The sequence below is a fragment of the Photinus pyralis genome, unplaced genomic scaffold (assembly GCF_008802855.1).
Source record: "Photinus pyralis isolate 1611_PpyrPB1 unplaced genomic scaffold, Ppyr1.3 Ppyr1.4_LG5, whole genome shotgun sequence".
In the NCBI taxonomy this organism is placed as follows: Eukaryota; Metazoa; Arthropoda; class Insecta; order Coleoptera; family Lampyridae; genus Photinus; species Photinus pyralis.
The window spans coordinates 4932905-5221262 of record NW_022170596.1 but is presented as its reverse complement, the minus strand read 5'-3'; the positions used below and the strand labels follow the sequence as shown (position 1 = coordinate 5221262).

The 288358-nt window shown below is 36.7% G+C and overlaps 19 protein-coding genes and 2 long non-coding RNA genes across 29 annotated transcripts in view; 12 read left to right on the top strand and 9 right to left on the bottom strand.

The window, feature by feature from the left end:
* Positions 1-412, top strand: part of LOC116171399 (reticulophagy regulator 3-like) — a 3872-nt gene extending 3460 nt beyond the window's left edge. Inside the window, exon 7 of the mRNA XM_031488209.1 lies at positions 1-412. This exon is cut by the window's left edge and continues 145 nt beyond it. Within this exon, the coding sequence (XP_031344069.1) occupies positions 1-295 (295 nt within the window). The 3' untranslated portion in view covers positions 296-412.
* A 7180-nt stretch (positions 413-7592) lies between these two features.
* LOC116172669 lies at positions 7593-11852 on the bottom strand. Of its 2 annotated transcripts, XM_031489917.1 has the most exons (3): positions 11628-11852; positions 11325-11532; positions 7593-8132 (listed from the first exon to the last, which is right to left on the bottom strand). In XM_031489917.1, the coding sequence occupies exons 1-3, from the start codon at positions 11644-11646 to the stop codon at positions 7946-7948; spliced, it is 414 nt and encodes a 137-aa protein (XP_031345777.1). In that variant the 5' UTR covers positions 11647-11852; the 3' UTR covers positions 7593-7945. The 2 variants fall into 2 exon arrangements, 1 of the variants encoding a protein (XP_031345777.1); XR_004145727.1 differs by lacking the exon at positions 7593-8132 and having other exon boundaries at positions 11007-11532; positions 11624-11852.
* Positions 11853-19315: 7463 nt separating this feature from the next.
* Positions 19316-20334, top strand: LOC116172780 (protein ABHD11-like). The gene is made up of 3 exons (XM_031490044.1): positions 19316-19726; positions 19772-20148; positions 20196-20334. Exons 1-3 carry the CDS (start codon positions 19325-19327, stop codon positions 20332-20334), a joined length of 918 nt encoding a protein of 305 aa, XP_031345904.1. The 5' UTR covers positions 19316-19324.
* A 6318-nt stretch (positions 20335-26652) lies between these two features.
* LOC116172203 lies at positions 26653-28065 on the top strand. The gene is made up of 5 exons (XM_031489361.1): positions 26653-26987; positions 27107-27277; positions 27325-27581; positions 27631-27826; positions 27875-28065. Exons 1-5 carry the CDS (start codon positions 26888-26890, stop codon positions 28006-28008), a joined length of 858 nt encoding a protein of 285 aa, XP_031345221.1. The 5' UTR covers positions 26653-26887; the 3' UTR covers positions 28009-28065.
* LOC116172201 (putative nuclease HARBI1) lies at positions 27954-29679 on the bottom strand. 2 transcript variants are annotated; one of them, XM_031489359.1, is made up of 4 exons: positions 29348-29679; positions 29018-29164; positions 28676-28964; positions 27954-28629 (listed from the first exon to the last, which is right to left on the bottom strand). In XM_031489359.1, exons 1-4 carry the CDS (start codon positions 29443-29445, stop codon positions 28084-28086), a joined length of 1080 nt encoding a protein of 359 aa, XP_031345219.1. In that variant the 5' UTR covers positions 29446-29679; the 3' UTR covers positions 27954-28083. The 2 variants fall into 2 exon arrangements, with proteins under 2 accessions (XP_031345219.1, XP_031345220.1); XM_031489360.1 differs by having other exon boundaries at positions 28697-28964.
* A 2538-nt stretch (positions 29680-32217) lies between these two features.
* On the bottom strand, positions 32218-34675 carry LOC116172308 (tyrosine aminotransferase). The gene is made up of 3 exons (XM_031489508.1): positions 34349-34675; positions 32719-33713; positions 32218-32540 (listed from the first exon to the last, which is right to left on the bottom strand). Exons 1-3 carry the CDS (start codon positions 34527-34529, stop codon positions 32382-32384), a joined length of 1335 nt encoding a protein of 444 aa, XP_031345368.1. The 5' UTR covers positions 34530-34675; the 3' UTR covers positions 32218-32381.
* A 6191-nt stretch (positions 34676-40866) lies between these two features.
* Positions 40867-42789, top strand: LOC116172209 (CBP80/20-dependent translation initiation factor-like). Its single transcript, XM_031489370.1, has one exon. It carries the CDS (start codon positions 41362-41364, stop codon positions 42646-42648), a length of 1287 nt encoding a protein of 428 aa, XP_031345230.1. The 5' UTR covers positions 40867-41361; the 3' UTR covers positions 42649-42789.
* Positions 42790-46650: 3861 nt separating this feature from the next.
* On the bottom strand, positions 46651-60991 carry LOC116172332 (Y+L amino acid transporter 2). The gene is made up of 4 exons (XM_031489530.1): positions 60589-60991; positions 48196-48685; positions 47823-48147; positions 46651-47582 (listed from the first exon to the last, which is right to left on the bottom strand). Exons 1-4 carry the CDS (start codon positions 60833-60835, stop codon positions 47187-47189), a joined length of 1458 nt encoding a protein of 485 aa, XP_031345390.1. The 5' UTR covers positions 60836-60991; the 3' UTR covers positions 46651-47186.
* A 4104-nt stretch (positions 60992-65095) lies between these two features.
* LOC116170467 lies at positions 65096-79673 on the top strand. Its single transcript, XM_031486894.1, has 9 exons — positions 65096-65472; positions 65530-65734; positions 65787-66011; positions 66064-66406; positions 70139-70449; positions 70500-70688; positions 75523-76178; positions 78371-78939; positions 78989-79673. The coding sequence occupies exons 1-9, from the start codon at positions 65345-65347 to the stop codon at positions 79627-79629; spliced, it is 3267 nt and encodes a 1088-aa protein (XP_031342754.1). The 5' UTR covers positions 65096-65344; the 3' UTR covers positions 79630-79673.
* A 2713-nt stretch (positions 79674-82386) lies between these two features.
* On the top strand, positions 82387-83565 carry LOC116171366 (NADH dehydrogenase (ubiquinone) complex I, assembly factor 6). Its single transcript, XM_031488158.1, has 4 exons — positions 82387-82557; positions 82605-82836; positions 82893-83125; positions 83176-83565. Exons 1-4 carry the CDS (start codon positions 82421-82423, stop codon positions 83522-83524), a joined length of 951 nt encoding a protein of 316 aa, XP_031344018.1. The 5' UTR covers positions 82387-82420; the 3' UTR covers positions 83525-83565.
* Positions 83566-87426: 3861 nt separating this feature from the next.
* Positions 87427-88430, top strand: LOC116170465. Its single transcript, XR_004145243.1, has 2 exons — positions 87427-87557; positions 87595-88430. It is a non-coding gene; the product is annotated as an uncharacterized LOC116170465 (long non-coding RNA).
* On the bottom strand, positions 87970-106512 carry LOC116170463 (cGMP-dependent 3',5'-cyclic phosphodiesterase-like). 2 transcript variants are annotated; one of them, XM_031486891.1, is made up of 11 exons: positions 106291-106512; positions 106043-106242; positions 105716-105989; positions 102942-103608; positions 102573-102895; positions 94154-94467; positions 91405-91582; positions 88895-89026; positions 88759-88845; positions 88496-88668; positions 87970-88450 (listed from the first exon to the last, which is right to left on the bottom strand). In XM_031486891.1, exons 3-11 carry the CDS (start codon positions 105926-105928, stop codon positions 88216-88218), a joined length of 2322 nt encoding a protein of 773 aa, XP_031342751.1. In that variant the 5' UTR covers positions 105929-105989; positions 106043-106242; positions 106291-106512; the 3' UTR covers positions 87970-88215. The 2 variants fall into 2 exon arrangements, with proteins under 2 accessions (XP_031342751.1, XP_031342752.1); XM_031486892.1 differs by having other exon boundaries at positions 106324-106512.
* A 4956-nt stretch (positions 106513-111468) lies between these two features.
* On the bottom strand, positions 111469-183079 carry LOC116170470 (junctophilin-1). The gene is made up of 7 exons (XM_031486899.1): positions 182558-183079; positions 161249-161460; positions 134632-134906; positions 124057-124221; positions 122648-124006; positions 122030-122230; positions 111469-112920 (listed from the first exon to the last, which is right to left on the bottom strand). Exons 1-7 carry the CDS (start codon positions 182836-182838, stop codon positions 112834-112836), a joined length of 2580 nt encoding a protein of 859 aa, XP_031342759.1. The 5' UTR covers positions 182839-183079; the 3' UTR covers positions 111469-112833.
* A 3974-nt stretch (positions 183080-187053) lies between these two features.
* Positions 187054-192488, top strand: LOC116171745 (hsp90 co-chaperone Cdc37). The gene is made up of 5 exons (XM_031488726.1): positions 187054-187216; positions 187293-187583; positions 191397-191675; positions 191726-191950; positions 191996-192488. The coding sequence occupies exons 1-5, from the start codon at positions 187184-187186 to the stop codon at positions 192257-192259; spliced, it is 1092 nt and encodes a 363-aa protein (XP_031344586.1). The 5' UTR covers positions 187054-187183; the 3' UTR covers positions 192260-192488.
* On the top strand, positions 190187-190748 carry LOC116171746. The gene is made up of 3 exons (XR_004145508.1): positions 190187-190389; positions 190442-190528; positions 190580-190748. It is a non-coding gene; the product is annotated as an uncharacterized LOC116171746 (long non-coding RNA).
* Positions 192489-196207: 3719 nt separating the features above from the next.
* On the bottom strand, positions 196208-196900 carry LOC116170275. The gene is made up of 3 exons (XM_031486552.1): positions 196722-196900; positions 196531-196662; positions 196208-196471 (listed from the first exon to the last, which is right to left on the bottom strand). The coding sequence occupies exons 1-3, from the start codon at positions 196771-196773 to the stop codon at positions 196335-196337; spliced, it is 321 nt and encodes a 106-aa protein (XP_031342412.1). The 5' UTR covers positions 196774-196900; the 3' UTR covers positions 196208-196334.
* Positions 196901-202329: 5429 nt separating this feature from the next.
* LOC116172366 (transmembrane protein 35A) lies at positions 202330-207243 on the top strand. Of its 2 annotated transcripts, XM_031489575.1 has the most exons (4): positions 202330-202493; positions 202558-202669; positions 202838-202976; positions 206992-207243. In XM_031489575.1, the coding sequence occupies exons 2-4, from the start codon at positions 202559-202561 to the stop codon at positions 207201-207203; spliced, it is 462 nt and encodes a 153-aa protein (XP_031345435.1). In that variant the 5' UTR covers positions 202330-202493; position 202558; the 3' UTR covers positions 207204-207243. The 2 variants fall into 2 exon arrangements, with proteins under 2 accessions (XP_031345435.1, XP_031345434.1); XM_031489574.1 differs by having other exon boundaries at positions 202330-202669.
* Positions 207244-222135: 14892 nt separating this feature from the next.
* Positions 222136-272897, top strand: LOC116172689 (zinc finger protein interacting with ribonucleoprotein K-like). Of its 5 annotated transcripts, XM_031489936.1 has the most exons (10): positions 222136-222292; positions 258935-259058; positions 259579-259661; positions 259712-259931; positions 260380-260518; positions 266713-267174; positions 271693-272102; positions 272159-272346; positions 272393-272560; positions 272616-272897. In XM_031489936.1, the coding sequence occupies exons 5-10, from the start codon at positions 260384-260386 to the stop codon at positions 272807-272809; spliced, it is 1557 nt and encodes a 518-aa protein (XP_031345796.1). In that variant the 5' UTR covers positions 222136-222292; positions 258935-259058; positions 259579-259661; positions 259712-259931; positions 260380-260383; the 3' UTR covers positions 272810-272897. The 5 variants fall into 5 exon arrangements, with proteins under 5 accessions (XP_031345796.1, XP_031345798.1, XP_031345795.1 ...); XM_031489937.1 differs by lacking the exons at positions 222136-222292; positions 258935-259058 and adding an exon at positions 259080-259316; XM_031489938.1 differs by lacking the exons at positions 259579-259661; positions 259712-259931.
* A 2499-nt stretch (positions 272898-275396) lies between these two features.
* On the top strand, positions 275397-278535 carry LOC116171517 (glutamyl-tRNA(Gln) amidotransferase subunit A, mitochondrial). The gene is made up of 7 exons (XM_031488393.1): positions 275397-275484; positions 275542-276026; positions 276074-276313; positions 276361-276508; positions 277322-277539; positions 277587-277789; positions 278343-278535. Exons 1-7 carry the CDS (start codon positions 275452-275454, stop codon positions 278498-278500), a joined length of 1485 nt encoding a protein of 494 aa, XP_031344253.1. The 5' UTR covers positions 275397-275451; the 3' UTR covers positions 278501-278535.
* Positions 278438-279310, bottom strand: LOC116171518 (trafficking protein particle complex subunit 3). The gene is made up of 3 exons (XM_031488394.1): positions 279159-279310; positions 278695-279105; positions 278438-278644 (listed from the first exon to the last, which is right to left on the bottom strand). The coding sequence occupies exons 1-3, from the start codon at positions 279195-279197 to the stop codon at positions 278558-278560; spliced, it is 537 nt and encodes a 178-aa protein (XP_031344254.1). The 5' UTR covers positions 279198-279310; the 3' UTR covers positions 278438-278557.
* A 2286-nt stretch (positions 279311-281596) lies between these two features.
* On the bottom strand, positions 281597-288183 carry LOC116171331 (sphingomyelin synthase-related 1). The gene is made up of 3 exons (XM_031488105.1): positions 287424-288183; positions 287080-287372; positions 281597-282838 (listed from the first exon to the last, which is right to left on the bottom strand). Exons 1-3 carry the CDS (start codon positions 288047-288049, stop codon positions 282423-282425), a joined length of 1335 nt encoding a protein of 444 aa, XP_031343965.1. The 5' UTR covers positions 288050-288183; the 3' UTR covers positions 281597-282422.
* Positions 288184-288358: the final 175 nt, after the last annotated feature.

Here is a 288358-nt window from a genome sequence, read left to right as displayed (position 1 = left end):
AGAAATTTCTAGTGATTCCGATTCCGACCACAAAGGTATGAGTTTCGAGTCTTCCCATTTCAACCGTGACAGTTCATCGGAGGATGAAAATCTATACTCGAAAGGACTGCGCTTCTCGGAAGCTCCCAAAAGTGATCCAGAACCGGGAACTTCCCAGCTGACGATTTTGAGCAATTTAACTGCTATAGGTAGCAGTTTAATAACGACCGTATTAAAATCAGGTGGCACTCCTAAACGAAAAGATAGTGATAGCGACTTTGAAATAATTTATGAGGATGAAATTAATCAATCGTAAAATAGGATATTTATAATGGTTTGTGATATTTTGTTTATCATATCATTACTTGAACTAGATAAGTATTTATTTTATAACTGATGATAATATGTGATTACCCTTACTTCATTAGTTTTATGAGTCATAACGTGATAATTCGAGATGAATACATATTGATATGTGTTGCATGCATATGAATAATTTTAATTTATCTAATTTCGGATACTTAAATGTGCACTTAGTTTAGCAGTAGAATAACAAGTTTTAGTTTGAAGTATTAATATTTTATATTTGAGACAGTTTTGAGTTTTCAGCATGTTTTAACTAACCCTAAGAAATGAGACATATAATCAATGTAGAAAAAACCAAGTTCAATTTAGGGATCTTATCTTATTTTTATACAATGTAATTTTACCATTATTGATCTAATCAAATTTGTACCTAATTATCTCACATTTTTTATTATAAGTACAAAATTTGTAGTGTAAAGTTTATAGTAGGTATATATTATACTACATTTTATAGTGATAGCGATTTTATGTTCCATGCAATGTTAATTCAGACTTGTGTTAGTTTTTTTTTAATGAATTTTGTTACATATATTAATAAAACACAATTGACAGGATAAACTGTTTATTCTTTGCAATGTATCTAAGTAGTTGGGGCAATCAAAACATTAAGTAAAGTTAACTACACATAAAAGGAACCCGATTTCAAACAAAAGGTTAACGGTATCAAACACATGAATCTACATTAAGGTTAAATCCAGTCAACTTCAAAATCAAAGATTGAAACTCACAGAAAATATACAATGCTGCATACAAAATGCAAATAAATTATGAAGAAATGCAAACATCTGCATTAAATAAGCGATGCTTTTGTGGCCGCCATTACAAACAAGATGCCAAACGTATAACCCGCGTTTGGTGATCTCCAGATGGCGCAGACAGCTTTCTGTAGAGATAGAGCGACTTTATCTCCTTCTAAAAAGTGCAGCTCTCGAAAATGTGTGCATCGTCGTAAGTTGTATATACAGGGTGGAACCTCTCAACCTGAATCAGTGCACTCCAAAGGCGCGACTTTGACTCGCAGAATCAATCCTCGCGTAGTGTAGACCTTGGACCAAAATCAATACGTTCTATCCAAGAGCTCTTTGGTTCTATTAATAGGTAGAAACCAAACATAGCGTGTATTATGATATACACGGGAAAAGGCGGACCGTAATAAAAATAACCTCAACCACCATCAACGGTGTGGCCGTTCGATTATTTTTTTTTAAATAGCTGCAACGATGGCAAATGCTCGAGGTAACAAGTGCCGTGTAGAGGCGCCATAAGCCTTAGAAAGAAATGCAGGGCTGAATCCTGTTCAACTATGCGTCTATATGGCGGCTGCTGGCAGAGAAGTCACGACGTACGGTTGCATCTAGGGGATCAAAAGTCGTATATTAGCGATGGGCGCCTCCCCCCCCCCAGAATTTCCACAGGTGTTGTGAACTTGCATTGCTTGATTAATCAAGAGACGTGATGACCTTAATTATAGCCTTCGTCGTGACTCCATGAATGAAACTGCACTAAATTCTAAAGTGATTCGCAACGCAAAGTTGGTATCCAGGATCAGCGTCGTTCTCATCAATTAATAAAGAATATCTTCTGTGGTCCTAACCAAACAGTTTGTACCTCAGAGTAAGAAATAAAGATAGAGATGCCTTGATGCTTATTATGCGTGCCATCCATAGAATTCTATGGTGCCATCATATTATGGTTTGTTTACTAACATTGCAGGAGGCTAAAGTTGTCACATTTCACGAGATAGTTTTTAAGGGAATATTAATAACATATGCATCTAGAGTAGTCTAAATGGATTTTTAAATGCTTATAAGAGTTCAATAACCCAAACAATTTTAACTTACAATTAAACGGCGTAACAAAAAAACTTATGGTGACTAGTGCATCACAACGGCAACGCTGTTAAAACGTGATTCCTTAATTTTTAAGCGTTTTTATAGTGTAGGACTTATTGATTGTGGTGTATTAATTTATGGGGGCCCTTTGAAATTGGGAAAAGCTGTAAGTGTTTTGAAGTCATAGACGTGCATACAGGAATTTTCTGATCTGGAATTTTCGCATTTTAATGTGTTTAAATTTTCTTCTAACTCGCCTTCTAAGTTCCCACTTCGAAGTATCAAATCATCATACCTTATCATACATCAATAGGGACCTTTTAAACACATACAGCTTTTGGTCATAAATATTTAGTAAATAGTATATTATATTATATTAAAAAAGTTATTACGTTTGCACATGGAAATAAAACATAAACTTTGTTGCCCACAAAAATAAATAAACCCTACGCCACTGACTAATGTTTACTTTCGTCCTCTCAACGGTAAAATTGACCGAGGTGTTGGATCAAAAGCACCAGGGAACCTGAATCAAAACGTGTTGACATTAAGATAGGCAACATTAGTTACTTAGTAGGATTGATGTACGTGCTGGAATGCGGCCAGCACTGGAGAGGATTAAATACTTTTTCAATCAAACATGGCGCAGTCGGTAGGATCCAACCGCTAAAAGAAACCCGAATTTAAGGCATTTGTGCGAGCGGATGACAGGATTTGTGGAAACAAGCGCTCCGGATAAATCGAGACGCCAAGCGAGCCACCAGCAATGGAGAAACTAGACCCCAGGTACTTTATTTGTAGGGCCACTCCCCCGACACTCGACGTCGACAACGTCGACTGGACCCAATGGAAGGAGGATTGGGAAACCTTCAAAGGCCACTCGGGAATCAATCGCCTTTTAGAGGCCGACTACACGAAACCACCCTCAGACGAAGTCACGACCGCAATGCGTGCAGCAAAGAGAACAATTACGGTAGACGCCTTAAAGACAACGTTTACACCGAGTACAGCCAAAGTGGTGCGCAACCTTCCCTTGACACAAGCAGAACGCCAAGACGCGACAACAATCATCTGCGGCCTCGAGGAATACTTGGAGGCCGGCACCAACAAACGCGTCTATCGAAAGGAGTTTCAGGCCCGCATACGCACCGAGGACGAGACCTGCGACGCATATATGATTGCACTCAAGGACATGGCGAGGAAGTGCAAGTTCACACAGGAGGCTGACCCCGAGTCAGAACGCATTCTCGACCAGGTAGTGGCAGGGATAAACGACAGGGAAATCACGGAGAAGTTGCTACAACTGCCTAACACAGCCACACTGGACGATGCCTTGAAACTAGCCCGAAACATCATGGCGTCAAGAAGAAATGCAGAAGCAATAATAGCTAGACCCACAACCGACACACCAATGGCCAGCAGACTCAGGCAAAACACACGTGTGCCACCCAAGGAACAGATTGACAAGAACAAAAGAGGTACTTGCGGCAAATGTGGCCACGGGAAAGACAAACCATGGCACCAAACCAAAGGATGCCCAGCAGCAAAAGCCACCTGCCGCCATTGCAACAAAAAGGGCCACTACGACAGGTGCTGCCCTACCTTCCCAGACGCAGGAGGCCGACCTCGGCCCACTGCCCAAACCAATGCCATAACAGACACCAGTGAGGACGAAGGCGCACTGAGTTCCATCGTGAGCGAGATCAACACTGCCACCCTCAAGAATCCACTGGACCCACTGGAGAAGCTCGGCACGGAGACGGTGACAATTGCCCACTGGAAGGGGATCAGCAGCAGACGGGTCTCATGCCTAGCGGACACAGGAAGCAATACAACATGCGTTCCCCTCCAGGACCTGAGTCGTCTGGGCCTGACAACGAGCGACTTAACTCACACCAAACCACCACCACAATCCCCGAGGCAAGCCGATGGGCAGCCAAACAACCTCCGCACAGTTGGCATCTTTAGGGCCAGGGTTTCATGGGCACCCAGCAACAGGGAAACAATCGCAGACGTATACGTCATCGACGGCCTCGCACAGCCGATGCTGTCACGCCAAGTGTGCCGGGAGCTACAGATTTTCGTTAGCCCCCACCGACCTACAATCAACAACACTCAATGACTAGTCGGGCATGGTTGTTCTGCAACAGCCGCAAGCCCGACCACATCCAAAGCACCAGGACATACGATTTCAGACGCTTCACGGAAGACAGCTTGGGACGCATTACGCCAAGAATTCCCAAGACCGCTGGCCGGAATCTGCAGACCCATGAAGGGCGGCCCAGTCGCCATAAAACTACGACGTGATGTGAGCCCAAAACAACAATATGGGACACGCCCCATCCCACTCAACCTCCAGGAGGCGGTCAACCGGGAGATCGACGAGCAGGTGGCCGCGGGCATCATAGAATTCGCTGACGACACCAACGACCCATCGGAATGGATTAACCCAATGGTGGCCACTCGTAAGAAAGACCCATCAAAGGCACGCATCACGGTGGACCTACGAGAACTAAACAAAGCGACAATACGTCCGATCTACCCATCCCAATCCCCCATTCACACAGTCTGCCACCTACCAAAGACGGCAGCGTACTTCACAGTCCTGGACGGCCTCAAAGGGTTCCATCAAATCGACCTAGAGGAAGGAAGTCGCAAACTCACAACGTTCATCACTCCCAGAGGGCGCATGAGGTACTGCCGAATGCCCATGGGGTGGCATGGGTCCAGTGATGTCTTTAACGAAAGGATGGCCAAAGCGCTAGAGGGCATCCCCCACATTGCCCGAATCGTAGAGGACATACTGATTTATTCAACGACATGGGAGGAACACATTCAGGATGTAAAGCGAGTACTACAAGCCTGCGACGCCCACGACATTTCAATTAACCCAAGTAAAGTACAATTTGGTATGAAAAGGGTCAAATTTGGGGGTTTCATCGTCAAACAGGGCCAATACCAAATCGACCCGGAATTAACCGAGGACCTGAGACAGTTCCCAGTCCCAGAGAACCGAACAGATCTTCGATCCTTTATGGGTCTTGCCCAGCAACTAGGAGGGTTCTCGACCGACCTCACTACGATCCTAGAACCGTTACGGAGCCTCCTCTCATACAAGGCCGACTGGGCATGGCAACCTTACCACCAACAAGCCTTCGAGGAAGCACGAATCGTCCTGTCGAACCCACCACACCTAACGTACTTCGATCCACGACGACAAACCCAGCTCCTTACAGACGCGTCTCGCCTACATGGGCTTGGGTTCCTCCTACGCCAAAAATGCGACGAGGGCACGTGGAGAACGGTCCAGTGCGGAAGCAGAACGCTTGCGAAGCACGAATCCAACTGGAGCGGCATGGCCGAACTAGAGGCGCTCGCGGTGGCATGGGCGGCAAAGAAATGCGCGTTTTTCCTAGATGGCCTGGATCACTTCGAGATCATCACCGACTCCAACCCATTGGTCTCCATTTTGAACAACAGGCGCTTGGACCAAATCCAAAACGACCGGCTCCTCAAACTGAAGACCACCTTGCTTCGCTACAACTTCACCGCACGATGGCAAGCTGGGAAACGCCACAAGATCGCAGACGCCCTCTCACGCAAACCAAGAAACGAGCCTAGAACAGCAGACCAAGTTCTCACGCAAGAGGAAGACGCAGATAGAGAATTTATTATTGCCACAGCCATATCCCAATTGGACTCGGCCATACCAAATCCATCACTAGACGCTCAACAGGAGCACATTCAAACCATTCGACGGGTGGGCCAACAGGACCCCACCTACAAAGCACTGCTGCAGCGCATACACCACGGCTGGCCCGACAGCAAACAGCAGCTCCTTTGCGAGGACGAGTTGCTAGCACCATACTACAAGGAGCGAGAATCTCTGTACGCGCAAGATGACATCATCCTCCACGGACCACGCCTACTCGTCCCAGGCCCCATGCGGCGTCAAATTTTGCACCACCTACATGCGGCACACCAGGGCATCTCCAAAACTCTGGAACGAGCAAGGATGACAGTATGGTGGCCAACAATTGCAACCGATGTCACAGACGTGATCCGCCACTGTCGACCCTGCCAAGAACATCTCCCATCGCAACCACACGAGCCCATGCAACGCGGCCCAGACGCAGAGCGCCCTTTCCAAAAACTCCACGCCGACCTATTCGAAGTAGCCGATACCCATTACTTGGTTTTGACTGATGAATTCTCCGGATGGCCCGACATCACAACGCTCGGCACTGACACATCTTCAAGGAGAATCATCGAAGCCCTCCGCAACGCATTCATGAACCACGCAAGACCGGTGATGCTAAAACCCGACAACGGGCGCCAATTCGTGTCCCACGAGGTGCAAGCATTCTTGAAGAAATGGGGCGTCGCCCTCGAAACGTCATCACCACACCTACCACGATCTAATGGGCGCGCCGAAGCCGCGGTCAAGGCGATGAAGAAAATCATCAGAGGAGCAACTCCGGAAGGCGCCAAAAGACCAGACCCGGACGAATTAACAGCTGGAATTATGGCTTTCAGGAACACTCCACGATACGGAGGAAGATCACCAGCCGAACTCATCTACGGGCGAACATGTGGGGAAATGCTACCTCGCCACCCAAATGCATACGACCCCAAATGGGAGAGGTCATTCCGGCAATTGGACGAAACAGCGGCAGAAAGGCGTGAGAAACTCGAAGCCCATTACGAGGCAACGGCGAAACCCCTACAGCCCTTTCCCGTGGGAACACCTGTGATGGTGCAGCACCACCAAACAAAGCGATGGACCATATCAGGCACTGTCACCGAAGTACTCCCAAAGCATGAATACCTCATACAACAGGACAATGGAGGCATCCTCCGAAGGAACCGCACACTCTTACGAAAGCGATACTTCAGGGCCCCACCCCAACCTCAACTTCAAGAAGAGGGACCGAGTCGAGAACCAAGGCGCACAGAAGCCATTCCAACAGCCGAACCTAGCCCAGCCGAGGTACCCCAGACACACCGACCGGAGCCAGATCAAAGCCGCACACCACCAACGCCCCCGAACCAGCCAGCAATAGACACCAGAAGGACAACGATGAGAACCGCAAAACCCAACCCCAGGTACACTGGAGAAGAGTGGACCACATAACCGGAGAAGAAAGAAAAGTGACACTGATAAGCGAAACCATATTATTATTATGTTGTATTATATACTTTATTTATATTGGAGCCTCCAACCCCTATGGAAGGAGGTATGTGTGACATTAAGATAGGCAACATTAGTTACTTGTAGGATTGATGTACGTGCTGGAATGCGGCCAGCACTGGGGATTATTAAATACTTTTCAATCAAACAAGAGAAAAAACCCAAATTATGTTAATCAGAAGTAAATTGAAGCAACAAACACTACCTAAGCAGAACACGGTCCTGGTTGCGGATGCTATGCCTCTAAAGTAGAAGGTTCGATGGCCCTAGGATCCCTTTTGTGCCTTAGCTCTAGAATACATTTCTATTCTAGCGCCCGAGCTCTTTCTCATGGGAAGATATTAATTACGTACAACAAGGCACACACATTCGTCAATGTTAGAAGTCACCCTAATCTAAATACACCAAGCATACTTCACTTAAGAGAAGTTTAATCACAACAATGCGTTTGTATGATCGTATAGAAAAGTGACAACACTGTAGAACGTGTAGATAAGTTCGGGTGGATGAACTTAAGATGGCGTCCATATCATTTGTGTAGTGTGATCTTCATGGTTTGTTTTAATAAAGAATTTCATTACTTTGCAAGTGTTCGAGGAGAAGTGAAATAACCAAAGGCGCTCTCTTGGGAAACGTCTTCTGCCGAATATCGATTCTTTTTGGTTAGTTCCTGAAGGACCTGTTCACCATTGTATCTGCTTCTGGTGTAATAATGTCGGCGATTGTAAAAGTTGAAATCAAGCAAGAAGAAGAAGTAATTGCATCTGTAGATGACAAAGTTATACTTAGCAATGACGTTCACGAACGAATCAAACATGAAGTAAATGAAAGTACGATTCATGCGGGCTATTATAATGTCGGGTGTAATTGGAAAGTTGAAAATAAGGATCAGCAAGAAAATGAATTAGCGATTAAACATAAAGATTTGCCACTAACAAATTTTAATTGTGCTCAGTGTGATTTTGCAAGCCATTATAAAGTTAATTTGAGAATACATTTACGAACACACAAGGATATCAAGTGTTTTCATTGTGACTATGCAACAAATAACAAATTCCATTTTGAAAGACACCTTTTAACGCACAAAACCGCCAAATGTGCACAGTGTGATTATGCAACCATTAATAAATCACACTTCAGAAGACATCTCTTAATACACAAAACTGCCAAGGACTTTAAATGTGCGGAGTGTGATTATGCCACCCATTACAAATTAAGTTTTAAAAATCATCTCTTAAGACACACGACTGACAAGAATTTAAAATGTGCGCAGTGTGATTATGCAACCAACATTAACTCGTACTTTAGAAAACATCTGTTAACACACCAACTTGCAAAGGATTTAAAATGTGCATACTGTGATTATGCAACGAATACCAAAACCAATATTAAGAGACATCTGTTAACACACAAGGCTTCTAAGGTTTTTAAATGTGCACAATGTATTTATGCAACTAATAACAAATGCAATTTTAAAACACATCTGTTAAGACACAGGACTATCAAGGATTTTAAATGTGCAAAGTGTGATTATGCGACCCATAACAAACTCAATTTTAAAAATCATCTAATAAAGCACAGGAGTGTCAAGGATTTCAAATGCGCACAGTGTGATTATGCAACCTATAACAAATGCAATTTTAAAAGTCATCTGTTATTACACAAGACTGTCAAGGATTTTAAATGTGCACAGTGTGATTATGCATCTCATTATAAATCACACTATAAAGAGCATTTGTTAACACACAAAACTGTTAAGGATTTAAAATGTGCACGGTGTAATTATGCAACCAATAACAGATCCGTTTTAAAAAACCATTTGTTAGCACATAGGACTGATAAGGATTTCAAATGCTCTCATTGCGATTATGCAACTAATAGGAAATTCGATTTTAAATTACATCTGTTAACCCACAAGTCTTCCAAAGAATTAAAATGTGCACACTGTGATTATGCAACTAATATGAAACGCAGCTTAAAAATGCATCTGTTGACACACAAGACGATCAAGGATTTCAAGTGCCGTATTTGTGATTATGCAACCAATCACAAATACAATTTTAAAGCACATCTGTTAATCCACAAGCCTTCCAAGGATTTAAAATGTGCACACTGCGATTATGCAACGAGTACCAAACCTAATTTTAAGAAACATCTCTTAACACACAGGACATCGAAGGATTTTAAATGTGCCCAGTGTGATTATGCAACCAACATTAAAACTCATCTTAACTTACATCTGTTAACACACAAGACAGTCAAGGATTTAAAATGCTCTCATTGTGTTTATGCAACGAATAACAAATTCTATTTAAAAAAACATTTGTTAACGCACAAGACTACTAAAGATTTATAATGTGGTCACTCTGATTATGCAACCAAACTTTAAAGCATATGTATTGAGGATCAGTTCATTAAAATTTGAATTTGTGATATGATTCCTGATCAAGAGCTCGGAGAGTTACTCTCTAATTGTCTTTATGACATATCTTTTTTACCCCCTTTGTAAATAAGTAATAACTGTCATCTCTATATATTAAATGAGCTCTCAATTACAGGACCCATCGCGTACTAAAATCTGTATTGCTAAAGAGCAATTGCGCGAAATCAACGCAGGTAACGCTAGCGCGCTTACTTTATTCGTCATATGAGACGGTCGCATCTCTCCAATCGGCCGGCCACATGACTTATCTTATCTCACACTCCGTGATAAAAATAACAGGATCTTAATCTTTTGATGGAATCAAATCCCTAGGAATTTGATCGCTACTGTCCTGCACGCGTCATTACAAAGTTAACTCTTTAAGAAGTTTGAAGTGATTCTTCGTCTGTAGAGATGTTTCACACCATATTTACGTCGAAAGGTAAACGTAAGTTACGGGGTTCGCATGTAGATGGCAACATGGTGGGATTCTAATTGAATTTAATACAGTACTAGGATGGCCAGATTGAAATAAGGCTTCACTCAGAGTGGTGGAGCACACGGGAAAAATGGGGGAGAGGGGGGATTTGAACAATTTTACAAACTTAGAGTTTTTGGTGTTCTCTAGGAGCTAAAAGTGGTTGATAAGGTATGCGAGTTTTTAAGCTTGGGTGAACATTTGAAAGTTTTGCAAACTGATTATTTTATCGTTCATGAATGATATTTGTAAATGTATAGTGCGATGGGTTGGTAAAGCACCACACCCACTCAAAAATAAATAAATAAACTATTTTTATTTTTGTAATTTGCATTTTGTGAAATTTACTTATTTGTAACGGAACAATTTTAAGTATCTATGAAATCATCTCCTATGATTTGAAGATGCGCCTAATGTGTCCCAAAAGTTGCAACTCAGGGCCAAATCTATTTTATCTCACACTCACAACACAATTACCACATTTAAAAACTTACTCTTTTATGTTTTAAAAGGTGCTGCTTGAAGTAGCATTTAACATTTGTTCCATAATCACAATCAGCACATTTGAAATCCTGAGACACTTTATGTGTTAAAAGATGTCGTTTGAAGAGCTGTGCATAATTTGTCTCATAACCACAAGTAACACACTTAAAATCCTTGGAAGCTTTAGTCCGATAATCACAATGAGCACATTTAAAATCCTTAGAAACTTCATGTATTAAAAGGTGTTGTCTAAGATCGGATTTATAATTTGTCCCATAATCACAATCGGCACATTTAAAATCCTTAGAATCTTTATGTATTAAAAGATGTAGTTTGAAGTGATATTTATTGTTTGTCACATAATCACAAGTAGCACATTTAAAGTCCTTAGAAACCTTATGTTTTAAAAGATGTTGTTTCAAGAGGTCTTTAAAATTTGTTCTATAATCACAAGTAGCACATTTAAGATCCCTCGAAACTTTATGTTTTAAAAGATGTCTATTGAAGCTACTTTTATAATTAGTCTCAAAATCACAAGCAGCACATTTAAAATCATTAGATACTGTTTCATACCGAGTTAAAAGGTGACATTGGAAGTCAGATTGTTGCTGTACATTTTCATCAGGAGATTTAGAACACTGTGTACTATTGGTAACTTCATCCTTTATCGTCACCAAAACTTCATTGCTCACTGAAATGTGTTCCTGAAGAAAGGAATGGATTTCTTCTTCTTGTTTTGGTTCGATTTTAACGAGTAGTGTGTCATCGTTTTCATCCATATCTAACAACAATATTGTTATAAAGAAATGTTAAAAATCTGTTTTGGCATTAAACAATACAGAACGAGAGCCTAGGGCAACTAGAAACATTACCTACTTAACCTGAGTAACAACATTTGTTGAATGAGTTACCCCCTTATCTTCTCACTTAACACTGGCAAAATACTTTATTAATACAAACCATGGAAAACACTACATATTATTATTGTTTATTCTAAATATATAAACAAAGATATGAATAAACAATTATATTACAAACGATGTCATAGATGCCATCAGAACTTGAAAATTACATGTCCCACTCAATAGACAAGACATGCCCGACTACATTTTAATTATATACAGTGTTGTCACTTTTCAATAAATTCATACATAAACGTTGTTGCCAACCACTTTCTCTTAAACTGAGCAATTCTTGAACACTGAACTAGACTGGAATGGCATCGCCCATAAACAAATGATGCAAGGACGCCGTGACAAGAGATATGGATAGAGGTATGTATATCGTGCTTCATTCATGTGGTGTTTATGCGTTTTACAAAACAATGCGCGAGACAAGGATGATTATACAAACAACGGGCCAAACAAGGATGAGGATACGTACCACAGACTACGTTGGGCGGCAAGCGATTTTGGTTATCGATGCCGTTCCAATTACAGTCAACGTTATTTCAAATTAAAAGTACATATGCTCATATGTCAAAATAGCGTTAACGCTAATAGCGTAATGGGCACGGCCAGCGGCAGTCAACGGGCAGCAGCGGCTAAGTTTATCGCCCAAGAAATCCGTTGAACGGCTACACATCAATCGTGATTTTTTCGGTAAGTTTGTCTGCGTGTACGATATTTAAAACGAGCCCCTTCACGCCACCGACACCGTTCACGACCTTGACCTCACCGTCTGTATGTTCTTTTACGTTTGTAATGATCCTAGGAGTCTCTCAAGCCGGCACTGAAAATGTTGACTTACCCTGTACTTACCGATGGCAAACAACGAGCAGAGCCACCTACCTTTTAAATCGAAACGATGGACAATTCCCGGCACTTTTGAATGTGTATATCAGTCGGCACGAATGAACTCTTACGTTGTGTAATCGGTTATTGTACGTGTTGGGACGTGAGACATAATCGGGAAGGGAATTAAATAAAAGACAGTATAGGCCAGTAAATGAACGTGCAATACGGCGATACTGTGTAATTTTCCGCGTCTCCACCGAATCGCATGAAAATTTGGATTTAGGTTCCTCTTACCCTCTACTTCAAAGGTGAACTTGAGCCCAGGGTTGCTTTTACTTGGGGGGTGAATGCCACCCCTTCTCGGGGGGGAAAAAAGATACGTTCAAAATAAGTCCGGAAATTGATAAATTGAGTAATTCTAAGCAACTTTTGTTCTATAGAGTTTTTTCACTAAGTCAATAGTATTCGAGTTAATTGCGAGTGAAAATGTTCATTTTTCAACAAAAAAAAGTACGTTTTCAGACGGTTTTTCGCAAATAACTCTAAAAGTAAGTATTGTATCGAAAAAAGTATTCTTAGCAAAAATATAGCTTATAAACAGACAAACAAAATGGTATGAAGTCTGTAGACCCAGTAGAAGCAAAGTTGTAGCTCATGAAAAGTAGGTTCATATTCGTCAAATTCCAAATCGAGTACTTCAACGTGAAATAACCAAAAAATGAAGCACTTTTCGGGGAAAAGTTATGAATACTTTTTTAAAGTGTTTGAAAAAACCTTTCTTTTTGTTTTAAGAAAAGTTCCTAGCATCAAAACTAAGTGAGTTACGCTCAAAATAAAGTTGGTCCTTTTTTTTTGGTAAAAATAATTGAGGAAATCACCCCCTAATTAGCACCCCAATTGTAATTAAGCGTTACCGCTTTACAGTTTACTTTATTTATGTATTGTTTATATGATCTGTAAGTTTGACCGGTGCAAAGTGCTTATTTTTGAAAAAATATAGTTTTGAAGTAAAAAAAAATTTTGAAATTTTGAAAAATTGTCATTTTTTTTCCAAATAACTATTAGTGTATTAGTTTAGTTAGTGAAAAATTGCCCACTGTAGTAAACTAAACTAATACACTAATAGTTATTTGGAAAAAAAAGACTTCAACATTTTTTTATCAATTTCCGGACTTATTTTGAACGTATCTTTTTTCCTCCCCGAGAAGGGGTGGCATTCACCCCCCAAGTAAAAGCAACCCTGGGCTCAAGTTCACCTTTGAAGTAGAGGGTAAGAGGAACCTAAATCCAAATTTTGAAGCAAATCCGTCGAGGCGCGAAAAATTACACGGCAAAACGGTCATTTACTGGCCTACAGAACTTTTATGCGTAAGAAATAACAAGAACGAATAAATCTATCACGCACACACAAGGCTGCACCAGGAAAACCTTCTAGAGGACAAAAACCGGCATAGCCCACACAAATACATGAAATAAATCACCTATAGCACATATAGAGAAAATACACATAAATGTAACATCTCAAATTGTATGATACAAATCAGGTAATCGAATCAAATGCAATTAAACAAATTCACAAAAACAAAACACACGACCCATCATAAATGCAAGTGGAAAACATGATAAATTAATGTAGTACAAAAACACATTAAAATACATGTACGATCAATTTAAATAAAACCACCCGTAAAATTATAAATTGCATGTACCGGGTGACCCAATAAGACTGTTCCTCGGCAATATCTCGAGAACCGTTCGTAATATGACTTAGGGGTAAAAAAAATTATTGGGTAAATCGGGAATGAAGAATCGCTTGAAATTATTTCCAAGTTCTATAAATGACCAACAGTGGGATCTTAAATTTTAAAATTGCATTTTCTTTCAATTTCGCATAATAAACAATAGTTATTTATATAACAAGAGCGCGTAGTTCAATTTCGCGCATTGAGACTGAAGGTATTTTGACGAGGCGAAATAACTTCGCGCTAGCGTTATATACAATATTTTTTCTACAACTGAACCGATTGTTAATTAAATTTGCTATTTAAGTTCAACTCTGTCACGTGCGCGAAATACTTTTTTTTACTGTTGACGATTTCACGCACGTTGTCAATAGCAACCTTACTTATTAATTAACCGTTTAAAAATCTAGTACTTCGCGTTTCGAAATCCGTCAGAAAATGACAGGTTTTTTTGACAGTTGTAGAAAAAGAAATTTTTTTCACATTTTTAAAGAGAACCAGTTTATCTATTAATTTCGTAAAAACAAAAACTCAGTTATTTCAAAAACAAAGATGGCGCGGGGCGTTCAATTGTTTTTGCAATAACCTGCTGTAACGTCTTAACCGTTTGACCGATTTTAACAAATTTGGTATCGTTGAAAAAAGCATTCCTTGGGCAATGAGAATAAAAATATAGTTAATTTAGTTGAATTCTTCTCCGCCAGGGGGCTAGTTTTGACACTATGACCCAAAATCCTAAAAAAAATCAAATGGAATGGTATGACTTTTTCCTAGTGATGTTAAATTACCTACACGTTTTTTTTAAAGTGCGTAATATTACGTGTAAAATTACCAATTGTTTATGTTTTTTATGTAATTTATGTAATTTATGTAACTTACCATTTTTTTTAAAAAAGCGTAATTTTACAGTGAAATTGCCAGTAATTTATGTTTTTTATGTAATTTACAAATATTTTTGTAAAATTACATGTCATTTATGTTTTTTATGTTTTTTTTTACTCTTCTATAAACCTTTTTGAATTTTGTGAGTGTTTGAAAATAAAAACACTTGTTAAATTATATATTTTGGTGAATTAAATAAAATACCCAAGCAGTAGGTATTTCGCCATCACGCGTCGTTTGGAGGAAGAAGTTCCAGATCGCGAATTAGAGGCTGTATCATCTTCATTAAACCTAACTAAATTCAACGGTGAATCGTTTACGTTGGTAGTACCGTTGATGGTCTGTGGTAGTACCGATCAAAATGTATCAAATAGGTATTACATTTATGTAACTTACAAAAATTACGGTTTTTTAAATAAAAAACGTAAGTTACGTAAGTTTCATAAAAGACATAAATTACATAAAAAAACCGACCTCTTGTAAGTTACGCGTAATATAACCGTTTTTTATGTAACTTACAAATCGTTATTTTACAATCCACATCACTACTTTTTTTCTTTCTTTTCCTTATGAAAAAGTAGCCAAATAACATCCAAAGAGGCCAGTGAACACCGTTTTTTGAATCTCGTACCTAACCTCAAATATTGGGAAAATAAGATTAAATAATTAATTAATAAAATTGCTTAAATTGTATCATAAATTTACTTTTTACGTGTTTGTGGTAAAATTAAACAAATGAAACACGATGCATTATAAAATAATAACAGCAGTAATTTGTAAATTACTCTGCTGTTTTTACATTCAGAAAGTGCAGTTTTTTGAATTTGTAATCTTTTCTAAAATGCCGATTTCTATCCAAGAAGCATTTAATATGCTGGCGATATATTTTGAGTATTTTCAAAATGCGACCATTGCTGACCACATCTTCTATTTGCCTTATCCGAATCGACCACGAACCATCGCCGTCAGCATATTAAATGCTTCTTGGTTAGAATTCGGCATTTTAGAAAAGATTACAAATTTAATTTTCCAAGGCCTACCTAAAAGTGTAGGGTGCTTTTCCAAACAATCTTTCGCGCCATCGACAAATATCGGAAATACCGTATATTTAAGCATTTTTATTAATTAATTTCATTTTCCCAATATTTGAGGTTAGGAACGAGATTTTGAAATAGTTATTTACATTATTAGTGCGGGAACAGTTATTTTGCAGATGAGCGCGAAGTTTGGCGGCGCGAGTGCGCAACGCGCACGAGCGACGCATGTCGCGCGAATCAAGCAAATACTGTTCACGCACGTAACATGTATTCTATTTTTTGCACGGATTAGTTAAATCGAATTTATATAAATTCAAATCCTTTTCGCGAGATTTTTGCGACATTATAATTCTTTTGAAAAAATCAAGTCCTCTATGCCGATAAAGTAGAAATCTAGAAATTTAAAATGTCAATTTATTGTTCAAAACTTCTGGTTTAAGCTTATTTTTGCCCCTGTACTACAGGGAATGATGTAAAGTGTATTTATTTTTTCTTTTTTACTCTTCCATCGTACTACTTCTTAGTTTATGATCGGCACTAAATAGATAATTTCGTCAATTAACGTCAATTGTAAAATTGACGTTCCCGACGTTCGTGTTTTATTGGGAAACCGCGATTTAGAACGAAGGAGTGCAAAAAACGGTTTTCACTTGCCTCTTTGGGTGTTATTTGGCTACTTTTACATAAAGAAAAAGTCATATCATTCCCTATGATTTTTTTAATTTTTTTAGGATTTTGGATCATAGTGTCCAAACTAACCCCCTGGCGGAGAAGGATTCAACTAAATTAACTATATTTTGGTCGATTCTTGTTTCCCAATGAATACTCTTTTCAACGATACCAAATTTGTTACAATCGGTATAACGTGAGGTTAGTTCGGCGCTGTAAAACTCAAACCCCGCCGCATAAACGGCCAGCTAGCTCAGATTCTTAATTAAAAGAAGGGCTCGAGATGAGAATCTTCCACAGCGGTTTGTTCGTTCGGGCATATAACATAAGTTTTTGATCTTTGGTAGTCACTAGAAATGATTAGTTGAGCGCCACCCAATTTTGCACAAATTCTGACCTCTCCTGTATAGAAATTGGGAAAACACAAGAGAGCCAAATAATAAATTCACTACGAGCAATTCTGATTTATTAATCCTGGCAAAACGGTGCAGGATCGGCAAATAAAATGTATCTTCAATACGACAATAACAAATACTTTAAATGACAAAAACAATCCCCAAATAAATTCATGAACACTTCCTTAATGATTACGTTACCAGACCCCTACAACAATGATCGAGCAAAAATGTAGTTAAGATTTCAATGGATTCAAAGATTGAATTAAGTTAACCCGAATAACAACTCATATAGGCAACACTGGGTACAAGTAAATTAAAAATCTTACCTTGAATAACACATACGCTGTCTTCTCCGAAAAAGAGCTCTCCTTCGAAGTTCCAGTTCTGTAACACAAAAACAAACCCCAAGCTACAACGCTCGGAACGATTATATGAGCCGGAAGGGCCAAAAATAGCTTACTCGTAGCCGGCTCGTTTACCCATACGTTAAATACAGGTGCGTTGCTCTTGAAGAGAGTCACGACCTCAAACACTTGATGCGAACAAAATACAAAGCTCCGATCATAAATCGTCGGAAGGTTACACTAGATTAATGGTATTGAAGCAAATAACAAAAAGGTTGTGTAAAAGATCGTATCTTCCGAAAATTCCACCATCAGCTGGTCGCTCCCGGTATCGTTTAGGTGTTAGCGCTTATCTACTCGGTGGTACGCCGGATAGCTGCCGGCAATCAACAGGTGTTCGTACTCCGGAATATTCGCAAGATGCAAATTCATTTACCTACAAGGATTCGTCTGTACAAGGATTGACCTACTACATGGATTGACCGGTACAAGAATTCGTCTACTACATGGACCCCCTAAAAGTAATGAAGATGTAACACTCCCTTAACGAGATTTTTAATAACATACCTGAAATCGTCAGGAGGGTAATGAAAAATACTTAAATCAATGAAATATGGAAATTATCCAAGAGGTTGTGAATCTGAAAGAATTTTAGATAACATAACGTAAAAGAAAGCCAACGCCATTTCACTTACATGTAGGTAGGGCGATGAACTTCCACCAGATATAGCCTCACAACGGAGAAAACGGCTTCTGAGTTACTCTACTCGACAACGCCAATAAACAGGTAAAATTGCCAGAGATTTTACGTGAATGATGGCAAATATTACCCACTGGTTTTAGAAGAATTCACAATGCCACGCTCTACAAGTACAACCTCGTTGGCTTTAAAACGGAAATGAAGTGAAAAAATTACGCGATTCTGCGCGAGGAAAGAAGCACGCGTACAAGTGACGCCATCTCACCTATATCCTGCCTAACGTAGCAAGCGGTAATTTTGAAATTTGAATATAAATAAACTAAACTGTTACATCGGTCAAACGGTTAAGAAGTTACAGCAGGTTATTGCAAAAACAATTGAACGCCCCACACCATCTTTGTTTTTAAAATAACTGAGTTTTTGTTTTTACGAAATTGATAGATAAAAACTGGTTCTCTTTAAAAATGTGAAAAAAGATGGTTTAGTGTATTATGCGAAATTTAAAGAAAATGCAATTTTAAAATTTAAGATGACAGTTACGCCCTCTGGTGATCATTTTTAGAACTTGAAAATATTTTCCAGCTATTCTTCATAACCGATTTACCTAATAAGTTTTTTACCCCTAAGTCATACGACGAACGGTTCCCGAGATATGGCCGAGGAACGGTCTTATTGGGTCACCCGGTCCATAGGAAACATCAAAATGGCGTGGCTCTACTCTAGCCTCCGTTAAAATAAATTAATTTAACACAAAAAGGTACATATGAGCATGCCAAATAGCAAGTATTCATGTGAAAGTCGATTATCCCTCAAGTAAAACATATTTTAAATAGAGGGAATGTTAATGAGAGGGCTCCCTAAATATCTCGTATTGCTAAGATGTCAAGAACTGCGCATGAGACGAGTAGGCAACAGATACAGCGAAAGATCGAACTGTATTAGGTGCCACCACCACCATTTCGTAATTAGTCCCAGGAAAAGCAGATTTAAAAAAAATGGCAACCGGGCGTTTTGCATGCCAAAATTGCAATTTTGACAATCACTATTTAAAAATGACATTTTGCAATGAAATTAAAAGCGACTTCGTGGATTATTAAATTATGGGTTTATAATTGCAGACACTTTACAACCAAAGTTGAACCGGTCAATGTAGCGTACAGAACGTTCGAGGCAACCCAACAAGTCTCGACACCACCTCCCCCCGTCATAATTTTACACGGTCTGTGCGGCACCAAGGATAATTGGAGGTACTTAGCCACAAAATTGGTAAAACGAACGATACCGCAACGTAAAATAATCACCACCGATATCCGAAACCATGGCGAAAGCCCCCATGTTATGGAGCACACCTATCTTCACCTAGTCGAAGATGTCAAGCATCTGATGAAACACCTTCACATTAAAAAGGTTGCGCTCATGGGCCATTCTATGGGAGGACGGGCCGCCATGTACTTCGCGTTACTAAACGTAACCATCGTCTCAGCTTATCCATTGCTGAAATTCCACTTCTAGCCACCTTTAGTCGAGAAATTGATAGTAGTCGACGTTTCGCCAGTTAATCACCCTCAGTTTCACGAATTCGACCTAATCGGTAACCTTCTAAAGGCGATGCGTAAGGTGACGTTCCCGTCGAGCGACCTCAACAAGGTCGATGTACGCCGATCCATAGATCGGCAACTGGCGGAGAAGGGAGTTAGGGGCAAGCATCTGCGAGCCTTCCTGATGACGAACATAATCAAGAAACCAGACGGAACGTACGGCTGGCGTATAAACCTCGCCGCGCTCGTGCCGAACTTCTTCGAGCACGTTCGTAAATTTCCGAACGTCGACGGTAAGTTGTTCGACAAACCCGCTCTGTTTATAGCCGGAGGGAACTCGGATTTTCTGCCGTGAGTGCTTGGGTCGCTCGGTCGTTGGTTACTTTGTATTTTTTTAGTAAGAGCGATCACGAGACTGTGCGGACGAGGTTTCCCAAGGCGCAGTTCGTTGAAGTGGCCGGCGCCGGTCATTGGGTCCATTCTGAGAAACCGAAGGAGATGGTGCTAACTTGCGCCGCCTTTTTAAATTCCAAATAAATAGTTAAACGCACGTTAAACGTTTTACTCGGGTCCTAGTTCCTTCTTCATTCTCCTAGCGTGTGAATTGTTGTGAATCATCAAAAAACTTTGAACTACTCCCAGAACTGTTGGCGGTTCGACGCTCTAACGGCTCTTGACGCGAATTTCCCCACGATTGACACCCATTCTGGGGCGCAAGACCTTTTCCACCAATAAAACGAGTTCAATCTACCTAATCAGATTGCTTGTCCTACATAACTCAACTTCGAGTGAAGTTCCCAAAGCACGCTACCCAGCAAGCTTGGTAATGACGAATGCAAAGTAAACAAACTCTTCCTGAATCTGAACTAAACGGGTTACATCCCACGACTTCTTGGCGCCTTAAGCTTTCACACGCATTTACAAAGTATACTCGCTCACAAACGAACAAACAAAATTAAGGAAATCGCGCCCAGTAATGAGACTCTTCTTGACATCTTGCATAACCAAATTTTTCAAAAATCGTTCAAGCCCAAAGAAATGCCGGCCTGTGTGCGGGGCAGTGGCGTGGAAGCTCGACTGCGGTACTAATGGTCTCTGGTTCGAATCCGCTTTCGGACATGGATAAATGCATAGTGGATTGGGGTTGGCAGAGCATCTTTGGCTGACTTAAGGACCAAAAATAAAATTTAAAATTTTTTTTTCCCAGACTTCCTGTTTGATTTAAGTTTGAGAGGTTCCACACTGTATATACGACTTACGATGATATATACATTTATTAGAGTTGGCAACCATACAATTTCTAGGTGGGAAAAAGCTACCTGCGCATCTAGAAAGCACAAACGGGGGTTACGTTTTGGTATCTTGTCTTGAATGGCGGTCGTGAACGCGTCGCTCCATAAATGTTTGTTGTTATTTTGTGTTTTTTTAATGCAGGTAGTAATCTTTGCATTTCTTTATATCGTATTTGTGTTTTGTATGCCACATTTTGTATTCTTTGTGTGTTTCAATCTTTGTTTTTGAAATTTACTTGGTTTAACCGCAATGCAGAATGACATGTTTAATACCGTTATTCTATTGTTTGTAATCGTTTACGTTTTTGGTGTAATGTTTGCTTAATTTATGTTTATTGATGTTGATTACTTGGTCTTGTCCCTGAAGTTACATTCATATAAGTTTTGATCATTTTATTTTAATATGTGGAAATTACCGATTCGTTTGATGTATGTACTGACTTGTTGTTTGTAACTAACAATTTTCTCCGTGAATGAAGCAGTCACGGGGGTGGTAAAAACTGTAGTCAAAATTGAGCTACGACACCTAATTCCGTGATTGTCTTCGACTTTCAACTGTAGGCTCGAAACCCGAAACCAGGGGCGGGTTACCTATCTTGCAGGAGCGGGATTACGCTAATCAAAGCTCTTCAGTTTAGAATCTATGTGCGATAAATGAGTGGCGATTCAATAATTTCCACATATCTTGTTTTTAGTTAAATTTGCCTACAAGGCCATGTAATTTTCCATCTTGCTTTTAACAAAAGGACTTTATTGCACCAAAGATGAGTCACATCCTGTGTATTTCACCCTTTCTTAGAATCTTGGTACTTGCTTACCTGACCCATAATTCCCAAAACTTGTTTTTAACGTCTATGTTACCTCTTGAAGTCTACATGCTACTTTTGTGATGTTATAATTTGATGTTACGCATTCACATCATTACAAACAATTAATTTTACAACACAATTTGATATTAATTTGACGGCTGGTTTTTTTATTGGTAAGTTCTTTTTTTCCCAGCCTATTTCTATTTTTATTCGGTGAACTACCATTTTCAAAGTTTATTTTTGCAATGTAATTTATTTTGAACTTAAATTTCCGAGCTTTTACAATCAATAATAATTGCGATCATTATTAAACAAACTTTTCACAATTTGAGTGTTTTATTTTACGTTCCTTCCCTACTGTGATTCAGGTCAAAGCGTTGCTTACAACTAACGTAAGGGGGCCTTGCCTTAAATGTTTTATCACGTGCCACTTTTCAAATTTAAGCGGGATCTTGTTTAGTTTTGGAGGGAAGGGAATAGTCATTCGGGTGGCCATTTTTAAACGTTGCCGGGTTGATTTTATTTCCGTGTTTTTTTAGTGTGAAGTTAGCATAGAAACTGGAGGTTAAGTACACTACAAGTTTAACCTGTTTACTATAGTGAACCGTGTGTAATTGAAGAAGAAAAAATGGCATTCACTCATGTTTGGAAAGAACAAAACTCTGACGGTGCAAACAAAAAGCTGCACCTACGGACGCTACTTCTCTAGATACCAAGGCAAGAAGTGAAAAAAGGAGCAGCAACCACCCGACCATACCCCGAAACCGACAATTAATCAATTATCTCATTGGAACAAGCCCCCGAATGATCGAATGACCTATAACTCACGTCCCCCGAAATCAATAATCATTAACTTTGACAAACCCTAGTTCAGAACTGCACTAGCTAAAATACGAACCAACGCAGCACAATTTCAAACCTAGCAGAGTTTCAAACTTTTCTAGGGACTTTTCACATCCAGTGACTTTTTGAGTTAGAATTTACAACATATTACGGGGTCCCTAGCAAACCTAAGTACTTTTCTAGTGATTTTTTTTCGCGTCTTAGTGACTTTGATTTAGAATTGGCCTATTTCACTACTGGTAGTGTTTGGTGTCGCTGGGGGCGCGCTGATTTGTCTAGATGATTGGGATGTGTCCCGGATTTTTGGGATGACAACTCAGCAATAAATAATTCAAGAAGATTTAATTTTTGAATCCGAGTGCGCCGGGCCGGCTGGGAAATCCGTCGGACCCTTCCACAAATTTCCGAATTCTATAAAAGATAATGCAAGCTAACATGTGGACGTGATTTTTTTTATAGATCGTGTGAACGCTGCCTTAAAATTAAATACATTGGCGATCGCTAGATGTCACTATCTAACAATAATAAAAAAATTGCGCGCACTTTCCGTTCTTATCACTAATCATTTTTGTGTATGAAAGAAAGATCCCCACTTCTTCCTGTCACTTGTTGAGCTAAGGACCTGATTTCCAGACCTGTTCACAACCTGAAAACAAAACCATTCATCGCTTTCCAGTTATTCATTTCATACCGGTTCCTGTTTATCGCTTTCATACCGTATCATGGGCTCCAAAATCACTGGTAATAATTTTATTATTTATTTAATATCCCTCTCTTTTTTGGCCTCAACAGACTTGCGCCCAATTTTAGAGTTGACCGCATATTATAATTATTTGTTCTGTGTTAGGCTGATTAGGGTATTAGTGCGAAATCCCACCACCCGCACGAACAACGCTCCTCCAACGTCCCTCACGATCTCCAGAAAAAATTCGGAATCGGATGCTAAGTCTCTTTCTTCGAGCTACGAATTTTTTTCCAAATTTTTTCGCTTCTTACGGTAGCTACCCGGACGGATGCCGCAGGAATCTTCTTAACCTTACCAAAAGTTGAGCCAACTATCCCCCTCTCCCACCCTGAACCCCAACGGTGACGCCCCTACCCGAACCGTATAGAAGTGGCGAATTTTTAACCGCCCGCGCACACCTCGACCGAGATGCTCCCCAGCCGTTCAGGGAATTTCCCAGGTGACATTTTCTCAAGATCGATGAGAAATCGCCTCAAAATCGTCAGATAAAAATTTCATCAAAATCGCTGCGTTTTTAACGAAATTAAAAATGAAAATCGAGTACCTAATACTCATTAGGTCTATTACATAGCTTGATTTTCATATCTTCTCTTATATATATGTTGATTTTACTATTTATCCAAGGATACCAACATAATTTTATTGATAATATTTTATATATAGGGTGTACAATATTATTGTAAAAATAAATTCAAGTTGAGTGGTTATAAATTTCACTTTCACTCCCCTGACATTGACATTGACATTGGTCTCATAACGACGGTTAACTGATGTGTCCCCGCTCATGGGCAAGGCGGTCCTCGGTTGTGGATGCTACGCCCCTAAAGTGGAAGGTTCGACTACCTACATAAAATATTGTACCCGCTATCAAAGTGGCTGAATATAACTTAAACACAAATACCAGAACAAAGCTAAAACTCTATGAATATAACTCAGAACGCAATATTTCCGCTAACAACAAGCTTTAATAAAAAACAAATGCCGCCAAGCCAAAGACACTAGCGAAAGTTACAACAAAAATCAACAGATTGTGATAATCCACCCTTATGGTTAGGCAACACACTTTTACATCTGAAACAAAAATATGATATGCTCTGTATATAACCAATCGACCGTTTTGCGCAGATGCCGAATACTAGGGGATTTTCGTAACGAAACTAGGGGAATGAAGAAGATGGCGATGAGGTCGACGGAAGGCACACGCGTTCCCGGTTCTTTTATTCTTGATTATTTTGGTGGTGGTGTTTTGAAGGTGTAATTACAGGTAGTAACCATTTTATTCTTTCTTGTACTAGCTATTTAATCATTGAATTTCTTGCCACAATTTGATATTATTTACATTTTGCTGATTTTGCGTAAACTACGATATCTGAATCATGGCGTACCTACTCCATGCCTTTGTTTTGAGTACTGTTAGATGAATAATATTTGTTTGATATACTGTACAGGTGATTATGCCATTGTTTTGTTTAATTAAGTATTTATTTCTGTATTCACGAGGAGTTGATTATCAGTGCGATGTTGCTCTGTCCGATTGATTCGTAACTATTCCGTGCGGGAAGTACCTAATGCAGTTTGATTGTTCGCTGTATCTGTTACTTTCTGATTCGTGGCGCGCTGCAGTTCTTGTGCGTTAGCTATACGAAGGGGGGTTCTTTTATTTGATGTTTCGATGTTTGTGTGTGCGAGTGGGTCATTCTGTCTCCGTGGAGTAGGTACCTAATACAGTTCGATCTTTCGCTGTATCTGTTGCCAACTCGTCTCGTGCGGATTGTAGTTCTTAACATCTTAGAAATACGAGTGGGGGCCCTCTCATTAACATTTCCTCTATTTAAAATATGTTCTGCTCGAGCGATAAATTGATTTTCACATGAATACTTGCTATTGACATTCTCACATGTACTTTTCGTGTTAAATTAAATTATGTTAACGGAAGGTTGGAGTAGAGCCACACCATTTACATGTTTCCTATGTACATGCAATTTATTACTTTACGAGTTGTGTTATCTCTATTGATTGTACAGGTATTTTGATGTGTTTTTCTACTGAATTGATTTATCATGTTTTCCACTGCATTTATGATGTCTTGTGTATTTTGTTTTTATGAACTTGTTTAATTGCATTTGATTTGATTATCTGTTTTTTATCATACAATTTGAGATCTTTTATTTATGTGTATTTTTTCTTGCATTTATTGTTGTAGGTGATTTATTTCATATATTTGTGTGGCCTATGCTAGGGTTTTAGTCCCGTAGAAGGTTTCCCTGGTATGGTCTTGTTGTGTGCGTTAATATATTTATTTGCTCTTGTCATTTCTTACGCACAAAAATTCTGTCTTTTATTTAATTCCCTTCCCGATTATGTCTCACGTCCCAACACATAAAAGAACCGATTACACAACGTAGGAGTCCATTCGTGCCACCCATATCGAGCCGACTGCCATCCAAATTCAAAAGTGCCGCGAAACGTCCATCGTTTCGACTTGAAAGGTAGGTGGCTCTGCTTGTAGTTTTTCCCCATAGATATATAAATACCTAGATACAGCCATCCTTAACAAACGTACCTCGGTTTTTAAAAAACATATCAAAGAAATTTGTACATCTCTCCATTACTTTCTAACCAAGAAGAAACATATTCTATATCTTGTTATTGCATTAACCACTATGTCGTACGCGAATCGGACGCTTAAAACAAACTTAGCGCGTCCCATAAGTCATGTGACAGTTGACACATTTCACGATCGCGCGAAATCAAATCTAACTAAAAATATTCGCCCTAAACATGATGGGCGGTTTTTTCACAAAATATTATGTAATTATTGCGTTATCAATTGAATACGAATAACATTAGTGCTTGCCATAATGATAGACGCGTCCATATTGTTATTCCTGAAATAGTTTTATTACATAGAGCTACGCCATTTAAATTTGGGACTATGTTTACCTTGTTTGGCATGATGTGCTGCAGTGAATTCATTGCGGGCTTGCAGAATATCAAAAAAACCGTAAGTAAGTAAAATGTATGTTCAACATTTTAATGTTAATTGCATGGTTTTAGGCGTAATGGTAACGGAGATTAAGTTACGACAGGAAGTGAATTCGTTTCTAATTATCATTTTGGCCTATATGATGTTGATGCAGTGCGTTTGTATCATGATCACAAAGGGTACGGTCGGAAATTTACTTCAAGTGCTACATTTACTAAAAATACACAAATCTGCGGTTATAAATTTACTGCTATATTACTGAAAATAACATCCTACTTGAATGCACGCATGCGCGAGATTTACTGCAGTTTACTCACTTTACTTCTGAAAAATACCTGGTGTAAACGAAGTAAATGTAAACACGTTTTGAGGTTATATTTTTGTGAAAGTAAAATAGTGTGAATTTTTCTGAAATATGGACATGGAGACGCGAGAATTAGTTTTAGTAGACGTCGAACACAAAAAACAATATAAACTAATGCTGAGTGTTGAAGATCATGCAAGGGCAACACAAGGTATGTTAGTATGTAAACCAAAAAAGATGCATAATTACCTACAATTGTTATGTATTCATATCAATTATATATACAATAATTATGTTACTTTGACTTACTAATATTTCTCTAACTTGTAGACATGGCATTTGCATCTACTTTATTGCAACATGCTGTAATTAATGGAATGCACAATAATGCCACGGAAGATCACACGGATTCAGCTGCTGATGTCGAGGCTGCTGTGCACGATAATCCCACTGAAGGTTACACAGAACCAACTTCGCCACAAAGCGGATACGATACTGATGGTAAGTACACTGATAAGTGAAATATTTATAACAAGATTTGTACTTAGATTTATGCCGTTGGTCCTTTGAAGGAGTAACTTTGTTGTTAAACCTGTATGGAGAAAAACAGGATGTATTAGTGAAGGGGAAGGTGAAACAAAAAGCTTTTTGGAATAGTATTGCCGAATTAATGGCTAAACATGGTTATACGTACACTGCCAGTCAGTGTAAGACAAAACTTGCAACTTTGAAAAGGCAATATAAAAAGGTCAAGGACCATAATAAAGTATCGGGAAATGATAGAAAAGATTGGCCGTATTTGGAAATAAGTATTTTGTATGGATACACATAAATATTTATGGTATTATAATTAGGCAATGGATGAAATATTTTCTTCTCAACCATGGTTAGTACCAGTTTCTTTAGCCAGTAGTAGTAGTGCGAGCGTAAATAGTGCTGCCAGTAGTAGCTCTACCAGTACATCAATTACACCTTCTACCTCAGCAACATGTGCAATAGCGAACAAAAATTCACCAAAAACGGAGGGGAAGAAAAAACAATCACCAAAAAGTATGAACTCATAAATTTAAATGTTTTATTTTTTATTTCGCTTTGTAGAGAATAGAAAATTGGTGGACATTTTAAACAAGTTGCGAGAAGATAAAGAAAAGCATCATAAAGAAAGAATGGAGAAAAGTACAGAAGCATTAAGTTTATTACGCACACTTGTTGATAACATTTCGAAAAAGTAATGATACTAATACCTAATTATTTTTATTAATGTATAATAAATTTATTTTCATTCGTATCCTCGTTATTTGTAAAAATCATGCACCAATTTGCATAGGTAATTCAGCAGCGATTACATCCCGTTTTCTTATGGCTACATCTCTTCCTCCACCATCCGGTTCTCGTGTTGCCAGTATTTCCACAGCACTTGCATTATTTGAAATAGCTACAGCTAATGGTTGAAATTGGTCTTGTTTTAAAAGGCAGATATTGTGAAGAATGCAACACGTTATGATGTACTTTGGTATAAGATCTTCTCGTGTCATTGGTAGAGTATCTAACAATCTCCGCATTCTGCCTTTGAGAAGTCCAAATGCCCTTTCGATTGCCATTCTTGTAGATGAGTGACACATGTTAAAATTTTTTTGTATGTCTGTTAAATGACCATTGTCTTTAAATGGTACCATAAGATGCTTATGCAACTTATATGCTGCGTCTCCCAAAATGTGTACATCATCTGGAAATTGTGTGTCATTTCTAAAAAATTCTGGTAAATCCGAGTTTTGGAATACTCGCAGATCATGGACAGCTCCCGGATATCCAGTGAAACAATGAATAAACATTCCATTTTCGTTACAGACGGCCTACAATAAAAGTAGTAAGCTAACAGCTAACTACACAAGCATGTACCTGCAGAAAATAACTACCTACCTGTAATTGCATTGAATGATACCCTTTTCGATTCACATAAGCTTCTGCATTATTCTTAGGAGCAGTTATGCTAATATGGGTGCCATCAATTGCACCTATAACATTTGGAAAGCCTTTTACAGCTCGAAATACTCTTATACTTGTTTCCATTTCATCTGCTATTGGCCATTTTATAAATGTATGTACATGATCATACAACGCTTTTACTACTCTTCTTACGGAGATAACGGCAGTTGCTTTTCCGACATTAAAACGATCCGATACAGATCTATTAAAAGGTCATTGAAAATAGGTAGATAAAAGTAGAAACTGTAGACCCACCTATAGGAATCAGGTGTTCCAAGAATCCACAACGTAAGCAGCAATTGTGTTTCTGGGGATACACTTGGTCGTCCAGGTTTTACCACGTTTTCACTAATTTTTGGTCCAATTAAAGACAAAATAAAGTCAAATGTTTTTCGTTGCATTCTACAAATATTACAATTAGTGACTTAATACTTTAATTGACCTTATTCTTATTGTATAGTAGGCTAACAACGACCCACTATACAAACACAGACAGCCGTGCTGTACCAGAGGCTTACTTGGGATTTGAAACCCCAGAACCCTTGTAACACACAGTTTGAACTAACTATATAACTCCATACCTACCTAAAATGTGATTGGAATTGATCATCTGAATATAAATGAACCACATTTTCCACATAATGTTCAATTCTCGTTAAACGAGTGGAATCACTCACATTCATCAAATGTGTTAATACTAGAAATTCATCATCATATAAGGCAATATACACAATAGAGAATAATTGAGGTTAAGTAGGTATCAGTTGTCAAAAGCATATAATTGCAAAACAAGCGGTCGAAAATTATTACAGCATCTTCAGTATTTTGAGTAAAATTTAATAAATAACCGCTTTACTGCGATTGCATTACTTTAATTACTGATACTTTTTGAAGTAAATTTCCGACCGTACCCAATTATTCGGTTCTTTGGCGGGAAGTTGTGGCGTACGTAACGTAATGTCATTGACATTGGTTGATAAGTGATAATTAATACTTAAAGGACTTTAAGGTAGGTGAAGACATAAGGTTACGTGCGTTCGATACAGGAGCCCCATTAAAAGTTTATGCGGAAGTATACAGGGTGTAGAATTGGTTACGCACCATAGGGATATCGGTGGTAATTCCTTTATATCGAAACATTTTTTCCCTAATTATTTTACACCGAAGTTGTAAATACCGTTTTTGTCGATTGTAAATTTCTGCGTCTATTGATGTGCCCATTTGCAATTTCTTATTGTGGTAAATCGGAGAAATTAAGGTAGTTATAAATTAAAACAAAAATTAGGTTTACAATTACAATTATTGTAATTGTAAACCTAATTTTTGTTTTAATGATTTCACGGCACGAGTGATGTTAGTGATAAATCTGATAAATCATTCGTCCATTGAAAGTATTGAAAACAAAAATTACATTTTTACGCATATACTAGTTCTCATTTATATATTTTTTCCGGTTTCCCGATTTTAAAAATAATAAATGAGCGCATGAGCAGACGCAGAATTTTTCAAGCGACAAGAAACCTTTTTACAACTTTGCTCTAAATTAATTAGGGGAGAAAATATTTCGATATAAATAAATAAATATGTATTTAAATCCCTTTGGATGCATAAACCTGTTCTACACTCTGTATAATGACAGCTTTAAAAAGTTTAATTTGGTTATGACCCATGTAAAGATTTATTTTTTAAATATAGCTTCGCCATAATGTTATAATATATCACCAATTCCAATGCAAATTTTAATCACAATTTTTGCAGTATTTTTTTGGAACAACGCCGAGAAGATCAGTTAGAATTTTGTCGATGCTAAAAAATCCCGTCCATCCGTAAGAGAGCTTCCAGGATGATCTTCAAGCCATCGAACCATGTCAAGGTAAATATTTCCGAATCCATTAGTGTCCTGAATTTTCCCTGGTTCTGGAATTTGTGAATTATTTCCTGAGATGCTGTTTTTGATAGTAAAACGTGCATAACTTAAAGGTATCATTCAAATAAATTGCTTTGTACATACTTGTAACTTCCCCGCGCGACTCTTTCGTTTTCGGTGGGGGGGGGGGGGGNATTTTCTGCGCTAACGCGTAATGACGTAACGGAATTGACGACACGGCGTGTCAGAGTCGGCGCTGGCGGTGGCTGGCGCTGAGACAAAACAATACTCAAATTTAAATAAACCCCTAATGAGCATCTAAAAAAGCGGCATAGCACCTCGGTGTGACCCTATGCGGACACGCGGTCATTGGATTTGACCCATTTTCAATTGGCTTGTTACATGTGGTATATATGTTAACTGTGAAAAGTTTGCACTGAATAGATTCAAGCGTTTGCCAGAGACCGAGAGGCGTGACCCTACGGGGTCATTGGATTTGACCCATTTTCAATAGGCTTGTTACACGTGGCATGCGGGTCAACTGTGCAAAGTTTGAACCGAATCGGTTCATTCGTTTGGCAGTTATCGTGTTCACGGACGGACAGACGGACACCATCGACTCCCCTATAAAGCTTACATCGCTTTGCTCTGCCCCTTAATAATTGTTTGTAATAAGGGTTTACCAAGTAAATGTGCTCGACACAATATAGTCAATGGAAAATAGAGATAGATAACTTATGATGAGGTAATAAAGCGCTCCTTTGTCGTTTGTCAGCAAAGTGTAGATTTCCCGAAAACATGAAACGTGTTTTTGCTAGGGTTTTTGTGCGACCCAGCGACCTGCTACCGCCGGCAGCCCGAGCCCGGCACTGCTCTTATAGGTGAAGAGACGAAGTTTTATTACCATGCTATTTCTGAAACTGAATCCCAAAAATATCTACATTTAGAATTAAAACGTGACGGGAGCGACGACGTACCGCCTCTCAAAATTTACCGCCGGGGGCTAATAGTCCCATAGCCCCCCCCCCCTAAATCCGGCACTGGTATAGTAGGTATACTTTACGACAAGCCGAAGTCGTGAATAAGTAGTACAGTACAGTAACAATAAACAATAAATAAGGCGCGCGTCGGCAAATCATAAAAAATCTAATTCTTCCGACGGATTGTGTAAATTGTGCAATTCCTTGAAATTTTGAAGAAAATGTAGGAGTCCACCCGCTACGCTAGCAAAAGAGCTCATATTTCAGTCGCATGCTCAGTGATTTCGTACACATACAATTGTTTATTTGTTTTTAAAATATAAGTCACGTGTAGGAATTATAATGTAGGTACATTTATCAATAATTAATTTCAAACATTAAATTAAACGAAACCTGTCATAACAAACAACGCATTTGTTACCTATGTGACGCTGATGGTTAAGCCATTTCCAATTTAGTTCAGTCCATATATATAATATATATGGTTCAGTCACGTAAAGAAGTGCAGCTATGTTCTATGTGCTCCACAGGAGCATTGCAACGAAATAGCGAAATAAAGGTAATATCATTGGTAATATGTAAGTAGGTATGACGAAAATCAAAACAAATTAACAGAAGCTAATATATTCTTTCCGTACAGAATCAAACTTGTTTTTATAAATATGTATTACATATACAAAAAAGTTTCCATCCTGAATATATAAAACCTGAATATATAAACTGGTTTTATATATAACGACGAAATTAAACTTAATCTATATAAACAAATACGTCACTGCGAAGTATCTATATACGCCTGCGATTCCAAATCATATGGGGTGTAATGTTGGTAGTGACGTATGCAAAATGCGCTCATTCTCTCACAGGCTTCTTTCAGCATATCGAAAGGTACTGTAAGGACGATACGCATGAATCCAGATATTCCAAAGCACTGAAAAGAATAAAAGTACAATTTTTTAATCAATTTTTTTTTAATTCTGCAAGGTCTAGACTTGATTGTACCTAATACATTCCTTACAATCGTAGTCGTGAAAGACCGATACCTAGGTATCTATGTATTGTACATACCTACTTATGACAGTAATAAGGAGTGCTAATAATTATCTTACCTCGCCAGGTAAACAAAATACGGACTCCTCTTCCATTAACCTCTGCATCAATTCTAATCCCGTTCGGAATTGTGGGAAGCATTGAATTTCAATCTTGATCATCATATACATGGTACCGGCAGGCATATAAGGAGTTAGTCCATCAATTTTAGCTAAAATGTCGTACGCCAATTTCGCGTGCTGGTAAAGAGTGTTATTTAAATCGTCATAGAAGCTTTGGGGCGTGAGTTCTAATATTTTAGGCAGTGCACCTTGTACAAGACTATTACTGCCAATTGTTTTCTGACTGAGGCAAGTCAATCCCTTCCTGACTTCTGAGTCGAATGCACCGATCGGATCATTAAACAAAATCCATCCCAATCTCCAACCAGGAACTAAAAACCGTTTGGCCAGGCCCCCACATACCAACACGGGAACGCGTGAGTTGACGGCGGCAATCGACACGAATCGCGTTTCTGAAAACACCAATCGCTCGTATATTTCGTCAGCGATTATGGGCACCTTGTACTTGTACGCAATATCTAAGATGTCTTTCAAGTGTTCTTCGGTAAATACGGATCCACATGGATTAGAAGGATTATTGACGACAATCGCAGCTGTGTTATTATCAATTTGGGCTTCAAGGTGAGCCAAGTCTATCATCCAGTCATATTCTGGTAGAAGATTATAGTTTCTCACTTCGACGCCAAAAGATTCAGCCAAAGTCTTGTATATAGTGAATCCCGGTTTTGGTATAACAATGTTATGGCCCCTTTTCGAATCCGCCAGGGCTGTAATGCAAAGATCCAAAGATGAGGAGCATCCACTGCATAGTATCACGTCTTTGAAGTCGTACTCGACTCCATCGAACGACAAGTATTTCGCCACAGCTTTTCGGGATTCATCGGTGCCAACAGTAGGTCCATAACCGTTATATTTTCCATCGGTAACGGCTTCAAGCACTGCCTGCACGACTTCATTTGGGGGTTCCAAATTTCCATAAACTGTTGGATCACCTATATAACAAGAACTAAATTAAATTCAAGATCAAGGAATTAATTAATGCAAATATTTTCTATAAAAATGCATAGATGTGTAAATATTCGATAACTTAGCGACCAACCTGTTTTACATGGTTAAGCAAATTTATTACGGAATTTTTGATTTTGATCGAGTCAGTTTACAGGTTTGTGACGTACATACATAACGCGTACCTATAACATAATCTGTTGCGCCCCTTGATTTGCATATTAATATGATTATGAACACTTAGGTAATATTCCGTCAATTGTAAAATGCAAAAGAGTGATCGACTTCTTCGTTTCCAGCTAGCATGGATATAAATAGTTATAAAAATTAGATTAATAATTAAGTAAGTACCCAAATTAATTTTTTGTACAAATAATTACGTTATGTGCAGATAGAGGTGTTTACACACTCCCACTTTTTAAAACCAATCATAGCGCTTAATTGAAAGGCTACCGTAAGGCTAAATATGGCAAGTAGCAACACGAGGCACTTTCTTGTTTGTTACCAAAATTCAAAAACTGCCTGTTTTTATTTGGTGTTACAAAATTTTTAATTGATGTTAATTTGTATGTCGCCAGCCTGAATATTTGAAGATAAAATTGATAAAAATATTAATAATTACCTATGGAAAGTGCAATCAGAGACTTTTCTGGATTTGGTTCTAGGACTAGATTGTCGACTATGTCTCGGATGTAGTTTTTACAATTCTTGGCAGCTTCAGAAGCTGTAACTTTCCACTCTTTGTCAGTGCAGCCGTTTGGAATCACCTTCTGAGTTTTGTCTTTCGGTACAGAATCTAACATGTTCACATACAAGATTTGATCTAAAACGGATTCACTTCTGTTCGAGAAGAGCGCAATCAAATGCGTTGATATCCACTAAGGTATTCACTTTAACTAACTGGCCTTCAAAGAGTCAACGAATTTAAATAAGTGCGGCAATATTTATACCTAAACCGCTCAGAATCAAACGTTCACTTTTATATTCTTAAGACGTACTTTGGCTTTTATGCCCTGCTATAAAGGTATCTGGAACTGGAAGTGTGCACCAATTGGCTTGAGGGAGTAGGTAAAGCAACTAAGCAAATGGTACATTGCTACCTTGTCTCAATTGGGTTTTTGATAGGTAGGTAGGTACTTATATGGATGAGATTGAGATATTAAATTCCCCAAACGTACCTATCCAATAAGAACTAAGTTTTTAATGATATTTTTCCTAATCTCCAGAAAAAGAATATAAGTATATTAAACAGTTGCATTGAATTAAGTATACAATCATATAGTTGTTACAGTTACCTACACCTGAAAAAATGTGAACGTGCAACTATATTTTCTCACAATAACAACAACAATTTTTTTTTATTAACTTATACACACGACGCATTTGCATGTTAAAATTTAAACGTGCGTATATATGTACCAAGAACCATAATTTGTCATAGTGTCTGCCCAGTAGCGTTCAAAATAGAAATCTTCTATGCGAATCTCAACGCTAAAGAACGTATTTCGACACAAAACGGTACAGTTGCCCATCAAGACCAATACGTGAATTGAGGGTTATTATTTTAGCAGTAGGTATATGTACGCATGGATGTGTAGTAGGTATCTTTGATTCTAAGTAGGTATATTCAAAGGTAGGTAGCATTGTAGGGATACAATGGTAGGATACGAATTCTTCGACTGGATCACAAAAAAAAACATACGGATTGAATAGATTAGTACTTCCCAAAAGGGCGCTAAGTTTTTCTTTACTAGAGGCATATATGGAAAATTTCAAAGAAATGTCTCCATAAATAAACAAGTACAAATTGTGCAGGTAAAGCGCATTTTTTTTAAACACCCCTACGAAATTTCTTCCATAAATAAGAAAGTTGAGACTGTACATCCCCCTTTGTAGGTACTTTCCTTTGACAATTCACTTTTAAGATATAAGGAATTATAACCGATCACGACAAGGGATCGAGGAGGAAGACTATGGTTAGTATAAATTAATTCCTTTCGTTGAGACCTTTCATTAGAGTACCATGTTCCACTCCCCCCCTCTGCCCGTACTTTGATAAGAGGACAAAAAGAAGGGCAGTAGTTTGTAGAAAACTGTTCCTTTCGTTGAGACCTTTAATTAGAATACAATGAGAGATAAAATTAATTTTTAACCCCCTCCCTCAGGCCCCGTCGCTCACTGATCTCGAAAATGAGAATCGCACGGGAAAGTTATAGTTTGTACAAACCAATTTATTTCGATGAGACCTTTCATTAGAATACCATGAAGGGTAGAACATGTGTTTACTCCATAGCCTGCCCATGCACACCTCTAATGTTTACAACACTAGATATGTTCGCCTTTAACAGAAGCACCTATGATTAAATTTCAAAAAGATATCCCTACGGCTAGGATTTTGATGTTTTCTTGGAGCCGTGCTTAAGTTAATTTTTCGGTCTTATTCAGTTTCATCAATAAATTTATTTATTATTTAAAATGTCATCTTTTTAAATTTTTATGTCAATTTTGCGAGATTTTTAAGTCACAATTGCATTTTTTATTTTTCATTTTCGCTGATCTTAAACGTAATTAAAATCCTAGCCCTAGCTCTCTATAAAAAAGACAATTGACATTGGGCATCGCACATTAAGCTGATGTTTACGATATGCGATAAGTTTGATTTTACTAAAAGCATCTTTGGGTAAAGTTTTAAATAAATATCTTCATAAATAAGAGAGTTGCCATTGCTCAGGCTGGGCATGCGCACATCTGATTTTTACTATATGTGATATGCTTACCTTGACTAGAAGTATCTGTCGTTAAAACTTCAACAAAATAAATTAATAAATAAATTAAACAAATATAGCAAACGAGCTCCTGGGTATAGCAAAACCAAATTTTAAACCTGATGTTAGTTTTGCTTTTATTTAAAGTGTATATATATGATATTTTATTTAATTGCTTCCATAAATAAGAAAGTTGGCACTGCACATCCTACACAAAACCAAATTTGGAAAATGGCGCTACATTTGCTTTTATTCCAAGTGGCTATGTATCAAATTTCATTTGAATGCCTCCATAAATAAGGAAGTTGGCACTGCGCATGCGCAAAACCAAATTTTGAAACTGGCGTTATATTTGCTTTTATTCCAATGCTTATGTATCAAATTTCGTTTTTCGTCGACCTCTCGATAACAATATAAATTACTCCTTAGTGACGAGTACAATGATGAAGCTTATTAATCGTTAGCAACCATTAATGGTTAGCAACCAACCATTATACGTTAGCAACCATTAACGTTAGCAACCATTAATCGTTAGCAACCACTTATACATAACAACCATTTTATTAAAGGGAAATGACAATTATATAACAATTCACTTTCGGCAACAGCTGAGAACTTCCATCCATCTAACCATTTTAATCTCGGTTTTAATGTAGTGAGATCAGCAGCCAGTATGGTCGCCAAACGATCTCAGCAAAGCATATCCTGATGTATGTATGTGTAGCTCCTCGGATAAGGTATTGTTAAGGTATTCAGTTACTTTACCTTCAACATTGAGTACGTCGACCACAGGGATGAACATTTCCATATCTTTCACTGTTAATACACGTACTTTAGTACAGTTGCAAAAGAATTAATTACATTCTAATTTCACATACCTTTTCAAGGTAAAATGTCAACGTGACATTTTCGGAAATATCTCCTTACAAATTCATTGGATTCCATCAATTGCCGAACTGATCGAAACCGTTCTAATAAGTTTCTTTTGATTTGAGTGGATATAATGAATCGTCTCCGCAGCAGAGCAAGCAACACAATCTTCCACTGCGATTACGAGGACTGACGGTACAGCATAAAACAACACATTACTATAGCAACGACAATAGCTGTAATTTAGTGAAAAATCGTCGGAGCTCATACATAATTTCGTTTGTAATTTCTTGTAGTAGTAATTATCTACCCCAGTGAAGTCGACGAAAAAACGTTGTATGCAATTCATGTATAAATCGGCGATTATTGGTTCGTTCGAATTTAGTCCACTCGCTGCGCTCGTGGACTAAACACTCACCAATAAAACGCCTCATTTATACACTCATTGCATAAATAACTATTAAATACCTTCATAAATAAAAAAGTTTGCAATTCGGTTTATAAATGGTCGAGATGCGAAAAGGGCACTGTGAATGTTGATCGATTAGGCTCAATTTTTGGAATTGCGTTTTCTATGGTTAAAGCTATAAGCATATTGAATTTCATGCAATTCGGTTCATAACTCAAAAGGGCCTACTTTATTGTGTGGTCTACATTGCCAATTCACGAACTCCGATCTACAATCTTGTGCTAACGGACGGACAGACACCGCAAAATTAAAAACTCGCTAGGAACTCGTAAATAAGAAAGTTGATAATTCGCAGCCTGCGCATACGAACAATAATCGTAGAGATTTTTCTTGGCTCAGGTGCCAGAGCTATAAGCTACCGAATTTAAAAAGAACGAACTAAATATATTGAAAACTGTAGAAGTCTAGCAACTCGAAATTTGGTAACGGCATAAAATCAAGCCCTGCCGTAATCCGTATACCTACCTACGTTCCACAAAAAGTGCACGCAAAGAAAGAAGAAACGCGCTCTTTTATACAAAACTTTATACAAAATTAAAAGTCAGATTTCGTTCGTAACAATTGTCTCTTGAATCGAGGCATTTACAGAACAACAACACGTAATAACTCCCCCCCCCCCCCCCCAATCGTCCTGAAACATTCATTTTCATGCTTACTTTCAGGAAATTTCAGACCAGACCATGTAATCAAAACATAAATAAAAATTTACCAAACATTACACCAAAAATGAGTGCGATTTCAAACAATAATACATGATTCTACATTGAAGTTAAATCAAGTCAATTGCAAAAAGAAAGATGAAAAATTGTAAAAAAAAAACATAAAACGTTGCATACAAAACACAAATCAATTATACTATGTATAAATAACAACATTTACGTAGCGATCCTTTAGTGACCGCCATTACTAATAAGATGCCAAACGTAACCAGCGTTTGGTGCTCTCCAGATGGCGCAGACAGCTTTTCCCTTCTAAAAAGTCGCGCGGTTGCCCGCTTTCAAACAATGTGTACATCATCGTAGGTTGTATATACAGGATGGGACCTCTCAGTGCGCACAGTTATTTATTTTTTATCAGTCATTTGTATCATGAACTTCCATTAAACATGCTACAATTTGCTTATGTAACAAGCGAACACTTTCTAGAAAAATTCCGGAACGTTATCGAAAATTCCCGAATGCCTGCGAAGTCGGCACATCGCATTTCCCGGAAAAAACGCGTCATATCCGCTTTCGTTCCTTATCGCCGGTGACTATATAATAATTTATGGTTCCCGATGGAGGGCCCGATGTTTGGAATACTCTTTACAATATCAACAATAATTTTCGTCATAGCAAATGAAATTAATTTTTCGGGGGTAAATACACAAGATCTTCATTTTTTATCGCGTAATTTTGTTTTTACCCGAAAGTTTTGTTGAGTTAGAAATTCGAGATCAAAAGCGTGATAAAAGATCGAGAGATCGAAAGTGAATTAAAAATAAAATTGTTTAAAATCAAGATCGAGTGTATTTTAGACAGATTAATACAAGACAGTAAATTTCACCAAACACTTTGCATTCCTGCGTGCATTTTTATCGCTGATCTTAATCGATATAAAAACCAATCACAACACTTGGCTCTAAATACCAATAGTTTAAGTTTAACCTCAGTTAACAAATAAATATGAAGATTAATTAAAAATCATAAAAGTGCTGCGTATTCTCTGTGGTCTATGGTATTATATAGAGGAAAGTTCAATTAAAATGTAAAATACTAAACCGACTAACCTGTAGTTCTAATCTAAGTAAATACGAAAGAGATTGTTTGGCTTATTTTATCTCTAAAAGTTCATATTGACGCAGGTCCGCAAACTCTGCGTTTCCGGTCTACAGTAGGGTGTTAATGTATCAGTATCAATTTTGCCTTTATTTTTGAGTGGGCGGGGTTTCAGCCAAGGCTGCTCTACAAACCCATATAATAGCTCCTCCACTTTTTGAGATATACAAGAAATACAAGTTACGCTGAAGAGCTTACATCATCGGTCATGTCACATGAGAATGATAATGAGAATCTATACAGGGTCAATTGTTTTTTCAGAGATAATTTTCTAATTTGTAAAGTGTACGGTGAAATCCCTGTAGATCAGTAACGACGAATCGTATGTTTATATGAACTTTTAGTCATACAATAAGCCAAAGAATTAGCCCCTTTCATATTTAAGAACAGCCTGTATATCGATTTCAAGGAGGACAAATCGAATTGAAGAATCGAACACTGAACTTTCGGGGCTTTGAAATAAAAATGACACAAATTGATAGAAAATGGAAACTTGCAATCAGGGCTTTCTGATATACCTATCGATGTGTTGAAGTGAACAAATATGGTAGTACCTAGGTATTGTCAGTAACAATGCGAAAAAAGACTGTTTGGACAAAAACGTAAAAGTATCTCTTCTCTTGTGGAGGCTTTTATTGGGGCCGTAGCCCCGCCTGTCCTCTCCCAAATGCGGCCATGTGTAAGCTAGTTTGTCTGATTCCAAATTTCTAACAATGCACATCTAATTTTCATAAACAAAATTATTTACTTAAGTACCTATGTCTAATTTTGTACCTTGTAGTAATTCAAGTAGGTAAGTATATGTACACCATTCGTTTAATCCTATACACCCCTTAAAAATAAATAAATACAAATAACTTGTTAATACTATAATATTACTTATAAGATGTGAACAAAAAATCTTGGGATCCGCGCAGACCCCGTTTGATGACGATTTGTGTGGGTATTTTCCCTCATTTGGGTAATTGTAATCTAAACAATCTTCGTTCCAAGTTTCCGAATGGTAGGGCGTTATTGTGCACATTGTCTGGACGATGACGATCACATCAGGAGTCAGGACAGGATTCAGGATCAGACGGAGGGAGACAAACGCAGTTTGCACCACAGTACACTGATAAACTGATATAGAACGCCAAAAAATAGTATATAAGTATAATAATTGAAGTAGGTGTTCTTATATTATGCGCATAGTAATAGATTACATCACCACATAATTATTTTGATTTAGGTATACCGTTTAGCGCAGTGCAATGCATGGCATATACATACATCCTTTAATTACAAGGTAGGTAGGAGAAGCGCAACTAATATACGTCAATAAAATATTAGAATTTAAAATTAATTTCCGGTTGCAACTATTTAAAGGACATCTATGAGCAAATTTTGACGTACCTACACATTATTATCACAACTATTAATAATCGCTGCGTACATACATTCGGAAGACACAAATATACGGTCTAAAAATAATGCAAGCTCCTCGTTACCTTCTCCTTAGTGAGTTTTAAAATTCCCAAGCGAGTCGGTGATTTATTTAACGATTATTAAATGTTATCTTGCATGAAACGTCGTGTGTTTAGATTCGTATTGACTTTGAATTGGGACGAAATAAACCTTCAATCGCCAAATTGGGTCATAGCGTGGTTGCTTATGATTAAACTTTAAAAGTATTCAGTTCTATCGTTTAGTCGTGTGTTTGTGTGAGTGATCAACAATGCAAGGAAATCAATTAAAACGTAGCCATAAAGCGGACTTTTCGTCTTCGGGGATTACGATATCAAGAGAAAGAAGTTTCGTTAAACCCAACCGAGATCCACAGAAACGCCGAAGTCAAGCGATAACAGCGGTAAAAGCAAAACCAACGATGGAAATTTATAGACCTCCTAATGTAAGAACAGATTTAATTCAAAATGCAGCAAAACTTAACGTGCATGCTAAAGAATTTACTATGGCACATGAATTGCAGAATTCAAAATCCTCACACAATCTGATGCACACATTCGAACCGATACCCCTTCAAAATTCTAAATCGACCGGAAACGTATTAAGACAAATGCCGAATCCTGTGCCAAATTTAATTTCCATTTTACCAGCACCCCTACCGTTTCCAATTTTGCATTCGGCTACCACTCACGCCATACTTAACCAATTACCTAGAGTCAACTTCCATATCACGAACGATATGATACCAACCCAGGTGTATCACAATCCTTCAGTCAACTTTGGAGGTTGGAATCAACCGACCGTGGGGACATTGAAAAAATCGAAAAGCCTAGGTGCGGCCGACGCGCAAGAACTAATTACGAAATTAAGACACTCGGTGAAGGAAGATACGGATATCGACATGTTTAATGACGAAGACAAGAAAATTATAGAGTCCGCAATTGAAGATCCCAATCATTTATCATCGCGCACCATCATGGATTTGGTGAAAACGATAATGGAAAAGGCAGTCGAGGGTATCCAGTATTCCGAAAACATCGCCAAGTTATGTATTTCTATAATAGAGAAGGAAAAGAATCAAACTTTCGTCGAGTCTCTTATCAATACCTGTCAGCAATGGTTCCAAGAACGAGACCGAAACTTGAGAGGCATTAAATCGGGGGATGGAACTCGTTTTACCGCGTTTATGTGGTTTCTGACTGAGATGTGCGGTCAATTCAAACGACACAAGCATCAATTTCAGTACCAGAACATTCAACCGGACGTGACTCTTCTGGCAATACTGGCAAAGTGCTGCCAGGCGTGCGTGCACTCACCCATAAAATGTTTACCCGAAACCGAGTGCCTGTTTTTCGTGCTGACCTCGATTGGTCGAGATTTGGAAAATGAACTGCCATTGCAATTGGAACAGCTCCTTGTTAGCGTTCGAGACGGGTTCTTGGCGACAAATGGATCACCAGCTGCCAGGCGAACACTTCTGCAGTTAATCGAACTGCACGCGTCAAATTGGCAGCTTCCGGCTTCATCTGTACTGTATTACTATCCTAGAGTGAAATAGTACATTGTGAGCTCTAAGTGAGACCTCGATGGAACTTAAATTGCGTTTATGCTTATTCTATTTATTAGTGATCGAAATTGATTTTTTGTAGTATTTTTTAATTTATTAAAATATTGTGTATAAATACTAGGTACAATGCAACTATTTATTTAAAGCGGTTACGGGATACATTCTGATTGTACCTATCAGCACATCGGTCATATTTGGTACCTACATATATTTGACAAAACGTGATTTGCGTTATGTTTCCAGTTATACACAGTTTCCGCGTTTAAGCCATTTTTAGATTTTAAATAACTTTAGAATGTAGGTACCTACCTACATCTTTCTTCAAAATTGAAATGGTAAGGACTCAGATTTTTCAAATAAAAAATTCTTAGATTTCTCAATTCATGCAACCATCGGAGACATTTCAAATGACAGCCGTATAATGCCATATATAAAACCCAAATAACTCGCAATCAATCGGATCACTTGCTCCACTCGCTCGTGTCGCAAACGTGACTCTTCTGAATAATAAGCCTAGTTTTCATAGACGCGATTCTCGTAACTTTTATCGTCATTTATTTCGCGTGAACGTTCATTTTGTAGTTGAAAATATGGAAACTTTTTGCAAATATTCGCATTTCGTACCAAACATGCAAAATTGTCATCTTTTAAAACTAGGCTATAAGCATCGTAACATCAAACATGCTCGTAATACTATCAAAGGAGAGAGTTTTAGATTGGAATTAACAAACAAATTGAGCACTACTCTATTCTTTACACTAAGGCACTACTAAGTATGTACCGTATCGAGAGTATCCGCGACTGTTCGTTCATGGTCGAGTACGGTACAATCGTCACTTGATGCGACACAGTTGTCTTCTCGCAACTTAAACGAATCTCATAACTTTGCACCCATCTACTAAAACACTTGTGAAAGCATCAACATTTCCAATGATAAAAAAACCTTCAGTATAATCACAGATTTACGTCCTTACGTATATCTGTGGTATAACCATTCTTGGTCTTGCACATCATGAATGAATGAACACAACTTTATTAGCATTGAAATGCTTACGTTTTGTATATGGGTATGAAGTTACCAGTTTCGTCCAAGCAAAAAAGACAGCGGTGTCGCATCAAGTGATGATTGTACCGTACTCGGCTGCAATCGGTAAGTTAAGGAAAAGTTGCGGATACTGTCGATATGGTAACGCAATTGTTCTGTTATTCCAATCTAAAATTCTCGCACATCTCCTTTAATAGAATTATGACTTATGAGCACGTTATGAGGCTCAGTATTCAGAAAGTCTACACGTACACTTATTCATTTTGGGTGAATAATAAGTGTTATTTGTGTTTTTACATATGGCGTTATACGGTTATCATTTCCAATGTCTCCGGTGGTTGCATGCATTACGAAATCTGTGAATTGTTTTTTAATAACAGCTTGTACTTTTCAGGACATTTTTATTGTGAATATCTCGTACTGGAGATTACATTTTGGGTTTGGTACAAAAAAAATTAGGTTCAACAAAATTGGGAGGGTAGTTGCCCAAAGCAAAAATCTTGGGAATACTGCGTGTACAGTGCGACAGTCGTCTATACTACTTATTATAATCAAAATATACATCATCAACATCAAAAGGTACTATGCGATCAAAAATGAGTTGCTGTCGAGTTACCTTTGGAATTTTTGTTTACATGAGAAATCGTATTTAACTTGAACTTCCAAAGGCGACTCGACAGCAACTCATTTTTGATCGCCCGTTACTTATTATAAGACCTTGTGAAAAATTACAATTCTTGTATGTTAAAAAATTTACTGATGGTGTGAGGTAACACATTTTTGATATCGTTTCAAACAGGGCCAGAAAAAAGTAAAAACGAATATGGTTTTTGGCGAATATCTTCGGAACTGATCGGAATTTCTGAATGTTTAAAAGACGTAACTTTTTTCTAATTTAACCGAATGTGTACCTACCTATCTCTGATGGTTTCCGATTTGCCCAACTGTTCATTCTTATCTTGGACACACTGTATAAATAACGATTTTGATATTTTTTAGACTTTTGATAGTGCCACATCTAACGCCTTATTTAACGAAGATATGGAATTTATATGACGTCAATACACTGTTAGAAAAGAATTGATTGATTACTTCTCGGAATTTTTTTGGAATTCCCACCCGAATATTGTTAGAATTCTTTTAGAACCTTTTTCAGAATCTGTATAGAATATTTTGAACTTCTAGAAGCTATATTACGAGTATAATGTTCAGAACGCTCACAATTTTTTAATCTTCTTGGGATCTTCTTAGAATCACCGTAACTGGAAATTTTGTGCAGTCTGTATAACTGCTGATAAAAAAAACAATGAAGACCTAACGTACACAAATTTTATTAATTAAACAATGCATAGGTACTACGGAAGAAAAAAAAATTGACTTTAAGATATGCATATGCAAGGTGCTGCATTTAAAGCTAGCAAGTGGGAAAGCATTCGGAAAGAAAAAGATACCCTCTACGCGCGACGACTGCCTTAAAACAACTTCACAAATTTTATTATTATACACAGGCCTTTACTTACTGCTAAGGATACATTAACTTTTTTGATTGATGGAATGGGTGGATGAGCCACGGTAAAAACACAAGGACAAACAATGTAGGTATACCTACTTCGGTTTAACAGGTGATGTAATAAGATCTTATGGATAATGAAATGACTCATAGGTAACAGTAAACAACAATGGCGGTATGTTATGTTACCACACTGTAGAAGTATTTTGGTGCAATAAAACCCCTTTTGTTGAAAGCAACATGGAAAATTACATGGCCTTGGAGGGTGAATCGCAACTTATGTCTCCCATACATTCAAACGGAGAGTTTTTTGTTAGCAGGTCCCACCTCTGGAACAGCGAACTGGCCCCTTGTTCAGGAAATGCCAGCGCAAAGATGAGATTCGAGATCAACTCCAGTCTTGCCTTAGGCATTGTAACTATTTTAGTTACAGTATTTCCGAGAGTATTTCCATTCCTGGAATTGTCTCTTCACGGCAAAAAGTGTTAGTTTACATATAACATGTAGGTACATAAAACATGAACCAATTCAAGAATTTCCACCAATTTTAACTAATGACCAAATATATAAATTCAACTTCGAGCCAAGACGATATGTATTCAAAGTAACCATACATTGAGCAAACATTTACACCAAAAATAATACCGGTTTCAAATAATTGTTAACGGCATTTTTCATACATATATCCAGCATTGAATAAAACTAAGAGTTTGGGCGGCTGAGGGAAGAGATAAGAAAAATGAAATTATTACGCACGAATAAAATCTGGCATAACACACAGATACAAGAAATAAATCAACTACAAAGTGCACAATAATTGAATCAATTGCAGTTAAACAAATTAATAAAACCAGATACAAGTGACAGTAGTGACAGCATAAATATACAAAAGGAAAGCAAGATAAATCAATTTAGTACAAAAACACATCTACCGTTCAATTTAAACAAAACAATTTAACACTAAAAGGTTCAGGTGAGGGTGCAAGCTGTATTCAAATCGATTATCACACAAACAGATGAAAAATTAGAGTCCTCCTTCTCGTATTGCCAAATCACAAGAGCTGCAACCCACAGGAGATGAGAAAGCAACAGATACTCGTACAGTGAAGAATCAAAACGGTACTTATGAGGTGCTTTCTCCACGGTCTAAACCGGAGTAATAACCCACGTTGTTCTGTGACAGAAACCGCCTTTATACCAAGCTTCATCTCCAAAAATCAGTTTCGTCCTTTGATTAGTATACCTAAAATCGTTGAGTGAATGTGTGTTGCCTAACCGTAGGGGTATGTCATTACAATGTTTGTTTGGAAGCAAAAGCGATTCGATTGCCGAAGACTTTGTTCCCCAATAAATTTTCCAATATCCAGCTTCCACGATCCATACATCAGTTCAATGGGATTTGGCTTAAAAAATAGCAGGTGCTTCAATTTATAAAAAAATGCTTCAATTTTATTTATGTAGTTCCAATAACAACGGCTTAAGCAATGTACGAAAATAAATTAAAATCAACCACTTACTTACATAAAACAACTAACAACAATATGTCTACAATAAATAATAAATACATACAAAAATTTGGCATTGTATTTTACTAGCGTGCTACGTATGGATCAAGTAAGTTTGATTTTTAGTGTGTGCGTTCCCTTCAGCATACAAATTCTTTAGTAATATTTTATTGTCTTAAATTAACACTAGGATTTCTACACACACTTGAAAATCACAAAAAAATTTAAATCTCAAATTCAAAGCAAAAAAAATTAGGTAGCCTTGTCTTGTTGCAGATCTTGAGTTTGAGCAGTGTAGATCAGTACATGCATTAGTTTAGTTATAGAGTATAAAAGATTTTTTAAAAGTGTTATTTACAATATTTAAGATACCGTAGAAAATTAGCTAAAATAATTGCGCTTGAAGGCACACATTTTAAAATAGCTAAGTGCACATACCGGAATGTAGAAATCAATTCCACTACACTTACTAAGACTCATGCTTTTCGTATTCTGGAACGCATACGAATAGTTTTGCGCATGACGTATTGAACAAATTAAATGCTTTATCTAACCATTCCGGTTTTGAGCGCCACGCTATCGTAACTAAATATACGGGTATGCCGCATATGACGAACGCTAGTCCTATGCTAACTTCCCACGGACTGACATAACAAGGGAATGTGACTAGGAAGGCACATATGCATAAGAATAAAATTGGCAGTACTAAGTTTACTTTGATAGGCCTCAGAAGGTGTGGTTTAGAATATCGCATCCACAGTAGACCGGTCACACTTATTGTAGTGAATAGAGCTTCCACAAATGAGACGTAGTTGATCAGAACGTAAACGTCTTCTATTATAACAAGAGCTAATGTTATAATGCACTGCAACAAAAAATAATAAGTACACCTGCCCTTAAGCTACCAGAATTACGCTGGCACTGTATGCCTGCAGTCTCAAATTTTCACTGAGAAGCACATCTTTTCAGTAGTTTTGGTAGGTGCTTTCTTTTCCATAATTTATTTTAAGTAATCTATTTTGGCTAACTGATAGTCTAACTCGAAATGGTTGATCATACATAATGTTTCATCAAAGCTCAATTACAATAATAATGTAATACATACCATAAAAATGAGTGAAGGAACAGGAGTAAGCCTCTTAACGTCAATTAAGGCAATAGCTCGAGGTAAATGTCCTTGGCGAGCCCCCACAAAAAATAAACGTGATGAGGCAAATATAGCTCCGTTCAGCGATCCGAATGTGGAACAAGCCACAAAAAATGGCATAGTATACGAAAATATTCCTAACATTTTTGTTCCAAAAGTCACAGCCACCGCGTGCGAAGACAAGATCTCGTCCCGATCCAGTACAACAAAATAGGCAATATTTGTTACGACATAGACCGCCGTAACCAAAGGCATTGATATGCATATCGCTTTTGGAAGATTCCTAAAAATAAAAATTACTAATGCATAATCAAGCAAATGAAACACTTACTTATATGGATCTTTTAGCTCTTCGGTAACGAAGTTCAGGTAATTCCAACCGGAATACGAGAATAGTCCAGAATAAAATGCTAATGCAATATAACCTGGCTCAGTTTGTGTGTCGGCCATTGGCTGTTCGAAATGCTTCGTGTTGCCAGCGCACAGATGCCAAATGCCTGCCAGCACTATAATGCCTAGAGCAAACATTTTTGTTGCGGTAAAAATGTCTTGCACCCTTGTAACCCACTTAACGTTGTAACAATTAATAACAGTTAATAGGCATGTCGTAACTGCCGCCAACAGTCTCACAGCTTCATATGGTGGGTCACATGTGGGCCACATGGGCTGAAGAATATATTGTGCGAATGTAATCGCCGTTATCGCGTTTCCTGTAGGAACCAATATAAAAAGCGCCACCCATAAATACAGGAACGCAGGTAGAGGACCAAATGCTTCCATTATATATGCGTAGTCCCCACCAGATTTTGGTATCATGGTTCCTGAAATGAGAAAAATAATTTCATTTAGAACATGAGACAAATACAATGCGATCAAATATGAGTTGCTGTCGAGTCACCTTTGGAATTTTTGTTTGCATGAGAATTCGTATTTAACTTGAACTTCCAAAGGCGACTCGACAGCAACTCATTTTTGATCGCCCGTTACAATTATGTATATTCAGAAATAAGGGTGTTTTATATCAAGTGTCAATAGTAAATGTGTGCTTTTCATTATCTATAGACAGTTATAGAGAGGGTGCTTTTCCGATTTTGAGCCTGAACATCTTTGAAATGTAGTAGGATCGCAGGGCGCTTCATTTCGGAACCTACTGAAGAATGACGTCGAGAAGAAGAACAACCAGAGATTAAGTATGGGTAAGAGCCTAAAGAGATCTTGTGATGTAGGTACCCGACTTTGCGGGACTGTGGTAGCAGTTGTAATTTCAAGCTCCTGGGTATATGAGAGGTCAACAGGAACTTCCTTATTTTTTTGCCTACGTAGCCAATTCACAAAGTATGATCTACAAATTTGATAAAGAATCCGCCTGCAAAATTTCATCCTAATCCATTCGGTTTCGAGATATCGTGCTAACAGACAGACGCACAAACGAAAAATAATGAACCCGCTAGGAGCTCGTAGAAAATGTTGTTTAAACAACGTCATGTAGACGTTATATGTAGGTCTAAACTCAAATGTGTATGAGAATACTTAAATTTATTAAGTAAATCTGTTCGTTTTATTTGAATTTGTATCTCAGTGTTGTTTTACCTTTAGAAATTTTGTAAATGCGTAAATGCGAAATTATACATATATTTTTAGTTCGTGTGTACCATACGTACAGGGACGTTCACAGTAATCGAACCGCGCATCTGCGCCCGATTTCTGTCAAGTGGTCGTCTCGTCCACTACCGTACACCAACCGCAAAACTCAACTGGACCGGGTTGAGCCGAAATTCATTTCTATTTCTACGATCGCAGCGAAAGGACGTAACAATGGACGATACGTTTTACACGGATACATTTATCGGCCTTAACTCCAAGTGCGGTTCATATGACCGCAAGTCGACCACAAAAATGTGGTTGGGACAACTCAAGCACTGTCGACCAACAAAATCGCGGTAGATAGAGTTTGCCTCGTCGTATTCCCTTCTGTCTCACCTGCAGTATCCGCGCTTTATAGCATTGTCACGCGCAATTCATCTTGATCATGTTTTCGTTATTTTCCGAAATGGAGCGCTTGACAACGGAATAACGAATTACAGTGATTAAAACGTTCTACAAAAACGGCGAGAGTTTCACTGCGGGCATTGCATGGTATGTGCGGTCGGTATGCCGAAGGCCGCGTTCTGCGTGCACTATAGAGAACACCGCTGTGCAAGTAGCACGATGGCTAGCCGCGGAAGATAGGTGCGTCGTCCGGCTCAACAGTCAACAGTTGCATTTGTCACTATCGGTAGTGCACAATATCCTTCCCGAGATCCTTACAAAAGATCTCAAAGTGCACACTTACAAAATTCAACTCACACAAGTGAATATTGTAACAATGGAACGCCAAGTTGAAGATGTGGACTTTCCCAAAAGAATAATTTTTTGGACGAAGCGCACTTTCATCTAAGCGGATTTGTTAATAAGTAGAATTGCGGAATTTGAGGCAGAGAAAATCCGCGCGAATTCATGGAACGTCCAGAAAGCATTATGATTAGCAAATACATTTGATTGTGATTATGTATGAGTGTGTTGACAGTTTATGTTAACTATATCCTGTTGCGGGCCCAGAACAAGAGAGGGACAATAAATAAATATCACATTTAATTTTTGGTTTACCGAGATGTCATGTTAGGTAATGTTAGAAAAAGCCCGACTTCGAGTACTTATAAATTGAGTAGAGATGGATGAATGAATATGTTCGGATCTCATTTTGTCAGAACACGAGTGCAAGTCCGGTCTTAGGTTAGGGGGACTGTTTAGAAAGTGAAAATCTGTCTGCGTCGTCTCGAGAGCACGAAAACTTCTTACGTTACAACAATCTTGGTTTGAGCTGTCGTCGAGGGAGCATCGTGTAGGTTAAGTTTGATGTTTTTTTTATGTTATTAAATCCGGTAGTACTCGTAGTCTTTGCATTCTTTTATAATTTATTTGTGTTCTATATACATCATTTTATTTTTTTATAATTTTCAATCAAAATTGAAATTGATATGCGGAATCACGTGCCGTTAACTTTTATTGTTCGAAATCACTTTCATTCTTGGTGTAATGTTTGATGAATTTATCGTTAGATTTTGGTCCGAACTTCGAAAAAAATTTATAGGTATATTTGGTCGTTCGTTGGTTCAAATATGTGGAAGTTATCGAATTGTCTGATGTTTGTATGGACTTGTATGTAAACTACCGAGCTGAATACTAACAAAAACTCTTCGGTTAAGAATCTATTTGCGATATCAGTTGCAATTCACTAATTTCCACACATTTTGTTGTTAACGTTGAATTTATACCTTCCAAAACCGTATATAATTGATTCCATGTTGCTTTTAACAAAATTGTTTCCATTGCCAATTACTTAAACAGTTGGAAAAGGAAAGTAAATGTTATTTATATGTACAAGAAAATAGTATATAGGTATGTAGTTCTATTTAAGAACTGGCTGTACTGAACAACGTGCCTAAGACCCAGTAAATTCAATGTATAAAATGTATGTTATAAAGTAATGCTATTTATCTATGGATAAACAACAAACTACAGAACTAATAGAAAATTAGTATCTCGATTAGTATCCATGTTATTTTTACATTAAATAAAATTTTCGTATGGAGAGTGGGCACCAGAGAACCCCCCCCCCCCCCAAATAATTAGGTGTGACCATGTGTCCGCCTATGCCCATCCTTTGGCTGGTGTCCAAACGATTCTAAATAGAATTTTCACATCCACGCGCATATTTTTGCCGCCAATTCAAAAGAGATACATTGCCCGTTATCATTGTATAATGGTGTTATTTACCTAGTCCATATGTATGTACATACTGAATTTAATCAGGTGCCAATGCCATATGGCTCTTTTAGAAATCCTCGTAGGTAATTAAACTTCCATATCGCTACTAACAATTGCTTGCATTCTATAATGTAACAAACCCATGCAAAGCTATAAAGAAGTAGGGCGAGCATGCGTTCTGTGCTGCCTGTCTCAGGGAGTTAACCACACTGACCTAAATAAAAGAGGTCAGTGGTTAATCCACGAAACAAGCCCTAAGGCGTAATTTCAGTATAGGAATTAAAAAAAAAATTTGCAAAATCGGAAAGAGCATACCCGAAAACCTATTCAACGACGTGCCACAAGTCTTTCTAACTCTTAATGGTAGCTGAGAAAAAAATTTGCAAATTTCACCACTTTTGTGGGGGTGGCCTCCAAACGAAACACGTTGGAGCCTCGATTTATTTAGATAAAGTGCTTGTTTTGATCCCCTCTATCACACCACCGAAACTTTTTTTTACATACTTATATGTAACACCCTGTATATACCCGCGCTACTAAACAATTGTTAAGTAATTTTTTTCCAATCAAATCAGGGAAAAAGAAAACGATTTTCAAACCTTTTGATAATTCAAACGCACGTGGTCGTTAACAATCCATAGAGCTTACCCTCTCGGAGATCAAGATACACAGATTCCACGGTTTTTAAGTGAAACGATGAAAACAATACGTAAACAACGATTTTGACCCCTTTTGGTCAAAACGTTTATAACGTGGTTATAAAAAATGCGTTAAATTCAATCGCGAGTTCAATCGAATCGAATTAATGCGTTTAGACATTTTTACAATTAAATCGGGTCAAATAAGGATTTTGACACGTCTTGGGCAAAATGCCTTTTGGTTATGGAGGTATCAAATCCGAAGCCAATATCTGGGAAATTGCTGTGTAATTAACTTTTTCTACTTTGTCATTGTCCATTGGGGTTGCGGTGAGGTGTAGAAGATTAAAATGTGGAGCTTCACACCTGACATTATAAGGTTTCGTTTGATACCTGTATGATACGGACACAGTGTGGACAATAGCACACTTTTCAAATTTGTTTAAAGCGCCATGTAAACGTAAAAAATCAGTTCCAATAACTGACACCAGGTACCTACCACTGTATATTATTAGGTATACCTATCAAAAGATAAAAGTCCAAAGGATATGTAATTAGAAGACCAAAATATCAGAATTATTAACACGAAGCTATTGTTTGAAGTGCTTAATATAGCACATTTGTAATAACAACAATTGTAAATATTATAGCCGGAAAATCTTCCAGCAAAAGAGAATTTAATTTAATATTAATATGTATTAAAGTTACAATGCGTGTAATTAAGTTAACAAAAACAAATTAAGTACCTACAATTTAACTGTGCTTATTTTCAAAAGAATGTAGTAATTAATACATTGTTTTTATCTAGAAATACCATCATAACCATGTATAATCTACCTACATTACATTTTACCATAATATAACACGGTACTATGATTTTACATATGGATAAAGTGGATATAAATTATACACATTCACATACAATGTGCAGAAAATCCGCAGAAGCGAGGTTATTTTCTAACACGGGCTATACCTATTGTCTGCGTCCCACGAAAATTGATCGTAAAATGGAAAATAAAATGGAAATAGAAAATAGAATTTGTCCGTTCATATCTCGGTTCATATGCATATTTTGCATATCTATAGCTCGTTGGTTAGTGATTTCACAGCTTGTTTCACACGGAGCGATCAGATTACGATATGATTAGCAAAAAATTCCAAAAATTTTACCCGTGCAGGAGCCGTGTGCGCCATTGCTCCATCCTGTTGGAACCAGTATTCAATCTCACTCCCATTTAACTGGCTTCAGTACAGTGTTTGGAAGATTTTTTTTCTAATCTAATAATCCTCAAAAAACAATAAAGTGACCAAGTCACGAACTTGTAAATTAAGATGGACTGCTAATGCTGAATTAACAAATGACACCTACATGGGGGCCGCCATGATGTGCACTCAGTTGGCGCGAAATTCAAATCAACTAATAAACAAGCATTAACTCGACATTAACCTCACGTTTCCTAAATAAATTACTGTGACACATGTCATTTTCCAAGGCTGCAATAGTCTCAAAACTTGAGCACTAGGAAAATTCCCCTAGAAAATAACTAAAATGTGCACATCATGGCGGCGCCCATGCTAGGTCCATTTCCACCTCTATGCAACTGTTTGATCAGCAGTCCATCTTATTTTATAAGTTCGTGGCCCAAGTACTTAAGCTATATTACTTTTCATTTCATTGCAAATTTCCCACTTCCACAATTACGAAAGCCGCGATCAAATGCTGTTTAAAATTAAGAGTGGAGTACTTAGTAGAATTTCAGAAACAAAAAAGACTCGCACGAGAGTCTAAGGGGGCGAGATCTACTCTCAGCAGCGAACAATGTATTATGAAGTGAAATAAATAGGTAATAAATTGCTTGTTGAAAACGTCTTGAGATTTTAAGAATAAGTTGAGTAGGTACCTATAATATCACAGATTTAAATATTTAAATCTGTGCTAATATGAATATTGAAAAGATTCCACTTTTTCAACCAAAATGTAATTTTCGGTTTTTTAGTTCAGTTCTCTGCGAGGTTCTCTGTTTTCTGTTGACGAACAGTGTATTTTTTATCTTTTTTATTTTTGCTTTTTTAGCCTTGTTCGTAGAGGGGTGAATCTACGGGCAAATCTTCCATAAAACAACTGGGTGATTTTTACGAAGGTTTTTAGTATTGGTTGGGAAATTACTTATTTCAACAATTTTGGAGAGATCCGTAAGTGTAACAATCTTGAGAAGATCGGTGATGTCAAAACATTCAGAGCCAATATCTGCTGACCGGAGTGTCGGACGAGGGCACTTTCAAAGGGCGTGGAACGTTAACGTTAGACATATTTACTGGCGATGTGAAAACCTTGGTGTGAATATTTCAAAGGTAAAATACGATATTGCGGACTTAAGGGCTTAATTCTTCTTGCATTATATAGCGTAGATTTTGAATGTGTGCCAGATGGCCTTTAAATGTTTATGTGCAATGAGCCCTCTTCCCACTAGTAATCTACCAAGAAGATAAACATCGGTAAATATAGCACGACCTCTCGCGCTACCTCTACATACTTATCTTATAACCCAATTATTTGCCAAGCTATTTCAGTTTAAAAAATGCACTTTATCGGCACAAGACTTGTGTACAATGTATACCTGTAATCTATCATGAATTCTATAATTTTACAAAATCGAGTATACCAAGATACGAAGTTGGAGGAGTCCCATTCAAAGTATTTGAATAACTCGAAATCCAAAAGCAAGAAAATTTGGGCGATACGGGCAAGATTGAGCACATAATCCAAAAGTTCGATATTTCGAGATCGATTCTCCAACTTTACGCACTGTAACAAAGCACCCGTTTTCCGCCCTGACATACCCGAAGTTATGACCACACCGCATATTTGTAAAGTCGACCAGCTTTGCTGAACACCCGGTATCAAAACGCGTTTTAAGTTGGGCGCCTCGTTACTAAGTAGTTTCTGAAGTTACTTATTTGCTCTACGAGACGAGCCGTGAGCTTTGTGTGTTTTCATGTTGTTTGTAAGTTAAGTAGTGTTGTTACAGCCGCTGAAAGCTCTCTTGGCAGGAAAGAAAAGGGAGAACTAATCTTATTAAGTTTTAGGTTAATTACCAATTAATCGATTTTAGTTTTCTAATGATATACGAAAATCCAGGATTGAAATCGGCAAGGTCGTGCAGTATAAGGAATATATCAGGTAGTTCGTCAGACCTAGCGCTACTGATATTAGAGCTAGCGCCACCCCCCGATAGGATGGGATCAATTTTTCTCTCATTTTTTTCTAGTATGAGTAGTTGTGTAAAATTTGGATGTTTTGTGTTCTGATGACACAGTGCTGAGTTTTTTAAGCATTAAGGCCTTTATGTACGACTGCTTGATAATGCGGTGATTACAGTCGCAATTAGTGGCCATAATTTGCAATATTATGGCCTAGTCCATAATGGTAACGTAAAACGGTCGCCTGTCAATGTGACAGTCGTACTTAGGTGTCAATCCAAGGTAAATTCAAGTATTTTAGAAATACTTGACAAATGCTTGACATCTGTTGTCAATGATATATAGATTTTATCGTTTATTGAATTCCATGAAATTTTCATTATTATGGGTTGTTGCAGTCGTACATATAGCTTTGTATATATCGCGTCCATAAATAGGCTTTATGGGGACTCGCCTTGTTTATTTGTGCCTCGCTCGCAAGCTCGCTCGGCTAAATAATCGGCTCGTCCATAAAGACCCAGTTTATATACTTGATATATAAATAGCTATTATGTGATTTCGTATTAAATCATTAAACAAGCGTATGGTTACTCAATACAATATTTTTTAAATGGGAACACCCTCTTAAGACTATATTTTCACGTATTTTGAAAGAAAATGAAATTTTATTAGAGCTATTACGAGAGCTATTAAGTAAGTTAAATAAACATCATGTTTACAGTTTCCTGTATTATAAGGGCCTTTGTATCGGTCGAGAGCAAAATGTAGGTCATAATTCTTTTGTGTATAAATTTAGCTAGCTTTCCTTTGTCACTGCAATTTTTTATTGCAATTACATTAATTTACATTGAATGTTTACTACTTTACAGCTCTGTTATGGGTTAAAAACTCCCCCCCCCCCCTCCCAGCTTTCAACGGTTTTAAAAGTTACTTCTTTCTATCATATTTCTATACTAAATTGTACTCTTAAAGTGCGAATAGTTCCCCACACAGTTCGCATATTACGGAAGCATTACAAGTGTTACTGGCAATAAAATGCTAAATACTGCCGAAACGACATTATTTTGCTTGGTGGATGACCCCTCGGATGGGGGCGAGGTTTGACGAACACACACAGCACTTGTGGCACTTGCTTATGGAAGTTAATCGAGCGTCAACATAGCACCCGAGGCGGCGAAAAGGGGAGCATGTCGGCATGTGTAAAGGGTGTTCCAAATTGCTTGTTTCCATGATACTACAACTTGTAGTATCATGCTTGTTTTCGATGTTTTTGGGGGGTATTTTGAGATACGAGTCTTTAGTATTTTAATCTCGATTTTAATAGAAGTTAGCTCGGAAGTTAGTCTCTGTAATCCATATAAATCGATCTAAAGTCGGATTTATATAGGATTTGAAATGAATAAGATAAATACTATTCTATGAAAATAGTGTTATTTTGAACATTTCCTGAAATATGAATTATATTCCACGGCCTACTTGTATTCAATCCACATTTCAAAAGTAATTAACGGTTTTCCCTATTTATCTCAATTTTTTTCTTCAAACATCCTGATAGCTATACACGAGGCTATACAGGGTGAGTTTTTTTTTCATTTCAAGCATTGGTATCTCGGAAACCAGACATACGGATTCGGTTAAATGAGGAAAGAGTTGTCGTTTTAAGAGATTATTTAAGATATGCTTTTGTATTTTGAAAAAAATCCACAGTTCACTAGATATGACCCAAAAACAGATTTAGTGATTTTGGTGCTGTATCTTAAAAACTTAGCAGACTATGGTAAATATAAAAATGCCTGCTGACCAAGAGACTATTTTTCCAAAACGTTAATTCTTTACATTATTGGAATAGAAAATGTTCCCTAACTATAGTAGTTTTAAATTAGTAAATCAATAGGATCCGCAGCTAAATCATATATCCAATAAAAACCATTGGTGTAATAGGTACATATTAGACACAAAACAGAAAACGAAATTAATAGCACTATATTACAAAATTTGCTATGGTTAGCACATATACCACCCGCACACCGGCGCATGCGTGTTCTACCTTCTCTTAGGTCTAACAATATGTGTACCAAATTTGGTTCATGCGCTATTCTCCCCGAAAGCTTTTCAGCTCTTCCTTTTATACCTAAGAATATGTGTACCAAATTTGGTTACAGTAACAGTACACTACAGACAGACCGACATCATCAAAATTTTGTTGGATTCGGAATCCTGTTGCTTCAAAACGTGTATTTCCGTAAAAAAAGTGGAGAGGGGGGTCATTTTTTACCCCAAGCAATACCTCCATTACTAACGTGCGGGTGATAAAAATTACAGTGCGTAGGGCAAATTCGAGGGCAAATTGTAACATTAAACTGTTTCTGCATAATTTTTCTACTCAAAACTATATAACAAATTACCAACCATAATGTTATTGATTACAATGTTTAATGTAGAGTAGGGTAAAACCTCGGGTAAAACAATGTAATTATTTCGAAAGAATAAAAATTCCTCTTACGTGATGGTTTTGTCTGCCTGTGCGTCTGTTCCTCGTCTAACTCAAGAACGAAAAGACACAGCGATGTCAAATCTTCGCCAATCGATTTCTACGAGTTCAAAAATCATTGCTATTGAATATGAGCTGGATGAAAAGTCTGGTTTCCCAATACGAGCTGGGTAACAAAAAATTCCCCTACTGAATCGTTTGCGATTCTTCGTATATTCATCACTTTATGTGCATCTATTCCATAACAAGTTAAAAACGTGGTCACTCGCGACCGACGAAAGCGCATTTTCCCCGCACAAAATCAGTGATAGCTCGGGAAGGAAGTGACTAATTCAAAAAGTCTTTTGTCGTTCTGGCCTCGAGGCTGTGCTACACCGTATAAGAAAGAAAGCACAACGAAAAAGCTTAAAGTGGACGACTAGTAATGGTAAATACGGACAAAGTGCGGACAATAGCGTTCGTTTTCCTTTTGGAAAATGCGCTAAAAAGCGCCTAACCGAAATATGTAAGTGACATAACAATATTGTCATGGATGTTTTTCCAAAATGAACAGCCATCCTGCGGTCTTCGGTTAATTTAATCTCTATAGTCTATACAATATGGCAACTTTATGGAAATTGAGGTAACTCAATAAGGTTATAAAACGTTTACCTACTTTTGCTTTGTCACTGAACAGCGATGGGACAGAAAAAGGTGGCTGTGTTTTGGTTTTATTGTGAGCTTTCAACATTTTCTAAAACGGATTAGGTGATTTCTCAAATCCCACGGAGGGGCCCGGGCCCCTCCTTGCCCTTTAGTAGCGGCGCCCATGCAATTGGGGTCAATTATTCGCAACAACACTGTTCTCTATTTACTGAGTATATAATATACAACTCTGTGGTACCTACCAAGCTATTAATTTGGTCGCGAATGGGACAAGTCACAAGAGGGGGGGGGGGATGTATGAGGGTTGAGGGTGAAATGTTGGGGGGCCGCCCCGAACGGAAACTACTCCGCCACTGCATAGCGAACCCCTAATTTTTTTTGTCAAATCTAGGATGGCGCTAGCTGAATTCAGAGTGGCGTTCGCTATACAGGGTGGTGCTTGCGTAACGCATCATAACATGCGATTATTGGCTCCCCAAATTATTTTAGAGCAAACATGTATTAAGGTTTTTTGTAGACACGTAAATCAAGCGTATTAGTTTTTAATTTTTTGCATAATAAAGCCGGAAAATTGGAAAAATAAAACCCCCATTTTTTTAATAATCTGTAATGCCATGGAATTTTATAATACAAAAACTACGCTCGAACTACGCCAATATCCGTCATGCCATGGAATGTCGGCTATAAAACAAATCAAATTCTATCAAAAAGTATTATATTTAGAACAGCGAATTCAACACAAAGAAAGACCAAATTACTAAAAACGGTTTCCTAATATATCTGCAATACAGTAACCAAGTCGATCATAAAATCCATTTCGAATTGCTACTAATTGACAACTGGATATCTTTTTGTTTTAGAAAATTCCATGGCATCGCAGATTATTGAAAAAGATGCGGGTTTTATTTTTCCAATTTTCCGTCTTTATTATGCAAAAAATTTAAAACTAATACGGTTGATTGGCGTAAAAAAAATTTTTCTACAAAAAACTTTAATACATTTTTGTTCTAAAATAATTTGGGGAGCCAATAATCGCATGTTATGAATTTTACATTGAAATCCCTATCCCTATCGCTTATCGCATCGCTCCAGTGGGAACCGCGCCTTACGCAAGTCACCACCCTGTACAGAGATGATTCATCTTACCAATAACCGAATTTTATTTTTAGCGGCCCTATTGCAAGGTGAGGTGCGTAGAACTAATACTATCCAGCTCTTTGTCACATTTCAAATACCAATTCCGACCAATTCCATAGATACCACGAAGAATTATTCATTTACTCTATCACATTTATTTAAACGTTTATTTATAATTTGTTAAATAAACTTCCTTTGGTGATTATCAAACTTAACGTAAAGTAATTCTTCTAGGAACTCGTATGTGATTTTGTGATATATGGTAATTAGGTATAGGTACATCATCATCAGTAACATGTGACTTTTGAGACAGTTTATTTATACTATTGAAGTCGCGAATTGACAAAATGATTATGTTCTAGGCGAAAAGAACATTAATTAAACATGACGAGCGACACAGGTTGTTTGCACAAGACGAGTAAATATCAGAATATACATTAATTAAAAGTTGTGTTGAATTACTTGTGTTAATTTGCTACAATTAAGAACTTCGCCAAAATAATTCGCAATAATGAAAGGAATTTTCTTTACAGGGTTCATACGTGAGGACATATCGCACCTGATTTGTAATATACAAATCTGTTGCGTCATTTCTGGAGAACCGCATGATATTATACGACAATCGATAAACCAGTTTGTACTTTTGGCTTACTTATTATAAATAGGAGCGCTAGCAAAAAGCGTACGAACTTTAAAATCTGAGAGCACGTGGCGCCCGTCCTTGAAGATTTTTACTACAAGCCGGTCGGCGTCTCTACGACCGGTGAAAAATCATGACGCAACAACACGCTGAATTTCTACTCACCTAATTCAGCATAGCAAAGAGCGCCAATCATTGATAGCAGTCCCGATAAGACCCATACGATCAACGCCTGTCCTACTGATCCAGAATATTTGAGTACTCCCTTTGGCGAGACAAATATTCCCGCTCCGATTATAATACCGACGATAATTGCGACCCCGTTAATGAGCGATAGTTCCTTCTTCATTTTAACACCGGGCCCCGAACTGGAAGAAATTGACTCAACACTGTCTGTCCTTTGTTTTGACATTTTAATTCACAAAAGTAACTTTCTAATTAAAAGAAGAAGGTTTGGCGCCAGGAAGCACGGGCTTACAACTGAACGGCGGCGGCCGGCTGGTCGGTTTTACGCTTACTGTAACGACGACGGTTTCTGCATAAATGCCCCCACTACACTTCCTGAAGTAGTTTTTAGTGAATGAAATCGAGCTAAGTACCTCAGGCTATCGTCAATTGCTCGTTTTAATTTACAATCAACCCCTCCACACAGCATCCTGTATAAAATTGCGATAGTAATTTGTTGAGGAGTTTTGTATATATAACAGGATGCCACTTGATATCGCTCCTTTTTAAGAATGAAAGGACGATAGAAATAGTGAGTTTAGGAAAACCTGCGCGTTTTTTAAAAAAAGTGGAAGTAGATTGCGATATCGCATATATTATTTATTTATTTATGGCAAATCTGACTACCTGCATTAATTTTCTATCACTTATTCCCTGCTATGAAAGTATGAATTTGAAGGATTAAATTTATTGGGCAATGTCAATGGCCTAGCGAAGTTGTCTTCTTCAAATTATTGTCACTTACTCCCACACGCCTTACCAGGAATATTGTTATACAATACGTGCAATGAAACGAATGAAGGATAGGTATGTTATATGTTAAATACCTGGATTCCGTCAACGGGGTATCGGAATATTATTGGCGGCTAGGCTTGTGGTTGTGGTGTTAGTTCCGTTAGGTAGTAAAGTAAATGTAGATAGTTACAGAATACGGCAAGAATTACACTGCCTTCCTAGCTTTTTACTCACCACATTTTAAAGTCTAAAATTTATTTAGTACAATACTACAATATGACTATAATTTTACTCTATCCCTAGCGGACCGTACGTAATTACTTGAAGAAAAAATGACAGCGTCTTGGAAAGAGCCCAACTCTGGACACTGCTAAAGTGCTAACAAAAAGCTATAAGTATACCTATGGTACCTAGTAGGTTATAGGTACTAGCTAGCTAAACCCGACTTGTTTTGCTGATATATCATTATTTCGTACTCATTTTGAATTGTTTTTAGTTTTGTTTGCCGAAGGTCACATGATATATGCGCTCTCATACATAGCGAAAAATCATGGAAGGCAGATACTGTACACTTTTGTGCTAAGTTTACAAAGTTACAAATTTGGAGTTGCTAACAGCAATGGGTGCAAGAAATTTCACAGTTCCGAGGATATAGAGGTTTGCTATGCTATAGTCACAATCCAAAGTAACCGAGCTGTTGATATTACATCATATTGTGCTAATTTTCCCCAACAGGGGAAGTAACCATTGTAGACACTTTGTCTGTTGTTTTAATATAACACGTTTTTTGAAACGATTTTTTTGTTTTAGGAAGAAGAGATGATTTTTTGTCACATATATTTATATTGTTTTCAACAACAATATAGGTCGACCTTCAATATTGTATTCCAGACTAACGGATCGTTCTCAGCGTAACGGAGTGTCCGCGTGCGCGTAAAGGAGCCTCAAGAAAATCTTCTCATTACGTCCTTTTGTAAAACAAGCGTTATCGCGATCTACTTCCACTTTTTTTAAAAAACGCGCAGGTTTTCCTAAACTCACTATTTCTATCGTACTATTAAAACACATGTCCTATCACGTAAACAAAATGTTTATTTTTTTTATAGAAATATATTTAATTAATAATTCCTAAAGATAAGGAATTGAACCTGCAATTTTATCATTTTTCAATGTCTTAATCAAATAAAATAAAAGCAATAATTTCGAATTATTATCTAATATAATGGCTCAATTTAATAACAAAGACCATAGCCTACTCAGTGTTTCTAATAAAACATAAAAAATTAATGAAAATCCTACATTCCTAGTTCCTTTGTTGGTGTGACTGAGATATAATTAAACTATTTCTAAAACATTTCATTTTAATTACCTATATCACTTTCCAGACAAAAGCTAGAGCACAGATGGCAAGGCGGATGGAAAGAGATATTCTGTCGAACCCATTGCTATAAGGAACCTTTCACCCAAATTTCACTAAAACCAAGAAGCAAGACATCGACGAAAGGACGGGCAAGCGGATAGAGATGTAATGTCGTATCGTATGATACCTATTATAACCTTATATATAAAGCACTGCAGTCTACCATAATTTCGCTGCTATATGGAAGCTTTTACCAAAAATTTGGAAAAAGGGAATTTCGAGATCACTGCAGGAAGTATAGCAACTTTATAGACACAGTCGGGATAACAGTGTCTAATTTTTGATTGGTTGTCGGCGGCCATGTTGCATGGGGAATATATTGCTATGTAATTTGTAAACCAGGGGGATATGCCCTTTAGGTCGAACTAATGCTAACATAGCTAACGCAGCGTATGAGAATAACAAGCGGCGTACCTTGTAATTAATTTTTTATTAAAAGTAATTACGAAATCTTGTGGAATTCATTGCAAATGGGCACATAATTGTTGAGTTTTATTTAATTTTAGTCGTAGTTGTATTTAGAATTTAGTAGGTTGTAATTGTTCTTTGTTGTAATTCAACACGTAGAAGAATGTATTGTGTCTTTACGAAAATCAGTTAACAGATGCTTGATAAGGAGACTTTTATCAAAGTAAAATTTAATTGAATGAGATAAGCGACGGCACAGGTGTGAGGTTTAGAGATAAACAAGTGCTTGTTTTTCGTCGGACTTATCGATCTAACGTGGCGGTTTCGGGTCATTTGACTTAGCGTACGTAACAGTCAGTTGCGTGTAAATTTTCAAAATATGATTTTTCTGGCGGTAGGCCGATGTTTTGAAATTTTTATCGGTTGTCAGTTAAAATTGAAGAAGAGTTGTTACAAGAGTTAGTGAGCGCGTGTGTAGTTACAATTTATAGAAGAGGAGTTTTTGTCAATGTTAAAGTTTGTACCCGAGCTGCCATTTTTAAATATGTCAATCAATATATGGAACCAGTGTTGGTGATATAGAAAAAGTAAGTAGAAAGTTTGTGTACGCGGTTGTGCTTTTTTTATGTTTGAGATGTCTTGGTGTAACACGCGTTACATTATGACGTTCATAAACGAACTTGTATTAACAACAACACGGCTGTGTAACAATGGCATCTTAAAGGTGGGGTACAGATATAATGAGTATGAAATTCTTCGAATTCGAATAGTACATAAAGGGAAATAGTGTTTTATAAGCAACCATAATTCAAATGAGCAACTGATAGGATGATGCACCGCTTGAATATCTTCTCAACATCCATTTTCTGGTCCATTCTTTTTTATTTTAAGAATGAGAATTGTGAAAATCGCATTATGAAGCATTGCTGCGCCGGACGATATTGCCCGATCGGCATAATTTTGAGCAACGGTACCGGTTGGCCTGGGCTAACAGTCCACGGATTGCCGGGGAACAGAACGTAACTCGTGAGTATCGAGTTTAAGGTCATGCTCTGGAAACGGCGTAGCCAGCTGCCCAGCTGTCCCCTTCTCCTAAATAGTCGGGAAGTTGCAAACTTTGCAAACTCTCAAAATGTGTGCATCATTGTAGGTTGTATATACAACGTGGAATTCATCATACAGTCATACTTCACATATATCCACCAACTCTCTTGGGTTAACTAAACTCTAAAAGTGTTTATTATATTATCTTCAATTGTAACAGTTTGCGATTCCATTGGGAATACAGGTGGCTAAGGAAAAAGTTTATTGCGAGTCTGGCTTATAATAATTATATAGCCAGAAAGAAACCCAATAAGCATTAGTGAGAGAGACAGCAGCAATTAAATGATTTATAGCTTAATCAAAAGCGCTTTTAATTTGTTGTGTACTCTATCCCTCTTCGGTCTTCATTCTTTATAATGCTTATTGGGTTTCTTTCTAGCTTATTATAAGCATTGTATATAAGTCAAACTCGCAATAATTCTGTTTATACCTGTATATAATATTTATATTTTTTGCTATTCGCACTTATGTGAGCTGTATTCTCTCCTTAGACTTCGTTTTAGACTAGAAAAGATTCTCTATACTTATTTTTATAGGTATATGAGATTCTCTCGCTACTGGAGTATATTAACCTTTGATTAGGACTGAAAATACAATGGTATTATGCATGATTGATCGTGTCCATAACCATTGAAATAAGTATAATTACTTATTCAATGTCATAAGCGAAAGAATTAGTCAATGGATTCGTGAATACAAAAGATTGTATTTAGAAAAATTTGAATTAACCGGAATCAAGATTTTTGGCAACAGCGATACAATTTGAATTTTACCCGTTTGACAGTGACAGTTGGTCACATTGCAGTGTTTTAGGAGAACAACAGTAGGCACATAAGGGAGGTCGTATTTTAAATAGTGATCCGTTAACTTATTTCGATGTATTAATCAATACAAGCACTGGAATTTAAAGAAAACCCAATAAACTTACGTGAAATGTTTCTAAACATCGTTATTTTATTCGTCCTCTGACATGCATCGACTTTAAAATCCAAACGAATCTCGGCATTTTGACAGCTGCAAACGTCAGTCATGGAATTCGATCTAAGCAAAGAAAATATTCAACCCCTTCGCGGTGGCCGTAATGCTAGCCGGTTAGGAGTCGCACTGCAAGCACAAGGCAATGAGGAATTTCAAAGAGAGCTTATATCACAAAAAGAGTAAATAACACCTTGATACTATTCTTGGCCAATCTTACTCTCTTTTAACCCTTGTAGGAAATTTGAAAACCTTATTAGAAACTATCAAGGCAATGACCCGCTGGAAAACTGGTACCAGTACATTTGTTGGATAGAACAAAGTTATCCCAAACATGGACACGAAGGCAACTTGGTACAAGTACTAGAGGATTGTTTGACAAAATTCGAAAACGAAAAATGTTACATGAACGATTTTCGATTATGTAAATTGTGGATAAAATACGTATGTTTTTAGCTATTTTGTAAGCTTTGGTTTTATGTATGTCTGTGTCTAGAACGATTTACAACCAAATCCAGTCGAGTTGTATCAAATGATGCATTCGAAAGGGTTGTGTAAGGGCTGTGCTGATCTATATCGAGCATGGGCATATTATTACGAAGCAGCTGGCGACTATCGCAGTGCCGATTCGATTTTCCAACTTGGCAGAAGTGAATACGCTCAACCCCAGCAAGAATTAATAATGGCACATCAAAACATGATCTTTGCTGCTGGCCAACAAGTATTGTTGTGTCGCTATTCGAAATGCCGATTTGTACTAATTTTGTGTGTAGGTCATATCTGGTGTAAACGAGCAACGACTATTAGAACAGCGGCACGCTTTAACTACCCTCTGTCCATATGCGCCTGGTAAAGTAGGCAGTGAGCGTTCTATAAGCAGTGCCGGACCTGGCATAGTACCCAGTACATCGTCGAGTTCAAGATCAAACATTGGATTAAGTGTGTACGAAGACAGAGAGAATAGCGTAAGGGAGGTGGCAGCACCGCCTTCGAGTATTCTGAGTGTAGCTAAACGTCAAATTGCACCTAAAGAAAATGCTATTAAAGCCGGAATGTGGACTGCACCTCATTTGAAAGGTGTAGCCGCGCATACCTCTAGAATCCCAAAATTTCAAGGTTTGTAATTTTTTTATTCATCATTTCTGCTTTTTTTTGTGCTCTGAATATATTTTCAAATGTGCTACTGGAATTCACATTCAGATGGCAGCATTTAATGTTTTCATATACGAGAGTACCTAACTACATTGTTGACTGGATCACATGCATTTGTGGCGTATCGAATTCAATATCACGTGTAGTAAAATTAAAAAAAGGTGTAGTGCTCGGTGTAGTGTTAAATTGCAAAGGCAAGCAGTTAGTGTTAAATGTTTTTATTTGCCCAACAGTAACTAATTACCAAAAGTTACAATGGCAGTAGGATTGGCAACACTGTTATCCTATACCCATGCACTGCCATCTGAATATGAATTACACTATACAGGGTGGTGACTTGCGTAACGCATCATAGGGATTTCAATGTAAAATTCGTAACATGCGATTATTGGCTCCCCAAATTATTTTAGAGCAAAAATCTATTAAGGTTTTTTGTAGAAAAAAAATTTTTACGTCAATCAACCGTATTAGTTTCCAATTTTTTGTATAATAAAGACGGAAAACTGGAAAAATAAAACCCGCATCTTTTTCAATAATCTGTGATGCCATGGAATTTTCTAAAACAAAAAGATATCCAGTTATAAATTAACAGCAGTTCGAAATGGATTTTATGATCGACTTGGTTACTGTCTTGCAGTGAATGGTGACTTATTGGAACAATAAATTGTAAATTGTTATAACAGGAAACCGTTTTTAGTAATTTGGTCTTTCTTTATGTTGAATTCGCTGTTCTAAATATAATACTATTTTAATAGAATTTGATTTGTTTTATAGCAGACATTCCATGGCATGACGGATATTGGTGTAGTTTTTGTTTTATAAAATTCCATGGCATCACAGATTATTGAAAAAGATGGGGGTTTTATTTTTCCAAGTTTCCGTCTTTATTATACAAAAAATTGGAAACTAATACAGTTGATTGACGTAAAAACTTTTTTTCTACAAAAAACCTTAATAGATTTTTGCTCTAAAATAATTTGGGGAGCCAATAATCGCATGTTACGAATTTTACATTGAAATCCCTATGATGCGTTACGCAAGTCACCACCCTGTATAGTTCGTTTCACCAATAATTTAACATTTCTCATTAGGTCGTTAAGTAGCGGGATTTCCCACTGTGACATTTAAAACAATAGGACAATAACCCCCATTTAACTAAAAGTCAGCGGTTCTCAATAAAATTTTAATGTTTCAAACGCCAAATTGTAGTGCTCGTATAAATCGTCCCATTTCCTTAATAATCGATATATTTAAAATGTAGTTCCTTAAGGAATGCGTCGATAGGACATTAACGACAATAATCGTGTTGATACCATATTAATGTATTAATTAAATAGGTGGACACATTCCAAGTAGTTTCCCCAATTCCAATTCGGCGTTTGAAACATTAAAATTTTATTGAGAACCGCTGACTTTTAGTTAAATGGGGGCTATTGTCCTATTGTTTTAAATGTCGCAGTGGGAATTCCCGCTAGTTAACGACCTAATGAGAAATGTTAAATTATTGGTGAAACGAACTATAGGTAGTTGTCATGATAAAACGGGAAATTTAAAATGGATTACCAATTATATGGTAATATTGTAAAAATAACTAATCAATTTGGGGATATATTGCGCTATGTGTGGCGACACTGTTAGAAAGAAACAAAACTAGGGTAGAACTTTCCTCTTTATCCTTTCAAGGTCAAACTTACGCCGAAACCGTCTATTTACCAATTTCAAATGTTTCAATTATTCTTCAGATGATAAAATTAGGCTTTAAAAACACATTATTTAAATATAGTGAATACTTAGTTGGTAAATACATAATAGTTTTAAACAGTGATACAGTAAATTAGCTATCAAATAGTACCTATCTTAATTTCTCCAAGAAGATATAAAAGTACAGTTCTTCTTGATGAAGTGCATTTATTTTTATTTTATTTATTTTTCATCTTATGCTATCTTTGGGTTTGTTTTTGGAGAAGCAATACTCTTAATAAGAGGGTACTTAAGTTGGCAACAATTATTAATCTTATTACACTTAAGATTTTAGATCATTACCTTAATCTGATAATTTTCTTGTTGGTAAAAATTAACAGCTTTTTATAGTGTGAACTTTTATTTGAGCGAATGCAACATTCGCTATTTCTTGATGTGGATAAGACAACTTTGTGTGAAGGGTGTCTTTGTACAGTCTTTGGAGAAGAATTCCGAATTCGGATAAATTGGGGCTCATCCAAATCAGAACTCCCGTAACCTCAATCTTCTCAAGTATTTTTCTTATGACAATAGTAATGCATTTGTTTAAAATATTGTTTCTACCGTCAGCCATTTTTATTGATTGGTATCAGTTGCCTTAATTACCATGCATGCGGTTAAACAAATCAAAATCTCCATGAATCCACGGCCTACTGTAAATCGAGCTGTAAATAGTAAAAAAATGTTTTCATGGCCATGATTTAAAAAAAAAATACGTTGTGATACATCAATATAATCAGGAAAAAAAATGAAAACCAATTGACGTTAAGATATACAGGGTATTGCATTTAAAAAATACCAACATTGGGTTAAATCTACGTCACTGGTTTCTTTATCAAATATCTAATCTATACAAATTCTAATCAATAAAAACCATTATTATTATTAAAATAGGGAGCTTTTACTTTTTTTCTGTCTTACATGGGTAGTAAAATAGGATAACATCCCAAAAAGTCAAACTTTACGTTTTCAGCACTCTGTATCTCAGAAACAAATGTAGCTAGTGGCAAAATTTAGATGATTTAAATACGGTTCGATTGCCAAAGTAAATTTACGGAAAAGTTCAAAATTACGGTACTTACGAAAATTTGCGAAGAACGCCGTTACCTTTTACAAAATTCCTACCATTTCATGGAGGGAACGACGGTTTTCCCAGCCTACACAGCGTATTCGATAGTTTTAGTTTACATCCAAAAATTAAAACTTGTACCCCTTCACAATTGCAATTAATACGACGCGCAGATAGTCGAAGCGGCTTAGGAAACCGCGCGTATTTTTTTAATTTTTGAGATGATGACAACTGTGCTTGTATAATTTTTCTTTTGCATTTTGTTTCAAATAAATGATGTTTAATAGTCGTCTGTGACTTACTAAATTCAAGCGACTTCTATAAACTTCGTTATTTAATTGTGCCGCCTGCGATAAACATAAAAATCTGTAATTGGTCTTCAAATTTATCTCAATTAAGCAATGAAACCACGCGACGACCGGTTCGGATGCGATTTACTGCAACTCATTTAATTGTTAATTACACTTACTTAATTTGCTGGATTAAAATTTCCAAATGCGGTAGCCCAGTAATGGCCATTGTTACTGGAATTTCGGGTCAATCTCAACAGGTCTGCAATATAATAAACTGCAAGACCTTGCAGCTCTAATGCTAATTTTAAATTAACTAAAATCATCTAATAATCACAAAAGATTGTTAGTCGTAATTCATTACTTTTTCATTCATCTCTTCTTTTTTTTTATTAACCTCAAAGAAATAATTATAGTGTTTTAAACAGTAACAATTAATGGCGCTTGAACAGTTCTTCCTGACAAGATTTCTTCTTATTTTAAAGACTTACACGAGTACCAAATAAGTAACTGTATCGTCTTATATGGTTCACGCTGATTGCAAATGTCTCACATTTTAGGCTAATTTCAAGAGATTAAAAATTTCTTTTCCATTAGTTCACGTTGACAGCGATGAAAAAAGAGGTCTTATACTGCCGGCGGAATTTTACCCTACGACCCACGAAGACTTCTCTTGTTGGAAACCTGTCTTGTGTTACGCCGAGCCGGACGATCCCCATAGATTTCCTATGTATCCCAAAGCCAAAGTGTACTGCAATCTGGAGACCGAATTCAGTATAGAAGAGATTAGGGCCGCACGGTACCTGCCACGTTCGAATGTTTCCTATGTCGAAACGGCGCAAGCTATTCAGTCCATATTGGGCGACGGCGTTAACACCAGCAAGCACAGGATGCACGATCTAACTCAGGTTTGTGTGGGAACTACGTTCCAAATTTCTTTATAAGTTGCTTGGTGTAGGAGGAACATTTATATGATCAAGGTGACGGAGACGGATTGCATCATATGTTTATGTCGGGCATGCAAGGGGATGTTGTCCAGCAGCCAATTTTACAAAATCATAATATTTACCAGCAGTTTGGATGTTTGCCAGAAATTCATCAAGAGGTGGTCAGTGAGCAATCTCTTCGTCACATGGAGGATAACAGAGTAAGTTTTTGTTGTCTGTTTACAGCACTTAAAGTGATAGGGCAATGTAAGGAACCTATAAATATTTTAGTTTTATTAATATCGATGGAGTTTTCTGTGAAAGAGGCAAGCCAAGGGATAGGTTTTACATTGGTATAACGATAATCTTAACCCCCTCCCCCTCCCCAAGTTTAAAATAGTGTTTAGGCACGGACCTCTTATAAAAAATGGGCTGCCAATCACACTATTATGATATCATAAAAATGTCCAACACATGTTAGACGCTATCGTGTGCTTTTTTAAGTTGGTCGTGACTGATTCTAATTAGTTTTATGTTGGTATAACTTGCGAAACTAACCTAGTTTATTTACTTAAAATTGTTGTTTATTAGAGAATATAGCATCTTCTGAATACTGACCAGTAGTATTACTGCTTTATCTTGTTTAATTACTGACAGTCACTATTTCATACAATTGAAAACAATTACGGAACATTCCCTATGCCTACTTCAGGCGTTATTTAATTACATAACCAAACTTTTTTAGCGGTAATTTATGTGTTTGTTTATCAATAGGGATCACCTCTAAAATTTAAAGGTTGTGACGTACCCAGGCCAGCCCCGAGAGACTGCGCAACTCAAGATTCAAAACTTTCCCTCCAAAACTAACTGAACCCCGTGGCACGTGATAGTCTAGACAAAGCTACCTAACCTGAATAACCGAATAATAGGACCATCTTACTACGTTGTGTTTTTAAAAATCGCTACAAGATATGTGTTGCCTGTCGGAGTGAGGATCAAGTAAGGAATACAAATAAAACAAGTACATGCTTTAAAAACGGAGATTTAATCCAAATACTTCGCATTGCATGATTAAATTTAGAAAATGGTAGTTCACAAATATAACAATAGGCTGGGAAAAAAAGAACTGACCAAGAAAAAACCCAGCCAACAAATTAATATTGAACTTTATAGGAAAATTAGTTGTCTGTAATGGCATGAATACATACATATTATGATTGTTGTTAAGTAAATTAAGATAATGTTGAATCACAGACTCCGCTGGAATTCCTAAGGAATCAATATTTCACACACATAACAAAAAACAATCGTTAAAACATTACAATAAATTCATATAATAGGTTTGGATATTGGATGGCCATTCCAAATCCCACACCGAGTAGTCTTTAGTTGCTCTGGTCATGACATGTCAACATTATATGAAATCGCTAGGAGTTGGTCTCTCAGAAGAGCATTTCACATAGGAAGGATACCTCAAATTGATAACAAAACAAAAGGTCACAACAAGAACACACCGCCCGCTTTTAGCGGATCTATGCGCAAGTGAGACCGGTCTTAGCCAGCAGCCTCATGTACAACTAAGCGGGACCACAACTCTTTCATTCACACGTCTCTAGGATCAGACCAACCCACTAGTTATAAAGTGCCGTGTTATAAATTACCGAACTCCAGGCTCTCTACCATGACTACTGACAGTAACCAATCAAAAGACAAATCATGACATAACAAAAATAACAGAGCAACACCATCGGCAAACTCGCACGCATACATAATCATAAATAAAATATACACAATTTATGTAGGCGTTGACAGTTGACATACCTATTTGCAGTGGCATAGCAAAGACTGACACAAAACCAATGTTCTGTCACTACATGTCAGGGATCAACTAATCGGATTGATTAGCAATATCGGCAAGATGGCTCTTTTCGAAGACACAAAAAAAAAACAATACATAAAATATATATCTCTGCGTATGTCAGTCCTAAACTTTAGCCAGCCTCTGCTACGTCAAATCGAGATTAAATATCGGTATCAAATATAGGACAGTAAATATTCGAAACAAGTCATCCTTGCCAAATATTAATAATCATAATCACCTGGTTCAAATAAATAGTAGGAGCATAACGTCAAGTATCACATTACAACAAAACAAAGGAACATGTCGTGGCAAACATTAGTATCAAGTAATTAATTCACAATGCCAAGTGCAATATGTAACAATCAACCACCTAACGTACGTCACTCGCCTCCAGATGAAGCACCCTGTAAATAAACAGTAGTATATTCGTGCAAACAAAAGCGAAATGTGCTGCAATAAATTCATTTATAAATTAAAATGTAGTTCTGCATGCTGTATTGAATATCATCCCTAAGGGAACATACTGTATCTAAATATAAATAAAAACACGTAAATCGGTCAGTAATTCATGTGGCCAGCGTTTGGAACAAAGGAGTACTGTAAATTGGAAAACAATATATTTATGTAGAATCTCTATGCATTTAATTTAAAGTATGAGTAGTACAACAAATTAAAAGTGCAATTTGTATTTAGAATGGGTTATAAATGGCAATAATCATGCTGAACTAGAATACCATTAAATTGGTAAATAATCTAACACGATCATATCATTGCTAGATGGATGCAATAGACGTAGAGATAAAAAAACGAGTTCATCACCTTTATAATTGTTGAAGCTGCAGTCACTATTCGCAACGTAAAAATTACTTCTGCCCTCAACAAAAGCACAAATACCTCTACCTAAATCTTCTTTTTAAGCAAATTCTAGACTAAAATTGTTAATATCGACCGCGCTCTGAGACGTCGATTCAATGTAGAGCAGGGAAGAAAAAAACACGTGTTCCACGGAAACGAAACAAAGCGCAATCTTGACTTTTTTCCGTCGCGCCAGGGTCGGTCTCGAGAATATTTAAATCGAATTTTAGCGGGCAAATTCGGTTCCATCACAGGGTCATAATTTTTTTACCTGTTAATTAATTTTAGGTTAATTTTGCAAGTTTGTCAATATAAAATTAATTATTATTTGTCACTACCAACTTAAGAAAACAGGCGATGGTGACTATCACGTATTAGTCCAATGTGGAATATATTGTATTGGCAGTTCGTTTTTTTAAGAGGTCCGTGTGTTTAGACATATACTGTATTCATTTTAAGAAGGTAGCGGTAGAAAGCATAGGGAAGCTTTGACCTTCAATGTGATTGGCTAAAACACGAGTCAGTATTACACTGAAACATAAAACGAGTGGCGAATTTTGTAAGCTGGTAGTTTATGTTGCCAACTAAACTGCCGAAGTGTCATTAGCTGTTAATGTCAAAGATTTATTTCTGTTCGCCGTACTGGATATTTCTTCTTTACAATAATTGGGTGCCGTTTTATATTTTTCCTGTGTGTGTTTACCTTCAAGCATAGCGCCATCTACTACCTTCTTATAATGAATGCAGTATAGTTACTCTATGGTTTAGATCAATTGCATGTTGGTTATTTGTGCAGTTTTCCTCTTTGTTCCTGCCTAAGTAATGGATAATAAAAGTGTGAACATTTCACTTTTTTTGCTATCTCTCTAGGAAATTTTGTTTGCACCCTAAAAAACAGAACATTTGGTGAAAAAGAGACACATTTAAAGTGGAACGTCGTTTCTATTTGCGTATCTTTTTAAAAATTCATTGAAATTGATCAATTCCATTTATTATAATTAATAAACGCGAGACTAAACGCCATCCAATTCCAAGAAACGTGGGCTTCACGTGATCGACAATTTCGTGAATTCCTATAGGTCGCGAAAAGTGAAAGCACAATCGCAATATCGCCGCTACTGTGCAAAGTGATCACGCGCCAGGCGGGTGGCGGTGTTTACGTTTAGTCATATTGGTGTTAATTAGACAGAGTTTAGATTCTCTTGCTTTCGTGCTGACACTTCTGATGAACCTTCTGCTTACCCTTTGTAACTTGTAGCTCATTTTAATAAATGGTAACTTGACGGGTGGCATTGGAGAGTTATTTCTAATCTGAAGTTTGGCGATTTTCCGACAGATGGTGGTTTCTCCCAAGCTATGTTTCCCTAGCTAGGCTATATTGATGTGATAGTTTCATGGTCTTTAAGAATATAAATCATTGTCGGGACTAATCTTAAGTCGTAATATCCTACAGATCTTTACATGACATGTATGGTGGGAAGAACGCCTTGTGTCATGTAGCAACATTTATTTTATCTATGGGAGTGTTCAGAACTAATTCTACCCATTTCCAAGCTGACGTTTTAAGGTAAGTAATCGTTTTACGCGTCTGTCATGTGTTTTACTGTTTGGCGCTCTACACATACTTATTATTGAACATGGTGTTCTAATTGGGATTGGTCTGGAATTTTTAGATTTTGCTAAGTATCTTAGATTACCATGAGATCTAGGTAAGTCATCAGAACAATAGTAGACCACCGCCAACCCACCTATATCGGATGCTGAATGTGAAAGAAAAATCTCATGTCGTCTAGTAGTTGTGTCTAAGTTGACTCTTTAGGGGAATCGTAACAGAAAGATGGAAAGTTTGTTTGGTCGTGCAGGACTCTTGCCTAGTGTGACCAGGGTAGTGAGCAGTTGGGGCATGCGAAACGCTTTAGGTCTTTGCTATCTACAAATAATTTAAATTTGCTTATTATAACCACACAGTTTTGTTAAATAGAAAAATAAATTGTTCATATTTATGACAGCAATACACAAAAAGAAGAAGCCGCCGTTGTTTGAACTTCTTTTGAAAAGTACCGAGATAGAAAAAGCTTCAGTCGATTTATTCCAAATTTTATTTTTTTTAAATATACAATGGTCCATTACTTTGTTCAACCATTGCATTTGCAAAAAACATAAACGTTGATACTTGCAAAGAGCAGAGGAAGCATAGTTGCAACATATGAGCGTGATTTTAAGATTTTTGTATAATTGAACAGAGATGCTTTTAATTTATATAGATATATATATAGTTTCTAAAAACTCTAGTTACTATGAGTGTGTAACTTTATTCTATGTTATTGTTTTTATTGTAGACTCGTAGACCAGAAGACAAAACAAGGATTTTTGGTCAAAACATGGAAGAGCCACTGATAACATTCCACACGTCAGCCCAAAACAAGATCGACCCTAATAACATCGATTTTGGCAATGAGATAAATGATCTTTGGGGATCAGCCATCAACGATACTTTAAGCGTGTCAGTTCACCCGCCTCAACATAAAAATGTATCAAAATTTTCTATCTACGAAGAATCGAAATATCAGGATCACTTGCAACCTAAAGGGAGCGCGATGAAGTCCGCTCCGTTTAAGGTGTTGAGCGACGAAGACTTGGCCGAGACCGGTTCGAGGGGAGGCCACGATATAGCGGCAGCTGCCCAACCTGGCGACGAGGCGAAAAGGATAGTTATTTTCGAAGATGAAAGCAGTTCGTCCATGACTGAGATGGCGGCACCACCGGTCTCGCGTTTTTCAGATTTAAACGCAACGTGCAACACGCAAGCTTTTAATTTTAATCTGAACGCCATGAAAGTTAGTACTCCACAAGCGAAACAAGTGCACATTTCTCCCACATCTTCTCTGGATGCTCCTCGCAAGCAATTATTTTCGGCGGAAATAGAGACGGGACCCGTCAAACTTGGTAATCGATGTTCTACTATTGTTGAGGAAACTTCTTCAAAAAGCTATGGGTATGTATACACACCTGTTAGCAATTACGAATTGTTAGTTATTGGGAACGAAAAGTCACAATTGTTTAAAAGATTAATGTAACTTAGACCTCGGATTAATGGTGGGTTTATTCAACGTATTTAATTTAATTTTTCATCCCTGAGTGTATAGGAACCACTCCAGTTTTTTGGCGCAGTTAGGCTTGGGAAAATTCCTATAAATTCAGATGGTAATTAACTAGATTTGATGCAGTTGTACAGCTAAATCCATGCAAAACGGTTCCTTGAAAATCAAACAAGAGGATTTGTTGGAATAAAAAAAAAATAATACACAGAGCATTAAGATTTGAACCAAACGGCAAAAGCCGGCGGAACGGTACGACAGTCTCGAGCGCTACCAGAGGTTGTTCCCTTGCCCCTGTAAGTCACCCAGATACCAACGATCGATCACTGGCGAAACCCTAAAAGAGAATTAAGGACACACGGGAAACTAACAATTTTTCAAGCGGGATCGGAAGCAAAACTATCGATATCTACTTCAGTGTTGAAAATATTAAAAGATCCCCTCTAATTGATTGACTACTCAGTACTTCATCCCCTCTAAATGATGTTCGTACCTTTTATAAAATTCCCCAAGTGCGGAAAGCGAAGGCTGGAAAATCCGTAACTAACTAGTCGCTCGAAAATTAAAACTTCTTTAATTAAGTGCTCATCTCCCTGACATCCTAAAAATCTTAAACATGTATAAAATATAAAGAAAATTCGCAGCTAAATTAAGTATAAATCACTTCCGCTGACGGACCGACTCGAGCGCCACCAAGAGATGCGGACTTGCCCCAGAACAAGGTTTCGGATTGGCTGCGAAACGGAAGCCACAGATAACGCGGAGCCCGGGCTCTAGGGATCTTGCAGGCAGCGGCGATTGGCTTCTGGCGAAACAACTGAAAGCAGAATTACAGCCCACAGACACAGTAGCGATTGCCCTAACGGAAACGCAAGCAACAAAGAACAAGTTAATTAGCGGTAGCTACGGGAAATCAAATGCAGGAAAGCGAAACAATATCCCCCCTAATAATTAATGGAACAGAATGTATCAAAAATTGATACGGTATTTACAAACGTCATTAGAAAAACACCAAAGGCAAAAAGACCAATGGTTTTAATACGGTACGGTTGCTAAAGTAAGTCTATGAAAAATTTCAAAATTTACGGTAGTTACGAAACGTTATTCGACATCAATCAAATAAGATGAAAGAAATATAGGCACTCAGAGCCAGAAAAACAGATACCAAGCAACACGCGAATTAACTATTAATAAAAGAAATCTTAATTACCTTAAAATGTTAGTAATCCTTACATCTGGCCAATTGCGATTGTTTTTACACAGACGCACTAACACAAATACCAAAATGATACTTCTGAGAACTGTACTTGACTGCACTTGAACCTCGATTTAGACGACAGTGCGTAGGTTGTAATTACTGTCGTAAAATGTAGCTATTTGATGATGGAAAATTCCCCTTAACAGGTACTGGGAAAGGCTTCATCAAAGCGATAAACGCACGCTAGTCCGACTACACTTCGTAAACGTAATACTTGACTGTCTGAAAATCGACTTTCTTTTATAACAAGAACTTTACGATTATAAAGACTGACTGTCTTTTTAAGTGGCAAGACGATTTGTCTTAAATAACAGCAAACTACCAACCACCAAAACAATAAGCAGCTACGTTCCAGCGTCCACCAAAACAAACAAGCCACAATTGACGTCCACCACCCAAAGCGCCACGATTAACGTTTGTCTTCTCTAGTTAAAACCATTACTCTTTTTTTAACTTTCTCCTTCATTTCCTTTACAAATTAAAGCGTCGTTGAACGATAAACGGCACCTGGATTTTCTTATCTTGAAACTAATTAGCTTACGCCGATAACTAAACTTCTTATCCACGAACGGAGATAAACTTTTACAAATCCTACGCAATTATTTTTAGATGTTTAAATCTAGTCTTGCATCATGTAATAAAATTATTGCACATCTTGTGTTCTCAGATGTGCCCCCGTGACTATATAACCCAAAATATAATTGTAGTATGCCCCATGGCACAATTGTCAAACTTGTGACTTTTCGTTGTTCATAAATCAGGAGTTGTTTGTTCCACACATAAAATATATTCCAAACCTTCTTCAATAAAATAAGAAATTATTATTTTCAGTTCGAGCAGTGGAGGTTCGATCAAATCAAATACATTCAACAACTCAAAAAGGGAAAACATGGCCATTAGAGCCGACGAAAGTAGCAGTTATCATTTCAATTTGGCGCAAAACTTACGAGCGAACGCTGCTTTACGAACCAGCGTTCTAGAAGTAATGGACTGCGAATCGGGACAGAACAGCCCTGTTACAGAGACTCCTATCGCCCCCTTAGAAACGGCACCATCCGATCCGTTCAAACCTGCTCTCCTAAAACAGCTGCTCAACCGAGTCGGATTCCCGGGACGTTACGACGGCAGTTATATTCAAATAAATTCGGTTCCTCGTATAACAGTGCGGAAAGAGGTAACCGTCATTGGTGAAGACAAATATCTGGTGAATACAAGACTGGGTGAAGGAACGTACGGCCAAGTTTACAAGGCACTAGATTTATGCACTAACCGAGCGGTCGCATTAAAATTACAAAAACCTCCAAATTGTTGGGAATACTATATTTGTAAGGAACTGCAAGTTCGTCTTGCAAAACATCCTCTGAAAGAATGCTTTATGGATATACAATTAGGTTACTTTAGTAAGTTTCTATAAACACCAAAGCCTTGTTTAATTGGACAAACTTTTAGGTGATCAAATATCAGTATTTGTCTCAGAATTCTGCCCAAGCGGATCACTACTCGATGTGGTCAATTCATTTAAAAGAAAGACAGGGTATACGATCAAACAATCGGTCTGCATGTACTTTTGTATCGAAATGCTTAAAATTGTCTCTGCCATGCATAAAGCCAAAATCATACATGCAGATATTAAGCCGGATAATTTTCTAGTCTACATCACGTCCGAATCGACTTTACAGCTTCAATTAATCGATTTCGGATGCAGCATAGATATGACGCTCTTTCCTCCAGGAACCAGTTTTCAACGTCGAATCACCACTAAAGACTTTATTTGCTGCGAAATGCAAGACGGTCGTCCGTGGAGCTACCATACTGATTTGTTTTGTGTTGCGGCAACCGTTCACGTATTGCTGTTCGATAAATACATGCAACTGCAGAAAAATGGTGCTCACTGGTCCATCACCCAACGGTTTTCCAGATACATGAGGCAGGATTTGTGGAACGAATTTTTCAGTAGGCTACTAAATCAACAAGATGGGCCGGCCAATCCGGATAAGCTAGTAGAAATTATGAACGACGGTATAAATAAAGGGAGAGACGAATTAAATATGGAGATGCGTAAATTAGTAAACATACTTAGCAATCGATAGTTACGTAAAATAATTTCTTTAAATAAATGTAACTTATATTTTGATCTGTTTCGCTTTAAACGAAAACAAACAATTTGGAGCATACAATGTAATCGACAACAAATTGAAATTTATTTGAATAATTGTAACGAACGTTACATTGCAGTTTTAATATAGCGTAGCAGTGACTTCATGATTAAAGTTATTTACTATCGGTAAATATTATATGTTTCGCTTTTTTACTTTCATTTAGATCGACAATGGTTTGTTTTAATAGAAGGTGAATTTGCATTTCACTGCAATGAACAGTAATTTTAAACAAATGCCGCTTCATAATTTTACTAAAATTGTTTTTTTTTCAAGTGTTAAAATAAATGAATTATTTGAAACTGAATAAATCCGATTTAAGAAGTTCGATGTTTGTTTTATTGCTGTCGTCTAGGCAAAGCTACCTAACCTGAACAACAAAATACTAGGACCACTACAAGTCATCGAGTAGAAGTAGAAATAGGATGGGGAAAAAAAGAACTCCCCAGGAAAAAACCATCCAACAAACATACATAACATAAACTAAATATATAGCTTCGGTAGGCTCAGACACAATTGCCTAGGCTTACTTAGCCAAATGCCTACATAAAAAATCAGATAAGTAATGATACATCTAAGGACTTATTTACCTAAGCGTTAAAGCCAAACGTGCCCCGGGTGAAATAGGCTCTCGAAAACTGTTTTTCACTATTGGCGGACCTATCCACGTTAGCAGCAAGTCAAACTGAGCGGTAGTAAGCCTTGTATAATTAAAAAATTGCTCGGGATCTTGAAATCGCATTTCTTGAATGAGATTGTGGTAATCCCCCTGATTTATGCGATTTTGGTTTATCGGTCTGACCCACCACCTTCTTGTTTTTCTTTTATTTAAATATAGGTATAGGAGACCTAATCCTAAAGTGGCAAGATACTTATTCCTGTTCGCCATATTCATTGTGTATGTAAACAAAATCACAACAAAAAATACATGGTTATGTTGGCTGTCATATAAAAGCACGCATGCGCACCTCTGTTCATTTCCGTAAAATTAAGCGGCAAAGTTTGCAGTTTGCAAACTTCTGCGTTAAGTATTAATTTCGACGATTAATTTTTTATATTGTGAATGTTGCCCTTAAAATACATAACTTTAAACATTTATGTTAATTTTCGATTGTTAATTGTGGGTATTAATTTTGAGGTTGTGAATGCTACTTAAATGTATTTTGATTTCTTAATAATACAAGTAGAACCTGGTCTCCTCATTATATGTATGTACCTACTTACATATAAATATATCTATGTGTATGTCAGGTGGGATATGCCACCTGTAATGTTAAGTCGAGATCAAAATCGATTATACCACACATTCAAAATATAAATACATATATGTATTCTTTTATGCAGTGCTTCATAGGATTGATATGCAACAAGAATCCGTTTGCGCTGCTTTAAAATTGCGTTTTAAAATCTCTTATAATACCTACCATCATGTAGTACGTATAGACAATTGGTACTTGGTAGCAATGTTATCTACCTTACCGGCAGTGTAGTATGACAATAATATGGGCTACAATGGTTGTGAATGTGAATCAATTATAATTTTTGAAATCCTCTTCTCGACCTAGACAGATCAAAGTGAAATATCTATTACCAGCTAAATATCGCAACGTTTATTAAACTAGTCGTTATTAATGGCGATATAAGCATAATTCTTAAGAAATCTTTCCGTATACCTCTTAATCCTTAATTTCAACATTTCTGTTGTTAGTAGCAATAGCAATGAATTTAGTGGCAATAGCTATGACTTGTTGCTTTATGAATTGCTACTAATAGCTGTATTCGTTTCAAGTGATTTAACTGTTAAATCAGTTTAAGTGATTGCACTTTGTTTTTTTCGTTTACAATCTTAGATCATATAGTACATGGCTATATGGTCTAAGATTGTAAACGAAAAAAATCACTGAAACTGATTTAACTCAGTTAAATCATTTGAAACGAATACAGCTAATAACAGCCAAAAGCTTAATAAAATATGTGAAAACAGTTTTGTATGCACCTTTTAATTCTGAACAACTTTAAACTCTACAGTTTTTTCTGTAAAATGTACAGGAGGGCAGGATATTGCATAAAACTAATTTTTCAGGTTAAATCCCTATGTTCCTACTTACCGTGCACCACCCGGTATAAAAGGCGCTTTCTTTCGGCTACTTAGCAATCATGATTTCAAAATCGTGATTCGTAAGATGACGTTTTACGAAAGAACGCGCGAATTTAAATCAAAGTGTGGTTAAGTTTACGGAGTACACATTTACATTCGAATTAGGTATTTTTTGTTTGGATTATGAAAATAATTTAAATACAAGTGGAAGTACTTGCACGCTTACGCTCCTCTTCAGTTACAAATATTGACTAACCTAACATTTAAGCAAAAATATCCTTGCATTTATAGGTTAGGAATTCGTGATCATAAAACTTTTATGTTCATTTTGTTCAGGATTTTAGCAACCATGATCATAAGATCACACTTCGAAAGAACGTGATTTGACAATCCAAACGCGTTTGGATCACCGAAAGAAAACGCCTAAAGATAACTGTTCAATGATGACAACTTAGCTGTCCAAGTGAGTTCAGTGACCCTGTATAAATTTTTTCGACTATCCTGTGTAGAAATTTGTTCTCTCCCTGTAACTTCACTTCCTTCGGTCATGATCGAAGGCTACGAGTAAAAAATAAATTTTTACTCGTAGATCGAAGGTAACTTCACAATCAAAATAAAAATTTGGTTATGTTTATCTATTTACGACCAACGTTTTCAAAAAAATTCACAAATGTATCTCGATTTAAGGCCATTACTATCAGTTCACGTAAATGTAGTGCAAGCAAAACAACCTCCACGTCTAGTTATTGCATGAATTCCGTAAAGTAATTGCTATCCTTCTAAAATTAGTTGTTCCTTCACTGGTTTACAGACAACATGACTATGAAAACTTTATATGCACTTTGTTACTCAAAGATGAAGCTAGATCGTGTGCATTTGCTGTACGCGCTTTCAATGTCGAAGTATCGAGAGTCTTAGACCAAGTATCGAAATCAGATATTGGTCTTATGAGAATGAAGTTTTGGGAGGATGCACTTTTGGCATGTTTCAGTAAAGATATAAGCAAAATACCTCAACATCCTGTAGCTTTGGAACTGTTTAAAGTGAGTACCATTTAGCGTTGTACTTGGCATTCATAACAACAGTAGGTACTTTTAAGGCTATAACACGATGCAATTTAACCAAACGATATTTTACCTCGTTAATTAAGAGTAGATATGATCTGTTGAAACACAACACGTTTGAAAATCTGGAAGCGATAGAAGCACACTCTGAAAAATCTATATCAAGTGTTTACTATTTGATATTGGAGGGATCTAAAGTTAGAAATGTAAATGCTGACCATGCCGCTTCCCATTTAGGTAAAGCGCAAGGACTTGTTCAACAACTAAGGTAGGTAAATTCATTAAATCCAGCTCATAATTTAACGTTTTCCTGTGTAGATGTGTTCATATGGCGAAAAACTTAAACGCAATACCTCTACCTCAAGATATTTTAGTAAAGCATCAAGTTAGTCATGAAGAAATTCTTCGTTGTAGACCAAGCAGTAGGTTAAGCGAATGTAGTTTCGAAGTTGCCAGTCGTGCTCATCAGCATCTCGTGAAGGCACGTGGTATTTTAAAAAACGTACCAGAGGAAGGAAGGCGTGCATTACTGCCGGCTGTGGCAGTTCACAACTACTTAGATAAATTACAGAAGTTAGATTACAATGTATTCGATCCACACTTACAAGTACGAAGTTGGTGGTGGATTCCTAGAGTGTGGTTCACAAATTTAAAAAAAAAATACTAGTTCTCTATCTCTGTAAAATTAATTAAATTATTTCATTTGATTTTTTGCATGTTATCCATAGCCTATAATAATTTACGGAATGGTTATGGAATGGATATGGTATGGAAACGTTATGTATAGTGAGAATCGGCCTTTATTTTGCAGATGAGGGAACTACAGGGAACGATGTAAAGTGTATTTATATTTTTTTTTTACTCTTCCATCATATATTACTTATTAGTTTATGATCTGCACTAAATAGATAATTTCGTTGAATTTTTAGGCACTAGTGCGCGAAAGTAGATAGTCAATGTTCCCGACGTTCGTATTTTATTGGGAAAACGCGATTTAGAACGAAGGAGTGCAAAAAAGCTTTTCAGCTCTTTTATGTCTGAGAATATGTGTAGAAAATTTGGTTCCAATTGGTTCAACCGTTTAGCCGAAAATCAGAGTACAGGCGGACGTCGAGATTTTGTTTGATTCAGATTCCTGTATTTGTATTCCAAAACGTGTATTTCCGTAAAAAAACTGTGGGGGGGGGCATTTTTTACCCCAATGCAATACCTTCCTTACTAACGTGCGGGTGGCAAGAATGGAAAATTTATACTTTTATAGTCAGGTGTACAATAGTGCCGTGATTTAACGAAACGCAAAAATTTGTGTGCTGTATGACAAATGGAATGGTATAAGAAATGAACGTGTAGAAGTCAGAGACTTGTTATACCCTTAGACTATGAAATTCTTTCCTTCTCTAAGGTTATACCCATATATATAAGAGAAGTATATGGATAACCGCCTATGATTGCAATGTGCAAATTGTTCGCCATAAAAGAGAGCTGCCCTATTCCTTAGTCCTGAACTCTGTATTTATGCGCAAACTCCCCAAGTAAATATTTACTTCTCTCCGCCTACTTTTAAGTAGCGCCAATTTCAAATTTCATAACCTATAACTCGAAAATAGGGTTAAAATTTTATTAAACCATTATTGTGTGCAATTACCATATGTAAAGACAACCACGCACCATTCGGAAACTTCACCCAGACTTCTATTCGCTTCATGCAAGTTCATATTCACCACATTGGCCCCATTCCACCTGCCGACTCCTATCACTATTGTCTGATCCTGTGATGTCTTTAGATAAGTATACTAGCTGGCCGAGGCCCACCCTCCCAAGACCAATCGCCGCCGAAACGTTTCTTACCTGTTGACTATATCGCTTCGATTCCCCTACTTGCATCTTCACGAGAGGGACGACGACAATTTGAATCTTCCCTTTTTTGTGCCCTCAACATTGTTTTCGGCACACAAGGATTCGGGACCTGCAGTCAATGGCCACTTGAATGATTTCACTGCCAACTCAAATCAGCGCTCACGTGCCCCCCAGTGCGTTCTGGTTCAAAGTACTCCGTATCGTTCTGCTTGGAAACTGTAGCATTTTCACGGAGAACTTTCGAGCTTCCTCAGCGGAGTTTGTTTACAGTTACACACTTCGAAGGCAAACTTTGTAACGATTTAGAAACTTAAATTGCAATTGAAATAATGAAATTGGATAAGTTCGAATCAGCTATAATATAAAGTGATACATTACCAATGTTCAAAGAAACACAATTAAATTAAAGACATTTACTGATTTTAAAATAAAATTAACATTGTCGAGTTGGAAATCTTTTAGGTGTTAAATGACCCCCATATAACTTCGTGCCCCCATCATGCTTGCGTGCATCCAAATCAATGCAGTCATAGCGGTTAAAATGACGAGAACACAACCTTGTTTTTACATCATCGAATTCCGATAGTTCACATGCTTGCAGTCACCGATTCTTGTTGCTTTTTTCACTTGGGAATCTAATAACAAGTATGGCATAAATTAATTGATTGCAGATAATTGCATTGTAACTTACTTGTGCCATGAAACCGAAGAATCCACTTTCCCACAAGTACCTGCATTTCTTTATTTCTAAGTAATGAACACACTAAAATTGCCAAACATTAGGTATTCCTTTACAATTAATGTGTATCACTTACGTATACTGATTTATATAACTACGAAAGGCTTCTTTACTATTAAAATTAAACAAAAGTTCAATAACTCATAAACAAAACAAACAATTTAACCTCAATCCGTTATGTCAAACTGGAGTAAATTCTTGGTAAATAACACTACATAATAACAGGCAAGCGCATTAGCGCCTAGTTCCCAACTAATGACAGAAGTATATTTCCATCCACTAACGTTGGCGATAGGCGTGTCCACTCGTTTATCCATATACTTCTCTTATATATATGACTTTACCCCATATATATTCATATATATGCTTTACCCCTCTTATATATATGGTTATACCCATATAAATAAGAGAAGTATATGGATAAACGAGTGGACACGCCTATCGCCAACGTTAGTGGATGGAAATATACTTCTGTCATTAGTTGGGAACTAGGCGCTAATGCGCTTGCCTGTTATTATGTAGTGTTATTTACCAAGCATTTACTCCAGTTTGACATAACGGATTGAGGTTAAATTGTTTGTTTTGTTTATGAGTTATTGAACTTTTGTTTAATTTTAATTTTAATAGTAAAGAAGCCTTTCGTAGTTATATAAATCAGTATACGTAAGTGATACACAATAATTGTAAAGGAATACCTAATGTTTGGCAATTTTAGTGTGTTCATTACTTAGAAATAAAGAAATGCAGGTACTTGTGGGAAAGTGGATTCTTCGGTTTCATGGCACAAGTAAGTTACAATGCAATTATCTGCAATCAATTCATTTATGCCATACTTGTTATTAGATTCCCAAGTGAAAAAAGCAACAAGAATCGGTGACTGCAAGCATGTGAACTATCGGAATTCGATGATGTAAAAACAAGGTTGTGTTCGCGTCATTTTAACCGCTATGACTGCATTGATTTGGATGCACGCAAGCATGATGGGGGCACGAAGTTATATGGGGGTCACTTAACACCTAAAAGATTTCCAACTCGACAATGTTAATTTTATTTTAAAATCAGTAAATGTCTTTAATTTAATTGTGTTTCTTTGAACATTGGTAATGTATCACTTTATATTATAGCTGATGCGAACTTATCCAATTTCATGTTATATTCAAGATATAATCCCTATAGGTATATCATTTCAATTGCAATTTAAGTTTCTAAATCGTTACAAAGTTGGCCTTCGAAGTTGAAGGGTGTAACCGTAAACAAACTCCGCTGAGGAAGCTCGAAAGTTCTCCGTGAAAATGCTACAGTTTCCAAGCAGAACGATACGGAGTACCTTGAACCAGAACGCACTGGGTGGCACGTGAGCGCTGATTTGAGTTGGCAGTGAAATCATTCAAGTAGGCCATTGACTGCAGGTCCCGAATCCTTGTGTGTCGAAAACAATGTTGAGGGCACAAAAAAGGGAAGATTCAAATTGTCGTCGCTGATCGGTGAAGATGCTAGTAGGGGAATCGAAGCGATATAGTCAACAGGTAAGAAACGCTTCGGCGGCGATTGGTCTTGGGAGGGTGGGCCTCGGCCAGCTAGTATACTTATCTAAAGACATCACAGGATCAGACAATAGTGATAGGAGTCGGCAGGTGGAATGGGGCCAATGTGGTGAATATGAACCTGCATGAAGCGAATAGAAGTCTGGGTGAAGTTTCCGAATGGTGCGTGGTTGTGTTTACATATGGTAATTGCACACAATAATGGTTTAATAAAATTTTAACCCTATTTTCGAGTTATAGGTTATGAAATTTGAAATTGGCGCTACTTAAAAGTAGGCGGAGAGAAGTAAATATTTACTTGGGGAGTTTGCGCATAAATACAGAGTTGAGGACTAAGGAATAGGGCAGCTCTCTTTTATGGCGAACAATTTGCACATTGCAATCATAGGCGGTTATCCATATACTTCTCTTATATATATGACCACCACGTTGACAACATTCAACTTGAGCTATGCGCGGTCTAGGTATAACAAGTCTCTGGTATAAGTGGTTATGATGCGAACGTTTGAATTTTTGACCCAGGGAAAAAAGTTGATTGATTTTGATTTTGCTCGAAAGTTGTAAGTAACACAAACTATACAATTGTAACCCCCGCAGGATCTCCACCCCTGAGCAATTTCAAGGGCAGATATGGACTTGGCGACTGCGAAAACCCCAGCAATTTCTTGGTACGGTTAATTTTTCACTCCATTGTATGCCTTCAATTGGCACCCCCGTAAAGCGAGCCTTGTGGATCCCTGGTCTATTTCGGGGGCAGATATGGATTCCGCGACCGCGAAAACTGCTACTTTATTTAGACATCTTATATAACCATAGGTTAAGTTACCTACGCAATAGGGTTCTATTTTTCTCCTGCTCAGCAGACAACTCGGAAAATGTATCACATCGGGAAGAACAGTTTCCTTTCCTCATTGTACTTTTTTACGAACATTCTGCAAATGGGGAATATTTATATACCACGACAACTACTAATGAAAATGTTTAAACATTTAATAGTCTTTAAAAATATGATATGTAACATTATCATTGTTATTTGACTAACTATAGCTACAGTTTAGAACCTATAGCATAATATTTAAACGAGGTAGACACACAAACAATATTATCACAACTAATAAATATAACGACAACTAATTTTATTAAGATTTCATTGCTGTAAATTACTAAATTATTGCATGCTAAAATGTACTTGGCACAAAAAGTTGATTTTCAGCTATTCTATTCCGTCTCTGTATCATAATCAAACTCTTCAATTATATTTGTGAATGATGGGCGCGATCTTAGGAACTTCTTAACTTCGTCATCCACTTGCGTGCTGTTAAGTATGTCGAGTGAAGTCATGCCCAATTTTGTTAATTTGGGATAAACTACTTTTGAGGCCTTCCAACAGAGTACGTTCCTATTAATATTATTCATCAGCGCCTCCGCTTTAGGGAATAAGCTTGCCAAAGTACTACAATACATGAAGTTAACTAGTGGTGAATAACAGTGAACGTACCTAAAAATTGGTGTACATATGTCGGTAGCGAACTGTATTTGTAAATCTGGAATGCACGCCTCGTCCCTGTTCATACCGGCAGCGGGAGTTTTACCCATAGACTTTTCTAAATCTCCTTGTTTAAAGAATTCGTTGTATAGTTGTAATGCTACGATTCTTATTGCTTCCCAAGGCTACAATATGGAAATATACACGTTTCAAGATCTCAATGTAGTTTAAACGTCTATACGTATGTATAAAAATAAAAAATAATGGCGCCCTACCTTTACTTGGTCAGACAAATCACAACATGTCATTAACAGACACATAAATGCGTACTTTTGATCTGGATTAGTTTTATCGAAACCATTCTGAAACCACTGAATGATAACAACATTTAAAGTTGGTAAACATACACACCTCCACCATGTCTTTGTGTATTTCAAACAAATTGAAATGGTGCGCTAAGTCGGTAGCTAAAATATATTTCTTGAATAAATCTAGAAAATGTAAGTAATCTTCGTGCGATAATCCTTCCACAAAGTTGCAATCCTAAAAATATAACCAGTAATGCACTGTTAAGGCTAAACCAAAATGAACTGTAACTCAAAAATGGCATGATATATAGACAATGCAAGATGTTAGTTCTAATTACACTACCTTTTGCGGAAGGAAGGTTTGTTTTTATTATTTATTACGAAAAATCATGAAAAAGTACCTTGACTTATTTGGCCGATTCCATGTAATCGCAGCATTTTATTTTCACCTGTAGATGTTGGTAGGTGTATAATTAGTGCTCAGGGATAACTTATAATATCGTTGTAGTATAGAGACAAAATAAATATTTTAAACATTTTATACATTAGGCCAGCAGGAATCAGCGCCATCTAGGAAAATTATGGGTAAATGTCTCATGAGCATTTGGTAAGGAGTGGTAGAGACAAACCCAAATAATGATCACCATCTGAATCGCAAGACGCATCTAGTTTTCCCAACGCCTTTCTTTATGATGTCAACTTTATTTTTTCTTATGGACACCATTTTGGATTTTCACATTTCACATTACGTTTTTTTTCTCTTTACAAGGATCTATGATACATGGTGGTTCAGTATTACATTTTTCCTATAAATACAATTTTTCATTTTTTGCAAAGAGTGCTATGAACAAACAGTCAGGATCACTTTCCAGTAAAAACTCCTTGCTCATGCAAAAAGCAATATGGCGGTTTTTAGACCAACCTGGCGTATTCTCTGTCTAAAATGCCCGATTCAAGGGTCTGGATCCACGTTTTTGGGGTCCAGGAACACGATAGAAGGGTCAAAAATGAGACCGGAAGTGAAATATTTGGGTCAAAATGGTGCTACTATTTTCCTCCTTTTTTCAGAATGCTCTGAATTTTAAGATTCTGGTATGCGGATATAGGATTTTGGGGCCAAGGAACACAATGGAATGGAAATTCCTCTACTATGCGACCTAGTTGTCCTACATTGATATTTGGTCGTATTTGCTCTTTTAACTTCTTTTCAGATACCTTCTGCTTTTATCTTTTCGCGCTGCGCAATTTCTTTTCAGTTACTCTGAGGTTTTGAACTTCAAGGCTTTCACGAAAATGATATCAACAGCAACTTATGTTACTACAAACCACACTGGTTAACGAAGTAACATTTAGTTTTATATTTTTGAGTTACAGTTCAGAAAGTATTTTAGAACTAAAGTAAAAAAGCGTTATAACAGTCGCACACCCATGCTCCCATTTTATTAACATGCAAACGAGTATACGAGTACAGAATACCTACTACATTATTCCAACACTAATAGGCATGTCTGGGGATGACTAAAAAAATACATATCCATATCTATATCAAATATAGTAGATCGATCAAGAAATCCTGAAGTGCGTCACTCAAAAATTAACATCATGTAACTTCCTCTTTAAGGGTTGTAATGTATAAGTACACGTCCTGGAGCCTCAATTTCCATTTTTTATCTAGAAGTCATCGATAGATGTACAATTTAATAATAACAGACCGCCTTTGACAAAGGTCGGGTCGGTCTGGAAGGTGTCAGTATTCTGCCAGGTAACTACCTTGGGTGGTATCGGTGCTAGTCACAGCAAATTTTTTTGCATACATAATTGCTACACTCTGTACACAATGGCCATTGGAAGAATTAATTACATTAATACAAGTGAATACAAAAATCTGAGGAACAATACATTAGACACACTCAGAAAATGAGTAGGAAGTTCATGCACTTTTACTTGAGACACGTATAAAAGCTTTGAGCTGGATCTCAATTTTTAGGTTTAGTGCATTTACCCACATTTTGAGCATCTTAACGAGAGAGAATGGATACGCAACAAGTCTAGAACTGAATCCCCAGGGGCAATCAACTACAGGGCCAAATTTGGTGCATTCAAAGGCTAGAGCCCTAGACATACCTAAATCCAGTGCTGGTCTTCCAAGTTGAGAAATGAGAAATTAGCTCACCTGTAACAAGCCTCTTTTGCCCTGTAACAAGCCTCTTTTGCAAACACATATGGTTTTGCAAAAATGCATATTCACATCTTTTAATTAATGCCATACAAACATTTAATAATCTAGCCATTTGGAAGAGAATAGTATGTTCCTCTTTTAAGCCATAATGAACTGTATATTGAAAATCAATCGGGTGCCACTTTTAGATAATTATGGAACACAATGCTTCTCATTTGTGTTGAGAAAATAATAAGACAACAACAACAACAACAAGAACCACACTAATTCGAATTTCAATGCTTTTGTTTCCCAAACTTTTAAGCAACCTGTACAGTTTGAATATTTAAATAAAAACATTGAAACTCTGAAACAAAAAACGGCGGTGCAAACAAGCGAAATAAATCATGTGCTCAATCCACTCTTAATGCGAGATAAATTCTGAGCACACTTACGTCTGTGTTTAAGATATGCAGCGATTGCGAAAGATGATGATGTTCCATGACGGATCCTTCACTGGAATATAAATTTGCAAGAACGCTACCAGATTCGCTTTGAAAGGAGTTTGTGGTTCCTCTGTGATCGATATCGTGACATGTACAAGAAACAAGAAATGCCATGGCTTCTAAAGGCCTGGAACAAACAAATCCTTTCTTGAAAGTGTGCCACTTGGTAACTATTTTGGAATCTTGAAACCACTAGAAATTTGAAGAAGTATTTGTTTTATCTCGACTTGCCACGGTTTAGGGCAAAAATGTCATCAATTATTCTCAAATTCAAAATTTGTTCTTTATTGCAAATAAATGTTACAAAGTATCTTTGGATATCAAAGACAGTGCAACAATAATTTTTTAAGACTGCTATTGATCACCGCCCTGCAAAATCGTATATTAAACATACTACTGCGATAGCACGCATAATTTTAGTTTTATGTAACGTAAAAATATTTAAAATAGGCAGTTTTTACCTTTTTTCTATCCCACATGGGTAGTAAGGATATGATAACATCGTAAAAAGTCAAACTTTTCGTTTTCATCCTATAAAAGTGGCACAGGGCCACGAAACCGCAACTCTTTCATCTTTAAATACAGCTAAGATACACTGCAGTCCCAACCAAAATAGGACACCCAGTACATCATATTTAGGAACACACATTAAAAAAGTCAGTGGTGTAGACGGTTATCTGAGCGATTCGGGAATTAAAATTTATACCGAAAGCCGTTACAAGGTCATCCAAGTTACTCAGTTTTGACAAGATAATATTTATCAATATTTAACCTAAAGACATTAATATAGATAAAAACTAGTAAAAATAAAATGTTAAAATCCGTTAATAAATGGCAGAAATATATTATTTAAGTTTACGTATTCAGTGCGCAACACAGTAGTGGTCTGTACAGGGTGGTTTAAATTCGTGTCTCACCATTGGAATCTCCGTAGCGATGAGAGATACAGTGTAGGTTAAATGGGGGCAAAGTTGCCCCTTTTTGTGACTAAAAAAAACATTTGGAATTTTTTAAAAACTGAAATATCACCAAAGCACTGAAAATGTCAAATTCCGTTTTCATTTTCCCTAGCTTAAACGGTCGGAAATGGACGGTTCCTGTTACCACCTTCTATGGGCACTTTATTTTGGAGAACGTGAATCTGTTATTAACAATTCCATAATACGCCAGGTGTAGAAGTTACAGGGTACTACTTTCTTATTTCTTATGGGCGCCATATTGGATTTTTACAGAATCAGATAGAGAACAAAAAAATTCATGAACTGTCACACTTTATACTTTTAAATAAATTTACAAGAAAAATTTCCAAATCAAATGTTTTATGTACATTCATTTCTCGACAAAACATCCACGCGTAACTAGATCTTGCCGAATCCACATGGCATGGCATTCCAATGAATTTCTTTTGTTTGTCCTCTATCTCATTCTGTAAAAATCTGATATGGCGTCTATAAGAAATAAGCAAGTAGTAGTCTGTAGCTTCTACATCTAACATGTTATGGATATTCTAATACCAAATTCAGGTTCTCCGAAACAAAGTGTACATAGAAGCTGGTAACGGGAACCGTCCATTTTCGACCATTTTAGCTAGGGAAAACGAAATGCGTTTTTTAGCCACAAAAAGGAGCAACTTCGCCTATTTATCCTACAGTATATCTCTCACTGTTACAGAGATTCCAATGGTGAGTCACGAATTTGAACCACCCTGTACTGCATGTGATGTAATTTGACCTGATTGAAAGCGACCGTTACGGTGGTAACGGCCGCGGCGCACCAATGACCAACCGTACACGTACTAAGCGAACGAATAGGCATCGTATGCGAATAGGTGAAGTGACGTCACACGCTGAAACGAAATTATTTGTATTGTAACTTTTTCATTTGTGGAGATATTTTAATTATTCTTTCGCATTTTTGTTTCAATTCAACAAAAAACTGGAAACTTCTTAATTGAAGTTGAAGAATAATGTTAGTTTGTTCGTGATTTCACTCGTGTTTTAATATTTGAAATTTGCAGTGAAGTTATGAACGTATTCAGCGAAAGAAGAACAAATGTTTTATATAATATGAAATAAGTGACATTGTTTTTCTACTTTCTTCAGTGTTATTTGATGAACATTAAATTTGGTTCAGACTTCAGGGTAGATTAAACTTAGTTGTAGGCAATTTTGGAGAAAGTTGGGGGGTTCAATTCATTATTCAGGTTTTTGCAATTGTGAAAAAAAATTTTGCTACATGTGTTTACGAACTCAGTGAATTTTGATTTTCATGTTTTCAGAGGATAACAGTTTCATTTATTTTGATAGTAACTGTGTGACATTTACACTTTTTTGTTACATAGTATCATAATTTTTACTAAGGTGGAGGAAAACTTACTGATATGCACAGGATATTTAGGGAAACGACAGTGCAAACAAGCGGTTCTTTTACAGTGTCCCTCGAATCACATTTAGATTAAAAACAATCTTACAATTTATTTCTTGCACTGTTCTCAATCTGAGACCTCAAGTTTCAAACTGAAAACTTCAAAACTCTCTCACGTTAAATTTGTCTTTACAAAGGCTTTTGAATTGAAATATTGAAATTAGTATCGAGAAAAATTTAGTGAAAAAAGCATGCATTTTATATATTTACACTATAATTAGAGAAAGAAATCATTGTTAATAATCAAAAATAAAATAGCCCAAAAATTACTTACGTCAAATACCCTTCTTCGATCAAGTTCAATTGCTTGATGAGAACGTATCCGAAATGTGTGACGGAAAAAGCGTGCATCCAATTGTGATAGGGCGGGTCTCGGTAGCCCTTCTTCACGTACAGCATAAATTTGACCAAGACATCTCTTTTGATGCGCAATGTATTGAAGAAATTCAAATCTTCAAACATTTTTATGATATGACACGGTGTTTCGGACACCCTGATTCGTTTTGGCATGAAGTTAAAGCTGTCGTAATTTAAATACGAATGCCGGTTTGTGCAGAGAAGAACTTTTGATACTTCCTCTTGCGGTACCTAAAGAATAATAAAATCAAAATTGAAACGCTTCTAAGTCGATTGATTATTAGTAACAGTACCTTAAATGCATGGGTATAATTATAATTTATCTTACTGCGTACAAGAAACTGAAGCTCCTGATTTTTTTATCGAAATGTCAGTGATGCATTCACGACGTGGGAGAGGGCGAGAGGTCGTATGGAAAACTAAGCACCAGCTGAGGAAATTCAAGCAGCAATATCAATTAAATATGTTTTCTTTTTGTTAAATTTAACGGGATTCCTGTATCCCTCGCGTCCCAATTAATTTAAATTTAATTTAATAGTATGTATGTGTAAATGATTTAAATTGTTAAAGCTGGTCAGGGGACAAGTGTGCCCTCAATGCGGCCCATCCCCTACCCCCACGTATGCATTTAAGCAGAATGTACAACAAATAAACCATTCGAGAAAAATAATCGGGGTACTAGAATTAACCTACTGAAATAGTACATTATATACCAAGGTAGAGAAGTCTAGTATTATAGCCTGAGCACCAAGATTACATTTCGAGGTGACTAATATTTATGTGGCGCCTCAATGGCGGCTGCTGGCGCCCCGATGTCTGGGACACTCGCTACAATACAAGTTCGATTAAATTACAATGACTTAAGGTTTTTTCTTACTATTCAACTGACCTGAATACAAAATACAACAAATATGATTTACAGGAATTAACGATAGCAACATCTATGGAATGTCAACTCAGGTACAGTCTGTTCTGCTAGTATTATCCCAAAAGGTTGACCACGAAAATCCTAGACCTCGTAACGGAATGTTGCAGCTATGCCTCCTATTGAATTTCTTTTAATACCGCCGCCTCGCCTCGCCCCGCCCTTTTATTATGGCAAAGTGATCAAAACTCAAAAGGTCATTTCCGAAGGGTAGTAAGGCGAGGCAAAAAGTCGGAGCTATGTCCCTTACTGTATTCCTTTTTAGCGCATTTCCACAAAAATAAAAAACAATGCGCTATTGTGGCCACTTTATTCGTCCGTCCGTCCGCTCGTTCGTTGAGACGCTACTACTATCTTAAGAGTTATTGTTTTACTTTTTTGCTATTTGGTTCGTTATGGTGTCGAGGCTTGCACCAAGGAAGGAATTTTTTCTGCGTTTATTGCTAAAAAAAGTTTTGTAAAAAACCAACAAACCGTTTTTTAAATGTTCCACAATTTTGCCGTTTATTAGCGGACCTAGAGATCGTTTATAATTTTGTATTGCTGTCTGCCGTCTATCTGTCCCTCTAACTGTCCGTGTGAACGATAACTTTGTTTAGAAATGCCCGATCGCTTTTACATCTCCGTTAGTTATGAACTGAATTGCATGAAATTCAAATAATAATAATATCCGTTTATTGAAAAAAACAGTGAACAAAAAAGCAGGTGCAGTAAAAAAGAAAGAAAAAAGACATAGAGGAAATGCTCACCGTTAAGTTCAAAAGGGCGAAGTTCAGATTGGTAGTTAAAAACTCTACCATCTGTTCTTCCACTTAACCCTTGCTTATTTAAACGAAGTTCCTAGTCAGCCAATGATCGATATCACTTATGTGTATGAGATTAAAACTAAAAAAAGAAAAGGGCTTAGAGAGACCTATGTTGTTTTTCTAGCAGTGACATCCGCATATATTTTTTAAAATTTTTCATTGTAGAGGATTTTATATGAGATGAGAGTGAGTTATATATCTTCGGGACGTAATAGCTAAAAGATCTTTTAAATAAAGTTGTTTTATAAATTGGGATTTAGATGAACATTCTACTTCTTGTATTTAAATTATGAATATTAGTTCTAAATTTGATTCTATCATGGAGATACCCAGGAGTTTTGTTACAAATGATTCTATGGATAAAACAAGCTGTATGATAATTTCTCAAATTAGACATATTTAACCATTTAATGTCATTTAGTTTGTGTGATATTCGGTGAAATTTTCTTATTCCAAATATAAGTTGTAGGCAAGAATTCTGCATACGCTGGATTCTTCCACTGTCTACCGCATCCAAACATGGGCCGTATATATTATCACAATAACTAAATTGTGATAGTACTAATGACTCACAAAGCATGATTTTGAAACTGCGATTTAATATTAGTCTATTGTTATACAGAGTTTTTAAATTTAAGTAGGCTTTGCGAAGAAGTTCCTAGACATGCTTCTTAAATCTTAAATCAGTGTCCAATATTAATCCCAGGTTTTTAGCGTTATCGACAAGCGGTAGGGGCGTATCTTTAATCTTTATTTTTATTTCAGGAATTATAAGTTTGCGAATTTTTGCTCTACGAAATAACTTCACGTAGAACATTTTTGTGCATTAATTTTCAGCCCATGTCTTTCTGATATTTCCACCAAGTCCTGCACATCTTCATTAATATTAGATACATCATTTTGAGTTTCATGTGGTAAGAATTCATGTAATAATTGGGTGTCATCTGCATATAAATGATATGTACAATATTTGATGGAGTTTATAATATCAAATGTGTAAATTATATATAGAAGGGGCCCTAAGACAGAACCTTGAGGTACACCAACTGTCACTGGTAGCGCGTGAGAAATTTCACGTTCAAGGGTAACGCATTGGAAGCGTGACGATATATAATTCCTAATTAAATTTGTAGCCATCGTACCAAAACCTATATGCTCAAGAATCGCCAGGAGTACATTGTGAGAAATTGTATCAAAGGCCTTTGAGTAGTCCGTAAGCACTAGAACGGCAAGTTTATTTTTATCTATGGCCGACATGATGGTATCCGTCACATGTGCAAGCGCCGTATTGCAACTGTAACCCGCTCTAAATCCCGATTGCATTTGTGGAAGTACACATTCGTGATCTACATAGTGTCTAATTTGAACAACCATGGTTTTCTCTAAAACTTTCGAGAGACAGGGCAAAATACTTATAGGCCTTAGGTCTTTCAATTCTTTCGGACTACTTACCTTAGCTAGTGGGGTAATTTTAGCAATTTTCCACACGCTTGGAAAGGTGCCTTCGCTAAGGCAATAATTTATTATGTGAGTAATAGGTAGTGCCAAGTACGGTAAACATAACTTCCACATATCTAGACTGATACCATCGTGCCCTAGTGAATTTGATTTTAAAGTCAGAAATGTTTTCAAAACGTCCGTTTCAGTGATTAAAGTAAACTTAAATTGAGTTGTAGGCGTTCTAGAACCACTATAGTGCGCAAAAAGTTTGCGTTCATCAAGCTTTACATTGTCGTCGGTGTTTGTGAAAAACTCATTAATTTTATTTACTTGACGAAGGTCTACAGGCACTTCGTTAGTTTTTAAAATACTGGTAATGCCTAATTTTTTCAATTTATATTCATATTCAATATGGGCATAGCTTTAGCCATATAATACGCAATGTCAAAAGTTGAGTCGAATCGATTCAAAATTCACAGTGCCTCTCGACCATTTATAAACCAAATTGCAAACTTTTTTATTTATGGAAGAATTTAAACGAAATTTGATACATAGGCACTTGGAATAAAGGAAAATCTAACGCCAGTTTCAAAATTTGGTTTTTTTAAACGAAATTTGATACATAGGCACTTGGAATAAAGGAAAATCTAACGCCAGTGTCAAAATTTGGTTTTGCGCATGCGCAGTGCCAACTTTCTTATTTATGGAAGCAAGACCTTATTTTTCTGTGTACAACCTATAAAAATTGTGCCAGGTTTGATTACAAAAAAAACTGAGAAAAAAATGTCAAAGCTAAAAAACTGAATTTTTTTTGTTGCAAAACTAAATTAATTTTAATTAGGAATTACAGTTATTAATGATATGTTGCCTTGTGTTGCGTCCCCAAACTAGAATAAAATATCCTTTCGTTTTTCCTTTAATGAAAATGCCTACGAGTAAAAAATAAGAGGAGAGATAACGGTGGTGGGAAATAGCATAACACGCGACGGAAGTCGTCATCAAATCACTTCCTTTGCGCTGGTCAGTTATGTTGACTTGACTTATCATAAAACAGAAGAGACGATGTCAGTTTTGTTTTATTACACCACTGCCAACAATGACGCGTTTCTCCCCACTCTTCTCGCACTTTTATAACTTCCTTTTTGTCCATTTCCGTCTCGTCCCCTTTTAATGCAAGGTTCTCTCCTTTTATTTACTCGTAGGAAAATACCCTGTACATAACCGTTTTTACTTGCCTGTATATATTCCTACTTGTTACGTGTGCGCGCATGAGCCGCAAAAGCGCAATATGTGTACTCGTCGCGCAGAATTCGTCACATTCTTCGACGAGAAGCCATCGACTCAACAACGTTGAGGATTCCCCGTTCATCAATGGCCGATTAGCTTTCGTCGTTCGCATATAGATCTTGATCGATCCACTACAAATCAAGATGTCGCCGTGCAGTTCGCAACATCGTTATTGTTAAGAAGCAAAACGTCAACAGCGCACATCATGAAGATTTCGTTGTAACAAAATCGTCATTGCAATATCGCATTCGTTGTTAATGGACATCGAAACAACACGTAAGTTCCTTTGTTTACATTATCCTTTCGTAACTTGCCATTTTCTAGTAGCGCGTCGTGCCTACGTCAACCATATTCAATAGAAATTCATTTACTTTGTATTTTTTATAATAAACACGTTTATTTTTGTGTCTATATTCTTTCATTCCCAGCATAAACAAGGCCGTGGAAGTAATTTATAATTACAGTCCACTTACAATTAAATTCTTTGTTATCGAAACCCCCTTGTACGGTACACCTTGTGACATGAAATAAAATAAAAAATCAATAGACAAACATCAGCAAAATGAAAAAAAAATATAATGCACGTGGTCACCCATCCAAGTACTAACCGCGCCCTACGTTGTTTAACTTCGGTGATCGGACAAGAACTGGTGTTTTCAACGTGCTATGGCTGTTGTATAGTATCTAATATTAGGCATACGGAAACGAAAATCAACGAGCCGGATTTTTAGCGCATTTTTGAAAAAATACGCTATTGTATTCGTTATGGCTGGCCGGCCGGCTGTCCGCGTGAGACCTCAACAATACAATAGCTAGAGAATTCAAATTTTCACTAAAAGCTTTCTGCTATAGTGTAGATGTGCAGGCACTAGTCTATTTTGAGTTAGATTACTTATGAGATCGATAATTGAAGAAAATAATTTCGATATGGGTTTCGGAGGTGCTATAATTTTACCGTTAGATAGCGCTACCAGTATAAAAACTTATTATTTACTTTGTGATTTGTTTTACAAAATAAAGACGTACCCTCAATTGAAATTAAATAAAATTAATTATTTAACACAGCCAAAATTACTCGTGAGATCGATAATTTTAAACTTCGCTAATAAAATACTGACCTGCATTACCAAAAATGCGCTTTAATCATGCATATGCTGATTTACAACTTGTTTCAAATAGTAACCCACTTATTAACGAGCCAAGTATTGGAGTGGTTACCCATTCAAATACGAGTTTTAACCGAGAGCATCGCTGCTTGACTGTATAAATGTAGACAATAAATGAATCATTAGTAATAAACATAAACAAAAGTAAAAAAAAAGCGCTAGAAGTCGTTAGACATAGACAACAACATGGAGTATCTAGCAAAGAATGTATCATTAAAATTACCTATTATCGCGATCTAATTAGAGGTAAAGGGGTAAACTTTGTTTTTTTCCAAGTATAACAATAGAATTCGAAATAAACAAAAATAAATACGGTTTACGGTGGTAACATATATACGATAGTTCTGATCAAAGCATTATTGCGAGACGAATTGGGGTGTAGCCGAGGGCGTATAGGGTCATTTCTTTGGGACTACCAGTTCCGCTAAAGTGTAGGGCAACTTAATTTTTTCAAATAGAAACTTGAATATTCTTATTCTACATCGGAAAATAATAAACTTTCGTGGGAAACGTTTTTGCCTAAACTTATTATTTTTTGAAGACACTCTTCTAAAAGCGTTATTTTCAGATTGAGCTAGGAAGCTGTTCTGAGAAAAATTTGGCAACTGGTTTTTACCTCAGTTTTTACTATAAAAACAATAAATTTTGACGAAGGGCCATCTTAGCTGGAGGTTACAGTGCAGACTTGAAAGTTGGAATAATGATAAATGATTATAACTGTATTCATTTTAAGAAGGTAGCGGTAGAAACCATAGGGAGGCTTTGACCTAGACTGTGATTGGTTAAAACACGAGTCAGTATTACAATGAAACATAAAACGAATAGTGAATTTTGTAAGGTGGTATTTTATATGGCCAACTAAACTGCCGAAGTGTCATTAGTTGTTATTGTCAAAGATTTATTTATGTTTGCAGTGCTGAGCATTTCTACTTTACAATAATTTGGTGCCGTTTTATATTTGACCTGTGTGTGTTTATCTTCAAACACAGCGCCATCTACTACCTTCTTATAATGAATGCAGTATAGTAACATGTATTACGCATAGGCGAAAACCAATCTAACATGGATATTTTATTCATATGGCTTATCTGTTGTACATTTTGCCTCTATGTCCCGGAATATAACACTGCTGTATACAATGGTATAAATGAGTAGCTTCAGTAGTCAACCAATTTTAAACCAGGATAGCCAGGTCAATGTAATTTAGTTCATCTCATATACGAAGTATGGCAATTTCTAACTATAAGAATCATGTTCCAGAAGTGGGGAGAAAAATTTTTCAGTTGAATGTGAAACATGAAATAAGACATCCATTTTTGTTCGTTACTTAATTGTCATACTCCGCAGGTGAATTAAAATGCTTTCCATTTTCAGCATTCTTGTGAACCAACCCGTAACTTAATTTTAAAGTAATGACAGTTTAATACGTTCGATTTCAAGGTCGTCCAATAACACTGAGTGCGCTTAAATTGTGGATAACCTGCCATCAATGTAGTTTTGTGAGAAAACTGTTAATACCACTTGGTTTCTGCCATTCTCGTTTATCACTGAGCGTCTGTCAAAGGCGACGGTGAAGGTGTGTCCTGATTTCTGAAAATTCAGTATCTACAATACGGCTTTTACATATGGTGAACTTTCTGTTCTGTTTCTACCGCTCCTTAATTTCCCGGTGTTTAATTTAAATTTTTACTCCCCGCACAGCTGTACTGCTCAACAACATGGGTAGACATGAACATCTGGTTACTATCTCTTCACTAAAACTGTCCTTATGCGACCCAATCACTGCTGCTATAATCAGCGTTTGCAATGGAGATTTCAACCATGATCCCAAGAATTGTATTTGACTTATTTTCATTACCGTTACCAGTGTTATGTTATTGTTTGACCGCAATTGCAGATTATGGAAATACACGACCATTTATTGCTTATCAGAACAAAAATGCCTAGGTATTCAAAATAATTCAGGGATAATGGAAATACCTATATGACATTTTCCAAATACAAGTTGGAAAGTAGGCCATTACCACTTCTAGTTCAGACTAAATGGATTGCTAAATAGATCGCTAGTTGCATGTGCTTAAGCAGATGGCGTGTAGTATACAATAGGGTTTTAATGATGGTAGTTTCAAACGCCCATAATTTAAAAGTATAATTTCATGTATTGATAGGGAGCCCATTAAAAATAAATATAAGTTTCCATTGTAACGTTTAGGTTAGTTTTCCTCTAGACGTTTTTAAATAACTTAAACCATTAAATATTTCCTATAGCTAATATATCCATTGTCAAAGAGGCTGTAATCTGTTCGATATTTCCCATGTCTTTTCTTTTATACTTACCCCATGGCACGAACCAACCCAATTTTACCATTTTTCGTTTCCAATGAAGATTATAATTTTTCGTTACAATTAATGGAATCTCACTTTATCTATTCGTTTGTAATTTCAGAACTGCTTTTTTTGATTTTATTGCATATTGATTATTATGCTGCCTTCTTCTCGCAGTTAACATTTGTTCCAACAGTGACTCTAGCTGAATCAAAGTCCATCCCGCATTAGCTATATTTTGTAATTTCAGTATTTTTTGTTAGTTCGTAAGGATCTGCATATGTACCGCTTTCTTTTGTTTTGCAGTTACGATGTAGATCCACATATTATAATCATTGTTTCATGATACCTTTTACAGTGAATGAATAATAAAAAACTCAATCTTACCTTCATGTGATATAACATCAGTTCATTGGATAATTTGCTACGATTCATTGCTTCTAACATTTTCTTGTACATTAAGCTTTGCATTATGGACAAACCGCAATAAATGCTAAAGGCGAGGGCAACTTCTTCATCGAAAAAGTCGAAGTCGCCGTCAATTTTGTTGCAAAGTTGAGCAACTCCAATTATACCCTTCTCATCTTTGATAGGAAAACATAAGATGTTCCGTGTTCGAAAACCCGTAGCCTCATCCATTCCTTTATAAAATAAGGGATGGCTATATGCGTCCTTGATATTTAGAAGCTTCCCAGTCAGCGCAACATGACCTGCCCAATGAAAGACATTAACCAAGCAAAAGTCAAAAATGCTTACCGGCAATGCCTTGATCCTTTGCTATTCTAACCTCGGTAGACACATGCTCGTGAATGACACCATCAAAAACTTTAGCAACCAGATGCAGATGTTCGGGATCTAGCAGAAACAAAGAACATCGTTCCGCATTCGTCAGCCTCCTTGCCTCCGCCATTATTTCCCTCAGAAGACCGTTCAAGTCGTCCAGATGCGAGTAGAATTTCCTAGACACGCGCAACAACGACTGACATTGCTTTTTAATTCTAGACTCCTCCTCCAATTTCGTGGTGTTATCGAGAATAGGCAAGCAAAATCTGTACGTCTCGCTAACAACCTTCGTTATGAATTCTTGCGTACATGGACTGTTAACGACGCAGATCAAGACGGAAACCGGATGCTCCCCTCCTCTCTTTAATTTCGACAGAATCGGAACGGTAACAACTTGTGCCGGATTTTGACTCGGTGCTAGTAAATCGACGAGGACCTGCTGCAACACGCTTTCGAATTCGTGAATCTCGTGGAGGGCGGAATGGCTTGTGTCCACAATTTGTTTCAGTATTCCACACGATATGGAATGGCAAAAGGGAGTATCAAGTACTTTCTCTCCGAGGACTTGTACAACTGCATCACGTGATAGGTAGTTTATGTTTATGATAAAAACCAATTCCGCCTTTGTCTCATTTTTAACCTAATAGAAATAAACAAATGGTTACGTCACAATAAAAAACTATACTTATGTTAGAAGAAATAAAAAATCCATCTAGTCCGGTCAAAATAGACAATTCAAATAATAAAAACTTCGACAGAGCTGAATTTTGGTAGAGACCTTGGGTAGACCAGTAGAAATAAAGTACTAAAAGTCCCCATAGATCCCATGTGTGCTAAAAGAAGTAATTCAGGGTCAAATGTAAAAATTTCCGGTTTCTTGGATTTTTCTCGACAACAGTAGGTTTTATTAAACATGTAGCTCAGACAAAAATTGAATGATCTACAAAAATGATCCTTATACTATTTTTTTTAAGAATCACCATTCCTAAGATATTGCCCTTTGAATGAGTTACATTCTACACATTTCCACACCGCCCGTGAGGTAGTATACTTGGCGCGTTTTTTAACGTGGTTTGCCCGGTAGGCTTACTCCACGATCTGTTATGTCGGATTTTTATGGGAAAATACTGTCTTTACGGCATGATGATTATTGATTTTGAAATTATTATATAGGTGATTTAAACTGTAGTTCTGATTCCTGTTAATATTTTAATTTGATTCGTACTCTTCAAATTCGACTTCAACAGTTATGTCTTCTTAGATTTCTTCTTCTCCTTCTTATTGATGAATGAAGCATCTTCATCCGCTTCATCGCCACAAAATAAGCTCTTTGGATACTTGCATCAATTAGAGTATTCATTCCATAACTAATAACTGTAAAGTCCCTGCCAGAGAGAGTGCGGTCTGCGATATTTGTATTCTGTATTGTACATGTACCTGTCAAACAGAGAGCGGTTCTACCTCTTCTTCGTAGGAAGAATTGATAGACATATTTTTTAATGTACTACACAAAAAACACCGTTACAAAATTTTAATTTAATAAGCTGGAGATATATTTTGAGTATTTTCAAAATGCGACCATCGCTGCCCACATCTTCTATTTGCGTTATGCGAATAGACCACGAACCATCGCCGCCAGCATATTAAATGCTTCTTGGTTAGAAATAGGCATTTTAGAAAAGATTACAAATTCAAAAAACTGCATTTTCTGACTGTAAACACAGCAGAATAATTTACAAATGATGGCTGTTATTATTTTATAATGCAGCGTGTTTCATTTGTTTAATTTCCCAAGGCCTACCTAAAAGTGTAGGGTCCTTTTCCAATCTTTCGCGCCATCGACAAATACCGGAAATACGTCAAATAAGATACAATTTAAGCATTTTTATTAATTCATTCATTCATCTCATTTTCCCAATATTTGAGGTTAGGAACGAGATTTTGAAAAACGGTTTTCTGGCCTCTTTGGGTGTTATTGGCTACTTTTTCATAAAGAAAAAGTCATCATTCCATTTGATTTTTTTAAGGATTTGGATCATAGTGTCAAAACTAGCTCTCTGGCGGAGAAGGATTCAACTAAATGAACTATATTTGGGTTGATTCTTGTTGCCCAAGGAATGCTCTTTTCAACGATACAAAATTTGTTACAATCGGTCAAACGGTTAAGAAGTTAAAGAAGGTTATTTCAAAAACAAATGAACGCCCCACACCATCTTTGTTTTTGAAATAACAGAGTTTTTGTTTTTACGAAAATGATGGATAAACTGGTTCTCTTTAAAAATGTGAAAAAAAATTTTTTAGTTTGTTATGCGAAATTTAAAGAAAATGCAATTTTAAAATTTAAGATGGCAGTTATGCCCTCTGGTCATTTTTTGAACTTGCAAATATTTTCCAGCGATTCTTCATGACCAATTTACCCAATAATTTCTTTACCCCTAAGTCATATGACGAACGGTTCTCGAGATATGGTCGAGGAACAGTCTTATTGGGTCACCTGGTACAAAATCAAAATACCTATCTCGCAAAACATAGCATTGTGGAGGGTGTAAGTATAATGTTGGACCTAAGGATTTCAGTTTATTTACTTAAACCAAGAAAATGTCATTTGCAGTTCATAAAATCACAAACCACCCTAACACTAATATATTCTTTGTGGTAACTTGTTAGGTGGTATATTCACCTCATAAAATGAGCAACAACACATCCAGTAGTAAAAATTTAAATATTTAAAAAGAGAAAATACTTACATAATTGTTGAGCTTTTTTTCCAACTCGATTGTACTAACATTAATGAGAGACTCCGTTAGTAGCAAAATTTTCCCTGGATCGCTAACTTCCAGTATGGGCTTATACTGCTTGTCCGAGTTTCCATTTTCAAATTTACGACAATAAGGCGGAACGGGCATTAGATTCGGCTTCGGCTTCCTCTCACGTTTGCAAGACGGCAACCCTTCATCCATTGCGATGAATTTTTCACGATTTAGTACTAGTAGTTGTTATAGTAAATTTTGAGAGCTTACACTAAAAGTTTCGCCAGATTAGATAAAACGATAAATAAATAAATATAACTTTACTTTGACTTTACACAGAAACCGCCAACTGTGATACTTATGGTCATGTTTGTTTTGCTCCTACTACTTCACTCATTTATTTTCCAATCTACTTCAGAAAGCAGGTTTATATTTTAAATGGTTTATCGTTTCACATTTCCTTTCGAAGTGATTACATTTTACTGCCCTACTTTATAATCCATGCACAATTCGCACCGCACCATCTACGATTAATTATTATGACATTTTTTTTCTTGTAATTAGGCATTTACTTTTTGAATATAAACTGTTTGATTATGACTTACCAACGTAATGTTTATTTATCGGTTTATCGTTTGTTACATAACCTTACAGGTAACAGTGAGTGCGAGTAAGATAAAAGATAGTAGATACCACAGAATCAATAGAATAGAGCCTGGGGCAGTAGAAAGGTTATTCCTTAGTGCCCCTTCACTCTAGGCGACTTTAGTATAGCGCTGTTAGTCGCCTGACGTCGAAACCTTTCACACTAGGCGGCTAATGGTCGTATGCACCGACAAAATTTAAGCGAGACTAAAAGCTTGAGCGTAACTTATAATCCATTCCATGGCAACGATTTTTGCGACAATGGTTGCTATGGATTTTAAACATACGGCCATCAGCAGCACAGAGTTGTATGTAGTAAATAGAGAGACAGTGTTTTTGCAAATAATTGACCACAATTGAATCTTGCGCAGGCCGTACGCGAGGGTGCACAATAACGGGATGGAATGGAGATATAGTGAGGAATCAACAGCGTACCTAAAGAAAACCACTAATTCGTCTTTCACGCACCGCGCATGTGTCACAACGGCTCGGCCGGGGAAACTTATATAGCGTTGAATCTAAGATCGCAACGGCAAGTTTCTAGTTGGCGTTCCAGTACGTTGGATAGGAAGGGAAACGCTTAGTAAGAGATATATATCATAAAAGTGACTACGATCTGTCTTATGGAGGTTGCACCTCTACCTGATTCCTTCACTTAACGCTATATAGGTATGTGGCCGCTGTATGAGGTTAATTTTCCAGGCGCAGGTAGGTACTTGTGATAATCCACCCTTATGGTTAGGCAACACACCTTTACATCTGAAACAAAAATATGATATGCTCTGTATATAACCAATCGACCGTTTTGCGCAGATGCCGAATACTAGGGGATTTTGGTAACGAAGCTAGGGGAGAATGAAGAAGATGGCGACGAGGTCGACGGAAGGCATCACGCGTTCCCGGTTTTTATTCTTGATTATTTTGGTGGTGGTGTTTTGAAGGTGTATTTACAGGTAGTAACCATTTTATTCTTTCTTGTACTAGCTATTTAATCATTGAATTTCTTGCCACAATTTGATATTATTTACATTTTGCTGATTTTGCATAAACTACGATATCTGAATCATGGCATACTCCATGCCTTTGTTTTGAGTACCGTTAGATGAATCATGTTTGTTTGTTATACTGTACAGATGATTATGCCATTATTTTGTTTAATTAAGTATTTATTTCTGTATTCACGAGGAGTTGATTATCAGTGCGATGTTGCTCTGTCCGATTGATCCGTAACTATTCCGTGAGGGAAGTACCTAATACAGTTTGATTGTTCGCTGTATCTGTTACTTTCTGATTCGTGGCGCGCTGCAGTTCTTGTGCGTTAGCTATATCTGTTGCCTATTCGTCTCGTGCGGATTGCAGTTCTTAGCATCTTAGCAATAAGAGTAGAGGCCCTCTCATTAACATTCCCACTATTTAAAATATGTTCTGCTTGAGTGATAATCCATTTTCACATGAATACTTGCTATTGGCGATTGGCATTCTCACATGTACTTTTCGTCTTAAATTAAATTATGTTAATGGAAGACTGGAGTAGAGCCACACCATTTACATGTTTTCTATGTACATGCAATTTATTTTTTTTACGAGTTGTGTTATCTCAATTGATCGTACAGGTATTTTGAAGTGTTTTTGTACTGAATTGATTTATCATGTTTTTCCACTGCATTGATGATGTCTTGTGTATTTTGTTTTTATTAACTTGTTTAATTGCATTTGATTTGATTATCTGATATTTATCATACAATGTGAGATGTTTTATTTATGTGTATTTTCTCTGTCATTTTATTGCTGTAGGTGATTTATTTCATGTATTTGTTTAGCCTATGTCAGGGTTTTAGTCCCGTAGAAGCTTTCCCTGGCATGGTCTTGTTGTGTGCGTTAATATATTCATTTGTTCTTGTCATTTCTTACGCACAAGAGTTCTGTCTTTTATTTAATTCCCTTCCCGATATGTCTCACGTCCCAACACATAAAAGAACCGATTACATAACGTAGGAGTTTATTCGTGCCATCCATGTCTAGCCGACTGCCATCCCAATTCAAAAGTGCCGCGAAACTACCATCGTTTCGACTTGAAAGGTAGGTGGCTCTGCTTGTAGTTTTTTTGCAAGAGTTGCCAACGGTAAGTATATACCCTATACTTACGTTTTCAGTGTCGGCTTGATAGACCCCTAGGAACATTACGGTACTAACAGCAACAATCCCAAAGACAAGTCGAATACAAATAATGTTTTTGTCAATAACAATACTTCAATATCGCCAAACAATAACATCTTTGTTGGTTGCAAACAAGATGATTTTTCTGAAGTAACTCCACTAAGATAATTTAATGTAAAATTAAACGTATACTCGTATGTTAAGAATGGGAATGCTGTTTTTCATCAACATTCCGACCTGTGTTTCAGCCCCGTCCGACATTCTGGAACACTATCATAGCAAATTCAATTCGACCAATCAAATTCGCGCTAGTACTGTATCCCATACCGGAATGTTTAAATGCAATCCGGCGACAGACAATATCGACTTCGGTCGTCCCGGTAATTTAAACTCTGCGATCGGGGGGATGGAAAACATTTTATTTGTTACTCAGTTGTAAACGTTGATTAACAAGACAAAACGCAAACGGGTAAACGTCATGTTTAAACGCTACTGACTTGTAAAACTGACAGCAGACTTGTAAAACTGACAGCAGACCTGTAAAAATTTTACAAGTTAGTAATCTAGTAGGTAATTTCATTGGCCAGAATTAATGCGAAGTCTCTGTTACATGGATAACATGATATTTTAGACATTTCTTCAAGATTAATTTAAGAACTAATTATTTACGTCTACAAATGAGTAACAAATAAAATATTGTACATTATACGCCAGGTAATAGTTTTTACTGGCTCTAGGAGATGACAAGCTCGCCTAACGGCTCGCCAGTCAACTTCTCCTATCGCCAGTAAAAACTCACTTACCTGGCTAATAATGTAAAATACTATTATTTGTTACTAAGTTGTAAACGTTGATTAACAAGACAAAACGCAAACGGTTAAACGTCATCTTTAAACGCTACTGACTTGTAAAACTGACAGCTGACCTGTAAAAATTTTACAAGTTAGTAATCTAGTAATTTCATTGGCCAGAATTAATGCGAAGTTTCTGTTACATGGATAATATGATATTTTAGACATTTCTTCGAGATCAATTTAAGAACTAATTATTTACGTTTACTATTGTTTACAAATGAGTAACAAATAAAATATTGTACATTATACGCCAGGTAATAGTTTTTACTGGCTCTAGGAGATGACAGGCTCGCCTAACGGCTCGCCAGTCAACTTCTCCTATCGCCAGTAAAAACTCACTTACCTGGCTAATAATGTAAAATACTATAAGACGCGGTAAACATATGAAGCAAATTCATGTCTATAATATTGAAACAATTCACCGGAATTAAGTTTTCTTATTTGTTATTTTGTAGAGCGTGATTTTTCTTTCTGATATAATCATTGAAAAAAGAGATTTTTTATTCAATGCCTGCGTAGATAAATGGTAAAACGCATTTTTCTAAAAATGGGTCCTTTGCACCGATGGCAATTGTGTAAACAAGACGGCTTATTTGAGCTTCCTTGCATATTTCGCGGTCTCCAATATTTCTAAGGATTAATTACAATGCGCCCAAGCACAATAACAGCCACTTTCGGTACCAAATTTGACAACCACTTCTATTCTTATTAAATATCGATACCAGTATTTTGTGAATTCAGTAACTAAAAAGTAAATTTAATTTGGCGTCCTTACGTTACCATCAACAACCGCAGCTGCAAACCAGCATTCCTTACGAACTATAAGTAGGTACTACCATAGAGGAAATAGGTACAATTTCCTCTGTGGTACTACCTACCTACAACAGTGCTATGGCTGTTCAAAAGAAGCAGAAGAATGGGGTTGGAAGAAAACCCAAACTGGCCACACCCCCAGTAGCCTCTTTTAAGGATTCCAAAGCACTACTTGCATTTTTATCATGTAAGTAGTGCAAGACCAATTGTGGTAGAGCGTGCGGATGCAGAAAAGCAGGATTAAAATGACCCATTATTTGCGGTAGGTACTTATATGCAATGGGAACACTTGCGAAAATATCAATCAATTGACACTGGACCAATCTGTTGAAGATGGCTTGGACTTGCCGCTCGATCGATACTACTGCATTTGCCGTCTGAGGAACGAGAATCCGACGAATTGAAAGAAACCGACGTTGATCCCAAAATAGAGATAAACAAACATATTCCCTGTTGAAAACATTGACATTAACGAACCGGTTCCGCCAGGCCTTTGCAGATAGAGAATGTAATTTGAGTTACTTAAAATGAATTGATCATAGATTACTTAATTGATTAGTCAATTTGATTAATTAATTAATTCATGAATGAATATTTCGATAAAATATACGCCACTGTTTATCAAAAATGTCTGCCCAAGGGTAATATGCTAACTACATTTTTTGAAGGAAATTTTCTTCTCATCAATTATATTTTTTCGAAATTCACAGTTTTGATGATATCTGCGAAAAGCTGTTGAGGCGGCCATCTTAGAAAGATGGCGGCGTAGGCGGGAAAGTTTCGAATTGTGTATTTTAGTTCTACGCACCCAAACCGAGAAACCTGCAAAATTTCAAAACTTAGTTATTTTCAGGTAAAAATCCGCAATGACTGGCCTAGATAAAAGTGACAATGTTATACGGTAAAGGAGTAGCTTCACGAAATCTTGAACAAGGAGACAATCGGAAATCTTCCTTACCTATAGGTAGGGAGACTAATAATTAAGTTCCAATTCTAACTACTGAAGATGATACAGAAAAACATAGGACGTAATAAATGACTTTTAAAATCAGACTTTAAGTTTGTCGACTCATAAATTTTAATGGATGGATCTGATTCTTCTAAGTGATGGAACGTGGTATTCCAAGAGCTCTTATCGCTCGTAAGTTAAGAAGTAATAGCGACAAATTTAGTAGCACTATGCAGCTTTTACCATTAACTACTTATACATGTTGAAAGCCGTTCTCATAAGCATAGGAAAAGGTTCTTGCTCAATAAAAAGCTCTCATAAAACTCATATCACTAAGGGAAAAAGTAATTGGCCCTTATTTATTAATTAAAAATATAAAGTGGTATAGACAGATTTACCTACGTTTTATACAGACCAAGAAGTTATCTTTTATAAATCTAGAAATATGTTTGTTTCATTTTTAATCCTGCACAAGTATAAAGAGTACCTAATATAGCGAATTACCTACAGGTTTTACAAGGCACCCAAAACAGTAAGTATAGAAAACTTTTATACAAATATAATATTTTCAGAACTATATGTGTATAATTTTACTAGAATTCAACTTAATATTTCTGCCATATACCCCCATCTTTCATTAACCTACCATGGAATTTCGCACTAAGTGCCGAATTCCTTAGTGAGGGAAACAGTATGTGTATAAACAGCGACATTTACATCAAAGGTAAGAAATTGCCGTTCTGTACAGGTATCTAGGTAGAATGCAACAAACAAATAAATAAATTCTGTATGAAAATAGGTATAAGAGCTATTTACATACATACCGTTTATAGTTTTATTTGTTGCGTTTAAAGCCTTTATGATGACTATTGGCAACAGAAACAGCGAAACTAAGCGAATCATTTGATATATGTTTGGCAAACATTGTACGTTTTATGAAAAGATTTGGCGAATTTCTTAATTTTTTTGGAAATTTCTTTTCGAATTTATTATTATAAGTTTATTATTCTATATTATAGGCAAATTGTATTAACCTAATAAATCTTTATTATAAAAGACATTTCCCTAAATCACGTCATATAACACTAATACTTTTTTCTTTAGGCGAACATATTTTCCCAGTAATAAAAACTCGATTCGATTTTATGGTCGTTATTTCATATCCTGCAGTAAGGGAATTACGAAATAAAATAAACTGTACCTAAGGGACGCTGCTGTGACGCCATAGTCTCTGTCGTACAGAAGCTCGATATCCTTCATATGAAGCCATATGTGATACAACTTCTGGCACGGACAAAAACTACATTGTAGCAAAAGAATAATTACTATATAAATTTAAGTAATATATTGATTGTTCAGCTTTTTAATAAAACGCGAAAATGCGTATACACAATATGCTTGCTATACACAATAAATACAATAGTATGCTACAACTACTTAAATACATTTAAAATTCAATAGAAAGTTTTTGATTACCGACAATTAAAAAGCTAAACAACCAACTTCTAATAATAAATACACTTTTACAATATTACATGGAAAATTTTTAATTATGAAGACTTTACATCAGTAAAAGTGGTCGGTGTTTGTCAAAATTACTTCTAATAATTGTCAAGAATTGGATGCCAAAAGTCAGCTCGCTTCCTCCATGTTAGCCTACGTTTATCGAAGTTGCGTCGAATGACGCCAAGCCTGTACTATGTCAGGAGTTTGAAGAACATGATGGCCAGCGAGATGTTGACGAATAATATGAGGATTACCAGCTGTTGGCGCGAGAACCAATCCTGTAACATACATAAAAAGCAGTCATTATTTTGGCAGATGACATTCGTCGTTAGTGTTTTTCTTAAAATTTACTTTCTGAAAATGAAAATCTACCTATCGTGTGATGCATCGGTACGTACTGTGCGGATTCTGAACATTGTACCATGTAACTATCTACATTTGAAGCTTCACACTAAATGGAAAAAGATTGATGATTGGTACCTACAGTCTATTAGTTCCAGAATTAATGCACATCCTTTGTACCACATAAACTTGCACCATGTTTGAGTACTTTTCGTAAAATTCTATTGAGCATTTGAGTTTTGAAGCTAGTATCAAAATTTACACATAGCTCTTGATTGTATATTTAGATGGTACTAACCTATTTGGTGGTTTATGACAGACTATGGATTCAAGATTAATTTCAATGGCGATCTTGATTAGGCAATTGCATTCACCTAACTTGAACACTACGTTCCAAAAAGTCAATGATGCATAGGAAATTATCTCGCAAATCGCATTATTTTGATTCCAAGGAGGAAGTGCAACGCAGTGTATTGTTTTAGTCGGTAATTGACATGATCTTAATATATCGTTGTCAATCATCATAAAATAAAGCTGCCGTAACTGGATTAGAAGCAGAGGCTCTCTGGTCATAACCGAGCATCTTACTCTGACCAATTGGGCCATAATAAAGATATACAGTGTTATTATACCTTCAAAATATTATGAATATCGGAACTTTTTCAACTTTTAAAAAATCCGAAAAATGTAACGGGAGCCCGGTGGCGTATTTTTGTCCGATTTTTTGATTTCGTTAGATTTTCTTATAAATATGGTGGTAGTCTCCTATGTATATATTTCTTCATGTAGGGGCGGGTAGTAGAATAACCCTACCGTAGAGGGCACTGCGTGTCGTACAAGGCGACTCAACGGCCAGTCAGACGCAATTCCAGTGCTGAAGTTTGTAAAGGGCGTTAGTGCTTTGACCGATTATATCTTCTTTCCCATCTTGCGACATTTTTAAATGAGTTACTTTCATAGTTTGAAGTACCAGGGGGCCGAACCCGGATGCTACTTTCAGTTATGGAACCTTGCTGCGAAGGGGATTTGAGTTTCGCAATATTTAAGATTTGGTTAAAAATGGTGATCCTGGCACCATAGGCGATGTAATGATAGCGATTAAATGCTTGGATGGTGCAGGATAGACGATTGATTTTATACGAGTTTCAAGTTCTCACTGTAAATCCTTCAGTCCACTCCGCTTTGCCGTAATCAGTACTACATTGGGGGTTGTTTCTGTCCCCCAGTGTCAAAGCCAGGCATTTGTTGGTTGGGTGCTTAAGAGAGATGGCGTCCCCATGTACAATTTTCGTTGTTGTAGTGTCAGAGATGGACTCTTTCTACAACACTGTATGCTATTGTTTCTGCTTCAAATTACATACGATCCGTATTCGTAAGGGAAACGACTTTATGGTGGTTTTTTCAAATTCGAGTTGAATATATAATTGGGAGTTGCGTGGTTTTTTGAATTGAGTATTATGGGATTCTTATACAAGATGGTCCCATTTTTCCTAAACTTAGCCATTTTAAATTCCTTTAAATTCATTAGATCCCTAATGACTACAACGCTACATATTTTTTAAGTCTTAAGTTTAACGGATGGGTCACTAGTTAATCGAATGGGAAAAGTTACTGGTGTCAGTCTGATGGGCGATAACACAATTTTAATGTCTTTTACGTGACCAAAACAGATGAATCAGAATTACTCATAGTGATGCCACGACGCGGCGTGAGAAACGCGAACTGAGCGATCTTGAAACTTGGTGGGTTTTGATTAATGGCTTCTATACGCGTGTAATTGGTTTATATAGTCGCAATGGCCGATGTAATTTATTAGCGCCATTTTGGGACGTGTGGATAATTAAAAAGAGTACGTTTAAAAGAAATTCTACGCTAAGTTAAGGAAACGCGAAGTTAGAAATACTCTAAACACTTGGTGTACAATTAAAACGTTTGAAATTCATTTGGATTACGCAAGATCGAGCATTCCTCGAATTTTACTCTCCCCAATGTAACGTCAGCAAATTTTGGTTTTATTCCCCAAATCCTAAATAGAAGGTGATCAAGTTTCCCAAGGTTGGGCGACTCAAGGGGAGCTTTAGACACCCTATAACAGTGTATTTTCTACCTGTAGGTATTCAATACGGACTACGACCTTCAAGAAATTTAACGAGTAGATTTTTTAAGTTTAAACCGTAAATAGACTATTCTTCTCTCTTCTTCTCGATCCAATCATGTTGTAACTGTGTGAAACGCTTAAAAGGTATTATCCACTATATCCAATATTTGTGTATGAGCTCGGTTAGAAGAAGGTACGTTCAATATTAAGCGGCGGAAGTCTTCTAACTGAGTTATTTTAAGTTTTTGATTTGTGTATAAAAAACAGATATTAAAATACTGTTTCAATGAACGTTTTTTAGAGGGTTGTTTTTATTTATTTTTATTTTATTTTTTATTTTTGTATTGATGCGCCATCAAACTGGTCGAAGGCGGAAGGGATTAGTTTTTTGAATTTTTAAGTGGGAAACAAATAAGTCCATTTCACTAAGCAAATGGTATCAAAGTTTATTTTATTTTGGGCAAAAACCTAACACTACACACTACACTACTACACCAGAGACTTGTTATAACTAGACCGCGCCGTTGAGTGAAATTTCACTCAACGACCGCGCGTAACGTAGATTTTACTATAAACGCCTGTTGTCAAGATAGGATAGGCAACCAACTGTTCATCGCGGGGCAGACGTACGTTCTGCAGCTTGCTTTAGCCATGTTTATTCTAAATTTTAGTAGCAAAAAAAGATAACATATAGCTGTTAACTGTTTTAATCGAATTTATTGGTATTTTATTTGAACTAAATTGGTATATAACTGCCTTACTCTAGTCCTAATTTGATTTATATGTGTATTTTGGTGGTGAACACGTATGGGAAAATATACTCTTAAAACTAAAGATGCAAGTAGTAAGATACGATTATTTAGCGGATTTTGATTCAATATATGCCTATCTAAAAACCCAAATGGGCTGTAACTGTTATTTATTTTTCTTAGACTGCTGATAACCATTTTGTTTACAACGCGATGTGGTGTGGATTGAATGAAAAACCTGAACACATTTTCCGCAATTTGGCAAATTTTTAATGCATCGCTTGATACGTGCAACAATCCTCCACGATTTTTTCTAGTTAAAAGCTTTGAATGACTCTCTGATGCGAATATCGCATCTGCACATATGGAACATTTAACAGACTTAGCTATTTTTCTTGTAACAAAACCTGAAATATACTTAGTACCAGTAAGTACTTAGTTACGTCTATACCTAATAGGCAAATAGGTATTGCCGTTGTCTTGCTGGTAAAGGATGTCGAATAATAGTTCTACGTTATTTTAAGTGAATGGGAAAGTCGAAAACGCTCGTTATTGCATTATTGTTTAACACCTTCGTAGGTACCTTTCTAAAATCGGCTTCATTCCCCGCAAATGCACTATGGTGGGAGTAAATTTTTCTCTTCGAATGGCTCTGATCCATTGGCCCTTTAAACTTTTATCCGTTGAAAATCAGCATATTATTTAAAAATGTATCGACAGAGTACATGTTGATAGGCACAAGTTAACCTAAGTTTATTGGTTTATTCTCAACAGAAATTTATCTGTTCACTAATTCGAGCTAATCACGAGAATGATTAATGAACGGAACATCTAAAATAACAGCTTATTTCATTATACTGCATATCATCTCAGCGATTTTTGCCCCGCGGTGCATTGTGTGTTGCATACTGTGTCGACAACACCTTAGATACGTTAAGCGCAGTCTAGTTATAGCAAGTCTCTGTACCTACTACACAGACGACGTTCTATTTGCATCGAATTTACGCGAGTAAATAATGACTACAAGAACATTATTCAATCACGTAGTAAAACAGTTAATGCTTTCATTAAAGTTCACATTCCAATTTGAGGTTTTTGTGTGAAGTTATCACTAACGGTCAACGGAAATAGGGCTCTATTTAACAAAATCGTTACGGCCAAACTATTGAGCTTGTATTTTTAGCGTGTTTTTCACACAATATTAGGTCGGCGCCAATTATATATAGTGTTATAAACTAATATCCGTCGTTAATGTCAAAAAGACGCCGACAACTATACTAAAATATGTATAATTAAGCTCTAAACTGTGAAAGGTCTTTAACGTTCCCATTTCAGATATCCCCTTGATAGAATACACTTTCCCTGAAAACTATAGTCTCAATAATTCAAGGAAAGAAAAGTGAAACAGTAGGGAGAATCACAAATTTTGCTTGCAATAGAGCCACTGTTCAGATAAAATATCGTTTTTTGCTATGATTCAAGTGAAGTGATATACCGCTAGGCGATCGATAACGCAAGATATGCGTCAGTTTCCGATTAATTGGATTCGTTTAAGAATCGGCCTAGGACGAAGTCCAATGGATTAAGTAAAGAGTAAAGATGGGGGTTGTAACCTATTAGCGCCATTTTATAAGGGACTTAAGGGGAGTTTAGAAAGTGACCTGGGTTGAAGTAGGAATTTTTCATCTGTTGCAGAGATGGGAATTTCCTTAGATCAGTTTAGAGCAGGGGTCGGCAATCTATTGAAACAGAAGAGCCAAAAATTACAACTTATAAAATCTCCCAGTTTTGAAAGAGCCACAAAAAAAATTTGATTTAATATTATAGTATTTGGCTATATACAGGGTCTTGCAACAATGCGTCGGTTTTTCCTACATAGCTGATACCTGGTAAAAAATATTGGTGGTTGCGGATCTACAGAAATTATTTTTGCATGTACAGGGTGTCCCATTTTTACGATGTCAATAAATAACTGATCTTTTTAAATAGAACATCCTGCATATTTTTACTTGTTTCAATGCCATTTGTTCAAACTGCTATAACTATTCTTTTTCAAATGGAACTACTACTGTTTTATTTCGCTATTCGATTGTCTTTTGCGTTCTCTTCAATGTTTATAAGGGGTGCCCTGTGCTTAAACCCCGCAGTTTTTATGTTATTCAATATTTTTCACAAAAGTACCTACTCATTAATTAATTACGTGTTTATACATCGGAGTAGGCTGCTATAATAAAAAAACAAAAGAATACAAGAAAGTAAAGGTAAACAGGTGTCACAAATTAGATAATTATTTGCTGCAAGTGTACTTTTGATTTGGTAAACAAATAAGATTAATTAAAAAGGCGAATTTCGAACAAATGAAGTAATTTCTTTAGATAAATACGGAGAGCCGCAACTTTATATCAAAAGAGCCGCACAAATAAAATTAATTAAAAAGGCGAATGTCGAACAAATGAAGTAATTTCCTTAGATAAATACGGAGAGCCGCAACTTTATATCAAAAGAGCCGCAGATTGCCGACCCCTGGTTTAGAGCATTCTGCTGGCTACTCCGAATTAGGTCTTCCTCTTTCTCCCTCTTCAAGAGGGAGAAGAAATAAATAAATCAATAAATAAACAGCGACAATGACTTCCACTTCTTCGTAGACGCAATTAAAATCTGCGATCTGATGCGATCCACGGAAGGGAGCGCGCTCCGAGCGATCACCATGTTACTACAGGGACTTGCAGGAACCTGGTGGCGGGGTGTTACAACTTTCGCCTAGGTAACCGCGCTTCTAAAAGAGAACTTCGTACCGGACCTCCCAACGCACCAAATCCTAAGAAAATTCTTTGCTTCGGACCAGGCGGAGAAAACAGCCATAGAAAGGTTTGTGGGTGAGAAACGCGCTCCATTCGCTAAGATTTCCCGAGATGCGCAATAAAATTAAGCTTCCCAGTTAAGCATATGATTTATGGGCTGTTGTGCTCTTGAGATCGTCCCGCGCAGCAACCACAGCTCACCCACCACGCCACCACACAATCCGCAAAACCACTACTTAATTGCTATGGTTGTGGAACTCCAGGAGTAATGAGCAGTAACTGTTCGACATGAAGACGGCCAAAAGGAGCGCACGAAACAACCATGTTTTGCACCGTCAACTTTGAGCTTACACCACTTTGGCAACCGACCATCAGACGTTAAAGTGGCTTATGGCCATAAAAACACCGACAGTACGCTTTTCAACCTCACCCTCCAGTACATACCAGCGAAGAGCAACGTGCACCATCTGCACGGTTACCGTAGATATACCCATGCGTCCCTGAAGTGAAATCTGACAATGACAGCTGGCTGATTCAGAACTGAAAGAGATCATAGAATGTTTTGCAGTACCCTCAGGCACCCCAGAAGAGTACTCCCGATGGGCTGAGGAGGATATCTTAAGAGGCAAGGACGCCCTATTAGTCGTTCCTGACGCCAAGCGAAAACAAGTGCACAAGAAATACCACGACTCAACGCCCCTACGTACTACGTATGTAACTGCGTTTTGCTATGAACTCTACCAAGAATCAACCTACGGGATACTCAGCCGCACGTCTCATCTTTAGTCGTGATTTCAGAACAACAGATGACGTCACCCGGGATCAGAGATAGCTTCCTCCTAGAGATAACTTTCCATCTGTATTTAATTGCTCACCGGGACCAGGAGACCAAGGAAACCCCAAAAAACAGAGCGAAGGAGTATGCAGACCAGAAACGTCGGGACGTCCCCACATTCGCCCCGGGAGACCTAGTCCTCGTCAATGTGCATACCCTCGCAACACAGCCAAAGGTATATCCGCGAAGCCAGACAAGACGACCCTTATCGCATTCTGCAACAAATCCCCCCAACAAGCTACAAAGCAGCTGACCCAGCGACTCCGCACCAGGCGATTGGTAATGTTGCTGCACAACCCTACCTCGGAACGAAAGCACAGCAACCTAATGGGCTTGGTATGGTGCAGAGGATTCCCTAGGAAGATGCAGTGGTCGTGGCTCCCTCGTCAGGACGTCTGAAGGAGCCAGAGGGGGAGAGTGTAACGTATCCTTAACCCCACCTTCCCTAAATTACACATAAGACTCCTATGCGCGTCTACTTATAGCAACGGAACGGTCAGGAAGGTAGGCTCAAGCTCGGTAAGTTTCAGCCAGACCGGACCCATACAGACGCCTCGGTGGCTTACGCGAATTCTAGTGCCACGGCAAGCAAATCCCGACCGCAATCAAACTTGTTTACGGTAGTTCCTATTGTGTTTTCGATTGTACATAAAAAAGTCGTGTTAAGGTGTAAATAATCGGAATGCATACTTATAAATGAATAGTCTTGTGCGTGGACATGTGGAGAATTTTTCCACTCACCCTTCCAGTAATACTATTTCTTTGTTGTCACATATGGCATATACCGGGTGATCCTAGATAACTGCAGACAGTTTAAATTTGGCGCGTAGTGTTTTTTTACTTAAGGCATTGGCAAACATGTTTAGAAAGTGGTATATTTATGCAGTAATCGCCATAAATTAGCGTCGTTTTTTATATGAAGTTTTATTTTCTTGTCTCTACGGCGATCGGTGCTTTTTAAAGCAAACAGTTCTCTCCAAAGGTTCTTTGCAAGTGCAACAAAGGTACATAGGTACATTAAGAGAAAATACTTTACAAGGAGCATGTAACCTTACTTTTTTAGCTTAAAGGGGATATTGATTTATTCATTTTTAACGCGTAGGTACTATCATTGTTTTTAATTAAATAATTGTGATTATTGTTTAGTGATCCATTAAATTGATCCACCACTGCTTTTAAATAAATGCTGTTTTTTTGTTAAAATAATCAAATTTTTCAATCCTACAAATTGTAATTTTGTATATGAAATTTTTCGAAAATGCGGCCCTGGATAGTAGTTTTGTTGTCACCCGTTATTTATCGTGTTCCTATATGGTTCAATAATTTTATTGCTATTTTTAATAAAGTAGATATACTGGATAACCATCCTCGTCAATGTTCTCTTCATCGACAATCGTCCTCTTTCTCTTCTACATTCGTCCTTTCCATTTCCCCTTTGTATGCAGTTCTTAACCGATGGTTTTCTGATTCGGTTTAGATAACGTCTTGAATAAGATAGGAGCACAACTTCCCATAACCGGTTTGCTGTACCTATCTATGATGTAACCTGGTCGGGTTACCCGGTTACGTTTTATCTATCATTGAAAATATGCAAATAAAACAATTCAAACTTAATACAGCGATGTATCATGACAATACAGGAACAGTTTGTTTCGCTGAAAACCTTTAGCAATTGCTAATTAATACCTGCGCATATTACCTACACTACAAAAAAACGCGTTTTTCTATGCTTAAACCTAAAATGTGCGATTGTAAACGTCCTATTATATTCAATCTACAAAACAGTACAGTGACCAAATGTATTTCTACGATTTATATATCACATCGAATATGGTGGCAAAGTCACAAAGACCACAACTGATTTGCTTTTCGCCAAAGCCTCTTGGCTCTTATGAGAATAGTGCAAAAATGAAGCTTAAAAATGTATGAATGAGTGAGTATTTGCTTTTTGCTAGAGCATTCATCAAAAAGAATCGTCATGCCCACCGTGCAGAACGCAGCGTGCATTTTTAAAAGCTTTGCGCCTTCAGCAAAAATTGTGACTTCGATAAAAAAAATAAATCAACCAAAATGTTTAGACTGAACCTAGGTAGTTAAATAAAGAAAGTATATGACGTGAGCGTTATTCAAACATTAACAGCCAATTTACAAAAACAAACATCTAAATGAATATATATATCTATAAAACTAACATACCTATCAGTTCTCTGTAAGACGGTAGCAAGGAAAACAAATACGAAAAAAGTCGTTTTAGAGTTTCGTGATAAACACAACTATGTACATGAGTCATCGTTACAAACATTTAACAACAAAATTAAACCTAGGTAAAGTCAAACTTAAAAAGTGCAAGGCAACAATAGAAATTAAATGTATGTATTGAGGTTCGCTGAGAAGTCAAGACTGGTATGCAGAGTTAGCGCAGATCTACTGATGTTTATTTTTAGCAAAATAAACACAATGTTTTTTTTTAATTTCGATATTGCGCCACTCCTTGCAGTTTACAGCGTAGCAGTATTTTGATATTAGAAAAGAGGAAAATAATGATAATAAAAATATAAATACCTTAACTTGTGGACTAACTAAATATAGTAGGGGATTTGCACGTAGTCGTTCTTTTTCGTCTGCCATTCGTCGAACTTCCTCCCGTCGCGCCGATCCTAACGCCGACACTTCCTCCCTGGACATTCCCTCCGAAGCTTTGGGCAAGACTTGTACGTCAGGAAGGGATTTCTTACGTTGCAAGGTAGTCTGCTCGACCAGGTTCTAGTAACACATCAAGAAACCTTTTCATTTTCACTAACTTACAGACGCACAATTTGCACATCATGCTACCTCCACGGGCGGAGTGTCAATCCAACTTTCGGATGCGCGACGAGCCATGAGAGCGGGGGAATATAGCAAATCCTCTTCCTCATCATCGTTTTGGTACCAAAACATTGCGTTTAAGTGTCACAACCTGCAGAGCCGGCCAGAAGCAGAACACACTGAATTAAGGAATACAATATAGGTTTTATATTTATCCGACCGGTTCTGCCAACGGGGACACATTTAGCTACTGAACGTCGGCGTCGCATCGTTCCCCTTGGCGTACTCCCAAAGCTCGAAGCAATCCGCTCGTGAATCGTAACAGTTATAAACGTTCAAATGCTATTAGTACATTTTTGGAACGAGGCCACTAACCTTGACGACGGGAGCAGCTCCTAGATTTATGTATAAACTTTCCGTACGTTTCGGTTGATTTAACGACGGAACAATGTCTTGTCCCAAACCTCGCTTCCTAATGATGACATCTTCGAACGGGGGCATTTGGAGGGAATTATTGGAAGGCATCGGAGATATATTCAATTTTATGGGATTTCCTGTTAAAACGTTACCATTCTTGGCGGGCATCGGTGTTGGTGTCGTTCCTCTCGCGACAGATGGCGCTCTCGACATTCGTTCCGGTGTATTCGTGGCGCCAGAATTGATTTCGACCGACGGTTGCCTGGAACCACTGGCACTAAGTCTTCCCGTAGCCCTCGTATACCTATCTACACTAGAGTCTCTACTTGGTGGTCGCTTGTAATGATCAAAGTAATCTATAGAAGTTTGATTGGGTACCCATCCGACGTTTGGTGGCCGATCTCCCGATACTCTTCGCGACATTCGCCTTATCGCAGATGCAGCTTGGTCGTCCTCTCGCGTTATGGATTTTCTTCCTCTGATATCCTTATCAATAGTGGGTTTTACGTCTACCAAGTTACTAATTATATTTGCGCCGTAACTCGCCGAATGCGTTGGATTTGGTTGCCCTTTTTCCGCGTACAAATTGTTTGATTGATACGCGTTTTGATTATATGTTGGAGCACCTATTTTATTTTGTTCTAAGACGGAAGTGTGATTAGGAATTTGACTTGAGTATTGATTTTTACTATCTGGAGATTGATTCATTATCTTATTTGGTATTTGGTTAGAAATTTGACTATTAATTTGACTAGGCAATTGATTATGTATTTCGTTAGCAATATTACTAGTTAAGGAAGAATCTTTTGGATTGTTATACGAGACGAATTTCTCGCGATGCCTCGCCTTTAGTCTTTCCAATCCTGGCTGCTTAAAGTCCGGCGCGTATTGTCTAGCTACGGCTTGAGCGACGTCGGAATCGCTTCTCGCGTGATCCGCCGCAATGTCCGCTTGTTCGGCTTTGCCTCTTGCTGTAGCTGTGCGAGATATAGCAATGTCGGCTTTTTGCAGGGCAATTTTTGAAGCTCTTTGAGCCGCGTTAACCGCCGCATCGATGCGTTCCCGAAATTTCGCCGAGCGCATCAGGAATAAATGTTTTTTCTTATTACTCGTTATGAGAACATTATTTTTATATTTTCCCTCTTCCTTTTCGCCATTGCTGAAAGTGGTGACCCCATATCCGTACTTCTTGTTCGCATACCACTCACCCTCATATTTTAACCCGTCGGAACGTTCACTTATACCGAATCCACTGCGTTTGTCATTTTTCCATTCCCCCATATACGTTTCCGTGACGTTTGCGTCCATGTGTTCGTCCTTAAAATAAATCAAAGATGATTACGCTTAACGTAATGCAGTATTTTTACCTCCACGACAAAGCTGGCATTTGAGTCGGTATGTAAGGAAGCATTTGTCATTGCTGATTGTGCCGAATCTGTACTCATCCACGATGCTGTCGAACCTGTTGATCGTATACTACCATTTCCTTTTTCTAAATCACCAGTGCTTCGTTGTTTTTTCAGTTTCAAACCCTGAAATTAAATATCTAACAATTAGTCACATACCTATAACAGAAATTATAAAATTAAGCACAAAGCTATTTTCCAACATTTGTTATTACGATTACAAAGCAAAAAGAACAGTCCATTCCCCCATTTTTCCAATAATCTCAACGTAGATATTGGTAGTGAAATAGTTTATCACCAGGAGTGGAAAAAATAGGGGAAAGCTGAATGTTTGCATGAAACTTCCTTTTGTGGTTCTAAATCCCAAATATCCCCGCCGATGGATGGACTGGGAAAACGCACCACTCAATTTGTAAGACTGTATTACCATTTTATTATAATATGCAATGAAATGGAGCGCTTTCAGATGAGACACGAGTGCTCAAGTAGATAAGAGTCGAAACGTCACAGTGTTGCCACGATCTCACAGACTTCAAAAGTTGCGGATAGCCGAGCACGTGATGCAAATACGGGATTTGTATTGGTTATAAAGGCACGCTTTCCGTAAAAGGCTGCGGTCAGGAAAAGGGGTCGTTGCGGATTTTTAGAACGGCAAGTACATAAGTGAAAATTGGGTTGGAGACAAGGATTCTTCATACTTTTAAAGCGAAACTATGTGATTCGAGCGCGTCAATTGTAGATCGCGTAATAATTGTTTTCAACGGAGAGCTTCGAGACGAGTTGGAGAAGGATTCCTTAAATCAGATTTTACGTGAAAACTGTGCCGAAAGTTCGACAAAATTATTGCTGGGTGTATTTTAAATTCGTTGCGAGTCGCTATTAAGTTAATTCATATAAAGTGGCGTATTTAAGGAGGAACTTTTTCGTGTAGTAGCGGTATCCATACGTGAACATTTTCATTTCGGTGCACTATTAGATTATTGTGATCGCGCTTAAATAAATTATTACCATGAAAGCGTTGGGGTCCAAGGAGCAAAACATTTCGTTGCGCTACATTTGGAGTGGACAGTTGCGTTAAAAAACCAAATTATTAGTCATTAATAATAAAACCATTCCAGTAAATAACACTAAATTGGAACTAATAAGTTGCGAGGAACGCACGGGCTTGTTCTAGCGATACAGAAAGTCCGAAAAAAAGACGTTCCACCATACAATTTTCCAACTTGCTATTACCTTTCCAAAGGAGAAAATCACCTGTCAATGGGAGAATATTTCAACTCATCGATAAATGTAAATCAAAATACATTGTACCAACATAGGAATCGACCGTTTTTGGGGATTTTGGATAAGGAATTTATACTTAAAAGACATTCTAACATTCCTGAAGAGGTCGATTTACGGGAATTCATCCCGTGATTGTGTATTTGTTATGAATGATAAGTGAACCCAACCCAAAGATATTGGTAAAGTTTTTCGCTGCGACGTTTCGTCTTTGAGAAACCATCATCAACTTCATATTTTTATATAAACCGGAAAAAAGTACATAATGTATTGAGTAGCATTTTTTATTACGGGTACAATTATGTATGGTACAATATGCCATTTAGAAGAACAAATTATTTTGACTTTTGTCAACGTCTACTAAACCAAAAATGTTAAAAATTTAGTAACAAGCCATTTTTCTGAGCTAAATAATAAATAATTTTTAACATTTTACAGTAGTAGCCGTTGACAAAATATCAAAATAATTCATTGATGGTTCCTTTAAATGATATAGGTGATACTGATAAAGAATCTTATTGTGCCATACATAGTTGTTGGTGGTTTCTCAAAGACGCCAATTGTACAGCTTAAAAAGTTCCTATGAGGAAATGGTATTTGTTTTTTGATATCTTTTCAAACAGGGCCGGCAAAAAATAAAACCGAATATGATTAATTTCGTTTTTTTTCGGAACAGATCGGAATTTACAAATTTTTAAAATATCATTTGACTTGCTTGTTTTTCCTTCTTATATTGGGCACACTGTATATATTACATTACCATAAGGAGGCAAAAGGGGGGAAGGGCAGAGATGAAGGTAATATCACTTTGTAACGACCCAGCTATTCACAGTCACAGTACGTACAGTTTAACAATCTGGAATAATATTTGTTTAAATAACCGGAATTTTTTTCCTAATACACTAATGTAAAAGAAATTTTTTCATGGCCAATTGCGCCTCCCCGGTAGCTGCGCCCTTGGCGAGCGCTCATCTCGCCACCGCCTAGATACAGCCCTGCATGAAGTACATCAAAATTGTAATTCACAAGCAATGTAAAGAAAACAATGTATCTAAACATTTATTTGAAAGTGGTCAAACCAGAGCATCAGGTTTTAATTTTCAGATGAGTGGGGATAAAAAACCCAACTTTCCGCAAAGTAAGAATCATCGATAATTTATTCATTACTGAGCTAACCGTGGCCTTTCATTACAAAAAATTAATTGTTACAATAAAGTTTTTACCAGTGCCGTAGAGAATAAAAGAAGGGTTTCTAACCCTTGAAAATGTAACTAAGCTAGTAAATCCGGTCGAATAATTAACGATAGGCGTACGTGAAGCGTGAAAAATTGTATTAGAAACAAAAGATGCTTTTTGTTTAAAGTAGACGTCAGACTCCAAAGTTCCGTTGGTTCTCTGATCTGTTTAATATAAATAGCTGAGCACAAGCGAGCCGAAGGAGTAGTGTCGCTTTTCATCCGCGCGTTACAATAGCGGAATTAATTAAAAGTGAATAATCTGCGGCCGATTTATTACAATTTGCATATATAAAAATTCGATTAGCGATTTCATTGTAACTTGTGTGTAAATTGTTGCTGACGTGTTTAGTTTTATGTGTTATGGTAGACTATTACCTAAATATTTTAATACCCGAGTATAAAGCGATTTAATGCAATTGAGAAGATTACATAAATCACAAGTGGTAAATATACGCGACGGAGAGTTGATCAGTTAGCAAATAGTTAATAGAGCGTACGTTTATAAAAAAAAGAAATAATCGTATAGTCGCGGCGATAACACAAATGTGATTTCGAGATGAAACACGGCGGAAGTTAGTGCCCGTGAAAGGTATACGCGAAATATTCGAAGTGCCTGCATTGCGTATTAAAAGTATCGATACCGAATTCCGATGGGGAAAAACAACTTAATCACTTGATTACCATAGCAACGATATAACAAAAACCTCGAGAATGATGAAATTGGTCGAACATTAGTAAAAGGCGCATTATTGAAGATAAGACTACATCTTTCAAAATTTAAAAGAAATCCTTAAATGAAATAATATATAGGATGTTCAATTTAAAATAAGCAAGTTCGTACTATCTTCGGGTATAGCCGGAAATTCCACCAGCTTGAAAATATTTTAGATGAATTTACCTTATTGACATTAGTGTACCATCAAATTTTAATATTCCAAGGTCTCCTGTTCGAGATATAGGTAACCAGCGTTCATCGTAGGACACCCTGTATACCGCTTTCTTAACAATGAACGTACAATTCAATTTATACCTATGTTCATTTATAAAATACACCAGATTACTTGGGAAGTGTTATACTTTTCCATCTTTGGGTACCATGTAATTTTTTTAGTTTGGGTTAATATTTTTCTAATTTACTGAATATATAGTTTCTAAGTATTAATGTAGCTTCAGGGAAAGAAAAATTTATCGGGTACTTTCATATTCATAACCCTTTTAATCTGAGCTAGCCTAGAAGTAAAGTACGAAAAGTAGGTTCACACGTACCTACTAACAACGAAGAAAATTGCAAGAAACATTTAATAAATGAAACCACCAACCTGAAATCTTTATCAATAATTGTGTTGCAATATTGAAGACCATGATGGTGATGAAAACTAATCAGTTTTGTAAATCGAATATATTATATACGCACCGCTTTTTATTCAAATTGCAACACTCAGAATTATTGTGTTATGTGTAGTATATAGTTCAGGTAAGTTTAATAGGGATAATCTCTGTAATAGTTTGTCGCTGTAGGCTTTTTCTGTTAAATTTACAAAATTGCCAGTGTAGAAAATGTGTGCCGCTTCATAATGAAAGAGCTAATATTCGAGAAATTAAAGCGCGTTCGGATAAGAAACGAGTGTGAGATAAGAGTAGAAACGTTACAGTGTTGCCGGTTCTAAAAACCGTCGCTACGGAGCATGAAAGGGGAATTTTTTGCTATACCTTCGCATGTAAAAAAACAATGTGAACGCTTGATTTGGTTTGGGGTCATTTCGTATTTGGGATTCGGGGTGTACTTAAGTCAAAATGGGGTGGGAGAACGGCGTTCAACCGAACCTTTAGGGCAAACGTAACGCAAGCGCGTATAGATCGTGTAAAAGGGGGGTTTTCAAGGCGAATGTTATGAGTGGGATATGCAATTTTTTGAGATTGTGTAAAATTTCATTCTTAATCAAAAGTTCAAACCGCAAGCCGTATAACCGCAGTGTATCAGAGAATCGTTAGCCGTCCCTGTAAGTTACAACCCTACAAATAAGTGGGTATTTGTACACTAAATCAAAATGTGCCAAGATCGAAATTTGTGCACCAAATTTAGCTGGTACAATGCGTTCGACAACCAGGAGGAAAGGCGACGTGCTTTGGAGATCATAAGGTTTCAGTGGTATAGAAGAAATATGTCACTTATCGTTTAATGTTCTAAAGAAAGTTTTTACACTCTCGGATTCGCAATGAATGTCACAGTTTTTTAAATAAGCATCAACGATGCCGAGGACCGTTCAGAATTCCGTTGCATCATTTTATTTATTATCAAAGTCATCAAATTCAATGTAAAAGCCGAACAAGAAATTAACTGTAAGCGTCCCTTTTTTGTAGAACGTAGGTAGGCACTTCCCAACAAAAGCACTCAAAATAATTTCTTTTTATGTTACCAAATGAACCACGAGAAAGTACAACACTCTGATGACAAGCACCATTTCTCTAACGCATTTATCTGACGATGACATTACACCATAATATAAGCGTTAAAATTGTGCTTCGATCCATGTCGTCAAGAGCTGTTAGCTATCAGGCTGTCAGTTTCAGCGTTTTCACCACAATTATTACTAGGTAAAGGAAACAAAGAACACAATTACCGCCTATCTGTACCCCAAATCGATATACTAAATAATGGGCAACGACGAAAGCTGAAAATAATAGCGGCGTAGTCCACGCGTTGTTGGAGAAAAATGATTATCGAATATCCAAGAGAATAGCGGCCAGATTCGATTACACGATTACGAAATAATGGATTGCTCCCGGTTCGTTCAAAATCCATTATTTTTGTAGCAAGACATGAAGTGTCCATTGTCGACTAAATGGAGCCCGACGAAATTATTGGTAAAACATCTGTTGGTAACACATCTAACAATGGAATTACGTCAGGTTTGCGTATAACTGTTCAAAGCTTCCATTTTCTACAGAAGTAGAAGCCCACCGGCTGTCGCTTTTTCGTCTATTTATCTGTTGGTGCATGTCGATGGTAAGTTCCCCAAATGTAATTCGAGTAAGTAATAATTATCTAAGCTTACGAGTTGAAAACGCGTCTACCTTATGGATGACCTAGATGTAAACTAATCCTATTTGAGAAAAAATTGTAATTAATGGTCTCATTTTATTCGTTATATGAAAGATATGAAAAATTGTTGAATCGAGAAAATAAGAAGAAACAGAAGAATTCGAAGTGACCAGTTCAAAAACACGGAAGAATCTGAAACTAAAGATTGGAAGACTCTACAAGACTCCAACAGATATTAAAGTTTAATGGATAAAATGTCTGAAAAATTTGGAATTCGATGTGAAAAAACGGAAGTATCCAAGAAAAGCACAAAAAAGAACGAACTACGTACGAAGAAGAATGGACCAAGAACGAAGGAGAACGAACCAACTTCGAACAAGAACGATCAAGCATGAAGAAGAACGAACCACGCGCGGAAAAGAACGAACCAACCACGAAGGCAAATAAACCAACCACGAAGAAGAATGAACCAAGGCTTAAGCATCTTAAGAACGTGACAAATTCAATTGTTAACCTGAGCAATAGAAAAATTTGTGGAGGAACAGTTACGAAGAAAAAGTTGAACTTGATATTTCAATTACCTACTAGCGTAAATCAGGAATGCGAAATATAATAATTTAGAATATAGAATAGTAATATAGAAATATAGAATTCTTGATGTCATACTTTCAGTTGTTGAAGGTATAAAAATTGTGATATACGAGTATAATAGAAGAATTCAAATAAATTGAAAAACCCGAATAATCTGAAGAATTCGGAGCATCCCAAGTATTTAAAGAGACCAAAGAATCTAATGAAGATAAAGAATAAAGAAGTCTTAAAAATCTGAAGAATTCCAAGAAACTTAAAGAAACTAAAAGATATTCAATAACCCGAACGGCATGAAGTATCCAACACATCTGGAGTATTAGAAGGGATTTAGAGGGGCTAAATGATCTCAAGAGTCTGAAGATTCCGATGAATCTGTGAAATAAATGACAGAATCCCTCGCAGAATACGCAGCATTTTGAAAATTTGATGGATATGAAAAATGTACAAAAAGAGGGACATTCCAAAAGATCTAATTGAGCTATACTCTGTTTTTTAACTAGGAAGACGGATTTAAAAGTTCCCGCAAAAAATCTAAGTTTCTATTGGCTCGCGCTGCGCCCGTTTTACACCCAGGTAAAATTGCTATTGACATGATTTAACTGTCAAATTTAATCGCGATTCTCGTCCTTTAACTGTTGTACTTATTTTTGAGTTTTTGTGTGTTCTGAGTCCATTTGCATAAATTTTAACAAAAAAAACAGTTCATTTAAGAACTAAAGTTCATATTTCGCGTCGTAAGTGTACTGGCATTAGTGATGGATTCAACTCCAAGTTCAAGTACCAGTAAAGCAAGCTTGTCTCCTTTGAAAAAACGTAGTCGCTTAAACTTGGGTCATTTTATTAGTCTCCGAGAAGCAGTTTATTATAAACAAATGTCTGATACTCCGGATATGAATTTTGGTACGCTTGTGTTGAAGATTGCATCTACCACAGGTAACGTAAATAATGATGTAGGTATATATTTGGTTATTAAAGTATGACACATATCATATTTACGAGTTGCACGATCTACAGTATACCAGATAATTAAAGAATATCGAAGTACTGGGATTGTTACCCCTTCGAAACGTTCCGGTGGTCATAACGCTGTTGCAAATGTGAGCTCTGACGATTGGTGGAATTGTGTGCAACACGTTATTAAGGAAGAAAATAGGGTGTGTAGATTGAATGGCCTAATGGGTACACTTATAGACCCATTAATTATTTCACTCCGATCGGAGGACAGTGACAGTTTTAGTGAACTTTCGGAAGACAGTGACCAAATCGCTTATACATAAAGCAGTGAACTGTTCTATATATATAATAATACGAGTATAATTCCATTATTTTGAATTTGTTCAATAACTTAACATTTGTTGTAAATTGTAAGGTGGATTGTGTAGTATTACAACTGATAAAACATTTAAAACTACAATTCAAAATAATGTTTCAAAGGCCAAAAAATGTATGCAGGATGATTACCTATTATCAATGTATTACCTATTTATTATAATTCGCTTTTAAAAGTATGATGTATGCATAATATAAAGACGTTCCTACCAAATAATAACCCAAAAGCATAAATAATGAAATCTATCCAAATGTGAAAGAAAATCTCATCACGCAACCCACAATACATGTCTGTATAAAATGAGTCTATTATTTTTGTTACTAGATTCTAGTGACATTTCCAGTGTAAATCAGGTTTTTAAATCCGTCTTCCTAGTTAAAAAACAGAGTATCAGAGTATAAACAATTTGCATAGTAAGAAATCGAGAAATGGAATAATTCAAAGAATTTGAAGAATATCTGATGAACCTGAAGAACACGAAAGTAAAAATTAAAAGAATTTAGTAATACGCGGAAATGGAAAAAGTTAAAGGATCTACAGGATACAAAGGATCCCAGGAATCTGACAAAATCCAAATAATCAAAAACATTTGGAAAATCTTACGAATAGGTGTTGTAGGTGAAGTTCATGTAATTTGTGAAATATCGAAAGAAGTGGACAAAGAATTCACACAGGGTGGATTTCATTTAAAAGATTGTAACGAAGCACCCGTTTTTCGTTTTAAAGTTGCATACCTGAAGTTATGACCACACCGTATATTTGAGGAGTTGACCAGTTCTGCTTAACACCCGGTATCTAAAAGCGTTTTAAGTTAGGTGCTTCGTTACGAAAAGGGTCGTACCGAAAGTATTTCTGATAGTTCTAGGAGTTGAAGATAGAAGCTCTTGTAAATGATTTAGTTTCTAGAGTTGTGTTTCAGCCGCCGCGACCTTTAGACCGACTCAAGAAGTTCCAATTAATAGTAGGTGTTAATTGGACGATCAATTTTAGAAATTTCAATCCGGCCAATTATGTAAGTGAAATTAATAGTAGCTAAATCATGTGTTGCAGTATACGTATTTCCACATAGTAGTGTGGGGTATCAAAAAAAGCTCTCTTAATTAATTTGAATTATAAGACAACTTACAGATTTTTAGGAAATCAGCAGGCTGCACGATTAATTAATTAAAGAAGTTGCAAATTTTGGACGTTCTTATCCGAATACCATGCGTCGCATCGTCTGAAAAAAACGTCGATCCCAGTTGTTTAGAGGGAATCTTTCTGTCTTTGGCATCTTCACAAAGTTAGCTTTTCCGTAAATTTACTTTGGCAACCATCGGATTTTACCTTTGGCTGTTGTAACCCAAAAGTAAGATCTTTTCTGCCTTTTGCATCTTCGCACGTTTGTAAGTACCGCAATTTTGTGTAAATTTATGTTGCACTCATACCGTTTAATTTTTGCTTTTACATTAAGTTTACCGCACCGTATCTATAGCTTTTGCTTTTTCTTGCACAATTTTTACCGCTCCGTTTAATTGCAAGGTAATATTTTTGTTACTTTCCCCTTTCATTCATAATTATAAGAGGAAGATATTGTTTTGCTTCCCTGTATTTGCTTTCCCGTAGATACCGCTACCGAATCCGATTATTTACTGTTCCCGCTTAGGGAAATCGCTGTACGCTTTAATTTTGTTCTAGCAGCCGCTCGCCGCTTGCGCCTTATAATAAGGATCAAGGCCGTACATTTGACGGTGCTCGAGTTCGTCCATCCGTCCGCCTGTCCGTCTGTTCCGCCGACGAAACACCCCGGTTGCCGCCGACTGCCACTACTTTCGTCCGCTCACATGATTTAGTGAATTTATTTATTTGTTATGTAAATTAAATTATAATCATTATTCTGCTAACGCTTATTTAATTTTTCATACCTTTTGCGCACGGACTCATTACCGAAGTTCGTCGCAAGATGAACCACAACGAGGTTCCTGACATTGTTAGTAAAATGATCAACTTTCTACAACAATATAATGCGATAAAAGTAAATGGTGTAACGGGAGCCCTTTAATTTAATTTTTGAAAAATCTTTTCGAGTATTTGTGGACTAAAGTTCGTAGATACAGTGCTATCGAATTATTTGAGTACGATGGATTAAGCAGTGACTAAGTCTTGCGATAAGCTGCAGTTCATGAGAAATAATATACGGTAAGATACAAGTGAATCAAATTTGGTCGTTCGTTTTGGAACCGTCGTAGAGCTCAGCTCGGGGCAACTCCCGTTTTGAGATCAAGTCAAAGATGTAATTAAAAGTGACGCAAAATCGACCGTCAGTTCAATAAATTCGAATAGCTGTAGTTGATCGATTTTAAAACTACGCGAAAATCGTTAGCACAGAATCGTCGTAACGCATTTTTTAAATAAAGCATTGAGAATATAAAACCGCCTCAGTGCGAGAAAGTTGATTTGACGTCGTGGAATACATATTCAGAAAGGGTTAAGTAACGCTATTGGCGAAGGCAGATTTTTGGTGAGAATCACGATTCGTGATAAACATCGTCGCGAAAAATTCAGTAAAAGTAAACTCTTTCGCTATACCCAGCGTGCGGTAGACTATGCATTTAGAACTATCAAAAATTATAAAGGTATGAGCACACTTTTCCGGCGAATAAATAAGAGTTAAAGTGACAAACATTCTAATTCGGAAGTGGAAGTTAACAGAAACAAATTAACACAGTTTAAACGTAATTGAAATAGAATTTATTTTGAGCTAGCCGTCGGTGTGGAAAAAAAATTCATCATTGCAGTAGAAAGTTAATTTAATTAATACGATCAAAGGTTGTTCACCCCTGTATCAGTTACAAAAAAGCCTATCGAGAGAAACGGGGGTCCAGTGGAAAGAGAAGGGACCAGGGTGAGAGGTCTACTTCACTTCCACAACAGACCAATCCGAACTGTAATCGAATATGTTCCCGCACCACACAGAAAGAAAAGTTTCGATACAACAAACAAGACAGCACACTCAAGACTAAAGTAAAGTTTCATAATCTGAATATGTCGGGCAATTGACAACGGATACATACCATGAGTAAACTTTTCTTAATTGACTTTTCGCCAAGAGATCTTCTTCTAGCGGGCTCGTCGGAATTCATCTTTAAGACGAATCCCCCTCGTGCATCGTCTACTCTTCGATCGCGCTTTTCAGTGGGATCCGCATTGGCACCTTCGTTGCTTCGTAACGATGTCAGGGAGGCTCTTAGGGTTTTATTTCGATATTTTGACGCTTTACCAAATGGAGCGCTGTTTCGGACTCCATACCCGTGACGCATTCCACGCAGCCATTGTCCTTGATACGTTCCTTTAAAAGAAAAGAAATATGTTAGTGTAAAGTTGCCAATAGTAAAAATCTCATAAATTTGGCTTGTTGTTCTGCAAGTACATGGAATATTTTCCATTTTGTCTGAAATTTGTGTATAAAAATGGTGTCAATACTAATAACGTGATAGAATGTCTAATATAACGTGATCTAATCATACAGGACTTTCATTTCAAAATGAAGCAACTATTGTACGAGTAATTTGTAATTTTGATAAAAAAAACACTTCCGTTTAGATATCTAGGGGGAAGGTTTATCTTACTTTTAGCATTCATTCGGCTACCCCCACTTTAATAAATGTGTTATTTGTTGTTCTGTCACCTCGTCTGTTACGGTTGCAGATCATCTTCTAAAAACACCTGGGAAAATGGCTGTCTTGTAACAAAATACGCTCAACTACGTAACTGTGATACACGAAAAGTCACGATTAACGTCTTCCTCTGCTATTTAAAACATTCTTCCCTCTCTCAGTTCCGTTCCCCCTTATCAAATTTAAAGCATCGACGAACGATAAAATGCGCACCTGTGTTTCCTTATCTTACGCAGCGATAACAAATTTCTTCTCGCTACGACCGGATATAAATGAGAACTTTAACGTTTCACGAAATTCTATCTAATCAATAAAATAAACAAATTAAAAGGCGATTATTTATATATAAATTTAATAAAAAAAATAATTGTATTAAATTATATATATAAATAAATAAACCTCTAAAGCGGATCGAAAAAAGAGGTAGACCACTTCGGTGTGATCCGGGGGGGTCATTGAATTTGACCGGCCTTTTTCAATAGGCTTGTTGCATGTGGTATAGGGATTTTGTTTGAGAACTATTAAGCTGCAGAGCAAAGCGATGCAATCGTTATAGAGGAGTCGATAGTGTCCGTCTGTTCGTGAACACGATTACTGCCAAACACTTGGACCGATTCGTTTCAAACTTTGCACATTTGACCTAGACAAATTCCAATAACATGATAGAAATTGTGTTAATTCTGAATTAACAACCACATCTACGCCCAATGAAAATTGAAATGCATACATAGAGGGTGGCCCATCATTATCATAGGTGGTGAACCCCAATAAAATGTCCACATGGCGTAGGTTACATAACAAAATTTGGGCCCAGAGCATTAGGAGTAATGACGTCATGATATTTTTTAAATTAAATAGCCGGTATTTTAAAGGTTATTTATATTCCTCCGAATAGTTACTGACTTGGTTCAGCTAAATAATTAACAAACATTCAGCTTCAAAACGTAGTAAGACACGATTGCACCATTAAAAGCGTAGCAGTCTCTTTTGTTTTAATTTACGTAGTTTAGAAGATGTCTAATGTTTGTTTATAGCCGCATTGCAATTTGTTTATTTTGTTTATTTAATAGTAAATTACGTGTTATAAGATAATGAATAGTATAATATTTAACAAGTTTATCTCATGTTTTTATCCGGTCGTAGATAAAAGTTGTGCTTATCGCCAAAAGATATTTAATTTTGTAAGCAGATGTGCTTTAGATAAGACATTTTGTTTATTGTAACTAAAAAATTAGAAAGTGGAATCGAAGATGGTGTAGCGGTTTGTCCTGTACTGAACCCTGTTATGGGCAAATACCAAGGTTGAGGACTGTTTAAATTTCTTCTCCACGGGGTAGCTCTAGTCGTAGATACGGAGTCCTTTTCATGAAATATAGTCCAAAAATGTATATACAATTTATTTACATGAGACAAATTATAATGATTGTACAAATTAAAAAAATTATAATTGAAAATATACAATTCAAATTCACAACACTATCGCCATCTAGCGGTAACGGTTAAAGAAGGCGGCAGTGGCTTAACAGTTGTTCAGAGAATGAAATATTTAATCAACCCCATCTCTGTTTTTGCGCCGTGAGTGTTTTCACACTTCCGGGCAACGGTACCTACTGCACAATACCGTGCGATATCTAAATGACGGTTATCGGTAGTGGTTTACACTCCTCCTCCTACACTCCTGGTTCGGACGGAAAGTTATGGTCGAGAGGACGAGTCGAAGGTTCCCAAAACTGTTCCTTATAAAGGCTCTATCTCGGTGGGGATATCTTCAACAGCTGAGAGTAGGGATCTCCACGCATTAATGTATAATAACGCCCTGTCATCTTTTGTTAAAGTTTGACAATTACAGGATTTTCTTAATAACATCTTTAAATAAAAAATTCGAATCTTCTCTTTATAATAGGACAAGAAAGAGAAATGATTTAATAGAAGAAAAAGTGTTAACGTGGTTTTTTGCCGTCGCAGTGTCTTTTGCCGTTCGCCTTTGGTCTTTTCACCTCCCCGCAGTACTTTGGGTGTTGAGTGGATTCGAGTCCATTTTGTCGGATGCAATAAAGACAGTCAGTTTGTGTAGTTATAAGTTTATTGAAGAACGTTAGTTAGTGTCACCTATTCGGAGAAAAGTTTAACGTGTTAAGAAGTACAGAAAATGGGTTCCCAAATTACGATCCCGGATTTAAGAGTTACATGTTAATTGTTTTTGTGAATGACTTTATTGCTATGCAGATGGACAGACGTTTCGTGGGTGAATTAGTGACCGCTTGCCATTGTTCACAGCTTTAATTTTTGGCGCCCAACGTGGGGCGAATTTGTTGTTACGAATTCAATAACAGAAAACATTCACTTTGCAAGAACGTATGATTTATTGGTCTGGTTCTTAAAAGAAACTAAACGCCAACTCAAGTGGTCAGTTACAATTAAATTAGTGGCGTACCTATTTACAGAGGGTAGTGAAAATGTGCAAGACTATTCATAGAAGTAGTTAGAAGAAGAAGGTAATTGATCAATTTAATCATAAATAATATATTCATGATAGGTAGGTACATTATCCAATCATTAATGTGCTTTCATTTATTTTTTGCCATGTACTTCGACCCTTGTCTTTCCTCAAATTTATTTGGCACTATGTGGGACGAAATAATAAATTTTATTACGTTAAATTACCTAACGTATTTATTTGTTTATTCATAAAAACATAAACAGAAGCACAAGCTCTTATTCAACTTAAGTAAGTATACAATGTTCGAAATCGAATAGCAAAAAGTTACAAAAATAGAAACGCGCGTCAATCCTACCACATATTAATGAAGATATGATTGCATCTATGTTTATGACGACTCGATCTTCATGTTGTAGGCATGCATACAGCATGTGTAAAAATAAAAAAAATATCGTGTGACGTTAACTCATTCACTAGCCTCGTTATAAATAGAGTCCACGTGTTGGAACATATAAATTTAGTTGTTTTCGATTATTTGCACTTTATCATTTTCGCGCACCCAGGAATTTAGCACAAACTTGAAATTTTTTATTTTTCAGTTGAACGCCGAATTATTGTTTCCTTCTGTAGGTACAGCTGTTGTCGAGTATTTTTGTTCGTTAAACGTACATCCAAGTCTTGGCACCATTATCTTACTAGTAGTTGGGCTGCGGAACTGTAGGTAGGTACAAATTTATAATTCCCTTTGTATTTAAAAATAATATATTCGTATCCTCTTGCATATACTTCACCGCCCCATCAGCGTTGCGACATGAGAGCGCCGCCATATATGTGTGAGTGTGCAACATTTATTAGAGTCACGGGTGAAACATATGTAGGTTTTCAGAAGGAATTCCAATAAAACTTCTCATTTCCTTGTGAGCTCACTATCGGACGTAGGAAGTATTTCTTTCTCGATACTAGGTACCCTGTACTCATAGCTCTAAATTTACTAACAAACGTTTAACTTTAATTTTTTCGGTGAAGGTTGTAGTGACAGTTATATTTCTGCGGCTGAAATGCCTAGTTCGTACGATTAAATTTCTGGCAAAAATTAGGTCGACGGCTAGCTCGAAATTACCAAATTTTAGCGCAAATTTCTCCCGAGAGGATGAACTGCTTCTTTCGCATCTGAAAATCTATAAATTGTCGGTTTTTCGACACCGCTTGATTCAGTATCAACGAAATAAAAAATCGAAAAGAAAAAGATCATCACTTACCAGCGTAGACCCAACAGAACTACTGCTACCTCCTTCTCCTCACGGGTGTACAAGGCGGTCTATACGAAAAAGGCGAGGGAAGATGCGAGAGCTGTCCCTTCCCCTTACGGGTGTACAAGATCGTTGATACGGAAAAACAAAATGGAACCCTCTCTACGACATTATTCTCTAAGCGCTTTCAAAAATGGTTTTATTAAAGTGTATCCATATGGAAGTGTCGCTTATGTTGTTAATAAGTTGAAGTAAACCCGAGAGTAAACGTAAAATTCTATTATTATACTGATTATACTACTTGTTAAACCCAGCCTCGAACCCAGCATACTTTAGTTTAGAAGTTAACATACCCCCTTACAAAAACTAGCTGTTATTTCTGAAACGGACCAGGTGTTTCAGTTTAGCCAACTTAAGACTAATAAACCATTACGAATGAGGAAATATGACAAGCACTTACAGATAGTAACTGCTTTCACGTTGAGAATGCGTTTTTTAAGTGCCCCTTCCAATCAAAATGATGAAATGTTAATTTAGTTCAGGCACCATTTAATGTGTGCCACAATGGTCTAGTGCAGTGGGTCCCAAACTTCTTCCCATGGCACCCACTTTCTGAAAACTAAAATTGTTCACGCCCTCCTTCCCGATTAAAAAATAAAAACCGCTTGTATTTCTGAAAAAAATTACATGTTATACACTATATATATTATATTATCATTGTTAATTATGGAGACTCGTAAACAGTACGAGATACAAAGCGGCTCAAATTAGCAAAGTTATGCAGAATTTTATCTGATTAATTTTCCCTTTTAAACTTTCTTATGGGTCTACAAATAGCGAAGTTATGACAAAACAAACCGAAAAATATGATTTTCGAGAATGAGCGGGCGTTCATTTATTTTCACAGATGTCAAAAAATAATTTGGCAACATTGTGAAACATCAGTGCTTTCATCACACTGAATTGCATAAAAACGCGAATTTGCCGAATTGTAGATACCTTGAAAACTATTTTAAAGTAAATATTTGCCTCAAACACTTCAGGGATTTCGCGCCGCTCAGTTTGAGAATCACTGGTCTAGTGGGTAGGACACCCGACTTGCACCTACGCGGCTCGGGTTCGACTCTTGGGTACGAAAAATGATTTTTTCACAAAAATGCGTACCCAATTCAGCGGAGTTGGACATTCGGTTATTTGTACGTTTAGACTTCTTTCAATTTAATTTGAACGCGATTAAATTGAAAGAACCAATCAGATGCGTAACCGTAAGAGAGAGCTTGCCCTCTTAGTTTTCCATTTTCTCTCACCTACAGTATCCGTGCTTGGCATTGGGGCGCGCGATCCATTTATTATATGTTGATGGTCATAACAATCGTATGACGTAATATAACCTAACATTTCGATTAAAGTAAGTGAATCTTCTATTAAGATTGTGGAAAATGTAGGGCTTCTACCGCAAATTTTTTTTGTTGAAAACGCCAAATTAAGATACCATTTTTATTCATTTCATGATTGTAGCTTGGGGTCGGTATAAAGTCATATACCTACCCACCACGGTACATCCATTCACACCTAACAATAGAATAGATAGAATTTATTACTGTTTAGGTTCTTTTAATTTACAATTGCCGCTCTCAATTGCTGTATAATCTGTATCATATGCGATTTTTTATCAGCGAGTCTGCAACTTTTGATTCTTTTATACGTGGCACGTCTAATTTTACGCTGCTCGATCTTATAGCCAAATGAGGGTCAATGTGTCCGTTTTCGCAACAATATTTTCAGGAATGTTCGTTCTTTACGAGCCCTCATTTGCGGCGCTTTTTTAACAATCTGTACCTTGCTCTATTTAAGAGCTTTGTGTTTTCGTTACTCTGCAGCTAAATTGAATGTTTTCCGAAAATCATTTTTATCTATTCGTCAAAACCCTCTTTTTGTTATCAATGTAACACCCGGTATGTCTAGGAATCGTTTGCGGCCTTTTTGGTTTCACGGATTGTCCTATACAGGGTGGTGACTTGCGTAACGCATCATAGGGATTTCAATGTAAAATTCATAACATGCGATTATTGGCTCCCCAAATTATTTTAGAATAAAAATGTATTAAGGTTTTTTGTAGGAAAAAATTTTTTACGTCAATCAACCCTATTAGTTTTCAATTTTTTGCATAATAAAGACGGAAAATTGGAAAATAAAACCCCCATCTTTTTCAATAATCTGTGATGCCATGGAATTTTATAATACAAAAACTACGCCAATATCCGTCATGCTATGGAATGTCCGCTATAAAACAAATCAAATTCTATCAAAAAGTATTATATTTAGAACAGCGAATTCAACATAAAGAAAGACCAAATTACTAAAAACGGTTTCCTAATATAACAATTTACAATAAATGTTCGAATAAGTCACCATTAACTTCAATACAGTAACCAAGTCGATCATAAAAGCCATTTCGAACTGCTGCTAATTTATAACTGGATATCTTTTTGTTTTAGAAAATTCCATGGCATCGCAGATTATTGAAAAAGATGCGGGTTTTATTTTCCAATTTTCCGTCTTTATTATGCAAAAAATTGAAAACTATTAGGGTTGATTGACGTAAAAAATTTTTTCCTACAAAAAACCTTAATACATTTTTACTCTAAAATAATTTGGGGAGCCAATAATCGCATATTATGAATTTTACATTGAAATCCCTATGATGCGTTACGCAAGTCACCACCCTGTATATGCTTACATCTAACATCTTGTTAGACGAATAATAGAATTTGCATAAAATATCCGTAAAGCGAACATTGACCCATGTTTAAAATAAATGTAGGTAAGGTTCGAGTGATTTACTGATTTGCGAGAAACGATCGAGGATTTTTCTTATTCTTTCGAGCATTTATTTATAGATTATGCTCTAAAATAAGCGGATTTGAGGGACAGATTTTATACAAATAGGAAAGAATTGAATGCCTTTTTCAATGCATCTCCTAATTGACAAATTTCATCTACGACTATTTTTATTAATGTAAAGGCGCAGTTACACCGACCGCCAACTGATCGTACGAACTACGCTGTTCGTCAAGCCAGATTCGCCGAACCACGCGCCGCGCGGTGTAACTGCGCCTTAAGGGTTCCATGATCTAGATACGTAGGTAACGGGCGATCAAAAAGGGATGGACGTCGAGTCGCCTCTGGAAGTTCAAGTTGAATATGATTTCCCATGAGTAAATAACAAAAATTCCAAAGGTGACTCGACTATTTTTTCATCGCATAGGATAATAAAACAATTACTAGTAGAATGTAGCAATTGTTACGGATAAGAGTTACATATACAGGGTGATATTTTTTCATTTGCACTATGTGGCTCTCGTAAACCGTTACAAAGTCGCTTAATGAGCAAAGTTATGCAAAATTTTATGGTGATTAATTTTCTCAAAGGTTCTCTACAACTATTACCAAAAAACCCAAAAATGCCATTTTTAGCGCATTTCCACAAAAATAAAAAAAAATGCGCTATTGTGGCCACTTTATCCGTCCGTCCGTCCGTCCGCTAACTTTGCGACGCTACTAGTTTTTTATCTTAAGAGCTATTGTTCTACTTTTTTCGCTATTTGGTTCGTTATGGTGTCGAATCTTGTACCAAGGAAGGAATTTTTTCTGTACCGCTTACAAAAAAAGTTATTGTAAAAAAAAACAAAAAACCGTTTTTCACATGTTCCATAATTTTTCACTTTTGCCGTTTATTAACGATCCTAGAGATCGTTTATAATTTTGCATTGCTATCTGTCGCCTACCGGTTGGTCTCTCCGTCTGTTCCTTTGTCTGTCTGTCCATCTATCTGTCCGTGTGAACCATAACTTTGTTTAGAAATGTTCGATCGCTTTTACATCTCCGTTAGTTATGAACTGAATTGCATGAAATTCAATATGGGCATAGATTTAGCCATATAATACGCAATGCCAAAAGCTGAATCGAATCGATTCAAAATTCACAGTGCCCTTTTCGCATATCGACCATTTATAAGCCGAATTGCAAACTTTTTTACTTATAAAAGTATTTGAATGAAATTTGATACATAGGCACTTGGAATAAAGGAAAATCAAACGCCAATTTAAAAATTTGGTTTTGCGCATGCGCAGTGCCAACTTTTTTATTTATGGAAGAATTTAAACGAAATTTGATACATAGGCACTTGGGATAAAGGTAAATCAAACGCCAATTTCAAAATTTGGTTTTGCGCATGCGCAGTGCCAACTTTTTTATTTATGGAAGAATTTAAACGAAATTTGATACATAGGCACTTGGAATAAAGGAAATTCAAACGCCAGTTTCAAAATTTGGTTTTGCGCATGCGCAGTGCCAACTTTTTTATTTATGGAAGAATTTAAACGAAATTTGATACATAGGCACTTTGGATAAAGGAAAATCAAACGCCAGTTTCAAAATTTGGCTTTGCGCATGCGCAGTGCCAACTTTTTTATTTATGGAAGAATTTAAATGAAATGTGATACATAGGCACTTGGAATAAAGGAAAATCTAGCGCTAGTTTCAATATTTTATTTTGCGAATGCGCAGTGCCAACTTTTTTTTATCTATGGAACTATTTAAGTGAAATTTGATACTTAGGCGCTTGGAACAAAGGAAAATCTAACATTAGTTTTAAAATTTAGGTATGCGCATGTGCAGTTCCAACTTTCTTATTTAGAAAAGCATTGAAATGAAATTCTTCGCATAAACTGAAATTGAAGTAGCACGTCAACAATGGATTGCCCATGTGCAACGCTATCTTTCATATTAGTGGGCGGATTTTTACGATTTTAACAGAAGTTGCATCTTACAAATGGGAAATGAATGCAAGTGGAAATGCGCTTTATGTAAATCGTTTACGATTACTTTTTAACTTGTTGATTTTTTCTCAGCTTTCTGATTATGCTAAAGTAAAATTGTCATGACCTGTCGGTTTCGAGTAAATCACATTGATTGTCGTATTTCTTATGGACGCCATATTGGATTTTAACTCGATAGAGAAAAAATTACAAAGCAGTTATACTAAACACATAGTTTTTCATTTGGGAATCAATCTCGAATGTTTGTCTTGAAGTTACCACTAAATTTCTTATCGCCATGGCCGGGGTGATAGTGACTATGCTATGCGAGACAATAAGCGAATGAATTTGGTTTCAATCACAAATAATTTCAAGCAAGCGTTTATTTCACATTGAGTGCTATCTATTTATTGAAGCATGGCGTTCTCGAAGCTTTGTTTTTAAGTACTGCCTACTGTTCTCTTCTATTTAGTATGTGGATTTTTAATATAAATGATACTGGAGTAGAGCATGCCTTTTTGATGATTTTTTTGTGTACATGCAACTAAATGCATTGCTCTTGTTTTCCCTTTGCGTTTATGTGTCTTGCGCTTGTTTTTATTAATTTGTTTAACTGCATTTGACTCAATACCTGATTTTTTATTTTGCCGATGCCAGATTCGCTCGTTATCAGTGTACTCATGTACTGCGTGTCATATGTTCCGATGAAGCGGTGAGTTGTGAGCCAACGTGGATTTGAGAAGACCTATCGATTTGGGTTTCTGGTTGAGAGTAAGTTAGCTGATTGGTGGAAGGTATTCAAATGATCGATGGGCGTAGTTTTAAAAAATGTGCTGTGGCTAGCACAGATACGACCCACACATCTGCGCATGCGCGATTCTGCCCTTTTATGTCTAAGAATATATGTACCAAATTTGGTTCTAATTGGTTCAGCCGTTTAGCTAGAAATGAGAGTACAGACGGACCGACATCACGAGATTTTGTTCGATTCGGATTTCTGCTGCTTCAAAACGTCAAAAAAGTTGAGGGTCCTTTTTAACCCCAATGCAATACCTCTTTCACTGACGTGCGGGTGGTAAAAATGAATGTGGTGGGAACTTAGTTGTTACAAAATCGTGGGGTAATTCATAAGTTGTGAGGTATTAAGCCTTCCTTACGAGTTACGAGAAATTGTAGTTCCGAACCTATGTATTTTTTCTTACTTTTCTTGAGTTGGAAATAGTAAGTAAAAGTAACGATTTAATTTGTTTTAGCCACCGATAAGGAAATCAAGACACTGTAACAAATTTTCAGTTAGAGTCATTAAATCCCAAAAAGACACAAAACTGGGATTTAACGACTCTAATATACACAACCCCATTTTGAGTTTCATCACACCATGGATATCTCCGATTCAAATTTTCAGTTTGTAGCCGTTCCCGTAGAGATATTTAAATTATCTTTGCAGCACCGGAAATCTCTCTTCGATTGGAAGAGAAGGGAAAATTTATACTGTATGATTTCAGTTCCGGTAATTAATGATTGGCCCATTTTGATTCCTCAATGGTAATTTAAAAGTGGGATAGAAACATGCAAGCTTTACACGTACGCTCGTAGAGCCGTAGGTACATATATGTATAAACCGGATGAAGTAACCTGTGGCTTGACTCCAAAATTCCGAGACGCGATCGGTGTTAACTGAACTACCGTATTTCGTAATTTCTGCCCGGCCATTTATATTAAGTGAGTATAATTGTCAGTAGTTAATTAATTGTGCTGCAGCAAACGCTATCAGAGTAGGTGGTATTTGGTATTGTTGGAAGCGCGCTTAAATAACCGATCCCAGATTTTTACAGGAGATCGAGTAATTAATTAAGTGTTAATGTTTGGACGTTGTCACCCAAATACGCCGACCGGCTGGACATTCCGATGTTCCCTTTCCGCATTTTAGGAATTCTACGTAAAGTAACAGTGTGATTTAGGAGAATTTGAGTTTTCGTGTCAATTTGGTTTAAATTTTGCATTACACCGTTGCCGTTTAATTTCAAGGTAAGCGCTCAATATTTTCATTCCGTTAATTTCCGTTGTTTTAGATTATTCGCCAGTGACCAACCGCCCATTCCCTGGTTTTTCGTTTTTTCCGTCTGATTACCCGTTGCTTCCGAAACCGACCCTTCTTGACCAGGAACAACGATCGACAATCCCCTGGTGGCGCTCGGGGTAAACTGTCCCGTTCCTCCGGAGCCCGCAGTCTCTAACGTTTGGTTTGGATATTAATTCTGTTTACCTTTCGTTTAATTACACTTTATTTTTGATTTCACTGATTGGCCCGTTTAATTTAAAGCAACCGATTTGCGCGGACTATTACACCACATGGCGCAATTATTTATAATTACTTGCAGTAGGCGATTTGTGCACAGATAACACCTTTTAATGATATTGTCGCTTAACCGGCGGATTGCATAATCTTGAGTAATCGCGTGGAAAATTCAAATTCTAATCAAAACCGTCTTCACTTACGAGCTACAGGAGATTTCCGTCGATTTTCTCATCAACTCTTCGAAATCAACACAGTAGAACAGCGAGTACTTCTAGCTGGCCGATTATTTTATTTTGTTGTAATCAAAATAAGACCGATTCTTTTAAGGGTATCGAAAGTTTAGATTCTTTTCAGTTACGTAGCAAGAAAAACCCTTAAAGACAACATGGAACGGTAATTTAACTCAAAGAATTGATTAAAGGGTCAAAACACAACCCTGTCAAATAAATTGACCGGTCATGTTAATTTGAACGAGTGGAAAAATGAGACACTAGCAATGGGAAAGTACGATTGATCGTAACAGAAAGGGTATCATTTCATAAATAGACGGACGAGCGTGTTAAGCACTACAATTTTACATTTTGATGGATAAGGATGTAAAAATAAAATGGCTGTTAGGACCATAATTTATTGTAATGTTTTCGTTTAAGTAGTCAATTTCGTCAGTCGTTCAATTTGCCACGGAATATTCATGAACGGTTAATCTTCATCCGCTAAATTTAGCTTTTGTTTTGGATTTTGATTTATGCGCGTTGTTTAGGTATGGATTAGTAATTGGATTTCACGCTTGGCGTTGATATAGTGACAATTAAATGTGACCTAAATATTTTTTCTTTTCGCCAGCTCACCATGAATTATAATTTATTACAAATTACTTCCCCATTAATTAAACGAAGGTGGGCGTGACACGTATGGCGAGAATTTCAAAAAAATTCTGAATACAATAATAAAACAGCTGTCCTGACGACCGAATCGAGAATGCTCTAGGACGGGTGTACGAAAATAATTTCGGATTACATATTCTTTTAGGATGCTATTTATACCGCAATTCCCAACTTCCTTACAACTGTAGTAATGTACTGCTCACGAAATTCTAGGTACCTATGTATCTACTCAAATTGTCATATTGTACTTTTTTTCATAGAACTTATTTATTAATACAGTTTATGAAAATAACGGCCAAATTAATTATTTTCCCGACTATGTCGAGCCAAGCGTTTCCGTAACGATTTTGAGGTAATAATAATATTGACCCAAAACCAACATTTATGTTGTGCTTGCAGCGTCCTGTAGGTATTGGTCTATTCTATGGTATTGGCGACGAGTTAAACTACATGTAAATGTAAGGTGCATGAACTGTGATTCACCTCTATAAATTTTGTTGCACTAATTACACGTAGTTGACGTACCTAGTTTACGTTATCTACCAATAAGCATGCAAGCCATTAGCCATGTAGGGGGTTCTAGTAGCGCGATAACACTCCTCATTCATTGCCAGAGTGTGATCTTCAAACAAAATGTAATAGGTACTTCAATGAATCTTTGTAATTATATATACGTACCTACGTTTTAACGGGAGTAGTTCAGGGGCTGCTGTTTTTCCAAATTTTAATAAAAGTGAGGATGGCGTTACATTGGCGTCAACATGGCAAATTGTAGAGTATACATCGATGCTTAAGCGCATTTTTTTCGTGGAACTAGCCGCGACAGCATGTTTTTTTCATACAGGGATGTTATTATATCAAAACGAATGACTTTTGAATGAGTTTTTATTCCTTAATTACTTTTCGCGTCAACTTTGGGGAGTATAACTCAAATTACATCCTTTTCGTATTGCGTCTCAGTTAAAGTGAACAATTTCCGAGTGACAGGCTAAAAATAAACGCATCGTCTTTGTGAAGGAATATTTTTCATTACTAAGAATTTAAGTGTACAGCGAAGAAACGAAAACTTTTCCTTTTCTATTAAAAAATCAGTAAGACTCAGTGTTATTCATTATTTAATAACATTAGTTAAAAATTAATGGTCTGTATGAACATTAAACCACCCCCCACCATTCGTTATCTTTAAAATTTTCCCCAGAGTCTTCAATTGTAAGGCGATTCTAAGATGCCAAACGTTCTCACCCCTCTATCCAGCCGAATTCTACAACAAAACCAAGTTCGTTAGGGTCCGACGGCCAACGTCTATTTCAAGAAATATTAACAAAACAAGATATTGTAACATTTGTTATACATCTGGTTATACATATACAGGGTGATACAGGGGATCAAAACAAACACTTTTTCCAGATAAACCGATGGTCCAACGTGTTTCGTTTGGGAGCCACCTCAAAGAAGTGATGGAATTTGGATTTTCTCGGCAACCATAAGAGTTAAAAAGATGGGTGGCACGTCTTTGTAGGTTTTCGGGTATGCCGTATCCGATTTTGACAAACATTTTTCAAAATTTCTACCCCGAAAGGGTGCACCACTACTTGGGGGTGCGAAAAAAATTCTGATTTCGACGAAATTTGGTATCTGGGGGTTGAAAATGACGAATCTGAAATTCGTTTTTGAAAATTCGAAAAAAAAGTTACACTGCAATTCTTGGCTAGACAACGTAAATGGAGAGAATTCCAAGAAATTTGGATGTAACACCCTATATAGCAGTTGGTTTTTTGGATGGACCCGTTTACTAGAGTAAATTACGAGAAATTAAAATTGTTCTTTCTTGTTGCAATTTTAATAGGTGGGTGGACATTTTGAGTGTTTTTACTGAAGGGCGTCGATTTATGAAAATTTTTTATTGCAAATATATCCCGATTATGTTCATATGTTTATCTAAGGACGTATATTCCTATGCAGATAATTTTCTTTTAAGTCAATTCCTTGGAAATGTAATTTCTTTTCATTTAATTAAAAGTTCCTTGAGAAAAAGGTTGTAGTATTGTTACTGTTTATGAAACAAGAAGGTTTAATCAAATGAAAATTACAGTATTAAGTAAAAATGGAAATGAGGCGTTTCTCCATTCATTTTCTTGCAATAATTGACATGATTTCATTTTAGACTAGCCGGGATTTATTTTAAATTTTCATTGATACAATTCAGATAAGAAAGGGGAAGTTGAGGTGAGTAAAAGACAAATTAAGAATTTCAGCCCCATGACAATGAAAAGTCCTCCCACTCCTCCATCGACAGAATTAATTTTTACAAACCAAGAGAAATTTATTTATTTATTATCCCTCTCTTGTTCTGGGCCCTCAACAGGCTTGCGCCCAATTACAGTGACCCACATAATGCTTTTTTTAGAGGTGCACATTTCACATTCTTGCAACTTGACTTCATGTGTTATTCTGCGCCTTAGCTCTTCAATATTGTTTGGTAGAGTCGTATGCGCCACCGTTTTCAAATGTCCCCAAACAAATCAAGCGGAGTAAAGTCGGGACACCGTGTTAGTCATTGTATGGACCCCCCATGCCAATCCATTTATCAGGATACCGTTGATTAAGCACAACCAAAACATAATGTGGGGGAGCCCCATCTTGCTGAAAGTGCAAATTTTATTTGTTTGATAATAGCATATCCACATTGTCCCCCAATTGACTCCGTAACATACTTACGTCCAATATTTTTATGAGGATGCGTTTCAGTGAAAGCTCTATGCCATTTTAAGTTGTTTTCTTAGCTTTCAACTAAACAATCATATCTCACTCGAAAAACAAAATCAAACAAAATAGCAAACACAAAGCAAAAAAATAACAAGTAAACAACAAATAGTAAACCAAAACCACTACTATACGTCGTATTACCTGCGCAACCCACTTACATAGACACGTTTGTGAAGTGGCGGCACCCACCTAATCTGAGCGTGGATGGACTGCCAGAGGGAATCAACAAAGTAATGATAAATGGATTTTAACAGATTTTGGGTAACAACATGCTAGATGCCAAAGTGCCACTTTTATATAGTGAAAGCCCTAAGTCGATACGAGCTATAGCGTGAAACGACGGACAGATGAACCGACGCGACTGACAGATGGACGGAAAAGTGAGGACATAATCGCTCCACTGTCGTGGATTGCGCTAAAAATGATTGTTGGATCTCTCTCTCTCTCTCCATGGGGGGGGGGGCTACTCGGGTGCTTGTTACTCTTAACTACGTTTCGGGCAATAATCTGCATCTTCGGGATTAAAACAGACACTTTAGTCGAGCTTTGATTCTTTTAATATGCTTTTTGAATGTGGAAATTCCAATTGTTTTGTGAGTGAGCCGCAGTACAGACTTGAAAGAGCCGCATGCGACTCGCGAGCCGCACTTTGGCCACCGTTGTAATAATTATACTATTACTATTTGGTACACTGTGAAGTAGATTGTGGTTGGAACATATGGTAGCTGATACGCGTCACACCAGAATTAACAGCAGAATCTGCACAGTAATGTCAACAGGGCCGGATTTACAGCCTACGGGGCCCCCAAGCACGAGGTAAAGATGGGACCCCTTATCTATATATTAAGACCAAAACAAAAGGTTAGTAACTAAAACATTTTACAACATTCTCTACGCGGCATTTTCACTGGGCCGGGGAGCTTTGAGGTTAGGGGCCACAAGCATGTGTATGTTCTGCTTGTACGTAAATCCGGCCCTGGATGTCAAAAAAATCAACATGGCGTTTTCCCCACCGTCGAACAGGGTTTTATAACGCAGCGCAGTTGATATCCTCGTTTCACTCAACAACATCCTATAGTAAGCAGTAGGATCAAGCCGAGTGGTCCTATAATGAGGCACCCATGGTGATGTATGATTGAATGAAGATTCAAGATGGCCGCGTTACCTAATTCGCGCCATTTTGTAGATGTTCAGAGAAAAGAGATTAAGGAATTCGTTTTTGATTCACGGGAACGTCAAAATATTCTAATTTTTGGGGGTTTCTACAATGAACCATAGAGCGGAAAGTTTCCTGGTTCGGTGTCGTGAGATATACTGAGATTATATTGGCGACTGAATATAAGTTTCCACAAGGTGCCAAGGAAATTAGGATACGTGTTTAACGTGAATTTTGTGTTTACGCAAGAAGAATGTCACTTTCTTCTTGCGTCAACATAAAATTCACGTAACCACGTATATATGATATAAATCGACCCACGTCAGTTAATGGTCATCACACATCACACCCACGGCCTTTTAATATTGCAGATTCATCGTTTCCCATGGACACGAAGTGAGATTGGTCCTGCGTAATTCTGATTTAGCTGTCAGGTCAGCATGCACACGTGATTCAATGACCCATAAAAATGAAGATCTCCAGTTATATTAATATACTACGGACTTTCGAAAATGACCCTTTAATTTGAATAGTCCGTATACTCCCTGATACCCATACCTAGAACTGCGCTACCCCTTCAAAATCTCAAAAAAACCAAACCGGCTGTAGGATTACCGCTACGAGATAGAAACTTAAAAGTACAAATACAAATAATAATGATCGGTCCAAATGATGACGAAATACTAAAAACAAAAAAAACTGGGGAGACTTTGATGCAAAAGATAAAAGGAAGTCGTTGGAAAAGACAACGATGAAGTGTTTCCGGGGCGGTATTGAGAAAACCACAAAAACAAAAATGGAAAGAGAATAATAGATTTTTGGATGGAAAATGTAGCTACTATTAATGTGATGAAAACGTTCTTAAAACATATTATCAAGATATTTACTAAGCGAAATCAGTGCGTGGTTATAAATAGACGTCATAAGCTACTTGATGTGCAAAATTCCTGGAAGCGCAACAAGGGTGGCGATCAAGACTTATAGACTAAATTTAGAGGAGAAAAGTCGAACAGTTCCAAAGGAAAATTGAAACAAAGAAGGAATATGGGAAAAATTCAAAAATGTATCCAGCGCCAAAAGCACATGTCGAAAAAAACAAAAATTGGCGGAATGTGGAAATTAAGACACCGCACAGGTAAAAATTAGGAAAGAAAAATGGAAAACGCCAGGGAAAAAATTAGTAAATCCAGGCAAAAATACATACGGGAGAAATTAGACAGAAAAATGGAAGGAGGTAACACGACAAACCAAAAACTGTTTTGTGCTCTATCTTTCTATCGTATGGGTGGCACTCTCGAGTTACAGACGTTTTCAGATCGCATCAACAGCGACCCGTGTGACCTAAGGGGCAGTCGAAACAGTCAGGAGATGTTCTGTACCACTAAAAATTGGCAAGTTGTAGGATTCGAACTGGCACCACCTGTGAAGTTAGATTGTAGTGACAATGGATCGAGAAACTTCTCAAGAGAACTGGACAACAAGAGTTGGACGAAGAAATAAGCATTACAGCAGATAGGAAAACGACACAGAAGAAAAATTAAGGACCAATAAAACAAGTATGGTGAACAAAGATACAAACAGAAACGGAAAGCAAGATCAAGAAAAACTATATCATTGAAGAAAAAAGGTGTGAACACAAGTAAGTAAAGAAAGCAGGAAAACATTATATCAAGTGTATATGTACATCTTACACCTATATTGTAGAGTGGTTATTAATAATGTATAATATATAAAATATTGGTATTGACACAGTTCAGTCAGCATCGTCATAGAAAAAATGATTATTTACTCTACGTCAGTACTCAACCATCCGAATCACCTTTACACGCCGCGTCGCTTCATAACATTACTCACTCAATTACATGTGTGAACTTTTATCCCACGTTTAATTAATGCTTTGGTCTAGTCTCTTCTTTTGTTAATATTTGACAGTTATAAATACGGTAAAAGCGAACAAAACATCTTTAATAGTGAGGCAATATGGATAATAAATTAATATACGTTTCTTGTCTATTATACAGATTACTTCAAGTATCGCACACGTTTCTGAATGAAATTCGAGAAATGAGATGACCCATATATTTAGCGAATTGAATGAGGAAATGGATTACGAACAAAACCAGAACAGTAAACAAGGTCGCCGCGCAATAATGGTGTAATGTATCCGATTAATCAATCTTCTGGTGGAAATTTAACAGGCGGAGGTAATACGTCTCTTTAACTGACACGCAGTTTTCCTTGCAGCATAACCAGAATGACTTCCACGATCAATGTGGGACACCTCCAACAAACGGGGGAGTAAACAGTTCCGCCGAGTTTCAGCTTAATAACTGAAAATGCGAACGTCCGCACTCAAATCTAAAACGTAATTAAGGAGAGAGATTTTGATAATCGCTGAACGTTTTTTTTTTCTATGTCAATCGAATCTCTAAGCTTTTTGGTGGTGATTAAACATGATGCAATTTAACAACTACATCGGCACGTACGATATTGACACATTGGGACGGCGAATGAAGCACCGTACAAATTCTATGCGAATGAGTTATGACTAGTCCACTGATAAATGTTACCGCACCCTCGTATTCAGGGATCCGCAGTAAATCTGTTCCGCAGGGAAAGTATTGTAATGATAATTTTTTACTTACTTTCTCAAAATGTTATTTTTAGATTTTGATGGTTCAATACCTTTTCCAGAGTGAAATGAGACCGACGAGGGGCAAAATCCAATTGTACATCTAAGTCGCTACCAAGAGTGACTGAGGTTAATCTTCTCGGATATACTGATCAAAATACATACTTCTTGAGTGGCAGCGAACGTGCCCCAAGTGTAAAAGTAGCGACCTCCTTTATTATTAACATTTGTGTACAGGTTATCATGTTTCCTCCAGAGAAACTTCACAATTGTAATTAGCGGCATTGCAGAGAATGCATTTGGTATTTCTAATAGAAACAAAACCTTGTGAAAATTAGTAGCAATGTACAAATAATAAAAAGTAATTTATATTACACGGTTAATGAGCCACTCCCCGTTAAGATGTTAGGTAGTCGTGATCTCTCACTTTGAGGAGTTTCATTTGGACTAAAAATATGGCGATAGATCTCTGATCTGCCGTTTCACGGATGCAAGTGGACTCTTTTACTTTAAAGGTAGGTATAGCATATCAAAAATGACTACTTGAACAAAATGTAGACGAAAGGGATAATTTCATTACAATCGTGAAGTGCTTGAAAGAGTACGCCTGGCCTTTGATGAAATGATGCAGCAGAATAAACAATGCTTAAAGAATCTAGAACAGTTATGCTTATATTTTACTTTTATTTTTATTCTTCTTCAATGGTTCAATGGTTGCATTCGGACGGTGGTTGAACTTAGCATAGACGTGATCACGAAATAGGGATTGCAATTTTTCCTTTTTGTATTTCTTTTTATGAATTCAGCTAGTACTTTACATCCAGAAGCGCGTAAAGAAAAATGGATAGCTTTTGTTTTACTTAACATATTCAATTCAATCAAACCAGGGAATTAGATTTTGATTGAAAAGGAGATAAGAGGCCAAACTTCCGCAAGGGTTTGAAAACTAATTTTATTACTGAGTTAGTCGTGGGTAAATTAAAAATTGTCATTAGAATTTTTGCCAATACCGTACAGGTTCAATTTTATTTAATGCAAGAGAAGTCTTCAACCCTTAGAAATGTAACTAGCCCGTTACAACTTTTTACGCTAATTGCCGATCTTAAATTGTCGTAACCGCAAAACTTAGCGGACAGACGACACGCTATTGCCCCGTTTTACTTTCATCATGCCATTTACGTTGTTGCGTAGAAAAAACCTGAACAGAACCAACGCAAACCTTGCAAGCAGCGTCTTTTCTCATCCAATTATGCTGATCTCCGTTGTCGTTACATCGGCGTCGCGCTCTAAATGCCCACGTTTATCGCTAATAGCCGAACTCGCAACTACTATCCGTATGAGGCGGCAGATATCCAATTTTTCCCCTATATATTCGAACAATTTAAACTTCAAATCGGGCTCCAGTTACAAATTGAAAGAAGAGAACATGAAATGTTGAGGATTGAAGGTAATGAGAATTAACACCGATAAAAAACGTACCGATTCGTCGATGGTGAGGGAAGACCGAGCTTTTCGCGACTAGATTTTCCAGGGTTTCTGGCTTGACTTTTCTGAAGTGCATCGCGAGACGGTACGCAGTGCTTCATGTGAATGCAATGTGGCGGGTTCCATATCATTGGTGTATAGTACTCCCCTCATAGAGCAGATGATTTGTTCAACGCGAAAATAGAACGACTGCGCAATGACCTACAACTGAGGGGGAATGTAAGAAGGATAGCGGCACATGATTTCAACGGTGCGTCTCAAGCTTGGGACTCGATCAGAACAAATGGGAGGGGAGTAGACTTATTCAAATGGCTGACCACCACAACTTGATTTTACCAAATGTAGGAGCTGTCCCCACCCTCCAACCTTTACAAGAGGATCACAAGCAGACTGGAGACCTACTTGACAATGATAGTGGAATGTAAAGTTTAAAGAATGAGCCTTTCAGCGACCATAGATATTAATGTGGACCCTCGAGTGGATGTCAAGTTGGATAGGAGAAATTGAGCACCATGATCTTAGATTTAGAAGTAGGACATACCAATAGCGCAGGAACACTGCACAGCTCCTATGGAAAGATTAGAATTGAGGACTCCTTCAAAGGAATAAGTTCCAGGAAGAACTTAACGGGAATATTTGAGGAAAGGAATATAAAATCGCCACTGGAGGAATTAAGAAAAGGTCCACCAAGGTGAACTGGACGATTAACATACACACCCTAGAGCAGCCTTTTCCAATGCATCCGGGAATACGTCCTTAGGGGAGACGCAACAAGTACCGCATGCAGACAGAGAGCGCTCGAGGAATAAGACCTCCGGGCCGGACAGGGTGACAGCAAAAGTGGTAAAGCAGATATGAAGGTAAGATTCTGAATCAGTCTGCCTTAAGGGCGAACTTCAACGTTTGGAAGACAAGTATATGGACTCTGACCCGGAAAGGGAGTACGACCTTGCACCCTATCAGTCTAAATTTCGCTGGAAAAAAAAAGATTAAAGAAAAAATTGAATACATATTGAATACTATTACTACACTACTAACTAAAAGAAGATCCGGTATGCATGCTTTTAAAATATGGATGACAGAGTGACCAACAGCGACTGTGGCCACTTTAGGCTTTAATGATTTTTCTTAAATTTACAAATTTACTGGTATAGGAAATTTTACACGTGTACCGCTTCATAAGGATAGACAACAGAACTTTTTTGAAAAAATAAAGCTCACTTAAGATAAGAAATAAGGTGTTCAAGTAGAGAAGAATCGAAACGTTACAGTGTTGTCGGGTTTAGAAACCGTCGCGACAGAGCATGTGAGAAGGGAAATCTCCGCTATACTTACCTGTGTATAAAAAACCGAGTGAATGTTGGTTTTGCGATGGATCCGTTTCAAAACTTTCAATCGGCGAGGTACATAAGTGAAAATCTGGTGGGAGAGCGGGATTCTTACTGAAACTTTGGAAGAGAACCTATGCAGGTCGGGCGCTACATTTTTTCGATCGCGTATTGGTGCGAACTTAGGTATTGTGAAGGCGGAAATTGATAGATCGCATAAAACGAAATTCTTCGATAAACTGCCAACGCGAATATCGGATTTTATGTACGCCATTTTTGAGATTGCGGTGTGCGAGAATCGTTGGCCTCGCAAGTAAAGACAGTGCCGCCATTTTTACCAAGATTAACGAAAGTGGGTGCCTTCTAAATTCGCTGTGTTGCCATTAGAAGTATTAAGTAAGTATTAAGTAGCGTGAAAGAGGAGATCGGACAGCTGACAATTTTCAAACGTATTGAATTTTTCGTTTCGGTGCATTATTGAATGAAGTTGTTCATATTTAAATAAATTGTTACCACGAAAGCGTTAGGGTCCAGGGTGCAAAACATTTCGTTTCGCCAGATTTGTAGTGGCAAGTTACGTAAGAAACCAGTTTATTAATCACAGTTGAACAATCAAAAATGAATAAAACGGATACCGGTAAAAAGTTTGCAGATAATTAATTATGTTTGTCGTTAAAACTTTAAGTTACAAGGGTGATATTTACACATTGCGGAACATTGGTAATTTAGTGAATAGCTCAAAGATCAACTAATTAAATCAAAGTAAGCCTGATGCGCAGGTTGTCCGGAATCAAATTGCGTCAACCATACTTTAAAATTCATTTAAGAAATCGGTTCACCTGGTAATATAAGAGGCCGGATCATATTGCCCAAGGCATTTCAACATCCAATTTTCCAAATCGTTGCTGCCTTTCAATGGAGAAATCCAACTGACAATTGGAGAAAATTTTAATGCATCGATAAAAGTAAGTTCCTTTGAATTTTTGTATTGTATAAAAATAGGAATCGATCGTTTTTGGAAATTGTGTATAAAAACCATGTTTGTCAAAAGTCATTTTTACATTCCTGAAGAGATCGATTACTTGGGGGTGTTTCTTTGTGTAAATGGTAAGCGCACCCAGACCGGAGATATTGGTAATTTCTTTTTCTCATTAATTGTAAAGTTAGAATTTCAGCAATGACAGTCTTTTTTAGCGCATTCGACCCTTCACGGTAGTCTAATGGAAAGTCTTATCGAAATGAATGACTTTGTACAAAGTATAACTTTCCTGACTCCTTTTCGAGATCAGTAGGTGACGGGGGAGGGAGGCTCTTAACATACATATCAACTGTACATAGACTAAGGAAAGTTTTAAATTTATATTGCATTGTTAATGTGCTAGCCCTATTAGTTTCCTGTTAAGTGGTCATGGTTTGCCAGATTGAAATGATTTAATGGAAGAGATGTGTTCATATAGCTATAATAAATTTAAAAATTATCAATTGAAATACTAGCAATCCATAAATGCAGTAAATAAATATGTGGCGAAAGTACAATTATGACCTAAAAAGAAATCAGTGCGTGAAGGGGATGCACATCATTAAATTTGAAGCGACACTGTATCGAACTCATTTGCATTCTTGGAAGATTATCCCTTAAATTTCCGAATTAATTCAGTGTTCAACCAAATGAAAATCAAAAGTGGTAATTGTGAATTAATAGATAATTAAGCGGAGAAAGGTATCTCTTAATTAATGAAAGTATCACTATGATATGCACTCATTTCCGGGATAAGAGTCATGATTGCATGGTTTTCGCGCAGGAAAGGACCATTACCGACTCCCAACGGGTCTCGAAAACGCGCGCATAATTAATTAGACATTTAACCTGAGGGAGCGCCTTCAAATCTGGCCCCAGAATAGAAAGCATCCTTAATGCTTTCAACGATATTACGATGTTAAGATATTGGAAATCAGTTGGCGCACACTTTCCACACTTGATCTTAGGAAGATTGTGATCTCTGTGAAATTCCTACGAATCGATGCTCGCGTAATCGGCAGAAGTGATTTTGCACGACATGCCAGCGATCTGAAAGGTTCAGAAAGAGGATAATTGGTTGTGAGGATCCATTAAACTAAAAAAGGGTAAGTTAATGAGACAAGAGAACAAATAGCGAAAGCACCGCATCGATTTGAAAGTGAACGCAATTTTAATCTCGGTTTTATTAAATTTTCGTAATATTATTCGTACGTGAAATTAATTGGAAACCGCAAACTGAAAGTTATTTGCATAAATCACACCTTTGTTTTACTCCACCCGTGTATAAATAAATCCAAAGGCCCCTGGGGTCAACTGAAACTTATATTACATTTTAATCTAATAAATGAGTCGCTACGTAATCCATTATGTAATTTTATCTGAATATTTTAGATGCGGCACGAAACTAATTTAAAAGATTGAAAAGAACACAATGCTATTCTCCTTACAACATTCTGAAGTTAAAAACATTTTTTTACAACCTTGGAAGGTTGCCATATATTTCTAATTATGCCATTAATTCTGTGTCAATGTGACGTTAGGTTTGCTACTTAAAATAATTCATATTCAAAACCGAGGCAGGCATTTACGGATGGATAACAATGCGAATTAATTTATACATCAACCATTTTAGGTTCATTTAGTAACTGTGTCGACGGAAAATGTATTCTCATTTCAATTATGCATATGGAACCATTTTTACTAATATGAACAATATTATTTTTTAAATTTCATTTGAGTTACGTGACACAAATAAGCCCCCCCCCCCAGGTAGATCATGAAATTAATAAAAATTACCAGAATTAACCGTTTTCATCAAAAACTTGCGGGAAAAGCCCTGAATTTCTCCATTTAAAGTTCACTTCATTTCCTTGAAATGTGAGGATATATTAGTCCAAGTTTCATGATTACTTTTAAGTTGGTTAAAGTGTGGGTAACATTCCTGAGTGCCAACTTCAGTTTCTTAAGAGGTTATGTTGCTTTCCACAATTTAATAAACATTAGAGAATGTTGTACAAGTAGAATGTGCTTCTAATTATATACCATACTAGCGGTAAGTAATTATCTACATGTTTTACATATTTCAAGTGGACTTTATTTAGAGATGGGCAGCAATTTATTCCTTCAAAGTTAATCGACGGTCGCTAACAAAGAGGCGATCTATGCAATGCCAGAGATATTCCTTCCCCTCTCGAGTGTACAAGGCGATCGATGTTAAGCAGCGGTTGATACGAAAAAGACGTTCGAAGTTAAGCAGTGGTCTATGGAGGATGCTAAAGATGTTCCTTTCCCTTTTGAATGATAATGAGGAGGCTTTAGAAGTTAATCGGCGGTTAATACGAAAGAATTGGTAAATGGAACATGCAGGAGGTGCGGATGCCCCGGTTTCCCTTCTCGGCATTCTAATTTAGACTGTATGCGCTTCTAGCAGTGGTTTTATTCAAATGTATCCACAAGCAAAACCCACAATTGTATTGTATATTATACCTATTATACTACCTTTATTTCATTGGTTAGTATACACGTTAAACCCAGCATATTTCAATATAGAAAAAAATATAAGAAACATAAGATTTCGACGAAATGAACTGAACTTTAAATTAAGATTATGGAAAATTTAGGACTTCTCCCGTAATTTTTACATTTTTTTTGTTGAAAGCCATTTTTATTAATTTCAAGATCGTACCTGGTGGGGAGGACTCAGTAGCATCACATACTCTTGATTTGATTTTAATTTTCGAAGAATAAAGTTTCAGGCTACTCAACCTACGGCACCAACAAAATCACCTAAAATCCTCATTAGCATTATAATGAAAAGAATAGAAAGAAGTATAGAATATATTTTGACTGATGATCAATTTGAATTTTGGAAGGGGAGAAGTACGAAAGAAGCTATCTTGGCCCTTATCGAAGCGTAATTGAAAGACTGTATAGAGAGCAGATTGCTATAGTGAGGTGCGGGGAACAAGCAGTAAGGCATGCTAAGGGATGCTCACTCTCACCTCCCTCGTTAAATGGTTACATTAAAAAAAATGTTGATGGCGGGAAAATGAAAGGCAGAGAGGGTGTGAAGGTCCAAGGAAGAAGAATCCACATTCTGCGTTTTGTAGATGATGTAGAATTGCTAGCTGAGACAGAAGAAGAAGTTGAAGAATTTCTCGAGGAAATTTGCCAGAAACATTACTTTTTTAGATTCCAGATTGCAGTTATGCCCCCTAGCGGTCATTTCAGAAACTTAAAAATATTTTCCAGGTTTTGCTCGTGGCCGTTTTAGTAATAAATTTTTTACCGCAAGCCTCTACGATGGATAGATTCTCAGATACAGTACCTCGCATTCTTAGTTGCTCGGTCACGCGGTTGACAATTTGGTTTACGCATGCGCAAATGAAAATTCACGCAGACGCTTTGATCATATTCTTTATACCGAAATAATCGATTATTATTAAAGATAATTAATTATCCACTTCATAAAGCAAGAAAGATCTATTAAAGAACTTGCGATTGCGACATATTACTTTTGTAAAATCGTTCACCTTGGCATACTGCTCTACTAATTCAACTACAAACACAAATGGAAGGAAATCCGGAAATATTTCATTCATATTAGCATTCGCTTCGCGGCCCGCACGCAATGCTATAAACAATAAAAGTTCACAAAACAAATTGCGCGTTACAGTATAATTTACTCGACGTGCGAGGGATGTAAGGAATTAACGTATTATGCGAGGTATGAAAATTGGGCTATTGTACAAGGATTATTTTGAAATAATTAAGTTATTTCGTAGCTTGGCACTAAAAGTAAATTACAAACCCGATGCAACTTAATCCAGATTACTCACGGTATCTATTTCGGGATCGTGAATTTAAAAGGTTTATATCCTGCATGCACGTACCTGCATTATATCAATTTGTTTCGAAAAGTGTAAGTGCACTCACCGTCATCGGCGTACGTTTCGGAACCGTAACCATCCTGAAGGCCGTTGGCCCACGTGCCCTCGTATTTCGCCGTTGATGTGTTGGACTGCCGGACGCCGTATCGTCCTTTAAATCCCTGAGTCCATTCTCCCCTATATATCCAGCGTCCTCGAGTCTCCACGCCCAAACCATGTCTTTTACCATTTTGCCATTGACCTTCGAAAGCGCTCCCACTGTGACATGCAAGAAAAACATTATCAATAGTAATTGGATGCGTCTAGGCAATGTTTGTGTAGTCCCGAATGGGTTTCACATAAAATCGGGAGTAATGACATGGAGGATCGCACAATTACTTCTATACATATAGGAGGGACATTTTATATTTTTGATAGTCACCATTTAAGTAGGTATCATCGTTTCACAATCACATGCGAGCATTCGCTCTCTGTAATTTAGATGCTAATTGGTTCTATTCTAGACAGACGTGCTATAATGAAATTTTGGTATAACGAACGAACAACACGAACAAGAAATTTAATTTTCCGGGCGCCACAGACACCAAATGGAGAGCTTTGGAACTAACCGGTGTAGTTCGGATTCGTAATACTAAAATTGTTTTAAACGTTTGTATCCAAAGCACATTCATGAACAAGTAATCTGTAGAATATTAATTTCGAACAAATTTGGCCTTTTGGTGGTGGAAAAGGTTTAGAATAATGTATAAAATCCGCTAAGAACAAACTTTCATACTTTGCTTGATTGCTTACAATCTAAACAGAAAAGTTCTTCGTTCGGAAAAGGTACGTCCAGAATTCGCCTGAGAATTTAGTGCAGTGTCATTTCCCATTTCCAATCTACAGCTCCATTCGATGATTTTCCCGAAATACTGTCGATGTAACGAGGGTGTTTCATGTCAACATTGTCATTTGCAAGAGGACATTGGTTATATGAGGAGCTGTTATTTTATTTTTGTTAAAAATTAAGGGTCGCTTAGTAGGAAAAATCGTCGCAACTTATATAATCAATTGAAGTTTCAAATTAAAAAAAAATGAATCTGTATTTTCTTAAATATAACAACCTCTGGAAAAATTTGACATTGTTTGTATTGCATATACTCGAGCATTTACTGTTGTGCAAACCAGGTCATCTAGACGTTATTTCGACCTAAACATAAAATATAATGACGGGACACCCTGTATATAAGTGTAAGCAATATGAATGTTGGAGGACGGCGAGATCTCATCGGCGGCTCCGGTGTTCTTGTTTATGTAGCAAGAGTGGTCCGGGGAAAGGATGGAATACGCACAACAAAACGTATTGTAGAGCAGTTAGAGTTAGACATTATTATTTTATGAACTGTATTAGTTTGAACTTCTTATTCTTCATTCTTATTAATAAAAATACTTATATAAGAATATTTCAATTTATCAAGTAAATGCGGGGCGTTATTTACGAAATAAACACAAAGTGAGTTCGTTTCATTTGAATTGTATTTCAGTGTTTGTTTTCCTTCTGGAATTAACTGTTTTAGTTTTAATTTTATCACTTTTGCAAATTACAGTAACTGCTCGTTCGGTACACCCAGTATTCCGGTATTTAGTGACTCAGATGAGGATGACTACTCTAGAATCCGGCCCTTTGAGCTTTTTTGGAAAATTTGCAGGTATTACGAAAAATTGCGCGTTTGATGAAGAGAAGTGGGAGCGTTTGGCGCGTTCCGTTGTGGCTGGCGTTTATGGAATCTAATTGTGCCTGGCGATTTATTTGAAAATTCATGAGGAAGGAATTTTTTGTTGGAAGTGGTGTTTCCTTACCTAGTGGAGACAACAAAAAACGAGGCTGTTTGTTTCACGACGGTTGAAGAGCGTGTACATTTGTTTACGATAAATTCTCGGGCGGTCAGCCTTATTTGTTTTATCTAAAAACGTAATTCGTCGGTATCGAAACAAAGTGTACAGAATCAAGTTAACTAAAGTGGTGTAATAACGCATGTTGTCCGATTCCAGAAAAGGTTTTGACGAGTTGAAAAAAACAAGCACTTGTAGTACAGCGAGGTCTTTCGTTAAGGTTCTGTTCCTATTAAAATGTTAAAATCTTTCTACCGTCCGAAGAGCTACCAAAAATCTGTCATCAAATTCAAGTGAAGGTTTTTAAAAACTGTTTTATTTGGATTGTTAAGCAAAAACTAAGTAATTTAAAGATTTCTTATTTTAATTGTCTACCGCCTGCGTGCGGAGTAATATGTTGAAACAAGCTTTGTAAGCTTTCCTTTCTTTCAGGGATTTTCTTTTAATTTTTTCATGTGTTTCGGAATAAATTTGTATCATCAATCGATTAGTTGTGTGTTTATTCGGCTCCATTATGTGAGAGAGTTTTCATGTCTGATTTTTTGCGCCCAAGAAATATGTCAGGCGTGAACATTTGTGTAGTTAATTCTTTGGAATTTTCGGAAGTTGATCGAAACTACCGAGTCTCACAAATTTTAAAGTCAACATTGAGATTTTTCATTGAGACGGGAGTCGGGAAATTGTAAATTATAAACAAAATGAATTATAATAAGTAAGAAGTTTCCCAAACATTTCGTGATCGATGAAAACGTAAACCCCTACTACTTGCTGTGAAAAAGAAGAAAAAAAATTGTACTTATGTAGAGATGTACATAACTCAAACATCCGTTGTAACGGGAGCCCGCGTACTTTTTGTTTACTTTTTTGGTAGTCGGAACGATGTTAAGAGTGTTTTCTGCAAATCTAGAGTTTAAACTTGAGATGCTTTAGGGTTGCGCGCTTTTTGGTACCGAGTATTACAAGGTACATAGGGTGGTTTCATAAGAGGGCTAGCCAAAGTTGTGTTTTTTAACGTAAGTCAATGACTTCTCACTAAATTTGTCACTGTTTTCTCAGTCAATGGTTGCCGGATTGAGTGAGAAAGCTAGTAGCGCAGGTTTTATGTGAGATTAGGTACAGTTAATTGGTTATAGGTGTCAGTTTCTGATGATTCGGATCCGTATCACCGCTTACTCAGTGATTCTTAACTCCAAAGGTTTCCATCTAATGGCTTTCCTTAAAAGTGAGATTGGTCAAAAAGGATTAAGCTTATTGCTTGAACGCATAAAGAGCCTCTGAAATCGATTATTCTCCATTTTGAAGGCGTGGTTGTAAAAATGGAGGAAGTAGAGGGATCCAGCAAAGAAAAATTTTAGGCATTGAATGCGTTGGTGTGGGTTCCGGAATAATTAAATGAAGCGTGATAACACGTTGGCGCTCGTGACGATAGGTTACGTGTGAGTGCCGCACAAACGCCAGATCACGAACTTTCGTATCAAATTTGTGTCCAACGGAAACTTCAATGACGCAGTTTTTTTTGTTTAACAATTCTAGAGAAAAAAACAATTCAACTTCTGCAAAGCAGTGCCCAAGTTTTCCATTCAATGAGTTCCAAAAATAATGACATTCAGAGAACACGAGCGTAAAACCATATACGCAGACCAGAAATTTAAAGTAAATTCATCTTTTTATACTTTTATATTCAATCCATTTCGGTGACAATAAGGGTATAAAAGATCTTGTTATTTTATTAAAACTCACGTGGAAGTGCAATAAAGGTGGGTGGAGGTCTTTACTAATCTTGGGTGAAGTCCAGTTATTTTAAAAAATAAACTGGTAAACGGGAATCGAAGGACTCGATAGATGGACTTTTACGTTGACCCCTGCAACTCTGATATCACCTTTGATCTCACTTTACTTCGAGCAAGAGAAATCTATATACCAAAACCGAGTAGACGTCGGCTGGATGATAGAATTGAATGCATAATTCTTTGCCAAAATCTATGGTTTGACATTAAGGACACATTGGAGCGTAAAATAAGAATGAATAAACATTTTAGTTTAGGACACATAGGTACCTACAATAGAAGACCTCCCGAAGGATGAAAGGAATAGAAAATTAAGAATTTATATTACACGATTCGATTTGAAACACGCACATTTTATTTCCTCCACTCCAGAGAAACCCGAGTATTTTAACAAGGAAACTGAATACGTCTGAAAAAGATCAAATTTTTCCTTGATTGAAGTTTAGCCTTCGAACAAAATTGATGTACAAAGTTGACGTCGGACATCCAAAAGCGGTCCTTTCTTTATCGAATTACCTCACTTCACCTTCTCTTCAATTCGATTTTACGAGGAATAAGCGGCACCTAACAGGCAATAAAGCGCTCATTTGATTCCTCTCGTAAATTTGTTATTACTAATAGAATTCGAAAAGCTCTTTGTCTGAGGCGCATTATCTCCCTGTCCTCTTATTCCAAACGTTTACGATTTTCGTAGTTGCGAAAAGGAAATGATACGGTCGGTTCGAATTAATAAATTTACTGTTTATTTTCACGTTCAACCATTACATTCGATCTAAAGATGATGGATCCCAGTGTTTCCTTTCGTTTGGAGATGTCAGATAATGCGAATTTCAATTTTGTGTTAAGCAATGATTTATAATAATGTAACCATCCTAGATTTTAGCTAGTGTTTGTAATAGGAACCTTTCCTAACCGAAGCTAATCGCCACGTTTATGTAGTAGGACCATAGACCATACTACCGGGTGACGCAATAAGCCAGGGGGCTAGTTTTGACACTATGACCCAAAATTGTAAAAAAATCAAAAAAATTAAATGGTCATTCCATTTGATTTTTTAATGACTTTTTCTTTCTGAAAGTGAAAACCGTTTTTCAAAATCTGTAGTCCTTTTCCAAAAAATCTTTCGCGCCATCGACAAATACCGGAAATACGTCAAATAAGATACAATTTAAGCATTTTTATTAATTAATTAATTAATCTCATTTTCCAAGTATTTGAAGTTAGGAACGAAATTTTGAAAAACGGTTTTCACTGGACTCTCTTTGGATGTTATTTGGCTACTTTTTCACAAAGAAAAAGTCATATCATTCCATTTGATTTTTTGATTTTTTTACGATTTTGAGTCATAGTGTCAAAACGACCCCCCTGGCGGAGAAGGATTCAACTAAATTAACTATATATATACCAAATTTGTTACAATCGGTCAAACGGTTAAGAAGTTAAAGCAGGTTATTGCAAAAACAATTGAACCCCATGCCGCATCCGTTGTTGGAATTGCGGAGAAATTGGGCATTTCCAGAATCGATGGTGAAAGGCTCGTGGGAGACCGGTCAAAAGAAAATCAGAAAAGATGTCTCTGAGACGACGCAGAAATGATCGAATGGAAGAACTAACCTGATGCAGCACAAGGAGGAAACGGATGATTATAAGAGACATGGAATCTGAAGGTGTTATCGAGCCATCTAGGTAATAGTCTTGGGCTTCGCCTCTGGTATTGGTTAAAAAGACGGATGGATCAACACGATTCCGTGTGTATTATCGTCGCCTCAATCACGTACTTAAAAAAGATACCTATCCACTTCCACAAGTTGAGTACACGCTTGACACGCTACCCGACTTTTAAGTTTTCATCGACTTTGGCTCCAGAAAATCGGGAGAAGAACGCGTTTACGATCGGATCGGGATTACGATGACGTCATGCCGTTTGGATTGTGCAATAGTGAAATACTTGCTTAGTCTATGACAACAAGTTGACAACATATTTGTTAAACACGACAACTTGTATCCAGATATATGCTGCCAACAGTCTTTCGTGTCCAAAACGCGCTTGTAGTTGATGTTGTGACGATGGACCTACCGACAACCGTTGCTGCTAATGCGCATTTTATAGTAATAGCTGGCGAATGAAAAAACGAAAGAGAACATAGTGTGTTTTTAGAAAATAGGACAAGCTGTGAGATAGTTTATTGTCTGAATTACCATGAAACGAGGAAACCTCGTTCCGTAATTTTCTTTTTTTAATTATCTTGATACCTCATTTATTTGAAGAAATATAATCATTTCGAGTATAGCATTTTTCTATTGGAGTTTACAGAAGAAATCTGAGTGATTTGGTTTTGAATTTACAAATTTGCCAGTATAGGAAATTTTATACGTGTATCGCTTCATAACGGAACTAGTATGCAATAGAATGAAGCACTTTCAGATAAGAAACGAGTGTAGGTACAAGTAAATAAGAGTCGAAACGTCACAGTGTTGCCACGATCTCACAGACCTCAAAAGTTGCGTTCCTTCCTGTGAAAAGCTGAGCACGTGATAAAAATACGAGATTTGTGTTGGTCGAGGACACGCTTTCCGCTAAAGCTGCGATTAGGAAAAGGGGGCCGTTTCGGATTTTTAGAACGGCGAGGTACAAAGTGAAAATTGGGTGGCAGAGTTCACCCTACTTTTGAAGAAAGTATGTAATTCGAGCGCGACTATTTTAGATCGCAATTGCTTTCCAATGGAAAGCTTCAAGATGAGTTCATATAATCGACGTATACGGAAAGCTTTATCAACCGTGTAGTCGTACGTGAGAGTGTATTGTGAAGTTTTTCATCAACGAATAGTAAGAAGCGATACCGTTTTAAATTGCGTGAGCGGACATTTTCGTTCTTGTAGATTATTATGTTCGCGCTTAAATAAGTATATTACTACAAAAGGGTTGGGGTCCAAAGTACAAAAAATTTCATTGCGCTATATTTGGAGTGAAATGTTACGTTAAAAAGCCAGTTAATTAACCAAAGTTGTACACCACATTTATTTATACGAGGTGCTAATAACGTTATTAGGAATGCCTACAATTTTACCAGTATTTCCTCAAATATTACCTTATATAACGCGTTCATCAGATCCAAACTAGGTTACTTACTCTTCCTCTAGCCAACTAAAATTTTTAAATAGCGTGTACGGTATTTAAATAACAAGTTTAGAAATCCGAGGCTAAGTAGCCTGCGCTATCTTTGTGTACAAGACACTGAACAATCATCTAAATGCCCAATAATTGCTTCAGGAAATCAAACTTAAAGTGCCACATGTTAAATTGAGGAAAATCGATACCATCTTTGTAGTAAGCACCCCGTCATCGCTACTATTGAGGACCCTGTTGGCTGTGAATAAGACGTGCCGTGAGAGAGACATCGATATATTTTACGGCTCTTTGAATGAATGAATTAGTCAGATTAGATCGTAATTTCTATGTAGTTCTAGCTTAAGTACAGCCTCCCACAGCCATGTAATTCCTGGTTGCTGGCCAAATAAATAAAGTAATAAATAAATAAATAATAAATAAATAAATTATAAATAAAACGTCAACCGGTAAAAACGTTAGACAATTAATTTATGCTTTTGTTGCCTGCCAAAACCCTAAGTTGGTTATTTTGGACATTTCGATACTACGGAACATTGGTAACCATTCCAGTAAATAAACTAAATGGGAGCTAGCCCGTTACAGGAGTCATTGGATCTTACATGTGGCATATACTCGTAGGTCAACTGTCCAAAGTTTGAACCGAATCGGTCTAATCGTTTGCCATTTATTGTGTAGAACACACAGACAGACGAACACCTTGGACTCTCTTAAGCTTGCATAGCTTAATAAATAATTAACCACAATAAAGAAGCAATTTAAAAGACAGTAAGTGAATATAGTACTAACTTACGTTATGGCGCCGAAAATGACAACAACGTCCACACTAAGCGATGTTTTCTACTGAAGTTGGAAAACACAGATACAAGTAACAGCCAACAAAATATTTTCATCTGCTGTCGCACAATATTTGTGTATGTTACCGAGTATCTATCAACTTGTTGCTGATACGTGTTGGCAAAAATGTTGACTCCAAAACCAGTGAACCTTTTCTTCCCCAAGAAAGCATATTGTTCTATAACTGCAACGTGTCTTTCCATCATCATTATCCTCGGCCCGATATCTTGGAGTTTCGGGACGAAACAAGGTCTAAGAAGGAGGAAATGTAACGATCCAGTGGGTTGACAGTGTGGAGAAGAGGTGACATTAGGAGAATTTGTTTTCTGTTCGTTTTCTAACAAAATCCTATTCATAACGACTCGAGGTAAATTTGTTTTTTAGATAAATTTAATTTAGGTTGTGTTAAGAAAAGCTAGAGTTTACTTTGTTTTTAAACATTTTATCAGTGTGTTTATGAACCCAGTAAATTTTGAGTCTTGTTAACTTGGACAATCCCAGTATTTTTAAAATAAGAATTTTAAAGTGATTGTGAGAATAAAGCAAGTAAATTTTGTCTATTTATTATGGCCTTTTGAAGTCATTTTCAGTGACGAATAGTGGAGCAGCAGTTTCATTTATTTTGATAAGTAATGGCCTTGAAAACGTGCGTGTAATTTTAATACCTTGTAGTTTTGTTTTTAATGATGGACAAAACCATGAAACTGCTTGAAGTCCATCGAACATCGCTTAATATATTTTAGAATTTAATTTTGAGATCCTTGAAAGTTCCACTTCGTATGTCCGGAACTCCATTCAAGGTAATTCTACTGTAGGTACTTATTGCTTCAAAGAATGAAGATATGATAGCACTTAACAAAATTATGGTAGATAGTATAATTAAGTGTGAATCTGGGTCCAATAACTCAAAATCCAATTTGAAATACTCTAAAATTGAACTACAAAAATTCGGGGCGATCTCAAAGATTGGTTAATTCACTATAATGAAACTTGTAAAAGGGGGTTGCTTTAGGCTTAGAAAGATTTGGTTTTGAATTTACAAAAGTTGATAATATAGGAAGCTTTACAAGTGTACCGCTTCATACCGAACAAGAACAGAATTAAAGTGCGCTTTCTGATAAAACGAGTTGTCATTTCGGTGTCGCATTTTTATTAGTTGACAGTTTTTCTCGTCTAATTGCTAGGCAACAGATTTTCATTACCTAAACAACCAAAATTTACTCGGTAAAATGCAAACCTCTTGTGCAATTATAAGTGAGTAAACATTTTCGTTTTGTTGCATTATTGGATCAACGTGATCGCGTTTAAATAAATTTTACCACAAAAGCGTTGTGGTCCAAAGTACAGAACTTTCATTGCGTTTAAACGATAAAAAAACAAGTTTCATAATCAAATTTGTTGCCTATCTTGTTTATACGAGACGATAATAAAATTATGGTTTAAACGGCAACCGGTAAAAAGTTTAAAGACTGTTAATTAGTGCTTTTGTTAGTTGTTAAAACCTTAAGTAAAAGGAAATTTACATTTCCATACTGCGGAACATAGGTCAATTGTTCGACTGAATAAACAATAATTCAACTACTAAATTTCGAGAAACCTGAAGCCCAGTTTGTTCCCGATTCGGTTGTCAACCATCTCTCAAAATTCACTTTCAACGAGAAGTCAAATTTTCCAGGCGACGCAAAAGGTTCAATTGTATTGCTGAAGGCATTCCACCGTCCAATTTTCCGACTGTAATTTGAAGAAATTTTCAACGCACCATTGAATGTACGTTATTTTAATTTTGCGCATTATATAAAAACATGAGTCGATTATTTTGGGGATTTTAAGATAGCAATTTATGTTCGAAGTCATTTTAACTTTCCTGAAGAGGTCGACCGACCTGCGGAAGTTTATTCCGTGGACATGAATGATAACCGGACTGAAACTAATGTGGTTAATGACAATCTTTAAAATTTTAATATCATAAACGAAACATACAAAGCAGGGTCCTAATGCTAACACAAATAAGAATGACATGGTGTAATTTTCAGGTCAGGTTTATATTAACACAGGACATTTTAGAACTATTTGAAGTCTGCGGGCATTGAGATGTGAATTAGCAACCACTTTGTCAATGTCAGTGTTTCAGTTTTGGCCCACTTCCTAAATGTCTTACGGTCTACTCATTCTAACTCCCCAAACGGGAACCGCTGAATATACCTGACGGTCTGCATTCTCGGTCTAGGTAAGTGATCCAATCAGAAATTCACTAGAGTTTGTTGTAGAATTTTTAACAACCCAGAAATACTCTTGTACAGAGCGGCAAGCCATAAATCTTATGCATAATGCTGGAACCTAGATTACAGGGGAATTCGTGTTCTTTAAACATTTTTTCGAAAATAAGTATAACAATGACATGATTATTTGTCGAAGCATAAAACATCATTAACTCACAGTACTGGGAAAGACTAATAAAATAAAATTAGTATTTAAAGTAGTCGACAACTGCTACATTCTTTTGTAAGTCGTTGAACGATCGATTCTAAATTTATTCAGAACGTCACTGAATTAACGCATAGTCTCAACAAAACAAATTGGGTTCATCCGTTCATTATAAGTTAATTGCTCTGCTAATAATTAGCCAAGGTAGGCTTCCACCGGGAGACTTTTACATAACTTACATACAGATAAAAACACTATTGTTGTAACACATTTTCTTATTGTTGGTGTTGTACGCTGCCAAATACCCATATTACGTGCTCATTCGACTAAAATAGCACAGCAAATCATTTGAAAGCTGGGTCTAAATAAAATGACAATAGCACAGTAATATTAGTAACAAATCAGCGAACTTTTTTACCAAATTGACGTTGAGATGAATGTTCAAGTGCAAACGGCCAAAATCTGTTCTGGCATGAGTCACAATCTAAACCCGTTTACTGTACGTTATAATGGAACACGACAGGTCATTAATGTGCTTTGTGTTGTGGCCACTAAAACCTTAGATCTGACCATTTTATTTGGACGCCAAGCGCCAACGATAGTGTACTGGCAGTCGTAATGAAAAGGAAAGGCCGTTTCCTGTACTCTTTGTTACCTTGCGGCGTTCCATTCTTGATAGAGAATTGTCGAATGTCCAAAGACGAGGTGTCAGATTCGCAAAAATGGTCCCCAGAAATGGTGCATTGCAGGGGAAAATTTATTACATCAAATTAAAACTGTCAAAATTCTCTAAAATTTTCGTTCAATACTTACACTTTTTACAAATGCCAAACCGCGTTTTCGAGATATACACTCAGATATACCTACACCCCGTTCCAAAGTTACATCAATTTTAGTTGGTCGAAGCTAAGGTCATCATTTCATTTCAATTCAAGTTACGAAGACAACCTTATCCTAATGAGGATTTCGTGAAACGAAAAGATGGCACAAAACTAGGCACCAAATATCGTAGTTGTGAGATTATTCCCTACGTTTTAAAAATGCAATTCTGTATAAAAATGAGTGCGTCGGTTTTCAAGGAATAATCCAACTAACATGAACTTGGGGAGGTAAAGCGATTCTGATTGGCTCTTAAAAAAAATAAGGTTCAATTAATTACTAGACGTCATTAGTAAAGGACGTTAATTCACAAGATAGGCAGGGATTACGTTAAAGAGTGAGAGAGATTTTTTGGGCATTCGGTTTTGGGCTACGGGGACGTAACCGTACTGCTCAAAATATAGTGTTTTTGAGAGATTGTGGCTGGGGAATCACGCAGTTTGCCGCAAAAAATTTCGTTCCGGGATCGCCAGAACGAAAGTTTCTATCTTTTTTGGGCATCATATAGGCAAGTTATAGAAATTTTAAGTGCTAGTTACCAGCCAAAATATTGTTATTATATTTGGTATTAAATTAAAGGTGATTCAAAAGATCGTGGCTACGAAACTGATCTATTTAGGTTGAAATTCCCATTGAAAGCTGTAAATAAAAAATTTATAAGGGAATTGTAAATTTGATCTGTTTCATTATTGGTTTCTCTTCAATACATTGAAACGTTTATGGTAATTTTGTGTTTAATTTTGCTAGCAAGCAAGAATTAAGGTGTGTTTTCACGCTCATGCAATTTGCGCAAATTGACTCATGCATCCATTTTTCACGGTTCAAGTTTGGTGTACAAATTTGTCTATAGTACAGTTCAGATTGTCATTGTAAACGATGGACTAATAAGAGGAATTAATAGCATCTGTTGGTGTGTATGTTTAATTAATATGTTAAAAGTGCTAAAAGACAAAAAAAGAAGATCACAGAAGACAAGGAAAGGATTTATAAAGCACAATAGACTGTACCATGAACTCTTTTTCTTTCTTTGACATTATTATCACAAACAAAACATAAAATAACGTACAACACAGTCTATTAAAGCCACGTGCACGTCGAAACAACAATTCTGTTTATATAATTCATCCTCTTGCGCATGCGTCGAATTGGTGTGTCCTTTACACGTTCATGCATTTGCACCAACTACATGCAAAATATCTGACCATCCAGATTTTACTCAAGCCAAATTTTCTGGCTTGCGCAAGTATACAATTTTCGTTTTCATCCACCAATTTACTTGCACAAATTGACATGCACAAATCAATTTGCGCAAATTGCATGAACGTGAAAACGCAGCATTAGAGAACCATTTCTTAAGATCCATTTTCAAAAAGAAAAAAATGTAAAATCTTCATTAAACCCCTCATCCTAAAATTTACGTGAAGGGAAAAATGACTCTCAAACGTGGGTCTGAAAAAGAAAGGGCTTATTGCAACCAATCACAGGCGTCTCTATGCCACGCCTTACGTACACCGGGAATATTGCAGTGTACGACTGGCATTAATAACAGGTCATAGAGCACTCAGCAGCGACATCTTCACTAGGCAAGCTTTTATCTGCGTGTGAAGCGTCTGCTGAAAAGAACACAGATGATGTAATTCATATTATTTGGTGCCCGGTTTTTGTGTAGGTAATTGGAGTGCGTCCATCAAGGGGCAATAAAAATCGCGTTTCCTTTCTGTGTGACTTGCTTTTAAATATTTCTAAGAGGGGAATAAATTCCTTTAAATTTTTACGTTGTAGACTGCGGCGTTACGTAGTCACAAGTAGTTTTTAAGATAACTACCATTTAAATTAGTATCTTTTGAAGACCAAGGTTTATTTAAGCTATAAAGAGGATTTGGTATTCTTTACAATGTGTACAAGAAACACGTTTCTTTTAAAAGTTTCAAATTCGACCACCTGCCTTGAGTATATGATCATATGTATATATATGGTCAATGTTTATCTGAATAAGTTAACCATGACTGTTGGTGTCTTTTACAGACCCCCGCATGGAGATGTTTGGATCTGTTCGAAAATGTGATAACAGCTGTTTTGCCGTCATCTGGTGACATTTTATTTTTAGGAGACTTCAATATTGATCAATTAACAGAATCTGCGCCGCTGGTACACTTTAAATCAGCCATCAATGTCTTTTTCAGGTTGTTAATGAACCCATTCGTATGTTGCTGCATAAAAGTACGCTAAGAAGTATTTCGTATAATTCACAACGAGTGCGGTGCCGACATCACGTATAGTTTGCTAACAAATTGCACAGGCATTCGACATCAGCCAATGAGAGCGCCGGAAACTCTTGGCGGGTGCCAGCAGATTGTGCATTTTGGTTAAATGCGCCCGGGTGCGAATTGTCCGGGCGCGAATTGCCCTACAGCCCACAAAAATGATGACAGGACACTCTTATATAGTTATACGAGAATATTTCAATTTATTAAGTGTAAATCTTTTATTGTATTTAAATGAGTCTCAGTGTTGTTTTTCCTTTTAGAATTGTTTGTAATTCCGCAAGTCATTGTTTGAGATTTATTTAAAACGTGAAGTTGCGTGTTAAAATGTACGGACATCTGGTCGTTTGTGGTAAGGAGTTTCAGGTAAAATTTAATTAACGCACGTGTGACGTGTTCTTATCGTTGTTAAGAGATGCAGGGGTTTTACGCCAAATTCTAGGGAAGATGTCCCTACTTGCTCCATTGAAGACGCCTTTCGTCGGTTGCGAAATAAAGTGCGCAAAAGAAGTTAACCTATCTTAATAAAAGATTTAAGTTGTCATCAAGTGAAGTAGTAAAAGTTTGTGGAAAGTTTTTAAAACGGTTTGCTCGTATTCAGAAAAAATTAGTTCAAATGTGAGTAAACAAAGAAGCTGTCTGTTTCGTGAAACCTTTCTAAAAGCCCTGTCTATCTTTAAAAGTGTCTACCGTCAGAGGAGCCACCCAAAATTTGCATCTTATCTATCAAGATCAAGCTTAGTCAAAGAGAAGGGAAGTTCCCTGAAGCTGTCGGCGAGTGTTTTTGTGTCTTTGCATCTGAATATCGCATTACGATCAGAAGCGTTAAAAATTCACGTGTAAATAATTTGTATGTAGGGCAGAAGTAATATATGTCCTTCATAACATCGCGGTCAAGTAATTTTCGAATGTGTGATGCAATCCAAAATCTGCTTAGATCGGTATTTCACAAAAGGATGTCGATGTAGATAGCAATATTCAGGTACTCAACAACAAAGTAACAGGAAGAAAAGAGAATAAACCAGAAAATAAAAGCAATGTCACAATACATACTCAAAGGACTTAAAACTTGTAGAAAAAATCCGCAAGAGCGTTAGTGAAGTATAGAAAGCAAATCACAAGAGAAAGACTTCACCAAAAATATCAAAACGGCCTTATTAAAGGTAATGGGCAAAATTGGTCACAGTAAATATGCTAGCGTGAAGTCAAGGAAGACGGGGAAAAATACAGTGACTTTATACGAGGCAGTGGCGACAATAAAGTAATTTTTGATTGGTTCTCGAAATCGGCGGCCATATTACATCGAGTTTCTGCTTCTCCCAAATGATGCTGACGCTTTCTCAGGCACCGATATATACAGTGTGTCACAGATCGCGTGTGATTGCATGGGTAACTTTCTTATTATTAAAGATAGAGAATTGATTAAATGGACAATGTTTAGCAATTAGGTATAGATGCTTATTTAAAATTTCCTTGTGGAAATTCAAAATGTCGAATAGGTTCGAAGTAAATTCAAAAAAATTAAAATTGGTCATTTCCTTGAATGTCTTATATTTCATCGAAAGTATAAGAGATATAAAAAAAGTATTATATAAAAGTTACTGTCTTTGATATATGCTTATTCAGAATTGATGTAAAAAAAATTCAAGATGGTTACTTTTGAGGAACATTTACCAACTTTCTACAGTTAAATGGGTGCCATATTGGATTTTTAGATTACTTGATAGATTTTTTAATTCTCTTTTCAACGAGCTATCATAGCATAAGATTGAAAATATGATACCAGTTATATCAACGGTTTTTATATTTTAATCAAGTAGTCTCTGTGATGAATTAAAAAAAAACAAAATCTATTCGAGGCAACAAAACAATGAAAATAATTAATCACTAAAATTTTAACTTAAAATCCTACAACACATGGGGTAAGAACTAGGTTCCTACCACTATATTATCTATAGCAAGTCTGTGTATTTCCCCGAACACTCGCCACCACAGCATCGACAAAGGTAAAATGCAATATTCCGAATTTTTACCTGAAAAATTGACGCTGTTGTTAGACGTAAAAAAATAGTCCATCGTAATATCACTCTGGAATTCTTCGCTGAGCCTACGTTTTAATTTTGTGATAACGCACGAGTAATTTGAAGTATCATAGTTCCATTTAGAGAAGTTTGTCACGAATCTAAATTTTGTTACCAAAAGGTTTGAATGACCCCATTTAAGAAAGTTGTGTATTTCGCATGCGCAGTGCGATTCTTCGCACGTCCATTTTGTTTGAAAGCATCGTGCCATAAACATTTCGATCAGAGATACCGCAAAAACCTTTTTGTCTATTGGCTCGCGCCGCACCCGTTTAAATTGGTGAAAATTAAAGCTTCACATTTCAAGTTGAATCGCGTCCCTCATCGTCATTCGTCGTACTTTTTTTAGAATTCTCGCGTTTTCTAGGCGTATTAAAACAGTTCTCCTAAGAATCCAATTAGGCACTGCGCGTCCTACGTCTGTTTGTATTATACATGGATTTTTCTAGACCTAGAGGATCAAATTCAGATAATGCTCAACGGTAGGTACATGACAATTTGTTTGTCTCTATACTGTATTCATTTTAAGAAGGTAGCGGTAGAAATCATAGGGAAGCTTCGACCATCACTGTGATTGGTTAAAACATGAGTCAGTATTACAATGAAACATAAAACGACTAGTGAATTTTATAAGGTGGTAGTTTATGTTGCCAACTAAACTGCCGAAGTGTCATTAGCTGTTATTGTCAAAGGTTTATTTTTTTTCGCAGTGCTGAATATTTCTACTTGACAATAATTTGGTGCCATTTTATATTTTTCCTGTGTTAGTCCAGGAAATAGAGACTGAAAATGGACCATTTCCTGCAAAACGAGAAGTAGTTCCAATTTTTTTTGCATGTCATGAAAGAATATCTGGTGGTTAAGAATCCAAGTTTTCGACCTCCCACCCCTTGTGCTTCCCCCGTACCACCCTTAAAACCAAAGAAATTTGGTTGGTTTTTTAGTTTTTCAATCATATCTTTTTATAGATTCATTTTACAAAAAAATATTGTTATCAGAAATTGTAGACTATAAAATTCTACACAACTTTGATATACACTACTTTTTTGTGAAATGTTTATTAAAAACGATATAGAGCTTCAGAGTTGCTTATATTTTTAAGAATTCTAAAATTTGTATGTAGATGTTTTAACCAAATTTTATACTTTATCTCTATAATTAAGAGTTTTATGAGAAAATATCTTGAACTTATCGTGGTATAAATCCCCTACGCTGCACCCTTACCAAAGGGGATGCATAATAATTCAACTTTCAACCCTTGCTAGTGGGGATATTTGAATCACTGTGAGATTGTAGGGCTTTCTAATATACGTTTGAAACAAAAAATTATTTTCACTTCAGTTCAGCTTCATCCTTCATCCCCCCCCCCTCCCCCCAACCACGGTAGGAATAGATATTTAAGAGGAATAGAAAATATTATGTAATAAGCGTTGTATTCTCTGACTAACTTCACAATCGCCACAAGAGCGTTTAAATATCTATTCCTTCCGCGCGGGGGGGAGAGGGGGAGGGGGGTAAACTGAACTGAAGTGAGACAATTTTTTCATTTCAAAAGTATATTAGAAAGGGCTATAATCTCACAGTAATTCAAATATCCTCACTAGCAAGGGTTGCAAGTTTCATTATTATGCATCCCCTTTGGTAAGGGTGCAGGGTAGAGGGATTTATACCACGATAAATTCAAGATATTTTCTCATAAAACTCTTAATTATAGAGATAAAGTATGAAATTTGGTTAAAACATCTACATAGAAATTTCAGAATTCTTAAAAATATAAACAACTCTCAAGCTCTATATCTTTTTTAATAAACATTTCACAAAAAAAATTGTGTATATTAAAGTTGTGTAGAATTTTATGGTCTACAATTTCTTTAACAATATTTTTTTCTAAAGTGAACCATTACAAAGATATGATTGAAAAACTAAGAAACCAACCAAATTTCAGGGGTTTTGAGGGTGGTACGGGGGAAGCACAAGGGGTGGGAGGTCTTATTGCTTAACTCTATTCACTATGTTTATCTTCAAACACAGCGCCATCTACTACCTTCTTATAATGAATGCAGTATAGGTCTCGAAACAGCTCGCTCCATGCGTCCCAAGAACCAATATTGTCTTGCATCACAACAATGCATCTTCCCACTCAGCACTGCAACCAATGCGTTTTTTGGAGCAGTCAAAGGTAACGTTATTGGACCATCCACCTTATAGTCCCGACTTCTTCCCGAGTTCTTCTTTCTATTTCCTAACAACGCGAAGAAAAATTACACTGTCATAAATGTGTGATAAATGTGTAAGTAGACAAGCACATCATGCACCTAACATATCAGTATGAAATTAATCCAAATTACCATTAAGCCCATTTTGTTACTAAATTCTAGTGACATTTGACATTTTCAGTGTGAATCAGACTTTTATGTTTACTAGTTAAAAAACGGGGTATAGGTAAGTACCTACGCTTGATAATATCGAAATTCTAAGTTAGAAATTTATACAAAAATCTCACTTTCCTGAGTGGAACTTAAACTCAATGAATAGATAATTAGTAAGTCGGATGCTTCCAATTAATTAATTGTACAGAGAACATCTTCAACGATTGTAGTTGATTGAAGTAAACAAGGTTACTACAAAGTGCCTAATGGGAATGAACTTGAAAATTTACAGTATCCAGTATGTAAGTAGATCTATTCCATTTTAATAATTGAAATCTAACCAATAATCAGTTCTCGATAATTGATTAACAAACCAGGATTAAACATATTTGACAGATGAGAAAAATTGTCCTTCCTACAAAGTTAATCGAATAGTTTAGATCTAATGTTTGCCATTTTTTCGTTTCTATAGTCTGTTTTTAAACACGGAAGAGTCATTTAAAAGCACTGATTACATATCGAAGGTCACTGTCAAAACCTAAACTATATTTTAATCTTTTTAATGCGATTAATCAGATGTTTGACTGTCATTAACTATTAAACGGCAAAAATCAACCAACCACACTGCGTAATTACCAACAGACCACTGTATTCCAAGGTTGGACGACCCAAAGGGTAGTTTTAGTTGCTGTATAATAAAGGTGAAGGTTTTTTTATTGTATGCAAAGCAGACCGATTGTTTAATGATCTTGATTTAGGGGTATGTTATCATTTAAATAATAAAGAGAAAACCTTTCTTAAAGATTATACTATATAAAATATTCATGCACGAACCCACTTAGAAGGAGGTAAAAGTTTTCCATTTAAACTCAATACTATAAGCAGCGGAAGTCTTCTAACTGAGTTAAACGTATACATTCTAAGATTTCGATTAGTTTTGAAAAGCAGATATTTCGTTTTTTTTCATTGTTCATTTGTGTGGATAATTAAAATTAGTAATTACAAAAGTAACCACATCCAATAGATTAGCACAACTTTGGCATTACTGTTTTCGATGAAAATTGATCTTTGAGGGGCTGTGTAACAGTGATCAATTTTCTTATGTTAAATACAACACCCTGTATATTATTCAAATTTTGGGTTCACCAAAACTTCAACTGTTTCGGAAGTTTATAGTATGCGGCATAGTAAAAAGAAAATGGTGAAAAGAGGGTTTGTGTTTGTTTTCGGCAGAGACTTTCCAAGAGCCAGCACGTATTATTCGTGTGTGAGAATTGAGTTTTCGCAGCTAATTTCGCTAGCTGTCACGTACCATCCTAGGTGCACTAAAACTTTAGTTTGTAAAAATTGATCAAGTAGCGATAAAGGTTATCAGTTTTATTTTGAGGGAAAAAATTCTAAACATGTACCTTGCTGCTAATTTTCAATCGTGTCGTTAAGAACCGGTAATTGAAATCAGATTGGTGGCAAAGTCTGAGTTATAGTACAAGATCCCACGTGATAAGGTCAACCTTCGCCCATTTGTTTACCGAGTGAAATAAATTTTTTAGCAATATTTGTAAACAAAAGCATTGCAAACGGGTTGCCTAAAAATATTAGTGAAGACTATCCTTCATTAAAATGAATGTAATTAATATTTCTCTTACATGGAGAGAGCATAATATGCGATGTAAATTTTGCATCCATCACGAAGATAACGTTACCGGGCGGTGGAGAAAGTCAACTGTACCATCGAAGCGATCTCTTTCCATATTTCTAAACGAAGTGACATTTTCCAGGGAATCATAAGATCCATTAGTTACCAAAAGAGAATATTACCCACGCCATTGTTTAAATACTTAACAAAAAGTATTTAAACAATGCCCACGCCAATAACTAAATTTTTTGATTTGTCTAAAGCAGTGGTTGGATATTTTTTGGAATTTACATAAGGAATTTTGTTCGAAGTAATTTTAATATTCCTAAAGGAATCGATCTATGAGAATTATGTGCATAGAGCAGTATTTATTGATAACAATCAAATCTAGGCAAGGAAGGTTATTTTGTTTCATTGATTTGGAAATTTGCATTTAATTTGCGTGATACCGTTCTTCTTTGAACAGGAGAATGTACCAGTAATTTATTATGTGGTAAAGATGAATTTTAAATAACGATCAAAGAATTGACACGTGATCACGAGACTGGTATTGCATTTCTACCACCCGCACCTTAGTATAAGGAAGGTATTGCAGAAATACAAGTTTTGAAGCACCAAGAATCCGAATCAAACAAAATCTCTATTATGTCGATCAGTCTATCGGTCTGTCTGTCGCTCTGTACTCTCATTTTCCGGCTGAACGGATTAGAACCAAATTTGGTACACATATCCTTAGACATAAAAGGGCAGAATCGCCCATGGGTAGGTGTGCGGGTGGTATCTGTGCTAGCCACAGCAAATTTTTTGTATTTTTATTTATAAGCCAAACTGATATTTTAAGTCAAATAACTTGGAAATAAACATGGCATTTGATCGCTTTTGTTTTACTTAATATATATTCAATCACATGTGTATTCATTTGAGCGCAATCAAACCAGAGCATCAGATTCCGAATTTCAGATTTTAAGAGGAGATAAGAAGTCAAACTTCCCCAAGGTATGGGGTAAAAGCATTTTTTATTACTGAGCTAGCCGTGGGTAAAATATATTAAGTCAACTTATTAAAATTACTTGATGACCAATTGTAAATTTCAATATTTTGAATCCGAGCTTAGATTGGCTTGGCTCGAAACTCGGCTTGCAACCGAGCCGATAGATGGACGTCCATATTTCGGATCGAATTTCGGCCCGAAGCCAGTTTTTAAAAAGCTTGACTCGGGTCGGCTCTGTTCCATCCCTAGTAGCATCTGCAGTTACAATTTTAAATATCTTAACAATCTGCGCAAAGTGGATCCTTTTTCAACAAAATTTGTCTACTTCCCACCTAGTAAATAAAATGCATCTTTATTGAGAGTTCAAATCCTGAGGCAGACAGACGCATATATTAGCGTATTGTTCACGAATAACACGCAAATAACAAAAGTGGTAATTGCAAATTACCTTTTCACATTTGAATATTAGATATCGAGAACATTTTTCCAGAAATATGAGTATAAAAGTTGCATGTTTGAGTTAGAAAATTGTTATGTACCTAATTATCTAAGTAAATAGTTCAAATCAGAGATCAATACCTAATTTGTAAATATCTCACGCGAACCTCCAGACATTCGATTAACGTGACGGGCGTCTGACTTTAATTTAAAAAAATGTCCTTTTCTTGTTTGTGCAGGGAAGATTGCAATTTACCCCTCGTTGTGATGGTTAAGCTTCAAAATACTAGTCTAGCTATGCGCACTTCCGAGATTAAAGGAACCGCTCGCCAACCTCCTGACCTATATTCCCAAAATTGATTGTTATTGTCGGATGGCGAAAAGCTCATCGTATAGTTAAATTAATCGTTCGCGATCGCACATTTAATTTGAAGGAATTTGGAGAAGTTTATTTTTTTAAATTCCTCGCGACGTTCGAGCAATCAATTTTGCTATTTTTCATATAAACAAATCATTAAATTTGTGAGGAATTTTTTAATATTTTGGATGGATGACAAAAAGCCTAGATAATAATTGTATGTACCTGGTTCAAATTTTGAACGGCAGAAGTTTCTTCTTGGAAAGTAGGGCAAGACAAAAAGTAACTTTACCTTGGCCAAGTATAAATCCCAGAAACTTCGAAGCCGTAATGCCAGGAGCCGGAATACGCTCCTTGTCCCTTAGGTCCGGTGCACACACCATGGCCATGCGCTTTCCCATCCTCCCACCCGCCGCAATAGGTACCCCCATCGTCGAAGTCAAATCTACCACCGTTCACGTGGCTTTTAGTGGTCGCCGTGCCCGTGGCTCCTGTCGCGGCTGGGGAAGACACAACTCCCCCGTTACCCACTTCCCCGCCAGAGCTAATGTTAACTTGGTTCGCTTGTTGCATACTTCTCTCTCAATTTATTTTTACACTAAATGAATTCACATATAAAATTATAAGCATTCTAGATCGAGAAAACTTCCAGGCACTTTTATTCCGTTTTCGATAATCAAGGAGTTCTAGTGCCATTTCACTGGCACTCAACACTACACCAAGTAATACACTTTGATTGCTCCAGGTATAAATAAATATCAGCTCGCCATTTCGATCGGTCGTACGGTAGTCGGCGCGGCACTGAATCCAGCCCGGGTACACCGTCGCGACGCTGGCGTACATGCGCACACTCACCTATAAATTATTCGTCATTTTCGACAATCGCATTGCAATTTCAATTTTAATAAAAGAAAAGCCGAAGAGAGCCTTACCAAATCTCTGAAATGAAATCTGCAGTTGTAAATCCGAAGCTGGCTTCATAGAGGATACGAACTTTAGTTTTAAATTCAAGCTCCAATGCGAATATAAAGTTTCCTTGGTCTTGGTTATATGTACATATTTTTAACTAAACATCAGTACTACCGCAATGCACCTTTGATTAATTTGTACACTATGTTGAATCATTAGAAAACGGAAAAAGTATGGATTATTTAATTTGATTAAACATAAGACACTTAAAATAGAATTTGAGCGTACGCAATTTTAAAAGTAGGTAAAAGTTGTCCTATAATTTGGCGCATACGCGCCGCATTGGTTTCATTTCAAGTCAGTCGCAAATCCAACAGGTGATTGAAATCAAAGTATGTGATAATGTCAAAATAGTAAAATAACTGCAATCGTTTACAATTTACTTAAAGGGCGTTTTAATCAAGCATATTCCGCTAGTTTAAACATTTGGTCGTCTTATGTATAGATAATATCGGGCGATCAAAAATGGGTGACTGTCGAGTCACCTTTGGAAGTTAAAAGAACGATTTCCCATGTAAACAAAAATTCCAAAGGTGCGACTAGGCGGTCACTCATTTTTTATCGCTATGTATGCTATAGGTCAGAATATTGGCACGTTGCACGTCCGGAAAATGTCTTTCACAAAGAGATCGATGATTGGTTAAAATTCACGTGGTTATTTCAATGGCCAATCACTTCTTGGACATCAATCTCTCGTGTTTCTACCGTTGTACCTACGCTTCCGCAAGAAAATAAGGACAAGTAGGTAGACACATGATTCATAATACCTAATAAAAAAAACCATTCCAACTTCCAAGATAAGGAAATAAGAATTAGTAAATTATGAGTAGTTATAAGTAGGTAATAGAATAGTGAGACAACCTTATGAAAAACAAGTTAAAAAGTAATCGTAAACGATTTACATAAAGCGCATTTCCCATTTGTAAGATGCAACTTCTGTTAAAATCGTAAAAATCCGGCCACAAATATGAAAGATAGCGTTGCACATGGGCAATCCATTGTTGACGTGTTACTTCAATTTCAGTTTATGAGAAGAATTTCATTCAATGCTTTTCTAAATAAGAAAGTTGGAACTGCGCATGCGCAAACCTAAATTTTAAAACTAATGTTAGATTTTCCTTTGTTCCAAGCGCCTAAGTATCAAATTTCACTTAAATGCTTCCATAGATAAAAAAAGTTGGCACTGCGCATGCGCAAAATAAAATTTTGAAACTGGCGCTAGATTTTCCTTTATTCCAAGTGCCTATGTATCACATTTCATTTAAATTCCTCCATAAATAAAAAAGTTGGCACTGCGCATGCGCAAAACCAAATTTTGAAATTGGCGTTTGATTTTCCTTTATTCGAAGTGCTTATGTATCAAATTTCGTTTAAATCAAAATTACTTACCGATCTAAAAACAGAACAGCAAAAATACTTACCGACGCCTTTTTAAAAATCAACAGTCTTACCTACATTACATTTAATCTTTAATTATTGTTAGGTACATTAAACGTACAATTTGTGCTGTTGTTTCCTATAGCAAGACGCTCATAAAGTCATAAAGGAAGTTCAAAGCTAGTAAACTACATCAGACACATGCACATTTTTATGAAATTATTATCTTCAATTTTGACAAATAAACTGGTTACCTAGTGATATACACCATACCACTTCGATCATTTCGATTTATTCTGCTCGTTAATTTCTTAGTGCATATTTATATTGGTTGCATAAATTTAATTTCGATCGCGCAAAAAATGTTATAAGCACATCGAACGTTAAGGGTTACCGTTCTCAGACAATAATTATTGGAGTCGTCGCTTCGCTCCTCCTCCAAACAATTGTCTTCGAACGGTAAAAATTCCTTACCGTTCTCCATACTTAATATACTATTAATACGGGAGTGGAAAATAATTAATTTTTTCATGTTCCCTGCTACTTTCATAGTTTTGCTACGATGACCGTGGACCACGTGGAGAAGAGGAATATTCCAAAAGCAATGCCTATGTTTTTTTAAGAATCTTTGGAAACAGGATTCAATTTGCTGCACGACATCATAAAATATGCTTAAGCTAATATACAAAAAAATGGAAAAATTCGTGATTCAATATTTGGAAAACTTATGAAATATAGCATATCGTGTGCTGTTATGATGTACAGTGTCTGTTGTGTGACACAGAAAAGACCTCCATCATCTTGTTCAATGTTCCGTTTTGAAGATTTAGATGGTGTTTATTTTGTGATGTAGATCACGTGCTATACACGGTAGTGGTATTCATTTTAGTACCCGCACGTTAAAGTAGTATTTGCATTGGTACACCGCACGCTAAAGTGGCACCACCATTTTTTTTTATTTAACTTAAATTTAATGAAGAAAACTTTGATTAAGAAAGAAAAACACAACAGTACCTATATAATACATATACAATGGTAGTGATCATATAAGAAATGGTCTGTATTTTATCAAACAATTTTATGGACAATGGAGGTTTACAGTATAGTTGAATTCCGCAGTTCTAATTTAATGAGCGTGTACCTGAAACCATAAAACATTTTTTTGGACAGTGTTTAGATTGCTTTCGTGTAAAATTTTTTATAATTGTATTCTTCTACAACTGTAAGGTAGGTACGCCACTGGAACAGGGAACTACTGTCCGCCATTTGCAAAAGCCATCGCGGTCGCACGTATATTGTTATTCTCCTTCCTGGTATTCTTTATTCATTGAGTCAATTAGAGAAGGCTAATTTTTACGTTAAAATAAACATGATCACGCGTGGTCATATCTATTTGCGTTCCGTCTGCTCCCTCTCACGAGATGGATTGTTTGGAGTAATTGTAATTTGTAACTCCTTTTACTCTGTTTTGCAATAAAAAAAACGGTGTCAACACTTTTTAAGGTGCGGAACCAATAAACGGAACGCCTTAGAGCAAAAAGGATGATCAGAACGGATGAACGAACGCACCAATAAATCTGAATGAACAAAGATTCTAATTTAATGAGCGTGTACCTGAAACCATAAAACATTTTTTTGGACAGTGTTTAGATTGCTTTCGTGTAAAATTTTTTATAATTGTATTCTTCTACAACTGTAAGGTAGGTACGCCACTGGAACAGGGAACTACTGTCCGCCATTTGCAAAAGCCATCGCGGTCGCACGTATATTGTTATTCTCCTTCCTGGTATTCTTTATTCATTGAGTCAATTAGAGAAGGCTAATTTTTACGTTAAAATAAACATGATCACGCGTGGTCATATCTATTTGCGTTCCGTCTGCTCCCTCTCACGAGATGGATTGTTTGGAGTAATTGTAATTTGTAACTCCTTTTACTCTGTTTTGCAATAAAAAAAACGGTGTCAACACTTTTTAAGGTGCACCAATAAACGGAACGCCTTAGAGCAAAAAGGATGATCAGAACGGATGAACGAACGCACCAATAAATGAATGAACAAAGATATTACTTTACAAACTTTTATGCTTTGATTATTTCACACGAGTGTATACGTGTATAAAAGAACTAGCGTCATTAAAAAAAAATAGGTGAGCGTCGGAACCTACGCGTAAATTTTAGGTCGGAACTCTGCTAAAGGGTAGCCATTTTTTATGAAACAGTCAATATAGCTGGTAATCTGTGCATCTACGAGACTACGAGTAGATATTTAAAATTTCAAGTAGGAATTGTTCTTATGGTAGATCAATGAATTAAAAATACCTATTCATTGTGGTAGACAGAGGTATAGGCAACACATTCAACTTTGCCGATTAATGAACGTACGATGTGCTTTAAGTTTTAAATTAGTGTGATGGCGCCTTTATTTCAAAGCCGTCACTGCATCACGCGTGTCGCTTTTGCGCAGTACTCCGCTGCTCTTAAAAAAATTTGTCGTCTTTGAATTGAATTGTTATCGTCTTTTGGTGATTTTTAAGGAAACTTTAAATTACTATCGTTCTAAATTTATTACTAAAAATGGTCGATTACAGTAAATGGGCAAATATTGAGGTACGTTCGATTGTATTGTTAGGTTATGGTCTTTCATTTGTATGCGAAATGTCTTTCTAATCGATGTTATTCCAAGATCTCGGATGACGAGGACGAAACCCATCCAAATATCGATACACCCTCTTTATTTCGATGGAGGCACGACGCACGATTGCAACGAATGGCCGATCAGAAAGTTGCCATAGAAGAACACAAAAAGAAGGCCTCCGAACACTCTAAGAAGTTATCCGTGGCTAGTCGGCAGTTGGCGGATGCGGAAAAATCGGGTTGTGGGGACGTTGAAACATTGCGGCAAGCGTTGAAAGATCTCGAAAAGGAAGCAGAGGTCTTGAAGGAAGAGAGCAAAGAGTTGGACAGCAAGGAAAAGGTAATTGTGATTACGTTTTTATTTAGATTTGCTGATTACTTGGCAGCTCACAAAAAGATAGCTCACTTGGAAATTGGTGTTCATGGTTTGATTGTCAAAGATGTGCATTTGTGTAGAAATTTGGCAACTTACTACTTGCCATAATGTCGAAGTTTTCTAATCTGGATTCAATAGGCTCATTCTTAACGCATTTTCCCAAATGTGAAACATACCTAGTATGGTCGCTAAGAATCTGTTCCACAAAGACATTTTATTACATTGATCTCAAACTCCTGTACAGGGTGGCCAACTAAGAATGCGAGGTACTGTATCTGGAAGTCCTCTCCATCGTAGAGGCTTGCGGTAAAAAAAGTTATTACTAAAACAGCTACGAGAAAAACCTGGAAAATATTTTTAAGTTTCTGAAATGGCCGCTAGGGGGCTTAACTGCAATCTGGAATCTAAAGTCACTAAATATATAAATATAACTCTCGCCAGGAAAGATTGCCGGTCACAGAACACTTGATCCTGATCTACAATCTCTGTTTTTCGTAAGGTGCTAGCGACTTCCGGGATAGTATCGAGTCAGTGTTGAACGAAAAGACTTTTTGTTCAACATTAGCACGATCCTATTCCAGAAGTCGCTCGCATCTTAATAAAAACAAAGATTGAAAATCGACATAAGGGGTGCTGTGACCGGCAATCGGTCTACGATAATCTGAACCTTTTTTGTTTGACAATTTTTCCTGTAGGTATCTCTAAAAATGAAGTGGTGGGGAGTATTCAAAGGTTTCCGTAAAGAACACCATGTATCTTCGAAACGGCTGAGCCGATTTAAACAAACTCGGGTTAGTTCAAAAGAGCTATTCTTCAGCTACAAATATGATACTATTTGCTCGACTATTTGAATTTTGTTAGTTTCACATATCACCGCTTGAGGGCTTTTTTCGACATTCCGACAGAAATGGTTAATTTTCTCCATAAAATTAAACACATTGGTGCGATTTTTTTTCCATGAAAAAATAGCTAAATGATACCTATATTGCAGTGTTTGCTTTGGTATTTGCTTATAGGTCGATGTTGGAATGTCTTCAAAGATACATGTATAGATACTGTCGTGGATATTTTCATGCGAATTTTGTAATATTTCCGGCAATACTCAGGAATATTTGCATTACTAAGAACGAATATTCGCACACCAGAAATTTAAGAGAATATTTACATTCTGTTTATACCTAGTGGGAATTCTGGTGTACAAGCTCTTGGAATTCTTATGGCATTCATGGAATTATCTAAGTCTTTTATCACTTGACTTATGTTTCGGACTATGTTTTGCACGGGCATCCGTCACGACACAATTCAGTCTTCTCACGAGATTCTATGCGGAACGGCGATCTTTTTTACGAAATTGAACAATTGCAAAGAAAGTCCTCGTATTGAGCCAAATGATGCCATAAATATTTAAATGCTTCATGAAAATAGTTCCGGACACTATTTACTTTGATGTATTGTAATTAGTATATTTTGTAAAAGATTACCAAAATTCTAAAAATTCAAAAGTTCTAGAATATTCGCGAAGAATTTTTCAGGCAAAAACACTTTGAACATGGAAAGATCTAGTCATCATGTCCCATAATTGTGATATCAGGCGATATGTGTTGACATGGTGTTTATACAAAGTTTAAATGCAAAATTGTTTGCTGGTTTAATGTGCATAACGCATATAAGTATGTATATACAGGGTGTCCTATTATTTTATTAATAAAGGTCGCAGGCCATATCTATGGAATCGTTCATTGTACAGCTTGACGAAACAGATTGTGTTAAGGAAAGCGGACAAGAGAAATCGCTGGAAATTAGTTTCAAGTTTCTAGGTTTGCCGCTAGAGGGCGTAAAATTCATTTTTTTAAATATACCCAACAAACATACATAATAAATAAGGACAAATAAAGTAAATAAAACAAAGAATACATGCATGGCAGTCTTGTATGAATTTTGCATCATTTTGATACAGCAAATATTGCTCTCGTTCATAAAATATGAGGACTGGGGGAAGGGGAACATTTCTTTGGGGAGTTGAAAATAACTTCGCTCTAGGTTAACCAATTTTCACATAATCGGTCCTATTGGAAGGAGCTCTCTTGGTGTAATCAGATTTTACATTAATAGTCTTTTTAGTAAATGTGATGAATGGTAGAGGGCGCGGTTGGTACATTAACATTAAAGTCACTAGATATAGAAAGTACCGCAATCATCCGCCATTTTTGGGCAAATTTGCTGCCAACTTAAAAAAATTGACAAATAAAATTTGAATAGCTGTCATTTTTTATAACCTCACTTCATAGTACTGTCATGTTTTATAAAAATATATACAGATATCTCCAAACAGGTGGAACAATCCCTAACATTAAAGTTACTAGAATCTGGTAACTTCCGCCATTTTTGGGCAAAAATCATGCGTTCTCTCTCTAACACACGAGCCCAATGGATTGCGGTACTTTCTATATTTAGTGACTTTAATTAACATAAACTTTGCAGGTTTTCTTGAAAATTTGAAATAGAACAATATAATTATTATATTATATTATCAAATAAGATGAAAGAGTGAAAATATCAGTGAAAACCGCATTTTGATGTCTGTTTCCTAAGCTGAGATACTTATGGTGCACATCCACAAATTTAAGTTGCAATATTTATATACATCCAAGTTGACTTTGGGTCAAAAGAAATACAATTGCCACCGAAAAAACTTGAGGAATGCATTACTCACTCTCCTTGAAGTTTGGAAACCAAGCGATGGGCCGGCTTACATAAGCGAGCTTTCGAGGTACGAATTTGAATTGACCGTCTCAGGAAATAATTCTTATGATGTATTTTAGAATTTAAAAAATACCATTTTCGGCTTTACTATTGCTCGTCTAAAACTGAACCACATATTAAAAAAAACTACAGACTGAAAGCTTTTGGTATGGAAAAAAATGTAAAAATAGGAAGATTAATTTATTGTTATTTCGCAGATGCGAGCGTCTCAAATGAACCAGCCCGCCTTGCCACATACATCGGCGGTGTGGTTGAACATAAACGCGCCACATCTCCTCTTTGTCTTTCTCATTTGATAGGTTAGTTGCGTTTGTCGTAGAGCGATCGGTCGCTTTAGCGAAAAGTTGCGCAATTAAAGAGTTATTATCATACTGTAAAGATAACCAAAAAATTCCGAAGATATGTCGGAAAACCTGAAATTTCGCGAATTTGTTTTTATTTTATTCTGATGTTATTGAAACAAATCCAAAAAAGAAAAAAAAACATTCCCATTGCCACTCTGAGCTCTACAAGACAACGTTGAGAGATTTTTAATACAATGTTTCGTTTTGGAGAAATCATCAGCTTTTTTTTTATATGGCATGTTAAACTATGTACTGTATTGAGAAGCATTTTTTATTACAAATACAACCATGTATGGTACACAAAAAAACAAAAGTTGGAAACTGTTGGTTTTAACAGGATCAAATAAATTTTTGGAAAAATTAGAAATTTCTTCAATAGGTATTCTCGCACGATTAAGGGATTGTGCGCCCAGTCCGAGAAGTAGATTAAAACCATGGCGTTTAGTCCCATTTATGAACAATAGCATCAATTTTTGAGTGACTGTAAATATGACGAATGTCAATGATATTATTCAATTATGTGTCATTAAGGATCACTATGCCAGAAAAAATCTCGTGTACAATACGTTGTGAAAGGGTTATTTGCGTGTTCATGCAAAAAAGAATCACTTTTAAAACTAGTTGCACAAATGACTACAGAACAATGTTTAATATCGATTATTTTCTGTAGAAAGCGCCGTGGAATGTGGATACGATAAGTAAGGACGGATTTGCAAAAACTATCATAAACAAAGGAGCACCGAAACAACTTGAAGAAGGTCTTACAGATGAAGAGCGCGAAGAACAAATGAAAAAGTTTGTAAAAGCACATGAAAAGGATTTGAAGCACTATGGAATGCTGCGGCGTCACGATGACTCAAGAGTATTTTTAAAAAGTCATAGTCACTTAGTGTGCGAATATACCGCAAATTATCTTGTTGTGTGGTGTATCAATCTGCAAATGGAGCAAGTGATTATCGTATTTTGTTAAGTGTTGTAAATTTACGTCTATAGTTTTAGAAAACGGAGCTGATGGCACACGTGGCGCATCAGGTGATATGCATGCAATATATTTTAGAATTGGCTAAACAACTGGAATACGATCCCAGAGCTTGTCTAGATGCGTTCTTCACAAAGATTCAAGTTGCGGAACCCGAGTATAAAGCTGCGTTTAACGATGAGTTGGCCCAGTTTAAAGAGCGTATCAAGAAGCGGGCTGCAGAAAAATATGACGACCTGTTAAAGGTATCGCACATTGCATTGTGGGAAGATTTCATTTTTTACTTTCAGGAAGCTCAAGAAGAAGAACGGCAGCAACGATTAGGCCCCGGCGGTTTAGATCCTGTTGAGGTGTTTGAGTCATTGCCCGATGAGCTAAAAACATGTTTCGAAACGCAAGATGTACCTCTATTGCAAGAGACTATTGCAAAAATGGACGAAGATGAAGTAAGATACCACATGAAGCGTGCGGTTGATTCCGGATTGTGGATTCCCGATGCAAAGGCTGCAAAAAATGATAGTAAAAATGAAGCAGAAGCTACAGAAACAACATAACTCCACAAAAACCTGATCTTATAATGGGTGCTTTTTTGTAAGTGACTCGTGATGCAAGTGATTATTAATTGGGCACCCACAAAATTGTTGCGATGTAATCTTTTTTAAACAATGTACAGGTTGTTATGTATGTATATTTCGGAACCATCATTGATAAAGCATTATTAGTATATTGTAATTCTGATGTGTTTACTTTTGAGTCATGAAATCATAATTTTTATAAACCCAATAATGTGTTTCTTTTCATTACTTATACGGAATTAGTCCTTTGTGAATAATTCTAAAATGAGTAGCAAAATTATTAGTGCCTGTCCTGTACAAGTCCTGCTTTCAAGATTATTCAATGGCTAATCTGGCGACGTTGGGAATGATTGTTGCTTTATTATTGTGTTTTTACAGTTTCTTGTAGCAAAGAGTATCCACTCTTTGCTTGTAGTGTTGAATCAAAGATTAACTTAAATAGATTCGTCTCCGACCTGAATAGCAGAATAACTACTAAAATATCGAAAAAACCATAAAGAACATGATCATAAAAATAAAGAGAACTAATAACAACTGTTAAATCAAATGTTTTCAATCTTGGCAACTGTCAAATTAAAAAGTGAGGTATACAATGCGATCAAAAATGAGTTGCTGTCGAATCACCTTTGGAATTTTTGTTTACATGGGAAATCGTACTTAACTTGAACTTCCAAAGGCGACTCGACAGCAACTCATTTTTGATCGCCCGTTAGTCGATCCGTTATTAATATTCCTCACGTCGTTGATTAAACATAAACTATTCTATTAAACAAACTGCAAACAAATGAACAAAATACGGTACCGCAACGGTTAAGCGATTCTAGGTCTTATCGCCTACGTTAAAGAATGTTACTTAAGGTGAATTTCGCTTGCATCCAGAGCAATGCCTGAGCCCGATACAAATTCATCCGATTATTCCGATTGGATAACATTTTTAGAACTGCAGTTTAATTGCATCAGGTAGGCGTAAACAACATTACTGTAAACAAAACTGGATGCAAGCGAAATTCACCTTAATTAACATTCTCTGCCGTAGGCGATACGACCTAGAATCGCTTAACCGTTGCGGTACCGTACTTGTATTTTGTTCATTCTTATTCTGCACGTCAACAATAACGCGATGCAGTTTGTTTAATAGATGTGTTTATGTTTAATCGACGACGTGAGGTAAAAAAAAGTTAACTACATTTAGTGGGGTTAAATCATAAATACATACATAATAACGATTGACTATATTATTTTGTGAATGCCAATTAAGGGCGAGACCTCTACCGGCAATTAAAAGTACTAATTTCTTAAATGGTTAGAGACATTGAATAAGTAATCTTATTCAATGTTAGAGAGCTACTTATAAAGTTTTTCTAATGATTATACAATAAACAATATTAAAATAGTTTTTTTTATTCCTGTAGGCTCTTAAAACACAGCATAGGAGTGTCAAATGAGCTCATTTACCTACATCTATAAAGTGTGTATAATAGATAGTTATAAATTCAATGATAATAGGAACTGGCGGTTGGGTCATCTTTTTTGTGTTTCGTTAGAATTAAGGCTGGTCCTAATCCTTCACTCAACGGCTGGACAGTACATACAGAACGGAGTATGTAATGTTGCCTATTGTCAATCCCCAAATTTGGTTATTTATAATATTAATTTGTGTTCGATGGTAGAAACATACACTTAGTCCAATTATATAATGCACATTTTCTATCTTAGTAGGGGAGCTAGCTCGAAATCCCCTGAACGAGAATGATCAAAATTTTAACCGATGTATTTCTATTTTGCCCTATCCGAGTATGCTAAAATCGACCGTCTGCCGCCTTAGGTCATATGACTTAACGCGCTGCGGGTACTTCTTGCGGTACCAATTCTGAATGGTTGTTTTCCGAGAAAATAAGTTATACACCAAATGAAAACTTTCTACGGATATAACTAGGTTACCGTTGGATGAATGAAGCTGATTTTTTTTAAAGACTAATGATATTAGGTACAGCCAATGACTATGAGAGTTTTTCTTTTTTAAATTTTTTCTCTAATTATAAGATATTTAATGATGATAGGTAAGATAATAAGATAATCTTATAATTAGAGAAAAAATTTAAAAACGAAACACCGATAAGAAATTAGTACTTAGTACCTACCTATCATCAGTCTGTAAACAAAATCAGCTTCATTCATCCAACCGTAACCTAGTTATATCCATAGAAAGTTCATGAAAAACCGACTAAGAATTGTTTTTTTACGGAATTATCAAATGTCTATAACTTATTTTCTCGGAAAACAACCATTCAGAATTGGTACCGCAAGAAGTACCCGCAGCGCCTTAAGTCATATGACCTAAGGCGACAGACGGTCGATTTTAGCATACTCGGATAGGGCAAAATAGAAATCCATCGGTTAAAATTTTGATCATTCTCGTTCAGTGGATTTCGTGCTAGCTCCTCGTCTCTGCAAACTCAGAATCAACGAGGCACGTCCCTAGGGTAACCAAGGTGATGACCGCGCTATACAAGCTTAAGGATAGCACGGCCACCATCTTGAAGCGATAAACTAATCCAGTCTCATTTAATAGCTGATTTCGATTTCAGGGACATCCCTGACTTTAGACTTTAGCGAAAAGAATGGCTGATGACAGAGTAGGTGCTTATAGTGGTCTGCTGCTCTGCTCGGCCTATCTCCCGTACGACTCCAGCTCCATCTACGAGGGAAATGACTTGAGTTGATATAGTACTGCCGAAATGGTAAGCTCCTTCTTGACGGACGCCTACCATGCTGCGTGGAGCAGCATGAACTGGAGGCGGGTTGACCAATTTCTTGAGTACTTGGAAACAGTCAATGCCCGGGTGGTTGCTGAGGGATCGCTGAGATGGACGGTAAACACGTTCCGCTTATTTAAGAGTGCATGATCGGACGGGATATTCGCGTCTCCTCTGCAGAAGCACCTGGAACCGCTGCGTGTAACGGGAGCCCGCTAAGTGTTTAATTCTTTTTCAATTTTGGCATATGTTGAGGAAGCGAAATTAGATTAAGAATTAAAAGGTAGCCCAGCGACAGCTTAAGTGTAGGTGTAAATCGTTTTAAGACAGATAGTCGCGAAGTTGTAACATCACGAAATTTAGGGTATTAATAAAAGACAAGGATTCTCTACGTCGGTCGTTATTAAGTTTCGTGTTAAACTAAACGAAGAACTTAGTTTCTAAATAAATAAAAATTCGGGTATGCACTACGAAGAAGTAAATAACCAATTTCATCGCGGTGAGTGCATTTCAATTCGCATTGGGTAATTCTCAGCATCGTACTAGAGAAGTTGAACTTTCGTGCTAGCTGCGTGAGTTGTATTCGCAGGTGGACTTTAGCTACAGCAAATTAGTTTCGGTTTTTGTTCGTATAACTATAATATGGGAATCTATTCAATCTGGGGCGGACCGTAACTCAATTTTATCTGCATATATCAGACCATGTCTCTTCGGGTAAACTTCATATACCTACCACGAATACAAATCTTGACCTAGAGGGATTCTCAATCAAGACGGCTTGTATTGGGATCGATGCTACCTCAAGCTAAGACGAATTAGAAGATATTGTAAATTTTGTTATCCTATTGTAATTCAAATGCTGTTGTTTTGAAATCACTAATATTAATTTATTGATTTAAGTAGTTTACATTTTAAAAAACAACCCTTAGTATCGGTAACGTGTAATTTTCAATTAGCAAATAAGGTTTCTATTTCATGCGCATTTCAATAGGACTTAACTGGGGAGGGTTAATTTGGAATTAGTTGGATTATAATTTATTTTCATCACATGAGAAGATCAGTTTATGAAGCTTCTCCCATTTAAGTGCACAAATGTATTAGGGCTTTAGAAGTAAGACAGAAGATAGTTGTGAAAATGAACTTTTGGATAATTTTATCTTTATTATGCAACTGAGTGGATATAGAGTTTATTAAATTCGTTTTGAATATTACACGAATTTCGTATTTATTCTTTAATTAATAAGTAAATAATGAATAACATGTCCAATTAATTGTAAATTAACGTAGTTTAAGGCCTCTTACTGCAGTGGAGAATTGTTACATCCATCTTTTTCGCAAAAAGTACAGTTCTTGTGATTCTTTTTCATGGCATCGCACGGTGACGCCGAACCCTTACGACTCGCACATTCCCTAACAGCATTGTAGACCGCGTTCACTGAAAAATAAAGCAAATAAAAAATGTGCCTACGATAATTTATAAAAAGTATTACTTACCTTTTGTTTGATATTGCATACACACGGCTTGTTCACCAGCGGGTGGATTCTTACAGTTTCGAGCTTTGAGACCGTTTCCACTCCAACATTTATCATCTTTACTTTCGCATTTCATGCAAGTGAGACCAATCACTTTATAAAATCCAAAAAATAATTTATATAGAACATATTGGTATCTACTGGGTACCTACCTTCAGAAACACAGAATACGAAGAGAGTAATAAACAAAATTTTAAAATACATGGTGTTTAATTCTACATGAACTGGGAGACGTGCCTATTTATACATCAACTCAAGTGGTAGTAAAATCGTAAACAATTATATCAATTTTGTGATAAAGAATGAGATTGGAAGATTGTATGTAGGTACATCTACCTAGGGGCGACAGGATGTTGCTATGGCTTAGGTACTTCCCGTAACAGCTCCAAAGGGGATGATGAGCTGGTTACGTTAAAAAGACTGTGTACATTAATTTCTAGATAATTTGTAATGACGGGTATTCTTCGCGATACATTGATGTTTGGGTATTTGTAATTTTTTCAGAAATAAGTGTTGATATGCGACACCTCTAAATATACCTACAATCTAAAAGTATAAGTACCTACCTACTTCATATGGCTCACATGCGGTTGATAAACTGATTACATTTAATAAATAAGTACTTCAATTTTGTTGACATAGAAAATTCCACACCTAACAGAGAAATCTTGTTTTTGTCAAAAATAAAGATATATTGTTTGGCGAGGTACCTACCCTTTCTTCTTTCAATACCTACTCTCAGAGATAAACCGTAGAGGCAAAAAAATTCAGAGATCATCACTATTATATTCACACCTTGTGGCAAGTAGGTATAGTTCGGTGCATCATTTTGTGTCTAGGCGCTAGCCAATAAATCGGAACACCAGACCGGATCTAGAGTCTCCACCGTCTCTACTGACCTTACCTGCGGGTCGAAAAAATACGACGTTCCTATAGTAAATGGGAAAAGTAACCAGTTCAAGGTCCTACCATTGGCCGTTTTCAACAAAGGTCCGAAAAACAAGTGATGGAGTCTGAAGTTCTTGCCTTTTCTGCTATGTAGGTATATATGTGGATGGTATGTTGGTGGCATCACACAGCTGGTACAGCCTACAGCAGCACAAGTGATAGTTGCAAAATGATGTTGGTCAAGTTAGAAAAGTCGCCGAAGTGTTATAACGGGGTAAAGGGGTGCATGAGTATTTATCTCAGTACATCCTCAAAGGAGAAATGAAGATCGAGTCCATCATCGTGGGTGCCTGTGGCGACATCAAAAGCCAGTTGTGCAAGATACTCAGGAATATCCGAGGACAAGACCTTTGTTGGGTAATAATCAAATTGGAAAACAACAACGAAGACAAAAAGCAGAATATATTGTGCCGATGTTTCAAAATGAATTCCATTTGTTAAAACGAAATTATATTAGTTTAACGGATGAGAGGAATTGTAAATCGTTTGGAAGGTTGTGTTCAAGATACTGTAACAGTAACGGCAATGCACATTGGTCGATTTGCCCACTACCTTTATTTGGCATTTCAGTTTTCCTTTTATTGTGTGTGTCAAATTTATCTTTAAAAACAACAACAGATTAATCTATAATGTAAAAGCGACTGAAATTATTGATTGAATGCTTTTCTATATGCTGTTGTAACCGGCTGGTTACTTTTCAACTCTTCAGTTCCTACCGTTTCTTCCTCAAGCTACTTTATTTCGGGGTGGTTCTTCTTACATAAAACAATTGTTGTTGCGCTCCGGCTAGCATTCAGTGCAGCAGATGGTCCTTTTCTGGCCTCGAGGAATGGGAAAGGAGAAATGAATAAAAATCAATAATCTTTATTAAAACCTATTAAGTTCTTATTTTCTTAGAAATTCTCCTTTAATCTGTAAGTAACACCAAAGACTATAGGATAGGTACTATCCTATAGTCTTTGGTAACACATGTTAAGGCTGGACAGGACACCTGTTTCGTTGCCCGAAAACACTTGACTTCGTTCCACGATATCTGAATTCTGAGTGAAGATGAAGAAGGGGTCGAATATTCCTGTGAAAGGTGAATGCTTTAGCTAGACAATAACGCCGGGGTTTACTAAAATGTTTTAAAATAATCTTTTTTTTAAGGGCAACGTCGAGGGCTGTTAGGGTGTCATATTTTGGAAAAGAAAAAAGGAAATAAATTTTCCTGGCGTTATTGCCTAGATATTAAGTTTACGAACGTATCTTAATTTTGGAAATTGTTCCAACTTCATTTATAGATAAGTTATCTTGGAAAAACAACTTAAAAGTTTTTCTAAAAAGCGCGAAAAGATAGCTTCCGCCGCGTGGCTGGTTTTATACAGATAGAAAATGTGACTAAGTTTATGTTTTTACCATCGAACACAAATTAATATTATAAATAACCAAATTTGGGGATTGACAATAGGCAACTTTACATACTCCGTTCTGTATGTACTGTCCAGCCTTAAGAGAAATGGGGGTTGAGGCGGCACATTCCTGTAAGAGCAAGGTTAACTGATTCATTCACAAAACTGCACTGCATAAAAAGGAAAATGTATCTTTATTATGTTAATTGAAATCAAAATGTTTACTCTAGGACCGCCGAGTACAGAAAGAAACTTACTTTTTGTTTCAGAGAGTAATATAGGTATAACCATTGAATAAAAACATAGTGTTTTTATTCAATGGTATAACTCAATCAACAAACTGCTGTAAGTATGTACCTACGTGTCGTAAATCCTAACGCTTCCCAGGTTCGAGTCGTTAACATGAAACCAAACAGTACTCACAAGCACTTATATGAACGCAAAACACCAGTAGGAAATTAAATAGCCTTTACAAATATACAGACATACTACTGTTCTATGATAAACTACAACACAATGATCTACAACGGGGCGAACTACAAAAAAAAGCTCTATCATTATTTATAAATACCTTTTAAGGTCAATTGTTTATGTGCACCAGGAGTCGAACGCAATCTTGGTCTCTCTCCGATTGATGTTGACGTTGAAGTAAGTTTGGGGCCGCCCACTGCAGGCTATACTTACTATTCGATTTTGGTTCGGCCAATCACAGAGGCTTCAGTGTGACTTCTATGGATACCCTCCACGCACACGGACCGCGTTTAAAATAAAAAGTGTTAACTGTTCTTCGTAAATCTCGCAATCTTCCTAATTTTCTCCGGAGTGCCCTGAAGATCGTCTTCAGCTTAAATACGGTGGCTCGATGCAGATGGTCCCGCTCGGTTCTTTACTTCTATTTTTTTTAAATGTCGGCTCGATTCGCTTATTACAAGAATACGCGCTAATTATTTACGGGCGCCACCGGCAGAGATGTTTCTCCGTGAAAAGACGGCGGGCAACTTCTGCTCTGCTTTGCTGCTGGAAATTTCCGTATTTATACTCTCTTATTTCTGCTTTACGCGCACAATCCACTTTCGTTTATATAAATACAGCTCACCCATGAATAAAGCTTTTGCTAATTTGGCAGTGGTAGCGAACAGACGGATTTAAGTCGTTCTACTAGCTCTAGATTGATTATTTACAATGACTCGGACTTTGACCTTATATTAGCGTTAATACTCGACACTCGTATGCAGTTTTTCCCTAATTTACTTTATTTACTTACATAGTATGAACTAAATTCTATTTACATCGCGCTCATTGCTTAACTCTTAATTTTCTTTCTGATTCATGGCGCCTATATTTAAAATCCACATTCGGATACAATGAACTAAAATAAATTCTAATAAATAATAAATGCAATAATCTCATGCAAGGTTATTTTATTTCAAAGGTTACCTGGTAACTATGTGGGCGGAAGCGGGAGGGACGGAATGTATACGTCATCGAGAATACAGACATTGACGTTCAACGTTGTTTGTAGTCGCGCGGATGCTTATTTTTCTTGAGTTATAGTTTATTTGTTTAAAATTTGTTGAATTTTGAAGTGCATAAGGACATATATTATAGCTGTAGATACCTTTTTGGTGCAATATAAAGACATTTAGTTTGTGAATTTTGTGGGTTTTCATAGCCGTGATTGAAAGGTTAGTTCATCAATTATATGCACTTTTGTATGTTATAATTAAGTATTTTATTTTTCATTTGCCTATTACATGTCAATTATATCTGTCATATGTGATATATGAAGCAGTCTATTACGCCCAAGGGCATAATGAGAGGGCATAATGGATTGTCATCTCATTATGCCCTCAAACGGCCTGTCAAATTGATTGACGGAGTTATATTATGTCATAAAAAAGATGCAACTTGATTCGTATGGAGCACTTTAATGTTGGGCAAACAATAATCATGACATTTGTATATTGGAAATGCATTCTTTGGAATGATGAAAAATAAAATGTTGTATGCACCTCAGGCATTACTCAGTATTTAACCCTCGGGCGACTGACAATCCCTCGGGCCGGAGGCCCTCGGGCTCGGTCGCCCCCGGTCTAAATATCGCCTTAATGCCCTTGATTCATAAATAACTATTTTAGATGAGTGGCGGTAACACTAAAATTCCTCATTCTGGTGTAAATAAAATCTCAGTTTTTACGTTTCCCAAAGACCCTACCGTTTTTAAAGAATGGGTCAGAAAATGTTTCACATCCGGCAGCAAACTAAAACGTGCTGCGCCCTCATTGGTCACAGCGGCCAACCGATGAAAGCGTAGCGTCCCTGGCCGCAAACATTTAAAAGCAGAGCCACGAACTCTGCAAAGTGCAACACAATTTCTGCTTCGACTGAACTTCAAGAAACAAAAATCTCTCCACCTGCAGAACCAGGTCGCCTTGCCGATCGACCTTGCGCCACACTCCATCAGTCAGAAGACCTGCATCTGGGCTCACCCCAACGGCAGAGCTCGCCGTGTGCACCTCGGTTACCATTTTGCACATACTATAAATATACATATTCCAGTTTAATACGGTAAATTGAGCAGCCGAAATTTCAAGAATTCTGTTGACGCACTCCACGCTACGCTCGTGCTTCAAACACACTCGTGTGATAATAAGGCGTCTTATTAAACTTGTATAATAATACACTATTTTTAATCACAACCATTGAATAAAACGTAGTAAGTGGTTTTAGTATCTTATTATTCAGATTTGGTGGCTTTGTCTAGATTGTACCATGGGTGGGTAAATTTAGAGTTACGCAGTCTTGGGACCTGGATATAGTAAGTACGTTACAGGCTAAATAGGTGGTCCTACGCTTTTGTAGTAGTCACGCCATTGTATATGTATATTACAGATACAATTAACAATGGTACTGCGAATATAATTTTTAAGTTTATTCAAATTAGAGACATTACGTTATTCACACTGCGAATACCTATCGATATGTTACTTAAACACTGCAGTGCGAATAGGCACTTCGATGATTAAAATCTTTTTAAGCGATTAAGAAGCGTATCTCAATGTAACCAAGAGTGACCTAACCCATTGTTTAAATATTTTAATTTAAACAATGCCTAACTCTAGTTCGCTCAGGTTTTTCTCACAATGCACTCAAATGGCAACTGCATTGCACGTACTTCTAATATGGCTTGGGTAAAAGGGTTTTTGGCAGAGAACTTAATGGGGGCGTAGATACGTGACTTAACAATAGGCCTCATTGCTACTACTTTTACACCCTCCCGATGATTTCACATTTCGTCCGTGCTATAATTAAAGACAAAATTAGTGCAAATGTCAAAACCACCTATGCCAAAATAGTAATCCTTGACCCCAATAATTATTTAGTCCACTATATAGGTATGTATGGTCAGTAGAGCGACCACCTGACGTATGCACGATATGCGAGTATCAAGACGGTCACATTATTGATTAGTACAACCGCGTCGTCTCTATCGGCAATGGAGGCATCGGGACGCGACGCATACGAAAACAAATACCTCTAATTATAACAATGTCCTTTTAATGCCGTGTAGTATTTGCATAATGTGTAATAAAATTAAATGTTAAGTATTAGTGGCCTAACGAGTGTTTATTGGTATTAATTTCTTCAGGATGGGTTCCCTAGTGCTTAAATCGTTATCAATACTTCTAGGATTATTTTTTATTTTCGTTGGATTTATGAAGTTATCCAGTCACATTTCAAAGGATCTACACAAAGATTTGGTAAGTAGAGTGAAGGTTAATTTCTGTCCCCGATTACACAACGCCGGTAATCAGATATTTTAGAATTTGGCGCGATGCCCCGTTCCCGGATAATTAAATTTGCTCGAGAATGTGATTGTATTATTATTATTTCGTTCGATCTTTTGTTTCTAAACGATTTATTTTCAGAGAAGGGAATATGTGAAGTATTCGAAGGTGTTTCCTTTCTCCGAATCGTTTGATTTAAAAATACCGAGCAAATGGTACAGAAGGACCGTCGGCGCTCTTGAGATCGCCTGTGGAATTGCCATGGCGTTCATTCCTAACCGTTAGTATGAGTTTTTTTTTGCGTTTAGGTCTTAATTGGTACCTACTTGTTATGCCCTTTAACGTGGAAAGGCCTGTAGTCAAAATTATTTATTTTTGGATTGCGTTAAATGTGGGTTGGGGTCAAATTTTTCGATTTCTGTAAAAATAGCCGAATTCGTCAGAAATCTGCAAATAAATAGATGAATATAGACGCACACGGGGAATATGACGATTTATAATAAACTTTTTTATGTTTTGCTTGTTAATTCAAACTTTTGGTTTATATAGCTTTTTTATAGACTTAGGTATTAATTAGCAACCAAAGGTGAACATGTGCAGAGTGCACCTGTAAAATGACAATGCACGACATACAGCACCTCCAATCCCAGAAGAAATTTCTTTTCTCTAGACTATAAACATAGGTATAACCTACCACCAAAATAAAAATTCATGTCATCTACGCATCTAAGTTAGATACATACCTACCTCTTTTTGTTTTCTTATGTGTACCTATATCTACAAGGTATAATAATTTCATAAAGAAATTCCATCACATATAAGCACAATGAAGGACTGCCGTTTTTGTTTTTTACTGTGTAGATAGCGGTAGAAAGATAAAATTTCGTCCTGATGAAGTTCTCTACTGTTTTGTGATTGCTTGGCATAGTATAATTGTTGAAAGGTGAACTCCACAAAAGAGAAAATACGCCAATTTTTATTCGATATAGACGAACACGCAAGCCAAGTGACTGAAAATGTGAATAATACCTAAGTATTTATGGTGCTGATACAGGTAACTGTCCTTGTCCATCACGCGCAGTGCTAGTTTCGTCTACACCGTGGCGTGCTTGTATTCCTGTCCCAGTGAAGACGATATCTTTGTATATTTCCTAGGGAATGCAATCCCGCAGCAAAATCTCAATCCCGGTATTTGCGGGATCGTTAGATGTTAATCCCGCGGGATCCCGGTATTTGCAGGATCCCGCAAAATTTTAATAAATAATAAGCAATTTGTGCGGTTAACATATGTATTAAAATAAATCGATAATTATCACAATATTCAACAAAAAAGTACCTTCAACCTAACTTAGAACTCAAAAAACCTCACCTGTAATTTGTAAAGCACAAAAAAGGTGAACTATTTTAGAAATAACTTTTCCGTTACGCATTTCATTAACAAAGTAAACAGAATCGTCCCCTTGGTCGACAAATTCCTCAGTCCCGCAAATTCCGCGGGATCCCGCTCCATGTATGTGCGGGATTAATCCCGCAAAAATACTGCGGGATCCCGGTATTTCGGGATCCCGCGATCCCGGTATTGCATTCCCTATTTTTCAACCAATCTTTCTTCGGGAACCAAACACGATTTTCCTTTTGGTTCCATCATGACCCACAAATAGGTATTCCTTTTTTCGGCGATGTAAGATTTAAATTCCTTTCCAGTCTCGATTCGCCCGGTGTACGTTTGCAGCGGTGTTACGTTGATATTTCGGGCTGCCATTATTGGATTTGGGGATTCTCCGTTTAGCCTCGCTGTTGGGTGACGACATGGAATGGTAGTTTGATAAATTGCATTAATAAATTAGAATTCTTCCGTGGAGTTGCTCGGGCTTGTTCTTGACAAAAATCCAGGAAGGAAAATAAAATAACAATTTTTATCGCGTAACGAACAGGTAGATAGTTGAAACAAATAATTGGAAAACACTAAAATAAATTCGAATTGATTGGATAATACAATTCAAATCTACATAAAATTCGCCTAAAATTCGAATGAATGAACAATCTTGATTCGTCTTAAAAGAAAATGCGAATTTATACAAACAATTAGTCCGGCGCTATGGCAATGGGCCGCAAGACTTTAGGACCCAGACATTAGGACGCGGACATTGGACCGCAAGACAGTAGACCGCAAAGGGAATAGACCGTTACATTAGGCCGCGGACATTAGGACGCAGACATTGGGATGCAGATATTGGGTTGCTGACATTAGAACGCAAACATCATGCAAGTTACCTTACAAAGCAGATATTAGGTTGCAGGTAGGACAATGAAAGGTATAATGAAATTAAACCAATGTTATTTTACTTATTTCATATCTGTGTAAAAAGGTTTTAATGTCAATTTAGTCCTCAATACAAATAAACTAAAAAAATATAGAAAACGAGCTCTTGGATATGGCTATAGCATGTGCAAAACCAAATTTTAAACCTGATGTTACTTCTATTTAAAGTGTATATGTCTGAAATTTCATTTGAATGCCTCCATAAATAAGAAAGTTGGTACAGCGCAAAATCAAATTTTGAAACTGGCGTTAAATTTGCTTTTAGTCCAAGTGGCTATGTATCAAATTTCATTTAAATGGTTCCATAAATAAAAAAGTTGGCACTGCGCATGCGCAAAACCAAATTTTGAAACTGGCGTTTGATTTTCCTTTGTTCCAAGTGCCTATATATCAAAGTTTATTCAAATACTTTTATAAATAAAAAAGTTTGCAATTCGATTTATAAATGGTCGCGATGTGAATTTCATGCAATTCGGTTCATAACTAACGGAGATGTCAAAAAGGTCTACTTTATTTTTTGGGCTACATTGCCAATTCACGAACTCCGATCTACAAATTTGATAAAGAATCCATCTACTAAATTTTGTAGTAATCGGCTCACTCGTTATCAAAATATATAGTGCTAACGGGCGGACACACGGACAGACACCGCAAAATTATAAACTCGCTAGGAGCTTGTTAATAATCCGTGTAAAATGATTAGTATCAACTTCGACGCCAATGGGGGTCCGGGGACGCCGAAGCGGTCTCGGATGAAGGATGCGGTCCCTCGTGAGTTCGGAGCCGGAGGGTCGCGCACGAATTTGATGGCTGCTTGCTTTATTTCAAGTGCAACAAGGATGAAACTACGTACCTGCGTCCTAATGCCCGCATCCCAAAGTCTGCGTCCTAATGTCCGGGCCTAGTCTGCGATCTATTCCCTTTGCGGTCTAATGTCCGCGTCCTAATGTCTAGCGGCCTAATGCCCGGTCCCGAAATAGTCCTACTGATCTCCATTTGCAGTACAATACGTAGCCACACATTACCTTACAACTATGACGTAGCGTATAAAGCGTAGAGTGCAACACATTCACAAAACGTACCATAAATGTTTCTAATGTAAATATTATAGTCATTTGCTTTGCAGTGTTGTAACAACGTCGAATGATTCCAGATTAATACGATTGCAAGTGTAAAATGTTTGGTCTATTGTTGTGAATAGTTTTGTATATGAGTAGGTACTGTCCTACATCCATATAATTTATGTGGGTGGTGTATAAGGGTAATATCTGGGCTAAGTGCGAATAGTTTTCTATGTGAGTAGTGTCCTATTCCAATATAATCTATGTGTGTGGTTTTCAAGTATTATCTGTGGAGTGTATTTGTAGTATGGTGTGTTATCTGTTATGAGAGCTAATTTTTGATGTATCATTTTAGTTACTTGATTATGTCAATGTATGTATTATTCTGTGTGTACAAATCGTATACGTGACGATAGTATGTGTTAGATTGTTTCTGGTGTCTTCCACTATGTGTGGTATGTATATTTTGGATTCAGGGTTTTGGTATTTTTGTTATAATGTTGTTCACCCATTTGGCATTTAGCAAACATTTTCTGACTAACATTCCCCTGTAGCAAATCGCAGGCCATTGGAATACTAAAGTCACTAAATATAGAAAGTACCGCAATCCATTGGGCTCGTGTGTTAGAGAGAGGACGCATGATTTTTGCCCAAAAATGACGGAAGTTACCAGATTCTAGTAACTTTAATGTTAGGGATTGTTCCACCTGTTTGGAGATATCTGTATATATTTTTATAAAACATGACAATACTATGAAGTTAGGTTATAAAAAATTACAGCTATTCAAATTTTATTTGTCAATTTTTTTAAGTTGGCAGCAAATTTGCCCAAAAATGGCGGATGATTGCGGTACTTTCTATATCTAGTGACTTTACTATTTACGATTAAGTAACGCCATCTGTTTTTTTAGATAAAGTGAAGAACGGAGCAAACATCTGTCTACTTGTGTTAACTTTAATGGCCGTCTACTCCCATTATATGGTCGCGGACAAATTGGAACGGACAGCTCCAGCGTTGGTGTTTCTTTTTATGCTGAGCGGCAGGTTGGTAGTCTACTGGCAGTTGACACGTCGCGAAGCAGAGCAAACGCAAACTCAAGTAAACGGATTTAAACAGGAATAACGCGGGAAAACGGCAGATTGGTATCTAATACATACATAACGAAAATGTCAAAACTTGCTCTTATTAGTCAAAATAATGTTTAGATGTTATTGAATGAAAGAGAAGTAGAGTTCTGAACGGAATATCTTAATCTTCCTTTTGTATGACACTGCCATTGATGTGAAATGTGTTGTTTTAAGTATCAGATCCAGTAATTGTGTAATCTAAAATACTGAATTGTTAAATTTTGAAGACATTTTCCAAAAATACAATAAAGTTTTCCAATCGGTTATGTATTATTATGTACTTTACGCATGTATGTATATGAGAAGCTACCTAATACCTATATCTACCTTCATCAGGCCAGGGGTCCTAAAGATCTTAATTGCTAAACATTTTGAGCGTCAAATAAATCCTTCTATTCAGAAAACTAACTATACTCGTAGAATGTCATGTTAGGGCGCATATGTGTAGGTATACGAACTTGAGAAAAAGCTACTTAATTAATTGTTACCCAGATTCACAGAATCCGTTAATCCTTAAAAAAATTAACGAGCATAAAAGTGTCAGCACGATGTTGAGATAATGAAAATTTTTAATTAATTTGAGATATTGTTGTTTCACACTGTGGGAACTCGTACTTAATTACTGAGGTACCACTCATGATGCGATCCCTCCGTCTCATCTCACTACGACAAAACGGTCTGATTTATACAGACCATTTAACATGATGTATGTTCGCTGGTCCACGTCCTCATTGTATGGTTTTTGTGGTATTCAAATTTCTGTTTACATCATTTTGAAAGTGGAAGCTTTTCTAAACATTACATTTCACCTTAACCGAATAGGGTCTGCATTACCAGTTAGGTACTAAATGTTTACTCGATTCCATCTATTAACAGTTTTGATATGAAAATTACCATAGTAACTACCCGGCAGCCTAAGATGCGTAGAATGAGCGTTCTCTAAAACATTAATAAGTGATATGTATTAATCAGTTGTGTGGGAAACTCATCCGGAATGGAAACCCCTCAAGAATCAACACAGTTTTCGCTTAAATTTTACGTTGGAGAATGCTATTGTCTAAGGTAATCGCCCCCTCACCATTTATCAAAAGGATTGGCCAAGACGGGAGTGCCATAAAGCTTTGTTCCTAGCTAAATTTGGGCACAAGTCAGCTATTTTGGTTAAACTTTGATTTTATGTCAAAGTTTTATCGAAGATTTGTATGATCATATGTTTATACGGACCGGTAATCATATTATAAAGTGTTTTCAAGATAAAACTTCGGATACTAGGAATACCAATCAAATTAGGAAAACATGAAAGATTACTAAATGCGTATCCACAAGAAATAACAAGGATATGATTTGTGTACAGATTAAAAAGTACCTGGTAGGTAATATCTTGACCAGTCCTCAAATTCATTTTCTATCGGGTTTTGAAAAAATAAGTTTAATACGAAAGTTGTTTGGCCCAAACACAATATTTCACATTTGGTAGGTAGATTAATTACCTATATAGGGCGTCCCAAAAGAGCCCCTCCCTCCCTAACTTAAAAATTCTAAGTGGGATTTGATTCAACTTTTGTTGAAATTTGAAAGAATTCAAATTTGAAGCTTTGTATCTTGATAACTACGAGTATATGGAATAGGGATTGGTTTATGGCTTCAGTCTGAGTAGAAAGACATGAAAAGTGCATTTTAAAGGGGTCGTGCACAAACAAATGTTATTAGTTATTACTATCAAACTTGGTTGAATCATCAATAGAGGGTTGCAATCAAATGTTTTGATTCGGATGCAAGCTTAAAACGCCACATGAAATACTTCTAAACATGACTCTTAGGATTGGATTTTTGGCGATTGATGGTAAAATACAGGCCGTCGTCACCGGATGTTAATTCTTCTGGTGGTCAGTACAATTTTGTTCCGCAGATTGCAGTGGCAGACACGAGCATTTTAACTGGGCGATTATTAAAATTTGATTTGACGTTTATGGAAATCTCTTTTACACTAAATGCCATTTTTCTTAGCGGCACAGATATTAACTTCAATATTATTTGGTTTTACTAACAGTTTTCTTTGTTGTAATTTCGTCTTACACATAAATTTAAACTCAACTTCCTCTTACTTGATTACACTGCGTCAACACGCGGTAAAGAAATTAGCTGACGAGCGCTTTTTATTTACAATGCCGGACTGTGCTTTGTACTAACTGAAATCGACACGACTACGAATTATTTCCACTCCCAGACTGGAATGGGCACCCTGTATACATAGTTAATTAGTAGATTAGCATGTGCCGAGTTAGTTGCTTTTCGGCTTTGAAACTGGGATTATTTAATAAGAAGTAAGAGAAAGAGAAGAATTAATTTGGGAAATTAGGGACATTGCAGGGTAATTCAAATTTGTGACTGGCCATTGCGATCTCCGCAACGGTGCGAAATACAGTGCAGGTTAAATAAGGCCATATATTCCCACTAATCAATTTCAAATATCTATAATTATTATATTTCTCTACTTCGCGGCAATTAAGGTTGTAAATAATAATCACGGACTTTCCAAACGCGAATATATAACAAAAACAAAAGTTTCAATTAGTGCTATAATTTGTAGTCTTCATTGTAAATATTATATGGGCGCAATATAAGCGCATAACCAGTTTATTAAACTAATGAAAATGTAAGGTAGTACGCCACGTTTCGAAAATTGTGAGGTAAATCCAACGCCGCGAAACTACCTATCTCTCACAAGTAAATAGATTAAAAAATGTAGGTACAGTTTTAGGCTGTTAAATTTTGGAACGTGTGACCATAGTTCATTTAAATTACACCTTGCAACCGAGTAAAATGGAAGCTAATTCATAAGAGTTAATGTATGCTTGGACAGATACTACATATATTAAGTACGCGTCCGCTATATGTAAAGTCATAATTTAAATTGCGTTAGCGTGCCAGCATAAGTTTCATGGAACTTTTCTGTAACTGTTATAAAGTACCTATCTAATTGATACGTCAGCTCTCTTAAACTGACAGAATTTAGGAACTCAAGTGGCTAACATGGGATATCTTAATTAGTGTTATTCAAAAATTATACCCAATAAACAAAAGTTCAAGTGAAATTAAATCAATGTGGTACTTGCAATGGAATCTAAAATCTCGCATGTACGGTCACCGACTAAAGTAATGATAATCGGAAGCTTACTGCCAATTAGGCAACGTTGAAGGTTGAAGGTAAATTTTCCGGTGGGATTCGGGTGGAATGCGTCGCACGGCGTCGTGCATTGTCGTCGTTGCTTGGGCGTTTCTTCGTCACTGCCTTGTAAGTAAAAAAAATCCACTGCAATTCTTTGTCGGACAACGAAAATGGAGAGAATTCCTCGAAATTCGTTGTGTACATACTTGATGAGTTAAGGAACAAAATTGTCGAACAGTTTTTTAAAATCACTTTTCAAACAATAATTATAGGTACCTACTCGTTTGAAGTTTGGGTCTTCGGGTTACAAAGTGTCTCCCGCCTACTAGTGAGTAATCTAATTTCGCAAATAGTGAATTGAAAATGTCGCAACAAAAAATAACGATCTAAGTCGATGGCATAATCAAATTTGCAATAAAAATGCATCAATTTTATGAAGTTTTTGTGTATGTCGGTTAGTCTATCGATCCAAGCAGATTTACTGGCTGCCTTGCTAAAAGTACTTACTTGCTCTAAAGTTAAAGTAGTCACAGACGTCGTTCTTTTTGGGCAGTTTTAACCTCACAAGTAAACACGCACAACGACAATATACACCAACTAGACGTTGTTTCATTCAGTTTTTCTGAAGTCTAGACGGCAGTTGTGGCCGACTTCCTTGGCAACACGTAAGTATATGGCTTCTATACAGGGCTTAACATCCCCCTCGGATTATAATTCCTTTATCATAAAAAATAACAGTCTTAGAACAAAATTGTACGCAATTATCGCCGGCATGTTTCTAAAATATTTTTGATCACCAGGAGCGTGCTGTATATCAGTGGCGTATCAAACTTGCATTTTTTTAAAATTAAAATGAAACACCCCATATTTAATTACTGATTTGGAAAGTACTTGAGAAGTACTTCTTTTTTTATGTAACATGTTATACTTTAACGATTTCGCTGTTAAAACCTTTGTTTAGGGAGGTGCAATTTGAAATTTTTAAAAAATTTAACATTTGGCGAATGTCAATCAAAAATTTAATTTTTTCAGTAAAGTTAATTTTTTTAGGTATACCTAAAAAAATTATGTGATTGTGAAAGAGGTCTTAGCCTGTGGCTCAGTCCAAAAACTTTCTCTCAAAAAAAAAACTGTCAAATTTTGACATAAAAAAATAAGTCGTTTTTAAGTTTTTAAGTACGGTTCAACCATTTGGCCGGAAATGATAGTTCAGACGGACCGACAGACCGACTCATCGAGATTTTGTTTGATTCGGATTCCTGGTTTTGAATAACGAAATCACTCAACGGTAATAAGTCGAATATCCTAATTAAAGTTCACAATTACCGTTTAACCTTAGGTACTTACTCTTAGATAAAGAAAACGTTGGCAATGGTATGATCTTGTAGCTTACACACACCATTTGTACCATAGGTAAGTAGATTTATAATAAAACGACGCCTTCAGATATGTCAACACTTCCTTTAGCTTCATTATGTATGCACTAACGCTAAGTAGTAATTTCGAATTGCAATGACGACTGTTGAATGAATATTGACATAACGTTATGTATTTACGATTAGCCAAGTTATTGATTTAAAGTGGCTGATGAGTACATAAAGTTTACAATATGTACCTACATGTAAGTGAAGAAAAATACCAACATGAAAAGATGTTTAACGCTAAGAACGTGTTTAATATACAACCATTTTTCTACCTAATCACTTTTTTTTACATGTCGTACTATAGGGTAGGTACCTACTCCATATGTTGATTTTTGATTGGTTGGATTCAAGCAATTTTCGCATCAAGTGTTGATAGCGGACATCGTGGATGAGGTGATTTTTGGAATAAACCTGATGAGAAAATTCGGCTTCATGAATCACGATGACCTGAAGAATGAGTACTTCGAGTGGACAATCTAGATGCTCCTATCACACAGAAGTACATAGATCAGCCGGTACACTACCGCCAAAACGTTAAAAATAACCATGGGTTGGGCATAAGAAGCATTTCGTGTAACAATTGAGCTACAAGTAGTTTTTTCCTATTTTGACCCCGCTCAATCCGATTCTGCATGTTTCCAAGTCTGAAAATAAGACCGGAAGAGAGATATTCAAGATGGAGTCAAATATGGCGGATTTTGGACCACCCTGTCGTATTCTCCATCTACAAAGCCCCACGATTTTTACAGTTCAAGGATCTGGACCCAACGTTTTGGGGTCCACTAACACGATGGAAAGATCGAGAACACTAACACGATGGAAAGATCGAGAATGAGGCCGGAAGTGAAAAACGGCGTTATCTCATATTTGGGCCAAAATGGTGGTAAAAATTCCCTTTATACCTTTTTAGGGGAGTTAAAAAAAATTCCCTTTATGTTTTGTCCGTCTGTCTGTCCGTCTGTTTGTTCCTCGTTTAACTCGAGAACGATAAGAGACAGCGATATCAAACTTTTGCCAATCGATTTCCACGAGTTGAAGTATCAGTGCTATTGAATATGAGCCGGATTAAAAGTCTGGTTTCCGTATTCCATCTGAATGGCAAAAATTCTCCTCCTGAAAATCGTATGCGATTCTCCGTATCTTGTTTTAGAATGCTCTGAATTTTAAGAAGTTTTATCTTTTCCTAAAAAAAAGCCCTCATATTTAGCTTAACTTCTCTTGTAAGACTAGAATTCAAGTAATACAAAATTTGCCTCCACGTATTCGAATTTTAGCTTTTGTTTTATACGAGAAAGAAATAACAGGAATTCTCTTGTTTGAGTTTCTTTTGTCGTAAAGAGACGGATGGGAAAAAGAACGCCATCATGCCTCGGAAGTTCAACTACACTTGTTTTTCGTTAATGTGTTTCATTTGTTGACCAAGAGTGCTCTACCCATTAATTCAGGCGATTTTTTTGTCTTTTGTGTTTAGTCTATTCCATATACCGAGGGACATGTCAATTTGCATTCCTTACACTAAAGCGGTTGTTCTATTATGAGAAGCACAAAATGAGCACCAAATTATAGCGTGTCGATCGGTTGAATATCTTCATGTCGTACCTGGTACCTCCAACTTCACTAGGTTGTTTCTTCAACGACATTGATAGATAAATGAAGATTTTGGCTTAATTTAGTCAACATCCCGAATGAAAAATTATTTCTTGTTTTTGTCACGTGAAATCCGCATATCTTTCAAATAAGACCCATACGGTAATTTTCACTAAAAAGTCGCAAGTAGCGATTACTCAGTCACATTGTCATTACATTAAAACACAAAATAAGCAGAGTCATTACCAGGTGACGGAGAGTATGATTATCTTGTTTCAAGTTGTTATGGTCCACATGAGTAGACCGGTTTCTAATAATTATTACTACTAGTCTAATATATGACATGAATGAGTGACAAGAAATGCATGTGAATCGGTGCGGTACTTTGTAAACAATCATTTTTCATTGCATTATTATGTTGATGGAGGAAGCATTGTATCTTCAGATAACTGCCTCGTGCGACAAACGATAGAATTATTTTGTCACAAATTAAATCGTGCCTAGCTCACGCAACGTGCATCATTTTTTATCTCTGTCTTTACTATGTCTATATCAGTATAGCTACATCTTCATTTTTGTAAGACAGTTATAAAATAATAATTGTTATAAGAGCTTAAGGGGATATAGATACTTTATCGTAGTTGGATCTGACGTATGAATTTGATATTAGTTTTTATTTTAATGCAGATAATTGTAGACGAAGGCCGATTTTTGATTGATTAATTCTTTTTGACAAATTGGATTCCTATTTATCTGGAACCAGGTCGTCTCAAGCAGAGGCGCAACAAGTTTAAGCATTTCAGGTAAGAGAAAGGTAAGGTGCATTCTCCTTTAGAATCCTTGTTACTTACATTGAGCCAGCCGACGTGATGTTTTTCTTCGTTACGAGTTTTTGATAGCCCAAAATGATTTATGCAATGAGAAAAACATTTCGCAGAAAATGATTCTTGATAAGTAGCTCTGCATGAATTGTACAACCTCTTCACACTAGGCGACGCGACGTCGCAGCGCTGCTTTAGCCGCCTTGCTGCTGACAAACCATTGGTTTATATGGAACCCTTTGCACTAAGAGACCACGGTAGCGGCGTTACTGCCCTCGGCGGTACTACGGCTGCGATTAGCGGCCATGATACAAAGAATACAGGCTGCTCAGTAGCGCTGCTGGTGTCGAAACCTTTTACACTGGGCGGCTAAGCAGCGATACTAGCAGCGCCCTCTGGAGGCAAATGGCGGATGTACGCAATATCGACATTTTTTTTTGACTCTCTTTCTGGTTCACAACAAGAAGAGCGAAAAGCAACAGGTCCTCATCGAAATGCATCTTGTACTCATGTGACACTGTGACAGAGCTTTCTCCAGCCGCTGAACGTGCAACTGTGTCACTGGTTAAGGTGACTCCGCCTGAGCTGCGCTGCACTGCATCCCTCTACCGCAGGCACGGCCAAACAGCGCTGCGAAGTCGGTTAGTGCGAAGGGGCCCTTAGAATAATGCGCAATACACACCATAGTAAGGTGGCGTGCATAAGAAGCGCTTATTACTCATCTATTTTACACACGATCTTGATAGGGTGCCTTGGAATATCTAAGTATTATAATATTTAGGTAATACTATGCGATCAAAAATGAGTTATTGTCGGGTCACCTTTGGAATTTTTGTTTACATGTGAAATCATTTTAGACCATAAAGTACATGGACTGCTATGAACCCTATGCTTTCAATACAAAATGGGTGATCACGGATAGAGGGCACCGTAGTCGTGGGTATGTGAAACTCAGGGTAAACTAAAGTCGTGTAACCACCACTCGGATCGTGTAAAGAGTAGCTTTCTTGGTAACCGCGTAGTATGGGAAGCTTTTAATACTCTTGATTATCTTCTATACGTCCACAAATACGAATAGGTTTTCTTTTTTTGCAATATCTAGGCGATTAATTAATTGACGTTTATTAATTTATAGGTTGACAGTCTCAAATCGTGTCTAAACGGACAACTTCGGACAGACTCGTTTACTCTGAAACTCACATACCCAGGTGATGTCCTTGACCATATTTTAGTTACAATTAGCAGTCCATGTACTAGGTATATATGGTTTAAGGAAATCGTACTTAACTTAAACTTCCAAAGGCAACTCGATAGCGACTCATTTTTGGTCGCCGGTTCCGGTCACCAAATGTCAAATGTTACATCAGATCAGTGTGTAATGTGTATTCACTCCAAACAATGATTTTGATTTTCCCAGTATTCCACCACATATTACACTGAATTATGAATATACATGTTCCTCTCAGAGTCGGGCCTTGTCGTGGTTGTGGGACTTGACCGGTTCATTGACAAGGGGGCGTGTAACAGCAGGCTCGACCCGGCATATGAGAACCCAGACTAAAGACCCTCGTGCTTGTGCCTTGCGACGCGACCCATAATAGCGGATGAACGGATCCTAGTAGTTGATTCACCTGAAGTGGCAACAACACACTACTTTGGCCGGAATTTCGCTTAAGACGGAAGGTCATGGTTAACCCGCCATGATCAATCGGCTGGACCGCCGACTGGGTGAGCATTTAGAGGGCCGGTGGCAGCAGACTGACTAGCGGAAGGTATGCCGTTCTCGAATGACCTACCTAGAATCGTAACCAAACCTGTTTTCTGCTACCCTCTAGAAGCTATATTCTCCCGGTAGGCCTGGCGTCTGGATATACGTCTCCTTGTTGGATTCCGTGGTGGACGGGGAGCTGGGAGGACGACATTTCGAGCGTCTAACATGGAACGAACACAAGCAAACCTACTAAACTAGAAGGAGCGTCCCAGGAAACCCCTCAAACTCTGTTGCACCGAGTCAGGTGTGGGGTCAGTGAACAATTAGTGAAAATTTATGCCAGTAGTAACCACAAAAATGGAACAACTGTTGCAATTAACGCAAAAGAAAGCTAGCCAAGATAAAATCGTAGCCGATTAACAAACCATGGAAGCTAAATTAGAAGCTGGTCAAGCTGAAATGAAAGCCGATCAACAGGCCATTGAAGCCAAAATACGATGAACTACGAAGAAAGTCATTGATGATGAACGCTGAAAAAGTGATGTGTCGTCTGTGACAACACAAAATCTACTTGCTGTTCCACAATAGTCCCGCAAAGAAGCTCCCGAACCGTGTAAAACTATTGGTACAATAAGGTTCGAGTTAAGCCACCCACATTCAATGGACAATCACCGTGGCCTACTTGCTTGAGGCCGCTGCCACCACAAATAAATGAACCGTGGAAGAAAAAACCAACTTTCCTTATAGTTGCGTTGCGGGAAGACAAGTGTATTACGCTCCATTAAACAATCGAACGCAAAAATCAGGCGAAACTTTGCCAGGGGTACCAATTTGTTGAAAAGTTATGTTACTAGAACGTCTGCCGTCGCTTCTTAATTTGGTAGAGCATATGCTTCTGTCCATTTGCTCAATTTGCTGATATGGTTCACAGCCATCAAGCTGTTTCTCGGAAAGGACCTGCGATATCAATGGCAATGGCCTTCTTCTTTTCTACTGGTCCGTTGCTTGTGGCGCATACTGCACATTTTCTGCACTATTCCTTCACATCTTGTTTGCAGTTTACTCAGTAGAATCGTTCCCGCACGTTAACCAAGGTTTTAGTCCCTCTTAGGTGGCTTCCCGATATACCATCGTGCATCTGACTTCAGATGTTCTGCTCTCCGATATCACTAGCTGTACAGTCGTGGTCGTGCCATCGTTATTTCCTAGGACCCTTTTAGGAAAACCATCTTCTAACTGCAACGAGCCCCACTGAGCCCATTGAGATACCTCTTCCCAGGCTGACCTTTTCTCGTTTATTTTCCAGTTTATAATCAGACGTAAATCACTGTCACTGTCCGGAATTCTGGAGGTGCCACAGAAGTGCAGTGCGTCGTGCGTGGTATTCATATTTGTGCTACGTCTTGGTAGCGGGAATTAAACTTTTATCTTGGTCCCTTTGCCTTCTTGGCAGGTTGTGTTCATGGCTTGTAGCCTTCCTGGACATTTCAAAGTGTCGTCACTCTTGACTGTACTCACACATCGCGCGATTGCAGCTACTGGGGCACACGTCAATCTCAGTGCTCTTCTTTAACTTGGTCGGGAAGTTCAAATTCATCACCCGAACAGGAGTTCATTGTTTAACATTTACCTTGCCAATCAAAATTCCTCGACCCATATTGGTATAATTGGCTTCCATCACACACAAGCTGTTTTCCTGGAGACTGAAGACCATCTATGCTTGCCATCACAACTTTCTCGTAACACTCCGGCGGGGTTGCATTATTCACAGGCGTAACACGTACCAGCCCGTTTGCTTCTCTCTGAATAGGAACTTCTTCATAATCTACTCGAACACTCCACTCTTCAGGTCGATCGTAAACCAACACTTGATGCGTCTTGAATTCAATACCAATATCAACCGCCAGCTCTCTCAGATGTTTCATGTCGTACAAGTTTCAAAGCTTGTTTCCACGTCGCGACCACCATCGGTGAACGTCTGCACCGCCAGCTGCTCTAAAAAGCTCTCTGGAACCGTAAGATACGCCAATCCTATGAAAGTACTTAGGAATAAGAGTGGCGTGGAACTGGTTTCATAGCTACTTAGTGAACCGAATTCAATGTGTACGTATTCACAATGTCACTAGTGTACCGGCCACAGTTACATGCGGAGTTCCACAGGGTTCTGTGTTGGGCCCTATTTTGTTTCTCGTTTTTATCAATAAACTATGTCTTGGCAAATTCAACGAAACATTTGACATGCTTCGCAGACGACACGATGTTATCCTATTCCTCTGGTACCATAGTTACTCTTCAAAATGATATGCAGAGTGATTTAAATAAAATTAAAAAATCGTTCACGATCAATAAGCTTGTACTAAGTGTAAAAACTAAATTTATTAGTAGATATACAATGCGAATCCTGGACCACTTCAAGGTCGCTCGTCACCTGGTGTTGACCTTAGAAAGTAGGTCAAGGACACGCGGGCGTGACATTGGGAAATAGGTCAAGGTGAAAGTTGAGTGACACGTGGTCGGTGACCTTGGAAATTAAGTAAAGTTGAAAGTCGCGTGTCACGTGGGCGGTGACCTTGGAAATTAGGTCAAGGTGAAAGCTGCATGCCACGTGGGGGCGACCTCAATTTTCACACGAGGTCATTGACCCCATTAATGTTTAAGGTCATCCGAGGTCATTGACCCCAATTAATTTTCAAGGTCATTCGAGCTCATTGATTCCATTAAATTACAAGGTCATCCGAGGTCACTGGTCCCATTAATTTTCAAGGTCATCAGAGGACATTGACCCCGTTAATATAATCATTCGAGGTCGTTGACCTCACTAATTTCCAAGGTTATCCGAGGCCATTGGCCCCATTTTTGAGGCATTAAATTGAATTTTCAATGTCATCAGAGGTCATTGCCCCCATAAATGTTCAAGGTCATCCGAGGACATTGGCCTCATTTTTGGTTATCAAATTACATTTTCAAGGACATCCGTGGTCATTGGCCCTCCTAAAATAGTAAAACCATACGATGTCGTTGGCTCCGTTTTGTTGTGGTATCAAATTACATTTTCAAGGTTATCCCAGGTCATTGCCCCAATAAATTTTCAATTTCATTCGAGGGCATTGGCCCCACTTTATGTAGTTTCAAATTACATTTTTAACGTCATCCGAGGTCATTGAACCATATAATTTCGAGGTCATTGGCCTACATTCTTAATGAGCCTTGTCCTCTGTTAGTAACCTTTCGGTGACGTTGGAGAGTAGGTCAAGGTAAAGTCCAAAATTCCAAAACTTTTCAAGGTCATCCGAGGTCAGTGACCCAATAATATTTTCAGGGTCATCCAAGGTTATGAACTAATGTTTAACCGTCATTGGCCTTCAATGGTGTATATAAGAAGCTACAGAGCAGTTTATTGTGAAAGTGTTCGTGTATGTTGTATTTTATAATTGGGATACATCAGTTTTAAAAGGTAACTATGAGCGGTGTTGCTATTTCAAGTAGTGATTATTTTTAATTAAAACATACAACTGACACTATACAAAATATCTATGCAAGATTTGCTTGTTAGCAGAGAGTGGCGTGTGTCCCAAGTGCATAAAAATTGATCGAGTTCTCAAAGTTAAATATCTTGGCGTGTTAATTGATGAAAATTGTTTCTGGAAACCATATGTTATATTGGCAATTTAAAACGCTTAAGGAAATTTTATTATTTAAGACATATATTTCCGCTCTTTGTCCTTAATTAATTTATTTATTGATTTATTTATTGTCCCTCTTGTTCTAGGCCCTCGACAAGCTTACGCCCAATTACAGAGTGACCCGCATAATGCTTTTTAGAGGTGCCCCTGCAGAAGGTCTTAAGTTGTTCTATACTACTCCGGTATTTACCTTGCGAATTAGGAAAACTGCAGGAAAACCTAATTCGGGGTAGCCGGCAGAATGCTCGAAACTGATCTAAGGAAAATCCCATCTCTGCCACAGATGAAAAATTCACCTCAAACCAGGTTCGAACACTATAATGCCGGAAAGAGCATGCATTTCCCCTATTTCATAATTTACAAATATTACCTCTAAGATATATATTTGTTTATCGCGTTTTGAGAACATTTGTCATGAGCGTGCTGGAGTATATTCGAGTAGGCTTCAATCTCGTAACCGTGTTGGAATACCTATTCCAAAATTAGAAACATATAAAAGGTTTTTTATATATTGTGCACCAAAATTTTACAACCTACTCCCGGTTGAAGTGACCTCCCAAAAAACACTCGTTTTAAAAAAAAAATTAAAATCGTGGCTCTTTACTTTAAAAAGCATTGACATTTTATTTAAATAATTTAAATTTTTTCGTCTTCAAACATCATCATTATGATTAATTATCTGCAGTAGTTTATCTAGGAACAAACACACACAAGATTGTTTTTAATAGGCACATTTTTTTCTTTAAGTTGTATAGTCGTATGTAGATTAAAATCAATTTTTTAAATAATTTATTTTATTGTTCCTATAGGTAGTCGATTTCGAATCTTTAATACTGATTCATCAGACCTTAGCGTCGACTTGTTTTGCTGAATAATACAAATAATTGAAAAAGATAGACTTGAACATTTTTTTTAAATTTGACGAGGACATGTTACACATTAAAATCTCGAGTTGAGTTCGGAGTGGAAGTCGAAAATGGTGTAGCGTGTTGGTTTTGAGGTTATGTGTGTATAAAACCAACACGCTACACCATTTTCGACTTCCACTCCGAACTCAACTCGAGATTTTAATGTGTAATATGTCCTCGTCAAAGTTTTAAAAATGTTATTGCATAAAGTATACTTTCTAATATGGGATCCTGTCCACATCACTACTATAACTTCTGAAGGTAGCCTCCATACCACAACGTTAAGGAATTAAAGAATCCATAGCGCACTTTAAGTCTAATTTTATTTTATAGTAACAAAAAATTTTTTGTCAAATTGAATGTATTATTTTTATTTTTTCTTTCAGTTTTTTTGTGCGTTGGAAAAATAAACTTTCTTTCTTTCTTTAATTCCGTCAGCTATAAAGAAGGCGGTCTTCTGTATATGGAATGTAGTCTATAGTCACATTTTTGATTGGGTTGGGGTAAAGTCACTAGATATAGAAAGTACCGCAATTATCCGCCATTTTTGGGCAAATTTGCTGCCAACTTAAAAAAATTGACAAATAAAATCTGAATAGCTGTAATTTTTTATAACCTAACTTCATAGTACTGTCATGTTTTATAAAAATTGATAAAAATATATACAGATATCTCCAAACAGGTGGAACAATCCCTAACATTAAAGTTACTAGAATCTGGTAACTTCCGCCATTTTTGGGAAAAAATCATACGTTCTCTCTCCAACACACGAGCCCAATGGATTGCGGTACTTTCTATATTTAGTGACTTTAGGTTGGGGAACACGTAAAATTCCAAAAAATCCACAAAAATTAACCATACAGTTTGCAACACGACTGCCCAAAATCAACAGATCTTTTTCGCGGCCACTAGAGGTGAATTATGGGTACGGACACGAAAATATACGTGGAAATTATGTAGTATTTATTCAGAAGAGCGGTACCGAAAATATTCACAACTTATTGACAACGCGAACAATTAATTAATTCATATTGGCACCAGCCGCCTTATGTTACAGTGGTAAATAATTAACGGGGCCTCTATAAATTGGTAAAGACTAATTAAAGTTTTGATGTAACTATTTAGTGGATCATTTCACTCCAATAACTGCATATGCGCACATAAAATGCTTTTCGGTAAGGAGAGTATGTCGTGTAAATTTCGAATACATTCAATTTATGTGAAAGAAATCTTATTCCAAGCATTTTTATGTGTAAACTGTGTAAAATTGACAAAAGTTCCTCGCTTTTTGGGCAGATTTTTTTACCTTGTTTTCTTTTCCTCGTTTAGATGTCTTGTACTGCATGTAAACTTATATTTAGAATACTGTAAATACAATACACAGTAAATGTATAATTGAAAAGATTAAGATTAAGATCATATTTTCAGACTCGTGTAAAATATCATGCATCTACTAATTATACTTCAAGTGCGCTTCTTAATACAAAAATGCAATATCTATTCACGCTAATGTCTCTTCATACAAAAGTTCACGGCAGGGAACAACGAATGCTATAGGGTAATCAGGTAATCACAATCTTAAGAAGTTATACAAGAGCAACTCATGATTCAGTCGCACGGTATCTTTCGAATGAAAACCAACGAAAAACGCGCACGCTTAAATTAGGCACCCAAAAATTCCAACGGTACTAATCATTATATCTTGTATTTAATTATTATATCCGTGTTGTGGGCATTCTTCTTTTTTACTCAGGAATAAAAAACAATACTACAACTAACAGGTAACCTTTTTTTCATTTTTATCTTATTTAGCTAATTAACTAACGCACCAAATATTTCCTGGTTTTTTTATTAGACTGGTTGTTCAAATGTACAACCACGCATACGGAGTAATTAAAGAATTTTGGATTACTTTTCAATTTATTTGAAAATCACTTGAAATCCTAAGACATAGACACTACAAAAGTTTTGGGTGTTAATGTTGACAGTCAATTTTCTATACAAAAGCGCGTTTCAAGACGCACTGATTCATTAATGTAATGAGTAGCACACTTAGTTTAATGGCCATTTTGCTTATGCCTTTTAATCCTTTTAGCTTGATGTTGCGTGTGGGCCTTGATATTACTTGCTCTTCAATGTAACTATTAGTACATATCAGCAGACGAAGAGGTTCCGCTGTGGCTTATGCAAGACCTGTTGAAATTTTTCTTGCCACCCATAAATTTCGCTTCCATTGTAAAATTATTTTATTTAAAGATATTACATTTCGAAATTGAACAAATTGAAAAGGAAATAAAGCGTTGTTAAAACGAAAGTTCTAAATTATTTCTAATTCGGCGTGACATAACGAATTAATTAGGTTTGGTGTTAGAAATTGATCCGATTTCGAGTAACTGTCGATACGCTTAGGACTCTCAAAGAATTCACGAATACCGCAGCGATATTCTTGTTTACCTTTTTGGTAAACGATTTATTCGGATTTTTGGTAGGTAATTACCAATCACTCAAAGCGTAAAATTGTCTCTAAAACTTATTTTCGTTGTTAGCAGTTTCTATATATGGTCTGATGATGCCTTCTTCTAATGATAAGTTGCATTATGCGAATATTCTTAGATTAAATCACCTGAAATTGTCGACAACTCGTCTGTTAAATTTAATTCCAAGACCTACTTCAGAAGAATTGGTAAAATATGTAAATGAACTGTAGAAATTATGGAAATACTACCGCGCGCTAAGTATTCCCATAAAAATGTACCTAGTCTACTTAATCCCAAATCGAGGACCTACCTACTTTCTTTTTCTGCACCTCAACGAGACAACCAATTATTTTCTGTCGACAGTGATTTTATCGATGAATTTACCGAAACGCTGGCTGCATCGATTGTATTTACTAAAAGCAAGTCATTGTCGCCCAGCAGTAATAGATGCAATATTATACTATTCCTTATCATAAACTACAATCGAAAGCACCGTAGCATTACGCGTAACACAAATTGCTACTTGTGACAATCTATAACAAATGCGATTTGTTTGTAACACCTCTTCCGTTAGTTGTTTAATGGCATCCCAATTTGGAAGATACCTACAGATAGCCACACACAGAACGATTTACGTGGGCAAGTTTAGACTTGAACACATACACTGAACAGTGACCACAAGCCCTACACCATGCCCTACACTTACTCGTATATCATTTCTGTCAACGTGAACTTCCCGCTGTGTTGTTTTGTGAGATGGATGACGTTTTCCCAGTAGCTTTATTTGTGCTACAAAAAAAAGTTACAAAGAAACCTATGAAGTAAACAAGAATATTATTCGCACATCAATGAATTGAAATTTGCACCCAAAAACTAGCATGACTATCTTCGTATGGATGAATTGAAGCTTTTGTTGATAGTAACACCATTTATTAAAACGCAGATATACTGTTATTCGACGAAAGATTAACGGCCACCTTTCACGTCTTCGCAACAACAACAATATTATTATATTATTCCATAAACATGTAACGCGATGTACAGGGTACTCCGGAAAGATTATTTGAAGGCGAGTTTTACTTCTAGAACTAGCAGTGTGGGAATTTCGGGAAGTTCTTTCGAAGCCTTGAAAGACACTTATGTTCTAAAGGCCAAGTCTCTTTTCAACTGTAAAAAAACATCCTACAAATTTGTTCATGGTTTAAATTCCCATGGGTCGACCTCTTCAGGTATTTAAAATTGACTTTCAGCATAAAGCTTTTGTATCTTTTGTATTGGCTGGTAAAATTGACTGTTCGTTGAAAGTGAATCTCGAAAGAAGTCTGACAATTTAAATCCGGAACAAACTGAGCTTCAGGTTACTCCTCGGGTTACTCGAACTTTAATAGTTGATCTTTTGTTTACTCATTGTATTAATTGAACAATGTTCCGCAGCGCAGTAGGGAAATGTCACGAAAAATTACCATTATCATTTTATTAATTGTCTTTACTTTTTTACTGGTTGCCGTCTAATGTAAAATCTATTATTAACATCCCGTATACAAAAGAGTGCACAATTTTGATTCACAAACTCGTTTTTAATCGTCTAACCGCTCCAAATAAAAACACAATGAGAGTTCTGAATCTGGAACCACGACGCTTTCGTGGTAACAATTTATTTAAAACTAACTACTTTAATCCGACTGTGCAATGATCCACAAATATTCACGTACGTATTAAGAAAGTAATATATTCGCACTGTATTTACGGTCGAATCTAAATCAGCCGTCAGTTAATTTCCACTACACGACGAAGCTCCAATAAATTGATAACGCACCCGCGGCAATCATTTCGTCGAAACGGCTGTACAGTTTGCAGTTTGCCTTTAAAATCTTCTGCGGCATTTGCAAGAATATTCCAATATGACAATCAATTTTTAATTTACGCACGGATAGCTCAATAATAAAATTATCAAATCCCTAGCGGAAGTTTGGCCTCATCTCCTCTGTAAATCTGAATTTCAAAATCTAAGTTCATAAAAAGTAATACAAAGAGAACAACATTCCAAGTATCTCGTGATCACGTCCATGCCAAACTTGATTCTCATCGAACTATTTTATCTTTACCAAATAATGACACGTAATTTCTTCTGTTTCAAAATGTACAAACCCCTACTCTATGCCATGCAGAATTTTAATACAACAAAAGGGCAATTCACATTATCGCTCACGTTACGGTCAGATCACGGCCCGGTCAATTATTCTATCGGCCGAATTCGTGCGCTATTGGATACGCGCCTACCCAACGATTTGCTCTCGGTCTCGTCAAAATATCCGCAGCGAGAAAGACCGCGGTCAAAAATCATAGCGTACCGTGACCTGACCTGATGTGAATATTCCTATTTAAATAGCATGTCACATTATTTTGAGCGGAGCTGGAGCAGAGCGTGACCTGAGCTATAGTGTGAATTGGCCTTAAAGGAAATGGTATTATTGAAATTAAATGCAAAATTGTCAATCAATGAAATAAAATAACCAAAATCCATTGCGTGGATTGAATTATTATCAATAAATACCATACAAAATTTGTTTCTGCAAATAATTTTCACAGGTCAATTCCTTTAGGAATATTAAAATTACTTCAAACCAAATTTCTAAAAATGATCGACTACTGCTTTTTGAGATGGTACCTGAATATAAATTTTTGAATTACCATGTATATAAAAATTGCCAATACCAAACTTTACAGTGTATAAGTATACTTTTCATTCTGTAATTTACATTTAAACGAAGTATAGCGCGCTTTTCGATTTCGCGGTGTAAATGAGACGGGTGTGCATTCATTCAAGAAATAGGCGTAAAGCAGGCAAGCAAGCTTGACGTATTTATATGTGACGTTCAATTTGTTTATATGCTAAAAACGCTAAATATCGTTTCAAATCCAACAACAATAAATTCAACGGGTAGAAACAATTTTCAACGCCATCGGCCAGTTTAGAAGAGAGACGTGCTTACGAAGAAAGCAGCCATTTTTGCATAAAACGCTCTTGTTGTTCGTTGTCAGCACGTATTTAAAAGTGTAATTCAGGTAACGTATCGATTTTGATGGGATATTTAAAATTAGCGCTTTATCTGCGAACAATGTTCCCAATTTTTCTTGTCATAAATCTACCCAAATTAAGTTTTGGATACACCGATACCACATAATTTATTTACCACACGATACAGGTCTTTATATAAGCAAACCAAAAAATTTAAGTTTTATACAACGAGTTAGTAACCTAAGGAGCAACTGCAAGCCAACGAGTTAGTAAGAAAAATCAACCTCACATTTTATATGAATAAAAAAGTTCAAATTAGCTACAATAATTGACGTGGGTAATCATTTCTCCTTTAAAATTGACTGAAGCAAAGGAAATGTATATTTGAGAGTCACCAGCATAAACAAAAGCGATCGTATCCATCTATTATATGTCGATGATTCTAATCCACGGAAAGTGGAATAGGTAGGTGTAGGTATCGTAATTAAATGAATTCTTGAATTCGATAAAATGAAATGAATATAAGGGAAATTTAATTATTAGATCAGCGCTAAAGTTTCGTATTCAATTAAAAGAAATATTAGCTTCCTTCACATTTTATTACAACCGCGCCAGCTAGATTATATAAGGCGCCTAGCCTGAAAAATGAAATTTTCTCGCCTTATCTTCTTTCACGTCCTAATACGGGCAAGAAAAAGTAAGTTGCTCCTTGTATAGGATAGTTAGTATAGATGTGGTCGCGACCGATGAAAGCACATTTTCCCCGCACAAAATCAGTAGTAATTCGGCAAGAAAGTGATTAATCCAACAAACATTTTGTCGTTCTGGCAAAGAGTACCCATACTCTTTGGTTCTGGTCTTGGATCTGTACTACACCGTGTAAGAAAGAATCCATAACGAAAAAGCTTAAATTGGAGGATTAGTAGTGGTACCGACGGACAGGTGGACAAAGTGCGGACAGTAGCTTTCATTTTCCTTTTGGAAAATGCGCTAAAAAGTAAATTATTTAGATGGTTTTATGATAGAAGACAAAATAACTAGTGAGTTTATTAGCAACTTTATTAATACCGCGGAGATTTTTCAATCTGCCTGGTTTCTATCCCTTTTTTCGTGTCTTACCGTTAGTCAAGTTCCGCACTCGTTAATAATTTTGCCGATGATCCGAACACTTACACTTCCTGATGTGTTTCACGAATGTCGCCCTCCTTAAAGACATCATTATTTAGTTCTACATTATAGGGATTATTTAACCACGACGCTGCGGTTTTCGTAAATCTTGCAGTTCGTAGTGGGGCATGAATATTAAATAACGCCAGAGAGCTATCTGCCATTAAATCAGCTCAATTTGTTATGATATTATTTATGTGATACATATTTCTCCACAGACTTGCTATTAAATGCCCGCTAAATTTTATATACATAGTTGTAAAATTGCAACTCAAAGCTCGTGGTTTGAAACATTGTGTCCATTATTTGTACGTATAAAATCAAATAAAGTAAGTGCTGTTGCTGTGTGAACCGTCTTGTTGTCTAGTATGATCCCCAAAAATACATGTCACGCAGAATATTATAACCAACACTTAAAGAAATAAATGAGACCGTAGTTCCATTACTCCTCACTGAAAATAACTTCAGAAGACCTCAAAAACTAGATTTACAAACAAAATTTAATTTCACAAACAATTTTTCCCAAATTACACGAGACCCTAAATTTACTGGGTTCATAAACACACGTGACAAAATTCTTAAAAAAAATAGGTACAAATCCTTTAAATCAAAAATTACACCCTACATTTGCCCAATACTACCTAAATTAAATCTATCTGCACCCAATTCAATGTTCATCAAATTCCACAGGCGAAATAAAAAACAATTCAATTGAAATAAAGGTATTAATTGCGCATTTTGATCTAATAATGGTCTACATTCACTTTAAATCACAGATGAACCATTCATAGCGCAATCGCGGTCTTTTTGAAAAACAAAATATAAATAAGCAAACTGAAATTATGCACGGTATCACAGCAATATATTTATTTATATCGCACAGCTATCATATTATGTCGATTTTCAGAATCCCCGGTAATTAAACTTTCAATTTGCATCACATTCAAATTATGAAGAAAAAATTCAGGGGATAAACTTCCTGTAAAAATGGGAATATTAGTATTATGTTATTGTGGCAAAGAATGCAAGTGAAAACTATCCGATGAAAAACCGTATTATCTCTTTTTTACCTAGGGTTACCTGTAATAATTGTACGTGTCTATTCAAGCAGTATTGTATAGCTATTCAATCAACGAATTTGTGCCACGCCATTTCAAAATAATTCACTTGTGCACAACAATTCACCTTCTCGCCATAATTTGGTCGATGAGACAGAGTTTGAATGTATTCTTTCTTGCTGGTTCACAAAGTACCAATAGCAAATGATGTGTCGAATTTATTGTATAACTTTTTTGCCTCACAAATCATAAAACTGTTCTCTAGTAGTGCGCAATGGAATATTAAACTATGATTAGGTAACAATGGAACACACTTCAATTGACGTTTAACATAATCTGCCTTTCAAGTTACCTACTCTTCTTCTCGGCTACCTACCCGAACGGAACCATTCTTGTGGACATAACATAAGAAAACAATACGTTTTAATTGTATTGTCCACCTATTAAGGTAGTTCACAGTAAGTATGACAAGGCGGAAACGTATCGGAGTAGGACCGTGACGTCTCATTATTTCCTTCATGGTTTTGTGCTTTGTGGAAACAATAGTTTTTTTTATACAATGACGTACGGAAGAAGTCGGTAAAGAGACCCACTTCAAAGGACATTCGCCAGGAAAATTTGTAGTAATGTAGGTATAGGCATAGTGTACTTTACACTAAGGTATAGGGATGGATAGGGAATGTGTACGAACCACTTGCCGGCTTTAGTAATACTTTAAACACAAAAATTAATTTTTAGATTTCTATGTACAGGGTGTGTCAACAATTGCTCGGATTAACTTAATACCTTGAAGATAAGATTTTTCCATAGAGTCCTTTTGTATTATATTATCATGGTATTATATGATTGAATATTCTCCACATTTTAAAAATATTTGGAATTATACAGGGTGCGGCCACAAAGTAGGGTGCCCAAATGGTACATTTTTTTAAATAGAACCCCCTGCAGTATTTGAACGCATTTTTGAATTCTACGTGTAACTGTAAGTCTTCTTTTATTATATGATTAATATCCGAAAAGCTAGATAATTCGATTTTTAAGAAAAAATTGGGCCTTTGCAAGCGTCAGTATATATTGTCAAAATTATTACTTAAATTTTGATTCCAGGTTTTATATCTTTTATCCTGAGTTAAGTAAACTTCAAATAAATACATCTACTATGAAACATTAAAAATATAGCTTACAGGGTGGTTTTTTTTGGTAGGTCCAAAGTTACAAAACTTCATATTAAAAAATCTCACTTTTTTTAAATGGAACACCCTGTATATTTTTCTGGAATCTTTTAGCTCCTCCAAAAACCTTCAACTTTTGATAATAATGTCCTATACCTATCTCTGATAGTTTTCGAAATATCTTAGTGTTCCTGGTTTTTATATTCTAATCTCTAATCAGCAGTGACTAGCGTAGATCCCACCCGCACATCTGCGCATGCCTGATCCTGCCCTTTTATGTCTAAGAATATGTGAGAGTACAGACCGATCGACATCATCGTAATTTTGTTCGATTCGGATTCCCGGTGCTTCAAACCGTGTATTTCGGTTAAAGAAGTGTGTGTTGAGGGGGGGGGGGGTCATTTTGTACCCTAATTCAATAAATACCTCTCTTACTAACAAAGACTGATCTTGTGATAAGCATAGTTTACCAGGATTTTCGAAATGCGCTAGGCTAGATCATTTACCTAAATCAGCAGCTACAGGTTCATGGTGTTCCAAAGATCGGATGTGGCCTTGATAAGTGGATGAAATTGTGTCTGGAGTGGATTAGAGCAGAAAGCATTATTCCGGGATTAATTGTCAAGGTCATCATATCAAGATAGCGAGGTGGAAATATTTGTCCTGTTTTTTTCAACAACCCCGCAACATTTCGTAAAATAGTTATTGTTTTGTTTCTATCGCCAATCGGAATACCATTAATAGAACGAGAGTCTCCAGGAGTGTATCCCCGGTAGATCCGTCGTATGTTCCGAGACGGAACAGTTTACAAAAGGACCAGTGTAGCGAATTTTCTAGAGCGAATCAACAAGGCGCCATCAAGTCGGAAAAGGATTTCTTTGCATGAAATTGATATGTCGTAGAAAATTTATGTTTGTTGTTTGTAATTTGAATTGTGCTTAATCTTACTCTTAAAATCGACCGCCGAAGTGAAAATATAGTAAAACGTAATTTTGCTATCTTGATTAAAGTACTTTGTACATTGATTGCATTTTACAAGTACCATAGAGTTAATTGTATAGGGAGTTACCTACCATTTAATCTCTAAAATTTCACTTTAGTAAGTCTATTAAATGGGCTTGATATTTGTGAGGCCGAAGATTTAGTTCAATGATCTCAAAATTTTCTAGAAAGCTCACTTTGATTTTGTATTTAAAAACAGCTAGTGATTAAGAAATAAATTTTTCACAATAATAATAAAAATAAAAATTTTTTATGCAGCAAGGATGAGTTTTTTAGATGAAACTATTGTCAGAGGCACACATACATATGTCTACTGCTGTCATTAAATTGAAACATGTCGTTGAGATGAAAAATCGCAGCTCCTGGTGCTTTAAACGAATTCTCTGCGTCTCATCTATTTCGGACTTCATGGCAGCACTTACGTTTGGGTGTCTTAATCTCTGCGATGACCAACGTTATCCTCAAGAAAATTCTCTTTGTTCCTCAAATACCAGATCGGATACAATTACAATACAATGATCTTTCCAAGGGTGCAGATAGAAGTGGTTCTACCCTAACCTTTAAACATCAAGAAATATTTTGGTGATTAATAATATGGTGTTGATACAAACAGTATAATAGATAATAGACTGGTCCAGCCCAGTGTGTATTATCTTTGCTCCCATTTCGACGTGGAAAGCTCTAAATCACATCGATTTATCATTCTTAAAGCTTTCGCAGACATTTGTAAAAGAACAATTACAACAGTTTCCTATAAATAGAGGAACTGGTTTCTTGACTAGTGCGAAATTCCTCGTCTAACTTTGTATTGTGTTTACACGTTGCCAGCATGTAACAATAATAATTAATTATACCTTGCTGATTTATGCAAACACAAATGATTGACATATGATCACCATTCTCTCCAATTAATTTATTTAATTATTGTGCCTTATAGGATAGAAATATAAATACAGATTTCTTCTAGAATAACTTAATTGTTTATGCTAACGTGGTGACGGTGGTATGATATTCGGATACAGGTTAATAGTACGGTGTCAATATTCTGTTACCAATTAAATTAGATTTATAAACCTTCCACCTGAATATGTCAAGTGTAACAGGCCACTTATACAAGTGAATGGGAGATGTCCTGTACACCCATCCAATTTAATTGACTGCACTTTCTGCGCGATGTCTGGTCGATTTTTCTTATTACTCAAATCGGAACTGGCACGTTCGGTATTAAAAGTTTAATTTGATTTCATATTCCGTAGGTTGTCTCTGTTACACAAATTTGGGTAGTGAATCGGAATGTTGATCTAAATTCCAAAATTGTGAAAAGTTCAATGTGGGTACAACTTGCCCATAAAATATGTACATTTGATTGTTTGCATGCTACGTTTTGTTTCATTTTTGTTGTAATTACGACTTATACCAAGCATGAGAATAATTTTCCCGTTAAGTGAAGGTAGTAAATAGAGATTTTATGATCCAAACGTGATACAGATATGAGATAGTGTACAACAGACTATGTGGAGGATTATTTACACTTGCCTCGTAATGACACCTGTTGTACTGTATATGATTATATGAACTTAATGCCACCGCATTGTTTCCTAACAATTCAACAATTTGTTACAACTCTACCCGCATACGATCGTCTAATTGGACGGACGGCAGTATTCATTACAATAAGGTGCTCCATTCATACTATAACGTTCGATCAAAAACATGTTCCAGAAATATGCACAAAATTCTCGAAGTTTTCGATTTGAAAATATGTAGGCGCTTGTAACGAGAAATATATATCACAAGATTATATATTGTAACGGATGTTACAAATTTACTTTTTCTCCTACTTCTTCTGGTTGATTAAATTGGGGGTGGTTCCTATTGCGTAAGTATATTAATATGCTTCGGCTGCTCGTCAGTTAATAACCCTCTCCTCGCCTCAAGGTTAATCGGTCCATTCTTTTTCGAAATATCGTGCTAACCGACAGACGGACAGGCACCGCAAAATTATAAACTCGCTAGGAGCTCGTTAATAAAGCGAACGGCGATGCGTAAATAGGTTAAGAATGTCTAGGCATGACTCGAAAATTTAACAAACAATTGGTGTCCACCAAATACTGTCTTAATGTAAATCGCAAGTAGGTAGTTACAATTGTCTTTACATTATAATATATAAAGTTATATCGTTGAGTTACAATGGCTCTGACGCTAGTTTAAAATCTACAAGGGCAAGCTACGATAAAGCAATTTGACAATGAGGCGAGACTACTACGCAGATAATTGTTATAAATACTTTGATTGTTTAACACCAGGAGTAATCGATGAACTTTCGTGGATGCTTCGATGTGAGCTGATGGTCCGGTTCCGCGCCCCAAAACTTGGATGTAGTTGGCCGCACACGGACCGACCAAAATATATGCGTGGCTTCTCGTTGATTCGATATGAGAATGAAATTGGCTTTGCAGGGACCGGTCACGGAATAGATGTGCGGTATTTTGTTGTGAAAATTCTAAATATCTAGTTCTCAAAAATTGTGGTGGAATTTTCTTCTGGATGCTACTACGGTTCTAGAGATGATATTTGATTATCGGTATAATTTTCGTTTGTCCAGGTATCGCCCGCCGCTTGAAATGGCACGGTTCGAAACCGCAAGACAACTGGCACAGGTTCGGCATCTGAGGCTTAACTTTCGAACGCTTTTCACTTATATTTATATGTACCTTCACTTTATTTACTGTACTCCTAAGTGCTTCTCCGCACTATGGCGAATCGTTTATAAACTGGTGACTATTTTACCATTTTTAGTAAATTCGACTTCGGTACTGAACAGACGAACGACTTCATCCTTCTTTGTTATTGTTGTACAATGACTCATACTTAATTACCTCATTCCGAATATACATATGTAAAGCAGTATTTATGATCCTACTATATGTACATGTGAAATAAAATAGCATTTCTAACCGTGATGATTACTTTATATTTCTAATTCCCTTTTAGCTTTCTCGCGGTTAAATAATAAAATACCAACTTGGGTAATTATAATTAAAATAGATGTTTCCTTGCTTACATTCATACCTGTAATGATCTTAGGGGTCCCCCAATCCGACACTGAAAATGTAGACTTACCCGATTCTTACAGTTGGCAACTGGAAAATACTACGAGCAGAGTCACCTAACTTTCAAGTTGAAACGACAGACGATTCGCGGTATTTTTGAAACTCGGTAGCAGTCGGTCCGAATGAACTCCTAGGTTCTGTAATCGGTTTTTTTATGGGTTGGTACGTAGAACATAGTCGGGAGGGGAATTGAATAAAATGCAGAATTTTCTACCTAAGAAAAGACAAGAACAAATAAATATATTACGCACAGAACTAGGCAATAACAGAGAAACCTTGTACGTAACAAAAACCCCGGCACAACTACATGAAATAAGTCATCTACGACAGTAAAATCCAAAAAGAGAAAAATGCACAAATAAAACATCTCAAAATGAGGTAATCGAATCAAGTAAATTCATAAAAAACCCACACGAGACATCATAAATGCAAGTGGAAAACATGATAAATGAATTTAGTACAAAAATACATTAAAACCATGTATTACCAATAAATTGAGATAAAACAACTTGTAAAATGATAAATTGCTTGTACATAAGAAAACATCAAAATGGCGTGGCTCTACTCAAGCCTCAGTAAACATAAAAGGAAAGGTATTTACATGTACAGTAGTCTAATACAAATTACTATTTTTAGCGCATTTCCACAAAAAAAATGCGCTATTGTGGCCATTTGCTCGATCGTTGAGGCGATACTAGTTCTTTATCTTAAGAGCTATTGTTCTACTTTTTTCGCTATTGGGTTCGTTATGGTGTCGAGGCTTGCACCAAGGAAGGGATTTTTTTCTGCGTTTATTGCTAAAAAAGTTATTGTAAAAAAACCAAAAAACCCTTTTTTACATGTTCCATAATTTTACACTTTTACCGTTGATTAACGATCCTAGAGATCGTTTATAATTTTGTATTGCTGTTTGTCGTCTGTCTGTTGGTCTGTCCGTCTGTCCTTTGCCTGTCTGTCCCTCTATCTGTCCGTGTGAACGATAACTTTGTTTCGAAATGTCAGATAGTTTTTAGATCTCCGTTAGTTATGAACTGACTTGCATGAAATTCAATATGGGCATAGCTTCAGCCATATAATACGCAATGCCATAAGTTGAGTCGAATCGATTCCAAATTCACAGTGCCCTTTTCGCATCTCGACCATTTATAAACCGAATCGCAAACTTTTTTATTTATTATTATTTGAATGAAATTTGATACATAGGCACTTGGAATGAAGTTGAACTTTTTATTTATGGAAGAATTTAAACGAAATTTGATACTCTAAGTGCCTATGTATAACAAAAACAGGGCCTACCTTGCAACTCTTCTCGGCGGTTCACAAGGCTGTCTTTCTGTCGCGACTAACATATAGAGCCGCGAAATATTTAAATGAATTAACATTGCTATAAATTTCAGTTTTACACCAAATAATCAATAAAAAATAGTATATTAAGATACAAGTGTATAACCAAGTCTTTAAAGCACGCGCAACGAGTTTAAGGGCACGACGCAAAGCTTTAAAGACCAATTATACACGTGTATCTTGTAGTATTTTTTATTATACCTGCAGTATAATTTAAAAATAGGAAATATTATGAAATCATATTGACGTTATACTCGAATACATGTCTAATTAAGTGGGCTGGGTTTTCGTAATTTCACGATTGCCATGGAAATGTCACTTGACGTTTGCTTATAAAAATCATCGTCTTTGGAATAAAACGATTTGCGTTGAAAAAGATAGTACACCGCCCATTAAATCGCTTGTTGTAAAATCTAAACAAACGTTGGTAGGTGTAAAATCCCAATTCAGTAAAGCCTATTATAACTAAAGAATATTAAAAGTTGTTTCCATGGATGAATAGGAAGTTACTTACGAATACAGTCTTAAATGCATCAATAATGCTGGCATATATGAAGGAGATGTCAAAGGTATTTAAATCTTATATCTTTTGGTGCATTCATTCAAAACTTCACTTATTGCTGCGACTAAAAAGTGGAACAGATTTGGAAGCATACCCCAAATTGAGCGCGTTTGTGGAAGCTTCAACCAAAGGATAGGTACAAGCCAAAGCAATGTTTTGCATTTACAGAAAGCGACCTAAGAGGATTTTTTATTTCAACCCCAGATGACAGTTTCAAAAGTCATACTTGAAGTATCATTACCTAGCAACTTTAAAGCACGTGTGTTTTAAAGGCCTTTTTTCGTACGCATTTGAGTGTTTTAAACGGAGATTGTGATTCAGGTATAATAAAATTAGTACATTATATATCAAGGTAGAGAAGTCCACTATTATTGCCTGAGCACCGAGATTACATCTCGAGGCGCTTGCGCCGAGGGGTGTAAGGTGCGAAGGCAATAATAGACTTCTCTACCGTGGTATATATACTATTTTTTTCACTACTAGCACTTGAAATCCTCTAAATTAACATATTATATTATTGATAAGAGAGTTAACGGTTGGACAGAATTGTTTGTTTCTTAATTTAACATGTCAATCAAGTACGTGGAAGTACAAGTCAAACAGGCCGTATTTTGTTCTGTCATTGAGATTTTCCAAAGAGTAATTTCGTTCGAATTTTTTCAAAATGTGATAATTTTAGGTATGAATTTCTCTGGAAATTGCGAATGGTGGCAATTATTCGTTTTAGAGAACTTGTCTAAACGTTCATTGAGCGAAATTTCGGGTTGTGTTTTCTAAAAGTGACAGCGTGACAGTTCTCATTATTGACTACTAGTTAATAATAAAAAATTATTAACCACTTTGAACAAATGCCGAGAAAGCCTACTTTACAAGTGGAAAAAAGGTTAATAATCATGTCATCAGACGCTAGTAGTGAAAAAAAGTAATTTCTGCTTGACTGAACACATTAAATTGAAAATCAAACCTGAATGTAGAGGAACAATGCATAAGATTACACAAATCTGTCTTAGGAATGGCCAATGATCAATTAATTAATTAGACACACTCTTAAAAATAAGTAATCCGCAAATTCAATAAAAACATGACGAAATAAAATATATCCGTTCGAGGACATCCGATGTCCGAAAGGTTCGGATACTCAAAGAAAAACTTACACGGCAAAGCGTGAAAGAAGTAAATAAATCAACCGTACAACCATATTACCAATCTCCAATTCCACAATAACTTCGGATTAATACTGGCCTACCTAAATCTTCAACTTTCTTAGAGCTCTACGAAAGCGCCGTTCACTCCATATACCTGAAAACAGTCATTAAACTTGGTGATACACTAGAGTAGTAGTACTCTAATTCACTGTAAATTGACGGTACGGCAAATAAATCTTTTAATTATTATTAATTTCGGTTGAAAACACGAATTGACGAAGGTAGACCTTATCAGAGATAACTCTCCACAAGGTGGCGATCGGATATCATGAATTTACGCTAATATTTCTGAACGTGGTTTTTTATTGTGTTCAAAATTGTACAGAATATCCTATTTTATTTAAGTTTAGGGTTATTTTTGGCCGATCGTCATTGTCAATTACCATTATAAACAATAATTGGTTTGATTTTTTGAGGTTTACTCCAATCTGAAAAAATTGATTCATATATTAATGAATTTATTTGGTTTTTGATATACATATTTATGTTGTGGATAAATAGTTTTCGTGACCACTTATTTTAAACCTATTCTTTTATATGTGAGAAAAGACAAAAAATAGTTAAACGAGTCGCATTACACAACTTTCATAACCTGCCTGTATACCTGTAGTTAATTCGAGACAATGCAATAAAATTAAATTTTGTGCGAAACGCCTCTAACTGATTATTATTCAAACATGCTTTAAAAAATTATAAGCGATAGAAGATGTTTAGTTGTGTTCATACGAAATTGCATGTATAGGAATCGTGCTAACGGAGTATTTGGTTTTGCAAAAATTTTTTGTTTAACCTTTTTATTAACGAAGTAATAAGTAGTAAGCTGTAAATCTGTCTGCATGTTCGCGTTACATACGCAGTAAGGTAAACCAAAAATGTATTTTTAACTTTTTTGTTGGGGTAAGTAATTAATACATCTTGTACTTAGTAACCTAGCGAATAACAGTTATGATCTACCCACCAACCTAATTTCATTTTTAGCTATTTGGGCAGGTACATTGGTACATTATTTATTCTTAATGCAACTCAAGCATATAATTAGCCTCTCTGTATAAAAATATAAGATCAAATAAGTATTCGTTACACGCCAGCAGCGCATTTTGAATACAAAACACGTTTTCAAACGGAACTTGCTGTTGGGAATCAGGTAGGTACCCTAAATTTATACGTTGCCTACACCACATCCGTGTATTCACTCGACCGAATTTAAGTCATAAATTTCATGGCGTATCATACAAATTCTTCTCAAACTCCATCATAGCAATTCGTTGCAACCTAGCTTCTACTTCTATAAGATAGAAACCCGCTACTGGCACAGAATCCATAAATTAATGTTTGATTCGCAAAAAAATAGTTTTAAAGGATAATTATAGTAGGGAAACCCACACGCGCTTCGCCCAGTTAATTAGCTGCAGTAACTTTCGAGTAACAAATAATCTCACTCGAAAGTTATCTTAATGCATAACGGTTAATTTAAAAGTTGCCTGTCTACTTAACAGAGCAACGTACTAATATGCAATTTACCAAAAATTGAATCCATTCACTTTGCTCTCTTTAAAATATCGGATCTCAATTTACTTGATGGTCCAGTTGTTTTTATCCACCGTCCAGATTTTGCTTAAAACGACTTTCATTCCGTTCATTACACTCTTTAAGTATGTATTTCAGTAATATCATTGATTGCCGAACATAATAATTAGTTTCAACATCTTAATTATACATTAATGCATTGCAAACATTATTTTCAGATGCAATAAATTTTATTAGTCTCTAATATCTGTAATTTGCACATTATTAGGTGCGCGGCTTTTACAGATTACAAATATTTACTTGCTTATAAATATGCTGTTAGTAGAATAGTAGCTCCAATCGACAATTAAATGTTCCATATATACTTTGAAGGAATAAAATCATATGTAACACCACAGAATATAGAGTACGCTTTTATATTCTGTGGTCGTCACGCGTAATGCAGCCGAAGGCGCCTGGTTCACAATTGTTTAAAGCGCATTATTTTGTCCATCTCAATTATGACATCAAAATCGTCTATGTGCCTTTGAAATTCACTTATACACACATTTAAAGCGTATTTAATAGCTTTGAAGTAAACAAAATGAATTAATTATACAAGTAATTTGTCGCTTTATAGGGACTATATTTCTATTTAAAGAGTATGTTATCGCAGCGGTAAGGTTTTCGCCTATAGATTATGATGTCGCGGGTTCGAACCCCTGAGCGCGTGGCCTTTTTTCTATAAGACGTCGCGGGTATAAGAAAAGAGAGCGAATGACAGTAAGAGAGAAAGAAGTAGTCACCTCTGTGGTCGAGTGGCATTTTCGAAGCTTTTTAAATCTTAAAAATTTGTTAATAATTTGACTTCGTGCTCTGTATACTCCCACGCACAATAAATCGTCTTAACATCAAATGTAGGCGTTTCTAAAAATTTCTGCTGAACATAATCCCTAACTTTAACTTTAATGTAAATAATTTCAAGTTTTCCTCTGATATCTTTCTCTCTCTCTTTACACTCTATCAAATCTTCTCCCACCCTCTTTAATTGAAAAAAAAGTTTTTCAAAATTAATTACTGTATTACATTGTAAAATTTCTATTCTCAATATCATATCCGGTTGCTACCAGTAACCACCAATCCAAACCTCCCATCTTAAATTCCACCACTATTTTCTCCAAAATCTGAAATTAATGAAATTTGAATTAATATTGCCCACAATTACTCGGATTTTTGCTAATTATGTGGATTCTCATGAATGTCTTCCGTCACCACCTGTATTTTATCCAACTCTGGCACTTCCCTAACTGGTTTACTTATTGAATTCACATACATACTTTATAACAGAGGGTGAAGATGGGGATCTTTCTACTCAAACGGTCAGCGAACTCAGGGTTATTAAATGAAAAGGGCTTGAGATTCCTCACAGCGGTTGTTCAATTCGGGCACAAACCTTCGAGACTTCCTTGCAACTTATCATGCAGTTGAGCTAGGTTCGTGAAGTCTAACTAATCGTTAGTGCTTCGTTAGTGCTTCATAACTTGCATCAGCACGACCGGCCGTTTCCGAAAAATCGCCCCCCCCCCCTTGTGTAGTGCTGACTTACTACCCTGGTTGGAAACTTTTCATTTAGAACAGGACTTATACGCCAGCCCAAAGTTAGGAACGTTAGCATAATTTAACAAGGAAGAATTCTAGTCAAGGATAAAATTAATTAGAAACAAAAATAAGGAAAACACTGCCAAACGCGGAACAATAATCACATTAGGAAACAAACCAGCAAACGATGCAAAACAATCGTAAGCATTCTTGACTAGGTCGACGCATCAGCACTTCCTATTTTATTAGAATAGTTAAGGTAGGTTAAGAAACAATTGCTGTGATATAAATAGCGTATAAGCATAGTCAATAAACATTATCAAATCGTTCTTGATCTGTAGTGCATTCGCAGTTCGGAACTAAGCGGTAATCCCCAGACGAATTGACATTGTGTAAGTTTGTTGGGTGTGCAGTTACTTACCCTAACTGTACAGAAACACTGAAGCTTGTGGAGTACTACATATTCCCCAGCGTTGGTTGGTTCGAATCAGCCTAATCCTGCTTATGTTGTTGTTAAGTTTCCCACGCGTGAGATGAGTTTCCGTCTAGTATACTTTCGTAAATACTTTCCCCATGAAGCATTAAATGATGCGGCATCTTTTCTACCGGAAAAATGTCGGAATCTGATAGCCGTACACCAGACTTTATGGGTAAATGCTAAGGACGTTTATCCGTTTACACTTATTAAATTGTGAGAATGCAAAAATTATATTTCTCATAATTTGCTTTAACAAACTCGGACCCAACCAAAGAACAATTTAGACTTACAATGGTTTTATAGATACAAATAGTCACAATAGCTTTTCTAGTTGCAAGGTCTTGTAGTTTACGTCTGCGGTCGGAAGCTTGTCCATCAAAATGGTAAACTGGTTATGATTTGTTTCTTGATGTCGGCTACAGCAAAGGCGAATAAACGGCTACTATCTTAAAAGCGCCTTGAAATTGTAAACTCCGGGCAAAATTTTGAAGATTACGAAACGTTGGGATTGTTAACGATCAGGAAAATCACGAAAATAACGTTACAAACTAATCATCCACACATGCATAGTTAGGTACATACTAATAAAATAAAATTACCCCATTACAATCTGCCAGTCGGGCAGACGGACGGATAAAAGCGGCAACATTTTTAGCGCATTTTCCAACTCGTGTTGAACGGTGGCGCTATTATAACCGTCCGGCAGGCCTCAACTACTACAGTTTTCAAAATATTAGTTCGTTCTTTTTGAATTCAGGGGCTTATAGCTCTGGGACTTCAACCAAAAAAATCTTGACGATAAATATGCGCATGTGCCGGCTGCGCAATATCAACTTTGTTATTTATTAATATATTTTTTTAAATGTTCACCATAGATGCTTCTAGTAAAGAGAAACCCGAGAAACATAGCGGACATAACTCTGCAGTCTGCCTTCAATTGCTGTATAACATTGAATTACTTGGGACCGAGATAGGTGGATATCCCCTAATAATATACTATGCGATCAAAAATGAGTTGCTGTCGAGTCACCTTTGGAATTTTTGTTTACAAGGGAAATCACTACATGGTCTAAGGGGAAATCGTACTTAACTTGAACTTTCAAAGGCGACTCGATCACCACTCATTTTTGATCGCCCGTTACTTGCCAAAAAGTTACGATTGTATGTAGTCACAATAATTGTACGTAAACATTTTAGTGGACATGACAAATTCATGCTTAGTGTTCATTTCACAGTTTTAGGACACGTTCGGACTTCATTGGATTTGGGTAATCGTATTACTTATGAATTATTTCGACGTGGACGACCAAGCAATTCTTCGCATCATTGCGGTTAGATTCAATTCACTAATGGCGTTGTGGCAATCTTTTGTTCACGTCTAGCTAATCCCAAGGTAGCCTATCCCTTTAAACTGTACATACATTACATCCACGTACCGTAACAGATTCTCATCTCGCAATACACGTTTAAGATTACTCGATTGTAAAACTGCAACCGTTAGGGCGCGCGATTGCACCAATTTTACATACAATTAACTTTTACATATATCCCATCTGCCAAACTAAAATTATTTCCTTAGCTTGCATCTGGTTTAAATTTAGAAACTCAGGTGTAGCTAATTAGCCGTACATATAAGTGCCTCTATCCATTGTTTATACAACAATGTAATCCAAATTGAAATTTGATTGGTGAATAACTGACAGTCACGGTGAAGAAATTATTTTACCATCATTAACGTTAATTTAGATAGACCACATACATTGATCCTTTTCTATTAGCTACAACTTGTAAGGCGAGACTTATGTATGGCACAATCAAAGGCATTCTCGAGTATACCTACCGCAAGCTGTAAAAATATGATTTGTTTAGAAAAAATTCCATTTTTGGGACGAAAGACGAAAAAGAGGTCTGATGCGTAGCGAAAACGCGAGTTTCCCCAACACCTTTTGAAAGTCTGAAAGACAGTCATATCGTATGCCTGGAAATTGTTGGCGACCACTTGTTTTAAGAAACAAATATTAAGATCTAATATCTAAGATTGCATTCGCCTACCCTACAACAATTATTAGGCACCGTTTGTTCCAAAATTAAACAGGTGCAGTCAGGAAATAGTAGGACACAACCTACACCGCTGCCAAATAAACTCCCCTCAACCTGAACTCCCCTCCACCCGGAAACAGAAGCTATAGTGCGGTGGCGAAGCGTAGTTCATCTAGTCACCGCTTGGTGGCGTGCCAACCCGTAATGCAAATGGACTCTGAATCTGAATTGACAGGGTGTTCATTGATCGCTTATAGGCGGTTTATAGTGGTTGTCGCTGCTCGCTGCCCGTGTTTGTTAGTGTTTCGCCACAGCGCACCCTACTGAACTGACACATTCTATTCGACGACACTTATGAGTGTATGACTCAACAGGAAAGCAATCCGATCCGCTAACCGCCAAGGACTGTCGTCGGTACGTCGCCGGGAGTACATTTTTAGCCGGAGAAAGTAATTCCGCGGCGGCGTGTGATTTTTTAGCGTATTTTCCTCAACGTGAAAAATCGCTATTGGCTGCACTTTGTCGTCCGTCCGTCACACTTACTCCTTCTACAACACTGAACCGATTTGGGCGCTATAGCGCTCATTTGAAAGGACTTGGTCCAAGAATTCCGTACATACCGATATTTTTTGGTTTTGCGCATGCGCAGTGTCAAAAATTTGGTTTTGGAATTTCCTTAGTTGTACGTTCTTGAGTTTAAAAATACAATCACTTGCCTACAATGGAAGGTGTTTCCATAATTCCAAGTATGAGAAATGTATGTAACCTCAAGATGAATTCTATTAACAGGTGAGTCATTTAATTTTCCACGTTTCAAGTTAAAGTAAGTATCAAGAACCTGCATTCATATAATATTGACTTACGATAGGGAGCCACGTACAGCCGATAATGTATTATGTATTGTGGGTTTCATTTCTGTCCGTCCGCCCGTGTCCACAATATCCCTTTTCAAAAGTGGCCGGTCGTATTTAAATTTGGTGTACAGGTACATTAGACATTACAGTAGGACGCTATAGATTTACAGGGAGCTACGTCAGCGGGAACACAGGTTATGAGTTATATCAGCTTTTTTGCCCGTAAAGGCACGGTAATTTCTTTCCAACGTCCTGAAGTAAGAATATTATTGATATACCTACATTTTGTTCGTGCTGCCTTTGAATACACTTAGGCATCTAAGAAAACGTCTTTTAATAGACTGGAATTTAGTTTGAGTAAATCGTCGGCAGTTTGCTTTCGTTGGAGGGTCTATTCCAGCACTTCGGATGGTCTGCGGTACCATACCACGCTTATTTGTTTTATTTTTATTTCTTTGCTTTTATTTTATAGCCCTTTAACACTGTAATACTGCTCTTATCAGTAAAGGTACAATTATAATCCACCCGATGCGTTTGTTGTTTCAGTCAGAATTTTCGGACCTTGACCTATCGCAGGGTTACATTTTGGCCTGTAGAATCCAAATCGACTCGACTTTTGAAGATCGGACCAGTAGATCAAAAGTTATAGCGTTTTTAAAATTGAGTGATTTCTGTCAATTCTGTGGAAATTTTCCCCGGCACACAGACACACACACCCTCACACCCATCTGTGATGACCACTCATGTTTCTGGCAAATTTCTTTTCTAATTATCAGATTGGTAAAAATAAATGAATCCGATTGAGGGCCATTTTGTAGCGTATTTGTTGCAGAGGAGAGAGTAAAGAGAGCTTCCGTGGAGAGCATTGCGGGAGATTACGCGGATAGCCGCAAAGCATGGAGTAGCGCTGTAAAAGTTGAGTTGAATCGTGAAGGTACTCAGCGTGAAGTCACGGAGAGGCTGAGTTGGAAACGAGACACGGAAAGATTACGCGTGGGATCGTGAAAACGACAATTTGCAAGGTATAAACTAATTAAGTGGGCCACCTGCAGAGTGGCAGACGAAGAAGTCTAAATGTATCTATGATTTTGGGTTCGGAGTGTTTTAATCGTGTGAGAAACATTTAAATAAAAACAATCGCAAAAAATAAATTGGCCACTTAAAAAATTACCGGGGGTGGTTTTTTGGATCCAGAAGAGAACTTTCATGGATCGTTGGGGAATGAGATTTTTGCGTTAGAACTCGCGGCCAGAGTTGATCGACTAACGAGTATTTAACAGGTGTACTGCGTCAATTGTAACTATACGAGCAGAGGTGGAATGAGTGAATTAAATTATGAACATTCGTTTTAAGTAAAATGTTGCAAAATGCGAATTACAGGCAGCGCAAATCGTAAAATGTGAATTTGACTCATGACTCATGACTTTGTGGTTCAATGGTAGAGTGTTGGGTTATAAATCCGGAGGTCGGGTATTCGAACCTGGATTGAGGTGAATTTTTCGTCTGTAGATGGGAATTTCCGTAGATCAGTTTCGAGCATTCTGCCGGCTACACCGAATTAGGTTTTCCTGCAGTTTCCGTAAGGTAAATACCGGAGTAGTATAGAACAACTTAAGATTTCTGCAGAGGCATCTCTAAAAAGCATTATGCATGTCACTCTGTAATTGGGCGCGAGGACCCAGAAGAAGAGAGGGATAATAAATAAATAATAAATAAATAAAGTCTAAATTTAGAAATGCGGAGGTTATGTAAACAGTACGAAGTTAAGCCAGTGTTATATTTGAGCAGCTGCTCGCATTTAATTAATCTTTATTATCAAATTCGTTTGCCACTGGATAGCGCAAATTCTGCAGTCTCTTAAAAAATTCCGAGAAAAAGCCAAGCGTACAAGAGATCGACTCAAATGCCCATTAGGTTTGGGGTGGGTGGTGATACTGTAAAATAAGGTAATCTCGTTATTCTTATATTTGTATGTTCATCTCATTACCGTACCTGTAAGGGCAATGGAGATACACTTTAATAGCGTAGTAATTGTTATGGTGTAACAGGGGGGTAAGAAAGTTACAGAGGTGTCCACTTGGTTATGCAGGGTATGATTCAGTAACGGAACTTTGAGTTAACAAAGTCAAATTAATAAATATGTAAGTGAAAGTAAAATTTGTATTTTTTTCGAAATTTTTGATTATTTTGCCAACTGCAAGCTAGTGATCGGCGTATTTTGTGTTCATGTAAAGAAGAAAAATAACCTTGTAAAGTTTTGTAGATGGCAGTTTATAGTATTATTCGTAAAATATTCACAAAGGACAAAAAATATTGCCACCACATCCTATGGTAATGACAATATCACATAGATGAGACACTCATTCTATGCAGTCTCTTTAATTTTAGCTGCCACAGCGGACATAATCTAACAAAATGCTATAGAAGAGAAGTTGCTCTACATTTAATTTTCTTATCTGTTATGGCCAAGAAACGATTGAAAATTAAATGTACTAGGTGCAGGGGTCAGCACATCATTCAAAATTTTTAAATGAGATCTACTAAATTTTATGTACGTTTTGAAACTATACCTACAAAATTGTCTTTCAAAGGATTTATCACATGTCATAAATCATAATACTTATAGTTATCTAACATCGCTTTTAGAAGGTAGGTGATGAAAACAATCGATAGCTTTACGTCCAATTCATTGAGTACATTTATACGTATTATTATTTGCATCACAAAATAGGTGATAATTATTCTAATGATGCAAAATGGATGTCGGATATGCTAATATGCTAATATGTCGTCAATCGTCAAGATAGTATTAAAGATCATTTGTTCAACTGGAAGTTGACAAATAATTTCATTTGTTTCCGCGCCTACTTTTTCTAATAAAGTTCTAATTTACGTAAGCGTGCATCATTTTGTAATTTAATTACAGATTTACTTTTTTAATCGTCTGTAGATTTCTTTATTCGATTCGATTAGATAACTACGGTATACGATATATCGTTGAAAAGAGATTTTTGTACAGTTTCAGAATTGTGTAATCAAATTTGGTAGATTTCATTATTTACTGCTCTGCATTTGATTTTCAATTTGTTTATTATAACAGATAAATAATGCAAATTCAAATGTGAAACCTAACGGTCAGCACTAAAAGCTGAATCTCATCCTACGATGTATAATCTCTTCGAAATTCGAAGTCTAGCACAATTTTAATTATCTTTGATGAAATATATTAAAAATAAATAAGTGATCGCGAATTATATCCGGCGATAATTATTAAGAAGCAGACATAGAGATTTACGTGTATTGTTTTTCCCTCGGTTTTCCCCATGTCAACAAGCACAACAATATTCAAATTACTTAATGTGACAGCCAGATTTTTTTTGTTATGAGAAGTTCTTTTGGTTGCTCATGTAAGGTAATGTCATTTAAGAGTTAATTATGATTTGGACACAGATATACACAAACAACAGATTGCATTTCATGTGTAATTAAACAAAAATGAAAAGTGCCCTCTATTGAGCATTACCTACCGTTTAAAACTGTAAAATACGCTGTAAAAAATTAAAGCACTAAAGTTTCTACAATTCGCATTCATTATTATTTGTATTATTGTAATCGCATTCCTTATTATTTGTATTATTGTAAGAGGTAAGTTGAGCCTTACCGTTGTTTAATCGAACATTGCAGCTACTCATTCGCTTTAGGTACATTTGTTCAGGTTAAAGTAAGGTGGGTTGACTACGTGTTGAAGAGAGTGCACTTCAATAATCTGACGATTTTGGTGTGACGTGAGAGAGTGGGAAGGTCATACAGTTGCAACAAAAAGTTACCATGAAATTCTCGAGCGCGTCGAAATTTTTTATTTCGAAGGTTATTCAAGAATAACAGAAGTAATGTAATGTGCGAATTTCCACGCGCCAACGTGAAACAAATCTTCAATAAAGTGACTGCGCTCAGCAGTTGAAGCATGTCAGTTGAATGAGATCATAGGCGGTCGTGTCATAAATTATACGTAGACACAATGCTCTAAAAAGATATGTGGGGCATATACACTATCACAGCGCTCGAGTACTCTCATTTTTCGGACATTATCAAAAAAAGTGTAGACACGCCCCCCACCGGTGGAGGGATGGACATCATATAACTTTCATTTTTTCTACCATCTAATCTAAATGTCCATAGTCCATATGTCCTAACTCCCTACGACGCTCGAATAAATCCCGACTTAGCATCGTGGGCTCCCTTACTAATATAGGTACATTAGTCGAATTATTATTATCCGTTGGTTATAATAGAAATTTTACTCCGTAAAGCGTGAAATTACGCGAAAGTAAAATTTGGGTATCTAGAGAATGTCCCATCATAACGAAAACTTTTTGCCTTTTACATTTAAATTACTCGCAATCGTCTACCTGTCGGCGTTTAAAAAACTTTAATGCATAGGACCACCGGCACACTAATTTTTATCACATTTTTGCTTGCGTTCTTCGTTACCATTGGTTCTAATGATCAAAAAACGAATAAGAACAATTTATTAATCTCGTAAAATGTCCGAACTAACGGCTTAGATCGTTAACCTATTATTTATAACACCTAGAAGCAGATTGAATTGGAAAAAGGAGAAGGAGTGAGTAAACTGACTGGGCCCAGTCTTTTACTTACCTTTCGTCGATGCACTAGAGTTCCTACTTGATGTATGTACAACAATGCGTTGCGGAATGAGAAGTAAATCGAAAGGAATTGATACAGTTACATTAACTTCATGGTTTGAACGATGACCACAGCCGTGAATTTATTAAGTATGTAAATGATTTATTAACGACTGGAAATATTTCTTAGTTTATGCACTACGTTATTCGCATTCGGAGTACCAGTGAAAGGAACGGTGAAGATTTAGTACCTAGGTACTAGTACTGGGTTTGGACCCGTTCTCAACCAGTTTGGATTTGTATATTATTATTTGGTTTTCTAGCTTGAGCTAGGTGCATATTGGGATCACCGTTTTTTGACCATGTCAAAATTTTATCAAATGTCGACGTTGTGGTAAACTTGACTAAAATAAATATCTATTTAAATAAACCAAAAATACATGTCTTTTATTTAGCCGTGTCTTCTACGACGTCTCGATTTACAATTATTATTGCTCGATTTTTTTAACTCAAATGTAACACCCTGTCTGTATCGTTCTCGAAGGTCTCACCCAACCTCATTAGCAGGAAAAATAATTGTCTACGTAACAAACACACGTATAGACGTTACATTTAACTTATTTTTTTTTTTTAATTTACTATAAATGAGCAAAATTGCAGGTATATCGTTTTATACGTATAGTAGGCGTAGGTCAAGGTATTAACGATAAAATGACGCATCTAGAATGCTTGGGATAAATCTCACTGGCTGATTGGTTTAAAAGGGACGCTAACTTCAACAATTGCGTTGGTTCCATTTTGGCCCAATATAAATAGCGAAGCGCACATGGGACTAGAAAGAAGGTTAGCGTCTGTGAAAGTGTAAATCTCGCGTTTTTAATATTTGCCAAAGCAGCTTTGGTTTAAAAAGTAAATAATTACAGCACAATCCGCATATCGAACAATTGAATGAAAACAATGTTGTTCAACAGGCGGTTACAGGGGAAAAAAGAGCACGCCCGTCCTCTTCCCACACTTCGCAATTAAGCTCTACATCAGGCGTGGGCAATCTTTTTTTCCAAGGGGCCAAAATAAAATTTTTCATACGCGCCACGGGCCACACTTGAAAATCCAAATAAAAAGTACTTATGTTTAAAGAAATAAATATTTATCTATTTCTTTTTGGTCTACCTATATCTATTTTTTGCTTTCGTAAAAATCATTTAAAAAAAACAATAAGTACTCTTGAAAATTGACATGATTTTGCATACAAAATTTACCAGACGTGGATAATAAATCCCCATATTCAGCTTGTATCCAAATTTTCATTTATGCTCTTTAAGATTTGTTGCAATATATGGCTTAAAAATGTTGTTTAATCCCAAAACACCTGTCCTTGTATTGCCCCACCCCGTATATATTGTGAGGAAAATTCTGGAAAATACCTGGCGATATTTCTGAAACCAGAAATGCATCTTTAACTAGGCTTTTAAGCGCCTTGGAAGCTTCGGATCGCGTCCACTAGATACTGCACGTGTAACATAATCATATTAATTAATTAAAATTTTAAATGTAACTTGTGGGCCCTATGAAGAATTAACTCTAAATTATGTTAGCGGGCCGGACAAAACTTATCGGCGGACCGGATTTGGCCCGCGGGCCGTGGGTTGCCCACGCCTGCTCTACATCATGCGCTAGTTTTCTGAATAAACCTTTGTTTAAAAAACCAAAGACATTAAAAAAAAACACCAGCGATAAACATGACGATGAACCATCCTATGAGGAATTTAAGTCGCTTTTTCAAAAACGCTATTATATCGCTTTTAGTCAAGGTTATTAAAGAAACAAAAACGTTAAAACTTAAAAATCGGTTAAAAAGGCTGGTCACCAATTTAAAAAATCATAGTGAGTACTTGAGCGATGCGGAATCTATAGACCTCTCACAAAGCGAAAACGCAGAGGGTTACTCATCGTCAGCAGAGTACCAAGATGAGGTGGATAGCGAAACTTTTTAATAATTATTAATTATAACCCTTTGTAATATTTCAAATCTAACATAATATGCTCACAAAAAAACTAAATATTGTACAATGGAACGCACAGTCTTTAGGTTCCAAAAGGGCGAACTTTGAGGTAATGCTTGCTCATTATAATATTGACATAGCCATAGTGTCAGAAACATGGTTCAAACCTGCACAAGTAATTCATTTTAAAGACTTTAACATCACTAGACACGACCGAGACGATGGATATGCAGGTGTGGCAATATTTACCAGAAAGCATATTCAGTTTACTTCATTGCACTTTAATAATCAACTGAAGAAGAAGGTAATGATTTGTGGTATTACACTGAAGTCGCTAAACCTTAGTATTATATCTATGTATAGAACAGTACGGGATGCAATAAGTGTCGAAGATTATGAACAAGTGTTCTCCCAAATACCTTCAGATTTCATCTTGGGTGGGGATTTTAACGCTCACAATAAATGTTTAGGTTCCGAAAAAAACGATACAGCTGGTAACATATTACTAAATGCTATAAATGATAATAACTGCATATTTTTAAATGATGGTTCCCCGACTCGAATCTCTCGGCCAAATCAAGGTTTGTCGGCAATCGATATCACTATAACATCTCCAGCTATGGGCCACAGATGCCAATGGAGTACATTGGCAGATACTTTTACTTCAGACAATTTTCCGATCCTTATAAAAGTAGACAACCAATATTCACAAGCTACTCTAATTTATCCAACCAGAAAATGGAAAATTATACCAGAGAAACTAATAGCGTACAAGAGAATTTTAGAAAAGGATGTCATTCCCAATCTCGATTCGGCCGAAACGAAAATTGATTTTTTTATCGTTCATAGTGTTGCCAATTCGATATTTCAATGTAAAGCGCCTTTTCATCTGGGTAATAGACCTTCGCCGGTGTGGTGGGATGAGGAATGTGCAAGGGTAGTAGAAGAACGAAAGAAGTGTCTCAACACTTTTAAGAAAAATCGTACTCTAGAAAATTATATAATATGCCAACAAAAGTTTGCCTATTCCAAGAGGTTTCTGAAACAGAAAAAGAAAAAAAGTTGGAGACAAATGTGCAACGAAATAAATAGGAATACCCCTATTAGTGAAGTGTGGAAAAAAATTAGGAAAATTAAAAGAATTTTTGTTCCTAGCTTCAGTAAACCAGATGACGCAATATTAACAAAGTTTCTTTCACATATCACGCCACCATGGGTCTGCGAAGAGAATAAAAGGAGACTTGACGAATATCATATTGCAGATAGCTACCTGTTAGACCCGTTTACTCAAATAGAATTAGAAGCTTGCCTCAAGTCACACAATAATACTGCTCCTGGTTTTGACGACATACCATATGCACTGTTATTCAATCTTCCAGAAAGTTACAAGATGCTTCTCTTAGAAGCATTTAACAACATTTATTTGAATGGGGAAGAAGTGCAGCAATTAAAGAAGATTGTAATAGTGCCGATACTAAAGCCTCATAAAGACCCGACTCAGTGTACCTCGTTCAGACCCATTTCACTACTTTCTTGTATAACCAAAACGTATGAACGTCTCATAAAGACACGTCTTGAATGGTGGTTATTAGAAAATAAAACATTGCCTCTCAATCAGTTTGGTTTCAGGAAAGGGTGCGGAACTATAGATGCCTTGGCACTCTTGGTAACAGATGCGCAATTAGCCTTTGGTAGCAACGAATATATGAGCTGTGTTTTCTTTGACTTAAAGGACGCATATAATTGTGTTGAACTATCTATATTAGAGAATAAGTTGATAACCTTAGGTTTACCAGCAAGAGTCTCTGGAAGTATTGTGTCACTTTATGAAAATAGGTATGTGTATATTAGAACGTGCAACAATAAGAAAATTGGTCCAAGAACGGTATCGAGGGGACTGGCACAAGGATCCATACTAAGCCCAATTCTTTTTAACATATACACGGCCGACATTCATTCTATTTTTAATAGGGGTACAACAATAATCCAATTCGCGGATGACTTCTGTGTATATAGCGTTAAAGGGAACCTAGATCGGTTGAAATGCGAATTAGATAGCATTGTCAGTGAGTCAAAACAATGGTTTAGGGAAAATGGTTTTGAACTCTCTACCGAGAAATCGGCTATAATGTTTCTTTCGCGGCATCGCAAACTCCCGATGGGGAGGATCTCTCTCTCGCAAATAATGAATTCCCTATAAAAACATCTTTTAAATATTTAGGGTTAGTTTTAGACAACAAACTAAAATGGACAGACCATATAAACGCTTTAGCGGCAAATTGTGAAAAGGCGCTGAATGTTGTACGAGCTGTTGTTCGAGTGAGATGGGGCATTGATCGAGACGCAGCGCTCAGCTTGTTTAAAAGTTTGATAAGATCACGGATGGACTATGGATGTACTTTTTACGCGAACCTTAACAAGGCGAACTTGAAACGAATTGACGTCATACAGAATAAAGCCCTGAGATTGTGTATTGGCGCAATGATATCTACCCCAATTAAAGCCCTTCAGGTAGAAGCACAGCGTAGTTACGCAGAAAAGATCTTGCCATAAAATACGCCATAAAACTCAAAGCACTTAACTGCATACAAACGTACCAACGGTTAAGGCTGGGATTGCGTGAAAAGAGAAGTACCCATAGTACCTAAAGGACAAAGTTTTTTTCGTTAGACTGTGCTGGTACCTAATAATGAGTAGCGTAACTACAGCAGTTTTCTATACAAATATTTAAATCATTATACTCTCTTTAAGTGGGCCCCAAACAACGCAGAGGGAGCTTTAAACAAAAAGGCAATTTGAATTGCATAACCACACGGCAAGAAGATACAAAACACAAACGCAAGGTCGTTCACGGCTCCTTACAGACTGCTAGGTTAACAAAATTATAATTAGCTCTACCGCACATAACTTGAGGGGAATAATGAACGCTTGTAACGTAACTTATCAAGTAAAAATCGCGTAATTATTGGCATGGGGGACGTTCAAAATTAAGGTAATAATAATTAAGGTGTTTCAATCTATAAAAGAGGAATTGGGTAATGACACCATTATTTTTACGGACGGTTCCAAAAATCAAACGGGAGTAGGTTGCGCTTTCTATATCCTCTCCAATAAAGAACATCAATTATTACAACTTCATAACCTGACATCTATATATTCAGCTGAAGCGATCGCCATATACGAAGCATTAAATTATTGTAGGGCGCGCCATATGACAAACGTTGTGTTGATGTCAGACTCCATGAGCGTTCTCAAAGGTTTTCAATCGAATTATTGCTCGTTCACAATGGATCCAATCTGTCAAAAAACTTTTAAGCTCATAGCAATGATGAGAACCGGAGGTTGTAAGATTAAATTTTATTGGGTGAAGTCTCATGTCAATATAAAAGCTAATGAACGAGCAGATGCGTTAGCAAAAAGGGCTATACAAGAGGGAACACCATATAATAAAATAATAACACCGAGTGATGCCGTAACCTATTTTAAGCACCAAATTTTGTTTACAAAATGGCAAAATCTTTGGGAAGACTCCAACTCGGAGAAAAGCACGCAATATGCGACAATCCTCCCTCAGTTGATTCGAACTCACTGGTCGAGGAACGTTACTGTGAGTAGGTGGTATGCGACCACAATAGCTCGACTAAAATTTGGTCACGGGCAATATCCATTTCATTTACATAAAATGGGATTGACAGATACTCCCAGTTGCGTATGTGGAGAACAAGGCGACCTTAATCATATTTTCCTTGGTTGTGTGAATAACGCTAATTTCACTGACAAATTACTTAAAGAAATACGCTGTCATAATATGGAATTACCAACCAATATGTTCACCCTATTAGCTTCAAATAACAAAAAAATCTACGACGCCTTGGTGCAATTTTTGATGGAAGCTAAAATTCAAATTTAAATAAATAAAATCATTAATTGAAGAATACCTCTGTCATAACATACTTCTGTTCGTCATCCTAAACCGTTCCGTGGTCTATTTATTGTGTTTGTCTGATTAAAAGTCTCCATGAAAGACCGCATGGAGTGAAGAGTGTCATCCTTGTCATTTTGTTGTTTCAATTCCTGTTAGCCACATGGGCATCGATCCCGATAGGGCTAAATTAAAAAAAAAAAAAAAATTAGGGGTCGATTGACCACGTTTGGTGTGTAAAGTTCGACCAAGCGATTTAATTGTGAGCCGTGCATTTTAATCGATTTTCAAGTTATAAATAATACTCAACTCGGAATTAATCGGTTAGTAAATGGTTAGTATAATGAGTTGAACAGGCAGATGCAAGAAAAGTGCGATTACCTTACTTTACGGTATTAAGAACATTAACATTTGATTACGGGTTGCTCTGATAGCATATTTCCAAAGAAAATTCACCAGGAAATATCAATAGGCGTGATACGCGCACTTTGGGCAGATGTAACAAAATTGCCTTGAGATAAGCACACGGTAATGTCAGGTAAAGTAGAGGTGGGTCGGGGTGAATATTGAGGTTCTTGTATACTAGCAAAAATAAGCAAAAAGGGAAATGTAGTCAAAGTAAACCGGATAAGCGCTACTTAGTCTTTAGTAAATGTCACAAGAGAGTGGAAAATACTTACAAAATAGGCAAACTAAGAGATCCTTGGGTCTTACTAAGCTAAAGGAATAAAACACCTGAAAGGGGTATATAACAATAATTGACGTCACAATCGATTGTGATTCAATCAATGATCTCAAAAATATTACAAACAGGTCACTGTAATATATAGGTCTGCTATGTCCATATTTGAATTTAAATTAATTTTTAGTAAAAAGGGGAAAGTATTAAAGCAAGTGTCTGCAGAAAACAGCGGAGCTATAATCGTTAAATGAAAATCAAGCAAATGTATTTCAATTCGATTGTATCGAAAACCAGTAAGTATGTAATCAAACGTTAATCAAGGAGTAGACAATAATTAAAAAAAAGATTACCTTTGAACTTGGGGCCACAACCTTGTGAGTTCAGAAAGGCGCGTTCTGTAAATCTACAACAGACAACAATACAACAAACAAGTAAATGGGGTAGTAAATTGCGCTGCACACAAAATATTGCGAAATAGTAATGTCTAACGTCTGACACTAAGCCGGTAAATCGGATACTAAAACTGTAAATAATACTCAAAATGAATCAATAAATCGAATGACTACACTAGTAAAAGTAAAATTTTGATCGACTAGAATTGTCCGTACAACAGAATAAAAGTGACGTTAAATTCACTCGAAGTAGGTAGTAATGTTGGTAGAATGAAGTAGATTCACATGGTTAATGTAGAATTTCACAAGTCAGTAATGTAGAACCTCCAATTACCGCATCGTTCGGTGCTGCCAAGCTTGCTGGTAATGTCCAGGTAAATCAAAACCTAAAATGTAATACAAAAGAAAAACGATAAGAACTTGTGAGAGAAAGGTGAGGGAAGTTAAAGACCTAAAAATTACACGTATTACGAAAAACATGCCGCGTAATAATGTAGCATACCTCGTATTGTTCAAATGCAAATCACTTCCGTAAAACGATCCAATGGAGCCACTATAGACAGCAAAGAGAGAAAGAGAAAACCACTCCAAAGATAAATATGGTAAATACAAAACAATAATCACTTTTCACAGGTATAATAACACGTAATCAGAAAATGTAATGGCGTACCAAAAGAAAATTTGCATCTAATTAGTTCGAAGGTAGAAACTTTACTGAAGAGGAAGAGCCAGTGTTGCCAACTTTTTTGTGGTGGCTGCGGGAAATTCGGCTACACTCTACTTTTTCCGGCTACAAATGAAGTAAGCCTGCAAATAACCTCCACCTGTGGTCATAGTGTGTAATTTTGACCTAAGCATAAGCACAAACCTGTAGTAAGCGACAGCCCCATGTAGAATGTTATACCCGCGATTAAACCTAGTTTAAATGGACGGGAATTTCGCATGTTTGTTACAAAATGCGAATATTCGCAAAAAGTTAACATATTATTTTCAAGTTCCAACTGCAAAACGAACTTTCGCGCGAAATATCGCTGATAAAAGTTGCGATATTCGCGTTTATGAAAACTAGGCTTAAAATGCGTAGAAACAATCAAGAAATCGATATAGAAAGTGTAAATGAAGTGAAAAAATGATAAAATTTGAGATTCGGCCACAATTAGGATAAATACGGTTACCGGTTACAGTGAAACCCTATTCGGCTACGGTTGGCAACACTGGAAAGAGCTACAACTGCGCGCAAGCAGAAAGAAAAGATAGGTTAGAACTTAGAATTAAGTGCAGAAAGGTACAAAGCGTGAGCTCTACCAACAAGACAAAAAAGTGAGTAAAGGGCCTATAACGGTAAAAGAAAGAACTAAGAAATCTACTGCAGAAATCAATTTACATCTAAACTAGGGGATTACAAAGAAGGTCCCTAGATGGACTAAGCATACTAAATTTACATTAGACCGTAAAGAATTTAAATAGGAATGCGAATCAAATAGCTACTTAAGCGGAATCCAAATCGGAATATCAAACGGTAAGGAAAATAACGTTACAGGCGGAATATTTATTTTATAGCAGAAGCCATAGAAATCATTGTAAAGCTTCTGAAAATTCTGAATTTAATTTAGACGTCAAAAATAGCAAGATTACGTTCTGCCGTCGCGCCATTTTGCATAGAAACAGCATTGTCATATGTTTAGAACATCATTTTATATCGTGCTTCGCGACCCATTTGAAATAAGAGTGACTGATGTCATTAGAATGCACAATCTTCTGTTTCACTTTATCTATTAGTGATTTTGGTTGCACAAAATTGGTCGTCCTGCAGAAGACAGGAAATCCCTACTTCTACTTCTACATGAATATCACTCTATATGAAAATTTCACTCTTTTGCGAATACATATTTATAAGAGAGATCGTAATGTACCGACACACGTGTAGAGATGTGTATACGTCCATATTAATAATTATAATAAGTATGTATCGAAAATGAAAATGTGGCATTCCTTTATCATTAAAAGTCTCTGTCATCGTTTCATTTACCTACTTTACATGACGATTCAAATAAGATGCCTTCGGTTGATCGTACCGCGTATTGATTTGTATGGACTTGAATGAATTTTTAATTATAAAGTACCGCTTAGAATACCCATGAGATAATAGGGCCTTCCGCTGGGTTTCCAGCAAAACAGTTCATAGCATCGTCAGCCTATGTGATATCTACCTACAATTAGAAATAATTGCGCAAATAAATAGCAGGAAACTCATAAAAACGCAACTAAAACTACTTACGTAATTTAATGTTCTGGTGTTAAAACGAATACCTACTAAACAATCCCGTAATAAAGTAACGATTTTTTACAGAATAACTGTTTTGAGGAAAACAAAAAAGTTCATCTCGTGTATATCTTTTAACACCTTAATTTACAACAATTACCTAGATTTTTATTGCATGGTCGTAGAATAACTAAAGAAACTAACTAATCAAAGTGAAAGACTTGGTTTTGAAATTAAGAAAAAGTGTGTTTATGATATTGATGATATATTAGTATAGGTATGAGTAAAAACTAACAGTAAATAACGTGGTGTGTTAATGTTACCTATCCCGCAATATAGTAATTTAGGAACAACGCCAAATTTCGTATAGATACTATATACAAAGAATGCTGAATGTTAGTGGGAAATACTTGGCTTTATAGCAGCTACTGATGCACATCATACTTTTGATCCAGCTATGAATGCCGATTCGGTACCGGTTGTAAATAAAGTAGCATTATACCATTGAATGATTATACCTATTTACTTTCATTGCAACCGACGTGGAGGATTCTAAAACAATAGTGACTTTGATTATTGTAGTACAAACACTTGCTCGTTTTCCCCTAAAGCTGCTACAGTGATAATTATATATCACACTGTATGTTCACAAGATGACACCACAGTGATCGGGAAATCCATCAATTCATAGTAGAGATCGTTCCAAGGCTAAACAGTGATGAGATGCGCGTCGGGTATATTCGGGATTTCGAGATCAAGCTAACTAAACTCTAATAAAAAATTCGTCCCAAACATGATTTGCGATTTTGCAGATTTTTCAGTTGACATTCCCGGCATTTTGGTAGTCTCGTGTGTTAAAATGCTATTGGACATATGTTTTTTTACATGTAATTACGTTTCCGATTATTTATCATTTTGCCTATATGATGGATTGCAGTGCGTTTGTATTATGATCACAGTTAAAGTAGAATCCGTCTTTTTGTACATACTCGAATAAATTGTAAAACAGCTGTCAACAGGTCAAACATAAAGTAACAAGTCCTAACATTTCTAGGTAAGGTACATTTGCATCCGCACCAAAATTGGTCTCTGCGCAAGAATCTTTTAGCTTTGGAACGATCTCTACGGTGTGTATGGCCCCTTCTTAAAACGACATGGCACTTTAACTTGTAAATGGAGGCGCAGTCAATTGAGATAAACGTATGTTAATAGTAATTCTTAATTATTTTTATATATTTTTATATATATATTTAGTATCAAATTTTTAGTGTGAAACCTATTTTAAGCCGAAGACTGTTAAAAACTTTCGCAAAAATGTATGTATATAATTATTAATCTCGTGTATAATTGCGTTTTAAGAAAGTAGACCTTTGCTGTGTACTCGAAAAAAATTATCAACTCGTCGCGCTCCTGCTCTAAACCACTAGATTGCAAACAAAAAAAATTAAATCGAAATTTCAAATAATTATGTATATTAAATAAAAAACCAAAATCCGTTTTAGTTTACTCGGCCTTTTTGAAATTTTACGCGATTGCACAAAATTACGCAAACCGTCGGCAAACTGAATGACGCTGTGCAATCTATTTTATCCCACTTTCCGAATTCAGCATTGAAGGATTCGCCGTCCATAATTCATTTCTAACGGAAACGACGCAAACCCGAGCGAATCTACTCGGTGATTAAAATGACGGATGCTTGAAGACTACCTCTATCCCGATCCACGATCGACTACGTTAATACAGTATGCAATCTCTGAAGGAAAAAGCATATCCATGTTCGTATCAGTTGCAAACTTAAATCGATCATGTATCAATAAGGTTATTGAAGATAATACACGTTTAACGTTTAAAGTAAATTAACATTGTTACTATTCCTTGAACAGGAATTACACAGTAATCACAAACTTGATTGATTCCAGAAAAGAAAAGTTAACCCATCCTGGCAGCATGCAATGGACAGCTAAACACCAACAGAAATGAACACTTGTGTTGGAAAGTGAACGTATCGTTGACTTGAAGTTTACGTGAAGAATACTAAAAAACGTAGGTGATTAGAAAATGGTCGTTACTCACGTATCCGCCTAATTCAATTATATCCTCCACATGAGCGATAAGTGTTCAGACTTGATCCCACTAATTGAACAACTCACGCACCATCCGGTTACAACTAAACTTGAACGCGGCAAATTACAAGATACGAGCAAGGCAGGAAACGAAAGATAGTCTAACATTCGCATTATCTCGTATTAAAAATGCACTAATAAAAATTCGCTAAACTAGCTAATTGAGATCTCCGTAAAGGTAGGAGATATAGCGTAGGGTAAAAAAGGGGCAACTTTGCGCTTTTTTGTGACGAAAAAATGCATTTTTTGAAAAATCTTTGAAAATAAGGGAGATATCACCGAAAAACTGAAAACGTCAAACTTTGATTTGATTTTCCCTAGCTTAAACTTTTCAGTTTTTCGGTGAAATTTTTCAAAAGTCTGAAATGCGTTTTTTTAGTCACAAAAAGAGGAAACGTTGCCCCCATTTAACTTACACTGTACCTATCTTATTGTTACAGAAATCCGAACTACGAATGTGAACCACCCTGTACATGAGAAAATTAAAATGTTAAACCATTTTTTTTAAAACGCAACGCGAGAGGTACTTGGATCTTGTCCATTGGTTCCACCAATAGCATTGATTTCTTTTAGGCAATGATATCTCCAGAAATCCAAAACGCCAGATACCTCGAACCTACACTGATTGCCATGCCCTATACATAGCATAGTAAGCTTGACAATGACCACTGGAAAATAAACAAAATCCGCTTGTAATTTTACCGAGGAATGTCGCGATAGTTTGAGGCTTCCAACTTGCAGGCGCATCTAACTGGCCAAGGTCGCACTCGGAAACCCTATACCCAAAGGAAAAGTAAGAATTAATAAATTATATATATAATAAATTTATAAATTTATATAAAAGAATTAATAAATTTAAAAAAAATGTGCTAGTCAAGATCAGTATTTGTTGGTATGTGAAGTCTTTTCGGTACAGAGGAAAATTTACGCGGTCGTAATATTACCCAAAATTTCTCTAAAAGAAAGTCGAAATAAGTAGATTGCTCTAGCGAACTCCCGTTACGGTTCTCAAGACCTGTGGGTGCCTCTGGCGTGCAGGTTGGGGTCCCATAAATATAATCGCTATGTGTACAAGGAACCCCCGATTGTAGTGCGGTATATCGCATCATGCGGTAAATCGTGTCGCTGTCGCCTAGTGTGCAAACGCCCTAAGACAAAAATAAGATCGGCTCTTTTTTCGACAAATTATTATTAGAAATTTATTATTGCTAAGCAAATAAAATGTTTTGCTATTGTTTCAGAGTAATGGAAAATGTGATACGAGAGGGCGAACTACACACGCTTAGGACTGAGTCACAATGTGACGTTGTATTAAGCTGTAAAGGAGACAAATTGATGGCACATAAAATTATCCTTTCCATAGCAAGTCCCATTTTGCAGGTGAGTGAGCATACACAAACGAGAATAGGCATTTTAATTGACCTATTATTGTCTAAAGTAACGTTGCAGACCTCTGTACTGATGATATCTATGCGGTAGGTACGCCTCATAGGGGTGGACCTTAATTATGCCTTCAAAAACCTGTTGCTATATTTCATACATTTGGTTCTATTACGTGCAATTCGATTAGATTTTCATGCGTGATATAACTATATAATATGCCCCTATATAATTAAATACCTGTCCGAAGGCTATGCGTTTAACGACCTGTTCATTACAAAGTCTGAATAATGGATCCGCCTATTTTCTATTCGATCCGGCAAACTGTTAAAATTAATTATCAATTGCGTTATTTCCTCCCAAAAAACAAATCAATTTCAAATCTCCGATTCGCGTGTTCTCCACATTCCAGCTGAATTTTGACGTTCCCTGGAACTATACGAGTATAATAAATACGAGGTGTGTAAATTAAGTAGGTACTCTAGTACTGAGACGCTAGGTGAACATGTTATACGCACACAGCACAGGTCAGTTTTTGTAATTCGTTTTAGAAATCTGTGTCATTAATTTAGAGCAGCGGTGTGCAGATTTTGCTTCAGACTTGGGCACATCGGAAATTTCGCAAACTGTCTTGCCGAGAATCCAGGGTTTTCGGTGGTCTAAATAAAGCATTTTCAAAAAGAAGGGAGTCAGCACAGGATGAAGCCACTCAATCATTACTTTTCTTTCACCTGAACACAAATAACACAAGTACGTACATTGCAAATACATAGTACGTACAGAGCTGGATTTACGGACGTACATTTCACGTACACTTACCGTTCATTTCACGTACATGGCACCTTATTTTTGCACTACCGTTTTATTTATTGTCCCTCTTGTTCTAGACCAACAGGCTTACGCCCAATTACAGAGTGACCCACATAATGCAGAAAGTATTAAGTTCTTCTACACTACTACGGTATTAGGAAAACCTAATTCGCAATAGCCGGCACAATGCTCGAAACTGATTTTAGGAAATCCCTATCTCTGCCACAGATGAAAAATTCTTACCTCAGTTCAGGTTCGAACACCCGACCTTCCGGCTATGTAACCCAACGCTCTACCACTGAGACACATAGCTTTGTACATGCTAGGTACGTACTTTGCCGCACGTACATTAGATGTACTGTTATGTATGTACAGTGTACTTACTTTTTCTCACGTATATACATAATATGTACTGCAAGGAATTAATTTATTTACCGACAACGACGCACCTTGACCTAAGAAAAGCTGAAGAAGTGTCAATTTAATAAGTACTTCAATCTGGGTGAAACGTAAGGCAGAACTCTCTACAGTGAATTTTTAAACTAGGTTACTTGTTTCGTATAGTTTTAGAGTTTTTTAGAAGGATGAAATGTATTGCCAGTTTTAGAGGCAAAGTTATCAAATTTCTAATTCTTAAAGAAGATTAATAGCTGTAAAGGTGATCATCTAGAATTTTGCACTTTATTACGTTACCGAATTTATAGGTTATGACATTTGCCTTTGAATATGAACTACGCCAAATTTATGAAAGACGTTGTAATGATCTTAGCCTCCTACTATCTTGGCGGTTTAACACCAACTTCAAGTCACGCCGGAATATTTGACCATATTCTGTAGTAGCGGGAACACCAAACATTGCTGCCTATTTGAATATTCTCGCTTAAAACAGGGGTAAATACTACGTACACGCTATGAGTAACCAAAATGGAAACGAGCCATTCCCCAGGTATTACAACACATACATCAGACAAAACTAAGAGATATTAAATGTACCTCGCCGGGCGATAGGATTACCCAGGCCCAGTGGGGTGCCTGTAGACGTGGGCTAAAGTTGTTGGGTTTCGGAACGAGTGAAAATGTTAGTGTTTGGTTCACCAAGGCCCGTATACACTTGAATAGCTTGATCCCCTCTAAACAAGCACACTTCCCTCTTGATTGAAATGCAATGAAATAATCGAGAGTGACTAAAAAGCAAAATACACAAATATCAGAACACATGCAAATATGTACACCATGGACACAGCCCTACCGACAATGGAACATGATTATAAAAACTAGCAAAGGTTACACATTAAAAGTACAAATCATCGATACAGAATTATCCAGTAAGTACATAAATAAAGTGCATTTAAGTTAAACACATTCAGAGCTTAATTGAATAAAGCAAATACCTCACCTGATATAAAAAGCAAAAGCACACAGCAATAAAGTATAACAAAAACATATATATATAATATATAAGCCCTACTTTACTCTGAAGCCGGTTACAAGAAAAAGACCATGAACACATTCTCTACATCGTATTTATTAACCTCCCCAGGCGACGCTGTAACTGGATCTCTTAACACCCCTAAAAATGACCCGAAAACCGCCCATTCCCTGCATTTCACGCATTTCTAGGAAAAAAACTGGACTGCAGGTGTTTGAAATGGTACACATGTGGTTTTCCGAGAAATTCCATCCGTCTCATCTTCGCTCTCTTTCCCTTTTCTATAATCCCACCCGATTTCGGTTAGCAGCTTTTGTAACTAACATGATGTATAGAGTGCTTCACGCATAGACAATCATATTCAAAGGACGTTGCTAAGGTTGGGGCATCTCAACGTAGTTAGTACCTAGGCGCGTGAAGTCACTAAAATAAGAGCATTTGATTGAAGACAGCAAAAAATCTGAAAAATCCAGAGCTGAATACATTTATTTTGTAGCGGGAGCCCGCTAACGCATTTTGTTTAGGATTTTTATTTTTTTGGGGCGCGATTTCAATTTGAATTAAATAGCAGAAGCGATTCTACGGGTGGTTTTCTAATGTCATTATAGGGAAGGTCAAAATTTTGCGGTTGCATTTTTTGCCCGAAGGGGTTTCGCGTACGGTGTTGTCAAGCGTGCGAAAGTGTTGTTGGTATTTAAAACGAAATTAACTAAAATTTACGTGACAATCCTGTCGAACCAGACCCACCCGTTATCAGGGTGTTTATTTTTGCCTAAGTCTTTGGGAATTTTGAGACGTCGATTTGATGGAAACTGCCAGTTTGGATTTCTATGAGTTTCATTAATTAATGGAAGTTAGCTAATTAATAGAATTGATTTGAATGTGGTTGTAAACTGATGGGAATTAAGTCGTTGGATAAATAGCCGGGAGCATTAGGCCATGGTAGTACTCGCTTAGTGCTTAAAAAAGTTTAAAGGCAGTCACTCGTAGGTGCACGGGGTGGATTTTTACCTCAATTTTTACATAGGTAGTAGAAAAATACTAGTCAAGCCACGAAAGAGATCGCGTTGAAATGGCAGTAGAAAGAATTCAGTTCTAAGCCGCTGGGAGTTGCAAATTAATCCATTAGTATTAAGTCAACACTCTCTACCGGGGGATTTTACAGTTTTGTGACAAAAGATCCACGAATAAGTTTAAAAAATCGATTATATATAATCGGACGTAAAGAAGAATTTTTGTGGAAAAAAAGTGCGTTCAAAGTTTAGTGGCATTTTAATTACAAAACTAAATCGCGAATTTGAACTACTAGGGTAATTCAAAAATAGTGTGTTGTTACATATGGTAGCTGACACGCATCACACCACAATTAGAAGCAAAATCAACACGGCATGATTTCAATAAAATCAGCACGGCGTTTTTCTCCAAGCAGTGCGAAAAATCATCCCCACCGAATAGGGCTTTATAAGGCAGCGCACAAACATTAGATTTCATTCTGCTGTGATCTGTTCTAAGCAGGGGGATCAAGCCTATAGTGAGGCATTTCAACCACGAAGCCGAGCTGTCCTATAGTGAGACAACCGACGACGCCGAGCTCCGCATAGTGAGGCAAATTTTGACGACGTAACTCGAGTTGCGAGACAGAAAATTTTACTCCGCTATTTATGATAAGATCAAAACGGAACCAACGTAATTTCTGCGATCGGCATTCCTTGTTCTACCTTGTTCTTCTTTAACTTTAACGTCACAGGAACGTAATTTTACTCCAGTTGAATTAATGTGGCTGCCCAACCACGACAGATGAGTCGAATGCTGTCCGCAAACAGTGAACGACAACTTCAATGAAAAAACTGCCGCACCCAAACTTTTACGTACGTATTTTGAAAACTGTCACTTGAACTCGTCTGGTTTGCTGATTATTACGTAATGGGTACTCAAACGGAAGATCGGAAAACTCCATCACTAGATCTAAAACAGAATTACGACACACGTAGCAATTTCCCGAATCGGAACGGAAGCACAACTTAACTGTATCTACTAGCTACGGGAAAACGAAACAAGAAAAACGCACCCCCTTTATAAATAACGGATAGAAAAGCATCAAACGATTACAGTTTAAATTAAGCGACACGGGAAAAAAATTCACTAAACATTAAAATGCACACAACGCGCTATGCAAAATGACGAGATATCGAAAGATTCCCCCTAAGTCATGCTGTTACCGTATAGAAAATTTCCAAAAAATATGGAAATGGAACTTTCCCAACCGGGCGGCGTACTGGGGTGATAAGGTTCAAAAATTAAAACTTATTTATTAATTTCCAGAGGCTCCCTGGCATCTTAAAAATCTGGGACTAATCATGAAATTCAAGTTTATTGAGTGCGCTTCATTTCGGAGTAGACACAATCTAATCAGACTACGATTTGCTACAATTAGCTACCGGTATTTACCCTGACTCAAATGGCAGAGCTGAAATTTCCAAATTCAGTAGCCCAGTAATGCCCATTACCCATTGTTACACGAAATTTCGGATCAATCGCAAAAGGTCTGCGATAATGGAATAAACTGCACGGCATTGGAGCTTTATTGTTCGTTTTCGCTTAACATTGGGAAAATAAAATCTGTCATATATCGGGTGGTTATTAAAGCTGGTGGTTTCCTTCGATGTACAGTGCGTTCAATAAGGCTGATATAATTCCTGCATCAAAACGGTTGCTTCGTTACAATACCACCGATCTTTATTAAGGATCCTCAAATCCCTTATAATTTTGTATTGTCGTCCGCCCGTCCGTCCGTGTGCGCTACAACTCCTTTTAAAAGTGACCGATTGTGTCGAAAACGAAATTTGGTGCACGGCTACTTTGGACATTAAGGACGGACGCTATTGATTTTCAAAAAGCTGGTTCAACAGGAATAAAAGTTATAGGACTTCGAGAAGACTTCGAGTGAATCGGGAACAGGAAAAACTGCGGGCTCAATATAATAGAAATCAATATATTTCATTCCCTAGGTCATGTATCGAGTTCGGACTTTCGCTAGATTATTCCCTATTGCTCTTAAATGTGTAACAATTCTCTGTGGTCTAGTTCAAACGTTTTAGAGTAAAATGTACCCAAATTGTTCTTTACACATAAATTTGGAGTTGTAAAAGGTTTCAAACGCATTATTTTGATGCTGAAAGAGTACATCACGTGTACATTCGATAACTGCATGTGTGTGATTTAAAGATGTCAAATTATTTTTCTGATGCCACATGGATTTAGATCAAAACATGTCAAAATCGGTATTTATGCACCAAGAACTAAAAGCATTATCTCAATGCCCAAGACATAAATTTGATGCATTTTTGGCAACCACACGGATTTTGGTCAAAATATGTCAAAATGGTTATTTATGGTCCAAAAGCGTTGGGAAAAAGACTAAGAGCGGGTAACTAAAAGTGCTCAATTTTAAATAAAAGGTGTTTCATCATATGTAAATACAATAATGTATATATTAGTTAAATAAATGGTGTAATGTTCTGCGTAAATGTAGTTTTACATCCTACCATTGAATAAAAATTTTATTTAATGACCCTACATAGTGGAAGAAAAAAGTTTTTAGCTCGAACCAGCCACCAGAGGTCTCAAAGTTCCTATCGAACTTTCAATTTATCAAATAAGGTAAAGTAGTTGTTACTAAACAATGCAATATTTAAATGCCACACACGATTCTTAACCAAAATTACCCAAAACTGAATTTACCAAAAAATTCACATTAATAAATGGAACCTTTAAAATCAGACCACACCGCTGGGTGGCACTTACAAATAAGATTAATTCAGTCTATGAAGATTCAATAAATCAAACTGTCACCGCTTAAATAAACCGTAAAACATTCTCGCACGCTACCTGTCCGTTTAGTTCCGCCACTTTTGTACATTAACGATATAAACTACTGTTAAGTATTTCATTACAGGGACTTCTGCAAGAAGATACAACCGATAAGACCGTGCTCATTTTTCCAGACGTGGACGGCAGCGTAATGTCTCTCGTGCTCCACTACATCTACAATGGAAACGTGACCATACCGTCTTATAAACTATCTGAATTTCTAAGTACAGTTGCGCTACTGAAACTGCAACTCGATCACGATTATTCGGAAAGCGATTTATGCGACGGCAACAAGAGTGAGATTTTGGAGCGCGGTTCGCAGTGGTCGGAAAAGAAACTTGTGGACCGGTGTAAGTCTTTAATCAAAGAGGAATGTGGGAAAAAGTTGACGAGAAGAATCCCGAATTTAATGCCTATAGCGGCTTTGCGTGGAAATGGTAATGGAATTAGGAAAGGTCTCTACAATCGCGTTTTTCCGAGCCCCTGGTGCCCGAGGGTGGTTCCATTGTTGGCCGATCCCCGCGATGATCATACTGTAGTAAACGACGTGAGTATCCGCCAGATTATTTTAGTTTCACATAAGTTTACCCATTTTTACCTACATTAATTATTTTTAATTAAAGAGGCCCTTTTTTGTTGTGAATTCTCTGTATCTACACATTGACCCTGCGTAAAATAAAAATTATGCCGTTGTTGCAGATTTTGCACACTATACAATTATCATCCTGTATTGTTTTCCCTATGTCTACTTTTAAATAACAAAATCTCTTCTGAAGGACCCCCAATATTATGCAACCAAAAAAAAATGTTTAAAACAACTGAAGAACGGGCTGTCATATTAATTAATTTGAATATTTATTTTGGCTTCTGTATTTGTACTTTCGTTGGTGAGCGAAAAAAATATATAAAAAATGAAAAATAGTTGATATTGCTAATTGGTATAGTTGGTATAGTAACCGTTCAAGGAGCGTAAGAAATTTATTTTCGGTGTATGTAGAAAGGCCTATACCATACTATGCCTATACCTTTTATACAGGGTGTCAATTTTAAAACTTGCAGTCGGCCATATTTTCCAAACTAAAGAAGACATTGAAAATCGCGCAAAACCGTTTCAGGGGTATCGAGGGGGAACCAGAATGACGAGTGACAACCCCCCCACCCCTCTTAACTCCCCAGCCCTCCCTCTTCAAAAATCCTAAATTGCAACCCCATACTTGTGACACATCATTGGAAAGCTACTGAAAAATGTTTTCCAGTGGAACCAATAAAGTCAACATTCATTAAGACAATTTAACAAAAATTTAATAATTAACAAAAAAAAATAAAAATTTAGCCATGCCTATGTTCAAGATTTAGTAGCTAAATTCGAAGAAACGGGATCTGTTATCGATAAAAAAAGAAAGCAACCAAGATTGCTTAATGAAGCAGCTCAAGTTGAAGTTCTTGGCCAATTGGCCATAAATCCCTCAATGTCGACATTTAGTTTTTTTTTGTTAATTAGACAATTTTTGTTAAATTATCTTAATGAATATTGAGTGTATTGGTACCACTGGAAAGCATTTTTTAGTAGCTTTCCAACGATGTGTCACAAGTATGGGGTTGCCATTTAGGATTATTGAAGAGGGAGCTGGGGGATTAATGAGGGGTTGTCACACGTAACGTCATTCTGGTTCCTCCTCGATACCCCCGAAACGGTTTTGCGCGATTTTCAATATCTTCTTTACTTTGGAAAATATGGCCGACTGCAAGTTTTAAAATTGACACCCCGTATATTGTATTATTGTTTGAACACAAGGTATACCTGTTGATCACTTTAAAATTAATTGTTGTTTAAATGCGATGCACATAAGACACCGTAAACAAAACCTTCAGTTTTAACGGAGGATATCAAAAAATCATGTTAATTTTTATGAAAAGGAATCCCATAAGAAACTTAAGGGAAATAGCGGCTAAATTTAATTAATGTTCCTTCATCATAGCCTAAAAGCTTACTGCTCTTTACTGTCGCTTTTATAAGTACCTACAAACCTATCTAAAAAGCAAGGCTGTTGACAGAAGGATATGGACTCTTAATAAGGTGCGTTAAACTTTTGCTGAAATAGTGAAATTTTAAAAGGAGCATAACATTTATCACACCGTCTGCATTATGCGATTGAAATCCACTAATGTAAGTTAATATAATTGCAAAATCCAGAATAACAGTGCGCATGAGTTATTTTGGTTGCATAAAATTAGGCGTCCTTCAGATGTGATTGTGCCATTTAAAAGTAGACATAAGGAAAAACAGGGAAAAACAATATACGCAAATCCCTATGTCTCCTTCGTAATGAATATCACTGTATGACCAATACTAAGGCATTTAATTATTGGAATGTCTTCTTTTCCGACTTCCAGTTAGTTCCAGGCATTGAAAGTAAAAGACTCAGGAAGGAGCTTATGTATATTAGCTAGGATCCTATTAGGCTTCTCAATATGCCGGACGTTCATACGCACAGTGGCGTACACACATTTAATATATTTAATCTTATGGCAGATAGTACTGAAATTACATACAAGATCCATCACTTCTTATAAACGAAATCACACCATTCACTGTCAAAAGGAAATCTCAAAAGTAGATGTATTTCAAAATGGTGCTTTAGACTTACATTATGGTTATATGTATGTAACCCCCCTTCCTTAGCCTTTTATTTCAATGGTGCCAGGTAATATGCGCTTTGCTACAAGTATTGTTTATTTTCCAGTTTTTTTAATTACTTTTTAAATAAAGCAAAAGCCTTAGTTTCATATGTAGTCTTTTATTCTGCGTCCGATAACAATACAATATACAGGGTGCATTAAAAAAAGTTAAGGTAATTTCAGACTAAACCGTAAGTCGTAAATAGAAGACATTGCGATTACTAAATCCATTAATATTGGTTATTCATGTATATGTATAAGCACACCATCTTTTAATTGTTTCATAAATAACGAAATACCGTTTCGGGACTTTTTACTTATCCTGTATATTGTATGGTCATAACTTAAATAAGTACGTATTAGGTAAGGCTTGGACTGAGTCAAATGGTCGCCGAGGAAGTACCGTAAATTAAACCTAACCGCTTTTAAGGATCGTTTTAGGGCGCCTAAAAAGTTTACAAAATAGTTCTCCCTTTAAGGGAGAACATTTAAAAGGAATGTTCCAACGATTTGATTGTTAATGAAAAATAAATATAACTAATTAGGCATTTACAATTCATTGTCTTATTTTACGTGTACAGATTTTATCATTTATCACTTCGATATTAATATTAACACTGAGTATATAAACACTATTCAATTTGATTATATAGCAAATAAAAAGCTTCTAGAAAATTCTTGAAGTTTGGGATATCACATTTCATAGAACAAATGAACCGCACACACTTTCATTCCTTATCAAGAATATAAGTGCTAAAAGGGGGTCTAGTTCCTAAAAATTGCTCAAGAGCTGGAAATCGTTGTAACCCCTTTGGGGGTCCTGAATAACGGGTATATGAGTTTGCGACGGTTTCTAAGTTGTGTGTCAGATTTGAGAGCCTAAAAAGCGCAAAATTTTTGCACTTTTTTTACCATTTCGCTTATAACTCGAAAAGTACTTATCCTACCGAAAATTTTACTCTCTTCTTTTCTAAAGAGCATTAAATTATGCGTCGAGTGGCGTTTGAAACATTGAAATAAGTTTAGCCGTTCGTATGACAAGACACACGGCTTCCGTTTCCTGCTTCTTTTTCAGCCTTTACAATGTTAGACTCCTTCGTGTAGACACCTTTGCGACACTTCTAGTGAAGGATGACAGATTTCTGAGTCTGTAACCACGTATGATGCCCATCATTTCTCCTCCTACTGGCCTCAATGAACGTTCGAAGTTACTTTTCCTTTAATATCCCTCTATCCTCGCCCTCTTGCACTACATTCCCGGATATAAAACAAGTTACACAGGCCATGGTTTGCCTACTGTCTTCAAATTACATGTCCAGTGAACAGTTCTGGAACCGAAAAAATCAGAAACTTAGTGAAAAGTTATGAATAGGTACAATGAAGTGAATAAAGTTTGTCCTCAATTAGTTAAAATTATTTGAGTTTAAATTCAGTAGATTACGTTCAGTTTTGCCTGAACAAATGCAAGAAAGTAAGAATTTTTGGAGTTCAGGCGAAGTTTCCTGCGTTGGATTTAGCGCTAAGGACTCTTTCGGTTTAAAATTTATATCTCAGCACTGGAGTGAGCGAATTGCAAATTTCAAAAAGCATCTGATTCACAATTACAGTATCTACAAGTTTGATCCTATGACATTTTTCAATCGGTGCAGTCCTAGGTGCAGTCCTTACCGACCTACAGGCGTTAGAAGTTGAGGATTGTGAATTTTTGAGCTAAGTTTGTAAAAATCGCCCGCCCATCTTTGACGGGTGATTGCGGCTGAACGGCTAAACTTATTTCAATGTTTCAAACGCCATTCGACGTATAATGTAATGCTTTTTAGAAAAGAAGAGCGTAAAATTTTCTGTTGCGCACGTTTGTCTCTTCTTCGACACATTACCTATGCATTTATTGGATTAACAATTTGAAGTTATCTCACTTCCGCTAGAAATTTTCTGTAATTCCCCGACAGCATGTTTAATAACCATTTGACCGCCAAACCAAATGATTGTGGGGGGGGGGGGGTTAATGCTTGACACTGCTTTAAATATTTTACTATCTACTTCGTTTCGTCTTGAGTTTTGACATGTATGCGCGCGCTCGTGATTTTTGTAAGAAAATTCCATAATACTCTACTAGCAGAAGTGTAATAAAGTGAGTCGACATTTTCTGTTTTGGGATCACTTCCAACTATGAGAGTTTATCTAAAAGTAAAATAAAACACAAATAAATGACTATGATCTAACCCAACTTTAGTCTGGATTGTGAGAATAAAAAAAATCAAGTAATACTGTGAGCTTTAATAATTTCCCTGTAAAACATAGCACCTACGAGAATTGTTTAATATATTAACACTATAAGTTAATACTTAACTTAATTTCAAATGATAAAAATTTGTTAATGTTTCAGCCTTCGAGTTTCTCCACAAAGAAGGACAAGTACTCTAAGGCAAACGACACAAACAATAATCTCAAAATAAATTCTCTGCAATTATCGTCCCACATTGCTGCCGACAATGTTAGAAAAGATACTAATTTGGTAACGGCGAACAGTCCCACGCCAATTTCCGACTTAACCACCAAAGAACCGAATAAAGAGAACAAATGTGCCGAAAACTTGACGACTTATAATAATCCCGACGTCTGCGTCGATTCGATTAAAGTGGAAAAGGAAGAGGAAAATTCTCTTAACAACTGCCCCTCGCGCATTTCATCAAATGAGAGCAAGGCACTCGACCAGAAAACTGACAAGCAAAAGCCGTTTAAATGTCAAGACTGTGGAAAGCTATTTAGTCAATTGAGAAATTATAAATATCACAGGTAAACTGGTGCATGTTTGTATGCATGACTATATACTGTTTTTTTTTTAAATTTAGATCTATCCACGAGGGCACAAAGGAATTTTCCGCCCGATGTCCAGAATGTGGAAAAATATTTAACGACAAAGGGTACTTGAGTAGCCACTTGAAGATTCATCGCGACAGAAAAGAATATGCTTGCCCCAACTGTCCCAAGCGATTCAATCAAAGAGTTGCCTACAATATGCACATGAGAATTCACACTGGTAAGTTCCACATAACGAATAATCAATGTGATGTCGTTGTTTGCAGGATTAAAACCGCACGAGTGCCCTACCTGTGGAAAATCATTTTCCCGAAAAATGTTGCTGAAACAGCACCAACGCGTCCACACAGGAGAACGACCATACAGCTGCCCAGAATGCGGAAAAAGTTTTGCTGATCGATCAAATATGAGTTTGCACACGCGGCTGCATTCAGGTATATTTAGCCTAGGTTTTGACTTTTTCAAAGCTAATGTGCCTCATTATTTCAGGTGTAAAACCATACGAATGCAATTTATGTTCTAAGAGTTTCACCAAAAAGCATCATCTTAAAACTCACATGAACTTTCACACTGGTTTAAAGCCGTATTCGTGTGAAAAGTGTGGCTTGTCGTTTTCGCAAAGTAGTAACATGAGGACTCATTTCAAAAAGTGCATTTTAAAGACATCTCCACAGGCATCGTAAGGCGCAATAATTTAAGTTGGTGATTATTCTGTGATATCTCAGTACTTATACATGTATTCAATTATTGAATAAAAATGTTATTTTTGTTCCTGATGATTTTCTGGATAACACACCGAAATAGAGTATTAGTACCTACTCCTGTACTCTGAAAACAGAATTATGAGCCCAATATGACAGTCTGCCGCGTCTCTTCTTTTCAATTTCGAAGTCTTCACTTCACAGGTAGGTATCAAGCGTCTCGTTTTGCACAAGATCTTTATTAACATTTTGAATACGTAGTGGATGTCTAATTTGTTAACTCACTTAGTCTGCAGAGAGGGATCGATACCGCAGCATTTCTGCTGGATTAATCCCATCGGTTATTCGAGCGGAATACAACGGAATTTATGGGATTGCGGAAATTAACCAAATTCAAATTAAATTGAGCTGTTTAAGATATGCACAGAATTTTTTGCGTTCAGTTGGATTAATGGAGAGGATGTTTCAACCCATGATGCTAAATTGAGAAATTTATGGAATGCAGAGTTGGACTGGGTAACTGGGTCACCTGGGTCACTGAATTAAACTGGGTCACTGGGTCACATCATACTCTTTTCAGTTAGACCCAGTGACCCAATTTGACCCAGTGACCCAGTTTGACCAAGCGACCCAATTTCACCCGGGGACCCAATTTGACCCAGTAACCTAGTTTGATCGAATAACGCAGTTAAGTCAGTGACCTCGGTTCGAGTGTACAGATTATGAAATGAAACTTAATGCTGGTTTGTTGAAAATAATACTCGATTGCTTGACAACTGCCATTTCTGTGATGTTTGCTTTAATACTGCCGTAAAAAACTTTCCTTGTCCCGAATTGTATTAGAGTAACGTTATTTCTAAACTCCCTCCTTAATTTCTTTGCTTCAGGGCTTACCAGTTTGCTTACAGGTGTTCATTCCCATTTAATTTTCTTCTACTAGTTAGCTTAATCCAATAAATCTTTTCTCTAAATACTTTCATTGACTACTTGACTACAAACTACCTATAAACACATGCATTTGATTTTTTTAGGTATTAGTTCTATTGAATGAAATCTTAACAATAATTTATTTACTGGGCCACCGGATTCAACTGGATCAACCTAGGGGTCAACGGTTTAAACTGGGCCGCCGGGTCAAGATGGGTCACCGGATAAAGCTTATTCAACATGGGTCACTGGGTCAAGCTGGGTCACCGGGTCAAACTGGGTCACCGGGTCAAGCTGGGTCACCCGGTCAAACTGGGTCACTGGGTCAAGCTGGGTCACCGGGTCAACTGGGTCAGTAATCTAACTGGGTCACCGGGTCACTGGGTCACTCTATGCTTGACCCAGTCTAACTCTGATGGAATGAGCTTAACAATGGTTTAAAATCCAAGGAAGAAATAATTATAACTAATTAAGATTACCATGATTCAGAAGGTTAAATAAGTAGAATCTGCACAGATCATTCGGTCTTATTATTAATACAATTAACGGTTGTTTTGTTTGAAGGAATAATGCCAGCAAAATTCAAATTATTCCGTAATGTCCATGTAAAAGAATACCCAAAATTCATTTCGTTATCTGACTTCCTCATAGACTAAACGTTCCTCAATATGCAGCTACTCCCAAATATTTTACAGACCGGCCCTGGCTATCTTTTAAATTTGGCGCTTCGCGTTGTCTTTAAGTCGAATTTATACGTGTCAAGTAGCAAGTTACTATACAAGTAACGAAAATTTTTAGTTTAGTGAGCGTTTACATGTATTGTTGTTTAGTTGTTTAGTGTTCCTAGAATGCAAAAGTGGGAGTTGCAACTTGCTCAAGTAAATAGAAATTGTTTCTATTCACTTGACTAAACCGTTTACTAAAGTAGGAACTTGCGCCAGTACTAAGTAAATCTGTTGTTTAAGGTAAGTTCATAGCTCTCCGTTCATACGTTTCCGTTTGTCCGTTAGCCAATCAGAAGACAGCAAATTTTTAAATCGTACGTCGTCCGTTTACGACGGAAAAGTTAAGTGAAGTTGAACATTTACGTTTCCGTTGGTCCGTTTTTAACAAGAGTGAGTTTATGTTTGGTATGTTAACAGCTTTCGCCTATTCGTTCTTCACGGTAATAATCAGATAGCAATGTGTTCTTACTTTCGTACCATTTTCACATACTGAAAATCACGGAGGGTACAGTACAAAATAAAGGTTATGGTTATACTTGCAAATGTACAACGTGGACGGATTGCTATGAACCTTAACAAAATGTACTATCCGTTTGACGGATCAACGCAACGTATGAACGGAGAGCTATGAACCCACCTTTAACACCATGCAATGTTCTTGCTTTAGCTACTTGACACGTGTAAATTCGGCTTTACTGCGCAAACTTTTTTGTATTTTTTGTCAATATTTATGTTTGTTTATTGCATTAGCATCCCCAATGAATATTTTTTATTCATTGAGCGTTCCATATTTTTAGCATAAATTCAATGTTTTTAGTTTTGTCATTGAATTTGATAGTTATAAATTCAATGGTTTTGTTTACGACACCATAGAATAGAATTATTTGTGTAGAATAGAATACAAACATCATTCAATGACAAACATAACCTTCAGGCAGGATTACCACATAACCTCATTTAAAGCTCATTTAAATGGAGAGAATACTTTCATCTAGCTTACGAATTGTATTTTAAAATTATACCTATCTCAAGTATGAATACATTACATCCTATTATTTTTAGGCAAACCGGCTTTTACAGGATAACAGCATTACTGCAACGGAATTAACAGAAGCTTGTTTAAAACGTGCAAAACAAACAACAAAATACAATGCATTCATAACGCTTACAAGGAACGAGGCAAAAAACCTTTCTGAAGCGTCGACGCAACGCTACAGGGAACAAAAACCTTTATCGGAAATGGATGGAATTACGATTGCGATGAAAGATAACTTTTGTACAAAAAATATTAAAACTACATGCGCGTCGAAAATGTTGGAGAATTTTACCCCTACTTACAGTGCAACCGTGTACGATAGATTAATTGGAGCTGGCGCTGTTATGATCGGCAAGTGTAATTTGGATCAGTTTGCGATGGGATCTGGAACTATCGATTCGATATACGGCCCTACGAAGAATGTGTGGGGTTTTGAGGATGAAGATTTTTACATAGCTGGTGGAAGTAGTGGTGGATGTGCAATTGCTGTTTCAACCGGCGCTTGCTTTGCGTAAGGATCTAATCATTTGTTCTTGGTTAAGTGCCATAAATTTTCAGAGCAATTGGTTCGGATACCGGTGGTTCAACAAGGAATCCTGCCTCGTATTGTGGGTTGGTAGGTTTAAAACCAACATATGGGCTGGTCTCACGTTTGGGTTTAATACCTCTTGTTAATTCTATGGATGTACCCGGTATTTTAACCAGGTATGTGGATGACTGCGTTACCGTGTTAAATGTTATCGCAGGACACGATCCAAAAGACTCCACTACTTTAACGAAACCGTACAGGAAGATATCGTAAGGATTAAAACAGTAGCGAAGTACCATTCTTATTCATTTATTAGTTTACCTTCAGCTAACAAACTGGGGGTTAAGGGATTGAGAGTAGGTCTTCCTGTCGAATATTACTCTTCAAATTTGGATGAAGAAGTTCTGGAGGTTTGGGAGGAGATGGCGCAACTTCTTGAAGATCATGGAGCCGATGTAAGAGAGGTAAAGATTGATTGCACCATTGAATATGAATCTGAATAGAAGGACACAACCCTTTTTCAATGGGCCAGTTGAATGCGTTTTCTTTGCTGGTTTTTCTTTAAAATGAACACTGCTAATTAAAAATGAATGAAAGTGTAACATTACCTAAGCCCCTCCCACCATGATGTATTTCTTGAGATGTGATGACCAATTTGTGTCAAAAATTTTATGTTAGTTTATAATTTTTCAAAGGGGGGACATTTCTAAACAGTTGATTATAGCCAGTTACAATCTTTATTAAGTCAACATACCAGTTTTATTGGGAAAAAATTTCATTTTAGCCCAATAGCAAAACAATATTCATGATATAAGCAAGACTGTGTATAAGCATTGACTAATAAGGTATTTAGTCAATGGTATAAGTGATATTTTTGAAAAGAAAATTTAATATTCCGCTTTTTAGATTAAAATACATAGGGCGTTCGATTAAAAAAATGAGGTCAGGCCCGATAATTTTCTACAGGACCCTTTATACATACTTATTCTGAAAACATTTTATTCCACAATCATTATAAACAAACTTTTGTAATACTAAGAAAACATAGGGTCATTCTGATATTTTCAAGTTACCAGACAAGTTACAAGCCTTAACTTGATCGTTTAGAATGATAAATTAAAAACTTTGTAAGTATGGGTCTGGTCTGGGCTAAATTAAATAATTACTGCCTTTAATTTTATAACTAAATATAAAATAATGGCCATCTATCTGTTGTATTAACCTTCTATACAGGGATTCCTATTGAATGATTACACCCTAAACAATCACTTTTGCAGATATCAATGCCCAACACTGAACACAGTATTGTTTGTTACTCAATTTTAAATCAGTGTGAAGTCGCCAGTAATATGGCAAGGTATGATGGTATAGAATTTGGTTTTCGGGCAGACATAAATACGTCCACTGAGCAGTTATACGCGACATCGAGAAGTTTAGGATTCAATGATATCGTTCGGAATAGAATTTTAACTGGAAATTATTTCTTATTAAATAGGTACTGACGTTCATGATTTTCGTATTCACAGTATGGCAAGATTTCAGGAATTACGAGGCCTACTTTAATCAAGCTTTGAAGGTACGCAGGCTGATACTGAATGACTTCGATAAAGCATGGGAAGACGTTCAAGTACTTTTAACTCCAACAACATTGACAACTGCACCCAAATACAAAGAGTTTAAAAATAAAACAAATAGGGATCAGTGTGCCTTTCAGGATTATTGCACGCAACCAGCTAATATGGCAGGTAATTTGTAAATCAAGGGGTTATCCACTACTTGTGTACAGTGAATATCAATTTAGTATTTTTGCACGGTAGGTACTGTAGTAGTGCTGTTAGTTGTCAGTAAGTCAGTGATACTGACATAGAATTCTTAGCCGTGTCATCGTCATCAGGAAGAGGAGAAAAATGTTTTACAGACTTCTTGCGGATATCCATGTTTAGTCATTACTCTCACTCAGACGTTTTTACACGCAAACTAAAATTATCTCGAAAATTATGCGTGTTATCACAGCAATATTTTTCTTGGTAGATTATTGAAATATACTTGAAATTACTAAACATATTTTAGAGAAATTGTTGCCCTTAAAATATAAGGTGTGTTCCTACTAGATACATGAATACCTATACAAGACCCGTGTTAACAATTGCTGATTTAATATCAACTGATCATATTCGTCATGGTAATGCTAATTAATAATTATCGCTCACACTGTGTGCAAAATACCTATATACTAAATGCCACAATGGATAACCTCTTGCGTGTAACTATTTACTTTTTATGATCCTCCCCTTTTAGGTGTACCTGCAGTTTCGATACCAATTAAACTAAGTGGAAGCGGAATGCCTCTCAGCATACAAATAATGGGGAGAAATTTGAGTGAACCAATGATATTAGCCTTAGCGAAGTTTATAGAAAGTAAAGTCAAGTTCGTACAGAATTCGCCACTTAGTTAATAGAGATTGTAGATACATGAAACTTAAATCTAAATAAAGCTATAATACTTAATTAACCTACTCTTCCCCTGCGGGTATTGCATCTTCAAGCTTACGAATAAATTTAACTCTAATTTCTGTATTCGCATCTCCTTTTAACTGATCCTGGAAGAACAATAAAGTTAATGGCATCTCTCGTACACAAAAAAAGTTACCTGAACAATCCAACTTTGTATATCCAACTGTACCATTTCTAAAGCACCTCTAATTGCCCCGCATATAATATTACAATAACGTAAACCTTTCAAATCCTCTGGCAATTCCACTAAATCGGTCAACGGATTCGAATCGATAATGAATGAAAATTCATCTCCTGCCGGACTCCAATTGGCGACGTTCGGCTGTACGCCGAGGTACATTCGAAAGGCAGTTTGAATCTTATCTGCGGTATCTTTCAGGTCCAAACATCGGCCGCTGCCTGTCTTGGCGAGGAAGTCTTCCACCAGCCGTATACCCATGTTATAACCTAATCTATCTAACTGTTTATTTACATCATCGGGATTTTCAACATCTTTAACCATTTGGGCAACTAATGAACCATAAGTTAAGGTTACCAATTCCGAGTTCTGAAACACAAGCTCCATCAGTTTGGATGCCGATTACAAAATGCTTTACGTACAACTTTTTTAGTATCAAATCTCGATGAAGACCGTGCCATTTTAAATAAAAGAAAATTTCTACTATTTACAATTTATCCATTAATCAACAAGAACTTGTCGGTGGCTATGCTCACACGTTAGTTTGATAGTGGTGTCTATGGTTTGCAACTTCGACCAGTTATGAGAGGCGTACAAATCACAAAACAAACAAATTTAGAAGGGAAGCTGTAATGACTCGCCATTACGTGTATGTTCTCACCAGCTTGTCTTTTTGCAAATATGTCCTCATAATTTGTCTTTAACTTAAAGGTTCCACCCTGTATATACAACTTACGATGATACATACATTTTTGAGAGTTGACAACTATGCAATTTCTAGGTGGGAAAAAGCTGCATGCGCCATCTAAAAAGCACGGACGGGGGTGTTTTGAATGGCGACTGTGAACGCGTCGCTCCATAAATGTTTGTTGTTATTTAATGCAGGTAGTAATTTTTGCATTTCTCTTTATATCGTATTTATGTCTTGTATGTCCCATTTTATTTTTGTGTGTGTTCGAATCTTTGTTTTTGAAATTTACTTGATTTAACCACAATGCAGAATGACATATCAAATACCGTTATGCTATTGTTTGTAATTGTTTACGTTTTTGGTGTAATGCTTGCTTAATTTATGTTTATTTGATGTTGATTACTTTGTCTTGTCCCTGAAGTCACATTCATATAAGTTTTGATCATTTTATTTTAATATGTTGAAATTACCAATTCGTTTGATGTACATGTGTGTAGGTACTGACTTGTTGTTTGTAACTAACAATTTTCTCCGTGAATGAGGTGGTAAAAAACTGTAGTCAAATTTGAGCTACACGACACTTAATTCCGTGATTGTCTTCGACATTCAACTGTGACTTGCGTAACGCGTTATAGGGATTTCAATGTAAAATTCATAACATACGATTATTGGCTCCCCAAATTATTTTAGAGCAAAAATGTATTAAGGTTTTTTGTAGAAAAAAATTGTTTACGTCAATCAACCGTATTAGTTTTCAATTTTTTGCATAATAAAGACGGAAAATTGGGAAAAATTTTTCAATAATCTGTGATGCCATGGAATTTTATAATACAAAAAACTACGCCAATATCCGTCATGCCATGGAATGTCTGCTATAAAACAAATCAAATTCGAATCAAAAAGTATATTATATTTAGAACGGCGAATTCAGCATAAAGAAAGACCAAATTACTAAAAACGGTTTCCTAATATAACAATTTACAATAAATGTTCGAATAAGTCACCATTAACTGCAAGACAGTAACCAAGTCGATCATAAAATCAATTTCGAACTGCTGCTAATTGATAACTGGATATCTTTTTGTTTTAGAAAATTCCATGGCATCGCAGATTATTGAAAAAGATGCGGATTTTTTTATTTTTCCAATTTTCCGTCTTTATTATGCAAAAAATTGAAAACTAATACGGTTGATTGACGTAAAAAAATTTTTCCTACAAATTTTGCTCTAAAATAATTTGGGGAGCCAATAATCGCATGTTATGAATTTTACATTGAAATCCCTATGATGCGTTACGCAAGTCACCACCCTGTATATGGAAATAAATAATAATAATGACAATAGAAATGATGGGACTCCTTCTTTACTGCGATATTACCATGAAGTTGTATGTTGCCAGATTTCTTAAGACTGATGATGGCCTTGTCCAGATATCCCAACCTTGTAATATATATAGCTTTTTCCCTTACCACATACAAAAATAACCAGCAAATCTCTATAAGAAAAATGTATCTCGTTTCTAGATAATCTAGATCCTTGAGTTTGACGCGCAAACAAATTTAGCGTCTGTTCACTTTGTATCTAGAGCTAAACTATGGTAAAGGATAACATTCATAATTTTCATATCTATTACAAGAAAAAATTGTATTCATCTAGGTATTGTATTTAATTCAGTACAAAATTCACATAAAGCTTTTTTTAGGAATAGAACATCAAAACATTTAAAATATGTCGGAAACTGCAAATATAAATCAACAATTTCACAATAAGTAAAAAAAATATATATTTAGGTAGGTACATTTGTATATTTATAAAAATTATTTTTTTAAATGGTGAATATTTGGTTATGTTATATTAAAAAATGTGACGGTAACGTAACAATTTAAGTTGATGCAGGTGTAGAGTAAACTGCAAATTTTATGAACAATGCACTTGGAAGGAATCTACCACTACCTCAACAGTTTCAAGAGAGCATTTTTGAGCGATGTTTGCATGTCCACCTATTGGCAATTTACTCTACGAAGGTGTGAGAAAAAACCTATAAACTGATAATTTACATCTTTCTCAGATCATTTTTACCAAACTTCATGTTTAGATACTCTTTGGAATAGTCACATTTACTCACGGTGTAAACACCTTAAAAATAAGTCTTTTAAATAACAGTCTGAACGAACATCATAAAAAATAGAAATATATTAAAAAACATTTCTAAATTCCAATAATAAATCCTCCCTTATTCAGTAGATAACACGATATGGAGAACCATTTAGTAGCATACAGGGTGGTACATCGAAAGCAAAGCTATTTACACAGTGAAGCAATCAACATTCTCTTAGTTTCTGTCATTGGAAAGATTAATTAATTAATTAATAGCACCACAGTACAAAACTATTAATTCGAATTCAAGGCTTGGGGAATATCGACTTAAACCATTAAAGGAAAGCCCATGTTTGGGTGAACTTTTATGAGAATAAAGAGCTAAAGATGATTAAAATAGTATTGATAGAATTAAAGGATTTTAGTCACTCAAGTTGTACAATTCTGACACATAGTGTTCTTGTTATCAAACTTTTCATCAGTTTTAGCAACATTAATTAGCATTTTGCTTACTCACCCTGTATAATTCCGGCATGTAGGTTTGCTGTACATTTTTCAAATGCTGCATCAGCTTTTAAAAATTATATTACTTATATTTTGCTTGTGAAAGCATTTATAAATGGTGATCTGTGCGTACAATTTCAAAGATAATTAAAAATTTCAAAAATGATAAGTACATTCAAGCCAAGATAACAACCAAAACTTTAACCTTCTACTGTTAGAGAAGCGTTCTCTTGTAACTTGAGCAATGAAATAAAATGGCGGCTTTCTTCCCAATGAGTAAAGAAATAGTGCAATTCAAAACAGATCAATTAATTACCCTACATAAATGATTCTCCAAACATTAAAATTTTTCATAAATAACATTAACATAATAATTAATTTAATTTTTATTTACATTATTTGGTCTTTTTAAAATCCATCGTACTCGCCGTATCGCGATCGCCAATGAAAGAGCTACGATTTCTGCAATCGTATGCGAATTGTCGGAGAAGATTGAGCTGACACTTAATGACGCACCAGATATTTTTCACGATACCGCTCGGCGTGTCGTACTCGTTAGGTACGATCCCGTCGACGCTCGATTCGAAAAAGGAGAATAAGGGAAACCAAATCCTCGTCCTTCTGTAGTCCCTCTGAACTAAACCTTGATGATTGGACAGCGTGTGGTAATAAAGAAATAGACGGCTCGTAATATAAAACGCCACAAACACATCAATAGAATAATGTTCGTGCGCGGCTAATATGAAGAATATACCAAACATATTCATTACCCATGTTGTAATGTGAAGGAAGTATAGGTTCCTTGGTGTATCTGTAATGGTACACTTATTAATAATTATAAGTATAATGATCCCTAGATAACTAAACAATTTTTTTCCCTTTGTTAAAAGCTAGGCAAGCGTACTTGGACAAATGGTGACTATGTTTATTTTTGCTGACTGCACAGTGATCAGTTAACAAATTAACTTTTTATAAATGGGAATTGCGCCACATTACATTATAATATTGACGTAAGCCTTATTAATTTGGAAAATTCGGTAGCCTTAACCGCCTCCACAAGAATTAATTGAAAACTTTTTAATTAACACCTGGGTACAAAATACAAAAATTAACATGTAAACTCTTATCTCCTCGGTAATAATTTCGGCTTGATTCAACACAAAACTAACCATTTATAAATGAAACAAATTTATTCGACATCAATCAATCAAATAAACTAAAAGGAATAGGCACTCTGGGGCACACAAACAAATACCACGCAACAAGCGATCGATAGAACAAATTCAATTTAATTACGTTAATTATTATTATTATTTATTTCCATGCTTCATTACAGGAAGTTCCCAATTACAACGAAGCAGTTCAATTGTAAGAATATAATACATTCACAAAAACAGATAGACACCATAAAAGTTAAGTTACATATCTCTATAACTGACGCACAAACACCAAACGAAGATACTTTGGAACTTCAGTTCCTTCACTTCATCCTAAACTCTATTTAAACGACACTGACTTCGTTTTAATTACAATAATAGTATTGGTCCTCTGATGGTGGGCAAAATTTCCTTTAACGGGTATTGGGTAAACTTCTTCGTAACCGTAAAAAACGCTTCCGCTTAACTCGATTTATAAAGTTCACTTTTCTGTGTATAATGTAACACAAAATTGAGCTTAACTCGACCAGAATTTCATCTATAAAAATTTATAACTGAGCATCTAACGAAAAGCTTCAATACCAGCAAAACTGACTGTTTTGCAACAAATAACGCCCACCAAACAAAAAGCGGCTACGTCTCAGAGTCTACCAAAACGAATAAGCCACGATTAACGTCTTCCTCTTCTATCTAAAACAATTTCCCTTCCTCACTTTGGTTCCTCCTTCCTTAACAAAATACTGCGTCTTCGAAAGAATTAACATCTGCTTATTTCAGCGATAACATGTGCATATCTTGAAACTAGTTAGCTTACACAGTGATAAGGACAATAACAATAAACTTAATCGTTTAACAGATAAATCAAATTTTACAATAAAATAAACAAAGCGACTATTTAACAAAATTAAATCAAATCAAATCATTTATTGTCAGAGTACCAAATGTGGCTTTGACATGTCAATAATGCACAATGTAAATAACGTAAATATAAATTAATTCTGATACGAAAAAAATTGACCGTGAATTCAAATATGATCAGAATGGCGTTGAATCTTAAAATTATAAAATAATGAAAAGTCAGGTTGACACGGATAGGGATGATAAAGTATGAAAACACTGTCTATTTTGGGGCTGGTTTTTCATGACTGAATTTATTCAAAATGGTTCGTGAAATATCAAACAGGTTTGACTTAGATCCTAACGATCGTGACGCCTACCGTCATGGCTCCCTCACATTTAATTGATACCACAAAATAATAATAATAATGTGCGTCAGGGAGTATGGCACGTACGAAATGCTAGAGAATGCCACAGTGAGCTCTAGAAGCCATAAGAAACAATGCCCCTTTGTACATAATCGTTGTGAGTTGGCCCGCCGAGTTTTAGAGAGGATGCGAAACAAGCGCTCGCTCAGAACGACCAGTAAGTGTAAATGATGCGTCGCGTGCAGTCACTGACTAATGCATAGAATCTGACAAAAGATGGACACTACTTCAGTTACAGGCAGAAACAGGAATAGAAAAAAACCATCCCAAAGATTTTCAGATAAGGTAAGGGAAGATCATCTGCATACGATTTCATCAAGGTGGGAGGTGAGACCCCATGTCAGAGAGAATCGTCGCCATTGATGACCTTTGGGCCACGGCTTATGAACCAGAGCTCAAAGGCCAATCAGCATCAGAATGGCAAAACAAATAGTTGCTATGATTTAATCCCCAACCCTTGTATATTTCCATAATTTAAATCCACGTTGCTCACCAAACCAGGGCATATTGCCGACTAACTAATCTCAACGCCCAGTCAACAGAATGAGACACCTCCCACTCCTTTTATCCCCAAACTATGGGAGTTCATTCTACCGCTCCCTGTAGTCTGTGCCTATTCTGTGGTTCTTCTTTGTCATTTCAACCAATCATATTAAGTAATGCAAATTACAGAAATCACCCTGGCAACAGACGAATATCCTCGAGTATTCGTGCACTTGTGCAATACCCGCGGATATTGCTTATGTGTAATTACCCAAATATGAAATTTAAATAAATAATTCAAAATTTTATTAACGAAAATGACAATTTGTAAAAATGTCTACTTTCTTACTTCTACAGATGTTTTTGAAATTTTAACTATATATGCTTCTAATGAAGGTAAACATAGAAGATAATAAAAATCAGATGTCGGTATAGGCGCAGTTATGCATTGCCAACTCTTGTACTTATGGAGATATTTGTTTGAAATATTAACCATAGATGCATCTAGGAAAGACAAACATATCGCACACTGCGTAATGCCAAGTTTCTTATTGATAAAGATATTTCTTTGAATTTTAAACCATCAATGCTTCTAGTAGAGACAGACATATTGTACCTATATAGTACAAATCCAATATGCGCATGCCTCGGCGCATGCGCAAACTGCTCAAAGTCAACTTTTTACTTACAGCGCTATTTTTTGAAATGAATAGCAGCTCCAACAAATCGAAAGTAAATGGATCGCAGATTCAGTTTCTTGCATTTCCAAAAGGTAATTCCAGTATTACAAAAAGAATGGGTAAAGTGCAATGGAACCTGAACCCCGTATGCAATAGACTGTGCAGTCTGCATTTCCCGGCCGAAGACTATGAAGATGAAATGTAAGCTATTTTGAATAAAGTGCGTTTTCGCCAGCATGTTTCATTCTATGCAATGCAGGAACTTTTCAGCACATCCATGTAAAGTACCATTTCGATCCATTTTGCTTTTTTGAACTTGCTCTGTTGTTGTTGCGTTAATAATTAAATTTTATAATGTGGACGAAATGGGATTCCGTGTGACGTCATTCGCGTAATTTAATACTGAACGTTTATTGGCTGAAAGTTACAAGGCAACCTACTTTCTCTATTAACCTTGATATACAGTGACTTCATCCAGACAGTAGCCACAATAGTGTCTAATTTTCGATTGGTTGAAGATCAGCGGCCATGTTGTATAGTTTCTGCTGCATGTATATATGGTTATATTATATGCCTACACTAAGATTCTATTAGTATTTGATGATTTCTAATTTGAATTTTCGATGCAACATGGCGACTCCTATTGTCGCCACTGTCTTCTATAAATCACTGTCAATACAACGCGATGATATTGCCATCTTTGATGTAGTGGACGAACTACATAACAGTATGAACACAGCTTACCAAAAATCACGCGCCTCTTGGGGTAAAAACTGCATTGAGGTGCAGTCGGGTTATTATTCGTTCAGCAGTCATAGGTAGTTCGTCACAGTTTACTTTTACATGGTTTTACTAAGCTCTGGTCATGTCACAGCTGGTTGCGTTTTTTATTTTGTTACTTGTCCATCTTATAATATTCAATTGGGCAATAAAATTTATTAAACACTTACACCTACCTTCACTGTGATGTACTCCAAATTTTAAACATTTACACTCGCATTTACATTACAACTCAAAAATCATCCACTACAGTAGTCAAACCAATACTACTTCAATAATAAAAATCCGTTTAATCTAGCCCGGACTTATAACCCAAGCAAGAGAAAGAGCCCACATTCAATTTTGCTTGGTTCTTGACGGCCAGTTCAACAGTGCTCCTCAGAGCTGATAGTAAGTGTGGTACGTACTCATACAATTTCGCAACTTATTGGACATGGATGTGTCTCTGCTTCATTGTTCTTTGTTTGTATTCATTGGTTCTTTGGTTTAGCCTATACACACTTTTTGCACTGACAGTGAACAGGTTGATTATTGAGTCAGATACTGTACATTATTCACGAGGGAAGAGACACAGTTTTTGACTTTGCGAACTAATGTCTTAAATAAAGAGATTCCAAATTCATGTACCTACCTAGCTTTTAACAAAAGGGGTAATATGGCAACTATAGAAGTCTTCGTAATACTTACATTCAGTTATAAAAAAATTAAGCATCGTTAGCGCGACTGTATGACCACTAAACATATAATCACCACATGTGCGGACGCCTTGTATCGCTAAACCGCCACCACTCCATATAACGTAAGCTTGAGATATCTTCGCCGCAATATCGGAGAACAAAAAGACGTCTCCAGATGTGATATTCTTTGGCCTACACTGAAGATGCGTTCCCGGCACGCTCAACGAAGTGATCAGCATGGTAATGCAACGAAGTAAGAAAACCGTACCGGATAATGCAAACACTCTTCGCATTAAAATAAATCTAAAAACATCATTTTGAGGTTTTACCCCTTTGTTTACCAGCGATGCTTACCTGTGCTTATGAAAAATGAGAACTACTAACCAAATGGTAAGTAAAATGGTACCAGATATTTCGCACATGTCAAATGCCCAAGGAATGAGAGGGACGTTATCCAAAAATATATCAGGTAAAGGAGGATATTTGTTCATGTCAGGTACACGATCGTGGACTATGACCATAACAAAGGCGGTAATCCACGTGACAAAAATTAAATAGCAGAAGCTGATAAATAATTTGAATATTTCTGGTGGTAACTTTTGCGAACGACCATCTTCGGATGCGGGCCTTGAAATAAAATCGGACTCGCAATAATCACTGTAATCATTATGCTTTAAGTAACTATTGTTGGGCGTATATAATGAGACCGATGGTAGCTCGATGAGACCCAACGATATCATACTGTTTTGGTTTTCTCGTTGCAATAGCTTCACTGCCATATACAAGCATTTACGATCTCTTAAAATCAACTTACTGATAGGTTCCATTGCAAAGTCCTGTTCTGTTAAAGCTAAAAAGAATTTGCCACTCATTCTGTTTGCTTCACACAAAATGGTTCTTGTCTCCAAACTTAATCCTTCTTTTTCGAGCCATTTTTGAGTATCGCTAATTGACCAATCCACTACGCACAATTCATTCATTATTTGTAATGATAGGTACCTAGTTCTTTGTTACGAAATCATACTGAAGCTGTTATCTTACGTTAAATTTTGATAAATTTATATTTGAATGAACCTAACCTACATTTATGATTCACGAGATACAAAAAAATAGTGCCTAAAGGTTCGGCTAAAGGAGATTCCAATCTCCACTTGTACAGGGTGTTCTTCAAATGTAAATAAGTGTTCCGTTAAACTTGCAGTATGGTAACATTACAATGATGGCATTCATCTGTATAATTAATGATGATGGTAAGCATCATATATGAGATATAGACTTCATACGTCCAT

Coding starts and splice junctions, on each gene's coding strand:
- LOC116171366 (XM_031488158.1), top strand. CDS start 82,421: ATGTTTATCTATTTACGACCAACGTTTTCAAAAAAATTCACAAATGTA. Junction 82,837..82,892: donor TAGCTTTGGAACTGTTTAAA/GTGAGTACCATT, acceptor GGTACTTTTAAG/GCTATAACACGATGCAATTT. Junction 83,126..83,175: donor GGACTTGTTCAACAACTAAG/GTAGGTAAATTC, acceptor TTTCCTGTGTAG/ATGTGTTCATATGGCGAAAA.
- LOC116170463 (XM_031486891.1), bottom strand. CDS start 105,928: ATGGATGAAGGGTTGCCGTCTTGCAAACGTGAGAGGAAGCCGAAGCCG. Junction 88,846..88,894: donor TACACAAAGACATGGTGGAG/GTGTGTATGTTT, acceptor CAGTGGTTTCAG/AATGGTTTCGATAAAACTAA. Junction 88,451..88,495: donor ATATGTACACCAATTTTTAG/GTACGTTCACTG, acceptor CATGTATTGTAG/TACTTTGGCAAGCTTATTCC.
- LOC116172308 (XM_031489508.1), bottom strand. CDS start 34,529: ATGTTAGATTCTGTACCGAAAGACAAAACTCAGAAGGTGATTCCAAAC. Junction 33,714..34,348: donor TCTGATTGCACTTTCCATAG/GTAATTATTAAT, acceptor CTTGTTATATAG/GTGATCCAACAGTTTATGGA. Junction 32,541..32,718: donor TATTTTGTTTACCTGGCGAG/GTAAGATAATTA, acceptor TATTCTTTTCAG/TGCTTTGGAATATCTGGATT.
- LOC116171517 (XM_031488393.1), top strand. CDS start 275,452: ATGGAGAGAATACTTTCATCTAGCTTACGAATT. Junction 275,485..275,541: donor TTTCATCTAGCTTACGAATT/GTATTTTAAAAT, acceptor TATTATTTTTAG/GCAAACCGGCTTTTACAGGA. Junction 276,509..277,321: donor ATGGAGCCGATGTAAGAGAG/GTAAAGATTGAT, acceptor TCACTTTTGCAG/ATATCAATGCCCAACACTGA.
- LOC116172201 (XM_031489359.1), bottom strand. CDS start 29,445: ATGAATGTGAGTGATTCCACTCGTTTAACGAGAATTGAACATTATGTG. Junction 29,165..29,347: donor CAATTCCAATCACATTTTAG/GTAGGTATGGAG, acceptor TAATATTTGTAG/AATGCAACGAAAAACATTTG. Junction 28,965..29,017: donor GGAACACCTGATTCCTATAG/GTGGGTCTACAG, acceptor ACCTTTTAATAG/ATCTGTATCGGATCGTTTTA.
- LOC116170275 (XM_031486552.1), bottom strand. CDS start 196,773: ATGTATTTTAAAATTTTGTTTATTACTCTCTTCGTATTCTGTGTTTCT. Junction 196,663..196,721: donor CGTATTCTGTGTTTCTGAAG/GTAGGTACCCAG, acceptor GATTTTATAAAG/TGATTGGTCTCACTTGCATG. Junction 196,472..196,530: donor TATGCAATATCAAACAAAAG/GTAAGTAATACT, acceptor TTTATTTTTCAG/TGAACGCGGTCTACAATGCT.
- LOC116170470 (XM_031486899.1), bottom strand. CDS start 182,838: ATGCAACAAGCGAACCAAGTTAACATTAGCTCTGGCGGGGAAGTGGGT. Junction 134,907..161,248: donor CGAAACGTACGCCGATGACG/GTGAGTGCACTT, acceptor TTTCTTTTAAAG/GAACGTATCAAGGACAATGG. Junction 124,007..124,056: donor ATGCCAGCTTTGTCGTGGAG/GTAAAAATACTG, acceptor ATTTATTTTAAG/GACGAACACATGGACGCAAA.
- LOC116171331 (XM_031488105.1), bottom strand. CDS start 288,049: ATGAATGAATTGTGCGTAGTGGATTGGTCAATTAGCGATACTCAAAAA. Junction 287,373..287,423: donor CTCATTTTTCATAAGCACAG/GTAAGCATCGCT, acceptor TGATGTTTTTAG/ATTTATTTTAATGCGAAGAG. Junction 282,839..287,079: donor TAATTTTTTTATAACTGAAT/GTAAGTATTACG, acceptor GTACCATTACAG/ATACACCAAGGAACCTATAC.
- LOC116172366 (XM_031489575.1), top strand. CDS start 202,559: ATGGGTTCCCTAGTGCTTAAATCGTTATCAATACTTCTAGGATTATTT. Junction 202,670..202,837: donor AGGATCTACACAAAGATTTG/GTAAGTAGAGTG, acceptor ATTTATTTTCAG/AGAAGGGAATATGTGAAGTA. Junction 202,977..206,991: donor CATGGCGTTCATTCCTAACC/GTTAGTATGAGT, acceptor CTGTTTTTTTAG/ATAAAGTGAAGAACGGAGCA.
- LOC116170467 (XM_031486894.1), top strand. CDS start 65,345: ATGGAATTCGATCTAAGCAAAGAAAATATTCAACCCCTTCGCGGTGGC. Junction 66,407..70,138: donor TAGAATCCCAAAATTTCAAG/GTTTGTAATTTT, acceptor CTTTTCCATTAG/TTCACGTTGACAGCGATGAA. Junction 70,450..70,499: donor GGATGCACGATCTAACTCAG/GTTTGTGTGGGA, acceptor TGCTTGGTGTAG/GAGGAACATTTATATGATCA.
- LOC116172669 (XM_031489917.1), bottom strand. Junction 8,133..11,324: donor CAATGTCACCTTTTAACTCG/GTATGAAACAGT, acceptor TGTCATCTACAG/ATGCAATTACTTCTTCTTCT.
- LOC116171518 (XM_031488394.1), bottom strand. CDS start 279,197: ATGGCACGGTCTTCATCGAGATTTGATACTAAAAAAGTT. Junction 279,106..279,158: donor GATTTGATACTAAAAAAGTT/GTACGTAAAGCA, acceptor CTTGTGTTTCAG/AACTCGGAATTGGTAACCTT. Junction 278,645..278,694: donor TACAAAGTTGGATTGTTCAG/GTAACTTTTTTT, acceptor TTGTTCTTCCAG/GATCAGTTAAAAGGAGATGC.
- LOC116172209 (XM_031489370.1), top strand. CDS start 41,362: ATGCAAGGAAATCAATTAAAACGTAGCCATAAAGCGGACTTTTCGTCT.
- LOC116172332 (XM_031489530.1), bottom strand. CDS start 60,835: ATGTCAAAACAAAGGACAGACAGTGTTGAGTCAATTTCTTCCAGTTCG. Junction 48,686..60,588: donor TCTTTGCTATGCTGAATTAG/GTGAGTAGAAAT, acceptor TTCTCATTTCAG/GAACCATGATACCAAAATCT. Junction 47,583..47,822: donor TTCCTTCACTCATTTTTATG/GTATGTATTACA, acceptor TTTTTGTTGCAG/TGCATTATAACATTAGCTCT.
- LOC116172689 (XM_031489935.1), top strand. CDS start 260,384: ATGGAAAATGTGATACGAGAGGGCGAACTACACACGCTTAGGACTGAG. Junction 260,519..266,712: donor TAGCAAGTCCCATTTTGCAG/GTGAGTGAGCAT, acceptor ATTTCATTACAG/GGACTTCTGCAAGAAGATAC. Junction 272,347..272,392: donor GCACATGAGAATTCACACTG/GTAAGTTCCACA, acceptor CGTTGTTTGCAG/GATTAAAACCGCACGAGTGC.
- LOC116172780 (XM_031490044.1), top strand. CDS start 19,325: ATGAAATTAAAAGCGACTTCGTGGATTATTAAATTATGGGTTTATAAT. Junction 19,727..19,771: donor TGTACTTCGCGTTACTAAAC/GTAACCATCGTC, acceptor TTCCACTTCTAG/CCACCTTTAGTCGAGAAATT. Junction 20,149..20,195: donor GGGAACTCGGATTTTCTGCC/GTGAGTGCTTGG, acceptor GTATTTTTTTAG/TAAGAGCGATCACGAGACTG.
- LOC116171745 (XM_031488726.1), top strand. CDS start 187,184: ATGGTCGATTACAGTAAATGGGCAAATATTGAG. Junction 187,217..187,292: donor GTAAATGGGCAAATATTGAG/GTACGTTCGATT, acceptor TGTTATTCCAAG/ATCTCGGATGACGAGGACGA. Junction 191,676..191,725: donor TCAATCTGCAAATGGAGCAA/GTGATTATCGTA, acceptor CTATAGTTTTAG/AAAACGGAGCTGATGGCACA.
- LOC116172203 (XM_031489361.1), top strand. CDS start 26,888: ATGGACATGGAGACGCGAGAATTAGTTTTAGTAGACGTCGAACACAAA. Junction 27,278..27,324: donor AAGCGGATACGATACTGATG/GTAAGTACACTG, acceptor ATTTGTACTTAG/ATTTATGCCGTTGGTCCTTT. Junction 27,827..27,874: donor GAAAAAACAATCACCAAAAA/GTATGAACTCAT, acceptor TTCGCTTTGTAG/AGAATAGAAAATTGGTGGAC.